Source organism: Chlorocebus sabaeus, chromosome 1 (assembly GCF_047675955.1).
Source record: "Chlorocebus sabaeus isolate Y175 chromosome 1, mChlSab1.0.hap1, whole genome shotgun sequence".
In the NCBI taxonomy this organism is placed as follows: Eukaryota; Metazoa; Chordata; class Mammalia; order Primates; family Cercopithecidae; genus Chlorocebus; species Chlorocebus sabaeus.
This window is the reverse complement of record NC_132904.1, coordinates 29,435,186-29,723,543: the sequence shown is the minus strand read 5'-3', so window position 1 is coordinate 29,723,543 and position 288,358 is coordinate 29,435,186. Positions and strand designations below refer to the sequence as shown.

Sequence of the window (288,358 nt, the reverse complement as noted above, 5' to 3'; positions counted from 1 at the left end):
TGCTATGAAGGGGAGGGGCTGCGTGTAAGGTATATTCTAGCACGGCTCAACTCCAAGCATTCTCTTTCTTTGTCTATATATGTACAGATAATTGCACGGCCAATTCGCTTATCGCTGGCCAAAATTAATTTTTCTCTTAAGAAGTGCCAGCTTGGTCATTAAGACAGCTCAACCTGCATACAGTAAATTCCACTCAGCAAATATTGATTAACCCAGTTCCACGGGGGTACTGAGAAAGTGAAACGCAGTCCTACCTGGTTACTTTAGATTGAGTACCCAGTATAACTTATCTTGAATTACTTTCTGCTTTCTGTATCTTCCTACTTTCTGCAGTAGGAAGAAAGTGACCCTAGGTAGAGGCTAGGCAGGATGAGTTCTCTGTGCACATGCATCTCCCTTTCTGTGTGAGTAAGAGGTCATTACTAGGTAGGGATTTGGGGATCTAGGATTTATACGACTGAAGCTGAAATAGTAATAATAATGACAGCAATAACACAGCCGGTCATGGTGGCTCATGCCTCTAATTCCGGGACTTTGGGAGGCTGAGGCAGCAAATTTCCTGAGGTCAGGAGTTCGAGACCAGCCTTGGCCAACATGGTGAAACCCCGTCTTACAAAAAATACAAAAATTAGCAGGGTGTGGTGGTGCAAACCTGTAGTCCCAGCTCCTTGGGATGCTGAGGCAGGAGAATTGCTTGAACCCAGGAGGCTAAGGTTGCAGTGAGCCAAGATTATGCCATTGCACTCCAGCCTGGGTGACAGAGCGTGACTCTGTTAAAAATAAATAAATAAATAAATAAATAAATAAATAAATAAATAAAAAATAAAAATAAAAAAAAAAGCAATATAGCACTAACTACCATGCACTGTATATTTTCACTGTGCCAGGCATTATGTTAAATCCTTTCCATGTGTTATCTCATTCTCCCCTCACAATGGCCTAGTAAGAAGTTTCCTGTTATCAGGCCTGTTTGACAGGAGGAAAACTGATGCTTAGAGAGGTTAAGTGACTTGCTGGCATTCACATAGCCAGGAGCAGTGCTGGATGGAAACCCAGCTCCACTGAGCTCCAAAGCCTAGGCTTAGAATATGTTAGACTGTGTAAGATGGACAAACTTGGAAAGGATTCAAGGAGGAAAGGATTTTGGTGGACTCTAGGCCTTAGGGAAAGTTCCAAAAGGGACTGGAGCTCAAATAAGCCCTTGAAAAGTGGAAACACTCAGGATGGGAGAGAAGAGTCAAGTTGGAGATCAGGGAGAGCCCTGGGCCTGGCCTCAGAGAAGAGGGACCTAGTGGTTTCCCTATGGCCTCTAGGGAAGTTTATTTTATGTTACCTACCAGTGCCATCTTCTGCTTTGTCTTTGGGCATTCTGACTCCTGACTCCTTCCAACTTGTCTCCCTGATTCTTCTAAAGGGCCCCACCTCCAAATATTTGGCACGTCCTAACCCTTGAGGTTCTCCCAGAGACCGGCAGGCTCCCTCCTGCCCCGAGTTTCCACGGCCCCTTTGTGCAGCATCATTTAGAGGAAGCACAATGAAGTGCCAGTAGCAATAACTGCCCCGGCCCTCGCTTTCATGTGCTTGTAAAGTTGTTTGGCAGGAACTGAGACTTGGAAAGGAGACATGACTTTGTCACAGGGCTTGGGGCTGGGCATGGGGTGGGTGGCGGGAGGGAGAAGGAGGAAGGGGGAAGGAAAGGAGCTCTTGTTGTCCCATTCTGGGGAGTGGTGGACTCTGGACAACCAAGAGGAAACTTTGGAAAGGAGCAAGGCTTTCGGGAAGAGAAGGGGATCCAGTCTTTGTATGGGAAAGCAAAAAGTGGAGAAATGGCCAAATGTAGTTAAGTGACATTGGACCCAGAAACTCTGAGTTGGGGAACAGGTATCTTGAATTAGGGGTCCTGTGTAGGAGGAAGAAAGTGACCCTTGGTGGAGGCCAGCAGGGATGAGTCCTTCATGCACACACATCTCCTTTTCTCTGTGGGCGAGGGGCTCTTTGCTTGGGAATTGCATGCCTGGTGTTGAGAAAGAGGTGAACGTCTGAGAGTCCTGGGGCTTGGGGCTGGCACATACCTTTCTGCTCCTTTCTCTCTAATTGAGCATTAGAGACTCCGCCCCTTGCGGGGAGTTAGAACTTTGGCTGTGTTTTCCCATGTGAAGAAGGAAAGAGGCAAAGCTTCACCTCTGTTGGGGCTAGCATTGATTAATTGAGGTATTCCCCATTCACACATTGGAAATCCACTTCCTGCAAAGGCATGGTGACATGTGTGTGTGTGGGAGGCTGGCAGCCAGAAGGAAAATGTTCCGTTTGTTTTTTCCCAAATTTCCCCACAAAGGAGGGGATGCTGGACAGCATGGAATTCTTAGTTTATGACAGATTCCCTTCCATTCATTCAGGAACTATTTCCTGACTCATTGTCATAGACTCAGAGATGGGAACTCTAAGGATCATTTAGAAAACCTGAAAGAGAGGGACTAGTGACTTCCCCTCTCTGAGACTCGTTAAGATATTAGGGCAGGGCATTTTTCACTGGTCTCTCATATATCTCTATCATGAGGACTGTGGGAGCCTCAACCCCAACCCCTGCACTGGGCGGGGAGGGTGTGATCTACTGGGGTAACAACATTTGTTTCACGCCTTAAATACTACCTTACACAGTCATTACAATTTTATATATTACTCTACAATATACCCAATTTGAATTTAATGCAATAATCATGACATATATTTTTGACCATATAGCAGCGTTGGTGTTTGAGAAAGATTCTCTGTATTGTCCTGCGGCTTCTAGCACCTCCTGGAACATCACTAGATGGTTAGGAGCACCGAAGTTTCAAAAGCCTGACACTCTGCTATGGTACCATATGGTCCTATGTAAAGCAGGGCCCTAAGTCCTGAGTCCCTAGGAAATACCACTCAGGGAGCACTGACTCTATGCTAGACATGAAGCCAGGGGGTAGCACAGGATATCTTATCTAAGCCTCCCAACAGCCCTATACACCTAGCACTCTCTTAACTACATTTTCTAGATAAAGAGATCGAGACTTGTGGAGATGGCATGACTTGCCCCAGGGTCCAGTGGTGGAGTTGGGATTTCCTGCCATCTAACATCCTCCTATGTTAGACTCCAGTGCTTATGCTCCTTCAATTCATTACGTGTCTGGAGGACTTTGAAAACTGTGCGTGCCTCTCCCACACTCCCTGTCTCCTGTGGCTAGCATAAGTAAAGCGTTGCATGGGTGGCTTCTCTCTCCACCCCTGTGGCAGGCTGTGGACTCTTGGCTGTCCTGCCCTGGCCTGTCTCCCCAGGTTTGGCCACAGATATCAGAGATGCCAACCAAGTTATTTGTAACTAAAATAAGTCACTTCCCTTATCAGAGTCCAGCTGCCCTCCCAGGCATGCTCTCATTTGCAGGTTTGGAATAAAGGGAGAGGTGGTTGCTTGTCTACGAGACAAGTTAGGGCAATGCCCTCTGCCTGAATATTAGGAAAGCAGCACTACAGGAGCTCTCACTCTGACCTGGCAAGCATTTCACATGCACTGACCCAGAGACCCACTCCTCACATCTCATTAGTAGGTTGTGTGACCCCTGGCAGGAAGCTGACATGGGTCTTGAACTGAAACCCAGTGTGTGGCTCTAGGTGACACATGGCCACCCAAGTGAGGTTTTGGATCCACCTGCAGTGTCAGATGCTTCAAGGCTGGGGTCCACTGATGGAGAGGAGGTGGTTGGAGATCACCTGGGCCTCCCCAGCACTGCCTCCTGGCTGGGGCTGGGGCTGGGGCTGGGGCTGGGGATAAGAGAGTAACTGCACTTGTGTTTCCCCAGCACCTTCGCTTTAGCTCACTCCAGCCAAGAGCCTGAAAGGGAAGTGGTTCTTGTGAAAGAATGAGCTGAAGCACGTGGCAGATGCTACCAGGCACCGTGTAGTTTTCAAAGGGGATCTTTTTCTGCCTCAGAGAGAAATTCTGGGGTTTGAACAGCAAGAAGCTGATGACTCAATTTCCTTTGTGTCCCTGCTTTAATGGGAAGGTTGCAGGCATTCTTTAGAATGGCAGGGGAGGTTGATACCTTCTACCTTAAATTTGAATCCCACTTTTCACTCACTTAGCAGGTTGAATTTTTTTAAGTGTAGCCCCCACAACTGCCCAACTGGGTTTGGAAGGCAAGCCCAATTTGCCAGAGTAAACCAGAAGGGGTACTTTCTAAAGTTTGTGGTTCTGGAGTCTGGTCTGGCATGGATACAGTCATTGTGTGTTCCAGATTTTCCAGGAGAGTCAGGATCTCAAATATGCAAACACTCTACCAATTGACGTATAGTGTATATTTTGACTAAATGTTTATATATTTTTCCACAAATAAATACATGACTTCATGTAATTGAAAGTCAAACACTTTTTTTAAAAAAAATGCTTTTTGCATAAAGAAATTCACATCTTTACAACTCCTTAACTAAGATGGTGTCAATTAAATTAATGTTTGATCCAGGACATGTGTACTTTGGAGATAAGTCTTTCATATTCCTCCTCTCTCCATTGCTCAGTCACCCCACTGTGTGACATACCAAGATAAGCCACATGTTTGATTCTTGTTTGCTGGATGTGGACATATATACATCGCAGGTGTGCCTGTAAGTACGTGCCTGATGGATCTATGTGTGTGGTGGGAATTGGTGATGCCAAAGAATGCTAAAGACTTTCATGCCCCTTAAAGGGGAAAATAACCACAAGAAAACAAATTCCAATGTATCTTCTCCTGTCCATCTTCTGCAGCACTGGGGGAGTCCCCAGATAACAGGGATCACGTCACATTCATTTTTGTGGGCCCAGATCCCAGTAGTATTGACACATAACTGTTGAACTTCAATGAATGTCTAGAATATAAGTCATGCTATCTATATATATGGAAGCATGCTGTCAGTATGGCTAAGGTGCAAATACATTTATGTGTAAGTGAGAACCGTAGTGACGGCTGTGTTGCTCGGGACAGGGCCGAGGAGGGCGCTTGGCTGACTGACTGCCCACCACAGGCCTCATGTTTGGTCTACCCCGAAGAGTGAGCTCACCCATCTGTTTGTTTGTGGCTTTGGTGGCTGCCTGCTGTGACCGCTGGGGACATCTGGCTAAAGACAGGGTTACTAGATAGTTGGTCTGAGAAGGGAGTGGGAGCCAATGAGATGAAGACACCAACCCCAAATTTAAGCCTCAAAACAAGAACACATCCCAGCAGCAGCCAGATTGGAGTTCTAGTTATTTTGGAGATACTGATATGAGGTTAAGATCCTTGGGTGAGAGGCCCACACTCCTCCAGCCCCAACACCTGCTTCTGGAAGGTGGTGGCAGAAGACAGAAGTAGAAGTACTACCCAGGAGATTCTTGCCTTCTCTGTTGGTCTCTTTGGGCAATTATCAAGCTGTCGTCTGGCCGGATACTACTGTAGCTTCTTCAGGGGCAAATCCATAGGGAATCCTGACATCCAACAGGGAGCCACTTTGGCAATGGCAAACCATGTCTCCTCTCTACAGAGCTTGTGATGTCAGAAATTACCCATAACTGGGGCAGGTTTTGTTTTCCTGAAGATTGTCTGCCCAGCTAGACTTGAGTGACAGGGAGACAAACACAGAATGAGGGGGTGGATCTTGTGGGGGTGGGGAACGATGGAAACTCACAGAGCCAGATCTCCCCGAGTTTGAGGTGCACTGGCTGCCTGGGTGTGTCCTCCTGAGGCAAGTGTCCCTGCTAAGTGCAAGTGTGGGCAGACAGATCTCAGGTGGGTGGGGAGGGACTGAGTCACCAAGGAGGTGATTTGCAAAACTCAGGTCCCAGAAACTTTCAGGTCTTCAGCTTTTAAAAGTAAAGGTTAATTGCAAAACTCTGGAGTTTAGGGAAGAGATTATTCACATACACCAGTCATTTTGAGCATCTGCTGTTGTGGCGTTGCAAGTCTCCTTTGGCAGTGCCTGAAAATTCTTTTGTTTTTGAGAGCTCTTATGCTTTTCCTGCTTGCATCTTTGCATAAGTTCTATGTTTCTGAGAACTCTCACCACTATTAGTAATAATAGCAAACACTTACAGAGTGTTGATCATGTACCAGCGCCATTCTATTTGTTTCCTATATACTGCCTTGTTTAATCCAAACACTGATCTCATGAAGGTGGTGCTGATATTATCTGTCTTTTACATATGAGGAAACTGAGGCACAGATAATTGAAGTAACTTGCCCAAGGCCATGCAGCTGATAAGTGATGGCACTGGGATTCAAACTCATGTCTGGCTACAGAGTTCATGCTCTTTGTCACTACATTAGAGTGCTTCTCTTCACATATTAAGATGTCGAGGCACCCCGGAAATCCAGACAATTGTACCTGGAAGTACTGTAGTTGTTTTCAAAAACTTCATTTGGGAATCTAGTTGTGGGTGAGGTCATAACATCCACAGAGCTTTTAAATGTGATGTCAGAGAAAGGGGCTAGAACTGCAAAAATGAAGGAGGAGGAAGTTGTAACAGAAACTTCTTCCAATGCATATTCTGAGTTGACTCATTCATTCCGATCTCTGAACAGAAGCTCTACTCTCTTCTATGTGATGGAAAGTTGAGGATAGGGTAGGACTGACAGGGATGTGAATTCAGTTGTTTGTTCATTAGGATAGGGTAGGGCTGAGAGGGATGTGAATTGAGTTGTTTGTTCATTATCACTTCATTATTTGTCACCTGGATGAAAAGTGAAGGTGGCTGATTAGCGGTTCTCCATCATCTAGAACTTTGACTGGGAAATGAGCAAATCAAATAGCAGCAAAATATTTGCCCTCAGCCTACAGGCCCTTGGTTCCAGGGTCCTCTCTCTACCGGCTAGAATGGATGAGGGAAGGAGGGAAACTCTGAGAAAAGAGATTGTCAAGAGTAGGGTTGTACATATCCAGGGCACAAGGAATTTGGCAAAAGCTGGAAGTGTGCTATAGCCCTTCTCTCCAGCCCTAGCCTAAACCAGACAACCAGGCTTCTATTTGGCCCAGCATGTGACCATCCCATCAGGGAGCAAGAGAGTTTCCTCTGGGTACCCCTCACTGAGAAAAAAGCCACCCAGGAAGGGAGGAGGCAAGGCCCCCTGGGAACATCTGGTTCAGCCCACTGGAAGGGACGCAGGCCTTTTCCTGGGAATGGGAACTCATCCCAGATTCCAGCCCCCTTCCCCCAACTTTTAAAAATTATTTTTTCAATTTTAATGTATCTCTTTACACTTAAACAGGCCTGCAGTGACTTCTCGGAGGACCCACACACCAATCATGGGACTAGGCAGCATCTTTTTCCACTTCCTTTCCAAGATAGTAGCACGGTAACAGTAAAGCCACTTTGTAAGTGTTCACCATTATGTACATTAAGATGCCAGGGAGAGGGCCGGGCATGGTGGCTCATGCCTGTAACCCCAGCACTTTGGGAGGCTGAGGCGGGCTGATCACCTGAGGTCGGGAGTTCGAGACCAGCCTGACCATCAAGGAGAAACCCCATCTCTACTAAAAATACAAAAAAATTAACTGGGCATGGTGGCACATGCCTGTAATCTCAGCTACTCGGGAGGCTGAGGCAGGAGAATCACTTGAACCCGGGAGGCGGAGGTTGCGGTGAGCCAAGATCACGCCATTGCACTCCAGCCTGGGCAACAAGAGCAAAATTCAGTCTAAAAAGAAAAGAAAAAAAAAAGATGCCAGGGAAATAAACAATTCCATGCATCCAACACCTGGTCTCCTGCCTGTGGCTTAGAAGGACATTTCTGCCCAAGCCTCTAGCCCCAGTCTTTGCATGCTCTAAATGAGTACCTACTATATGCCAATCAGAGATGTTGCCTCTGCTGAATGTGTGCAGTCCAAAAACCAGAATCCAACAGAGCTAACTAAGCACCATCTTGCAGGAAACCAGCTGATGTCAGCTCCGCAGCCACCAGTGAGTTGCTGGGCCCACATTACCCTGCAAGAGGGGAAGGGCAATTCAGGTAACCCACAAGAGTGCTGCTCACACAGAGGGGATAAAAGTTTGGGGAATAAATCTCCTGTTAAGGAGTTTGTTTTTGCAGTGGATCCTCTGTGGTGAGACTAGTTGTCTTTACAATATCATTAGAGGTCAGGTACATTCCTGTAGACTCCCTTAAGTGACTTACTTTCTCCTATTGTTCCCCCTGAAAATTCATAAAAACCTCACAAACACATCTCCATTTAAAAAGAGAAAGTTTAAGGGATGGCGTATAATGACAATCTCTTCTCTTTTGTCAGTGAGCATAAAAGCTCCTTAGGGAAAAGCCCAAACCCTCTACACATTTTCATATTCATAATAGCCCTGAGCAGTCAGCACAGTTCCCCAATTATAGTGGGTACTCAGTAAACACTTGGATGGCTTACTGAATTAATAACGTTTCTAGATTTGGCTAGCAAAGCCATCTCTGTTACTTATTTTTCGTGATTTTTTATAGGTTCTGTCTAATTCTTTTTCTTCATTTTTTTTCTTTCTGGTCTATACAAATCTTCTTTCATTTTTCTCCATTGCTGCTTGTAGCAATCCTCAACCCCCTTCCCCCCTTGAAATTTCTGTTCTCTGCACTCTTTTCAGTCTAAAGAATTCTTTCTTGAAGTTTGAAATGTAACACAAGGCAGGGAAAGTTTACAGCTCATTGTATTTTGTCCAGTAGAATGGGGATCTGGATTTCCTATAGGTCTGACTGCCTCTTTGTCTACACCTTTACTTCCAAATCTGGCCTCGTGTATAAAAAGACCCCAAACCTTAAAGTCATGTTCTCAACAATTCTCAGAGAAAAATTGTTGGCTTTTTGGTCACCATGCCAGAGGAATAAAAGGGCAGTTGTTTCTTTCAGTCAATGGTTTGTAAACCTCCCAGACTAAAAATCACCTCCATACAATCAGATGCTTGGTGTGGTATAATGAAAATGAGGAGGTCTGGCTTTGAGGAGAGTCATTTAGAAGGTATAAAGACAATGGAACAAGACAGGGGGACCCACTCACCAGTTGATTCCATTCTTGCCACTTAACAGCAGCATGAGCTTAGGCAGTTGCACTTGTTAAGTGTCTGGAACAATACTTAGCACATAATGTCTAAACCTAAATGTTTATTTCATAGAAGGTACCCCAAGAATAGAAATGATTATTATATCTTAGCTTCTTTTTATTACTGATTCACTATGTGCTGCTAAGCAAAGTATTTCACCCCTATTTACCTCTATTTTTCCACGTGTAAAATGAGAGAGTTGGATTCTAGTTGATCTGTGAAGTCCTTTCCAGACTCATGTTCTATAAATTCGTCACTCTGTGGGCTTACTAACACCTAAGCCTCATAAAATCTAATGGAAAGAATAACATAAAACCACCATAATGCAGTGTCAAAAAAAATTGATGCCTGATTTGTATTAAATGTCAAAAGTGAATTATTAATCCATGCCAGAAATAAACATATGGACCCAATTACACTTTAACTCCAATCGGCAAGAGTGACTCGTAGGGAGAAAGTGCTTTGCCCATAGTACTCCATAGAATCCTCTAGACCATGTGGAAGGTGAGCAGATGAAGAAGCTCTGGCCAGAGAAGTTAGCAACATGTCCCAGTCACACAACTGAAACTGCAGGAAGTCAGTCCTGGGGTTACCTGCAGGGTCTGAACACTGTACTCTTTATATTGTACTTTAAAAAACATTGCTTCACATGGCCAGAAAAACCAACCTCCAAAGGAGAGAAAAATTGTTCCCTTCACTCTCAGAGCTTCATGAGCACCTTGGACTTGCCAGCTTTCCGCAAGCAATCCCTGCAACTTGTTGGTACAAAATTAATCACAATATTCAGACAAAGCAGTACTTACAGGGTGAGCACTAGTATCCTATGCAACTAGGGTAGCCTGAGAATCTAAGGGAAAAAAAGCAAGACAAAACAAAAGATTATATATAATCTTCTCCCAAATCAAGGCACTGAGCAAGGCAGGCCTGTGAGATGGTGAATTTCTGCTTCTTCTGAGAGTCCTCCAGACCCCCAGTAAAAATTTGTTTTCATCATAAAACCAGATAAATTCTTGGTCAGGAAAAAGAAGGAAAAAATGGAAATCATAGAGATTGCACGACTTAGGAGTTTGTCAAAGTGTGTCAGAGGCTATCATATAAGGCTAGTTTCTGGCATTCTATCCGTCACTGAATGTCCTTGGTCAGATCATAGCTCCTTCTTGTTGTGCTCACTTTATACCCATCTGGAATCTACTGACCATTAGTTGAAATAAAATCCCAGATGTTCTCAGATCTCACATCCTGTGCAATGCCCTCGGTTATTGCAGATACGGTTCAGTCATCTGTCTCTCCAGCTAATCATACAGACACAGTATTCTAGAAGTGAGAACCCACTCGTAGCCAGGAGAGGTTCTCCCTCTTAGTCACAGGGTGACTGTGGGCAAGGTCCTTCCCTTGTTGGTTGCCTCTGTCTCTCCCGTTATAAGATGGTGACAAACTGACCAATTTAAAATTTCCTTAAAATGTATTAGCACTGTGGACAGAAATGAGGAAAGCAGAAGACCTAGTTTCTGTCCTCAGGGAGCTTACCGTTTGGTGGAAGTAAAGTTAAACAGGTGAAAGAATTATGCAAGAGAGCATAACCAAGTGTCAGAAGATCAGGAAAAACAGACATCTCGATTGTATGTGAAGGCTTCGAGGAATTTGAGGATGAGTTGAACGTGGAAAAGAAGATGGACAGAGAGAGGGGAGAAGAGAGAAACCCAGGAAAGGGCAAAACATGAGCCAGGAGTTTTAAGTGGGGAGTAAGAATGGCTTGACTGGGGCCGGGGGAGGGGTCAGCCTGCTTGGATAAGAGAATTCATGTTAAGAACAGTGAGAGATGAGGTTGGACAGATTCCAGGCAATCAAGTAACAGTGGCACTGTCCACTGGCAGAAGACCCAATTTTTCTGCCCCAGAAACTCAGAAGTTCTCATGAATCACCCTCTCAGACAGTGCTAGACAGAGTTCAGAAGCAGGCCAACTCCAACTTTGGCAACTTCGCCTGGGTTAGAGAGTGGCAATTTAAGTGAATCCCAAACAAGACCTACTGTGGCAATAACAAATAGATTTTAGCTCAAGGAACGTTTCTCATTGACTGCCTAGAGGCCTCCTAAAATGCTGTGCTAAGAAGTCAAACCTTGGCTCAGGTATAGAGAGTGCTGTGATCCATTAGTGATGTCTGCTATGGGCACAGTATGAAGGATTTGACCCCCATGCATCACATGGACATCACCGTAGAAGAACAGCAGGCTTTCTTTGTTAATGTTTCTGAGAGTTGTGTGTATAGTCCTCTGGGAGTTTAGCCATTCTAGAATCTGGCCAGCTAGCCATACTATAGACTCTATCTCCTTCTAGAACAGTAGAAAAGCAGTCTATTGCCCAGAGGGCAGAGTTTAGTCATTTGAGCCTTTTGTTAGCATTCATTCCCATTCTGTCTTCCCATTTACCCACTTGAAGTTAGAGGCTGGGATCCAGATATCTCCTGTGTTTGAACAAGGGCCAGACTTCCTGGCAAAGAGTCCCTTCTCCCCATCAGTTTCTTCAGCTGCAGACTGAGAAGACAAAAGTGATGCCTCACTCGTGGTGGCGACAGGAGGAATAACTAGCTAATGCGAGGAAAGCCTTTGAAGATGAAAGGGTGGTATGTGAACGTTAATTACAACGTTTATCAGCCCTGGAGCCTCTGCATTCTCAGCTGCCACTGGAAGCTCTTCTGTGCCTCCCAAATGCAAACAGCAGCCGCATTCCACGAACGGACCTCACTGAGTCCTGCTTAGAGCATCCAAATCAAGAAGGCTGGATTTTGAGCTCAGGCTGGCCAGCTAGCTCACTCTGGGCCACTCAAGTTTCCCACTACTCATCCCCAAGGGAAAAAGTAGGCTAGCTACCTGGGCAGGTAAGATAAGATAGAACCAAGGTATAAACAAAAGGCTCCATCAAAAGTCTACCAGAAATAGCCCCCGGGTAAGATTAGGACACTCTGCTCTAATTCCCACCCTGTGAAAGCCTAATTGTTTGACCTTGGGCTATTGGCTTTATCTGTCTAATGGTTCAATATACTGTGTGAACCATTTGGGGATAATAATCCCTCTGCCTCCCCTAGACCTCTCCACCTTTGCCTGCTGGTGTGAAAGTGTTTTGTGCTAGTAGGCAGAAGCACGTGATACAAAACTACAAGGTCCTATTATTACCTAGGATAACTTTCGCCTGTATCTATGTCTCCTGTTGCTGGTTGACCCCAATCATTGAAACTGTATTCTTTGGAATGCTCAGCAGTCTCCTCCAAGCTGCCATCCCCTCCTTATCTAGGTGGGCCCAGTATTGGCTCAGGGTTCTTGGTTGTGCCATTTCCTAAGGCTTGCAAATTCATTCAGCCTGCTAGCGTGACTCTCAGTGCCCTTGCTGGGATAATTCAATAAAGGGCTAGAGGTGGGAATGGGATAATCATCAGATGCTTTGCTAAGGCTGATGGGACAGCTTAGAAGATACAAGCTGAGCTGAGCCCATGCAGCAGCACCAAAATATGGGTTCCAAGAGGAAGGAGAGGAGAAAGAGAGAAAGGACCCTATATGGGAAGTTATCATGGGCTGATGACAAAAAAGCCAAAGATGAGGGCATGTCAGAATGGGAAAGGGTGTCAGGAATTTTGTAGCCCACTTGTTTGATTGGAAAGATAAGGAAGCCTCAAGGGCTGCAAGTGACTTTCCCAAGGTCACAAAACTAGTTAGTGGCAAAACCGTGGTCTTCTGACTTGTCCAGTTTCCTTTTCATTTTATCCTTTGAGATGCTAAAAGAGAGGACACTAACTAAACAAGCAGACAATGATCTGATCAGGACAACAAGACTTGGAATGCAAAACAAGAAGAAGATAAAAGGGTAATGGATTTTTTAGTGGCACAATGGGAAATGGAGTAGGTGTTTACACTGCACTGGGGCCCTCACTACGCTTGAAACTGGTTCCTCGTGCACTGTCTTGCACATCCATATTTGGTATATTTTTGATCCTTTTTGACTTAATGAGCATTTGGAAACCATAAGGCCCAGAGCAACCTGACCTTTGCCTTGCCCAGACTCTCTGAGCAATTTTGTGAGTTGAGTCAACAATCAATGGTTTTCAGATTATTCAATTGTTCACTCAATACACACTAGTTGAACACCAATATCTGTGCTCTGCTAGGCACTGGGGATACCACTGTAGACAACAGAGGCAGTGTCTCTTCTCTCCTGGAGCTTACAGTCTATCTGGAAGACAGACAGTAAACAAGTAATGATACTTTTGTTTAATTACACTTGTGGTAAGTGCTATGAAGGAGAAACACTGGATCTTGTGAGAGCATAATAGAGAGATATCATCTGATTTAAAGCACCAGGGAAAGCCTCCCAAGACCTGTTGGATGTATAGCAGTAACTATGTCTCCAGGATCCCCACAATTCCTTGAGGAACCCCCTTGCCGAACTTCGCAGAGCTGCACCAACCCTCTCACTGTCTCACCATTGGGTCTTCTGAGTAAGAGAGCAAGAAAAAAAAATTTTACACCTCAAAATTCTGAAAGCAAGTGGTTTATCATGTCTGCCCTGTAATAGACAGTGGTGAGAAAATCATGGGAACCTCTAATCTGACTCAGGATTTTAAAAGCACACATTTGAGGAGAAGGGAAACAAAAATTCTGAAGACGCAAAAAGTGCCATATGGTATAGATGTTATTTTAAGCTACTGGGAAAAATTCATAATTTACTTAGGGATCTTGAGTGACAAGCATTGGTTTAGAGTCAAATCTTATCAATTTCATTGGAAGTTCCTTGATCTTGTGGCTGAAGCTTGGGCCTAGGGTTTTATTAGTGTGTATGTAGGGGATGATTTACAGGGTGTCTTCCAAGGTCATTCAGGTGCCTCTTTTGGGGTCATGCGGGAGGAACAGAACAAATTCTGGGATATGGATGTACAACCATTTGGCTCCTAGGGCCTCACTCCTTTAGCTCCATGCTGGTGACTTCTTGGAGATGACAAGAGTAGACTCTTTCAGAGCAGTGAGATAGTTGTGCTGACAAAACAAAAACAAAAACATCATTTAAGATGCCTTCAGATGCAAGCACAGGTAATAACAGAAATATTTAAAAATTAGTAGAGTATAGGTACTAGCTAATTCAAATGTTTGGTTGTGAACAACTATGTCTTGTAACTGAGAATAGATCAGTTTCTTCTCCCAATGACGATGATAATATCTTTCTCACTCACTTTTACTCAAATTGGTTTTATTGGGCAGGAGAGACAGGGATGGAGTTATAGCTATCATGACTGAACTTAAGCTACAACCCATCTATGCATCAAACCATCACGTGTCTCATGTGTGATTGTTATCTGTTGTGTATAACATATACAACATACATACCAGCTGAATATTTCTGTAAATAACAGGACAATCAACCCTCATAAAATATTACCTCCCAGGGCAAGAAGTCTGGGATGATTCCAGAAAGTCAATGATATTATCAAGACTTAGGGGTTTTTTTTGCAACTTTCAATTCTGCCACTCCCAGTGTCTTCCTGCAATTTAGCACCCCTCATATTCCTAAACTAAATCCTACAGTTCCAGGCATCCTATGAAAAAAAAAAAATCAATATTTAGCAGCAGAAGAAAGAGTGCATATTAACAAACATCTCTTCTTAAATTGGAGGAACGGCTTTTCGGGAAGTCTGTAATTGACTTCTCCTTATTTCTCATTGGATGAATGGGGTCACATGCCCACACCTAACCAATCACTGGCAAGGAGAGCTTGGACCACAGTGTTTGACTTAGACCAATCATGATCCACCCACTGGAGCTGGGATTTGAGGTCTCACCTCTCCTGTAGCACAAGTTCAGGGTTTCTGAATAAAATTGCACTTCAGGTAGAATAATTCTTTTTCATTGGTAACAATGTGGGCTACAATGAGTGAGGGAGTCCATCTACCTTCTAGAGGTGTGGTTTGAGACTCTATTTGGGCTAAGGAAAGAAGGCAAAGCTAAGTTTTTGTGTTTCTATGCCACATCCTCAACCTTTTTCTGAGAAGACATGCCTCATGGGTAGAGCTCACATGGGGAACACACTGCAGTTTGAGGCTTAGATGGTCTGTGGCTTATACTCAATGATAATAGCTATAACTTTATCCTTTCCTCTCTTCTACAAAAGAGAATTATATTAGGGAATAATCTTAAATCTGTTATAATTTACAAGAAATAGCCAGTCTTTTGCACACTTGAGTACTTTATCATTAGAAACTCATTACTTGCAACCCATCTCAGCACTGCTGGAGCTACACCATGTGTGAGGACCACTGCTCTAGAGTGATCCATTAAAAAAGAATTACTACGACCTTGAGTGAGCATCTCTTTCTCTAAATATGAGATGATGACCCTCAAAGGAAATGCCCGTCTTCCCTTTTCTACTGCACTCTTAGCGTGTATTAATGTGTGTGAAGTGTTTTCAGTTCCATTATCTAAAGCAGCCCTCATATTAACGTCGTGGTTGGCATTATTGTCCTCCTGTATGGGATGAAAGTTTAATGACTTCTGCAAGGTTATGAAAGGTCAAGGTCACAGCTAATTGGTGCAAATTCAGGATCTGAATCCTAGTTTCTACCCCAGAGCTGATGTCCATGTCACCATGGACATAATTTGCTCCCATTATACTTGATTTACTTTCAAGGGGTCTGGAATCGACTATTGGGTTTTATATTAAAAATTGCTCTTTCATAGGCAGGAAAAGTCCTTCCTAATAGTTTGAGTCCAAAGCTTAAGGGTCTAGCATCTCAACCTTTTAATAAACCCAAAAATGAACAGGAGGGCTTTCTGAGCCAGTCCCCTTCCTCCACAGAGTTAGCTCATGAATCCAACATCATGGGAGAAGTCTTCAGGATTTTGTTTACCTTTCCTTTTGTATCACCTAATATAGTTAAAGGATTTGTGATGACTGCATCCAGAGATGTTTAAAGATGGACCTGAAGGATGTGACTGTGTCTTAGGCAGAAAGCGGGCTGGTTCTTTTCAGTATCTAATGATGAATGATCTAAAGGAAATGGATTCTAAACCATTTGATTCTAAACCAAAATGGTGTATGCTTTCTTTTGAGGGTGAATTTCCTGATCTTGAGCCTTGTTAAGCATTAGACTGGCCAGTTGGTTCCTAATCCATCCTTCAGTTCTCAGCTGCAATGACATTTCCTCAGAGAGACAGATCTCCTTTGGGGACAGCACAGTCCTTCTTAGAGAAAAGGCTTCCCTTTCCACTGAGCTTGGCTCCTACTACACCTCATGTGTGTGTTATGTTTATTGTGCTGTGTTGTCAACTTGTTTAATGTCTGTCAGTGGCTCATGCCTGTAATCCAGCACCTTGGGAGCCTGAGGCAAAAGACTTACTTTGACAGCAGAGGTTTGCAGCCAGCCTGGGCAACATAGTGAGACCCTGTCTCTACAAAAATATATTTTTAATTGGCTGTGCATGGTGGCACACACTTGTAGTCACAGCTGCTCAGGAGGCTGAGGAGGGAGTAGTGCTTGGGCCCAAGAGTTTGAGGTTACAGTGAGCTAGGATTGTGCTACTGCACTCCAGCCTGGGTGACAGAGCCAGACCCTCTCTCTATTAAAATTAAAAAAAATAATAAATAACCTGTCTACTCTATTGGTCCATAACCTCTATCGAGACAGTGACTTTGTCTGCTTTATTCAATGCCTGGATCTTTCCTGGCTCCTAGCACAGTGCCCAGCACATGGAGACACTGAATTGGGATTCTCGTTTTTGAAGGCCCCATATACACTTCAGTATTGGGGTGATTTTGGTGGGATTGTGGCTTACCATGGTGGATGCAGCCTGTGAGTTCCAAATTCAACTTCTTAAAAAACTTTGTTTATCTATCGGCTATCCATCTATCTATCTATCTGTCTGTCTATCTATCTATCTATCTATCTATCTATCTATGCTCCATCTATCATCTGTCATATATCTATCTCTATTAATTATCTCTATCTTTATGTCTATCATCTATCTGCCATATATCTATCTCTATCTCTTAATTATCTCTATCTTTACCTATTTGTATCTATCATCTATCTATATCTATCATCTTTTAACCTACCTGTTTCTATTGGAATGAGAGACAAGTGCTTGAAAAGCAGAGGAGAGTCAATACACAGGCCACATCTTCTCTCACTCCCTCCTTCCTCCTCATGGCTGTGAGTCCCCCCAGTCCCTGTACCCACTTATTTGGCTGGCATCATCTAAGAGATCATCTCTTCCACAGTTTCCTGCAAGGTTATCACCCCAAGGGAAGCTGAACATATGCAACATTTGCCCACTCAGGATGAGTGTGAGGGATAAGGAGGAAACATTTTTCCTCTAGAGATAGGGCAGTTCGGGCAAGGGATGGGGAAGCAAGACATGGATACTCCAGGCTAGTTCTTGCTGGGGCTGAGGGGTCTGCTCAGTGTGGCTCCCATCTGGGACATGTTTGGGGCGGCTCTCTCGCCTCGGAAACAAGCCTCATCAGATCATCCCCAGGCTTCCTTCCGCATAGTTTCTGATGATATAGGAAAGGAGCCTGATTATCTATTTGAACTTCCTGTTCTTTGTATTGTTTGGAAGGCTAAAGTCAACAGCCACTTCTATATTCTGCATTGTTTGCATTGTTAAAAACTCTGGAAAACTCATCTGGTTTCTTCTCCAAAAGTAGCTTCCCAGAGCCCTGGGAGACATTCAGAAATAAGATCCTTTTCAAATAGTCCAGCAGGGACCAGGGTCTCTCAGAACCAGCTCTCCTATCTTCTTCCAAAGGCCAGAATTGAGAAGGCTTACTCCAGCCCACATAATTGAGTCCCTGGGCTGTCAAGGATGCATTAGGGGGATTTGCCTCTGGTGTGCTGGGTGCTCAGAAAACTGTGTGGGTTGCAGAGATAGAGCTGGGTTCCAGTTCTGCCAGTCACCAATTATGTGGCCTTAAGCAGTTTACTTAACTTTTCTGAGCCTCAATTTTCTCTTCTCTAAAATAGAGTTGTAATATAACCATGGCTTAGAGTTGTGTAAGGACTGATGCGATCACAGACTTGAAACCCTTGATAGAACGACTGGCATGGAGTAAGCATTCAACAGTTATAATTAAGATCATTGTGATGATTACACTTGGGGCCTCTCCATCCACCATTCTGCCCCAACTGTGTTCCTGCTGCACTTGAAAATGATTCCAGCTGCCTCTGGAAGATTTTCATCCCGTTTCTGGGCAAAACATTAGCCAACAAACTCTCATTGAATTTGGCAGGGCGGGCACACCAGCGAGCTGACACTATGTGCATAGGGGCTTCCTGGAACAACTGTTGCTGAGCCAATGAAGCAGCATGGAACGTTCCGGGAAGCAGGGGTATTGCTGTAGCTGGTAAAAGTGAACTGGGAAATGCACTCCAGGTCCTGTCTTTACTTGCACAATTACAGTCAATCTCCCAGGCTGCTTGTCTCAGCAGGATCAGCCTCTTCCTGTCTTCTGTCCCGGCAGTGGCAGTGGGTGGTGGGGCTGGAGGAAGAAATGGTACTTTCCTCCCCCTCGAATGCAATTGTTTCTTTATAGTGTTGTTCTCTGGCCTCAGAGAACAGAAGGGCCCTTTCTAGAGGCAGTTTACCAGAGTAGCTTCCTTTTCACTCCGAGAAGTTTGGAGTTTCCCAGAGCCCACTTCCTCCCCAGAAGCGCAAGCTTGGAATTTCTTGGTTGCTGATGAGGGGCGAGCTTCTGAGTGCATAAAGTGTGTCCACCGTTTTCAATCAATTCTCTCATCTCCAAAAATATCTTTAATTGCCTTTAGCTGCTTAGTTCTGCTCTCCTCTAAAGAATGGAAGATCTGGCCACTCCCAGCCACACCTTAGAAGTGAGTAAGGCTTTTGCACCTTTTAATGGGAGTATTTGCATGTGTGTCGGTTTCTCATCCGCTTTTAATTTTGTGAGAGTGTGATTTTGGACTGTTGTTTGAGATGAAAGAGCAGATTATCAAAGTGCAAATGATTTTTTCATGGTGCAAACACATCATAAATTAGAACCTATGAGACCCCTTTGCAGCGCGGAACACTGGGGCCAGTCATCCAGGGTTTCCTCTTCCTGTAGGAGCAGGGAAAAAAACGGACATTTATTAAGTATCTGGTATGATCCAGACTCTCTACTGGTGCTTTTTGTATATTTATTCTCTAACTCCCATCAGCTTCTCTTTGAGACAGGCAGCAAATGACAACTGAATAAATGAATGGCTGAATTTCATCAGAGCCAGTTTACAGGCAGAGAAACTGAGGCTCATAAAGCGGATGTAACCCGCCAGAGATGTCTCAGCTCTTATGCGGTGGGGCTGGAATTCAATTCAGAGCTCCTTCTCCCTTTTAACACTACACTGTAAGTTTCCGTTCAGCTTCATGGGATTAATCCTGTTCTTCTGTCCCTAGAATGGAGCCTTGAAAGTTCAAGACATCTCCTTTTCCTAAGAAATTGGATTTTTCTGGCTCCTTGAGAATTAAGGAGCTCAAAACAATTCAGAACTCTTGGGAGGCATCGTCAGGAAAGGAGGTGGTGGAAACTTCCCTCTCCCCACTCTCCCCAGGAGCAGTGGGGCCACCAAGACCACCAAAGATCAGGGATGCCTCTCGGCTCCCCATTCATTGTTCAACTGGGGGCCACTCAGCAGCTCCTAAGGCAGGGATTGTCTCAGAACTGAAGAATGGTTCAAATTGGCCCAAGATGCTGAAATTTATTGCAGGGAATATTGGGGCAGTGTGTAGCAATTTAGGAGCCTTCTCTCTGAGGGAATCGGTAACTGCTGCATTTCTGTTAATTGAAACCTTTCCCTCCAGCTTCGATGGGGCAGGTTCTCATATCTGTGTGCTGAAAGGCGTTTGTTTGGTGTAATCTGAGAGCAGGATGCTGGCAACACTTTCTTTTGTGTTTTGCCAATTGTTTCTTTTTACTGGCCAGTCTACCCTGTCTGACGCATTCATTATACCATAACCACCTTGACACCAGAGTGAAATGCCATTTCTCTGCAGGCAGGAGGGAGTCACGCGGATTCCTTGAGTGTTTGTAGAGTAAGTGAGAAAGATATGTAGCCTTCTCCTAGAGGCAGAGGGCTGGGTTGACTAGGACCCAGAGATTTTCAAATCCAACTCCATCCTTGTCTGATAAAGTAAACGAGGGCTCAGAAGGTAAAGTGACTTCTTTAAGTACTCACAGCTTATCAGTAAGAAGCCTGATATTAAAACTCCAGGTCACTAGACCTTCAACCTAATGTTCTTTCTACTAAACCAAGTTAACGTTTATTGTGCCCCATACTAAATGGCAGACACTGGGGACACAAAGATGAATAAGCCATGGTCCCAGTGGAATCCACTTTGGTTATATGGGTTAGGACATTTAGGATCCTCCTTAGAATGGTGTTTTATAAAGTATCTCTCTCTCTCTTTCTCTCTCTCTCTCATCTATCTCCAATCTATCCTGTCTATCAAGAGAAAACCATATAATGTAGAGTAAGAGCCCATGTACTGGATAATTAGGCTTCTGGCTCCTAATTATCAGGAAGCATGGAGGTCTTGAGTGGTTGTAACCAAGGATACTGAAAGTGGTTGACCAGTCAATGAAGAATTAAATTAGAGTAAGAGGCACTTTACTTTTAAGCTGCCTTTTATACACTTTAATCTTTGAGATGATTGGCTAATACCTGTTAAGTACCAGGCTCTTTGCAGAGAGTCAGATTCTTTGCTAAATGATTTAGGTATATTTCTTCATTTAATACTCAAAAAGCACCCCATAAGGAAGGTATTACTTTTACTTTACTGATGAAGAAACTGAGGCTTAAAGGTTAAGAAAACACAGCATGCATAACATCCCACAAGAGCTCAAGCCAGGACTTGGACCCAAGTCTTTCTTGGATCTTTCTGATCCAAGCCATATTTGGAGTATGGTTACTACAATCTTACAATACAATGAGGGTAAATCCCTGCAATCACCAGTCACCAGCAACTGTGAAATAATGGATGGCATAGATGTCAGGGGGCCAGGAGAGCCTTGTAAGCATTCAGAGGGCTTGGGAGTGGACACATCACAGTTGCACTCTGCTGGGCCGCTCTGTAAATCTCTGGTTGGATCTTGCCTTGAATTTTTTCTGGTCAAGACTCAGAAAGGATAGATGTAGCTTCACTAACACCAATTCTACCCAGCTTGTGACCCAAATGGAACTCTTATCCCTTAAGCCAGGTCATTCAGTTGTTGTAGCCTTTGCCTTCCAAGTTTCCCTTGTCTACCCTACTGAGTTTGAATTCTAAGGACATCTCCTTATGGACTGTGGAAGGCAAAGATGAATTCCAAATCTTATTTAACCTGTGTGTTGGGGGGAGGAGGAGTGTATTTCCTTTTGCCAGGTATCTGAGCCTACAAAAAGGCCTGTAATAAATAAATAAAATATGTCCATGAGTTCATAAAAGAGTGAGCCTTAGACATACAGACCACCTGTCAAAAGAGGCCTGTCATTCTCTATTATGATATCCTCTTTTATTTTCCGTGTAACACTATCAGTATCTGAAATTACCATATTCATGTATTAATCATTTACCTGTATACTATCTCCTCACTCTAGAGGTAAGCTCTTTGAGGGCACAGATTGTGTCTGACTCTCCAGCACCCAAGATTATATCTGGCTCGTATCATCCATATCATAGGGAAGGTGCTGTGAATTGACACCTTGCACCATGCCTTATGGGAACTAATGGTGCTTTGAGAGGCACAGATTTCAAAGAAAGAGGCCCACTTGTTCCCATCCTGATGGTTCTAGAGTTGCTCTCCAATGTCTATGGTGAAAGAATGTGTTTTTGCGAGGTATGGTCTCATGTCATGTTTGAGGGTCATTTATTTAAGGGAAAACCAAGACCTTATTTTCTTTGACAACTGCACACAAGGGTCATTTGTAAAGTCCTTCATTTCCAAGCCTCTGGATCTTTACATGGATCATGCTCCTTAAAAGAAGGAAGTTACGTTTGGCCTGCTTCAACTGAGCATGGAATGGTAAAGATTTTGGTCCAAACCCTGTGGCTTGAGTTGGATTTAAAAGCTTGTCAGAAATGAGTTCTCTGGAGCTTGGCATTTGAGACTGGCAACTGTTTTTCCAGATGAGATTTCACAGATTGAAACCTCAGGAAGAGGTGTGAATTACAAGCAATTAGTTCACAGGGCAGTTGGAACTGTAGTAATCCTGGAAATCTTTTGGCCAGGATTTTTAAAAATATCCCCACAATCCAGCTTCTCCCTTTGTAGGGCTTCTGCTTGGAGAGGTTTATGTAACTCCCCAAAACATCTAAAGAGTGACTAGCAGTAGGGTTCTTGGACTGCGACGGAGACCCTGCTTCTTGTGTGCATGCTCTTGTGTGCACAGACAGAAACAGACACACACGTGCACACACACACACAGACACATACACCCATGTTCGCTTTAGCATCTGATAGAAAAAGAGGAGCATGAGGAAAGACAGAGATTGAGTCATTAACATGTGACCTGGTGATTTCTGAGTCCTCTGACTTTGAAATCAGTGGAAACCTAGAGCTCTACTTTGTCACTTGTAATGCTTTGTTTTTGCAAATAAATATTTTTGCAACTGCATCACTTCATTGCTAATATATTTGAAGAAGGCAAGATAACCTAAAGGCATGAATCTTGTTCTGTCTTAATCCACCTATAGGTCAGTGTTGGTTGCAAGGTAAATTGTAAGTAAGGGCTATTGGCCACCAAGTGCCAGGGTTATGAATGATTTACCTTTTTATTTTTTTCTAAACTGAAACAAACTCATGGTTGTTCCTAGAAAAGCATGCACCCTCGCTTGCATTTGGATAAGCTTCTTTGAGTAACAGGGAAGAGGCCACTGGGATTACAAGGCACTTAGTGCCCATTGGAGTGTGACTGGCATTGTGCACCCTGTGAATTATAGTGGTGGTATGGAGAAAGGAGTTAAAAAGCATCAATCTATGGAGTATGTGAACCAGATGGCATCTGTCCTGGGAAGAACAGACGTCCCTCATAGGAGAGTTAGAGGACTATACCAGTCAGGCAGAAATCCAGTCCATTCATCAAGCTTTTCCTCTTGCTGTGGTCCCTACAGGGTCAGCCCTGTTTAGGCTCGGGCCTCCTAAATCCCAGTGCAAGACCAATTTCTCTATGAAATTCTCCCTATCTCCTTTGGTCTCATAGCTACTTCCTGGGAGGAGAAAGTAGTAATCAGCTCCCACCCCCCAGCTAAATTTGCATGGTATTAGCAAATTCTAACCCAAGATGCTAAAACTATCTGAGAAAAGGCATGACTCTGCTTCTTGTCTGTACTCTCCTAAAGATGCAGCAAGGAGAGAAACATTTGCATGTGGCCCCTGAGAAAGAAGAGATTTGTCTGTCTCACCCCCTGCTGGTGCAAACTTGCACCTCTCTCAGCCTCAGTTTTATTATGTGTATAAAGTTTCAATGATCGGAATAGTACTTATCTCATGTGACTATTATGGAATGGAAACGAGATAGTTCACGTGAGGAACCGAGCACAGAGCCTGGCACACAATAGGTGCTCTATTAGTATTAATATCACTGGAAAGCCCAGCTGGGGCTCAGCAGTAGAAGCTACCAGAGCCTTAGTGTTACAGCCACATCCTTTACCCCACCATTCACATGCATTTCATGCCCCAGCGTGAGAATTCATATATTCCAAGCAGAGAGCCACAGCTTTGATAAACTGAGTCTTAGCTCACTCGTGTCAGAGACCAGGTGTTATCCTGGGGTTTGACTCCTGGCTCTTGCCACATTCATAGCAGGATGCTTAGTGGATTGTACTCTGAGCTTCACTTGTTACATCTGTGAAATGGGGGTGATTATTTGACTTCTCAAGGTGTAGCATCTGTTAAGGCACATAGACTGCAATCTGACACAAAGTAGCAGCTCCATACATTGCAGAATCTTTTCTTTTTCACTTAAGGAGATGTTAAAAGAGGCAAGAGGAAAGAAAATCAAATTTGGAGATGCCCTGGGCCATGTGTTGAAGCTGGGCTCTGGTGGAATTAGTGGTGGCCTTTTTCTTCTCTCCACTTGGATGGCTGCATCTTCAAGGACAAGTCTTACTGCAGTTTTTGATAGTATAAATCTGGCCAAGTCCACTACTTACCCAGCCCCAGTCTCCTTAGAGTAGGATTGGAAACTTGGACTTTGCTATCTCTTCTGCAGAGTGAACTAGAGACAATCTTTATGAAAAATTTTAAGTTGCAAGATACTTGTATTCTTGTTACTGAGGGGAAAAATACAAAAATGATAATACTAAGCCTGGCTGATGGATAGCATTTTTGCGCAATGTATTTCATTTGGGCTGCACCTTTGAGCTGTGCTAATTGCTCTGAGCATCTGTTTTTATGTCTGTTGCATGGGGTGATTTACCCTCCTAGATTTTCAAATGCTTTGGAGCCCCTGGTTCATTGCAGGACTTACTAAGTGGTGGCCATCAGCATTTTGATTGGCCCCTACCACAGTATTTTCCAGACTTTTCCACTGAGGCTCCTAGGGCTTTGTGGCAGGTGCCAGGACAATTGATGGGGTAGGGTGGGTGCTGGATGAGAATGAGCAGCTGGTAGGTTGAGTCTCTGGGTCTGCCCTTCCACCCTCACTCCAGTCCCCATTAGCTCAGCTCGATTTTTAACCACTTGAAATATTGTGGTTGTGCCCAAGACATCATGGCAGGGAGAGGAAGAAACGTCTGAAAACCATCAATCTTTTCTCTGTGTGCTGCCACTGGTCCCAAGGGCCTGTTGACAACCCAAGTTGAAAAAGCAGCACCACTGGGAAATGGGGAAAATTAACAGAACTGGAAAATCTGAGTTGAGATCTGGGTTTACCAAACTCTCCGTAAGACTTTGAGTCTGTGAAACTTATGTCCATTAGTTTCCTCATCTTTTAAATGGGTCTGTAGTACCTACCCTCTGGGCCTCACAAGGCTGCTTTTGGATGTGAAAATGCTTTATAATTGGTGAAGGAAACTCCTACATGGCAAGAATAGCAAAGCCTGATGTACTTTAATCCATTCTGTTCTGCTGAGGGTGGAACCCCAATGTGTCTTAATTCATATGAGGTTTTTGAGAAGCTTTCTGAGATTTTAATACTGTCCCAGGTATGCACATCAACCCTCTCACTTTTATCCCCCAAGCTCCAAAAGTTTCATAACTTTTTATTTCATCTTGGGTGGTAGGAAGGCAAGGTGTGCCTGGGGGAGCTACAGTGAGTTATTCAAGGTCACATAATTAGCTTATAATTAACAGAGTTTAAGCTAGAACCAGTGCATCCTACTCCCAGATGGGGGCCCCTGGCTCATCTCAACATGTCAGCAACCATTAATCACCCCTGAAATACAGATATTACCTGTTAGTAACAGTTTTTCAGCCTACCTCAACTGTTGTGAGAGTCTTCCCTCAAACTAAAGCTAAGCAGTTCCACAAAATGCCAGCTGTAGACATTAGCAGAAACTGTCTACTGATTAGGTGATGTATCAGTCATTGTAACTACGCATAAAAATAAAATCCAATGAGAAAACCAAGTGGACTAACCTTATTTTCTACTTGCAAGAGGAAAAACCCTATCTGGGCCCCAAGATGCATTTTTAATTTCATTTACCACATCCTGGGTTTGTGCTAGTCAATCTGCTAAATCAATAAGATCTGAAAAAGCAGAAAACAAAGATCGTGAGGCCAGAGGATTTCCTGATCACCATGGCAACACACAGGGGTAGGCACTGTGGTTTCTCTCCCTGAAGACGCACTCGTCAAAGACTACTTGGTGTTACAGAATTCTAGTGCAGTGAAGCAACAGTTCTGGGACACATACTTTCTTTTGCCAGAAAGACTCTGTCGGATCCAGGATCAGGAGTCGGGGGTTAAACAGTTCTCCATACTCTCACCTCCAAGTCCCCATCGTCCCATCAGGAGGCAGGGACAGGACTGCTCTCCAAACTCTCAAAACAACCCCAGAGCTTTCTAGACTGTGCATTGGGTTGGTCATTTGGTGGCTTTGGCTGAAGGGCCAGGGTAACAGCTAAGAGAAGCCTGGAGATTCTTCTCCAATGTGACAGGACCCTGTGGGTTCTGCATTGGCTGCCATGACAGGCTCCATGCTCCACAGAAAAAAGGCAGAGAAATCAGGGGGTCCAGCCAGGCACCAAGACGCTGGGGTGCTGTGCCTTTCTATGTGCCAAGTGATGAATAGCTCAGTTGAAAGCAACCCAGGGCACATTCTGGAGGAAATTCTCTGGGTATGATTGTGCATGACTGTTTTCTCTGCTCATTAAACCCTCATCTGCCTCCAGGGTAATTCCGGGAGAGACTGAGTCACTCAAGACTCATGGTCTGCACTGGGCAGCCAAAGGCAATTCGGCCCCTAAGTGTGATTCTGGCCTCTTTCAGAAGTGGATGCTAAACAATACACCCTTTCACAAGGAGCCCATCACATGGGCGTCAGGAGATGGGGGCGAGTGATGTGGGGGCAGAGGGAAGGCTGTCGGCCCTCTAGACTGGCAGGCCTGCGGGGCAGCAGAGGGCATAATAGCTAGAAAGACTCCCAGATGAAAACTTCTGGGCTTTGAAACCTTTGAACAAATGAAGAAGAAAATGACTTCTTCGTGTCCTATTAAGACAGTGAGTTGTGGCTTTTTTGAGAACAGCTTGCTCGGACCTCTTATGAAAGATAGATCAGTAGCAAGAGCACTAGTGTAGGAGTCAGGAATCTGCAATTATGAACCCCTGAGTTTTTTGTTTTTGTTTTTGTTTTTGTTTTTTTGACGTGCTGGAAGACCATGCTCGGCTATTCTTGATTTTACTTTCTCCTGTGTCACAAGAGAAATTAGAAGCTTCCCATTGTGCCTCCTGGCTTTAAAAGTAGATAATCCAATTAGCAATAATGCTTTAAAACAACAAAACATCGTCCTTTTCCCTTCCTACTTCTGATCAGAACCAGCTCAGTAAGATTTATTAGTTGTGCAATCTGTTTTGGACATGAGCTCAGCAAATCAGAGGACAGAAATAGAATCCTGGCTTTTTAATGATAAACACTGTAAAAATAAAAAATTTGGAGAGCTTACCAGTGCTTCTGACTGTGCAAGTGGTTTGTGTGTGGCTGACTCCCAGGAGCTCAATCACTTTGGGTGCAGTCCACCCAAAGAGTCATGTTCCAGCTACATCAACCTGGAGCCTTAGCTTGGTCAGTCTAGATTTTTAGGTTTGAGTGCAGACATCTCCAAATGTCACAAGGACAGCCTGTGTCCTTGGTGACCCAACCCTGGGCCAACCCTGAGTCCTGGAGTCCTCTCCTAAGAGCCCTGCCTAATTGTAGAGAGAACATTCAGGCTGTAAAGGGCAGGAGACCTGGGGGTTATGACTAGGTTTGGGCTTTCTAAATTCCCAAGGGTGTGAAGACCAACAGGTAGAATCAGAGAAAGCAGTCAACCCACTGTTGGGGAAAGCCAGTCAAGGTCAAGACTTCAGAATCTCCTGTCTGGGGAGAGAGTGAAAATTCCATTAGTGAAGTTTATTCCACTGAAGCCTAACCAGGCCCCTATCTTGTGGTCCAGAATCAAGGGACTTCTGATCTTAAAATAATATTCAATAAGCTCAAATTCTTCTCTCTAGGGCTCTTTTCATGATAACCTCTCCACACTTTATTTAAAAAAATCACATGAAGGGTAAGTGGGCCTTCTGACATTTCAGTGTCTGACCTGTGCATAAGTTGGAATTTAACACTGGAAAATGATCAGCCAGATTGCCCAGTCTGAAACCCAGGTTCCCCAGTGACTCGCACAAGTTACTTACATCTTCTCAATGAATCAGTTACCTTTTGTGTAAAATGGGGATAATAAAAATGCTTACCACATAGGATTATTAGGAAAATTAAGTGAAATATTAGGTGTAAAGTTCTGAATATCTTGAACCCAGACTAGGCACTCAGTGTGCGCTCACTGTGGTTATCATGGACCACGAGCTGCAGGAATTAGAACACCCTTGAGTAGTAGGAAGCGGTTTTATTCTCATCTTCATGATGAAGCAACTTCTCCTTACATATGGCTTAATCTGGAACCAAAAATCTAATTCTGTCTCATCCCTCCTGAGGAGATGACAAATAGGGATCAGGCACAACTGGGTGGCTCAAGGTAGAAAACAAATTAACTCATTTTGCAGAATCTGGAGACGTCTGGTCTGGAGAACTAACAGTGCCCTCTCTTTGGGCATAGTACAATTGTAGGTTGTCTTCGGGTGGTCTTCATATGGAATGTACTGTGTTTGCCATGTTCCCTAGGAGATTTGGCCTCAGAAATGGCCCTGTGATGGTATGTGAACATACTGTTCTGTTACTGAGATGATGGCTTGCACATTCAGACAGATAAAGCCAGTTACAAAACTAAAAGTTGGTCTCTGAAACATTTGCTTTCAGGGAAAATAGCAAATGTTCACAGAAGCAGAGTTCTGGGTTAAAGACATTTTAAGTGTCCAATAAGGAATTCTCAGCAAACACCAGCTGGTGATTCTTCAGATATGATGTGGGAAAGTAGCCTGATAGGTGATCTTTTTGCACTCTATAAGACTGAAGCCTGTCGGTGGTTGGGGGCAGAAAGAGAGCATTTATTAATTCATTATTTCATTCAAAATTTGCCTACCATGGGTGGCTGTACTGGGTACTGGGGATATAATTGTGAAGAAGGGAGACACCATTTCTGTTGTCACGAAGCCCACGGGGAAGTTCCAAAATTTCAGAATACTGGAATTTCTGGTTACTGAAGAGACCTTGGAGATAATAATTTCTTGCAATTCTTTACCTGATTGTGTCACAGACTTTAAGAACCAATGAAAACCAGAGATGTTGCCCCATCTAAACACACACAGACACACACACACACACATCCATACACACAATCTTGCATATAATCTCACAGGTCCATGGACGTGTTGAAGACCAGCTCCTGGATCCCATATTGAAAATCCCTTGCAGCCCAGTTCCAACACTAGCTACTGCAGCCCACTCACCTCTCCAACCAGCCCACTCACCTCTCAGGAAAGTATGGGAAGACGTAGATAATGGCAACTTGGGTGAAAATTACACAGTGCTCTCTTCCCAGCACATGTGATTTTCTACAACTTCAGAAATAACTGGGCTGGACCAAGAAGCTATTATTCCTCGCAGGCCCTACAATCTAGGCAAAGCTTTGAAACGTGCTGGGACAATTTTATTAGAGATCTATTTTCCTTGATCTGAGGCTTAGGGGACAGTATAGATGAGATTAATGGCATTTGGGGTCAGCGATGGTTCATCCAGGAGAGAATGCATAGTACCCGTAACCAGGAGCCTGGATAGTAGGCAAGATAGCACAGAGGTTAGAACTCTGACTCTCCTGCTTGGATGACATTGGGCAAAGGACTTCACCACTTTGTTCCTCAGTTTCCTGATCTCTAAAATGGGTTTAGCAATAGTGCCTACCTCATAGCATTTTTATGAGAGTTAAATTAGCTGAAGGACATAAGGCACCTAATAAGTGTGCAATGCTCATTGGCTCTGATTATTAAGTGTCAAACACCATATCAAGTGTTTGACATACCTTATTTCATTTAATAGTCATAAACCCTGACAGATTAGCATTGTCATCCCATCAAGGAGGAGGTGGAGAGTCAGAGAGGTTAAGTAACTAACAACCTGTGTCACCTGAAGTGAGTGGCAGGGTCAGGAATTAAAGCAGGTTTGAGGAGGTCCTAACTAGGTTGAACTACCAACCTTCACAAAAGTTTGGCACTAGAGACTAGCTTTATAGGACAAAGAAACCTTCTTTCAGAGCTCCTTTTTCTCGCTTTCCTGACAGCCCCCTAACAGACCTCTTCCCATGTGGGTGGGGAGATAAGGTTCCTAGACACTGAGACACTGGTCTCCATGACCCCTCTGTGCTGCCCACAGCCCCATAGTAATGAGCATTCTAAAGGCCTGGTGGCATTTCTCCCATGGGAAGTCTCCTCTCTGAATCCAAAAGTGGCCTCAAACAGTCAGTGTTTTCTGTTGAGCCCATTTATCGCTCAGAGGGAGCCACTTGGGACACTTTATTCATTACATGATACAGGAGATTTATTGGAGACCAGAGGGCTCAACGGAAAACATTCTTGATTTATTTCCAGCCGGAAAGGCTTGTTTGAGAGATGCAATCAGTCATTTAGTATTAGCCTCTTGAGTCAAAGTGGATCCTGAATCACAGAGGTCTCTGTTTCTCAGGAGAGACACAGACATCTAAGGAGTCTTTCCTCTCTATAGTGGTTTGCAGCATGGCTAGCACCATTGCCAGAGACACTGGCGCTCTGTCAAGCAATGTTCTGTGGTCCATGGCTATTCACGTCTTAACTTTACCTTAACTCTACTTTATTGTGAATTTGGGCATGTTTCTTTACTTCTTCCCCTCTCTGTGTATTAGTTTCTCCATCTGGAAAATGAGGATACTAATATTACCCACCTCATAGGGATGTTTCAAGGATAAAATAAGTAAATAATTCCAAAGTGCCTAAAAGAGAGCCTGTTATATACATAATGAATGCACAATAAATATTAGCCACTGCTCTTACTGTTGGCATTATTAATATCCTGCAGGGTAATAATTTGGATTTGCATTAGTATCAAGGAAACCTGTTGAAATGTCTTCATAAATTATCAGGGTATGAATGACACACAGCCTTGAAAATGTTGGCTCCTTTTAAGTCAAGAGGGACCTAGAGGAGAAGGATTGTGAACACTCACAGGATAGTTGATGAGAAGTGAAGTATTTGACACCATTCTTGCAACTTCTAAGTGGCTAAATAGCATCAGGGTTAGGAGTTGGACTTTCTCATGAGATCAAGATAAATGTAAGCTGTGGAATTTTTACTTTGCATAGCATTTCTTCATCCAATCAGTAGCCCTTTGCAAATACCTACAATGTTTCAGGACCTGCTTAAGCCTTCACATCTAGGAAGGCTAAAGGTTGAGTTTATCTGTTTCACCCTGTCTTGGCTCATCACATGCACATACAACCACACACTCACTTGCATACACACATATGAGTATGAGGAGAATTCAAAATGTTCATGGAAAAATGAGATTAAAAGAGAAAAGTTTAAAGATGTAAGCTTTTCTTATCACCATAAGTGCCATCACATTCAAGATACTGTTATAAGCTATGATAGCAGCCATTTAGTCCATCCCTTAAGAACTGAGGGTCCTGGGAATTTAATCATGTCAATGCAGTCTTTCTTACATTGTTAACTAAAGAAAAATGGGTGCCCTTTAAAGATTTTTAAAGATTAAGTAACAAAAAAAAGTCAGAAGGAGTCAAATTTGGACTGTAAGGTGGATGTCTAATGGCTTCTCCTTAGGAATTCTCAAAAAATTGCCTTTGTTTGATGAGAGTAATGAGCAGAAGCATTGTCATGGTGGAGGAAGACTCTCTAGTAAAGCTTTTTCATACATTTTTTTTTCTTCAAAAGCTTTGGCTACCTTTGTGAAAACACTCTCATAATTAGCAGATGTTATCAGTCTTTGACCTTCGAGAAAGTTAACAAACAAACTGCCTTGAGCATCTCAGACAACCGCTGTCATGACCTTGGCTCTGGACTGGTCCACCTGCTTTGACTGGTACACTTTTGCTTTGACTGGACCACTTCCACCTCTTGGTAGCTATTCCTTTGATTGTGCTTTGTCTGCAGGATCACACTCGTAAGGCCATGTTTCATCTCCTGTTACAGTTCTCAAAGAAATGCTACAGGATCTTGATCCCACTTGTTTAAAATTTCCATTGAAAGCTCAGCTCTTGGCTGCAGCTGCTGATCTGGGCGCAATGGTTTTGGCAACCACTGAGTGGAAAGTTTGCTCAACTTTAAATTTTCAGTCAGATTTGTATAAGCTGAACCAGTTGAGATGCCTATGATGTTGGCCATTTTTCTGCTGTTAATCATTGGTCCTCTTCATTTAGGTCACAACTAAGATTAATTTTGTTCTCCCAAGTTGATGTGGATGGCATATCACTGCAGGCTTCATCTTCAGCAACATCTTGTCCCTTCTTCAAACAAGTTATCTGTTTGTAAGCTGCTGATTTCTTTGGGGCATTGTCCTGATGAACTTTTCATAAAGCATCAATGATTTTGCCATTCTTCCACCTAAGCTTCACCAAAAATTTTGGTGTGTGTTCTTGCTTCAATTTTAACAGAATTCATGTTGCTCTGAGAGAGCATCTTTTCAAATATATCTTATCCTTGTTAGTGCCTCAAACCAGTTCCTGTTCAGACATATCAAGTTAGTGAGAGTTGATTTTGGTATAAAAAAATTGAAATCCATGTATAATTTTTTTCATAACACATATTTTTCATGAACTTTTGGAAGACCCGTCATATAGACACACTCACACAATGCATGCATATATTGTCAATGAAGTTATGTTGGCTTCTGAAACTCAAGGGATTTTACTGAAACTCATGAAACTCAAAGGATTTTACTGAAAAGTCTCAGCCTTAATTGGATCCTCTTACATTTGCATATTCTGTCTGCCAGGTGGCAAGGTAGAATTGACTGTAATAAGAAAGAAACTACCATTTAGCTCCAATTATTGTCCATGCCTCAGAGTTGATTTTTAACCTGAGAGTGACAGCAGCCACCTGGGCCAGGGGCAGACAGGTAGTTTGCCTTTCCTGGAATCAGAGGCTCCACTATTAGCCTTATCTTCAAGAAGCTGATAGGAATGCTTTGTTTTCCTTTTGTGTGCTGGAGAAGGAGAGGTCCCGGAAGGTCTGTCATGCAGATTGACAGTTTCCCTTTGTAAGACTGGCCAACTGAGGCCAAAGTTGAAAATGTCAGTAAAAACAAATAGTATTGCAAAAGGGCCTTATGCATTTCCTTCTCTATCCTTTCATTGCCCCATCAGCCAAGTGTTGCATGAGTGGCTTAAGAGAACACCACTAGGCTTGAAAAAGAGTGAACTGCAAAAACACATTTTCTCCATTTCACCTAGTTGGTATTTTCCCCCCATGTGCCAATGACGCAAACAAAAGAAAATAAAAATAATAGACATTGGCTTATGTCTTTTCAAATTCCATTTCTTGTTTCTTCTTTTACTATTTTCAGAATCAAGGAAGATAATACAGAATTTTAACAGTTTTCTTATCTCATTTTCATGTGTTAGACATTGTTTCCTAGTGGTTGAGACCTGCTTCCTGCTCAGGAAAGAGAAAGCAGTGGTTGCCCATACAATTCAATAATAATGACTCTATCTTTGTCATTATTTAATGAGTTTTTGGGTGTGCCCATAAATAATACATACATACACAAAACTCACCTTTCAGGGTTCTGGTGAAGATGATGCAACACAGAATCTCAAAGGTACTGGGTACCCAGGGACACTGCAGTAATAGGTCCCTTCTCCCATTGCTGTCAGCTCAGAAATACAGAACAGAGCAACTGGGATTCAGGAAGGAGACTACAGGCTCTAGATAGAAGTACTCACTCACTTCCTTGGGCAACTCACTTCCCTGAGCCTCAACTTTCTTGTTGGTAAATAAGTGGAATCTTCCTACCCACCTCTAGACCTGTGTAAGAAAGGGATGGAGCTGGTTAATGCCAGTTCTGTCTGATTCCAGACTGGGTTCTTAACTAACAACAAGGAGTGGTGCCTGGCCAGGCACCTGGGTCATTGTCCCAAGATGATGTCAACATGTCTCCTTAGAGAAGGACTGTCATTGAGGCCTAAGGAAGTATTCAGGAGGAATCAAGCTTCACCAGGAGAGTTTCAATGTCTTAACCCTTTGCATGCAATTTCCTCAAGTATAAACTGGGGATCGTATAGTCCCAGGAGTTTTCAATTACAGCCTTTGAAGTCTTTTGAGATTGATTGTTACACAGGATCAAGAAGAATAGGATGATTTCTAGCTCTCTATTGGAATTTCAGATTAATGTCTACAAAATTCACTAAAGTCCTTGTATTGAATAATTCTTTACCCAATTGATAGCAGTTAGGCTTCATTTTCAATGCCATTAACTCTGAGAGCAAACGACAGGCTTTGAGTCTGCCAAAATATTAAAAGTGTATTTCTGAGGAAATTTCAATGAGTCATTCGTTTATATAACAAATACTTGTTGAGCGTCTATTTTCTATTGGGTACTGTTGTAGGGGTTAGAGATAACAGCTGCAAGCAAGTAAAAGGCCCTTGCTTTCTCAGAGCTTTCATTCCAGGAAGGAGAGAAAAAGAGTAACCACACACAACAATAGATGACCATGCTGTTGTGAAGACACAAAAGCCAAATGAGTTGAGGGAGAGACTGGGGGTTAGATAAGGGTGTTTAGGGAAGCACTCTAAAGCGAGGTGATGTGGAGTTAAAATTCTGAATGACAAAATAATGAACCACCTATGTGACCATTAATGAACCACCTGTGTGACCATTTGAGGATGGAACATTCCAGACAGAGAAGAAGGCAGATATAAATGTTCTAGGATGCGAAGGAACTCAGAGTGTCTGAGAGAATTGAAGAGAAGATTTGTGTTTAGAGCAGAGCAAGCTACTTTGAGGCTAGAGAGGGAGCCAGGAGCCAGATTATGTTGGTTTTAGCCATAATAAGAACATATATACTGGGTGTGAACATAAACTGTCGGAGGTTGTAAGCGAGGGAGAGATCACTTGATTGTGGAAAAATGCTCATAAGATTAAGTGGAAAATTGACTCTCAAATCTAGAACTGTATATACAGTACCATTTCAATTATGCAAGCATATGTGTGAGTATGTATATGTGTATATGTGTGTATGTGTATATAGATACATACTTTACGTATATATGCATAAAGTACGTGTGTGCGTGTGTGCACGTGTGAATGTGTGTATTCAGTAAACAAACTGGAAGAAGATATAGAAAAGTGTTTGCTGTAGTTTTTGTAGTGGTGGATTTATTTTCCTTCATTGCTTTCCCTGTGTTTTGTAAGTTTTCCGTAAGTTTATATGACATCAGTAATCAAAATTAAATCATTTGCTTTTTAAAAACTTTGTTGCAGAGCAATCAATGGAGAGAATGTAAGAGTGACACTATTTTACCATGTCTTACCTCGGATTTGAGCTTAATATCATGGTGCTTTGGAATGCTGGAGTGAATTTTGAAGGCTCTGGCTAGCAGAGAAGTTTATTTGGCTTTGGCTTTTGGTTTGTTCTTTTTTTTTTTTTTTTTTTTGAGATGGAGTCTCACTCTATCACCTGGGCTGGAGTGTAGTGGCATGATCTCAGCTCACCGTAACCTCTGCCTCTTGGGTTCAAGTGATTCTCCTGCCTCAGCCTCCTGAATAACTGGGATTACAGGTGTGTGCCACCACACCCGGCTAAATTTTGTATTTTTCGGAGAGACGGGGTTTCGCCATGTTGACTAAGCTGGTCTCGAACTCCTGTCCTCAGATGATCCACTTCCCTCGGCCTCTCAAAGTGTTGGGATTACAGGCGTGAGCCACTGCACCCGGCCTTATTTGGCTTTTTAAGGAGTCTGTCCTAAACTGAACTTCTTACTGTCTCCAAATTATGCAAAAGAATCTAACATTTCTATTTCTTCCCATAGATTTGAATATAACCTGCCGCTTTGCGGGTGTATTCCACGTGGAGAAAAATGGTCGCTACAGCATCTCTCGGACGGAGGCCGCTGACCTCTGCAAGGCTTTCAATAGCACCTTGCCCACAATGGCCCAGATGGAGAAAGCTCTGAGCATCGGATTTGAGACCTGCAGGTAACATACCAGCACCCGACCACTGGCGAAAGCTGGCGGCCTGGGACCAGGGAGCTGGGCTTAGAACTGGAAGGCTCCTCTCCCACAGCTGAATGGACTATTGCCTAAAGAGTCAACCCCACCTATTAATTTGGCCAAGTCAATTTGGAACCTGTATGACAACTGGAGTTTAAAGTCAGCTAAAGACACCTTTGTGAATCATAGAGCGGGAACCCAGAGGAAGCCATTAGAGCTCTCCTGGCTTTGAAGAAGCTGCAACAATATCATTGTCAGAACCACAAGGAAACATAAACCAAATAACAGTGTTTAAAATAAATATGTGGCTGGTAGAGTCTTAGCCCTGCAGACTTGGCTCAAAGCAGACCTTTCAAATTACTCTACCTTGCTCTCTCTTCAAAAAAAAATTTTGTTGGTTTCTCTTCTATGTTTCTCTGGTTTGAAAAAGTAAATAAAAAGGCATGAAAGCTATTAAGCTATATTATATCAAGTTATATTACTATTGGGAGCCCTGAGAGGGCTCCTACCAGGTATTCTAGAGCTCCATAGAGCCTTCCTCAAACTATGGCTCCAAGCAAGATAATCACAACAAGCAAGGACTTTATTTTTTGAATTTCCAATGGTCTTGTGTTAAGCAGTGCACAAGAAGAGCAAGCCATGATGGCAATCATAGTGAATTGTTTTGGTTCAGTTTGTTTTCATTAGAAGAGGACTGAGTAACCTCTACAACTGCTCTAAGCTTCTACCCCAGCCTGCAGGTGTGCTTTTGCAGTGTCTTTAGGTGATATGATTTCCCTTTCTCTGCAACACACACTCACATGTACACAGACTGCTTTTGAAAAGTCAAGCTGCAGAACTCTTTATGGAAACCATGAAGTTTAAGTTAAGTGCTTCTATCCTCCCACACTGATTATAGTCATGCACCCACATTATGAGTGATGGCTGAGACTCTTGCTGAAAGGGAAAAGGAAAATCTTTTGCCTCAAATTACCCTGTCTGATATGGTAGCCACTAGCCACATGTGGTGTCTTACACTTAAATTAATTAAAATACTAAAATTAAAACTTTAGTTCTTCACTATCACTAATGACATTTTAAGGGCTTGGTTAGCCACCAATGGCCAGTGGCTACTGTAATGGATGACCCAGGTTAGAGAACATTTCCATCATTGTAGAAAGTTCTATTGAGCAGCACCGCTCTAAAATAAAGAGCAGATGTACATAGACATCTGTATATGTTCAGAACTAGGTCTGGGAGAATATGAAAGGAGCAGAGAGAGGGAGAAAGCTCTGGTGGCTACTGAACTTATACTGTAGGATGCAATAAAGAAAGGCCAGTTAGCAAATCCATTATTGTATTCCCAAGGCTAATTGTTTAATTATGGCCCTGACTAGGCCACTGGCCTAAGAAAGTGAATTTAGTAAGCTGAACTTCGATTGTGAAATACAAACAAGGCATACTTGCAAAATACAGAAATGCTCCCATATGCTGAGGACCAGGGGAGTTCTTACAACTGCCACTGGCCAATCATCAAGCACTTAGATGCTGGGAGCCCTACTGCCCACCTGGCCAAACCCTCACTTAATTCTCAAACTCCACTGTTGATCAATGTTATCACCTCATTTTATGGATGAAGCAACTGAGGCTTAGAGAAGTTACACACACAGTCTGCCCAAAGAGGAGTTGGGATTCTGGTTCTGCTTAGCCTGAGCCCAGGACAAGATTTTAATGACCAAGCCCTCCTCAGGGGCTTAAAAGTGGGAGGAAAGTATGCTGTCTGGATTTGCTAAATATTCTTTCCTCCTTGTGAACAGTCACTTACTCATGCCACATACACACATATAAACTTTAATATCCCCAATTTACAGTTAGCATGACACATAAAACCGGCAGGCAACATGAGGTGGCAAAAACTCAGTAATAGCTTACAAAGAGAATGCAATAGGTTCTAGAATGTCGGTGTTATCCATACTTGATGATATGACGTGATGGGGTTGAGTTGGCAGGTAGGTTCACCAAGAAGTATTGTTTAGAAAAAGAAAAACTGTGCCAAAGAAATCTATCATTTCACCCATAACTGGTATTAAGGATTGCAAAACTTATTTCCATAATTTCACTCCAGTAGCTATGAATCATCTTTCTGCCATAGGACAGATGGCAGAGTCTCATGGGTTAGGATAAAACCTTAGCAGCTACTCTCTTTTGTCTACCCCACCCTGATTGGTAGCAACTCTTAGATATATGAAAACTTATTACCATTTAATTGTGCCTGTATCTCCTGCCAAGCTAAAGAGGCTTTGGGGAAACCAGTTTGTCTGTTTAGATGAGAAATTAGTCATGCGAGCTACAATTGCCACATAGATAGGAGTTCTGTGTGCTTGGGAACTGCAGACTCAAAGACATTTCCATGGGTCTTGCAGGGTGATGCACTCCCTGCTGTTGCCCCTGGCAGGAAAGATGAAAAGCAACAATGTGCATTTTAGCCAGAATTGAATTTTGAAAAACCTGCTGGATTTAGCTTCCTCCTCTCTGCCCTCCTGCTGCACCACAACTTCTCTTGCACATGGCATTTTCTCAGCCCACATCTTATTTTTTTGAGGCATTTTATATTCAGAAAAATTTGTGTTTTTAGCACAATTAAAAAGTAAGCAACTTTTTAGCCATCAGGATGCTGCTAGAAGAGGCTGGGCTGTGTATGTTGTATCTGAAAGGGCCTCCAGCTGTAACACACTCTCAGAGATACCTTGGCGGAGAGAGAGGGGCTATGCGTTTCTCTGGCTGTGCTGCTTCTGGAAAGTTCCTGAGCTACATGAGCCATTGCTATCTGCTTACTTAATTGCTATGACTCCTATTGTAATGATGGTTATTTTATTCCCACTGGCAATAGAATTATGCCTGCAATGCTCAGGAGGCCGTGTGCTGTGCTGTGTACTTGGCATATGAACAAGGCTTTGTGTTTAGGGTAATGGAGTATGGAGTAAGGGGACTCGCAGGAAAAGTTGTGGCTGAGAAAGAAGCAGGGGAATGGGACATGAGACAGGTCTGAAATATGTGCACTGAAATGAAGAAGCACCCCTTCCTATCTATGGAAGCTGGCCATTTTGTGTATTTTCTGGAAAACATGAAAGTAATCCAGAGCCAGGATGAATCTCACATCAAAACTTCTCTCTTCTGTGACTCACGCTTCCTTCTGTTTGTTCAGATAGACTCAACACTGCTGAACACAAATTTTATTTGAAACTAATTATTCCTTTCATTTTTTTTTTTTAAAGCTCTTTATAAGTCTCTAAATAAAATCACTTTGTTTCTATTAGTCTTGTTGATCTCTTTCCCTCTCTATGCTGTTATTTTTGGATTTCACATAACTCAGTTGTTGAAACCTCCGATATCCCTAGAGGTGAATTGAGTGAAGAGTTGCACGGCATTAAATGTCATTCAGTGGGTTATTATGAAATTCCCATCTTAACCTTTTAGGTCAATATCCTCTTGTTTTTCTCATACAGGTACGGGTTCATAGAAGGGCACGTGGTGATTCCCCGGATTCAGCCCAACTCCATCTGCGCAGCAAACAACACAGGGGTGTACATCCTTACGTCCAACACCTCCCAGTATGACACATACTGCTTCAATGCTTCAGGTTGGTTCTCAGGGAGGGTGTCTGTTGGCATGAGAGGCTTTGGGAGCCTGGTCTTTGGAGCTCAGCTCAAGTGGGGATTCTCACAGCCTCCATTTACATAACAAATGCTCACTCAATATCTGAACAGCAGAGTCAATACTCCTGTCTCCATGGAGCTTACATGCTAAACTGGGGAGGCAAACAATAAACAAATAAATATTAAATACCCTTCAGGGGTGTCCAGTCTTTTGACTTCCCTGGGCCACACTGGGAGAAGAATTGTCTTGGGCCCCACATAAATTACACTAAAACTAACAGTAGCTGATAAGCTAAAAAACAAACAAAAATCACACACAAAAAGATCTCATAATGTTTTAAGAAAGTTTACGGATTTGTGTTGGACCACATTCAAAGTCATCCTGGAACACCCGTGGCCTGTGAGCCGCTGGTTGGACAAGCTTGCCATGTATGAAGTCAGAAAGTGATACAAGTGTTGTAAAAAAGAGAGCAGAGTACAAGGCTAACTAGTGTCAGGGATGCTTTTATTTTCTGAGAAGGTGGTCAGGAAAAGTGCCCCCTGGCCTGTTGTGAGAATATCAGTGCTCAGAGGGGAGAATGCCAAGGAACAACGTCAGAGAGCTAAGCAAGGGCCCGCTAACAGGGGGTGATTCATTCTCAGTGTGATGGGAAGTCATTACAGGTTTTGAATAAGGGAGTGACATGAATCTAATGATAGCTTTGGGGTGTAAGTCAAATGTCTTAGCTGAGAGCTATTTATTATATGAGAGGGCTGGAAAAAATTCTTGGAGAGTATATGGTATGCCTTTGACCTTCTTAAATATCCCTTACCCAACAGTTGAGAGAACCAGAGGAGAAGAAACCTAAGTTAAGATGTAGATGCTAGGACACAGGCCAGCCTTTCTCTATGTCTTTGTGACTTTCTCCCAACCATTAACCTAGAAACTCAGGCTTATGAGCCTTATTCAAGTCCTAGCAGAATTAAATAGTTCTATGCATCATGAATTTTCAGAATTTTTTGAGAAGAATCAAAACTATAAATGTCAAATATCTGGATGCCACCTGTCAAAAGTCTTACCTCTTAAACTGGGTCTTCTGTTCCCATGGAAAGTTTGAAGTTGTGTGAAGGGAAAGATGAAGCCTTGAGGTAAACTTGGTACATCTTGTTGGAGTGTCAGTTTTCCTCAAAGATGGGAAGGAGATGTTAAATTAGCTGGAAAGGGACTTAAGACATTAACAGCCTGAGACAAACACATATAAATATATATATAAAATCAAGATATCACAGATATATATATACTATATATATCACATATACCATATATATACCACATATATTTATCGTAGTAAAATATAAAAATCTGCATGGATTTTTAAGCTATAAAAAGAACATCAACTTAATTATGAGATCTTCTACCTACTAATAAAAAAACCCCAAAATTAAAATTAATTGTGAGATTACATCAGTGGCTTTAGTCTACACCACCCACCCTTTGTTGTGTGAACAGTAGGTATCAGAGTGGAAATTCAGAGAAGAAATCTAGAGTTTAGGACAAAGTATCAGGGCTGGCTAGTTGAAATGGAGTGTGTGAAGCCAGTAGATTTTGACAAAAATTTACAGGTCATTAAACCTATGGAGAGACACACAAAACAGGAACAGAAAACTGTATAATGTTTACTCCTCCCTGTTACATGAGTGAAGAACACAAATGGAGTTTGATAAAGGGAAGGGAGTTCAATTAACGCTAAATAGTACACGACTCATACATACTAAGTTCCCATACCCATGTCTAGTATGTCACTCTAATGATATTATAATGAGAAAACCACATATAAAAAAGCAAGAAATAGACATAGAGCAACATGTGGTCTAGCTAGCTCCATCCGGTGCAACAGGTCAGAGGGAGACGTTGGGAAAAGTTTGTGCTTTAGACAAAGAGGTTGGCTCAGTGGGAAAGGGCTGGCCTGAAGTTGTACACTCCTGAGTCTCTGGGCACTGCTTATTGCATCTCCCATTAAGTCTTACTGAATGAATGTATGCAATAAATTATGTAGTTGCATATCCACATTGTCTTACCTGTTTTGCAAGTTGGTTTCACTTGCCAAAAGGAACCTCAACTCAAATAGGTAGAAGCTCACACTGTTTTATTGCCTGGCATTGAAGCCATCTAGGCAGGCTGCTACTGAGACTTGTTTCTATCCTTAATTTTGTTCATGAGGTTGGGTCCATCCCTGGAGTTGGGAGCAAGAGCATTGATTAATTTTCTTCTCCTTGGAGGGTTAGTTCAGTTGAAAAGTTTGAGAAGTACAGGGGGTATGTTCCTTACTAAAATGGATGAATTAAATAATAAAGCTAGAAGTACTATTTTTCTTTTTGTCTATTTTCCAAATTGACTCAATATTGATAGCTACTTTTGTAAGTTTTTATTTAAGTTTAAAGGGAATATTTATTGATCACCTCTATGTGCTCAGTACTGCACTAGGCACAGACGGGGTAAGAAGGAACTGGAGGCTACATTTCTTGTCTTAAAGGAGTTAACAATCTCGTTGAAGCAATGAGACAAAAAAAAAAAAAAAAAAGAAACTGGAGAAGAGGATAAATGTGTTTAAGGATACATAAATTCTAAATGTCTTGAATTAGAGTCAGATGATAGGGGTATTAAGTGAGCTAAATATTTTGATAAACTGCCATATGCAAAGGATTTCATTTCAAGGATCCCTGAATCTAATTTAGCCTGAAAGCTGCTAGCAGGTGGTCCTGTCCCAGTGCTGTGATCCACCCATAAAACAGCTATAGGGACAAAAGTCAGCTTGATCTTAGTAGATAGCTTCCATGCGCTTAAAGTTTTAGCAATATTTTTAGAAAACATGGCCTGTGGCTAACAAATGAAAATAAAGCAGAACTTGAAAAGACCTTTGTGATTTTTTTTCCCCCTCATTCTCAGTGGTTGAGGACCAGTGTGAGCCTGGTGACTTCTGTGTGAACACAGAACTGACTTGAATTGATTCATTTAAGCTTGTTTTCAGTCAAGTGCCTCATTTTATTTTGAAGGTAGAATTAAAGGGAAGATTCTACATGTATTTGTTTATTCATTTCCTCCTTTATTCAACAACTATTTGAGAATATTTCTGAGATAACTAAAATGTATCCAGCATTGAAGAGGGTGCTTTTCTATCTGGAGATTAGTGGCTAGACTGAATAATTAATGTTTCTCTTGGTTATTTTGGTGTGTTGAAGCCAAGGTTTATGAGAATACCCACCTCGGAGAATTTCTAACAAGTCCTCAGATTCAGGAATACCTCACCAGGTCTAGCTTTCCAAGCAGTACAGAGCTCATTAAATGGAAAGAAAGGCTATCTAATGAGGCCCTGGAATCCGACATGAGAGCATGAGTGTGTTAATTGCACATTTGGGTCACCATCCACTAAGCGTATTTGCCAGATTTGATGTTCTTTATAAAAGTTAAGGTGAATTGGAGCATGAAGGGGGTCCATGTGAACGAATGCTCTAATAATTTACAAAACTGTCTTAGGGTTTTTGACATCATGCTCCATTCTATTACAACTTGCTGCCTGGAAATTCCCAGTGTACTGTTACTTGCAGTTATATTTGAAGTTGGGGGAGATTGTTGCATCCCTGGCATTAAGAAGCCATAATCCGAATCCTGGTTCCAGGTATGCACAACATACAAATATCAGAAACATCTCATAGGTTGGTCAGTTTCTGCTGATATTTCCATGAGAAACAAGATAGATACTCCACCAAATCTCCCAGGTTGGTTATATGCCCTTATTTTCAAGTGCAATAATTTTGGAAAATATTTTTGAAAACTGTAAAAAGCTAAATTAATATTAATTATTACTGTCCCCCATGACCTTGTGAATTTCTCACAAGCAGGGATAGAAGCATGCTCATCTTCTTTTCTCCTTTTATATGGTCTGGCATATAAGTGTTGAGTAGATGCTTAAAAATAATAAATGAAGAGTTATAGATGTAACTTCTTTTAATTATTTCTTATGGCATTATCATTTAGGGATAATCTAAATGCTTGACCTGTACATATTTGGAGACCCATTTGGGGGCGGTTTAACATCTTAGGTGTGTTTACTGGAAGAATGGACCCTTGGGAAATTATATTGATACTTTTTTCTTTTTTCATCCATTTAACACATTTTTATTGCATGTTTATCTGTCCCCATCACACATAAACGTTCTGGCCAAGACAGGTAAAGTTATTACTCATCCGTGGAACTTATATATTTCTAGGGAGGGAGGCAGGGAGCAGGAAGCAGTGATTGAGAGATGTGCCATGAACAGCCATCAAGTAAGATGAACAAGATAAGTTTACATAGTGGTAAACATGAAGAAGAAATGAGAGCAAAATGCTATGTGATGGTCACAGGTGTGGGGAAGTGATGAAGCAGTTTAGATTGGATGGTAAGGAATGGCCTCGCCAAGGAGGTGATATTTCTTTTTAAAGAAATCTGAGAAATCTTTTAGAACAGGCTTTGCAAGAATGGCTTTTCCTAAAACTTTCTGTTTTTTCCAATCGAATGTATACAACTGACAGTTAGTTTCACTATGAGGCCAAAGAAATGGGCAGGTTAAGGTTATCCTCTTTTATCTGTGGGAAAAGATGCTCGCATGTACTAGGAAGCAAACAGAACCTGTTTTGTTCAACTTGTGTTTCTATTCACTTTTATGCGCACGCAAAAATTATAGCAGGACACTTAAAATACTTGTGATAGCAGTCTGTCTGCCTGCCTCTCTTCCTCCCTCCCTCTCTCTATCCATCTATCCGTCTCCACCCATCCATCTCCTTCTTCCTCTTTGCCAGGAGCAATTCTGGGAGAAACTAACCTAACAAATAAATTTCCATTTTACATTTACGTATGCACACATACGGTACAAAAACTGTAATGCACAAATGGACTTAACCTTTCTACAGCAGCAAAACCAGTTTAAAGCCCTCTGAGGCTTTAGAGCTCAATTCAAGGTCTAGTCACAGAATAAAGCACTTTGGCATGAATGGAAGGTTGCTTCAGCTACTCTGCAGTCTGCTTTTAAGACACAAGGAATGAAATGCAGGGTGGAAGTTTCAGGGCCTGTTGTCAGGGGGCTTGAGACAGTGCTGCTCAGAGGGCTACCAGTAACATCTGTGGATGATCAGTCAGGTCCAAGATTCAGGCAGAAATCTTTATTCCTAAAGAAAGGGATGAAAGAGCAGAGGATAAATGGAGAACAAGAGGAAAAAACCCAGAAATACCAATAATGAGATATGCCAAAACAGTAACCTTGAAAAATATTGTGGGCACCTAGGCCAAAGGTGGTCAACCTCAGAAGCAACATGCTGAGAAGCTGTCTATACAGAGTAAGCACTTCAAAAGATCAGCTAAATTAATAAATACATTACTACATTAATGAAAGACTAGAGATTCATTTGGTTTTTAATATTTCAACTGAGTAAATTCTTTGTTATGATTATGTTATTTTAACCTTCAGATTGTCAGGCTGTTCATGTTGATAAACATTTGATTGTGTGTCTGTCATGTTTTCTCATCATTTCTGTGGATTGCCCAGATTATAAATGATTTTCTCATGATAGTTCATACTTTACTTTTAAATTTTTTACAATGTTCCTGCATTACCTTTATAATCACAAATTTAAAAAATCCTCCCTAATGTGTTTGCATTAGAGAAGGAGCCATGTCTATCTCAGGCTTCCACAGTGCCTGACATAGAATGTACATTTATTAATGAATGAATTCATGGGGGTGGGGAAATTTCTGGAAATTTCATAAGTTCCAGAAATTTATGAAATCAAGTAAAAATGGAAAACGCATCACAGAAGACAGAGAAATTCCTAGCCAACTTACAGAGTTTTGGAAAAAGAAAATTATTTGGGACAAGTTATAATAAAACTCCATCCTAACTGACTAATAAAAATGAGAATAGATTTTCCTCATATTTTTAAAGTGTTCTCATCCTTTTTTTTTTCCTACCCCATAGCTCCACCTAAAGAAGATTGTACATCAGTCACAGACCTGCCCAATGCCTTTGATGGACCAATTACCATAAGTATGTCTCTCTTCTAATCTTAATTGAATTTTCCTATTTTGGGGAAGGGGCTCAGGTGGGTTCTCTATGGTATATTTGAATAGAACATTAGGCCAGGTGTGGTGGCTTACTTCTGTAATCCCAGCACTTTGGGAGGCTGAGGTGGTTGGATCACTTGAGGTCAGAAGTTTGAGACCAGCCTGACCAATATGGCGAAACCTTATCTCTACTAAAAATACAGAAAATTAGCTGGGTGTAATGACAGGCACCTGTAATCCCAGCTACTCGGGAGGCTGAGGCAGAAGAATGGCTTGAACCCAGGAGGCAGAGGTTGTAATGAGCTGAGATTGCACCACTGCATTCCAGCCTGGGCAACAGAGTGAAATTCCATTTCCAAAAAAAAAAAAAAAAAAAGGAATATTAGTCATTTCCCTAAGACTAAGGACAGTTGGCTTTAATTCAGTGTCCCTTCCCTTTTTTCTTCAATGACTTGAAACTGCTCTCTGGTTTACACTCATGCATCGTTCCTCAAACTTCAGTCATTTGAAACCCACTTTCACATGATTTTGGTATCTCTATATATACAATGCTATCATTTACTTGATTTTTTTATTTAATTGACCCATTGTTTTCTACTTAAAATGCATTTATTTTTAAAAAGAAATTGCACATGGAAAACCAACACCACATCATCAATAGAAGGCAACCTTAATAACATATTAAAATGTAAGAAAAATTAAATAATGTTCTTAATTTGTAGCTGCTGAAAACTCTGGATCTGAGTCATGTTCTCTCTTATAAAGGGGGATTAATAAGTGTCGGGCATAGGGGCATTTTGGCCCCAATTAGCAATTTCATGTTTGATATAACGCAAGTATCGAAAGATAATCATGAAGGATATAAACTTCCTGATATGAGTTTTGACATTATTTATACCACATCCATCTTAAATCACCCTGATATTTGATTATCCACAGATGTATATATTCATGCACTTTTTAAAAATAGACACGGGGGTCTCACTATATTGTCCAGGCTGGTCTTGAACTCCTGGGCTCAAGCAATCCTCCCTCCTCAACCTCCCAAGTGCCAGGGTTACGGGCATGAACCACCATGCCTGGCCTATTCCAGCATTTTAGAAATCAGAACATCTGAACCAGAACTTTCAAATAGGCTAGTCTGCTAACCCTGATCTTACTGCCTCCGAGCCTCATTTAATGGGAAACAGTACAGTGTTGAGGTGGTCTGATTTCTGCTTCCTCACAGCTGGACACTGACAGTGCACATGGGCATGATGTTGCAGTGGCAGACGGACGAGAATCTTTGTAGACCATACAAACCCAGCCCCACATTGTTGTGTAAGGAATTGTCCCTGACCTGTGCCTTGCAATAGGAAGGGGAGGCTTCACACCATGATGGCTATGACATGAGATGTGCTGTCTTGGTCAGGCCTGGTTTGAAATCCCAGTTCCTCACTATGTGTGAGATTTTAGAGGAGTGACATAGTTTTTCTGATCCTCAGTTTTCTCATACGTATAATGGAACAACCTATGAGAATTTTCAGGAAATTTGTAAAAGACAGTATGTCTAATGTATGCCCAGCCCATAGTAGATGTTCAATAAATGCCCTGTTTCTTTGATGCCCACAGTTCTCTTTTGAAGTTCAGACCTGTAAGAGTTTGGTCAACAATATTTCCTTGTCAAATCCTCACCTGCAGAGATTACCACGGTGATTGACACCTTGATTTTTTTTCATTTATGTATTATTAATAGTTCCACTTGAGGCTTGGCACAGTGGCTCACTCCTGTAATCCCAGGCCGAGGCAGGCAGATTACCTGAGGTCAAGAGTTCAAGACCAGCCTGGCCAACATGGTGAACCCCATGTCAACTAAAAATACAAAAATTAGCTGGGTGTGGTGGTGTGCACTTGTACAGCTACTTGGGAGGCTGAGGCAGGAGAGCTGCTTGAACCCAGGAGGCAGAGGTTGCAGCACGCCGAGATTGTACCACTGTACCCCAGCCTGGGCAACAGACCATCTCAAAAAAAAAAAGTTCCATCTGAGCAAGCTAAATAGGTGACCAAAAAGAACCTTTAGTCCCATCAATGCAATATAGCAGAAAATAATTTCATCTCACTTGCATAGTGAGTGGCCCAGACTTGAGAGCAGCAAATACTTTTAGGAAGGAATAATGAATGAATCCATTCAGGCTTTTTCTTCTCCAGTTCATTCTAGTCATTTGCTTGTTGAAACTACAGATGTTGATCTTCGTGTATATCTGTGCTTGTTAATTTCCAGGTTGAATTTCACAGAGAACTGCAAAGGCTCTGTCTGTATTTAGACCTGCTGATTTCCTAGCCAGAAGTGGGTGTTTGCACAAGCAGACAAAATTTGCCCCTTAAAAAAGAAAATCTAAATCTTCATCAATTTTCAGATGTATCTTCCCTGCTGAGGCTATTAGTCTGCTACTTCAAATCCTTTTTGGAGGAATATATGGAATTAATAGCAACACATTTTATATGTACTTCAGAAGGGAGAGTAGGGAACCAAGTGGGAGGATGATTATTTATTGAGCACCCGCTGTATTTTGAATACTGTGCTGAGCACTTTACTTACAATGTATCACTTAATCCCCATTTTACAAATGAGGAAACTGAAGCTCAAAGTTGCCTTGTCCAGAGCTCTATGAAGCTGGGATTCAAACATGGGGATGGGACTCCCCAGTACTTCCTTGTTTCCTGCCTCATCCCCAGGATGTGTGGGGGGATGGGAGGCTGCACTTTCTAAGTGCATCTGCCACTCTGTCCCATCACTGGATAGATAGGTGTTTTTCATTGCAGAGGAAAATAGCTTTGAAGTCACTATGTTAAATGCTAATCCACAAACTCAAAATATGAGCTGTGAAGTTCTGTAAGAACCTTTTCTCTCTCCCAGCTATTGTTAACCCCGATGGCACTCGCTATATCAAGAAAGGAGAATACAGAACGAATCCTGAAGACATCTACCCCAGCAACCCTACTGACGATGACGTGAGCAGCGGATCCTCCAGTGAAAGGAGCAGCACTTCGGGAGGTTACATCTTTCACACCTTTTCTACTGCACACCCCATCCCAGACGAAGACGGTCCCTGGATCACCGACAGCACAGACAGAATCCCTGCTACCAGTAAGGAAAATAAATCACTGTGCTTCCCAGTAGCAATTCCTTGGCAAAATGTCTCTGACCTTCCTGAGCATTGCACACTCACATGCTGATTTTCTCATCTCTAGACAGCTGGAAGCTGGTGATGCCATTTGGGGAGGTGGGCTCTTGTGGTTGTCAGTGAACTGTATGCACTGACTACTACTGCCTACCTTTTTTTCCTCATCTGTAACTGTTTTTCTTACCTTGGCATAAGAAGTGCCATATAGGAAGTTTTATTTTGGGGGGAGCCCTCCTTATTCTCTTATCCCCAGAGATACAGTGACAATTCAAGCCTGGTATGAAAACCATTTTCATTTTTTCATGTTTCCTTCTTGTTCTTATCCACCTATGGATAAGATTGTTTTCATAAAGTCGGGATCATAGAGTTTGCGTACCACTCCACTATCACCTTTTTAAAATCCCGTTTATGCCTGAGGTTGCAATTTTTTGAATTTTTGCAATCAGAACTTGGTGATGATCTTGAGCAGTAGGATATAAATAACTCCCACATGCTTAGCGTTCCAATAATGGAACTGTAGGCATACATGGGTCAACGGTGGCTTTTTATGTTTTAACTTGATTTACACTTAAACTATTGATAGTGTAATATTCAGTGATTTTCATCAACCATGATTTACTCAACAATTCCTTCATTTTTGGTCCAAGGAAGCATATCTGGATGAGTTTTCTGGTGAAATCAAATCAGCTTAAGAGCTCTATATTCCAGCCTGTTGGGGAATGTTCTCAACACTTACTTGGTATGTGGGGGTAATTCGTTACTCAGAGCTGCAAGAGTGGAAGTATGTAAACATTGCGTTCGATTTCTTTGGAGTGTGCCCCTCGCGCTTCAGCTCCACTGGAAAGTGTTTACATATCTCGTCTCCTCTGTTTCCCTCTTTGCTTTTCTTCTACCGTTTGTTTTGAAATGGGCTCCCAAATGGGCCGTGTTCCTCCAGTGGAGGATTAATCAAACTCAAATAGGGCATCTGCGTCTGGAGCAGTTTTCCTAGTATGGTGTGGATTTTCTCTTTTCCTGGCTATAGCTCCTGAGGGGTGAAACTTGGGCCCCAAAGAGTGTGGCAGAAATGCGCTAGCTTGTGAATACTCAAGACAGGGCCCTTCTCTATTCCTCGCCACCCAGAAACCAGGGAAACCCCCACAGCACTGTGATTTCATTTATAAGGTCACTTGTGCAATAGTGTTTTAAATTTCTGTCAGTCTCTGGCTGAGGGCCTGATACAAATAGGCTTGGGGTTCCCATCACTCCCTGCACATTCTTTGAAGCCTTTTAAAAAGCAGCTTTTTCAAGCTGTCCATGCTTTCTTGGGTGATTGGCCCTCTTGAGTTTGCATCAGCTTATTGTTGGTAGTCCCGCGGGCAGCCCTTCTTGAGAGAGGCTTCTGCAAACCAAGCAGGCAGTGCTGCTAGCCACTCACTGCTTCTTGGTTCCTGTCTTTTTAAAGTAACCATGTCAAAGGTGCTTATCATTATGGCATGCAATTTTGTCAGATGCTGGCAAACACAATAATTTGTGGTCTCAGCAGGAAGCAGAATAGGTCTACCCTAAAGTACCACTTCCCACCAAAGAAGAAAATCCTGATAAAACATAACTTTTGGGGACCATAGCTAACATTCAAGCCACTAATAGCCTATACGAAACAGTATTTCATGTGTGTTTTTAAAAAGGCAATTAGCACATTTTATTAACCCCCATAGAATATCTGTTAAGAACTGTGTCTTCCCTTCCTAAGTTAGTCAGCAAATGTATTTTGAGAACCAACTATGTACCAGGCCTATTAGAATGCTTGCGATCCAAGGATAAACATGCGTAGGAAGTAACATTGAAGAGAAGCAAAGATTACTGAGATATTTATTCATTGAATCAATATTTGAGGTCTTCTGTATGTCAGACATGGCTCTAGGATGCTAGGAATTCAGAGTTGGACTTACCTTCATGGAGACTATATACTATTAGTTTAGAAATCAGGGAAAAGGAGTGTTTATGAGACTTAACTAAAACATAGTTCAGGATTTGGACTGAGAAATGAATTGTGCCTTTCTCCTCCCAGATAAATTAGTTAAGTTTCCTTCAGCAGCTAAAAAAGAAAGAGACTAATGAGTCTACCAGATGAGTCCAAGGCTAACCTGAGAGTCACTGAAGTACTGTAGTACCCAATGGGACCAGTAGCAGCTCCAAGTGGATCACTTCATGCAAAGAAAGGTACCAAAGCAAACAACCTGGTGGAAACTTGAATGTAGCATAATGGCATCACAGGAAAACTCAACACCGATAGGCTTCTGAATAGAATTGTATCTCTAAAGTCCGGTGAGGAGATTTGCAAAACCTTATCACTATTGGACTGAGAGCTGGGACAGAGTGAGAGGGAGTGATTGCAAAACCTCCCTCATGCATTGCAGGAGGGCAGGGGTCAAGAGGAGTGCTGGCTAAGAGCATAGAAGAAGGCTGTCTTTGGCTCGGCTGGCTCATTCCTTCCTGAAGGGCCTGTAGTGGGTGGCAATAGGGACAGCTAGTAAGAATAACCATCTGGGTAGCTTTAGGCTTCCAGCAGGCTGTTTACTTTGAGTGTCATCAACCTCTTCCTATTGGTGACCTGGAGCTCTCTGGGATCAAGAAACCTAAACTAATTCAGGAAACTGACTCTTGCCTTGGAACACTGTATTTCCTTGTCTTCTGGGTATCAAAGGAATACTTTCTTTTTTTTTTTTTTCAGATCTGGTATGGCCTATTTAGGTGGGGAAAATTAGAAATTCTGCTGGCTATACAGTAGCTTTTTCTATTTTTCCCCCTCATACCACTCCTTTCAGGAAAAAAAAAAATAACACCTATTTCTATCTTGTTCTTGTAGGTTTGTTTCCTCTGGTACTATTTTTTCCTGGTGTACTATTGGGTGAGGGTGGTAGGAACTATGCATCTTTAATAAAGTTTCTGAGGTGAGAATGTGGTGTCTGTGGATTTTCCAGGGGATGCTCAGGTTTGTCTGGAGGCTTCATGGGTAAAATTGGTTCCTATTTCTCTACTCTCTGTTCTGAACTAATGTGTCCTTTACAGCAGGGGTGTCCAGTCTTTTGGCTTCCCTGGGCCATATTGAAAGAAGAAGAATTGTCCTGGGCCAAACATAAAATGCACTAACACTAACCATAGCTGATGGGATAACACACACAAAAAAATCTCATAATGTTTTAAGAAAGTTTATGAATTTTTGTTGGGCCACATTCAGAGCCATCCTGGATCGCATGTGGCCCGCAGGGGTTGGGTTGGACAAGCCTGATTTAAAGGACAGAACATACTGTGCCTGTTGGCATTTGATATAGGTAGAGTCAAAGTTTTTAACCTAGGGTTCATGGACCTTCAGTAGGTTCAATGATAGACCATAAGGCATTCTAGAACCATCTGAAATAATATGCAAAATTTTGAGTGTGTGTATATGTAGCATCTCTTTTTTGAGGAAGGAGGTCATAACATAGATTTTCAAAGGGATATATAATTTAAAGTGGTCTTTTAAAATCTCAACTGGCTTAAATTAGATATTTATCCTGATGGTTTTTGCCATTCCACTTCAACAAGGAAACATGCTGAACTCAAGTCAAACTTGAGAGTCAAATGAGAGATTTTAAATTGCAAAATGTTACTGATGATATTTTCTCTAATCTGAGAAAAAAGTGGAATTTCTCTAACTTTGGCTACTCTGGTTTTTGGTAGAAACACATATTGAATTAGAATAAAAAGTAACAGAAATGGTAGATGGATACCTGAGGAAGCTTTATCTGATTTCTATACTTTGAACACATTTTCTTTGCAAAGTTCCTGCTCCAGTAGGAAGTTTGACCTGAGGCTGATGCATGTGGGTGGAGCTTTGAAATGCCAGTTGTCATCACAAGCTACTTGGGTACAATGTTAAACAGATGTGAAAAATACATGCTAGCAACTCAAAGATAATCCAAAGATAAATGAATGAAAGCAATCGTTCGAAATTCTGCTTCAAAAACCTCCAGTTCATGGCTCAGTCGCCCAATCAAGAAAATAGAAAATTTCTTTCCTTCACAGGTTATTAAGTTGCTGCTTGATTTTGCTTTGATCATGAATTCAGGAGGTTCAGTTTGAAGAATGAGTAGCATGAAATTTATACCCACGTGGAATTTGCATTTCTGATGTTGTCCTAAGATAGTGGGAGATGTTAGGAGTCTGGAAAGATAAAACAAGGCCTAGATTTTTCTTTTCTAATTATCATTCAATAATAGATACAGACATCATATATAGACAGAACTGAAAGTAAAGATTTATAGAGGGAATATCACTAAGTGATATTTTCATAATTGATCCAGTTACTTCAACTGTGCACTCAAACAGCCACGCAACAGCACAGAAGCAAAATAACTGGATTTGGTCCTGGTTTGGTAATTCACAGCCTAAGACTCAGGATCTCACAACAACAGCAATGACAGGTAAACTGCTTCGTCTTTTGCTTATCGACTCTCCTGAATGTCAGATCTTTTAGTGTTAGGGGAGAGGACATCCATCATCACGTCAAATCTCCTTCACCATTCTTAGTGAGAATAGGGTATTGTACCACTTGGTATATCAGAAAGGCCTGTGGATCTGGGGATATGACTGATATTCTTAAATGTCCTGTATGTTTTCCTTTTGGCAATGTGTATGTAGAATCAGAATGAATTTTCCATAAGAGGAAGGAAAAACTATGAATGAATACTTCTGAATGAATGAATGAAATTATGAAAAACTACAAATGAATGAATTGACTGTGTGATTCAATGAGAAAATGTCCTTTAGAAAGAAGTCTGCTGGAAAGTGCAGGCTTCTCCTTTCTGCTGTTCTGATTCTCACAGCCAATAATAAGAGAAGGAAATGCAGATTTCTCTCATCAAAGTGTAGGCCCTGAACCCTTCTTTGAACACTTAAAATCTCGGCTGTAAAATGTAGGAAATGACCTATTGCTCCATATCAGAATCTAGGCCTCTAACTAGCTCCCTGGGTGTGTGGCTCTTAGCTCTATATACCTGCAAAGTGTATTGATAAAGGAGCTTTGGGGAAGAACGATTCAAAGCCTGTAAAAATGGGAGATTGCAAGGACACCTTCATTTATTAACTTTCATTGATGGAGGTAATGGCCATACTCCAAAATAACTAGGCATTCTTTCTGCAGAGGAGAGTAATAAACATGGAAAAATGATTCTTTGCATTTGTTTGCCTTATATGACATTGGATAAATTATATTCTTTACTTCTATAAATAATCATGAGGAAAATAGTGCTCATGTTATGTTATTGTTGCCATATCACAATGTCTAAGATCAGGCAGGGGTGGGGAGGAGGGATAGAGAAATTGCAGAATAAAGAAAATGCTATTTTTAAATGTTGACAATGTTTATCTTCATAGGACAAAGAATGTGAAGGAAAATGTCTTTTTGGCAGTATTTCATCTTAGGTCATTTTTGGGCTTTCTTGATAGCTGAAAAAAAAAATCTAACTCACCTTACTTTTGTGTTTGGGGATGATGGTTTCAGCCTCTCTGCTTGAACTTGTTCTCAGTTTTTTGTCTACTGTTAGCTCATATTCTTCTGATACACATTTTTGTGCATTATTGGTTGCAGAAATGGCGGTCTTTGGAGATTTTTAAATCAAGACTCTTGTTTCTGATCTTATTAGCAAGATCATTGGGGTCACTTCATCTCTGTCTGTCTTTCCTGATTGATTATCCTATTTTCAAAGAATGAGACTCAAAATGTCCTATTCTGCTTTGCAAAATATAGTTTGACATAAGAAATTACCTTGGGCAAGGTTGTGAGAGGATTTGGAATCTAAATGGAGAAAAGTGGAGAGGTATATTTTTCAATCTTCTACTTCTATGTCATTTTCCCTGTGTGTTGGATTGTTAAGATTATGTATCTATTGCTGGCAGAAATATCATATTCTAAATTCTTGGAGAATGATATTGGTTGCCCAAGATTGTATAGAAGATTAAGGAGCTAAGACTCTGAAGAGCTGGGTTTTAGAATCATAAACTCTCAAATTTGGAAAGGATGTTAAAGTGTCTGGTTCAATCAACACTTCTAATAATTTAATCTCTTACACAACTTTCCTGCCAAGTGATCTTCCTGACTATGGGAAACATAATACTTTATAAAGAAGTTCATTGTTGGATAGTTCAGATTATTGCTTTTTTCAATCCAACATTTGGAAGAATATTCATCTCCCTGAAATTTTCACCACAGATCCTAATTTGGCCTCCTGGATCCAGAGACAAAAATTTAATCCCTCTTTCACATTATATAGACTTTCAAAATTTGAAGATGGCTCTCATGTGTTCCTGGAGCCCTCACTCTTGCTAATTAGGCTTCTGACTTCACATAGGTCAGAAGCTCTGTCCAGAACAATTTTTAAATCTTTAAGATAAGGAGCATGAACCAGATGACATTTAAGATCCTTCCCTCTCTTGACATTCTATAAACTTCAGTTTGAGCCTCTGAAAAAAATGGAACTTGTTTGCTTTTTCCCATTCTTTTCACCATCTATATCAAATGTAGATGATTCTCTTGAATGGTAAAAGAGTACAAGCATATTCAATGCTATTTCTTAGGAACTGTTAATTAATCTTTCAACAATCAATTCAATCATGATTACAACAGCTTTGATGAGCACTACTAGTGCTACAGCAACTGAGACAGCAACCAAGAGGCAAGAAACCCAGGATTGGTTTTCATGGTTGTTTCTACCATCAGAGTCCAAGAATCATCTTCACACAACAACACAAATGGCTGGTAATGAGTTATTATTGTCTCATAGCATATATTTTCTTGACAGCCTTGAATAATTTTGATTGACCTCTGGGATGTTATTAAAGCTTAAAGTTCTTTCTATTCTCACAAATATTCATTATGACTTTAGAAGGATCATGAACTCTGGTATCTATTTGTTTGCTTGTATGGCACCAATAAGCAGATTTCATCTTTCTAATATATGGATTAGTATAGCCCAGGAGAAGGTTAATATAGAGACTATAAAATGGGAATAAGCTTTTTTTAATGATGTAGCAAAATTGTGACTCTGAAAGATTATTCATGTATATTCTAAAATTACCACAGTCATAAAAAGTCTTGGACTTTCATGAGGAAATAGCATAGCTAGATCTGAAAAAATATAGAAAATCTTCATCAATGGAACTATTCTTGGGGTAGACACTAATCATATGAAAAGACAAATGCACATTCCTTAAGATAGCCTGAATCTCATTTAAAATGTAGAAAACCCCATTTTAGTAAAAAGACATTGTCTACAGTAACCACTGAGAAGATGAAGTTTTTCATCTCCTTTTTTTATTCAAAAAGAAAAAGAATTTCTCAATATCTCAACCACAGTTCACTTTAGTTAACCCCTTTGATTGCCTAATAATGTCAAAAATGATTTCTCTGTTAATTGGCTCCACGTTTTTGCTCCATGCTGAAGTAGTGTTGGGAACTGCAGTGTAGCTTCCATCTCTGTTTGAAGACAAAAAATGAATTGGCAAATTGTGAACACAATGAAATGGCTGACATAGGTGTAGATTCCAACATTTTTCTGAAGGTGTCTTGACAAAAAAAAAAAAAAAAAAGGCACATATGAAACCTTTCCATTCTGTTCTTGACGGCTTGGCTTTAATGGCATATGCTTAATGAGTTAATAATAAAGACATCTGAAAGCGTGGAGGGGTTTTCATTGGCCTTAAAGACCTATTTTAGCTTTCTTAAAGAGAATATTCAGTTTTAAAGATCATAGCCACTTGTTTTGAGATTTATGTATTAGCTTCGGAGACCAGAACATAAGAATTTGGGGTATGCAAGTCAACTCCCTCACTTTCTTTTAAAAATTCGGGAAATCCATTATACCTTCTGTGCCTGATTTTCTTCCTTTGCAAGTGGGTTGCCTGGCATCCAGCTCAGCCACTAATGCAAGTCACCACAACAGGTACATCTTCAAATACCATCTCAGCAGGCTGGGAGCCAAATGAAGAAAATGAAGATGAAAGAGACAGACACCTCAGTTTTTCTGGATCAGGCATTGATGATGATGAAGATTTTATCTCCAGCACCAGTAAGAATAATCAATTACAGTACAGCCATTTATGCAAGGCTTATTGATTAATCTGAGTGATACCTAATTGTATCTCTCTTGAGAAGTAGTTAATGTGAAAAATAGGTGAACCTGTGATCATACCTTAGTTATATCTTGATGAGATTATGGAAGAAGAAATAGAATGTTTTGAGAAGTGGGGAAAATATCTCATAAAATTTCTAATGTCTCAGGTTCTTCCTGTTTTATTTATCAATGAAGTCTACTGCTACAGATTGTCTTTGAATGATCAGGCTTTGTCAGAGGATGACATTAAAACAGTCCAAAAAATATTCATTGTGTACTTACTGTGCTAGGTGCTGGAAACACAAAGATGAAAAAAGCCAGAGCCTTTGCCTTTCAGAATCTCATGGTCTGTTGGAGCAATAGACTTGAAGAATGTGATTAGGAGGGTATTAATTAAAATTTGTAGGCCGGGCGCGGTGGCTCACGCCTGTAATACCAAAACTCTGGGAGGCCGAGGCAGGCAGATCATGAGGTCAGGAAATCGAGACCATCCTGGCTAACACAGTGAAACCCCGTCTCTACTAAGAAATACAAAAAATTAGCCCAGCGTGGTGGCAGGCGCCTGTAGCCCCAGCTACTTGGGAGGCTGAGGCAGGAGAATGGCGTGAATCAGGGAGGAGATAGTGCCACTGCATTCCAGCACTCTAGCCTGGGCAACAGAGCAAGACTCCATCTCAAAAAAAAAAAAAAAAAAAAGTTGTAGAAGATCCTAAATTGAAGGCCCTTAAGGCTTAAATGATGGGAGCTGGAACTCAAGAATTATCTTAATCAAAACCCGACTAAGGTCAAATGAACAAATCCAGAGTTTTAACAAATGAGCTGGACACCAAAGACCGTGAAGGGAAAGGCAAATGTCAGGTTAGCTTTAACAAGACATTACCACTTATTAAAAGCAAATAATGAAACCACTATTGGTACATAATAGTATCCAAATTTTTGACAATTATAAAACTTTTTGAGAACAAAGAGATGGAAATTGAGCTTTAAAGATGTCCTTAAAAAGTTAAAAACATGCAAAGGTTGGTCTAATAGTCTGCCAGATTACTGAGTTTTCCACACATACCTGTAATGACTTAAGATTTTGCTGAATAGAGCTGAATCCTGAACCTGACTCCATCACAATTCTGCTTTTCCTTAGAAAAAAGGCTTTTGGGGTGCTGAGCTCCCCCAATTCACTGAAGTTCTATCCATTCCATTAAAACCTGACAATTTAATCCTCAAACGGACAGCACACAGAGAAGAAAGGGTCCAGAAAAAAAAAAATAGCTTAGGCCTTGAAGGCATCTGAATATATAACATTGATATAACAAATACTCAAAAGGAACTAGAATTTTCTATCTAAACTTTTAAGTGATTTTTTTAGACCTAGCACCCCTCCAGAGCTTAATCTATGGAATAAGAAAATTCTTTTTGGTAACTTCAGAACAAAAACCAAATAATCAAAAACACTGGAGTTTTACATTACACTGTCTCCTGTGTTCAGGATGTGGCCCAGCTTTGCAGGTAGGCCCGTTAGTAAAGACATGGTCTTAATACTGAAGAAATTAAATTCCCTTGGGGAGTAACCCAAAGATATCTACCTGCAAACGAATTGTATGATCAGGCTTCAGGGAAAAACTTCCCATGGTGTTTTTTGTTGTTGTTGTTGTTGTTGTTATTGTTTTTAATTTTTAAAATCTCTATGGCATATTTTCCAATTTCAGTTTACTTTTCTGCTTAGCACCTATGGACATAATTCAACATGATGCCCTCTTTCTTCTGGAGGGGTGCGATAACTGCTTGATAATAAGCACCTTTTCATGCTTGTTGAGAATGTGGTTAATGATTCTAAACTCGATTTTCATAACTTGTAAAATAGAGCTGACAGTATTGTAGTTCTGAAAACAGTTTTGTGTTATCTGGGTATCAAAATAAAATTTGAAACAATTAGGATGGATTTGCAAATAACCTTTCCACAAAACACATTGATTCAGATTTTGTCATGATCCTTCTGTTAGGTGCATCTCCTATTCCAGCCCTAACAGATTGGGTGACAATATCAGGGTGCTGGTGGATGTATGCCTCTTTCTTTCCAGTGTGCTTCTGTGATGGTGGCTGGTTACCTGTGGTGTCTTATTTTCTTTCATTGGCTATGAATGGCTTGCTCATGACATATTTTGTATTTGATGAGAATACCGTAGTGTTTGATAAATATTCAGAAATGTACAGCTAAAACGTATGGCTATTCTAGGTAGGTAATATTTTTCAGAATCATCTATAGGAAAGCTCTGGCTGCTCAGACATTTCTTTCCCCACTGAAATTACTAACAACATAAAGTGATTATCATGGTATAATTTCAGTTATCTGCCTCTTCACCCTGAGGATCTACAAATAGCACACAGTGACTAAGTCCCTGGGCTTTCAAGTGCAGAGGGATACTACAGACTGCATGGATGGGCAAAATGGCGCCTTTGGTTATCCTCGGTGAAGGGCTGGTGTTTTCAAAGCTGTCCTTCCTACTGCTGCAGCTTCTTTGACTCTTTTATCTGGAAGATCTCATGTTCTGAACCCCAAGGTATTCTATGACAGAATGCAAAGGACACTGAGATGCTTACCAATATGGCTGAATTAAGCTGAAGGCATCCTCCGCTTTCCCTCCATTTCCATGCCGCCATCTATACAACCTGGTATAGATGATTCATTGCATAGTCTACAGAAACAAGACTATATGCGAGACAAGTGGCAAAGGCTCAAGAAATAACATTTTTCTAATTGCTTCAATCATCGTTATCACAGTTTCAACCACACCACGGGTTTTTGACCACACAAAACAGAACAAGGATTGGACCCAGTGGAACCCAAGCCATTCAAATCCGGAAGTGCTACTTCAGACAACTGCAAGGATGACTGGTAATGGGTTATGCATATTTAATGAAAAGTGTTTTCCCCTCAAAGCCTATGATGCTGCAAAGGTCAATCATCGGGACACAGTGGGAAATTTAGCTAGTATCTCATCAAGAAATTCTTAGTGGACTTTCATGAGGATACTTAATTCCATTTGGGAGTCATTTATCAATTATACCATGTGGGTATATTTTTATTTGCTTCATTATAAAAATGAATATGTTCGAAGGGTTTATGGTGCTGTCTTTGACAAACTGATCATAGTGGAATAATAATGGAACATGAAGAAATTCCAAGTCCATTGATTTTCTCTTGAGACCAATTAGGTAAAGTCACTCAAAATTTTTGAGAGTGGATGCTCAGAGATAATACTTTGGCGTAGAATTGTTAAATAGCATGCACTTTAATGGAAGAACAGAATCATTAAAGCTTGATTGATAACAAGTCACAGTGTATTTAACCATCATCACAGCAGATGTAGACAGAAATGGCACCACTGCTCATGAAGGAAACTGGAACCAGGAAGCACATCCTCCCATCATTCACCATGAGCATCATGAGGAAGAAGAGACCCCACATTCTACAAGCACAAGTAAGCAAGATGGCGGTCGGCAGTTCTGGGTTAGATGAGTTAGTGAAGACATTCCAGCAATAGGGAAGATTTTGTTTAGAAATTGGCCACATCTTCTATTTCCACTTAGTAATTTATTTTATTCTCAGAGCCTGAAAATCTGCCAAACTTGCACACAAATTTTAAAAATTGGAAGGAAAATGATAACACTTCAGGTTGCCCAAAGACCAAAATGTTTTAAGAAGTAGATCTAGATACAATTTTTGTGTTAAAAGTTCCTAGAGGTTACATTTGGGTAACTTGTGTGTGTTTATGGAAATGTGTGGCAAAGTGTGTTCTTTTGGTGCTTAGTAGTGAAATCTGGAAAGAAAGCTTGTCAAGTGAATTGATCTTTGGAATCCTTATTTTCTATGAAGATCTTTGATGAATATAGTTTCTTTTTTGCTTTCTGTCCTTGACTGTTCTATAGTCCCTTGTACTCTTTAGAACAAAGTTGGTAGCTCGTATGGTCTGCATTTGAATTCTACCACTGCTTCTTTTTCTGTTTTTAAGCCCAAGGTAACTTGGGGAAGGCTTTGATGCTCTTACTGTTATTTCTACTATTATGAAAACTTGTCAATTTTTCTAAAACAATCTCAAGTTGCAGCACTGGACTGTGAGAATAGGGGACCCCCTCACTCCCCAAACATAAGAAGTAAGTGCTTTTCTTCTTTTATCTGTTCCACTGAGATATGTCTATCTTATTTGGAATAAGAGTATTTATTTTGGAAAACAGCTTTTTAGCATTTTTAAAATGATGATTTGACTGTCATTCTCACAGCCCTAAATACACCTAATGGGGAAATGTGAGCTATAGCCACTTAAAAACCAAAGGGCTTTGGAATCTATAGCTTGAGGTGTGTCTTCAGACAACAATAGAAAAGTTTCAGGTAGCAGCTAGGATAGAGGTTAGATGTTGTACTTAATATATCCAGCAGACCTTACATTCCACTACAAACACCAGTAGATCTGATGTATGCATAAGGCTTACGGACTAAGTTAACAAAGAATCTAGGAAAAGAAAATACAGAGGAAGCATAAATCTCTTTGGAATAGGATTTTGTTCCAGTCCCTTACAGCCCTAACAGTATATCTTAGAAATTGTTTTAGACAGTTTGTACTTAAAGACCAGAAAGCTACTTTAGAGACTTGGAAATAATGAGCCTATTGTCAAAAGGTGGTGCTTGGGGGGCATTAGGACTAGAGGGTAGGTGAAAATTCAGATAGAATGTAACTTGACAAAGAGAAGACAGCAACAACTGTAACAATTCTTTTATGAATATTTGCGAAACTCGAAGGGATCTGATTGGTGACCTCTGGTCTTTATCAAATTAACATCACAACTTCTAGAAGAAAGCCAACCTTCATCTTTTACAGTAGAAATCATATGTTTTGTGAACCCATTCCTATTTAGGCTGAAAACAATAAAGAGTTATGGGTACTTTAAAAACTCGTTAAAGTAGTGATAGAAGGAGTATAGAGTCCTTCTGTGCAGTCACACACATACACTTCCTTATTTCTTTTATTTAAACTTTGAGTAATGTGGCATGGCAGTCTATGTTTGGGTCAATGTTCCCTTTTATATAATTACATTCAGTGGTTTTTCTGACTTCATTATTGGTTGGGAATTAGTGATTTAGTCAGTGGTAGGTAAAACTTAAGATTTTGGCTTTTTCCCCCTCCCCCTGGATAACCAGTTAACCCAATAATGGCTTGGCCAATGTAAGGGTAAAATGAGGACTGTTTTATTTTTTAAATGTCATTGCTGTCACCAAATCACACATATCATTTTCTAAGATAATGAAATACAACCATTTCACAAGTTGCAAAAAAATACTCTGGCTTGGCAAGTTAATAGACTCTCATTTTCTTGATAAAACAAAATTGCTTTAAGTTGCTATGGTTAAAAATGTTGGTGGCTTTCTGACTTCCTGAAGGCACTTTGATGGAATTTTATTCTGTTGATTTTGTCCTTTTTAAAATAATGGTTGAAATTTTAAGCCTGTCACACACTATTATTTATATAATGCCTCAAACTGGCTTGGATAGTTTTCGTCAATTGAATTAATTTTGTTAAAAAGTGATTTTAGCAATTTTCGGCGCCATGTGAACATTGCCACATAATATGTTAGTGAAATAGCATTCAAGCCATCCCAACACCTTTCCTGCTGGGCAAATCCACTGCTGGTGCATTTCCAGTGTGTGCAATTATGGGTTACATGACCACCATGTGAGATGGTCTTCTAATGCGCTGATCTTGTCAGTTGTTATACAGTATTTTCCTTTCATCAGAATGACTGGAGCGAAGAGGTTATTCTTTGAATGGTTTTCTAAGACAGGGTATGTGACGCCATACACTACAGTAAAATAAAAATAATGATAATTCATAGAACTCTGAGAATTCATCAGCTATGGTCTGTTTAGTCCTGTGGTTTTGAACAAATCAAAACCTCTTTGGACCACAATGTTCCCATCTGAAAAATTAAATGTTTGGATCATTTTATTTCTAATATCCCTTTCAGAATATCAGTGGCCTGTTTCCTTGCTGCTTTTCTTTTCTACCTTTTGTTCCCATGTGTATCTGCCCTTAAAGTAGAAAGATACATTGACAGCTATTGGCAAGGAAAACAGACAATTATGTCTCCCAACTGATATTCTTCTCACAGTCCAGGCAATTCCTAGTAGTACAACTGAAGAAACAGCTACCCAGAAGGAACAGTGGTTTGGCAACAGATGGCATGAGGGATATCTCCAAACACCCAGAGAAGACTCCCATTCGACAACAGGGACAGCTGGTAATGGGTGGTTTAACAAGTAAATTTGGATGGCAACTCCCTTTTGGGTTAAATGGTAGACATTGAGGACACTGAACAAAAGGACATTGGAGGAATTGTCACAAGATGTTAGGTTACTTAATAAATTATGCTGCAGTTAACACAGAGCCAAACCTTAAAGGCTCATAACAAGTCACCTGAACAGGAATGGATACAAGCCAGTTACGAATAAGAACAGGAAACACAGAGAACATGCCCTTGAACATGTCTCTTTCACACCGAGTTCTGGGCATTATCTAGTGAGATTGTAGCAGAGGCCCTGATAAAATATCCCCTTTTGTTGTATAAAGGAATCTACTCTAGAATATGGGTCCAGACTTTACAATGTGGTTCTGCAAAGTCTGATTTGTGAGAAAGCATTTTGCCAGAACTCCAGTGTTTAAAGAAATAGAGCCAGACATTATGTGAAAAATGACACCTGTCTGATGTCATTTGGCCTTTTGGCCATGCCTGTTTGGTAATTTGTCCTTGAGTATAAACAAGCCATCTTCTCTATTCTTGAACTGTGAGATTGTGGAAATTGGAATCAAGTCTTATCATCATCTCTAAGTGATACCAGGTGACTTGGCTCTGCAAGCTCCCATGTGGGATTTTTTGTCTGTGTGACATAAGTATTGAAATGTGTCCTGCCTTATCAAGAATGTGAATTCCATATTCTCACTTGGTATCAGTGAGAAATATTCCCATATTTCTATTTGCAATATAGAAGATAATACGTCATGTACTTCTGGGGCATGGCAAGTTCTGAATGAATTCCTGGCAGAGCAATGGATTCTGTAACTGTCTATGTGGTGTGGTTGTTGCTAAGAGGATGCTGTTGCAATCTTTTCTACCTATACTTCCTCACTGGCTCAGAATGAAGCAAGGCATGTGCTGCTTTCTTATATGTCATTTATGCATATTCTCACCTCGTATCAGTGAGAAATATTCCCATATTTCTATTTGCAATATAGAAGATAATGCGTCATGTACTTCTGGGGCATGGCAAGTTCTGAATGAATTCCTGGCAGAGCAATGGATTCTGTGACTGTCTATGTGGTGTGGTTGTTGCTAAGAGGATGCTGTTGCAATCTTTTCTACCTATACTTCCTCATTGGCTCAGAATGAAGCAAGGCATGTGCTGCTTTCTTATGTCATTTATGCCATAAATCCCGTTGTCAGGTAATGCTTCTAACGGATTCCATTCATGCTTTTTTGATAAATGGCATTGACTTTCATATTGATCACATGGAAATCTGTTACCTGATTCCTTTCCTGAGATCACTTCCAGCCTAATGTGCATTCGGCTGGAATATGGTTGTCTCAGAATAACATAATGCACTCGGGCTTTTATACTTCTGCCGTTAGGGTACTGTGGCAGCATGGCACAGGTCAAGAACTACTCCTTCATCTTCCTATGATGTCTGTAACTCATCCTCTCTGCACTGCAGGAGTCGTTGATGCTTTTGTGTCCTCCAGTTCACATGCTGATTGCTAAGAAGAAAATGAGCATGAGTGAACCCAAACCTGCTGAAACATTTTGCGTTTATGCAACTTCCTTGCCCTCTATACAAGGAAGATGGTTTCATTGTCTTGTCTAGAGAATAAAGTCTTTTTAAACAATAAAATCAGTGTATTCCTGACCAAGCGTCCATTAACACTTTGACAATTGCTCCAACTGCATGGTCTCAGCAGCCTCAGCTCTTACCAGCCATCCAATGCAAGGAAGGACAACACCAAGCCCAGAGGACAGTTCCTGGACTGATTTCTTTGACCCAATCTCACATCCCATGGGACGAGGTCATCAAGCAGGAAGAAGGATGGGTAATAGCCTCTGAGATTTTTATATATTCTGTTTTTTGAAATCCATTGACTGCTGACTATTTTTCTAGAAATATGCCCTAGGTTTAGACCAAACTACTTTCCTGAAGGACTTGAGATTCTTCAAAAATTAGTTTTCTTGGTAGGAGTGATACACATATTCACCTGAATATGAAATTCCGAGCTGAAAGTAAAGAATTTAGCAGGAGAGTTGGCAAAAGTTGGCAAAAGAAAACATTTATTGTCAAAATATATCTGTGTGAGGCAGTAAGTAATAGATGTGAAATGAATGTTGCCAACAATAAACGCTAAAGAAATTCTGAGAACCCCTCCCCACCCACCGCAGCATCACAGAAAGGTGAATTGGATCTGGTTTATGAAAAATTTAAAAACCCTGGATAGTCAGAGAAAGGAAGTGGGTGGTGGGGGTGGGGGGCAGTTTTCCTAAGAAGGAGACTCATTTAAGGAGAAATGTGAAGGAAGAAAAGCCAAGGAATGAATATGTCAAGTGAGTAGATCCATTTTTCACAAAGGAAGATGTGTTTGAATGGCTGGGGAGGGGCCATTATGTTGAGTGACTGAAGTACCACAGGCAGACCCAGCACACATGAGTTTGCACATGGCAGCTGGAGCTCTGAGGAGCTGGAGCTCTGAGATATGGGGGAAAACCAAGCCAGGCAAAGATCTTCAGAATCAATATTAAGTCTATGTACTGATGAAGAGAAAGAGATTCCATTAAATTAATGAACATGTCAAGGACAATACAATTGGCTTCAACTACACAATGGTATGATAACTCTTGAAGGACTCTACTTCTAAGAGGGAAGATGAACAAGAGTCTAGATCCCATCATCAAGTGGGACTTTTTCTGGGAGAATGTCCATTTGTGGTTTTGATTCAGGTTAGCACTTGCTCTTGTTTGAAATCTGGGATAGTAGAGTCACCACATTTTTGTCCTACAAAGATCTTGAATATTTTAGTGTTGAATATTTAGTGTTGAATCTTGAATATTTAGTGTTGAAAGCTGCAGTGCACACGTAGGTACCCAGTATTCTGGTGCTTCGCTGGAACTGATTAAATCTCCCCAGAGGCAGTGGTGTGGATAGACTTTGACTGAATTGGAGAGCCAGCAATATAGATGGGGTTTATAAATCGTTTGGCCTCTGTTTCACTCAAGACTTCTTATTTCAGCAGAATAGATCTGTGATAACTATTAAAAACAACATTTACAAGTATCTCAGTGAAATTTCTGCACTACTCAACATTGTACAAGTTAAATTTTAAAGACCGCTTATACTTGGGTTTTGGGGAAGAATAATTCAATGATATCTACTGCTTCTTATTTCTTGCCCCTGTATACTTTCTGTAACTCCACCTAGGTGTTATTGAATGCTGATTTTGTGTTTGTTTGCATTTTCACTCTGTGAAGAGAAAAAGACTAAAGGGGGGAAGAGGGCTATTTTTACAAGTCCCTTTGGTTGGTAAGGGGGAGGGGATAAAATGATGCCTGAGCCAGCACACTTTATCTTTTCTCCATGTGTCAGATTGCATGTTTCTATAAAAAAGGCAATGTTTCTGTCTCTCTGCAAGCTTTGGGTGTTCCATCATGCGCCCATGTAGAGTCCTTCCAGACTCAGCAAAAACAAACACGAATCATAGCTTTCATATAACTCAGCCCTTCAAGGAAAGTCAGTTACTTATTGTGGTGCTCTTGATGAAACAATAATCTATCTCAGTTCTGGAGATATAGTCAGTATGTGCTTTCTTTCCTCTTGGCCAGATGTGAATATTTTAAAAAATCAGTTGTAGACCATAAGCCACCTTCGGGTAGTGGGTTTGGGAAATCAAGCATTAACACTAACATTGATTCCTTCAGACATGGACTCCAGTCATAGTACAACGCTTCAGCCTACTGCAGATCCAAACACAGGTTTGGTGGAAGACTTGGACAGGACAGGACCTCTTTCAATGACAACGAGTAAGAATAACGATGCTCAGCCTCTTTATTGACTTGTATTCCTGCTTCATCTCTTACACCCTATTGGCCAAGATGCAGAACTTTGGTGGTGGAATGGTGCTATGAGGCTCACCTCAGCCCAGAGTGTGAAACTGTCTTCATTGTCTACATTTCTTGTGGAGGTCTCTCAAGCTGATTTTCCCTTCATTTCTTGGTGCCTTCCAGATTCAATGACTTTGTGTTTTTAAAAAAGTAGAACTCTATTCAACTCCATTTTCATTTTCTAAGTAGTTATGTCAGTGAAACACAAGCCCACTTCCAGGATATCTCTATGTTTTAACTGACCATTTCCTTTCAATATCCATCTTTCCTCCAGCCAGTGCAGAAGAGGGGTAGGATTGCTTGCATGGTTCTAAAAAGACATTTTTGGGGCCAGATAATCCTAGAGATCACCTCAGTTCTTAGAGGAGAGGCAAGGCATGTTATTGACAATCAACAAAGGTGACGGGATCCCTGGAACAACAACAACAACAACAAAAATTGCTAGTATCTCTTTCTGTCACTAAGAAATGTTCAACTTCTAGTAGCCTTAATTTCTACTGTATGTGCAGGGATGTCCTAGAGATCAGCCTAAAGTCATTCATAATTTCTTTGAAGAATACAAAAGAAATCTAGAATTAAGAAGGTCCCATTTTATTGCTTGCCACACACAATGGGCAGAGTCCTTCATATGAGCCCTTTAGGCAAAGGAAAAAAATCAGCAAGCATGTATTGATTGTCAGCAATGTAAATAGCACAGCGTTAAGCATCAAAGGAGATGCAAATAAGCCTATGAATGGCCCTTGCCAAAGAAGGACTTTTATTTCCATTTTATGTCACTGTTGGCTTTTGTTCTGACATTGGGCTTGGGATTTGGTGACTGTCTCTCTCCTGTGTTGTAATATTTCTTTGGTGGTGGGCATGGCTTATGGGTGTGCTTTATGAAGTTTTTGTACCTGCAACTCAGAGGTCAGTACCTTTCTTGAAAGAACACAAAAATAAACTTGAAACAGTCCAAGTGATTTTAGATATGGGCAATGGTTCAACCTCAAATTGGTATATGTCACTGAGGGCCCTGTGTTTGCCCAGGCAAGCATTTCCTTGGTGCAGAGATGAGAATCCCTACACACAGGTGAAATTAAAAAAAAATAATAATAATAATGGAGTAAAATGGTAACTTTAATTTGATGACCTTTACAAGGTAGCTAAGTATTTCCTTGTATAAATTTGATGTGTGTTACTCGAGTAGGCTATTCTAGATAGGCTTCTTTTTCTTTTGTGGTTACAAGTAGACTGCAGGCTATCATAGTGTTCATTTTCCCTACAGTCACATGTCTTAACACACAGTTAGGTGCTCTTGATTACTGATAGGAGCATTGGGATTCAAATATTCTTTTTTCCATGTCTCTGTGTTCTCTGGTTTTCCTGAGTGACTGGGAGCAATGCTACAATTGCGCCAGGACAATCCAGGGTAGGCAAAGTTTTGGCTCATTCTTCACCTTGCCACATTACCTTTGATGATTATACTGAGAAATAAAGGATTTTTGGAACCAACTAGGGGCAAAATAGAATTCTGTATATTTCTATCAATCAGAGGAGAATGGTGTGCACAAACCTTGGTCTTCTTGTGCACCTATCCATCTGACTCTACTCTAGCCAGATCTTCCCTGCTAGCAGATAACAGGATTTGTACCATAGCTTCAAATTAACACTGGATTCATCCCTCATTGAAACAGAGCAGAGTAATTCTCAGAGCTTCTCTACATCACATGAAGGCTTGGAAGAAGATAAAGACCATCCAACAACTTCTACTCTGACATCAAGCAGTAAGGATTATAAAATCTAGTTGGCTTCAGCTATTGATAAGAATCAATCAATTATGGGTACTTTTGCAGTGTCTTTGGTGGAGGTGCATCGATTAGCTGCTGTTACACTGTTACTTTTAATCAAAAGGTGTGTCTGGTGGTGGTTTTCTGATTTTCCTGTTTTATATACTCTTTGAACATTAAGTGGAAACTACATTTCTTAGTCTTAAAGGTTGGATTTCTTTCACTCTAGGGTTAGTGCTTTGTTTTAACCATAATGGATTGCTTATATATGATTTATTTTATTTATTTATTTTTGTTAACTTGAGATCTTTCTAACTTTTTTATGTGGGCATTTAAATTTAGTGCTATAAATTTCCCTCTTACTACTGCCTTAGCTGTGTCCCAGAGATTTTGGTACGTTGTATCTTTGTTCTTATTAGTTTCAAAGAACTTCTTGATTTCTGCATTAATTTTATCATTTACCCAAAAGTCATTCAGGAGCAGGTTATTCAATTTCCATGTAATTATATGGTTTTGAGTGAGTTTCTTAGTCTTGATTTCAAATTTGATTGTGCTGTGGTCCAAGAAACTGTTTATTATTTCAGTTCTTTTGCATTATAATTTATAATTGGTGTAAATGTCTGATTGTATCACTTTATATTCCTCACAATAATATTATTTTGCCTTTTGTCCTCTGGACCTACATGGTGCTGATGACTAAAAAGCAGTCCCTTCTGGAAAAGAAAAGAATAATTAATTTAGTAGCCTCTGGCCCTTGAAACCATACATTTGCTGTTCTAATTGCAAGCAGCAAAATTTTATCTTTCAATCCAATGGTATGTTCCCTCCACTTCATCAAAGATGAATCCAATTGAGAAAGAACTCAAGATTATCTATGACCTCAGCTGACTTCAAGGTCACAGTTTTAGTGGCATAGCCTTACCTAATAACCCAAGCGGATGTCGCAACAAATGCCAATTCTGGGTATTAAGATCACCAAAATCTCTTCTGTTGAGTGATGTCCAAGTGGTGTCTATTGCAAAATATTTATTCTTTTCAATAGTGTGACAGACTTCACTCTATTGCTCCCTATTTATGGATAACAAGTGGAAAGCTTTTGCAGCAGTTGTGTGTTCTGGAGACAAGCACATGGTGGGTGGTAATCTTACAAATATGGGATCATCACTGATTCCACCTCCACACAGATAGGAATGATGTCACAGGTGGAAGAAGAGACCCAAATCATTCTGAAGGCTCAACCACTTTACTGGAAGGTTATACCTCTCATTACCCAGACACGAAGGAAAGCAGGACCTTCATCCCAGTGACCTCAGCTAAGACTGGGTCCTTTGGAGTTACTGAAGTTACTGTTGGAGATTCCAACTCTATAGTCAATCACTCCTTATCAGGTAATTTGGCATTTATTATCTAGTTTGCTTTCTCTATACAGAGAAACAATATACAGTTTCATATTACAGAGGACATTTTCTGTGTAGTCTGGAATTGGACTAGCTTGTGATATAGAAATGTCTTTCATTATTGGTTATCAATTCTAGTGCAAATAAACTTGGGTATATTTTAGATAAAAGAATGCTTCCTTTTGCCAGTGTTTTTTCCATTTGTGTGTGTTTGTGTGTGTGTGTGTGTGTTTGTGTGTACAACTTGGCTGTTATGATGGAATTGCTTTCTTTGTCTTATCTTGTGATATATGAAACTGAAATTTTTGCAGGTCAAAATAGTCAAATTTTAACAATTCCATTTAATTTGACTAATATATGCTACTTATTTGGTAAGGTTTTATCCTACAGGTGAATAATTTCTATATACTAGTATCTTTACTCTGAAATTATTATCTGGTTTTGGTGATAGATTGATCAGTTTTACTTTTGGTGTTGGATAAACCTCTTCTAGTTCTGATGCATACTTAAAATGTTCATGATTTAATCTAGTATTAATGAATAGGGACCACTTCTCTGATTGTAATAGTGAAGAGAGGATTGAAGATCATTTATTCAATTAAGTTTGACATGAACCTAGAGTAAGTCTTTTTTTTCCTCAAATAAGTAGTCATCTCTGCTTCTGCTTTTCTTTGCTTCTCCATTTGTATTAAGAAATTAACACTGAAGAAAGGGGAACAGGAAAACACCCACTTTAGTGAAGAAACAAAAAACAGATTCTGTCTTCCTAGTACTAGTTTTTCAATTGCTTTGTAACACAGTCACTAAGGCATATTCAAGATTAGAGACTTTAGATATATAATTTTGGAGCAGAGATCTTCTCTCCTCCCCCTAAAAAGAAAAATAAGAATTTATATATATATACACATACATATATGTGTGTGTGTGTGTGTGCGTGTATATATATATATATATATTTTTTTTTTTTTTTTTTGAGATGGAGTTTTGTTCTTGTTGCCCAGGCTGGAGTCCAGTGGTGCGATCTCAGCTCACTGCAACCTTCACCTCCTGAGTTCAAGCAATTCTCCTGCCTCAGCCTTCATGAGAATCCAATATGTAAAACAGATGAGAGTTGCGAGGCAGGGACAGAAAATTCAGAATGCCACACGCTAGGCCTCATTTCTCTTGGTGGCCTACCCCAGAGCTTCAAGAAAAACAGTTTAAGAAAATGCTAACTTCAGCAATATTGGCAAGACAAAGCCCCTTACACTCCTTAGTTCTTTATTCAGCATTATTCTGCTCTCACTTATTAAAATTTCCAAGTACCATTGTCAGTATTCTTCAGAAAATCTTACAGTGCCGTCTCATTGCTCTTGGCAAAAGAAAGCCTGTTGTGCAACCTAATGAATTTAATTTTTTTTTTTTTTTTGGAGACAGAGTCTTGCCCTGTCACCCAGGCTGTAGTACAGTGGCGCGATCTCGGCTTACTGCAACCTCTGCCTCCCAAGTTCAAGCAATTCTCTTGCCTCAGCCTCCTGAGTAGCGGGGATTACAGATGTGTGCCACCATGCCTGGCTAATTTTTTTTATTTTTAGTAGAAATGAGGTTTCACCATGTTAGCCAGGCTGGTCCCGAACTCCTGACCTCAAGTGATCCACCTGCCTCAGCCTCCCAAAGTGCTGGGATTACAGACGTGAGTCACCGCGCCCAGCCATGAATTTAAATTTTAAATGGCAATTTTAATAGTCACAGTACCCTAGAAGGCTTATAGCCTAATGCTAGTATATCAAATGCTTTTTAAAGACCGATATTCACAGACACTGATTCCTTCTAATTTCCACAGTGGTAAGGAGAGATTTTCCATGATTCTCCATGGATTAGACAATCAAGTCACCCAATTCTCATCCTTGGTTTTCTTCAAAAACACCCACCCATATAAATCTCATTTATGTCCATACATTTTTCTCAGTCTTTAGGCTTAATGTTAAGAACTAAAGCATTTGTTGAAGCAAGCGGATCACTTGAGGTCAGGAGTCTGAGACTAGCCAGGCCAACATGGTGAAACCCCGTCTCTACTAAAAATACAAAAAATTAGCCAGGCATGGTGGCAGATGCCTGTAGTCTCAGCTACTCGGGAGACTAAGGCATGAGAATCACTTGAACCCAGGAATTGGAGGTTGCAGTTAGCCAAAATCATGCCACTGCACTCCAGCCTGGGCGACAGAACGAGGCTCTGTCCCCCAAAAAAGAACTAAAGCATTTAGAATCATAGTGGCGGTGGTGGTGGTGATGGTGATGGTGGTGGTGATAATGATGGTGATGGGATGGCGACGGTAATGGTGATTTTGGTAGTGGGAGTATTGGTGTGGCATTTCAGCAAATGTTGTTTTCATTTGTTTTAACCATCAGCCAAGGAACAAAGCAATCTGTCTCTTCAACATAATTACACGGGTGACTAAGTGTTACCCACTTCCACCTTCTCTAATCAAGGAAATGGTGATGATCAGGTTACTATAGACTCCTTATAAGGTGCCTTCATAATGGATAACTGCAGCCATTTTATGTAAGCATTGTCCTGTGGTCAAAAAAAAAAAAAAAAAAAAAGATTCCAGTATACTTTTGAAAAATGGGGGTGGGGGAGGGAGTTTTAATATGCTGCATTCAAGATTTGACCTGTAGATTTAGATTTTAGCAATTAATGAGGCTGACTTAATCTAAAGCTTTCTGGTGATAGATGTTTGAGAAGTTAGGATTATATTAATTCGTCGTCATGTTGAAACCACAGATTTAACTTTAAAAAATATTATTTTAAACTTATTATAATACCCATATTCCAATACACATTATTCATGTTAGCTATCATCTCACCATTTCCTTTTTTACTTATTTTTAATTTTTTTTGAAAATAAGTAGTTGACTTTTCTCTTTGAATCTTTACATCTTTCAATCCCAAGATTCCTTATTGCATACTAATTTCTTGCCGCCAAGAAATCTGTTTCATGCCCTAAGCCAGCGTATGCCCATTTGCAGTGATTACATTTCTCATAATCCAATTCATATTGTCCTTATTTAAAATATACAATGTCTAGTCTCAACCTCAGACCTGCAAAGGTATCACAATATTTTTGTTAGCATGTTCCTTACCACAGTTCTTGGATTTCTAACAAAACCAAGTTTCTACAAAACTTCCTGTGGTCATCCTTCTTAGCCTTTGCTGCCCTAGTTTCCTTAATTCTGATTAAAGCTCTAGCTCATTTATCAGTGGATTAAGCGATGAACAGTAATTAATATTGTGCACCCATTCAAGGCTGTTTTGCCATCATTTTTTGGAATACCTTAAAAAGACTAAACTTTGCAATAGGCTGTATAAGAATGCAAATGTAAGGAAATGCAGACGGGAGTGTAAGTGAAAACATGCAGTACTGACCTTCCTGATTGCTCATTACAGGAGACCAAGATGCATTCTACCCCAGTGGGGGGTCCCATACCACTCATGGATCTGAATCAGCTGGTGAGTTCAAAACCGCTTCAGTCATGTACTGTTTAATCGTTGAGCCTGACGATGATGACTAATGAAGTATGAGTCAGTGTCTCCAGAGAAGTGGTTCTCAAACCTTCTTAGCATACATCACAATTACAGGGAGGGCTTATTAAATCACAGCGCTGGACCCCACCCTTAAGGTTCTTGATTCAGTAGGTCAGGGGTGGAGCCCAAGCATTTGCATTTCTAATCAGTTCCCTGGTAATGCTGACACTGCTGGGACCGGGATTGCACTTTGAGAACTACTGCTCTGGAGAAAAGCCTTGCACTGGAAACCTCAGGAAGAATTCAGGCAGTGTCCCAATTTAACATTGCACTACACCAGAGTGAGTAAGAGCATGAATTTTGTAGCAAAAATGGCCTGAGATCGATTCCAGCCCTCCACATATTAACTGAGTAAGATGCTTTAAAGGGTCTGAGACAAAATTTCTCAACTAATAAACTTGGAATAATAATAATTGTCACAGGACATTGTTTCAAAGACTAAATGATAGAATACATGCAAAGCATTTAGCATCATCCTGGCACATGATATCATCACTGGTATTTGTTGGGAATTTGCTGTGTGCCAACAGTATCTTTCTAAACACTTTACATGTATTAGGTTGGCCCAAATGGAACTGCCATTATTGTAGGTCAAGAACAGGTCAGTATCAGCCAGGCGCAGTGGCTCACACCTGTAATCCCAGCACTTTGGGAGGCCGAGGCGGGTGGATCACGAAGTCAGGAGTTCGAGACCAGCCTGACCAACATGGTGAAACCCTGTCTCTACTAAAAATACAAAAATTAGTCGGGTGTGGTGGCACGCACCTATAATCCCAGCTACTCGGGAGGCTGAGGCGGGAGAATTGCTTGGACCTGGAAAGCAGAGGTTGCAGCGAGTCAAGATCACACTGCTGCACTCCAGTCTGGGTGACAGAGCAACACTCTGCCTCAAAAAAAAAAGAAAAAGAAAAAGAAAAGAAAAGTTGATATCAGCAAATGTATAGAGTTTATTTAGTATGAACTCATTCAGTCATCCTACAAACTCTATGACATAGGTAAGTACTGTTATTATCCCCATGTTACAGATGAGGAAACTAAGGCTCAGAGGGGGTAAGTAACTTGTCAGAGTTGACAGGGCCAGGGAGTGACAGAGCCACCTTTCAAGCCTGGAGGGTCTCATATTACTTCTCATAGCACAGTCTGGAGAAAGCATTCCATAATGACCATAATTACTGCCAGGTGTGAATTCTTAAATAGACTCCTGTTTGTTGTGATTCAGATCACATTCCTGCAAACCTTACCCCAGACTGCAAAAGTCTGGCATGAGGTAGGTTTACTAATGACTTCTACTGCTGGGCTACTGGGAGGTTCTGCCAGTGCTGCTTTACTGTGGTCTCCCTGAACATCATAAATCCAGGTGACCCCATGTAAATGGTTTAAACCATATCAATTATTGCCTTCCCTTTTTATGCCCAAGTTTGAGTGAGGCTCACCAACAGGTTTAAATGTTTACACATTGAAAACAAATATGAAGATGGATATTTACATGGTGGCTTCCACAATAACTCTCTATGGAGGAGCACTAGGAGGTAGGTATTCATTAGAGATGCCTCTGAATTAGAGACAGAAGTCACAGGTTCACTGGGGACCTTAGGCAGGGCACTTAACCTTTCCCAGACTCAGTTTCCTTGTTAGGAAAAAGGAGATCAGATCATCTGCCTCAGTTGCTTCCTAGAGTTCTTGTGAGGAAGACAGGGTACCAGAAGTGTGAAAGTACTCTGAAACAGTGGGGAGTTATTAAGGGGCATGATCTCTAAAACCAAGAGACCCCAGCCACTCTGTAAGTGTGATTCTTTAACCATCAGTGCAGATAATCACCTAGGAACTTGTTGGAAATGCAGAATCCCTGGCCAACCCAGACCTACTGAATCAGGATCTGCATTTTAACTATACTCTCCCACCCAGGTGGTTTATATGCACATTAAAGTTTGGCGACTTAGACTGTGCTAGACTGCTTTTCTCACCATTAAAGCCAATTGAACGATCTCTGTGCACATGTCTCAGATTACATGTCATCTCCCAACAGGAATATCAAGTGCTCCTCTTTGTGGAACTTGCTATTGTGGCCAGTCCTACCCTGGCTGGATTTGTAGACATCTAGGGCACAAGGCAAGCCCTGCTGTCTCACATCCATCCTGTGTGGCTTTTGCTTGAAGTGAGAATCAGGCGGACAGGAGCCAGTCTCTTTTGTTTGGCTTCTGAGCAGGTGTCTATTGTTCAAACAGGAGGTTTCATCTTGTTGCACACACACCCAGATCTTTTCTTGCTGGGAGCACTTCTTTTTTTTTTTTTTTTTTTGAAAATGAAAATAAAGAGATTATGATCCATTAATGGCCTCTTTTTTAAATATCAAAGGCTTATGTGAGTCAGAAAAAATAAAATAAAATAACAGTGAGAGTGACTATACTTCCTGGGGAGTTTTCATGGCCAAAGATCTTTAGTTTAAGTGGCCAATGTCCCATGACTTGGGCAGGTGAAAACCTGCCAACCACCAAGGACACTGGAAAGCATGTAGGGAAAAGGCCTTGGATTGTTTTGGAGGTTTGTAAAGTCAGAGGCCGCTGTCAACATAGGATGGGGGATGTTGAAACACCTAGATGTCTGGTAGGAACTTGTTTTGCTCCCTTTTAAGTTTTAACAAAAGCATCAAATTGCATAAACAAGAGCCATCATGTCCCCATATAACCATCATAATCAGGATTTCATTGTGCACAGCCTGAAGTTTGGCTCCATGAGGAAAGCTCTCATTTAAGACCCCACCATCTTCATCCATTGATCAGCCTTCAGGATTCTACAATGGGCTTCCCTTTGGTAGGAAAAAAAAGTTCATTTTGGTGGGACACTTTCGCATTTTGTTTTGAAGCAATGGAGGAAGAATTTTTTAAAATCTATGAACCTTTCATTTTGATGAGTCTCTTCATAAGATGTCTTAGAAGTTTCTTTTTGAAAAAAATTATTTATTTATTTATTTATTTATTTATTTATTTATTTATTTATTTATTATTTTTATTTTTAATAGGGACAGGATCTCCCTATGTTTCCCAGGCTGGTCTCAAACTCCTGGGCTCAAGTGATCCTCCTGTCTCCGCCTCCCAAAGTGCTGGGATTACAGGTGTGAGCCACCGTGCCCAGCTTCTTAGAAGTTTCTTTTAGAACCATTGTGTCTCCCTCATTTGGATAGGCCTCCATTTCTGACTTGAGGATTGTCTGTCTTGCGATGCTTCCTCCCAGTTTAAGGCATTTTGTTCATTTCCTTATTTTGCTTTTTAGCAGTAGAAAATGTTGATTCTTCTAACAAGGTGTGTTTCAGTAATATATTAGCAGGGACTCTAATAGGGTGATTTTTCATAGTCAGAAAGGGCCACTGCTGCCAAACTCCTTATTTATTTATTTAGAGATGGAGTCTTGCTCTGTCATCAGGCTGGAGTGCAGTGGCACAATCTCAGCTCACTGCAATCTCTGCCTCCCGAGTTCAGGCAATTCCCCTGCCTCAGCCTCCCAAGTAACTGGGACTACAGGTGCCCGCCACCACGCCTGGCTACTTTTTGTATTTTTAGTAGAGACGGGGTTTAACTGTGTTGGCCAGGCTGGTCTCGATCTCTTGACCTCGTGATCGACCCGCTTCGGTCTCCCAAAGTTCTGGGATTACAGGTGTGAGCAAACTCCTTATTTTATAGTGTTTATGTTGGCTCCTATGATGCTATTGGATGGGATTTTCAGGTTCCCTTTGGGCTTTCTGGAGTGTGTGAGTCCCCTGGGGGTCTTGTGAAAATGAAGATTCTGATTTGGTAGCTTTGAGATGAGGCGTAAGATTCTGTGTGTCTAGCGATCTCCTCAGGTATGCCTGTCCTGATGGTCCGAGAGCCATACTTTGAGTAGCAAGGTCCTAAATTAAAAATAGAAATAACAACCACACACAACTACCAATAACTTGTACTTCTTTAAATGTCTGTAAAATTATGATGAACAGGATTCTATTATCCTGATCTTACGAGTGCAAAAAGAGAGACTTGGAGAAGGTAAATTGACCCATTACACATGGCTAGTTAGCAAGAGACAGCGGTGAGACTCAAATCCAGGGTTATCCAGCTCTAGACCCCAAAGTCCTGAACACTGTACAACACTGCTGCGGAGAATTCTCATGTTCCTTGATACAAAATAACATTACCAAGCCTTAGCCTTAATCAAACCAGGGTGGCGAGGGGGGATATCTTTTATGTAATGCTTTATAAACATCTGCAGCTTGAATTCATAAATGGCTTCTCAGTGATTAAGAATGTGGAGAGCTGCCCTTTCTGCAGCTCCACAAGGAAGTCATGGTTACTCATTGCAAACTTTGGTTGAGAGATGTTGTTTTTCCCCTTAGGACACTCACATGGGAGTCAAGAAGGTGGGGCGAACACAACCTCTGGTCCTGTAAGGACACCCCAAATTCCAGGTGAGTTTCCAACTGTGAGGCAGAAAAACACGCTGAAAGTAGCTTTCTCAGAATGTCCTAGCAAGGAAGAAGAGACCCGTTTGAAAGCACATTCTCTGCAATGCCCAACATATGAATCTGATTGCTCCTCTTTACAAGTTAAAGGATGAGTGAGAGTACTGCCAGCCTCTTGGTAGGAAAAGATGGAATAGTCTTCTCTTCCTGGGTTCTGCAAACTAGCTGAGCTCATACTCAGATCTGTCCCTGGCCTGTCCCAGAGAAGTGTCATGTTAGTTACTAAAGCTTCCTTCCTAAGTGAATGATCACCAAGAGGACCCCATGTCATTCCTAGGTCCTTTCTATCCCAATCCAATTTTCCCTTATTTCTGGGGTCCAAGGCGAAGCATGTAATTTTCCTCTTACAATTACAGACAGGGAGGAGCTACAAGAGCATTTATGTTAGATGGAGTGAAAACTTTCTTTTGGTTCCCCAACTAATTTTTTTTTGGTCGAGGGACCGCCTGCTGATGTGGGCAGAATAAACTTTTCAGAAAGTATGACGTGCAGTGAGGAGGCTGGGACACCTGGTTCTCCTGAGCATCAAGACAAGGCATTTGTTGCAAATTCTTTATTTGACTGGGAATCAAAATTGATTTGTCAAGGAGAATTACTAAAGGGAATGGTCTCCTAAGGTTGTAAATTACCCTTTTAATTCTCCACCCTTCAAAGGTCTCCAAACTGAGTCTCCCTTGGGGTAAGAGAAGAATGTGTCTTGCACCTTTCTCCTTTGTCCCAGCTTGCCTAAGCACACCTGAAGACAGACCAGACAGAGAGAGGGGTGGGCTGCCCTGGGGGAGAGCGGAGGGGAAGCCTTAGCTGTCATCAGGCATCAAGATTCTTCCCAGCTCCAGGAACAGTGCAGGTGGGACATCTCAGGGCTGGAGACCAGGGCCACTGTGGGCAAGAGTAGAGAGGAAGAACAGAAATGGGGTCCTCCTGTCAGTCTCCTCCACTTCTGACTCTACCTCCCTCTCCAAACTCATCTAAACCAGGAAAAGGTGAGGCAAAGGTAGTGCTGAGCAGGAAATCAGAGGTAAACCAAGATTTCCAAGAAGAAAACAGATGATGAGACTTTCCATGTCTCTTCTTTCTCAAGCCCCGATTCATGGCACACATATACAACCCACTTTGCAACTGAATTTAGGAGAGTTGTCAAGTCATATTTTAGTCCTACAAGAGCCTGATTTCAAAATGTGTAGAATATTAATCCACAAGTGATATGTAATTATTGAAGACATTTGAAAAAATACAACTAGATAAAATAATGGAAATATAAATCACTTATTTTCAATCTCACCATCCAGAAATACCATGGTTACCATTTTAATATACGTCTTATTTTATTTTATTTTATGTTATTTTATTTTATTTTATTTTATTTTATTTTATTTTATTTTATTTTATTTTATTTTTGAGATGGAGTGTTGCTCTGTCACCCAGGCTGGAATGCAGTGGCACAACCTCGGCTCACTGCAACCTCCGCTTCCTGAGTTCAAGCGATTCTCCTGCCTTAGCCTCCTGAGTAGCTGAGAATACAGCATGCCACCACGCCCAGCTAATTTTTGTAATTTTAGAGATGGGGTTTCACCATGTTGGTCAGGCTGGTCTCGGACTCCTGACCTCGTGATTCACCCACCTCAGCCTCCCAAAGTGCTGGAATCACAGGCGTGAGCCAGCGCGCCTGGCCTTTCCTGTCATTTTAAAATGTAAAATATATACCAAAATGTGATTATGCCTTACGTGGTGTTTAGCAAACATTGCCTACTGGTTAACCATGGCTTCCATGTCATTGAATATTTCCTCCTTATATTGTAGTGCGTAATGCAATAGATGTACCCGAATTTATTTAACCAATCCTTTATTGTCTCCATTTTTGTTTTTTAATACAATGTAAGGTGGATAGGTTGGTGCTCTTATACAGGAAAAAATGTTTCTTTCAAAAGAAGCCTACATTTCCTTTTATCTGTTTAATAATATTATACCAAAGGCATCTACAAGATTCAACAAGTCATCCTGTCCTTTTTTAGAAACATAGTTCTCCTGAAGGGACTTAAAAATCCTGACTGATGATAAAAGATTAAAGTAAGACGGCTGTTGGACAAATACTTATAGCAAATTGCTTTTCCAGAATTACCTGCCTATTGGCTGGACCTGTTGACCAGACCTCCCCCTGCAGCGCTGACTGTGGTGCTTGTTTGAACTAGGTCAATTATAAAGTGCATTTTTGTTTTTACAAAGTGTGTCTCTGAAGCTCATACATGTCATTTAATTTACTCACACCAGAATGGCTGATCATCTTGGCATCCCTCTTGGCCTTGGCTTTGATTCTTGCAGTTTGCATTGCAGTCAACAGTCGAAGAAGGTAAGGGGCTGTCCTGGGGGCTTTCACCTTGGAAAGGGCATCATTTAAACTTAGGCTTTATATCCTTGCTGCTCAGAGTGTAGTCCCTGGAACCAGCAGCCTGGGCACCCTGGGAGTTTGTTGGAAATACACAATCTCAAACCCAACCCCAGACCTCCTATGGCAGAGTCTGCATCCTAACAAGATTCCAGCGATTCATGTGCATGGTGCAGCTTAAGACATCTTTCTCTGCCCCGGTTTTTAAAGACAGGAGACACCTGTGATTGTTTGGCTCATCACTTTTAAGTAGTGGTTGAATGCTTTGTGATTTTACATGTTTTTTAGGGTTAAACCTCATGCAGACTCTATCTGATAAAAGTTATGAAGTATCTCACCAGGAAGGCATACAAAAGTATATACTCATTCATTGATTTGTGAAATATTGATTAAATACATTCACGATGCACAAATATTGTATAAGGATTCAGTGATTCATCATCCCCTGTAGCCTCTCCGAGGCCCAGGGAATGTTTAAGAACTTTTACCAGAAGGAGGTATTGGCCTTGTGCTTTTGTTTGTTGTTTGCTGTTTGTAATGATATCATTTTCTATTTTCTGGGAACTGTAGTTGAAGAGATTCAGGTTATAGCATAAGAAGAGCACTGTTTCATAGGTCTCCTTGCTGGTAGGAGGTCTATGAAGCAGAGAAGAACTTTCCTTAGGAAAGTCTGAATGAAGACTGTCACCTCCCTAGAACTGACACATGGGCTGTTTTTATATTCTTGAAGGCCACTATCTCCCTACCTAAACCAAGACCTATAGGTTTAGATGTTATTTACATTTTATATATACTATATATATATAAAGTATATATATTTACATATATATACTACATATATATAAAATATATATATTTATATATATATACACATACACACACAAAAGTAATTCTAGCAACAGAGGAAATGAACTTTAACGGGGGCATAAATCTAAATTTATAAAAGTATAAATCTAAATTTCTTACCCGAGACACTTTAAAGATACATTATTTTTCTCCAGAACATAATTCATAGGAATAGTAAACCTTTTGTAAATGTCCCTTTAGTTGGTTTCTCATAAGATAAAAGAACCTTATTTCCAAGCAGGGCCACATTTACTGTGTCCCCAGATCACCTCACAGGACAGAAAAATGCCCCTCAGTCTGGGAGAAGACCTAGAAAGAATTATGGACTCCTTACTGGCTTTTGGAAAGCAACCAACAGCTAATTTCAACACCAGGGGCAGCCCATACAGTCTCTAATTATCTGAGAAAATCAAATGATGCTGTTATATAATTACGCTGGTACAAGTTAATAAAAGTGCCATATTACAGTTAAATAGCTATGTTGCTATCTATACCATTGAGGGCATAATTTTAAAAAGTAGTTATGATAGCTGATTGTATAAGGAACAAAACTGAGAGAAAAAATCTAAAAGGCTGCCTATGAGTGAAAGGAAAGATTTTTTTTTAGTTGAATTTAAATAATGTGACTTGGGGGAGTCTTTACAAAGAGTCTTTATACTTCCCTTCAGCTTCCTTGTTTTCCCTTGGATTACTTTTGCTCAATTAAATATGAATTTCCTATTGTGTGCAATCAGCCCTTTATTGCCAAGCCCTAGCATGCACCACTTTTGCTCACATACACAGTCCATAAGCTTTGCACATGTCACCATAGAAACGCTGGCACGGATGCTGTTGACATTCAGGGAGACCTCAGAGAAGCATCTCAGCTGTCCCCAAGAGCAGCTGGAGTCCATGCATTGGAGCTGGGTATCTGCCCCCATCGTCTGTGTCTTGTCAGCAGCAGATAGCAGAGAAGGGGCCTCACTCCTGCCCTCTCCCTCCTCCCAAGACCACAGTCACCCTGGTAACCGGCAAACAGGGACACACAGGGTCCGGCACAACGAGTATCTCACCAGGAAAGTAGCTGCTTGGATGCCATAGATCACTATGTCCTGATTTGATAATTGAAAACAGATTTGCCACGCAGCTAAAGGGTGGTTAACAGCTGCACAGGCCCCTTAATGGGCTCTGTGATTCTAAAGCTGTCAACCCATTTCTAATCCCCTTCAAAGACCGGGACTTTTCTGCTTTGAGTGTCACATTTAAGAGAAAGAGATACAGAATCTTATTTTCATCAGAGAAAGGTTAGTTGAAAATGGGGCCTCCAATGGGTGTTCATTTATTCAGCAAACATCTTTTGAATGGCTCCTGTGACTACCAGCCCTGGCAAGGAGAAAGAGAAGGTAAAAAACAAAAAGATTACCATCCCTTTTTTAAAAGAATCTTGAGGTTTAGTGGCAGTATTGGCCTCTTGAATTTGAATTGGCTAATATTTATTGAGAACATTCCCTGTGCCAGACACTGTTATATAAATTATGGTTAAAGACAAAAGTGGAAAATCATTAGTCTCTGAAGTTGACATACAAGGATGGATCATGGGCTTGCATGATGAAGTGATCTGTGAGTCACATTGTCTTAAAGATGCTGGCTTGGGGGTTCTATTACTTCTTTAGCTTTTTCCACTGCTGCCATCATCCACAACAGCTTTCCTTGCTGTTCCTCATGTCACCTGACTCCTTGAATTACAGCTCTCCAAGGGAAATCATGTTTTATTCCCTCTCCGTGAGCGCACATAATTATTTTAGGAGTCAATTGGGTTGATAGATACTGGGTGAGGCTCCAGAGAAGATTTTCCTTTAAAGAATGTATCTGGGCCAGGTGCAGTGGCTCACGCAATGGCTCACACCAGGTGCAGTGGCTCACTTCGGGAAGCCGAGGCAGTGGATTACTTGGGCCTAGGAGTTCAAGACCAGCTGGGACAACATGGTGAAACACCGTCTCTACAAAAAAGACAAAAATTAGCTGGGCGTAGTGGCGCATGCCTGTGGTCTCAGCTACTTGGGAGGTTGAGGTGGAAGAATCGCTTGAGCCCCAGGAGGTAGAGGCAGCAGTGAGCTACGATAGTGCCACTACAGCCTGGGCAACAGAGTGAGACCCTGTCTCAAACAAACAAACAAACAAACAAACAAAAACCCATCTGAATTGTCTGAAGAGGAGAAAAAAACACGAGGACTTTACTATGCGCTGCTTGTACATAAAAACTGTTCACCAGCCTTCACTTTAATGGGAATAATCGTCTTTTCTACAAACCCCAGCAGGCAGTCACCCACACTCCAATCAGTAGGTCTTCTCTATGCATCGCCATAATTTAGAAATATTTTCATTCTCTTATGCTCCACAGGAGCTCCTGTAATCTGAGCTTACCCAACTTCCTCCTGCTGTCTGGAACAGTGCTATGCAATAGAACTTTCTGTGATGATGGAAATGTTGTATATCTCCACTGTCCAATATATAACTACTAGCCAATTGTGGCTACTGAGCACTTGAACTGTGGCTAGTTTGACTGAAGAAGTCAATTTTTAATTTCATTTCATTGTAATTAGTTTAAATTCAAATAGCCACATGTGGCTGGTGGCTACTATATTAGATGGCACAGCTCTAAACCAGTGCAAAATAAATCCCTAAATGTCTTTAAGGATTGTCAGGCAGAAGAGTCATGAGATCAGTTGCCAAGTTACCCACCTAAATCTTTTGAGATAAATTCTGCCATGCCATAAAAGTATGTCACCTGGCGTCTAAACCCCAGCCAGCCTGCCCTCCCTTTCCTGGTGAGGTCCCAGTCTGCCTCCTTCACACACTGTGTGACTGCTGTGTGCTCAGCTAATGCCTGAGATTTAAGGGAAGAGGAGATAAAGGTAAAACACAGATCCACGAGGATCTCTGATCTTCAGAGTCAGAAAATCCAAGCTGTGGCTGGGCACAGTGGCTCACATCTGTAATCCCAGCACTTTGGGAGGCCGAGGCAGGCAGATCACTTGAAGTCAGGAGTTTGAGACCAGCGTGGCCAACATGGAGAAATCCTATCTCTACTAAAATTACAAAAATTAGCCAGGTGTGGTGGCAGGTGCCTGTAATCCCAGCTACTCGGGTGGCTGAGGCAGGAGAATTGCTTGAACCCAGGAGGTGGAGGTTGCAGTGAGCCGAGATGGTGCCATTGCACCCCAGCCTGGTTGATGAAGTGAGACTTTGTAAAACAAACAAACAAACAAACAGAAAATCCAAGCTGTGATTCTTGCAGTGCCATAACTAGCTGTGAATTTGGACAATACCCTTGACTTCTTGGACTTGGTGTCCAGTTCACATAATGAAGAAGCTGGGCTAGCTCATCTCTGAAGCTCCTTCAGGTCTAGTGCTCCTTCTTAAATTCTTATAACTAAGAAGAACTTAAAAATTAGAATTTGTCTTTTAAAAGTACTTATTAGATGCCTAGAGCACTGAATATTGGAATGAGTTATTTATGAGAATCTTCCTACCCTCCTGAAAGTACTCAGACAGATAGAAACACATAAATCCAAGGGGAAATGCTGGCCAGCCAAAACCTAAGCACAATATTCCGGTGTTCTATAGGTCAAATGTTATCCACTGTCAAGATCAGCTTCATTTAGATTAACAAAATTAATCCCCACCCACTCCCATGCACAGACACATTTTTTATGCTCATAAATCACTTTCCCACAATATTTCATTCCATCCCTCAACCACCCATTGGTTAGGCAAATGGAATTACTTTAACTAGACAACTTTCCTCCAAAGAACACAGGGACCAGAGAATTGGAAGTAACACAAGCAGCATTCTACCTTGAGCCTTTTAAATCCTCTTCATAGTAAATAATAACGAGGTAGGTGGAGGAAGCCAGGAGAAACAAACAAAATTCATTTCATATGGCTTTTGTTATATTAACAATTATAGACAGCACTTGAAAGCTTATTGTGCTCCAGATACTGTTTTAAGTGTTATCCCAAACCTTAGTTTCCTTACCCCGCATAAGAGCAAGAATAACAATTATTTCCTTATCCTTCATAAGAGCAAGAATAATAACAATAGACTCATTTATTTAGTGACAGTCTCTGTTTCAAGGGTTTTTCACAATCCTATGATATTGCTACTCTTAATAACCTGGTATTATTGATGCAAAACTGAGGCTCAGAGAGGTTAAGTGAGTTGCCCCAGGTCACACAGCAGTAAGTTCTCAAAACCAGGCCTTCCAAGCCCCTTTTCTTTTCTTTCTTTCTTTCTTTTTTTTTTTTTTTTTTTTTTTGAGATGGAGTCTTACTGTGTCACCCACCTGCACCTGGCCTCCAAGGCCCTTTTTTTGACCATGCATCCTGCTGGACTCCATCTGTATTCCTGGTTCCCATGAATCTGTTTCACGGTTCAAGCATCCTTCCCCCAACTCCTCATCAAGCCTCATGCCAGAGAAGACAGGATCTACCTCCTGTTGAGGAGGTAAAATTTCTATTTCCCCAAACAAGAACTTAAAGTTTATGGCCTTGGCAGTCCTACAGGGAATGGTCCATGATCATGAATAATAGAGGCTTTGTCTCTATTACCCCAAATATCCAGAGGCAAAGTGAACAATTCTGACTTCATACTGTTTCCAAATCTCCAGAGGGCTGGCAGCATTGACAGAACCAGGCAGAGCCCAGGCTTTGGTCATAAAGGCCTGGATTTTAATATTGGCTCTGTCATTCTTACTCTCTATGTGACCTCGAGCAAGTTATTAAACCTCTTTTGGCCTCAGTTTCCACTGCTGTATTATGGGAACAATAGCTGCTTTGAAAGAGTCTTGTAAGAATTATAGAAAATTACATGAAAAGTGTCTGGCATTCAGGAGGTAATCTGCTTCCCTGCATCCCCATCTTGCTCGTAGTTGTGAAACTGTGCAACTTTGCTTCCTCTAAGCATAGTCTGACTTGTATATGTGTAGCAGTGATGTGTTACAGGAAAGAGGAAGCATTGTGTCAGGCTGGGTGGGGTGAAGCAATGGACAGTAACCAGGGAAAAGATCAAGGTCGTGCTCTTCCATGGCAATTTTCTTTTGCGTTTGAGTCTTAAGTAATGTTAAAGTAATGAGAATAATTCGTCTTATGTTATTAAACTTCCTATATCAGGGTCATATGGGAGTTAGGAAAACATCATGATGGCCTTACACCTCTAGAAAAATGTTTTATTCTTCTCAGTACATTCAGTAATAACGCTGACAAGGCCGACAAAGTGTTGACTGGGAGAGGAAGTTATTGGACTTTCTTGAATATACAAATCAGAATGATTTACAATCATCATGTTGATGGTTTATCTAAATCTGCAGAAACTGCCAACATGCTTAAAAGAGGCAAACATTTCCATTATAAAGTATGATAGAAGGGGAACCAGAACTTGAGAGTAAGACAGACCAGGGTTTGAATCCTCTTTTCTTACTTGCTGAGTTACTTGTGGGAAGTTACTGAATTTTCTGATCCCCAAGGTTTCTTCTCTTGGATTGGGGGATAATAATAATAACACCAGCTTCCTGGAGTTGTAGTTGCTGATTTGCAAACTTGACTGTGCAGAGAAGCCCCCTGAGGAGTTGTGAACCACAGATACTGGGCTCCAACCCTAGAGTTTTCTGATTCAGTAGGTTTGGGGTGGGGCTAAGAATTTGTATTTGTAACAGGTTCCAAGATGATGCTCTTGCTGCTGGTCCAGGGACCTCGCTTTGAGGAGTGCTGGTTGTTAAGAGTCTGGTCATTAAGTGCTGGTTGTTAGTTGTTAAAGTAGAGAAGACACCTAGTACAGTGCTTGGCACACACTAACGCCATCATAAACCATGGTGATCATCATGATGGTGCTCAATAATTATGACGATCTGATGCCTGAGTCACTGCACTCTTTCTCATATGGTACATTTTTTAAATTATTAGGTGTGGGCAGAAGAAAAAGCTAGTGATCAACAGTGGCAATGGAGCTGTGGATGACAGAAAGCCAAGTGGACTCAATGGAGAGGCCAGCAAGTCTCAGGAAATGGTACATTTGGTGAACAAGGAGCCATCAGAAACTCCAGACCAGTTTATGACAGCTGATGAGACAAGGAACCTGCAGAACGTGGACATGAAGATTGGGGTGTAACACCTACACCGTTATCTTGGAAAGAAACAACCGTTGGAAACATAACCATTACAGGGAGCTGGGACACTTAACAGATGCAATGTGCTACTGATTGTTTCATTGGGAATCTTTTTTAGCAGAAAATTTTCTACTTTTTGTTTTTTGTGTTTTGTTCTTTAAAGTCAGGTCCAATTTGTAAAAACAGCATTGCTTTCTGAAATTAAGGCCCAATTAATAATCAGCAAGAATTTGATTGTTCCAGTTCCCACGTGGAGGACTTTCATCCCTCAGGTGTGCTGTGGATGACTTCTAACAAAAACTACACATACATATTCCTGATTGCCAACCTTTTCCCCACCAGCTAAGGACATTCCCCAGGGCTAATAGGACCTCGTCCCTGGGAGGAAATTTGAATGGGTCCATGTTGCCCTTCCAGTATCCTAATCCCTCGGCATTGATTTCCAGTGAGGTTGGGGGTTGTGGTGTACTAGTTGGGGGTTGTGGTGTACTAGTTACACATCTCCTTCAACAGACCCCCCTAGAAATTTTTCAGATGCTTCGGGGAGACACACAAAGGGTGAAGCTATTTATCTGTAGTAAACTATTTATCTGTGTTTTCAAAATATTAAACCCTGGAGGTCCTTTGATCAGTATAATTTTTTAAAGTTACTTTGTCAGAAGCACAAAAGGGTTTAAACTGATTCATAATAAACATCTGTACTTCTTCTATCTTCGCTTTTTGTGCTGTGATTTTTCAGTTTCTAAACCAGCACTGTCTGGGTCCCTACAATGTATCAGGAAGAGCTGAGGATAGTAAGAAGACTCTTCTAAGTCTTCATCTCAGAGACCCTGAGTTCCCACTCAGACCCTCTCAGCCATATCTCATGGAAGATCAAGGAAGGCAGCACTGTTTTGTTTTTGACACTGTCCAAAGGTTTTCTGTCCTGTCCTGGAATCAGAGTTGGATGCTGAGGAGTTTCGGACTCTGTTATGGTTTAATGGCCAGCTGTTCTCTCCTGTGAAAGGTTTTGCAAAGTCACATTAAGTTTGCATGACTTGTTATCCCTGGGGCCCTATTTCATAGAGGCTGGCCCTATTCGTGATTTACAAAAACAATATGGAAGTGCCTTTTGATGTCTTACAATAGGAGAAGAAGCCAATGGAAATGAAAGAGATTGGCAAGGGGGAAGGATGATGCAGTGTAGATCCTGTTTGACATTTTTATGGCTGTATTTGTAAACTTTAACTTTAACACACCAGTGTCTGCTCTTGATGCAGTTGCTATTTAGGTTGAGTTAAGTGCCTGGAGAGTCCCTCAAAAGGTTACAGGGATTCCCATCATTGGAATCTTATCACCAGACAGGCAAGTTTATGACCAAACAAGAGAGTACTGACTTTATCCTCTAATCCCATATTATCTCCCACTTGGCAAGTCCTTTGTGGCATTTGTTCATCAATCAGGGTGTCCGATTGGTCCTAGAACTTCCAAAGGCTGCTTGTAATAGAAGCCATTGCATCTATAAAGCAACAGCTCCTATTAAATGGTATCTCCTTTCTGAGGCTCCCACTAAAAGTCATTTGTTATCTAAACTTATATGCTTAACGGGCAATGCTTCTCAGACCACAAAGCAGAAAGAAGAAGAAAAGCTCCCAACTAAATCAGGGCTGGGCTTAGACAGAGTTGATCTGAAGAATATCTTTAAAGGAGAGAGATGCCAACTTTCTGCACTATTCCCAGCCTCTGCTCCTCCCTGTCTACTCGCTCCCCTCCCTCCTTCCCTCCACTTTGCCCCATAATCTTCAAAAACTTCCCTTCTCTTCTGTGAACATCATTGGCCAGTTCCATATTCAGTGGTCTGGGTTTCTTTTTATTTTCAATTTGAAAGAAACTGGACATTAGGTCACTATGTGTTGTTCCTGCCACTAGTGTGCAAGTGCCCCTTGTTTTCCCAGAGATTTACTGGGTCTGCCAGAGGCCCAGACAGGCTCACTCAAGCTCTTTAACTGAAATGCAACAAGTCACTCTGGGACAAGGTTCAAAATGGTTACACCAGCCTCTACCTGTCCCCCCAGGGAGAGAGGGGTAGTGATACAAGTCTCGTAGCCAGAGATGGTTTTCCACCCCTTCTAGATATTCCCAACAAAAAGGCTGAGACAGGAGATTATTTTCAATTTTATTTTGGAATTAAATACTTTTTTCCTTTATTACTGTTGTAGTCCCTCACTTGGATATACCTCTGTTTTCACGATAGAAATAAGAGAGGTCTAGAGCTTCTATTCCTTGGCCATTGTCAATGGAGAGCTGCCCAAGTCTTTACAAACCCTTGTAACATAAACATAGCCTGAAGTTTATGGAATAAGATGTATTCTCACTCTCTTGATCTCAAGGGCATAACTCTGGGAGCACAGCTTGACTACATGTCATTTTTACCAGTGATTTTCCAGATGACCTGGGCTAAGTCATTAAACTGGGTCTTGTTTATAAAAGTAAAAGGCCAACATTTAGTTATTTTGCAAAGCAACCTAAGAGCTTAAGATGTAATTTTTCCTGCAGTTGTAAATCTTTTATGTCTCCTGAGGACTTCCCTTAAAATTAGCTCTGAGTGAAAAATCAAATGAGACAAAAGACATCTTCAAATCCATATTTCAAGCCTGGTAGAATTGGCTTTTCTAGCAGAACCTTTCAAAAAGTTTTATATTGAGATTCATAACAACACCAAGAATTGATTTTGTAACCAACATTCATTCAATACTGTTATATCAGGAGTAGGAGAGAGGAAACATTTGACTTATCTGGAAAAGCAAAATGTACTTAAGAACAAGAATAACATGCTCCATTTACCTTTATGTTATAGGTATGTCTTTGTGTAAATCATTTGTTTTGAGTTTTCAAAGGATAGCTCATTGTTCATTCTTGTACTGTACAATGACCACTGTTATTGTTACTTTGACTTTTCAGAGCACACCCTTCCTCTGGTTTTTGTATATTTATTGATGGATCAATAATAATGAGGAAAGCATGATATGTATATTGCTGAGTTGAAAGCACTTATTGGAAAATATTAAAAGGCTAACATTAAAAGACTAAAGGAAACAGACTCAGAAGTCTCTAATTTAAAAGAATGGGAGGCTGAGAGGGACAGAACTGTGCTTATCTGGCACTGTCTGGGTAATTTAGAGGAACAAAGTCAAAGGTATCTGAGGTGGCTGAAGCCTCACACTCATTTTATTTTTTAAAAAAGCAAAAACAAAATGGGTTTCTATCAACTTGAAAGTCTTCTTTTGGAGAAAATTTGGTTTTCTATGATTGATCTGTGGTTCACATGTTTCAAACTAAATGAGATATAGTAACGTGTTCATTCTTTTAAAGCCAAGAACTACTCCTGGACTTCCAGTTAAAGAGAGGAGAGTGTACATACCTTCATTCCCTCATGTAAGCCTCTAAAAAGAAAATAAAGAGATATTTCCAGATGGATTCAACCAATGGAGTTCAAAAGATTGGAAGAAGAGACAAGAGCAACAAAAAATTGAAGTTGAAAAGTGATAGCTGATTGGTAACTGAATGAACAGATCTGGAAAAGCTGACTCCTAAGCCTGCAGTGTGGAAAATTGAGAAACAACCAGATTTATGTGACAGAACCATCAAAAGGCTCAGTAGCTACTCTGAAAATGAATGGGAAGATGAGGCTAAGATTAGGAGGACAAGCTTAAAGTCTATGTAAGAAGCAGTTAGAATTCCAGGTCCCCTTCCTTACTCTGTGTAACTGAATACCATCCTTTCCCAATCTCAGCAAAAGATCAGAAGTTTATTTTCTGGAGACAGGGAAAAAGAGAGTCTCTGGTTGAAGTCCAACAGCACGTACACAGTTGACATTAGAAATACCACACGGTGATACATGCCTGTAATCCCAGCACTTTGGGGGGTTGAGGAGGGCAGATTGCCTGATGTCAGGAGTTAGAGAACAGCCTGGGCAACATGGCAAACCCTGTCTCTGTAAAAAATATAAAAATTAGCTGGGCATGGTGGTGTGTACCTGTGGTCCCAGCTACTCGGGAGGCTGAGTTGGGAGGATCATGTTTGAGCCTGGGAGGTCAAGGCTGCAGTGAGTTGAGATTGTTCCACTGCACAGCAGCCTGGGTGAAGAGTGACACCCTGAATAAGAAAAGAAAGATAAGAAAAGAAAAGAAATAAAAAAGAAAAGAAAGGCCATGCTGAAAAAGTGAAACCATGCTTAAAGAGTGTTGAGATTCCCTATCCTTCTCTCCCAGCTTGGCTCTCAGAATACTGGCAGCTAGGCATATGTTCTCCAGGCAAAGCTCAGTGTTTCTGGGGAATCTTATAAGCCTGAGATAAAATTCTAAAAATATTAACATGGTAGTTCCCCAAAGAAATGGCCCAACAAAGCAATCTGCAATGAAGGTGGCATCTCAAGCCACACCAGGCACCCAGAAAGCTCAGTCAGCTTTCTGTAGCTTACTCTCACACATGAGCTGTTACCAAGGAGCACCAGACTTTTGGAGAAAGCATCTAATATTAAAGTCAGGGACTATAAAAAACAGGAAAAAGTACCTTGACAGAAAAGAAACTGCTTAGAGAAGGAAACTTTCTCTAATAAGGGTCACCAATACCCTCAGTAAGGTAAGAGGAGATGGTATATCTATAAAGCAAGAACACAATGCCAGGATAAAAAGGAACATATAGAGAACACCTGAAAAAGAAGCTTTTAAAAATGTAAATGTGAGAGCACAAATTTAAAAATAAACCTCACAGAAAGTTTGCAAAATAAAGTTAAAGAAATACCCTCAGAAATAGAGCAAAAGCAAAGAAATGGAAACAGAGGGGGAATACATTGGGAAGATTGGCACCTGGTCCAGCAAATTTAACATGCAAATGCTGTAATAAAAGTCACAGGGAGAGAAAACAAATAGGAAGAAATCATCCAAGGAAAAAAATCAAGAAAATTTCTCAGAACTTTAAAACATGAATATCTTGACTAAAGACAAGGTGAGTACTTAGTAAAATGAATAAAAACAGACCCACACTAATGCATATTATCTTAAAAATTCATGACACCTGGGGCAAAGAAATGATCCTATGAACATCTAGAAAGGAAAAATACATATATGGCGGATCAACAATCAGAATAGAATCAGATTTCTCAACAGCCACATTGGAAGATAGAAGACTATGATACAGTGCCTCGAAATTCTGAAAGAATTATTTCCAAACTAGAATTCTAACTTGTTAAACTGCAAATTAAGTATAATGATGGAATAAAGACATTTTAGGTAATCATAGTCTCCAAACCTGCTCACCCATTCACAGACAACTCCCAAAGGACGTACTCTATCAAAACAAGGGAGTTACCAAGAGAGGAGAGGACATGAGTTTCAGAAAACAAAGTAGAAGGAGTTCTTAAGGTGATGACATAGGGAGATCCCAAGATGACAACTGTACAGCAGGTTTAGAGAACAATTAAAGTTGGAGTACTGACTAATAATTAAAACAATCAATGTTTTGCTTTTATTGACTACTAATTAACAAGAAAATTATTTTTTGTTATATTCATTAACTACTGATGCATTAAAAACTGTTCCAAAATTAGTCGCTTAAAATAAAAAGCATGTATTTATTTCTTATCCATCCACCAGTTAACTGAGTGCTTCTGCTGATCTTGGCAAGACTCACTTGAGCATGATGGGACTCATGCATTTGTGTGTGTGATTAACAAACAGGTCAGCTGGAAGCTGTCTGATCTCAGATGGCTTCATCTGGGATGACTGGGGCCTTTTTCCATCTGACTCTCACCTGCCTCCAGCTGGCTGGTCCAGGCCTGGCAGGGTTCCAAGTAAGAGCACATGCTCACAGGTCCTCTTGAGGCCTAGGCTCAGAACTGGTGCTCTGTCATTCCACCATATTCTATTGACCAATCAAATTACAAGAGCAGCCCAGATTTTAAAAGAAGGGAAAAAGATTCTATCTCCTAATGGGAGAAGCTGCAAAGTCACATTGAAAAGAGTGTGGTTACCAAAAAGCCAACTATCAGGGCCATTAGTGCAATCAAGATCTATGATAGACATGTTGAAAGATTCTTGTGCTCAAGGGCACCTCTCATGTTTATGCTTAAAATACACTCACCATGTGAGCCATATTGGCAATAGCATTAACTTAGAAAACCATAAACAACTTTATAAACCCCATGCTTTTAGAAAAGGAAGGAGCACAGTCATGTGTAAATGTGTTTGGGAGATTGCTTGGTATGATAGAAATAACATGAGCTTTGAGATCAGACAAATTTTGGGTTTTAATACTGATTCTACCACTTACTTAACTATGCAACCCTGTTCACACATCTTAAATATTTTGAGTCAGTAAAGAGACAGTAAAACCTTCATAGGGTGGCTATGAGGATTAAATTTAATAAGTACCTCGCAGTGCTTATGGTATATTAGGTCCTCAAAAATATTAATTTCTACCTGCCATTGCTCACATATGCACAGTAGGTACTTAACTTCTTCCTTCACCATTTCCTCCAATGTTCTGAACTCTAACCAGCTTTTAAGTGTGAGTTGCTATTAACTTACAGTGGCTGGAGACAGATTATTTCAGCATCTGAAGCTCCCCATGAAGAAAACCCTTCAATTTTAGTCAAAAGGTTTTTGCTTTCAAAGCAAGACTAACAAGCAGGGAGTCCTGGAAGCAAATAGCTGACATTCGTTGATTGAATCTTGGCCATCCAAGTTGTGGCTGCAGGTTAACCAAAGTTGGGCATCCACCCATGGCTTTGATTGTCACCTCCAAGAAGCTGTCTTGCCCCACCCCTACCCAGGATGAGCTCATTTCCCCCTTTGTGGGTATACATCTTACCTTGTCCATATGTCATTGTAGTTCTTACTCTGCAATTTCATTAATCTGCCCATGAACCTGTCTCTTCTACTATATGATGAGCCTCTTAATAGCAGGATCTGCTTTGTGTATCCTATGTGCAACAGAAAACTCATCTCAATAATAGCCTCAAAAGTTACTGAGCACTTAATGAATGTCCGGGTTTACACATCTTTGAATTTCCCTTACAACCAATGAGGAAGAAATTCTTACCTGTTTTTAACAGGAGGGTCATCTGAGGGTACAGAGAAATTCATTATGGTCCCCCAAACCAAGTAAGCAGAAAGTGGTGGAACGAGGAATAGACCTCAGCTGTCTCCAAAGTCTCCGGCTTAATATGCCTGAATTGTCTATTGTCAGAAGTTTGGTAAACTGAATTTGCTGAAGTTAAGACATCATCTCCAAATGTTGCAAACCAGGTCTGTATTCCGGAGCTCTCTGTGCCTGGTGGAGCCAAAGGAGGCTTTCAGAAACCACTGAAAAGATTTGGGGATGAGTACACTCATGATTTAGACCATATTAGCAATGGAATTAATTTAGGAAACCATAAACAACTTCATAGATGCTGTGTTTATTGGAAAGGGAAGAATCAGTCATGTATAAATGTGATTTTTGCTGTGATGCCCTGGGCAAAGAAGGCTCAGTGGAGAAGAAAGTCTGGCTGGGCATCCTGGCCTCAAGCCCCATTTCGTGCCTGTGTTGACACCTGGTCTTGAACACCAGTAGTTTGCCTGTAAGGGCCGCCCAAAACCTGCCTCCTCAATCCTGCCCCATTAGGCTTCTAGACTGCTGATCTCATTACGTGGTGACTACTATTTTCCAGAAGTCTTGTTTAAACCACTTCCTCCTTCCTCTCCCTAAACAGGAATAATAACCACCTCAGAAAAGGAGGCTAAGGTTTAGCTTTTAAAAGGTGATTTTTAAAATAAGACTCTCAGTTCAAATTCAACCTCTGCCATTTACTTATGTATAACCTTACACAAATTATTGAACAGTTCTGTGCCTCAGTTTCCTCATCTGTAAAGTGGGAATAATAATCTCTACCAGAAAGAATGCTGGGAGGTTAAATGAGATAATATCTGTAAAGTGATGGAATATAGTAGACGTACACAGGTTTCCCTCCCTCATTTCTGCTATCTTCAACACTTTCCTTGTGTGAATACACAGTAGGGACATAGATAGAATATGAACCATGATTTGGGAGAAATCAGAGGTGTTCCGAAAATTTCTGAACCTCTCCCAAACGCTTTTAAGCATTGGGGTCTGAAAAGCCTACCCTCTCCCACCCTAAGATTTCCAAATAGCATCAGAAAGAAAAAGAGATCCCCCCTCCTGTTTTCTGGGGAAGGGTGGGATATGCAGGTTTATTATTGCCAACATCTATAACACAAAGGCTCTGCCAGAGCCAGCCTTCAAGGTGGCCCCTTGATAGGGAGAGAGAAGAAATGAGATTGAAATTCCAAGGGCCTAGCTCTGGAGATTCTGAAGATCCTATACCTTGGGAACTCACCCACGCAGAAGTGGAGAGACAGGTTTTCAATAATAAAGGCTTAAGGGCTTCAAATTTCAGCTTGGGTTACTAGAGTTCAGTAAGAGCTTTACTTTTTATTTTCTCCTCCTCCAGGATTCTTTAAATCTCATTAAGAAATGAAGAGAGAAAGATGAAGAAAAGCTGTCAGAGGGGTAAACATTGTCAGAGGGATGCAAAGAAGAGTAAGATTTCAAACAATTGTTCTGAAAGAAAGTTAGTAGCTATTTAATAAGGACTGTCTATGCATATAGCAGATATTTAAATCACAATAGGTATAAAGTAACCTTAAAAGCGTCTCAATAAGGACAGCATCTCTCTTCCAAACCTCAGTGGGTTTTGTTGGCTGCATTTCCAGGGCAAGTTGTCTTGGCCAAACTTGACTTCTCTTCCACTCTCTGAACCCCTTTTACTGGGCTTGGAGGCACAGCAGCTCAGAAGCACAAAGTCTGGCCCGGGCAGCAGAGTCATTGGCCGCGGTGTACTCTTCCTCAGGTCAGGTAGAGCCGGGATCTTTCTCAACAGGCGAGGGACCTCCGACTCCCTGTTTTAGATCACTTCCCCCTTAGACAAAATTTAGACCTTTGTGCAAAAGCTGACTGAGAAAAGTGCAATGTGTTCATCTGTCAAGCTAAGGATGAGAGTAATGGAAATTTTCCCATCAACGTTCACGTCCCTTGCAGAACCTTCGTTTTCACCCATCTTGTTGGCCTTCTCCGGCCTGTTGATAATGCGCCCCCTAGTGGATGCTTTACAACATCCCCTTTGTCTCCGTAGAAATTGAGTCCTTCCGCCTGACTTCAGTCCTAGAATCCTCAAGGTAAAACCAGAAAGAAGAGGGTAAAGGTGGGTATCCTTGCACTCAAGGCTTACTGGGGAGTGGGAATGGGAGTGGAACTGGGTTGCCTGAGTTGGAAAAAAGGGTTGGGGAACAACTGAGGGTCCACGTTTTCTTTTTAATCAACATTTTGTGTTTTGAAAAGGATTTATAGATCATGAAGAGAAGGAAACGTTCATTAGTTGCAATTTAAACATCATTTACTGATTATCTACTATATGCCAGGCATTGCACCATTGCTGCGCTACAGATACTTGTCTGAAGGACACTGATAATTGTAGCCAAGAACCTGCTATGACAGAGGGATAGGTAGAGTGTTGATCTATAATGGCTGAAACTGAGCATTTGCTATCTACTTAGGTGCTGTCTTAAGCATGTTGCATGTGTTAACTAAATTATTTAACCTCTCTGTGGTTTAACAGGTAATCGTAGAACACAGCTTACAGAGTTATCAGAACTAAACAAGATAATATCTGAAAGATCTTAAACAGTGCCTGGTACAGACATGCTAAAATAAGAAAACGGAAATGAAACTCTGCACAACCTTGTGAGATAAAGTACCATATTATCTTGCATCTACAGATGGGGAAACTAAGGCAGAGGAAGCATAGTCACTCTGCTAGTAACTGGCAGAGCAGTCTGCCAATGTGAACAGCCCAGAGCTAGAACATGCTCTCTTAACTCCTATGCCATACTGCTTCTGCCTGAACATACTGACTCTTTAAACAGGAATAGTTTTCATTTCAGTTCTTAAAGAAGGCTGGCATGAACATTGGTGAGCTATTAAACAAGTGTCAAAATTATTGGGGACTCTAAATCACTTTATGTCTATTAGTTGATTCCAAGTGTGGCACAGATTACTTGTTCATTTGGTGTTTGAGGAAAAGTTCAATAATATGCCAAACTTTGGTTCTCAGTTTTCACTGATGATGAAGCTCTTGGCTAACTAAATTTCCTGAAAGAATCTAGGACTACTCAAAGAAAAGACTGGCTTATTTTCTGCCTTTTACTGCTCCTTAAAAAGAATTCAACATTAAAAATACAAAAGTAATGGTCTACTTCATTTCTATAGAAAGGTAGACAACAAGACATCTGCTTTCTAGAAAATTCTTTGTTCCCAGAAATTTTATACTGGAAATGTTTTCTGTTCCAAAAAATATCATCTAATCTTGTTAACAAACCACACAAAGGGATTACATTTTAAGTCTTATCGTTGTGACTGAATGAACTGAGACTTCCCCTCTGCCTCCAGGGTTTAGGGAGGTGCAACTTGGACATTCTTCATTGTCAAATAACAATGAGGTGTCTGATAAATTATCTCAAAGGCAAGGTGGAAGTGAATGCTCTTTTAGCATAATAAGTCCAGGGTATTTAATTCTGCTAGTAAGAGTGTCAAAATGAGTAGGAGAAAATGGTATATGTCATACAGGTTAGAACAGAGAGTTTCTGAAAGAAATTAATCCTGGAGGCGGTGAGATGTGCTTGATTTTAGGTAACCCAGGGGAAAGTCAGTACAACCCAGGTTGGTAGTATCTTTTTGATGCAGCACCCCGCCCCCCTGCCCCCAGTTCCCAGAGACAAACTCTCACCCTTGTGGACTCAAGTTATCCCTTCTCCCTATAGAGTGACTATCACTTGAAGGAGGAGAAAAGCAGTTGGCATCCAACGTGGAAGGCTGGGAAAGCTGAGGGGACCGAAAATGCTGAGACAGGCATGAGCTGGTTACAGGGCTTACTGTAACCTGGACTTACAATGGGACCATGTTCCTATAACACATCATAAGAAGTCAAGAATGCATTTAATACTGGCATAAACCCATCATAAAGTCAAAAAAAATTAAGTAAAACCATCATTAAGTTGGGGACTATCTGTATTTCTGTGGGAAGGGGTCGTGGGTATAAGGAGAAAGGGACGGTTGTGGGGATACCAGACATAGAAGAGGTTAAAGGAAGAAAGATGAGGGGCAAGAATTAAAAGGAGAAGGATCGGACACGGTGACTCACACCTGTAATCCCAACACTTTGGGAGGCCGAGGCAGGTGGATCACTTGAGGCCAGGAGTTCGAGATGAGCCTGGCAAACGTGGTGAAATACCATCTCCACTAAAAATATAAAAATTAGCTAGGTATGGTGGTGCACATCTGTAATTCCAGCTACATGGGAGGCTGAGGCATGAGAATTACTTGAAGCTGGGATATGGAGCTTGCAGTGAGCCGAGATTGCGCCACTTAACTTCAGCCTGGGCAACAGAGCAGGAGCAAGGCTGTCTCAACAAAAAAAAGGAGAGGAATACCTCTTGGAAAGGTATGCACACACACACACACCAGCTTGTGTGACTCAGGGGTAAGAAAACCTCGTCCCTTCCCCCTATTTCACCATTACTGTCATTATGCAAGGCTTTACAAAATCAGTAACTGAGTCTGTAATTTTCACCTTCCCTGTAATGTCCTCTGCATCTGGAAGAGCACCTGGCACATGGATGCTCAGTCATGTATGTTGAACAAATGCACAAATAATAATAGTAAGAGACCTCGTAAGTGATCAAAAAAAAGGAATTAACTCACTGGCTGTATTCCAGGGGCTCTTCCAGGGTATTTGAATGGAGATAAAATGTCTGCTTACTTCCTATCTAAGTCATAGCCTAGAACTAGAGCTGAGAATATATTCCTCAAGCCAGCTGCTAAATAGCTAGTAGAATGGTACCAAGGTGCCAACATGGACCTAGCCAGGATGTATATGAGTTTCTTCTAATGAGAGGGGGGTACTGGAGGCAGTTAAACATTGGCCTGGAGCTGCTTGCTGGGAACAGCGTGAAGTGTTGCTTCCAGTTGAGAATGAATATTCCATCACAGAATTCCAGTTAAAGTCAACAGATTGAATATACTCATTATATATTTTCCTTCCTAACACTCAAACGATCACAAATGCATCAAAAGAATGTAGACTCACAAAGAGATTGGAAGAAGGGACCTTAGCAGAAAAAGATACCAAGAGATTTTGGAAAACAGTAAATGGCAGAGGAATTCATGATCTAGCAGGTGTAGGAAGATGTCGCCTAAGTATGAGCAGAGTGACAGCCTCTGAGTAGAGAGCCAGTTGCTCCAGCAGAACCTTGGAGATGCTTATGCCTTGGAGGCACCAAGCAGGCAGAGACGGGGATGAGGAACACAAAGGATTCTCCTGTCCAGGACTTTGAATCTTGAGCAAATCACACACAGACAAGAGAGAGATGAAGAGAGATTCACAGCGGTAGTGACACAATGACTGTGTCCAGTGGCATAGCTGCTGAATGGCAGCTGTGGTGGCTGCATCCTGGCAAAACTAATCTGCCTCCTAACCTCTACATATCTAAGAAAAATAGAGGCAGGCCAGCCTTACTTACTTACTGGACATTATGCCTGAGGGCATTGTACTTGATATATTTAGACCTCAGTTTCTTCACTTGTAGAAATATGTATAAAGATATGTAAATATATATAAAAATACACATAGACCAGTGCCTGGCACTAATACATGTTCAATAACTGTTGAACAAGAGCATCCTCAACTAGGCTTTTTCCCGTTGCAAGAACCCAGCTGGACAATGGAGATTTCCATCTCTTCAGGGGGTAGCTAGAGATCCATCCCATGGGGGTGGAAATAAACACGTAACATTAGTTTTTGGTCATTTCTAATCAACCAGTCCATTGTTTAACTTCCAATAACATAGCTATTTAAAAATCTCACTTTTAATTTGAAATTGGTGCCAAAAAAAAAAAAAAAGTTTTGTGATTCTGAAACTCTCTAGCCTCACTCTTAAGGAAACTAACATAACATTCTATCTTCAGAGATTGACTTTACGTATTCTGTCATTTCCTTCATCCTGGCTTTGGAAGTCTTCTTTAATGATCAAAGTCTTCACTCTTCAGGACAGTTAAACATCATTTTCATAGGTATGATTTGTTACTAGCATATAAGAAGGGTTTTATTTTGTTCCCAACTGAGGTTACACCAGAGAAGAAATATCTAAGCTGAAACACCAGAGCAGGACATAAATTTGCTTAATGTTTTCAGGCAGTTGTTTGCAGTACAAACAATTGCAAATTCTCAGTGGCCTAAAATAATAAAAGTTTATTGCTCATTCAGGCTTTATGCTCCTCACAGGCCACAGACAGGTTCTATCATCATAGTCACTCGGAGACCCTGACTAATGGCACAACTGTGATCTAAAAATGTCTCTATTACCTGCCAGAGGGAAAGAGCGACTTAAGAAATATAAATAGTTGTAGAGCTGGAAGAGACAATTGCTTCTTAATCCCCAACAATACAAGATGAAATAGAGAGATGCTTTGTGCAATAAAAGCCAACTCAACCTCAGAGGCAAAATCAACTCAAGTGCTTGGTCATTACATACATTGTTAAAGCCTCTGCATGAACTAATGTGGCATCCAGGATATTCTTTCATTTTAAAAAATGGCCAAGGGAAAAATAAATCTAGGAATACGTCTCTCTGCCTTAAGCCTGATTGACTCAAGGTACCCACAATTAAGAAAAAGGAATATGTTTTTAAAAGGGCTGTGGTTATGATTGTTGGCATATATGGCTAATTAGAGTCAAAAACATAAAGGCCAGCAGAGATGTTAAGAGTTGTGATGGCAAAAAAACTATGGAGTTTAATTAGAAAACTCTGAAACTGTTCAAGTCTGAAAATGAACCTTAACTTTCTGTGAGCATAAAGCAGAGGATGTTGCTGAAGAAGAGATTATTTCCTAGTCTTCTCTTTGGATGCATCAACAAAGTATAATGGAAAAAGAAGGACTTCCTAGAAGGTAATATTAAGGGCCATGGGGGAAGACAGGGAGATGGACTGCGGAAGCCCTCCCAGGAGGCCAGATCAGAATCTAATAAAAGCATTTTCCTTATTGGCTGGGTGCAGTGGCTCACACTTGTAATCCCAGAACTTTGGGAGGCTGAAGCAGTTGAAAGGATCACTTGAGGCCAGGAGTTCGAGACCAACCAGGCCAACATGATGAAACCCTGTCACTACTAAAAATACAAAAAATTAGCTGGGTGTGGTGGTGTACACCTGTAGTCTCAACTACTCGGGAGGCTGAGGCTTGAGAATCACTTGAATCCAGGAGGTGGAAGTTGTAGTGGTCTGAGATTGTGCCACTGCACTCCAGCCTGGGTGACAGTGAGACTCGGTCTCAAACAAGCAAAAGAATTCCTTATGTGTAGTGTAAGGGTTCTGTAAGGTCTGCCCATCAGGATTTCTGAAATGCTGTGGCTCAGTGACTCATAAGTCTTCCAGCGGTCCCCTTTCCAGACAGGAGTATTTATGGTAACTGAACTCTTCCTGTTCCACCATTGGAGTGTGTGTACCAGGGAAAAGGAGGGAACGGGACTGCAGAAAACATGTTATTTTCTGTTCATAAATTTTTGAGTCAATGGAAGCCACATCTGAACCGTATGTGAAACCTTCTATTCATCTTGCCAAGTTCTTGGACTTTGACCTTGATGTCATGACTGGATGAAACTTTTATGTGGTGTCTTTGAAGAATTTTGCATGTGGGAAACAGTTACCGAGTACTAGGTGATCAGAGAAGTAGACTGTGGTATCATATTTGTGCTGTTCACCTAATGTTTCTGGATCTCTCTCTCTCTCTACTCTCCAGTCCCTCAACATTCCCAATTCCCATTCTGAGAATGTGGTAGAATTGCATTTCATTATCCTTGAAGCTGGGTGGGATTATGTGGCTAGATTTGACGAGGCTAGTGGGTTGTAAGCTGAGGCGACATTTAACTGCTCAGGTAAGGACTTTCCTAGAGCTCTTTTTCTCCACTGGCACATCAACAAAAGCCTGTTTAAAAATAGTAGTTGGTTGTCATCTAGGGTCCCTGAGTAATTACAGAGAGCAGAACCTTCTATTGACCTACAGTGGGACTGAGATGAGAGTCAATAATAAACTTATCTTGTTGAGACCATTGAGATTTTGATATTGTTTGTCACTGCAGCACAACTGAGCCCATCCTGACTGATATCTGCAAGGATGGCAGATGTAAGACAAATATTAGTCACTCCCTCTTCCTTCTTCCTTTGCGGTCATTTATGATCATTTTGAATTCTTTCCTAATCTGCCCAAATAGTGTCTAAGAAACTTCCTCACTCCCAGTTGATTAGAGTTGACACTCAAGATGACACTCCTTGGCCTATTGACTTAGCAAATTCTTTAGGGAAAAGAATTTGTCCTAACTGGCTGGGGCCAACCAGTATGGGAACATCTATGGGTTCCAGTTATTTTTTGAGATCTCCTCTTTACCATACATGGATTTCATGATTCTGGGAGTCAGGCAAGTAGATAATGCAGGACCCTATGGGATAACAAGCATGACCAATCTTCTTTGAATGCCCTAAAGCCCCATGCATAAGTAGGACTCCAAAATTAGATATCAAGGGAAGTTGCACCCAGCGCAGAGGTTCAACCAACATAAGAAACTGATAATGTGACAATATATACTCTCTGGGTCATTTGAGAAAACAGAGGGAGTATAGTAGGAAGCATTGAAACTGGAAAGACTTTCAGGTCAGCTTCTTCTTAGGTGTGCATGTTTCCTTCTCTGAATCTCAATTTCCTTATCTTCAAAATGGGGAGAGTAATAGCAACTACTTCACAGAGTTGTTTTGAAGACTAAAGAACCTACATAAGAGCCTGCCACATAGCAGGCATGTGGGGAATGGGATATTTAGGAGATGCTGTTGGTGCTCTGCCCAGACACCCTTCCTGTATTGGTGCACTCATGGCCTAACTGCTGTGTTGACAGCTAACAACTTGCAGCTGGCCCCTCTCCAGCAAACGGCTTTCTGCAGACGGGAGCTGCCTCACCCTGGAGGTTATGCCTCCTTCCCATAAGTAGCCCACAGCCAATGACTGACTGATAATGAGTGCTCAAAGATAAGCCTCGTTTCCTCAAGGGGACAACTCAAAGTTAGATTTTTCCTGAGACTGTCTTCCTGTTCAGCTCTTTCCCTTCCCTGTCCTGCTCTCCTTGTGCCCTTACAGGCCCTCCTGAGAAATACTCCCTCAAGAAAATCTTGTGAATTTGAATTTTGTCACAGGGATCCCCACCTAAGACAATTAATAATTGCATTATTATTAATATTATTATTAATTAATGATTTACTATTAATAGTAAATAGCAGAGTCTTAAGGTTGTGGTGATGCCTTGAGCTGCTGAAAACTACAGAAGGCACCATTTTGAGATGATTCTAGCATAGCCACAGAGAAGCTCCCTCAACCTAAAAGCTCCCAGAAGTTCCTCCTGAGATCTGCTCTTGGAAGAGCAAGAACATTTGTGAAGGAACACAGGGCAAAGAATAAAGGGATGATGGGAAGGAGAGCTGCTGGGAATTGATCAGCTAAGGGCATTCTGGAGGGTCCTGCTGGATGGGTACATTCCACAGAAATGGCCTTTCTCACGACATTTGTCTCAACGAGTCCATCCAAGGCTGTGAGCTGGGGACTCCCCAAGGGACTCCACCAGTGAGTAAAAGAATTGCTTCATTTCTGGATGTCCTGTTTCCCATTGGAAGGGTCAGCTCAGGCTCCCATCTCAGTGAGAGGCCACTTGGGCCAGGCTGAAACTCACTTCATTTCCCTGAAGAAATGCAGTGCCTTCTCTCACTGCTAAGCCTCAAAAACTTGGCAAGTAACTGAAGACATTTGGAACATCAGATAATGCAAACTTGTAATGACCATGAAGCTTCTCTAGATGAAAGGTGGGGTTATCTCAGGCTAGGTCAGGAAAGCTCATGGTCTACTAACAAAGCTCAGATTTGGGGAAGGGCAGCTGAACTATGGGTTACATGCTGGTGTCCATGTGATATGGTTGAGAAAAAGGCCAAATTGGGAGAGAGGAGGCATGACTTCTTCCAGCTTGGTCACAAAGAGGTGGTGATTGGTAATGTTAAGGATGAAAACAGTGATGATGAGGATGATGATGACGATGATGGTGGTAACTATCACTGACTGAGCCCTTATTATGGGCCAAGTACTGCACTAACTACTTTATGAATGTTCACATATGAAAATCTCTATCTCATAGGCATGATTAGCCCTATTCCACAGATGAAGCAATTGAGGCTAAGTTAACAATCCAATCACCCACAGCTAGGAAAGGGATGGAACCAGGACTTAACCTTGGTTTGTAACTGAGTTACCTCTAGTTCATTTAAACTAAGATATTTGCTTCCTCATCTGCAAAAAAAAAAAGCACAGGCTAACAATCTGGCTTTACAATCTGGAATGATCTCTGCTCTCATCACCATGATGAAAAGAAAGTTTGGGATCAGGTGGAGAAGGAAGATGGTGTTCTGATGGAACTGTTCATTCAGAGGAAGGCAGTTGGGAAATTCTGCAGCTCCTCCCTTTGTGAGCAGTGTGTTATTCAGGCCTGGAAAATATCTGAGAAGTGACAGAAGCTGTTGGAGAATTCCAGGGGAGTCAGGTCACTCAACAAAAGGAGTAAGGAACAGATGACTGCAATTCTAAATTTGTCTTTTTTTCCTTAACTGGAAGCCACTAGATTTTTCCAGATGATATTTGGAAGGCTAAAATCTGATTACCCCAAATAACAGACATAAAAAGATGTTGAGATTTTACATATTCATTCAGTTGGTAAAAAGGAAAGGGAGAACCGTGAAATAATGTTTTATTTATCTGCTTCATGGAATTCTTCAGAGTTTAATGTCGCTGCTTTTAAATGTTTGAGAGTGAAAACAGGATTTGCATTAGATGGCTTTATTCTTTTTATATTCTTTTTGGATAAGCTGTGTGGACCCAGACTACCCTCTGGAATTTGAGCCTGACTCTGTGGCTCAGTTTTTCTTAGGACAACATGGGAATTAAATATGGTCTCTCACTGCCTCGGTGGAAGAATGAATTAATTGAACTTTGAAAACTACCAGGGCGAAGAATTATTGAGCTAAAAACATTTGTGTTGTTGCCAGGGACTCCACAGTCTTCTCTCCTTGCTCAACCCATGTCAAACGTGTGGGCATCTCCACCCACACCTTCCTGTCTGGGCTGAAAGGTGACAAGTGGGGAAAGCTTCTGATGAAAGCTTTCCTGGAGGTGCCGGAACCCTCTGTCACCTGTGGTTCTTTGCTATACAGAACACTGGCATCCTGTTTACGTCATTGTGCCTGGAAGGAGATGCCCACACTGGGGCCAGTGCCTTAGCTGGCAGGCCTCATAGTTCACCCTCTTTACAGGTATTGCCCTTTGTGGTTCTATAGTCCTCCATCACAGGGCAGGGGGTTGCATTGGACTGAATGTTTGTTTTTACCCCCAAATTTTTAAGTTGAAATCCAGACCCTCAAGGTGATAGTATTAAGAGGTGGGGCCTTTCAGAAGTGATTATGTCATGAGGATAGATTCCTCATGAATGGGATTAGAGCCCTTATAAAAATGACCTCAAATAGCTCCCCTGCCCTCTTTCTGCCATGTGAGAATATAAGGAGAAACTCAGAAGAGGGCCCTCCCCAGAAAACACCATGCTGCCACACTGAGCTCACACTGCAAGCCTCCTCAACTGCAAGGCATCAATTTCTGTACCTGATAAAGTACTCAGCCTATAGGGTTCTCACAGCCAGAACTAAGTTGGGGATGTGGCTGAAGGGGCTCCTGGTGGTTGTTGCAATAGGTGGAGAGACTTTTTTGTGACTTCCTGTAACTTCCTCTGTTAACTGACAATTCACATCAAAGCAAATAGCCCGCTGATGTCAGGTAGAGGCTGCTGGGCCTCACACATTATCGGTCAAAGAAGAGATCAAAGATGAAGTGGGCCCTGTTTTGCTCCCATTAGATTTGTGCTCAAAGGCCTCACCATTTGAGCCTGAGGAAAGAAGGCTTCAGCCTTGCAACTTACACTCCCCTCCTAAAAATGGTCTGGTTTTGCTTGTCTCAGTATCCATGTTGGGAAGATGGACCCATAATACAGCCAGTAAGGTATGGATCACTAGGAGATTACTAGCAATGCATGGATCACTAGGGGACTACTAGCAGTGCATGGATCACCAAGGGATTACTAGCAGTGCATGGATTATTAGGGGATTATTAGCAGTGCATGGATCAACAGGGGATTACTAGCAGTGCATGGATTACTAGCGGATTACTAGCAGTGCATGGATTACTAGCGGATTACTAGCAGTGCATGGATTACTAGCGGATTACTAGCAGTGCATGGATTACTAGCGGATTACTAGCAGTGCATGGATTACTAGCGGATTACTAGCAGTGCATGGATTACTAGCGGATTACTAGCAGTGCATGGATTACTAGTGGATTACTAGCAGTGCATGGATTACTAGCGGATTACTAGCAGTGCATGGATCAACAGGGGATTACTAGCAGTGTGTGGTTCACTTGGGGAATACTAGCAGTACACGAATTATTAGGAGTGTCAAATGGTTCACAAGTGGACTCACTGATGGGGCTAAGCACAAATGGGCAGAAGATTTGAACAGGAACTTTTCAGTCACATACACATACTTTTTAAAAATTAGGACCACATGCGCTAAAGCCTCCTGGGTCATACACACAGGAGACACAGATGACAATGTTCATAGCAGCCCTGCTCGACCTAGAAAAACACCTGGAAAAGAGCACACACCCACTGTCCAAAAAAAATGAATAAACAAAACATGACATATTCCACATGCTATCATATTACTACACAACCGTGTAATGAACAAACCACAGTTACTTGAAACAACATGGATGGACTGAGAAACAATGTTAAATAGAAAAAGAGCAGTTCAAAAAGACTACATGTGGTATTGCACTCTTTTCTTAAAAAAGCTCAAAAATAAGCAAAGCTGGTTTGGGTACACCTATGTGGGGGGTTGAACTATTTTTTTAAAAAAAATCAACAGGGAAATGATAAACACAAAACTGCAAGTAGCAGCTTCCTCCAGGGAGTAAAGCACAAGAACAAGGTAAGGGAGGAGCATGGGGTGAAGGAAGGCTCTATAGCTCTTGCACTGGGTAGTGGGCTTTTGGGCTAGTATGTCATGTGGCATAAGACCCAGACACAGGTTACAGAGATTCTTTTGTAGGTATGAGATGTTATATTAAGACAGTAAGATTAGAAAATAAAAGTAAATCTGTAGCCATGATGACTTACCTAGGTAAGATCATTCAAATTTCACAGTCCAAAAGCTTAGAAGTAATCTACATGAAACCCCTAATTTTATGTATGCCAAGATGACTTCCAAACTGCAAAGACACTTGGCCACATTCGTATGATCCTTCAGTGACTGAGTGGAGACCAGAATTCCTGGGTCATAACTCTCAGTCCACAATTACACATTCCCTACTTACCCCTGTAAATTCTTTTTTATTTTTCCTTTTCACGCGGTGGTAATTAAAAGCAACACTTAGCGGTCCCTCACAAAAGGATGGATTAAACACCTCTGATCCAGAAGAGCAGGGAAATCACATTCCCTGAGCAAGCAAAGTCAAGTCTCTCTCTGGCTGTGTTGCCTTTGGCAGGAGTGGCTGATTTGGACCTAAGAGTATATACATACTAAAGCATTAAGAAGTTTACCTTAACTCTGATTTGTGGCTATTTGCTATCTTAAAATAAAATGGCAGCTCAGATATTTACTAATGAGCATATTTTCTGTAATTAAGATCTTAAAAACATTTTGAATGTGGATGGGATGTAGACCTGGCTCCAAGGGAAGAATAAAACATGTCTTTTCAAATGAAGTGTCCATTTCCAATATTTTAAGAAATTACCAACAGTAGTGAAAAAAATTGTGGTGTATCACATCTATGTACTTTACTTACTTAAAATCAAATATTTGTCTTCTTTTCCACCAAAATAGAATAAGAGAAAACAATTCAACTAATCCAAGCTGTCTACCAGTGGGTGTCCTAGAGTGTGACACAAGAGTCTGCCACTCTTTCTGTGGGTCTCTGTTCCTGGACATATACCTTTCAGTGCATCAGAATCTCACCATGCTGAGTGTGACCCTACTGTTGAAAAGCATGCACTTTATTTCTATAGCATCACCACTTAAGGCTTGCCCCTTACTTCCATGGTCATTATTTTTCCAATGCTGGAGGAAAAACTTGCTATGTTGAACTTGTTGAGAAATGATATGTTTGTATACTATCCTTTATGAATGATTTAAGGGATTTCCATGGCCTGATAGTCATTAGAGCTATTCACCAACTAGTTCCAGTTTTCTTCCTGTGAATCTGGTGAGGTTACACTTCCTTCCTTTCTTGAAGTTAGATGGAGCTGTGTGAATTGCTTTGGCCCTTGAAATATGAGCAGAAGTGAGGTACATACATTCAGGGGAAGCTGTAAGAGCCCACGTAAGATTTGTTATGTTCCTCTTCCTGCACTGGCAGCTGCAAAAGCATGGAGATGGAGCCTCCCACATACATCCTGAGTGAGGACAGCACAGAGCAGAGTCTCCCAGCCAACTGGTAACAGACATGTCACATGAATAAGAAATACACTTTGGTTGTTTTAAGGCCCTGATATTTGACCCCATATTGACTGATTCATTGACTATATACCATTTTGTTCAACTTACTAACTTTAGATTGCAAGATGTAACTCCAATATATATTTAGGCTTCCTAGAAAATATTCATTTTAACATTGTAGCCATCAATTCATAAGTTTCTGCAAAAGGAACACTACTATGTAACCAACAATTAGTCTAAAATGGGAATTAAAGAAGAGGCAACAACCAAAATAAATTGAAATCCACATTTATTGATGAGAGATATATACACGCAAGTTAAAACACTTAGTGAAATATTGGATTCACAGGTTATTACCAGTATATAAAGAATATCCAGTTATTTTACACATGAAATGTTACAGTAATCAGTCCACATTGTAAGAAAGCTTAGAAAGCTAAAGGCGAAAACAAAAGACCTCAACTACCCAAAATGTGCTTCATCAACAAGGCATTTTTCTAGTACCATATATGAGAAACAATTCAAAAATTAGCTGAAGAATTTATCTTTTTGCATTCATTAGTCTTTAAACACTATGTGCTATAGATGCTCTGTGCTACATGACTTCAGACCAATGGGGATTGTGAATGTGAGGAATACAATTATTTTTATCTTTCATTCTGGACATACAAGAATTTTCAAAGAGAATCCTGCATAAAGCCCAGTTTTATTTCAGGAAGTATTCCATCCTAAATTTGAAAGGAGTTGAAAAAGTCACATTTTCAAGGAAAAATTAGCCTGTCCACCATATCTCCTCATATGAAGAAGCCACTGCAAATTAATGTGCTTCATGCCCCCTGATGATATTGTAGGCTTTACCCTTCTTGGGAAAAGAGTAGGGCACTCAGGGTTCCCTATAGCAATGACTAGTTCTTCTCTGTCCTTGGGGAGGAGAAAGGAGTTACAGAAATTATAGACCTCACAGCATTGTATTTAGTGACAATTATACAGAATGTATGTTTTAGGAGGCAAGTGTATATTTGCAACAGTTAATACCATCTTCAATCATTCAAAACATGCACACAGAACGTATTAGGTAGAGGAGGTCATACTCCCTCATATATGTGGGACCTGTGCTTCATCAGTTGCTCCTCTACAACTCCCTAAGCTACACACTGACTATTCCTGTACTTCTAGTGCTCTACGTTTTTTTTTTTTTTACAGAGAACTGTGAAGTTTATAGCCAGAACTGTGCTTTTGTGGGGTTTCACCTGCATGTTCGTTTGCAGTTAGTTAGTCAGCAATGTTTTTCCTGTACCCTGACTCAAAAATTCAAGGGAGACAAGGCTCTTCAGAACCTTTAAGTCATGAGCATCATGAGGAGTATTTGGCAACCAGAGAGACTGACCTTTCTCTAAAGACATGATGCTAATATGCACAGGGGCAGACTAACTTTTTGTCTCTCTGAGCCCAATCCACCAAGCAAAGGACTGTAGATGGACGTTCTCATTCTAAACCTACCTAAGTCTAGGTAACCAAAAGTTCCACAGTTGCATTCACCATGTATTATACAGACATGAGATGACCTTTCACTAAGAACCAGGACACACACCCAGCCCATCCCTGCTCTGAATTGTGTATTTACAAAGGTGCTGGACACACACAGACTTTCAAACAATTATCAGTACAAAGGATTCACAGATAAATTCTTCACTCATATATATTCCCAAACCACATTGAGAAAGAGGAGAAATGATTCACGACTAGTTATCTAAGAAGGAAAAGAAGGATTTGCAAAACACCAGTCAACATGTCTACTGCATTTAGATGAATAGCCAAAAATAACATATACATTAAATTACAATACATCTATACACCATTTCACTGAAATTACACCTAGATCCCTACATTATAGCTACACAAAGTGCATAGGCACTGTTCTTCATGCGTGAACCAAGTGTCAGTGTGTATACACAAGAGCTTCATGCTTTGACAGCTAGCTGTACTTGAAAATAGATACAATTATTGCCAGTTGAGGGTACATCTAATCTGTTTGTTTAATGAAGAGCAGGTTCAAATACATACCAATACACTTTCTATGTAACTGACTACTTTTTAAACCATGGTAAAAATACTAGCCCTACCACCATCTCAGAAAGTGTATTTGGTAGAAGTAAGACACCTCGTCTTTGCAGTGGCTATTTTTTTACCTTTCAGGAAAGTTACATAGTCCATTATTCACCTGAGGACAGAAACTACCTGGGCTTCTTCTTCAGTATGATTCTAAGCCCCTACTTCCAGCCCCCAGTGATACAGTATAGCCTCATAGCTGGTTCTAAAATTTTTGTCAAACTTTCTTTAAAAATATGTACTCAATTCACATAACAATGTGACATTTACCACCAATTTGCTTGGCAAGAATTAACTGCAACAAATCTGTCCTGATTTCATCTCTAGCACTCATCCTCAGTCTCTGCTACTCCAAGTTTTCCTAAGCCAATTTTCACATAAACCTTCAGGAAGGTATGAAATATTCTGATCTAGAAATAATCCTACTATTAATACCTTGCCTTTGATAGTCTTAGAGAAAAGCAAAATTAGAATGCTCAGCTGGAAAAACAAGGCCTGGTGTCAAAAATTTTAAAAACCAGCACCATTCCTTGAGTTAAAAAGATGAATTATTTAGATGCATATCCTCACCAGCTAAGGGATTTGAGCAATTCCTTGTTCTTAATTGTTCATTTTGTTTATTGCATCACTAAGGACTGGGTTCTTAAATTTGTCAAATGTGACTATATAGTCAAGAAACAATTGATCGCTCTAAATTGCTGAAGAAACTTCTTGTGCTCTAATTAGTTATAATTCTACATGTGTGGTTACATAGAAAATACTGTAAGAAAATATGTCTGCAAAATTACAGATACTAAATAGATTAATTCAGTCTACACTGAGTTCTTTATAATTTCTGAAGAATAGTTACAAACCTATAACATTATTAAAGGCTAAATTAATATTAAACATATAATATCCAGGTCTATAAATACATTTTCTAATGCTCTTTATAAATAATAGCAAACAAGCTAGGGGATTTGTTTAAAAAAATGTAAGACTGGGCTGGAGGAATTTGTGGATTTAGGGTGCAATACTGATCAGAGGGCAATATATTGTCCCTGGTAACAGACTCTTACCAGGAAGCCAAAATATATCTGCTGGCAACAAGATCAAGTTAGATTCACAGTTTGCCAGCTCTTTCCTCAAGCTGTAGAAAACAAATAGAAAAACAATATACAAAATCCTCAAAAAAGTAGTTTTTTTATATACAAATCTCTATAGTGACCAGATAATCTGATCTGTGTTGTGCAACATGGAGATGCAATGTTGAGGTTTTTCCAGGAGAAGGAGAAAGGGAGGGAGTTAAGGTGATTTGTAGAAAAATCTAGATGCCAAAGGATGAGTTTCTATAACGGAAGTAACTTATGGAGTATCAAACCACCAGACAGCCAACTTTCTGATGATATATCTCAGGGAATTCGCTCCATGGGTCCATGCGGGAGAAACCTCAGAGATGTGTTGGACCAACTTCCTTGGCTAGTGTGTGTATTTGCCCCCCACCAAAGGCAACAGGCTGTTTCCAGGCAAGGAAAATGGTTGCCGTGAGAAGAAACAGTGCCCCAGAAGGAGTGAGTTTCCGAATACAACATCTCCATCTCCAGGGGAGATGATGACAAGGTTAACAGTCAGTTGTCAGGTTCCAACACTCACCCAAGGATTGGGGGTGTCTCCAGAGAAACTGAGGACCTGTTGCTACCCATTCTTTAGGTCAACTGCTGACTCTACAAAGCAGTGAGATCTGTTTCAATAGCAGGTTTTATTCTCAGCACAAAAGGGCCTTGTGTAAAAACCAGAAGGACTTTGTAAAATATCAGAATGAATATTTGGCCTGGAGGTTGGGAAGTGAAGCAAGGCTGGACATAGGGAAAAACTGATCAGTAGTTACTCAGGATATTATTTAGGATAAATGAAATAGGAACTTAGGGGCATCTCTCACTTTTCTACAGGTTCTTATATCGGTCAGTGAAGAAATTGTGTATATCTTGCTGCCCTTGCATCAGGTTTTTTGCACTAATGGAATAAAGCCGGCCAACAAACAAAACCCTATCCTTTCAGTCCTAGCTTTACATTTTGCCCCTGCAAACCTAAAGACCTGAAGTCTTCTCTGGCAATAAAGGAGTTCACAACACAGTAAATACCAACACTATTCTATTTAGCAGAAGTTTGGACAAAGAGCAGAGGTGCCAGCCATGGGCCACTGCAGCAGTGCTGGAAAGTACAAGAGGGTGTTTAAAGATCATGGCTGGTGACATGCACCTTGTAGACCATGCATTGTATCCCATCCACCCTAGAAACTCATCAGGCCTTGAAGAGGGCAAAGGTAGTCAGAAAATTCCATTCTTGTAAGTTAGAGCATCTCTTCCTGCAATGTGATGCCCATGATAAAAACAAACCAAGAGGAAAATGTGAAAATGAATTTGCCGGCTTACTTGTGAATGGATGTGCATGTCTACATGCTGGCAGAGAAGAGAAGATATTTACAAACAGTTGCCGTGATTGTGTAAGTGTTGCACCAAATTTCATAAGAGTGTTCAAGGTTATTTGCCAAAGGCTCTCAAATTCCCACACTGGGTTGGCAATTAGAATTGTTGGAGAAAATTGTGTTTTTTGGGTATTCAGAGTGGGCTCTGTTGCTACAGCAGGAATGATGCAAGAGATTGAGTGAGGCTGTAGGTTCATCCAGTCCTCTCATGGTGACTCTGGAAACATTTTTTCCTGAGCCAAATCACTACTTCTATTAGGAAGGTGAGTTTAGGTAGAGAGAACTTTTATTAAAAAACGTGTATTGGTGTCTCAAAACATCCAACTGTGAATGAACATGGCCACCTTCCAAGCTTGTTGTAAAACATAAAATGAATAGAGGCTTGAATTTAATTTCTCCCAAAGGGGATGAGAAAAATCTAAATTGATAATTCATCATTGTGGGCTCCTTCAACTTAAAATGTAAATAGGTCACGTTTTATAGTAGGAAGCCTCTTAAGAAGGAAACAAAGCAGAGATCATAATACTTTGTTGGGCTCACAGGGCTGGAAGGGGATTTTAATCATTTAATCCAACCCCTTCACTTTTCATACGGGAGAAAATGGGGCTTGGACACAAAATGACTTACGTAAGTCATACAGCTAAAGATGGGCAGAGTTGAAATCAAATGTTCCCTCTACCAAACCATGTTGTTTCTTATCATCTCTATGTCATTGCCTGAATTAGCTGTGTTATGCTACAAAGTTGGATATTATTTAATCAAGATTCTCTGTTATCTATTTTAAAACCAAGCCTCACACTAATTTGTGTGATGGCTTACTAAGCTGTCTGTTTGCAAAGCAGCAACAATAAGTGGAATGATAGAAAAGAAGGAGGAGGAGTAGAAAATTTGGTTTTCTTTTAGGGAAAATCATAAGCACATGTTTCATGAGCAACTGGAAACTCACTCTACACTAGGAGAACAATCTGCCTCTAGTGCCACCTGCCTGGGCTGGCACTCAGTGATCCTTCTAGGCTTAACCAGAAATTACTACAGATACTGAGACCATTTATCTTCTTTGACAACTAGACTTACAAAACTCTCACTCCAGAATTCCTTCAGGCTGTTTGGTTTAACTTAGTCTTCTTACACCTCCAGACTCTAGCATTCTTTTTCAAGGAACAAGTATGATAATAACTGAAAATTTCATTTGGTCCTTTTTCTTGGCTTGGAATGAGTTCAGCTGGAGAATAAGTAAAACAAACCAGCAGCTCAGACAACTAGATAGCCATAAGAGTTAGAGAGCAGCGAGGTCAGAAAAATCACTTCCACTAGGGTGCTGTGCACTTTCAGTCATCAAACCAGGTGAGAGCTGATGAGACTTGTTTTTCAGAACTATGGAGAATTCTCTCTGAGCACGGATATACCTACTTGGATTTATTGCTGCATTCCATGGGAAAATATTGCACAGGTGGCCGAAGCCTTGATTCTGACAAAAGTAAAACACTATAAGATAACTTTTGCTATTGAGAGCAAAGGGACGTGTAGTATTTGCAAAAACATGGCAGAATTGGGTTTCCGTTGGGGGACCCAGTAAATGAGTTTCCCAACCACTTTATTCCAAAAGGGCTTCTTGACTAGATACATTTGCAAATGACATATTTCTCCATGCACAAGAGACTCTCTAATCAACAGGTCATTGGGATTCCTGGCATCACCTAGCAGGAATCTCCCCATGACTTGAATTTTTCCTAAGCCTTTCTCACATTCCATGAGTCTAAATCCAGAAGCTAGGCATTTTGGCACCCCTTCTTTCCGCTTTCATGAATATCCAGGCTGACTAGTGGTTCAAGAGGAGAAAGAAATATTTGTCTTTTACAGGGTATGGTAACTTCCGCAGGCAGCAAAACCATAGGCTGTGTTTCTACACACTCAATAGGTAGTAAAAACTGAATCTGATAGCTCTGTGGTTCAGATGTCATAAGCTAGAGTCCTATGTTGAAGATCTGTGAGATCTAGATGATTGCCCTGATTTTCTGATGCTCTTTGTATGGGAAGCATGCCCTCAAAGATCTAAGGTAAAGCATTACATTGAAAGATAAGCCATTCTTCTCACCCATTGGATTTGATTGATTGAACTTGAGTAAGTAATTAACTGATGATTCCACTTGGGTTTCTCAAAGGACAAGAATGAGAAAGAGAAGAATTAAAGTCTACTTAGTTGGTTTTCTCCTGAAATGATTCTGATTCCTAAAAAAAGTGAATGAGTCTATAACAAAATGGCATTGCAAAAGTCCTGATTTACAGACCTTACAGGATGCAGGTGTGTGTATGTTTCTGGCCTGCTGTAACTGTATATAAATATAACATTTATGCATTATCAAACAGTAACAGACTATTACAAGCATTCATATACATGTTGAACCAATTAGGATAAATCTACACATATAATTGACAGGTTAAATGTATTCTATTCAGATAAAGGTTATTAGAGGTATACCTTGGATCCATTTGTTCTGTTTATGGCACATATGCTGGGCAAAGAAAATCCCAAATGGGCATGGCATGGGAGAAATAAATGAGGCTTAAAAAAAAAACAGAGAACATAGACATATGTCTACATACATTTTGGATTTTCAGGCTAGTCCTGAGTTCAAGAAATTGTTTATTTTTAATATGACTTATTGAATTTCCAGATAAGTATGATTTTCTAAGTATATTCTCATGAGACTTCCTGCAAACAGTAAGTCTCGAACCAGAAAAACTTGCTTTGTGAAGTTGTACACCTTGTTTCTTCCAAACACATTGTCTACTGATATATTTACAGGCTAATAGGATAGCTAGGAAAAAGTTGAAGACAAAACACACCAGAAAGGTTTCAGGCAGAGTTTTGAGAAGACAATCCTGTGACCACTCCTTTGAGAAACATGCCCATATATACAAATCCCAAAGTTGGCCTTCCATAGCAAAAAACAACAAGCTCCTAAACACTTTGCCTAGAGCCTCCAACTTACCATAGAAAAGCTCTTGGGAACACCACTTAAAGAAAATCCTAAACAGTTTCACAGCTAAACCCAAGTACTGTCTCTTTAACCTACAACATTTGCTGTAAAGAATGCATTTTCTGACCAGGCGCGGTGGCTCATGCCTGGAATCCCAGCACTTTGGGAGGCCGTGGCGGGTGGATCACGAGGTCAGGAGATTGAGACCATCCTGGCTAACATGATGAAACCCATCTCTACTAAAAACACAAAAAATTAGCCAGGCGTGGTGGCATGCACCTGTAGTCCCAGCTACTTGGGAAGCTGACACAGGAGAATCGCTTGAACTAGAGAGGCAGAGGGTGCAGTGCAGTGAGTTGAGATCGTGCCACTGCACTCCAGCCTGGGCAACAGAGCGAGACTCCATCTAAAAAAAAAAAACAAAAATAAAAAGTTGCCTAATACTGTTCAGTAGTGATCCGTATCCAAAAATAACTAGGGTTTAGGAGACAAAAACAACTGGAATCTCATGTCTCTTGTATGTTTCAAAGGTATCTGATTTAGAAGAGAGAAGTCACAAGGAGTAGATAAGAAAGGCTATTTGAGGTCCATAAGCACCCTCATCTCAGAGAATTTGGGTTCTATAAACCATGACTATCTCAGCATCCCTCTGCTGGTTTCATATAATACAGCCTACTCTCACCTATAAACAAGGTTCTACATACTTATTAGAGTAAAATGTGCTTTATTTCTCAATGATTAAAGTCCCAAGCTTACTCCCAAACCCAGCAACATTAGGAAAATACTGTGCATTATTCAATAAAAAAAGGATAGTAGAGACATTAAAAATTTTAGCTTGCATAACCAATCATTAAGAACTTGTTGGCTGCCTACTGCATGCAAGGCACTGTGCTACACCAATTATATTATTTATTCCTTAACACTTCACAGTCTTAAACAAGATTCCATCCATGAAGTTGTACAGAGCCATCCTTGGTTGCCACGTCATGGTTCAAGGCTGCCTGGACTCTGCCATAGGAATGTCACTTTTATAGGGTTTTGCACAGATGTTTGTTTTCTGTTCCTCTCTACTGAGAAGATTGAGGAGAAAGACTGGCTCTGCTTCCAATTGTGTCCTATAACTGGTTTTATGTGCTTTGATAGAAGATAACAAAATGCTTTCTACATGTTAGATAAATACCAGTATTTTTGTTTCATCAAGAGATGACATTAAAAGAGGCACAGCCAACACAAGTGTCTTCCATGTGTGAGGACAGTAAAATGTCGAAGCTTTCTAGGATGAAGACATGATGACTGAAATAATTGACAGATTAAAAATGTCTTTGTCTTTAGGAACTCAAAAAATAATATTTTGGGTTAAACAAAGCAAAACATATACCAAATAATCTCACTTGATTTTACTACAACAGGTGAAGGCAAACCAAACATAAATAAATTTGAATATTTAACTCTGGTTAAATTTTATGTTGACTGTGCTCTCTTACTTTTGTCAATATGTACAGTGGTTATATATAAAATACTTTCTAATCAATTATCAAATTTAGAAAGAATTATGAAGCATAGTTTGAAATTTCAACCATTGTTCTCATAGATTACACAGGGTAAGGCAGAGACGTAATAGGTTCTTTAATCAACTGCCTTTAAGAGCATGGCTCCCTCTAAAACTCTCTTTGAAACATTTTACTTAAAGAGCATATGGAAAATAAATTGTCAGAATTCCCTAAGACAGGTATTTGCTTTTAATCAGCCCGTGTGCAAACTCTACTAGACATTTTAAGGGGAGTTACTTCTAGAGGCTTTTAATAGAATCTCTTGTGCATAACAAGGCGAGACATGGAGAACACTTTAAGGAATAACACACTGTGTGTTTGCTCATTATCCCAAGTCCCTGGAGTATACCACACTGCTTTACTCATGTCCCCTGGGAAAAGAGCATCCAGGGAGAAAAGTGAAGCTGGCAAGAACATGTCTTCAATTCAAACTGATTCCTCCAGCAGCATCCATTCAAATAATAATACAAGTGAGAAAATTAGACGGTTATAAAGCATTATTTGGCAAAGACACAGCACCGTGCCTGTCATCACTGACTCACAAGAGCTCCTCTAAGCCTCGGCTAACAGATTAAGTAAACATAGACATATATGCATTTTTTTCATTTTTTTCCTTTTTAAAGAAAGCTTGTTTAAATCATCATTTACCATAGGATACGCTGGGGAGTTTATTCAAGAATTTGCTGAGACTCATATCCTTATTTCTCACGTTTCCAAGGTTCTTCCTCAACACTGCAGTCGGCTGACTTTCCATTGGCTGCCAGAGTTACCTGAAAATAATTATCATCAACATCCAGCTTACAGGCCATGAACCAGAAAAAAGCCCTGTGGGTTATGTGGAGAAGCACCAAATCCAAGATTATACGACATGACTGAAATATTAGTTTTAAATGGAGTTCCTTCCAAATTGAATTTGAGCCTGTCTTGGGTTTCAACAGTGATCTGCGAATTTTAAAAATCCATATCTGCCTTGGGAGTATCAGTGTATTAAAGCTGCTTTGCAATTTGGGGAATAACTTCTACTATGTTTTTAGTGTTGCAGGGTGTCTAACTACCCAAAGATCCATCACACAATAACACAGTCCTTAAAATATAGTGCCCACGTGCTACTCCATACAACCACAGAGGAAGAAATCCAGAACTAGGTATCTAGTTCTACTCATGCATGTGAAAGATTCAGTTGCAATGACACCAGGTAGATGGCATACATGTCTAATTTTTATATCAGAAATCATGATGTTTCAGCTGTGTCAAATAAGCTATCCCAGCTTTAAAGATTAAAAAGAAAAGTAGGGAGAATTAAAAGTCTGAGATTGGTGACAATGTTTATCTAAATTACTTAAATGCAGACATTTAATAATCAGATATAATTACCATCTATATTATGCTATATTATTACCAGACCATCTATATTATGCTTCCCTGGCTCAAAGTGAACTGAACCTTTTTGCAGAATAGGAGGTTTTCCCCTCCACTTCTAAGTAGTTTTCCTAGCTTACCTTCTGTCTGTCCTCAACGTCATGTGCAAACTTAAACCCACGACTGATATTCCACATAATGGAGAGACTGGATTTATGAAAGCATTAGAATATGAAGACATGACAAACACAGCAATGTTTGAAAGAAATCTGACTTTCTTCTTACCCAAGTGGAAGTGAAATGCATGCATCATGACCACATACAACATGCTAGGAACAGAAAACCAAGTGCCCGTCAACGAATCAAGCAAAGGAAAACAAAAACCATTCATCCAATCCCCATTAGCCCCTCAATTTTTTTTTTTCAGAAAAACAGACCATGCAATTAGCAATGACAGCTCCACATGCAGTTATTCTGATTAAACTTGAAAACTATTATGTAACTTCAAACTACTATTACCAGGCAAGAGTTTGAATACACAGACCAACGAGACATAACAATGCTTGAAATGGTTAAAGTTTTGACCAGAGCTGCAGCAAATTTGTTTCCCTTTCAGTGAACTGTCAAGAAAGACTGCCAGGGACAGACTGTCTGCCTGGAGAAAGTTGCCTGTTCACTATGGTCTTGAATGTGCCTATTTGGCTCTCGGTGATGAACCACATCAATAGTGGTACAAAATTATCAATCACAGTGTGGTGCCTTTGGAAGACCAGACAGCACTTGGGGGGAAGTGTTTTTTTGGGTTTTTTTGTTTGTAAATACTGGGGCCTATGTTTCAAAGTATCTGGGACAGCAGCTTTTTTTGGCATTTCCTTTCTTGGCTGGGCTAAAGAAAGCTAGGACTCCATTCCCCAATCCTCTCTGCTCCAACCACTTGGGTAATAGAAAAGAAAAAGAGGATGGCATTGGCAGCAAGTGCTGACATCTCCCATCTCAGTTTTTAAAAAGTGGGAAATAGCGAGACAGAATTAACCATAAGGAAGCTCAAAGGAATAAATAAATGTGACCCAGATATCCTCAGAAAGGTGTAAATGTATCTCCATGGCTCTGGCTGCCTCCTTCCCACATCAGCGTCAACACAGTTAACTGATTTAGAGTGAGAAAAATCAACTTGCTTTACCTAGCAAAGGCTGAGGATAAAATAGCCTTCACTGAGCTGAACCCAACCATTTAATTAAAAATGTAAACAGCTGAAACAGTTGATAAACCAATAGAGGTATTTTCATCATCTTCAAGACCTGCTCAGCTTGACCACTGGTCCCCTAAAGGCTAATTAACCAATGAGTTTGCAGATGGTTGGCTGACTGACCATTTATATCGAGACTGATCCACTATCTCTATGGAATGTCCAGCAAAAACATTATCTGAAATACAGCAAGGACTAAAGATGCTAAAAGGATACATTCAATAAATATTTATTGACACCCCTACAACATGCCAGACACTATTTTAGGTGCTGGGTCACAGTAGTATAACTGGGGACAAAGCCTTACTGCTAATTAGCTTACTTCCTACTGACATGGATAATTCACATTTCCTTATAGGGCTTGAAATAGTCTGCTTTTAAAAATGAAGCAAATTGGCCGGGCACAGTGGCTCATGCCTGTAATCTCAGCAGCTCGTGAGGCCGAGGCGGGTGGATCACCCGAGATAAGGAGTTATTGACCAGAGAAACCCTGTCTCTACTGAAAATACAAAAAAAAAAAAAAAAAAAAAAAAAAAAAAAAAAAAAAAAATCCCAGCTACTCAAGAGGCGGAGGCAGAAGAATGGCTTGAACCTGGGAGGCAGAGGTTGCAGTGAGCAGAGAGCATGCCGTTGCACTTCAGCCTGGGCAACAAGAGTGAAACTCCGTCTCAAAAACAAACAAACAAAAAGAAGCAAATTTATCCTCATGTGCTTGATGTCCTTCAAAAACAAATCCAGGAAGTCTGAAATCTAAAGATACCTCCACATGCACACACCTTCTTTTTCAAAAAGTGTCCTACAAAATATTAAGAAGCCTCTTGAGAAACCCCAAAAGGGCCATACGCAATTAACCACTAGGATTCTTCTCAAATATAATTATGAAATTTTTAAAAAATTGTGATGTTTTGTTTTACATAACTTTTCCTCATATGGCAATAATTTGAGTTCAAGTCTTATCAACATTGTACATTCTTCTTGCTGTCCTCCAGTGCCTAATTTATGGCTTTATAGATAATAGGCATTTAATAAATACTTGATGAATAATCAAAATATAGGATCTCACAGGAATGAGACAGGGACACTCAACTAAACCTTACAAGGCACACAACAAGTACTTAAATATAATAGAACATAAAGCCATTCACAAGATTATTGACCCTTGTTGATTCAAACTAACATTTTGATGGGGAATAATCCAGCACATTCACTCAGATGTGGGAAACACCAGCTTTCCATGAGAATGCATCATGTCCTTTAGGTACATCTGAATTTCTAATAATTTAAATCATTTTCACTGAGTCAATTAACAAACTTGTGCAATTGCCTCTTGATGGATGGTTTCCCTCCCTAATTTGTTTCAGAGTCCTTGTTCACCCATGTATGTATCTTACATAGAGAGGACAAGCAAAAGCCTGTGCTAGTCCACGAGAATTCTGGACCTATGTTACAATCCAGTAAAGAGAATTGTTTCTGTGACATCCTTAGTTGCCCAGCAAGAGCCATAGTATGTATTTGTAATGACCCAGAAGTAATAAAGGAAGAAATTAGTGATTAAATGTGACCTTGTCAACAGAAGTCAAAAAGGTACCAGAGATCTCTGGCTGGATTCAGCTTGTCCTCAGCTGCTGTGTGGAATCATTTTAGAAACCAACCCCCAGAGTTGATTCTGCTCACCTGCCAGGGTTTCTCCAAGTTTGCTTTACTCTGGTCATGACACTCTGACTTTGACAATGTCAAATTAGTTACAATGAAGGCTAGACAGAGCCCATCAAGCTTGAAGAATTAGCACCCAACAGCTTGGAGGAGAGCCCAGAACATCCATGCTGCAGAAAGATGGCGCAGCCAGGCAGTGTCTGAGATGTAGTGTTTTTAAAAAGACATTTCTGGATAATTGTCCTGAAGGATACCTGTTCTTTACTTGAAATTGTTTACCCACTTTTGGAGCAAGGTACCCTCAGGTCAAAATTCCCCTTTCCCACAAAAATAATTAAGAAAAAGATAGTTGTGTAAAGTTATGTGGGCACATTTTTGACCAATATGTGATATATAGCAAGGACAATACTTGTGCTAGGTACATCAGCTGGGGATTTCTCTTGATGTTTCAATTGAGGAATCAAATATTTGAAAGTCAGAAAAGCTCTAGTAACCACAAATTCTTGGGCAAAATATTCAAGATAACTGGTCAAATTAGTCAAGTGGGGTAGATGGGGGAATCCAATGGTTGTTTCATGTCACATGGACAAAATAAGCAACTGATTGACTCTTTCTCTGTCAGACTTGTTGATTTCCTGCCACGTTAGACACAGAATTAGATGATCTGGGACTCACAGAAGCTTGGGTTACATGATTCTTTAGGAAAATAAATGTGACAATAATACATGCAGGGCTTTATGGTTTTTTTTTTTTTTCTTAAGAAATCGAGCATGCACTACTATATACAGGTCTCGATATCCATGAATGGGAAATGTACCTTGCACTCATCTACTATGACAGAGTTGTGTGCAGCATAGACACATTGATTAGAGTTGCTTTCCCTATGGTTCTTCATGTCATCATAAATGGATTGAGTCTTGGTCATTTCAATATCTTCATGCACTCGATGCTGGGAGTCAATGGTATCCAGCTCAGACCTGGAGAGGTGATAGACTATCCCAGCTCCAAAAGAGTCACCCACAACATTGACTGAAGTTCTCATCCTGTCCCTGAGAACAAAGAACAGAAAAGGTTCAGTGAGGAAGCAGTATTATGTGGTGGTTGAGAGGTCAAGGTCTAGAGTCAGAGAGATGTAGGGTTGAGTTCTGGCTCTACCTTTTCCCTCTGCTTGATTTGGGGCAAGTTACTTAACCTTCATGAGCCTTGACTTCCTTGTTTGTCAGTTGGAGATGATGCTTATACTTCTCTCATAGACTGTGTGAAAATTCAGTGAGAGATTATATGCAAAGTGCTTGGTAAAATGTCTGGCAAATGGTAAACACCAATAACCAGTAGCAAAGGAAAAAGAGGAGGAGGAGGAGGAAAGAAAGGATTAAAGAAAAATAATGTGTCTAAATCAGAATTAGTACATAGGCTCCAGATACACCTAGCTGAGTCCAGCAACCCCTCCTGATTTAAACTGTTCTGTTTTTGAAGACTCTACACTATTTCTGCTTATGTTACTTATTAGTTTTACTGGAAAAACTAACCATCTGTGAACTTTCTCATAGTAGAAAAGTCATTGTTTTTGTAAGAATGGGAACTAAGCCTTCCTTTCTCCCTGCACCCACTTCCCTCACACACAGACACAGCTGTTAGATAAGAAATCCAGCCATAATTTTCTCATTGCCCAATATGTGTTATGACTGACTACTAGTCCTGAAAAAAACAAAATACTTTATCTTGCTCTATTAACCTAAAAAAAAATTAAATCTCCCAGAGTGTTTCTGGAATCAGGAAATATTAAGAAAATCCTTCTCCAAATCTTGTGTTGCAAGTTTTAACTTGAAAAAAGGATGGTTGATAACTCTCTCTCTCTCAGAAATTCAGTGCCAGGAAAGCTAATTAAATTCTTAAGAGTAAGTTTTCTCCTCTCATCCATAATTTCAAGTTAAATCAGTGTGAAGAATCCTTTTGGCCATGTTTACCAGATATTCAAAGTCTTAAAAGGATGCTGAAAAACTACAAAAAATGTTTTAAAAAATTAAAATGAAGGAGTTTACATAAAGATGCTGCTGAGACAGTCTTAGTCCAGGACATTGTAGCTTTCAGTTCAAATAATATTAGTTCCAGGCAAAGCGGAAACTTTAACTTGTTCTTGGAACAAACTCTAAATAAATTCCAGTTGCTATTATTAAATCTATTTCTTATTAGAGAATAATAAGGAAGCTGCACTAGGAAGAGTCAGGCCTGGCTCCCTTGCAAGGCCAGTTGTTTGCAAAGTATAAGCTGGTCGTCTTTCTGATTTCAACTAAGAAGAAAATGTGGGAAAAAATGTGATCAGAGCTGGAGTTTAACTCTTGTGGGCATCTCTCCACCTGAGAATGCTCTTGCGCCTCTTCTGCTTTGGAGAATCTGCCTCAGGGTGATTGGGTCTACATCTGAACGAAGACTGGGTCTTGAGGTCATCCACAAAATCGGGCACTTGGAATATGTGGCTAAGAAGTCCCAGTATGTGGGTTTTAGGAAGGAATACATGACAGTAGTTAAGAAAAAGCACGGACTTTAGAGGCAGCCTGATTTGGATTTGAATGCCAATTTGTCCCTTGCCTGTGTGACAACCCTGATCATACTTGACATTTGAGAGCCTTAGTTGCCTCATTCATAAAATGAATATAATAAAAATCTCCAATACATAAGGTTGTTGTGAAGATTAAATAAGATAACAAAGTGCTTACATGCTTCCGGACATTTAATAAGAACTCAAAAAAAATATTTAATCTATGATGTATAATTCTAATATTATTATAAATTGTATCAAGTCAGTTCAAACATATTTGTGGCAACTTCTAGGTAGCTCATCTAAATATGGCTAGTTAAGTTACTATCATCCCCTGAAAACATTAACCCTATTTATAGCACAATTTCTATGGCAACACTCCCAACTAACTAGCTGACCTATTTGTCCATTATATGGTTGTGGTCTACTTTGGAGCTACTCCACTATACTTTCAGTCCCTCCTGGAATGTATCCTGAGTCATATATCTGTGAAAGGAAAGTAAAAACTCCAGCCCCCAATTTACTATGTCAAATGGAAAAAAAAGAAAAAGAAAAAGCCAAAAGTTGAATCATGCAAGAAACTGCCTTTCCTTCTGTTCCTAAGCAGATAGCTAATAGTTAAATATCTCCACAGGTAGCTACTCTATGTTCACCTTATCTTATGTAAAGTGCCAATTTACTGAGCACAAGACAAATACCTAATTGTCTATTCCCCTACCAGCTTCTTTTCCCTGGCAACATGTAGATTCAGTAAAGTGACCAGACTCTCCCTCTTTTCCCTCCAGACTGCATTTCCCTTTTAAATATGGAAGCCCTCAAAATCATCTTTGGAGAAAAGTACCAGCTACAGACTGTTACTGTGATTCCATGTTTTTTTCTTCTGGGCATGTCTTTAACCTTGGAAAAATAAGCTTCTAAATTGATTGAGACCTGACTCAGATACTTTTTAGTTTACATATCCAATACCTTTGACCAATTGCAAAATTTCAAAGAATGCTAAAGTCTTCCAGAGCAAAACTCTGAGTACCCACTGATCTCATAGCCCAGAATAATTTGCATTATTGGCAAAGAAAGAGACCAAAGGTAATGATGGTGGTGGTGGTGATAATGATGAGGACAATTAAATTTATATCACACTTACTATGTGTAAGAATATTCTTTATAGGCTGGGCATGGTGGCTCACGCCTGTAATCGCAGCACTTTGGGAGGCCGAGGCGGGTGGATCACCTGAGATCAGGCATTTGAGATAAGCCTGGTTAACAATACGGTACTAAAAGTACAAAATTAGCCGGGCATGATGGTGTGTGCCTATAATCCCAGATACTCGGGAGGCTAAGACGGGAGAATTGCTTGAACCTGGGAGGCAGAGGTTGCAGTGAGCCGAGATGATGCCACTGCATTCCAGCCTGTGCAAGAGTGAGACTCTGCCTCAAGAAATAAAAAAAAAAAAAAAAAAAGAATATACTTTATAGATACTACCTTATTTAACCCTCACTATAACTCTGAAGAGGGATTATTATTCACATTTACTAGATGACAGAACTAAGGCCTGGAGAGATTAGTGGCTTCCCCAAGTCTCACATCCTAGTAAAGTCATAAAGCAAGTGTGAACACAGGCAGTACTACTCCAGAATCCAGCATCTGCCACACGTTGAGAAGCACCCTGGAACCACACAGCCCTGGTTTTGAATCTAGCTCCGCCACTTACTAACTGTGCAATCTGGATGACTTACCGCTGTGATCTGAATGTTTGCATCCCCCCAAAATTCATATGATGAAACCTAATCTCCAAGGTGATTGTATTTGGAGACGGGACCATTGGGAGGTGATGAGGTCACATGGGTGAAGCCTTCATGAATGGGATCGGTGGCCTCAGAAAAGGGGCCCAACAGAGACTCATTGGCCTTTCTACCATGTAAGGCTAGAGTGAAAAGATAGCTGTCTATGAGGAAGCAGACCCTCACCAGACAAAGAATCTGCCAGTGCCTTGATCTTGAACTTCCAAGCCTCCACAGAACTGTAAGAAATAAATTTTTGTTGTGTATAAGCCGCCTGGTATATAGTATTTTGTTACGCAATCTGAATGGACTAAGACACTTGCTCAACAATAATTTTTCTCATGTAGCCAAAATAACTATTAATACTTTATAGAATTTGAGGAAGACAAATTCAGTTCCTAGCCCATAGTTGACACTCATTATGTGCTGGGTCCTACCCTTTTGGGGGATAACTCCACTCACATACCATGTTTTGAACAAAAGCACAAAATACTATGCTAAAGGGTTAACGACTTTTCCAGTTTAACAAATCCATTTCCACTCAAGTGGTTGACATAAGTTTACAAACGACTGCTTCTTCAACCCTTGACACCAAATCCTTGCTCTCTAGAAGCAGCCACTGAAGTAGCCAAGTTTTTGGAATAGGATTTCTGAGTAAGTTTTCCCCATATTTTTTCTTTTTACCACCACATCTCTTCCATGCCATCAGGTCTCCCGGCATCTGAAAAAGAACTCTGGCCAATGAAATAGCCATTAGGACAGGAATGGATGCAAGACAGTTATACAGGATAAAAGTAGACTGGCTGAATGCAGTGGCTCATGCCTATAATCCCAGCACTTTGGGAGGCTGAGGTGGGTGGATTACTTGAGGTCACGAGTGCAAGACCAGCCCAGTCTCTACTAAACCCAGTCTGTACTAAAAATACAAAAATTAGCCAGGCGTGGTGGTACATTGCCTGTAATCCCAGCTACTTGGGAGGCTGAGGCAGGAGAATCATTTCGGCCTGGGAGGCGGAGGTTGCAGTGAGTCAAGATTGTGCCACTGTACTCCAGCCTGGGCAACAGAGCAAGACTCTGTCTCAAAAATGAATGAATGAATGAATGAATGAATGAATGAATGAATGAATTTTTAAAAAACAATAAAAGCAGATTTATGCTTTTATTCTTTTGATGGAAAATCAAGATGCAAAGGACCCTGGATCTTGGGTGAGAACACTAACCCAGGTCTTCTGATTCCCACTTGAGGAAATCACTTTTCACCTCAGCATGAAATAGGGAATGAGGCTAATACCAGCCTCACAGGAGGTTGTATTAACTGGAATAAGAAAAATACTAGACATGCTTTAACTTTAAGTACTTATTGTAGGTTACAGGCATACATGAGCATGAAAATGTTCCTTTTCTTACACCTGTTAATAGCCAAGTAGAAAGAAGAAGAAAACATCAACTCTAATACTTTGAGTTCTTTGTTAGTGAATTTATTTATTCAACAGATGTTTAATAAGCTTCTTAGAGTGTATAAGGGCACTATGCCAATTGCCCAGGCAGCAAAAATCCTTCCTAAACTCCCTTTTCCCCAAGAACCCATGTACTGTTTATTTGTCTATCTCCTCCGGTAGAGTGAGATAAATGTTCAAAAAGAAATGAGTACAGAGTGCTACCGGGTCATATAGGTAGAACGCTATCACACTTGCGTCATAATAAAAGCTTTAAGTAGAAATATCTTGAGTTGGCCCTAAGGATAAGTCCAAGAAAATGAGCTAGAGAGAGGAAAGAAAGAATATGCTGGAAATCTAAGAGGTAGGAATACTTAGATGAATTCAGGATGGCTAACAAGTATAGTGAGAGACACAGAAAATAAGAATTAACCAAATCATGTATGGCCTTATCAATCAAGTTCAGGGGTTAGTCTTTATCCCAAGTGTAATGAAGTACCATTGAAAGAAAAGATCATGTTTGTTCCATTGTGAAGAACAAACTAAAAAAAGATAAGCCTGAAAGAGTGAAATCCAGTTAGTGAGGATATGGTGGATTTGGAAAAAGATGGATTTGAGCAAGACTCAGGAGACAGAATTACAGGACTTGAAGACTGGTTATAGGGAATAAAAAAGAGTCAAAGATTCCTCTCAGGTTTCTGGTTTGGGCAACCAGTAGACAATGTAAGCACATGTAGGGAGTATGATGAGTTGGAGTGGAAAAGATTCTCGCTTTGGTTTGGACATGTTGAGGGTGAAGCCTATGACTCAGTTATGAGCAGATGCCCCACAGATGGCTGGTAATATGGACTGACGGTCAGGAGACACATTTGAGATGCAGGTGATAATAGGATTCATCACATAGAGACGGCTGAGGATGCCACAGAGGTGCTTAGTTAATCCTTGGAGAGAATGCAGAGTGAAAAAAGCAGACAGTCTAGGCTGGAACACTAAGGTCAATCAACATTTAATGAATAGGAAAGATAAGAGCCTGCAAAAGTGAAAGGAAACTAGAAGAGTTTGGCATTTCATAAGTAAATGGAAGTATGCTTCCAAAATAAGGGTGTGGCAAACAATGCTAATTATTATCTAGGGATCAGGTGAGATGAGGGTAAGAAGCTTCTTTGGGAGACTGAGGTGGGCGGATCATGAGGTCAGGTATTTGAGACCAGCCTGGCTAGCATGGCGAAACCCCGTCTCTACTAAAAATGCAAAAAATTAGCCAGGCATGGTGGCGTACACCTGTAATCCCAGGTGCTCTGGAGGCTAAGGTGGGAGAATCGCTTGCGCCCAGGAGATGAAGGTTGCAGTGAGCCGCGATAGCACTACTGCACTCTAGCCTGGGCAACAGAGCAAGACTCCGTCAAAATAAATAAATAAATAAAGATTAAAAAGTTATTTTGGTTTTAACAACAAAGAGGTCACTATTGGCCTGGCAAGGGCAGTTTCAATACAGAGGTAGTGATAGAAGCCAGCTTACTACAGGTGAAAAATTCAATGTGAGGTGAAGAAATGGAGACATTATGTATAATCAGCTTATTCAAGATGATTGATAAGAAAGGAAGGAGAGGAAATGGCAGATGGAAATGGAAAGGAGATCAAATTTTTATTTTAAGAGGTAGAATATTTGAACATGTTTAAATCAAAAAGAGAAGACGTTGGTGGAGAAGAAGTAACTGAAGATACAGAGAAGGGGGAATAATTGATGAAATTAGGTTCCTAGAGAGATCAGAGAGGACGGAAGTCCAGAGTGCAGATAAGGGCCATTTCCTTTGGTGGAGGGACTGTATTCCATCAATACAGAAGGGAAGGAGTAAAAGGCAAGGTTATGAAGATAGGTTTCTAAGTGAGAAGGCAGGATATTAAAGGGGTTCTGTTAAACAGAAAGCTGTTAATTTGGATTAAACTAGAATACAGAACCCTCTCACACCAGGTTTCTCTGCCACAAGGCATTCTGGGAAGATTCCCAGGATGCCCAGCCAGGAGGTAGGTCATGGCTGCTCTACCTGGGTCTTCCTTTCTGAAAATGCTGCAAGGCAGAACACCCTTGAAGCTGCCAGGGGAATGTCTGACCAACTCTGGGGAAGTTTAACTCGGGCCCAAAGCAGGACATGGGAGTTTGCGGTTCATGTATGGAAAGTTTCTCCACAGGCAAAGAGTTTCATTTTCTCTCACAATCATCCCTGACCACTCAGGAAACCCTGTCTTTCGTGTTGACCTCAGGAGCTTTAGGACCTGGTAAAAAACAACTTTTAGAGTGTGTGACGCCATCTTTGGGTCTAGAGGCTGTGTGTCAGGACTGAAAGAAGGGGATGAAGATGAAAGCTGATCTTGCATTTCATGGATTTTCTTTTCTTTTTTCTTTTTTTTTTGAGATGAAGTCTCACTCTGTATCGCAGGTTGGAGTGCAGTGGCGTGATGTTGGCTCATTGCCACCACACCTCCTGCATCCTGGTTCAACCAATTCTCCCGCCTTAGCCTCTCGAGTAGCTAGGATTACAGGCATGCGCCACCATGCCCAGCTAATTTTTGTATTTTTAGTGGAGACAAGGTTTCACCATGTTGGCCAGGCTGGTCTTGAACTCCTGACCACGTGATCCACCCACCTCAGCCTCTCAAAGTGCTGGGATTACAGACGTGAGCCACTGCGCCTGGCCCATTTCGTGGGTTTTCTACAGATGACACGGCTATGCTTTAGAGGTCACCAGGAACCAAAAATGAGAGAGGGGCTTGACTGAGTTATTTCACACTGAGTCACTGGGTCTGGTTCACTGGAAGAAACACAAGTACCAAGGTACTCTGTCTCATCTTCATCTCTTAGTTTAAATCCTCTAGCAGGGAAATGTGAAATTGTCTGGAACTCCTGGTTCACAGAGAAGAACACGGCCGAGGGAGCTGGGTCACCCACAATTCATCTGGTGTCTTGCATTGGATTGAACCATATGAAATTGCCATTTATTTCAATATAAAAAGGTCAAATATTGGCAATTTCATATGGTTCAACTTAATATTGATAGAAACAAAACATAGCGCCTGCCTCTCAGGATGCGTGATGCCAAGGGACTGTCTTTAGGGGCAGGGTGTAGCAGAGGGGTCACTTGAGGCCCCAAACCTGAGGAAGGCTGGCACAGCTCTGGGCATTGAAGGGCTAAAGTCACATGGAGTTAGGGAAGAAAAGGAGATCCATGTAAGCATTGGCTAAGAGTGTGAAGTCCGGATTCCAGCCTGGATAACAATCCCAGCTCCAACAGAAGAGATTTTTTAGCCTGTCCTGCTCAGCTTTCTCATTCATAATATGGAGAGTGATACTCACCTGCAAGCATGTTGAGAAGATAATAACTGCTAACATGTATTGAGTGCTTGTCAACCAAGAGGTCCTCCACCAAGGCTCTTTTATATAAAAGGCTTATATGACCCAGAAGCAGCTTCTCCTTATATTACCATTTTTAGTCCAAGTGAAAACAGGATCAGAGCATTCTCTCTTTTATTTCTCCACTACATCTTATCCATTTGTTTTTGCACCTAGCATGCTCCATTGGGATTTCTTGACCACATTACTAGACTATAAGCTCCTGAGGACTGAGACTATGTTTCACTTACTTATGGTACGGGCTGGGCAGGGGAGAATGGGGAGGCTGGTATGTGGAAGGGGCAGGACCAGGATGGATTGTGAGTTTAAGACTTGAAAGCAGATTAGCTCTAGAGACACAATTGGTTTTTGTTTAGTAAAACATCTGGTTGGATATTTTGGTGGTAAAATGTCAGAGTGCAGGCCATGATCTAGAAGGATGAGGAGAGAGGCACAGAGAGCTCAGATTACTTTACAGATGAAAAGGAGAGGGGTGTCCAGAGAGCCGGGGAAAGATTCAAAGATGGAGAACAAGGAGGCCCAGGGGGAAATTCCCAGGAGTGGGGATACTAAAAGATTTTTTTAAAAAGGAGATGCCTAACATTACATTTTTATTTTATTCCTGTCCTACCTGAAATTATTAACAGTGAAATAACACTTGAGATTCAACAGTAGGCGAAGGGGAGATGACTTCTTTTTCATTTCATTACTCTTTTAAACTTTGTCCTTCCCTTTTCTATGAACACACATTTATTTTGTGATATATTAAAAATGATTTTGCTGCACAGAACTATAGCCCTGCCCCATCCCACCTTGATCTGCAATTACGCTGCCTCAAGTCAGAGACACTTTGGCAAGAGAGGAAAGGACTTAGTGGAAAAGGGGCCACATTCCTTGGTGACGTTGATGTAGACTGGTGATAAGGTGTAAAAAAGAGAATTCAGTGGAAGTGGGAAATCAAAGCAAAAGACTAAGACAGACATAAGCCCCTAAAATCTTCAAAGAAAAGATTAATGTAGGAATTAGTTTTGTTTTCCACCAGCCATGAGTGGAGGGTAAGTCAGTCAGTTAAGTGTGTGTGTGTGTGTGTGTGTGTGTGTGTGGGCGCATACATGTGTGTGTCTTAAATTTTTAAAACAGCAGAACTCAGATGAGCACGTTGGAACACCCAAGGCTATCTAGATCATCTGGCTTTGAACCCCAATTCAGCCAGTTAATATCCACTAAATTGGGATAAGTTACTTCTCTCTGAACCTGTTTTCTCAACTGTAAGACAGTGATAATACTATTAGCTGCTTCATAATCTGCTGTGACTTTTAAACGAGCCCATGTAAAGTGCTTAGAACAATGTCTAACACTTAAGGGACACTCACTAAGTATTAGCTATTTGCATCCTGCATCCTTTCAATCTATTTTTCTGAATGGATGCATGAACTGTCAACCGTTATTCAAAAAAAAAGTAGAGGTGCTCATATACCCACAATCAGAAACTCCTGTTTTCCTTCCCTGTCTCTAGTTCATTACTTCTGGAAGGGAGAGTCCCTGGAGATTGCCTGGGAACTTGTTAGAAATGCCAGTTCTCCAGCCCCACCTCAGATAAATCTCTGGGAGATTTTGGTGCATACTCAAGTTTGAGAACGAATGCTCTATTCTCTCCAGAGAGGAATGCCAGTGGGAGGAGCTTCAGAGCACTCCTGGAGGGTGGAGGCTCTTTGAGGTCTTCCTTCTAAGTGCCATCTCGACTATATTCCCCCATTAGCACATGTGAGCCCAGAAAAGATCTCACCAGCAGAGTCTTACGTGAGAATTGGGCCACAGGTCCACTTGGATTTCACTTTATTTTGATTTTCCTTTTCCTACCTGTAGCCAGACCCAGTTATTTATTACCTCTTCCTAGTATTGGCTCCCATTTATCACTCCATCCTGTCTCTGTCAGAGACATTGGGGAGTCAGCAAGGTCTCTTATAAATATCTGCCAAGGGCTCCTGACACAAAGAGCTTCTTGGGCCCAGGGAAAGCTTCTAGTTTTAAACAGTCCCACCCATCTGGTGCTCTGGGACTCGGCATTTTTCAGGACTCCAGAATCTTGGTTTTCACCATGACATTTACAGAGCAGCTAAGCCTGCCTGTTGAAAACCATCCAGGGCTTAAAGGGCAGTAACGAGGCTGGCTGGTCTCCAGCAGTTGGCAAACACTGTGACACATTAAATGTCACTGTAGGCTTTGTTTGGTTTTAAATGGAAAAATTGCTAGAGTTATGAAAGCTTACAAACCTTGGCTAAAGAGAAAAAAAATTCCCCCTTTTCTTTTTGTCTGCTTTTCCTCCACAGGCTACTTATCTAGGGAATGGCCAGTTGCACCCCATCTCATCTTAGCCCCCACCACCACTTACACACTAATGAGCACCCAACAGTCACAGAGCCCATAACGAAGAGCTAGTTTCCGGAACTCCTCTTGCTGGTGAGAAAGAATGTGCCACCATTACTAATTCAAAGCAGATCCGACCTAGCTACAAACAGCTACACACATTTTCCCAGGATCCTCTACCCTTCCTTTTCCTTTTCCTCTTAAAAGGAATGCTCATGTTTATTTGTATACAAACATTCATCCCCAGCAGAATTCTACTCTAGGTCTTAAAACTGGAAGGGCACTCAAAGGCATTGAACCTAGACTCTTGCTTCCAGCCTGATAAGTTATTGCTCCATTTTACACATAATGTAGCTGAGTCTCAGAAAGTCACTTGCCCAAGGTCCTATGGATAGTAAGTGCAGAGCTCTCAGACCCAGGGCTCCTGCCTCTTAGACTCTCTTTCCCTTCATCACACTCCTCCCTCCATTTGAGATCAGAGCCCTAGAACTGGATAACAGCTCTTCATTTGCCCCTTTCTTCCCATCTCCAGCCAAGGATAGGGTTTTCTCTTACTTGATTTCATCAATATAGTTAATCCAAATGTATCATCCTTTTTTTTTTTTTTTTTTTTTTTTAATTCAGCCAACTCCTTCCTGCTGACACACTTCAGCCCTGGAGTTAGGACGCTCTGCTTTCCTTTGCAAGTGTAAGCATGTGAGCACCTGCGTGGGGTGATCTGGGAGGACCTGGCCCTCCTATTTCATTTGCTAACATTTAGGTCAGAAGTAGGCAGGGTTTTGAATGTTTCATGAAGTGACTCACATCCAACAGGCTTGAGAACAAATGACTGCCAAGAAGGAACAGGCCCCCCAATGGCAGAACCACTGGGGGTGGAGGACTTGAATTCTAAGAGTGGCTAAGACCTTGATTGTACCCCATTTGTCCTCATTGAGTCTATGTGTTATTTTCATGCTGTGAGAAGAAAAAAATAGGTCAAAAATATTTCTCTGGTTAGCATGCAGATTCAGGTGTGTCTTAGTCTGTACTGCTATAACAAAATACTTGAGATTGGGTAATTTATGAAGAACAGAAATTTATTTCCTCAGAGTTCTGGAGGTTGGTTCCCAACCTCCAAGATCAAGACACTGGCATCTGGCAAGGGCCTTCTTTCTGCATGATGACATAGCAGAAGGCAGAAAGGCAAAGAGAGGGCAAGAAGGGGCTGAACTTGCCCTTTTATAATGCACCAACCCTACTCATGGGTGAAGCCTTCATGACGTAATCACCTTTTAAAGGTCCTACCTCTTAGTATTACTACAATGGCAATTAAATGTCAACATGAGTTTTGGACTGGACAAATATTCAAACCATAGACCAATAGGAGGCCCTAATAAGTGTGTCTTCTCCAACTTTCCCAACTCTGGGCCTCTCTGCTCCTCCTCCCCACTGCTAGAACTGCTTAGTACAAATTAGGAGGCTGTGTGGAGTTGGGTGAAGTGCCCTGACCTGGCTATACAAGCTCTGCTGTGCATCAGGTAAAACACTCAACTCGTCTGATTCCCAGTTTTCTCATCTGGAAATACATCATAGGGCATCTTAATGATTAAATGGAGACAGATGTAAAGATATTGCAGTACCCACCAAATATCAGCCCCTTTTCCTCATTCCTGATCATATTAGTGCATTTTTTCCACTCAAAGGCATTTGTATTATAATAGGGGGCAGCCTCTACAATAATATTTTTTAAAAAGATGAATCTCTAATGGTGGTTTAAAGCCTTGGAAATAAGCCCAAGAAAAAAGTGAGGTGATATCATTGCAGCAGGCAAGGGACCCTCAATGACAACATGCATTGAAAAGACTTGACAGGCAAAGAGTCAAGGGTATAAGTCAGCAACAAGTCACAGGGAAAGCCAGCAGAACTTAAATGGCTTCCTTCATCTTTCTTCTCATGTGAGAGGACCCTAATTATCACACACCAACTATGTGGTTAAGAGTAGCACATATTTATTGAGCTCCTACTATGTGCTCTGTCTCTAGACCACTGCCAATGTCTTCATTTCCCCTTGGTCCCTCTTCCGTCCAACAGCCTACCCCATTCCTTTGTATCCTTCATCCTTTTCTCTCACAATCCTTCCCACCCATACACCACCATTGACTCTCAGCTGCCTTGTCTGAACAGATGTCATGAGAAAGGCTGTCCCTTGGGGCCAACATAGGACACAGAGAACAACCAAGCTGGCAGGTAAGGATGCCACTACCACCACCTGAGACACTGGCAGAGACAGAGATGAGGCTATTCTGTTTGCTCTTCACCTTCCGCTAAAGGTATTTCCTGAGTGTTTTCTGATGATGAAGGAGCCAGTCAAGAAGATCCATGGCCTTCCTTGCAGCCCTCCTAAGTTGAACTGATTCTGTTCATGGAGCCACTTCATTCTTCTGCTTTTGTTTTGTTTTGTTTTATTTTGTTTTGTTTCAGATGGAATTTCACTCTTGTTGCCCAGGCTGGAGTGCAATGGCACGATCTCAGCTCACCGCAACCTCCGCCTCCCAGGTTCAAGCAATTCTCCTGCCTTAGCCTCCCGAGCAGGTGGGATTACAGGCATACGCCACCACACCGGGCTAATTATTTTGCATTTTTGGTAGAGACGGGGTTTCTCCATGTTGCTCAGGCTGGCCTTGAACTCCCGAACTCAGGTGATCTGCCCGCCTAGGCTTCCCAAAGTGCTGGGCACTTCTTACTTCTAACCTAAGTTCCTGTTGTCTGCACCAACAGCAGGCACATCTTATGGAGAGGTCGGGCTTCTTTCTAGCCTTCCCAGATGTCCTTCCTCCCTTCAGCCACTTGCATTTTTCTCTCTTTGGAAGGGTGGGGGTAGGAAGGAGGAACAAACTCAAGTCCACAAAATGTGGTTTCTGAGGCTGGGCACAATGGCTCATGCCTGTAATCCCAGCACTGTGGGAGGCCAAGATGGGCCGATCACTTGAGGTCAGGAGTTTGAGTCCAGCCTGGCCAACGTAGTAAAACCCTGTCTCTACAAAATACAAAAATCAGCCGGGTGTGGTGGCACATGCCTGTGGTCCCAGCTACTTAGGAGGCTAAGGCAGGAGAATTGCTTGAACTCAGGAGGCAGAGGTTGCATTGAGTCGAGATCATACCACTGCACTCCATCCTGGGCAACAGAGCAAGACTCCATCTGAAAAAAAAAAACAAAACGTGGTTTCTGGCTCTTAAAATCAATGCCAATAAATGTCAGAAAATTTGCTACTGGCAAGTGAGGCAGTTTGAAAAATAAATGTGGGCACTTTGACCTTGGGCCTCTGGGCCAGCACTTGTCACTCTGTGCCTCTGACATTGAAGACTGGCATTGCCGGAGGCCCTATCATATAACTCCAATGCTGGACAGGAGGCATCAGTGTATATCTCATAGAACGTCAAAGCTCAAGTGGGCACTTAGAGGGGATCCATTGCAACCCCCTTATCAAGGACCATCTGTTTAGACTTTCCCACCTTTGTGAATGGGCAGTGAGTTTTGTAAATGAGGAAAATGTCCTTCACTGGGAAAGGTAACTGAACTACTGTACTTGGTCAAGTTCAAGTTTCTCTGCACGACCTTTGAGGATGTCCATCTTGCTCACCTTTCACCACCCGCTGCCTCCAAGAGAACCAGACCACTCGTACATCCTCACAGTGCTATAACCTCAGTGCCTTTGTGCAGGCTGGCCTTGACTGGAATGTCCTGTTGCCCCTCTCCCTACATTCACCTGAGAAACTTTTACCTATTGGTTATGATTCAGCTCAGCTACCACTGCCTTTAGAAGCTTGAATGTGACCATAAACAAGAATTTGTCAGGCTCCAGAGACAGGCTGACTGAGGGTCGAATATCTGTCCATTCCCAAGTCCCTTTACCTCTATAAACCTTAGTGTCCTCATCTATAAAGTGGGAATAATAACATGGAACTTTCAAGGCTGTTAAAGAGGAAGATAAAAGTGCTCAGTCTAGTAGCTGTTCACCTAGTGAACACTCAAATTCAGTAACAATTTTCATGTTTCTTGATATTCTCCACTCTGTCCTTCCATTCTTGACTGGGATGAAGGCTTCTCTCTATCACTGTGCTTTTATATGGGTGCTATGTTTTAATCACTTTATTGAAGTGTAATTTACATACAACAAAATGTACCCATTTTAAGTGCATGGTTTGAAGAGTTTTGACAAATGTAGACACCTGTGCATGCCTGTGCATACGGAACATTTCTGTCACTCCCAAAGGTTTCCTTGTGTTCCTTCCCAGTTGATCTCTATTCCCCTATACCTGGCCCTAAGAAACCACTGATCTCTTTGTTCTTTCTTTTTTTGTTTAGGCAGAGTCTCACTCTGTCCCCTAGGCTACAGGGCAGTGGCACAGTCTCAGCTCGCTGCAACCTCCGCCTCCCAGGTTCAAGCAATTCTCCTGACTCAGCCTCTCCAGGAGTTGGGATTATAGGCACATGCCACTATGCCCAGCTAATTTTTTTGTATTTTTAGTAGAGATGGGGTTTCACCATGTTGGCCAGGCTGGTCTTGAATTCCTGACATCAGATGATCCACCTCCCTCGACCTCCAAAATTGCTGGGATTACAGGCGTGAGCCACTGCACCCAGCCCCAACTGATCTCTTTCTATTGATATATGTTACATTGTCTTTTCTTAGAGCTTCATATAAATGGAATCATACAGTACATATTCCTTTGTGTCTGGCTCTGTTCATTCAATATAATGTTCTGAGAGTCTTTGAATGCATCAGTAGCTGGTTCCTTATTACTGTACTTTTAACATTGTGTCATAATCTATCTGATTCCTCCACTAGACTGTGAGGCCTTCAAATATTTAATCTTTTTCTTCTTTCGTTCTCAAATAGGTACTCAGTAAATGTGAGCGGGAAGGAGGAAGGAAGAGTGAGGGAGTTGCCCTGGGGATTAGCTAAGATCTTGGTTGCAGCCTTGCTACCTGTTCATTCCTGGGAGGCAGTACTCACAGTCCCAGCAGAACCCCATCCACAGGCACTTACAGCAGCCAGTCCACAGCCACCAGCAGACTGATGTCCTCTGTTGGCAAGCCCACAGCCGTCAGAATGAGGAGCATGGTGACCAGTCCGGCACTGGGGATACTGGCCGCGCCAACGCTTGCCAGGGTGGCTGTGAGGCTATAAGAACAGAGAAGTCCAGGTCATGGAAACGGAAAGAATCTTAGCAAAACCAACCCTGGCAATTTTAAGCTCTAATTTTCCTGCAGCCATAAAATCCCCACCCTCCCAACCCCCACCCCATACTCTCCACCAAGGAATAGAGAAATCTAAAGTACTAAGACCCAGGAATCAAGAATTAAGGCCTGTTTGGGTTCTGCTCAACTATGATGTAAGCTTATAAATTCATGGATTGGAGCCTTATTCCCATCATGCTATCCAATTAGTCTAATATATCACAGGGCTCAAATAAGGTAAGCGTGGCTCTAAAAGCAGGCAAGGAAATACTAAAGATAAAAACAAATCGCCCTTAATCCTCCCATGGGAACACAACTGCATTCATTTTTGCTTACGCTTTTATGTCTCTGTGAGCACCAGAGGCTTTTGGACTACGTGGCAAGGGTCTGAGAAGGCCATTGCCAAGGTTAACAGGAGAACTCAGAATAGCAAATATCCAGACGCAACTGAGTTGGACATCGGGGGAACAAATCAACAGATTCCAAATGACACTAAGCGTCAGGCGCCTGGATGCCTCACTGTGGGCTGGAAAATACATTATTCAGAAGGAGGATGCCAAGAAATGATAATGAAAGAAAGGGAGGCTTTCTTTCTGAAGCATCTCATCAGTTCTTTCCGAACAATGCCAGGGCCACACCCAGCACCATTTTGAAGTTTGTCTCTGGGAGAGGGTTAATCTGGAGTTCCAGTGCCCTGTCCTGACACCAGGGAGTCTCTGTGGTCTGGCAAAGGGCAGTGACTCTTTTTCCTCTTTTCTGGATGCCATTTGTACAAAGCTGTCACATCAAAATATCATATCAAAATATCTAAGAGTACTTTAGAAATATGGATTCCTAAGCTATTTTTGTGGGTACCAAAAGGTAAGGGAGACTGCTTTCTTTGTAGTCATAAAATCCTAGAAATTTTATGAGCTGAGAGGCAGCCTCTCAAATTGTTTCAACTAAATCTGGGCCATTAGTGTGACCAAGCACAGAATCGTGGGGTCTTATCATCGGGAGGGCCCTGAATATACCTAATCTTACGTCTGGGAGATTAAGTCCCCTGGAGAGCCTGTGGTTTGAGCTGTTTTTCCCATATTGCCATCCTTCCCAGGTTTAGGTCCATCCTTGCATAGACACTTCCCCTGGGTGTGATCTACAGACCCCCCAACCACACCCTTCCCCTCCCACTCCATGGTGTCAAGGCTCGGCGCACTCCAATTTCCTTGAATCTATCTGGGTCACAAAAGGTACAGTGTGGAGTGCTCAGCCGTGAAAGTTCAGCAGTTGAACAACCTGAGTTCAAATTCCAGCTCTGCCACTTAATAACCACGTGACTACAGGCAACTTAACCTCTCTGTGCCTTGATTTCCTCGCCTGTAAAAAGGAGACAGTAATGGTATCTCTTTCATGGGGTGGTCAGAAGCTTTCAGGAGCTAATAAATAAAAATGCACTTAGAAGGGCCAGGCACATTCTGACCCATCCCCACCCCGCCCCATCCTGCCCAGTAGATGTGAATTGTTTTTCTTGTCAAGAAATCTGGACAGGACCAGGCTGCTTTGCAATGAAAACTTCCCTAAAACCCCGAGAGCTGGAAGAAGGGAATTCTCAACCATTTCCCAGACAGAACACCAGGGAAGGGGATCTCCCCAAGTTCCAACGGTCTTGACCTTGACTGTTTTATTTACAGCATCAGTTGCTCTGAGTTACTCTTGCACATCCCTTTGAACTGTGGTTAACATTAACATTATCTGGTTATCTTTTGGTTGTGTGAGACAAAGTCTTATAAAGATAATTCTTCCTGGAAGTTGCTTTCCCCTCTTGTCCTCCACCCTAATAATATCCTCACCCTCCAGTGGGCACAGTGTCTGTCTGTGGAATTCTAGTCCTGCAAGAGCTCCTTGGGCAGTGATTTTCCCTGCATCCCTCATTGCTTTCTGCTTTGCCTGGTCTTCCACTCCCCTGGCTCACTTCTCTAGGGTTCCTGGAAGCTGTTAAGATACTAGACACACAATATCAGAGCAGAACCTCACAGTAACCCTGCAAGGGACTTATATGGTAACACCTGCTTTCACTGTGAGGAAAACATATATAGGATGGGTGGAGAAACTTAGGTCACACAGCTTGAACATGGTCTGCTGGGATTTGAACAATGGTCTACTTGATTTCAATGCCATGCTGGTCCTTGATGGCCTTGATCCCTCCCTACATTGAAAATTCTATGAATTAATAAAATGCTGAGAATTTCTAATCACTATTTTCCTACATGCAGTGAAAGGAGAGGAATGGAGAATTTACTTGGAAGTGCAGCATGAAGATAGATTTGGCTATTTTCCTCCAAATAAACTGCAGGCATGAATTATATCCACCCGTGGTGGGTGCCCCAGAGGTAGCCCTTGTGGGGTCTGCAATTCAGGAGGATTTGACTGAACTCACCCAGGGGCCAGAGATTTAAATGTGTATGGTCAAACTCATCTTTTGTCAACTGAAAATGCTCAGTAGTATCACTGTTAATATAAAACAAACCCTGTGTAGATAAATTCATAGAATTTAAGCATAAATTCAACCACTCACTGGTCCATTCTCCCATCTGTAAGTTCCCATCTAATAGTGGGAACTTAATGGAAAATATGGTTACCATCAAGACCAATTGTTGAGAGAGCAAAAATGACTTTTGCTTGGAAAAAGACTTTCTTAAGAAGCCCTTTTTGTCTTTGAGTTTTAAAGCAAGGGAAGTTAGCAGTCTTGTGATAATTGTTAGGACATAATTTTGAAAGACTTGATCTTCTGACCTGAAATATGTTTTCCATTGTCAGTAACATCATGGTACTCATGATGTCATGGCCACATTTTTCTTTAATATTCTAGGAGTGTTGTGTGTTTTATTAGACATCAATAATAATAATAGAAGCTAACATTTATTGACTGGTGCCTGGTTCACACTCATAAGAGACTATGAGCCAGGCACCATGTTCTCAGCCACCCTAGAATTTGTTATTGTTCCCATTATGCAGATGAGGAAACTGAGGCTCCCTTGTAGTATATAACTCATAGGGTGGTTGTGAAGATTTTATTTTATATATATATAAATTATTATTTTGCAACACAACAGTATAATATAGTGGAGGCAGTGTGTGTAATGGCTAAAAACACAAACCCCAGAGTAAGGTGGTCTGGGTTCAAATCCCATTTCTGCCTCTTATAAACAGTGTGATCCTGGCCCAGTTACCTCATCTTACTGTGCCTCATTTTCTCCATCTGTAAAACACGGAACCCAATATCTACTTTTTAGGGCTGTTTCTAGGATCACAAGTTAAATAAATGGAAGCATATGCCAGCATTTGGAAACTTAAATTGTAGTTGTTCCTCTAGATGGCTGTGTGTGATCTATTCTCTGAGCCTCTGTTTCCTTATCTAAGGTGAGATAATTTAGCAAGAGAGTCACTGGAAGACATTTCAGATGATACATTCTAGCTGATTAAATAAATGTGATTGCTATTTCATGTTTTCATATTGTGTGTGTGTATTAAACATGGTGAATTTTTCTTTTCTCTATTTGCTGAGTTGTTAAAGTGAACTCAGATGCATATGGGATATTCACTAAATCTTCTGGAATGGTTATAAGGATAAAGGAGAAAGCTGTGTTTTAACAAAAATGTCCTTGAGCTGGTTGAATACCTCAGAGCTAGACAGATCAAGCACAGGCTCTGAAGTGGCCATTCCATGGCAATATCAGCCCCTAGAACACATAGAGGACGTGATTAGAGGAATTTTCCAGCACTGCTACAGACACTGGGTGGTCCCTCAGTTTGGACTTTTTAAAAATCTGAGCATGTAGAGACATCAGACCCAAATGAACACTGCCTCTTAGGAGAGATCTCCTAAAATGGCCCTAGTCCACTAAAGGCCTACCAGAGAATGGACTGTTGAATAACATGAATCAACCAGACACCAGATTATTACCAAAGTTTCTAATATAGAGGTTGACAGTGCTGCCTGGGGGAGAAACGGAAGTGGGAGAAAGAGGCTAGCACCTTAGCCTGAACCCAAAAAATATTGCCCCTTCTAATGCCCAATGGAAAAAGTCAACAAAAACACTATTCTAATGTCTGTTTTTGAGTCATAGTCAGAAAGAAGAAATGACTTGTGGTTGGAAGAGGTAAACTGTGGAATAGAAATTTGACTTGTGCCTCTGCCAGCCATAACCATGAGACCTAGGTTTGTCACATAATTTCTTTGAGCCTCACATGCCTCCTCTGTAAAATGGTAATAATGACTATCCCTTCTCTTCAGGACTGCCGGGCATGTTCAAAGCAATATATGGAAAGAGTCTGCCACCTCAGAAGAACCAAAGAGTGGAGTGATTATCATCATGGAGGATGAAAGTGTATTCCAGTGTCTACCTCATTCATTTCCTAAAATGAATCACCCAGGCCTTGGCTATTCTAATATCTGGAATTCTCTTTCTACCACAAGTACATCTGTCACACAGAATGTGACCCACTTACTCCCTATGTTTTCTGATCACATAGAGTCTGAGAGGGGAAATAAAACTTAGACATTGTTGAGTCCAAAATTGACAAACTCCAGTGTCTTAAAGGACCAAGCTGCGGTGACAGGTGCAGCAGACCAGGTATAAGTAATAGGGTGGGCAGGGGAGACTGTAGGAAACTGAAATGCAGCTGTCTTACAAGAGGATGAATTTCTAACCTTTTACAATATATTTCAAGGCAAACAAAGCAACACTCTGGGCTGGGAGTCCATCCACGAACTACCAACTTTTAGCCCCAAAGTATGAATACCTTCCTTATTTATAGATGAGGAAATTGAGACTGAGAGTAGGGATATAACATAAGATAGGGCAGAAATTGGCTTCTGGCTTAATTGAAGCATTTAGATGGGTTGGGAGTGATAATATTAAAATGATGATTGCAAAAAGCTTTATTTCATGCTATAATGTCAATATAACATTGAATGGGTTGAAGACCGATATTTTCAATGACTTAACCTATAAGCAAGAAAGTGAAGTATTAGTTTGGCTGTGATCTTTAAGTTTATGGTGAGGCAACACATTTTTAATGATCTCTTAGGAAAATGTTCTTTCTGAATTTTTAAAATGATGAATGCATTTAAATAAAAACAGCTTTAGTAAAAGCAAAACTATGTGCTATTTATTTGTAATAAAATCTTATATGTCATATTTAGGAATCTATTCCAGTATTTTGTAATTTCTGCCGTTACCCTCTGGTGATAGAATATTGAACAGAACATATTTTAGTGAAACAAAAATTGGATCCAGAGTCAGCTGATGTTGGCCTCAGTTACAGTCCTGTCAAATCATTACTGATGTTGGCCTCACTCAGAGTCATGCTGTAGCCATGGACAAACTACCATGCCTCTTGGTGCCTGAGTTTCTTCGTCTATTAAATGGGCAAGGAAATTACCCTGCCTACATCACAGGATTGCTAAAAATCAAATAATATCCAATTTCTAAAGCAAGTTGACATGTGCAACACAAACAGGAGGTATTAATGAGAGTCTTCTTTCTTGTCGCAATCTTTTCCTTTCAAAGGCTGCCAATAATTCCTCTTCTTTTATTACCTTCATTGTCTTCCACCAGCAGAAATGAAATTCAAGTGGCCTCTGTTACATGGAGCTAGTGTGGAGGGGAAACAGGGTAGAACAACAGGTAGTTGTTTTTGTGTTTTACCCCACCCTCCTCACCTTACAGTCACAATCTGTCCTCCATCCAGGACAACACCATTCATTTGGGCTATAAAGATGGCGGCCACCGCTTCATAAAGGGCTGTACCATCCATGTTAATGGTTGCTCCAACAGGAAGGACGAATCTAGTCACACGTTTATCAATCCCCAGATTTTCTTCCAGGCAACGGAAGGTGACAGGCAAAGTTCCAGCACTGAGAACAAAGAGAAAGAGAGAGACAGGGTTATGTTCACTTTAGAGAGGCAGGACAACGCACAAACTGGAACACCACTGCATCCTTAGTTTTTCTTGTTTTGTGTCAATCAAGCAAGGTGACATGCAAAAAAGCAGTATCTGGAGCCAGATTAAAAACTGGTGAGTTGGAGGCTGAAATTCAATCTTACTGAGATGCTAATAGGCAGCAAAATATTTTCGTTGGTTCTGGTTCTGGAGATAACACTCAGAACTTGAAGATGTTTTCTTTTGACCACTGTTTCCATCTTGGATTCGATATTGAAGTACATCTGATTGCCCATATTAATTGGGTTGCAAAAAAAAAAAAAAAAATCTATGTCAGAAAAGAATCAGCTATCAACAGTGAAATGGGATGAGGAATTTTTGGATAACCCATAATTTCATGCTAGAAATCCTGTTTCCAATAAAATGACTGAATGGATCACATTTAGCCCCAGGAAATTGCCCTGAGCTGGGCTTGCTAATTTCCACAATAAACATGTCCAGCACCCTTCAGCATGAGCTGAAGCACTTCACTGGGGAACCTCACAGATAGTCCAACACTCTGATACATGCTCATCAGCCAATTCTACAGTCACTTCAATGACATGGAGCAGGAAATCATGTGTTTGATAGCAAATCAGAGACTAAATATGAAGTGACTTCACCCCCACTCCTCCCAGGCCTGGGATGTGGATTCATGACCACATGACCCAGCCTCAAAGGCCAGAATTCCTGACATGTTCATATGTCTTCAAAATTGGAGACCAATAAAAAATAAGGATTGCTAAAGGCCAGAATATTATCTCCATGTGGATAGAAGTGCATGGGAGGGTGAGTGGATTTGCTGCAAGGTTTAAGTAATGTAGAAAGCAATGCAAAACACTCAAACTGCCATGGAAGTGCTTCATGGTCCATCCTCTTGATTTTTTTCTATTCAAACTTTAGCAAAGTGAATTAGAAAACCTGCAATGCAGACAACATTTGGAGGTGTTTTCTCTCTTGCACTTACAGCTTTTGTCAAAGTTTCCTCCTTCTACTGGTCAGAATTAGTGACTAAGCTGGACATAGATCCCTGTAGAGGTCTTGGTTTCTCAGAGAGTGGGAGAAGACCATCTGCTCCAGGGAAGCTAAATGAAATGAAGATTCCAGGGCTTATCCAGAACCAACGAATCAGAAGCCCTAAAACTAGGGATGCCCAGATGTGCATCTTATCAAACCACTGGCCCACAAGCTCCTAAAACAACCTTAGGAGAGTCAAATTTCTCTTACCAGAACATTATTAGTGATTTCAAGTCAGGGGTCTGTCTCATGCCTCCTTCTTGGTCTTGGGTAGGAAGAAGAAATGTTTGTTGGGGAACATTTCATAACTAAAATCTTGCAAACCCAGGGCAGAGTTGGAGCCTGGCCTCATTTGCACGCAGGAGATGCCATTAGACCTGGCTTGCTGTCTTAATGCGAAGTCAGTGTCCCTTTCTTCCTCTTAGCCCACCCTTTCCTGGGCCCTTTCGAAGGGTTGCCAGGACACCAGGACTGGTCTGAGATGACTGCTCAGTTGTGGTTGGTGGCCAGGATTCTCGATTGGAAGGATTCTCAAATCTAAGGACACTTCTGGGATTGCTGGAATACATTTATATTTATTATTGCATTCATTTTTCCAAACTGTCATCAAATGGTCTTTGGACAATTAAGTAGATTGGGAAAAATGATTGGTAAGTATAAAAATATCCTCTATTTCTCTACTGGACAGGCTTTCTTTGTGTCTTTACAAACCCACCCACCCAATCAAACTAGGACTTGAGAATTTTAATTTCAAGCTTTCCTATGTGGACGGGCTGACATTCTGACATTGCTTTTGTGGCTCCTGCCTCAATGGCCATATGACAGCCTTCAAATGTTGCTAATAATAACAATTATTAATAAATAATAAATGTTACTTCTTTTGTTTTTTACATATTAGTTTTAACAGCCTGCACTGAAGTTGGAGGGCTGAAGACAAGCCAGTCTCAGGCCACCCCCCTCCCTCTGCCCTCCCTGACACCAGCCTCTGGAACCATTGAGAAAAGCCGTTCAACCACCCTCAACATTTTTATTCTGTACAAGGGCCGAGGAGGCAGGAAAGATATTTTGTGGGCTGTTCCTGGGTTTTGCTTTTTTTTTCTTCTCTGTGACCATGATGGCAAAGAAACCTTCAGTTAATTCTCGGTACATGACTCATGTCACACAGCCTTTTAAACAAAGAAATTCCACATCCAGGCAAAAACCACATTTTAACGAAAGATTAAAACCACATTTTTTTTTTTTCAAATGAAATATAGGGTTGGGGAAGAAATCGGTCTAATATTTGCAGCCTTGGTTGGATAATCTGAGCATTTGTCTCTGATTTAAATACAAATTTGGGCCATGCAAATCCCCTTAAGATTCACCTTGTCTTACAAAGTTACTGAAATAATGGCCTAGTCATCCAAAAGAAAATAGTACTAATATTTTTGAAATAGTTGGAAGATCTAAACCATAAAGGTATTGGAAGAAAATAAAAAGTCATATTGTATTAACTTGGAGAAGCTATTCCTAAGCAAAATCTAAAGTCTAAATTCTAAAGAAAAGTACTGATAGCTTTGACTAAGTACAAATTTAAAACTTCTAGAGGCAAAAAGCACAGTAACTTTTTAAGACAAAGGTCAAGTGAAGAGAAAAATTATTTGCAACTTGTGACACATGAGCTAATATTCTTATACAAAAAGAGAGCTTGAAAATCAATCAGGGAGGGACGAATACCTCAACAGGGAAATGACCAAGTTCATGAACAATTCACGAGGCAGGGGAAAAGGGGAGGGGAAGGAGAAGTAAAGATATGCATATCCCATGAGATTACTTTTCACCCAATAGGACTGGAAAGCATTAAAGTGACCGGTAATATCCAGAGCTGGTAAGTAAGCGGGGATGGGCACACCCTCAAACCCCAGTTAATGGGAACATAAAATAATAAATTTTTCTGAATAGCAATCTGGTAACGTGATTCAAAACTGTCAATGTGCATACCATTTAACTCTGAAATTCCACTTATCCTGAGGGGATCATCATACAACCTTGCAGAGATGTATTTGTAAGGATGTTTGTCACAGCCCTGTTTAATAGACATGCCTTAAATGTACATCACTGTGGCTAGGATGGGGTGGGGTTTGCATTGTAGTACATACAGTGCATTATTATGCAGTTTAAAAAATGGTAGTAAAGCCTATTGCAATAGATATAACTTTTATGATATGTTGACGAGTAAAAAAACAGCTATTTATAAAACAGCATATATATACATAGTAAGAACTTGAAAGATATATAACTAAAGACTAATTAAAAGGTTATCACCAATTATCACTGGGTGATAGAATAATTGGCAAAGCTCATTTTCTTCTTCAAAATTGTATTCACTGCCTGAACTTTTTCACAATGAGCCTGCAGAAATTTTATTTTATTTTTGTTTTCTGGTTATGAGCCAGGTATGAGATAAAGTATGAGATACCAGGCTTATAACCAGAAAACAAAAATAAAATTAAACCCGGTGGGTTTTTTTTTCTTTTTCCTCTTTTTCTTCAAGTGGAGAGCTGTATGGATAGAGATACTTAGTCATGGGAAATTTATAAAACCAAGAAGGAAATTTTGAAGTGTTTTCCTTCATCTTCAGAAACTGGGTGCAGAATCTAGATCCTCAAGATTGTGTATATTCCAGCTTGGTCTGAAACCCCATTTTCTACTAGCACTGAATCCTCATTGATTTGCACGGTGGAAATTTAATTTGGTTTCCGAGGCATTATTGGTCTGTTAGGTCGCTTAAGGGAAACCTGACTGCCTGCTCAGCAGCCGTGGAGCAACAGGCCCTGCTGTGTCATGGAGTGCCAGCTCACCAGCAGTGCATGGGCACAGGGTCTGCAACAAGGACCTGATGATGAGCTATGGGTTCAGAATTTGCTTCCCTCCCTGTTTTATGATTCAGTCTTAGTTTTGTGACCCAAGGACATATGTGCAGACATAAAACAATGATTGCAAGCTGAAAGTAAAACACTAGTCTTAAAAATTCTCAATTGTAAGGCATTTCTTTCTTTCTTTTTTTTTTTTTTTTTTTTTTTTTTCTTCCCACATGGAGCCTCACTTTGTCACCTAGGCTAGAGTGCAGTGATGCAATCTCAGCTCACTGCAACCTCCGCCTCCTAGGTTCAAGCAATTCTCCTGCCACAGACTCCCGAATAGCTGGGACTACAGGCACTGCCCACCACACCTGGCTAAATTTTATATTTTTAGTAGAGATGGGGTTTCACCATGTTAGCCAGGCTGGTCTCGAACTCCTGACTCCAAGTGATCCGCCTGCCAAGGCCTCCCAAAGTGCTGGGATTACAAGCATGAGCCACTGCGCCCAGCCCAATTGTAAGACATTTCTTATGTATTTCTTCTTGTTCATTTTTTGGGTTGTTTTTGTTACATTCAGTCCAAGATGATAGTCCAAAAAATGATTTTTCTCTGCATATCTCTGGGGTCCTCTTTGGCTTTCTAGGCACTGGAACTAGGTAATAAAGGGGGAACTGATTCTTCATCAATGCCAAGTTAACTCTGGGGAAGAATAATCCATTAGAGGTTCATGTCGAGGTCAAAGATTTGGCTGACCTTTGTTTGTTAGAAAAAGTCTCACCTAACATACCATTTACTTTGTAAAAGCTGCTTCTTCTACTTTTGAAAATTTATTTACCAAAATCTTCAAAGAGTAATATTTTGTGACAGCATTTTCCAAATCACAGGTGAAATGTTAATTGAAAAACATCCTGTTAAACTCCCTTTAGAAAACATCTAAAACTAAACTAATGATATAAGTGGCAAATTAGGCATGCAAACAAATAGCATGCATTTATCTGAAAAATTTAATGTGAGATCCTATTTCCAATATAATTGCAAACCAGCAAAAATGTTCACCAGAAGGCTCAGAAGTTCCTAGAAGGAGACAAAAATTCAAAGCATTCGCCTTTTCCAAAAGATCTTAGTAATGTGTGCCAAGTGTTCTTATTGAACTTTGTGATGGGAGGGTTTTGAGAAATGAGAAATGGCAAAGAGGGCAAAAGAGTGAGCAAAGAGAAAGGTGATTTCTTTTGTTCTCTACCTGGAAGCGGTGCCCAGGGCAGTGATCCAAGCTTGGAAAATGCCAGCAAAAAAGGAGAAGGGGTTTTTCCTGGTCACTACAAAGTAAATCAAGGGGAGAAAGATGCCCCCGTGGATGATGAGGCCTATGATCACTGTTACCATGTACATCCCCAGTTGCCTAGCAACCACTTCTAAGTCCTTGATTGCAATGATCTTCCCACAGATCAGGCAGGCGATACCCAGGGGAGAGTACCTGAAAAACACAAAAGGGAAAAACAGCATTGAAGAGATCATTACGGCATTCAGAACCTGGGCCTCCTCTGTACCGCACCCTGAGGAAAACACATGGCTCTTCTGTACAAAAAAAGACTTTTGCTGAGAAAAGGTCATGAGATTCCATTGATGTTATTTTTTATTTTGGACCAACTCCCTTAATCAAAATCTGTTTTGTGGATCTGGTGGCGCCCACTCTGATGAAAAGTCCAAAGGCAAATTTTGTCGCTAAGGTGAGTTCTAGGGATAAAGGAGAGACATGCATTACCATCTTTTAGCTTTACCATCAAGTTCAAAGTTGAGAGACTCAGGCATGTCTCTGGGAATCTTGTTTGATTTGTGTTCCTCAGTTCCTTCCTAGAAATTTGGGAATTTGAGCTTTTTAGAAAACTATAAACTGGAATTTGTAAATTTGCGTTGTTTCTACCTTGGAAGATAGGGAATATATTAAAATGAGAGAGAAAGAGAAAGAACAAGGAAACCATCTGGGCCAAAATGTACATTTAGAGAAAAGTGGTTTTACGACTTCCAAGTCTGAAAGTAGTTTTTCCATACTTACTCTAACAATAATGCTAACTACTTTCATTTTGTTTTAAGCACTATGGTGAGAGCTGCACACTCATTCCCTCACTTAATGCTTACCACAACCCGAAAATCTAGGTGTCATTATTGCTACGTGGCAAATAAAGAAACTGAGGTTAAGAAAAGCTAAATAATCAGCCCAAGACCAGGAAACCAGGAAATAAGAGAACAATCTCAGGTCTCTGAAACTCCCAACTGGGGGATTTTCCCAACCAAGGCAAGCCACTTCTCTTTAGTGAACAATCACAGCTCTTTGGAGATAAGCAATTCACCATATGCCAAAGTATCCTGTATAAACTGATGTTATAGTTCTATCTTATTATTATTTTATAGAGAGTTTGGAAACTACCTTGGTCCTCCCTCTTGGGAAAGCTAACTATTTTGTCTCTCAACCTGAATATATTCTTCCCATATTTGGTAAAATCCTTTAGTATCCAGAATGGTGTTGCTAGGGCATGAATTTGTTCAGCCTGTGACAGTTTCTGGCTGATATGAAAATACTTGTGGGACGGCTGCTACCTTAATAAAAATTATGAATATATTTGAGAGAAAGACTATGGGGAAAATGAAGTCCCTAGATAAGGCTTCCAGCAGGGGTCAGGGAGTCAGGAAAGCCTGCTGTAATTGTAAGATCTATACAGACTTATAATTGTGCCTGGAGCAAACACTTTGCTGAATTAAAGAAAAAATGTGAAGAGTAGATGAGACACATATATATGAATACTACATAAGATGTGGAGCTCATCTCGCCATTTATTAGCTATTAATATGTGACCATGGTTAGTGGCTTATTCCCATTTTACAGATGGATGTCGAGGCTCAGAGCAGCTAACTCCAACCTCATGGAGATGCTGTGGGGATTAAATTTTTGAGCATGCATGTGTGTGTGCTGCAAAAAAGACCTCTCGCATCTCTGTCAGTACCATTAATTCTCTGAGTCCTGACAAAGGAATTCCTCGTGGGTTCTGTTTTCACATACGTACCCCATGTCCTCTCATCACTCATGCTTATTAAGCCTGAGTTAGTGATGCTTTCTAGAACATCTCCTGGGATACCCAATTGCAAGATGATTTTATAGCAACATATTCTCTCAAGAGGAACCTAATCTTGAAGGAACTGATTTGTAACTGACACAATTAAACATTAGCATAGCTGTTCTCTTCCCATATGAGAATCTAGCCTGAAGCTCCTACTTCTCCTTTCTGTGGGGTCCAGGCTGGTCAAGTCTGAGGACTGCTTCCCTAGACATTAGGGAGTCTGAGACAAACCTGTGCTCATGTCATTAAACCCTGGGCTCTCCCACCATTTTATATTCTGCTGGTGTGTCCATAGTCACAACATCTCATAAATTATCAAGGTAGTCTCGGGCACCAGCACTTTGTTCACTGAGACTGTAAATAAGCAGAATGAACCTTCCTATAAAGCAAAAAAGCATTTATCTTCATAAACCAAGAGATCAGTTCTTTCCCAAGCACCCTTGAAAGATGTCCAGAAAAACACTACTATAAGCTGTTTTGGGTGCCATTCAATTTTCCTTCTCTCCTGGGACAAGCAATTTGTAGAATGGAGAGAAAATGCTTTCAAGGCTCTTTGCCAAAAAAAGACTAGCTATAGAGTCTCCTGGAGAATGTATTTGGGCCACTGACAGATGGACTAGAGAGAGGTAACGGTTTACCTCTGGGGCACTTAGCCAGCTGGGAAAAGCATGAGCTCCCATTGTAAATCGAGAGTGTTAAAGGCCAGAAAGTGAAGTGTTAGCAAGCAGAAGCCCTTGCTAATCCAAACACCTTGATCTCTGGGAATAGTATGAGCATTAAGTAGAAGAAGGTAAGAATCTTTGTTCTATGAAGTCTTTCAGGGCCATTACTTTCTTATGCCTATTTTTATTTTATTTATTTTTTATTTTTTATATTTTGAGACAGAGTATTGCTCTGTTAGCTAGGCTGGAGCTCAGTGGCACAATCATTGCTTGCTGTAACCTCGACCTCCTGGGCTGAAGCAATCCTCCCACCTCAGCCTCCTGAGTAGCTAGGACTACAGGTGTATGCCACCATTCTCAGCTAATTTTTTTTTACTTTTATTTTTGTAGGAGATCTCACCATTTTGCTCAGTTGGTCTCAAATTCCTAGCCTCAAGCAATCCTCCCGCCTCAGCCTCCTACAGCACTAGGATTACAGGTGTGGCCAACCAACTGCGCCCATTTTTAAAACAAACAACTCAGGCCTTCACTCCAAAACTGGGGCTTCTGGGTTCCTGGGTTTCCATATCAATGAATTACCTAATTGAAAATAACATGCCATGGAAAAGGATGGGCAAATGGCCAGCACCCAAGGCCACCACTCAAATCTTCTGAGATGAAGCCAGTAATCAAAACCACAAACCAAAGTGCATAAAGAGGCTGAGGGCTGCATGGAGAGTTCTGAAGCCAAATAATGCCCTGTGATTGTTGGTCCAGTTTCCAAATGAGAGGGACATGGCTAGAGAGCTGGGGAGGGGGAATGGCTCCCATGCTGCTCTTAGGCTGTTCTTGTTCTCTGTTTTCAGGGCCATAGATTCATCCAGGACTGGCCTGTGGAGTCTTTTTCTTACTGCTGTATCCATTCTAGCCTCCACGTACTTTGTCTCAAAGCCCTTGCCAGCCTAAGGGTCCCACCAAGATGCCCCTCGCAGGACTCCACAAACACATTCATCTACAGCAGGCAAGTTACCTAGAATTCAGTCAGTGTCCGGGTGTCAGAAACCACCGGCTTCCTGTTAACAATGTGATTCCCTGGGCTTACCACACACCTACAGAGTCAGAATGTCCTGAAGCTGGCCTTGGGGCATTTATGTTTTAAACAAGCTCCCCAGGTAATGCTGATCTGTTTGAAAACCAGTATTTTAAGAAACAAAAATCTTAACTGCAACTGATGAAATGCAGATATTACTTGGTGACCTTTTGGAAACCATTTGCCTTAGCTCCAATTTCTTCAGGATCTTTGAGGTCTTAACCCACTGGAATAATTCATTTGGGACTTACAGGCCTGGGACAGATGATGGGGCAGACACTGACGATGGGAAAGGAGGTAAGCTGAGGGACTTTCTCAGTCCTGCTGTGAAGCCCCTCTGGTGCTGTCCCACATATTTCCAATAGCTTGTCAATAGAGCTAAACACACATTCCAAGAGTAGCTGAAAGGTGCTGTCCATGCTCAGAAAGTATTACAAATCTTCATCTTTCCCAATCCATTTAGGGATAGGTGTTCCAGCTACCCAAAGAGTGATTCTTGTTCAAAGTTACCATTTGTGATTAGAACTTTTCATCAAGACAGAGTGAAAAACAGTTTGTACAGCCTCTAGGCTTATGATTAAGGGACTTTCTTTTGCAAGTAAATGAAATTCCAACTCATCAAGGTGACCTGCAGGACCCTGGAGGATCTGCCTACTGCCTACCTCTCCAACTGCACCTCCTTTTGTCCCCTTTCACCAACCACACTGCAGCTTCTCTAGACCTTTGTTCTGATCCTCAAAAGCCTTTCCCTGCCACTTCTTCCCCCTGGAATATTCTCCCCTCAGTTCTTTATAAGTTGCTTGGCTCACTCTGCAGCTCTTCATTAAAGGTCAACTTCCCAGACAGCACCATGTGGCCCATCACTATCTCTCGCTATTGCACGGCACTTATGACTATTGGAATTAGTAATAAGTGCTACAAAGACAATCTGCTCCCATTTGCTCCCTTTTGGCTTTCCCTCTCTCCCTTCCCTAGGATGTGAGCCCCACAAGGGCCGGAACATTTCTCTGTCTTATTCAACATTATATTACCAGTACCTAAAATCATTGCCTGCACAGAATAGAATATTTATTGAATGAAAAAAAAAATAGATGGATTGACAAAGATTCTTTGTTTGACCAAATTTTAGTTAGGCTTCTGAACCTTCTTCTGGCCTCTTCTGGGCTCTTTGCTAAACCTTATAAAATCCGGTTTAGCAAAACACTCGTCTAAGTCAGGTTAGCAAGAACCTCCGTCCTCAAAATCTGATCACCCTCAAATCTGATCAGGTTCTTCATCCTCCCCCGGATGATGTCTGGTCACCCTGTGGCCTTCAGCTAGAATCCTGTGGGGTTGGTTTAGCCAAAATACTCCTTACCCCAGACCATCCACTGCCCCCACCTTTCTCCGTGCCTATAAATTCCCACTTGCCCATGTTGTACTTGCAAGTGAGCCCAATCTCTCTCCCCCACTCCAAAATCCCATTACTGTGGTCCCTGTGCTCATTGCAACAATCCTGAATAAAATCTGCCTTACTCTGCTTTAACAAATGTCATTGAATAGTTTTTTCTTTAACAGTGTGGATGGATGGTGGTTTATTGGAAGAAGGAATTGGAAGAGTAGGCAGAGATTTTACTTCTCACTTATGTTTTTATAGGGGTAAGATTATGAAATATTTTACTTTCTGTTTAAGTTTTTCAAATTTTGAAAAAAATGTTTTAAATAACCTCATAAGAAAATGAGGATATGAAAATCATACAAAAATTAAGGGGTTTTCAGGTTTCTTAAAGAATTCATAAACACAGAGATACAAAGGATATGGATCGAATTGATGATAATATTGGTAACAGCAAACAGCCATGACTATAATACTAATACATGTAAAGTGCTTAGACAGTTCCCAGCACCAAAAAGGTACTTCACGACTGTTGGTCACAGTCTTAGTTCTCACAGCAACCTATGGCATGGATTCTAGAATCATCCCATTTGACAGATCAGAATGTCGGGGCTTAGAATGTGTCTAACTTGCCTAAAGTCACACAGCTTGCCATAGGAGGATCCTGGATTCAATCCAGTCTGAAGTAAAAAAGAAATTGATGTAGGTGTTACTTCTGTACAGCTCCATAATACTGGGCAAGTCGCCCTCTGTGCTTAGTTTTCTCATTTGGTAAATGGGTTAACAAAAGCACGTATTTTTGTGTTCAGTACTATTGTGAAGAATAAATGAGCTAATGCATGTAAAATAATTGGAGTAATATTAAATATTTAGCAGGAATTTGGTAAATTTAAGTGATTTAATAATAATTGTTTCCTCAGTAATAAATGGGTTAGTACATGTACTATAACTGAAATAGTACTGAGCATATAGCAAGAAGTTAGTAATTCTAATTTATAATTTAATAACAAAAACAATTATTATAATATTTTCAATGTTACATTTTGTTATTATTACTATTATAACTGCTACATAGAAAAGAATACAAAAGAATTCTGATTTTTTAAGCTTTGAGGGGTCAGTTAAAGAGTAGTTGACCGTTTATCCAGAACCTTTTTACACACATCATTAGCAAATACTGATGCTGACGAGGCAGTGAAAGAATTAAAGAAATGTGTAGAATTGGCATCTCATGTCACGTGACGTCGTCCTGACTATGAGCCTAGATGAAGTAACCAAACAGCTGTCAGAAATCATTCTAGGGTCTTACTCCTGCCTCACAACCACTTTTTACCTCCCAAGATGATAATAAGTATTTAGGAGTTCTGGTTTCAATGAATGGGAAACTTCTTAATTCATACCACCACCCTCCATCTCTGGGGAGGAGGGAGGCTACACTTCATCCCACTGACTCATCCGATGTCCTAGAAGATTCCCTTTCCTGCAGGGGTTTAGTGGAAATCACATTGGTATGGATGTAGGAAGGACACACACATTGTCCATGTTATTGGCATCATATTACAGAAATATGGGCTGCATATTTGGAGTAAAGATGCATAATCTGCTAGAAATTCTAGGAAACAATGGAAAATCCTAATGTTTAAGCAAGAGACTTATTCTGCTTTGTGTATTATGTACTAAACTCTCAACAGACTCAGATGAATCTGAAGGACTTAAAAAATACATTTTACCTCTGGGAGCGGTGGCTTACGCCTGTAATCCCAGCACTTTGGGAGGCCGAGGTGGGCGGATCATAGGGTCAGGAGTTTGAGACCAGCCTGGCCAACATGGCAAAACCCTGTCTCTATTAAAGATTAACAAAACTAGCTGGGCATGGTGGTGTGCACCTGTAATCCCAGCTACTTGGAAGGCTGAGGCTGCAGAATCACTTGAACCCGGGAGGCGGAGGTTGCAGTGAGCTGAGATGGCGCCATTGCACTCCAGCCTGGCGACAGGGCAAGATTTTGTCTCTCTCTCTGTCTCTCTCTCTCTCTCTCTCTCTCTCTATATATATATATATATATATATATATATACACACATATATATATATGTGTGTGTGTGTGTGTGTGTGTGTATGTTTTACAACACCACCATATTGCCAAATCTTCATACGAAAGAAATATCCAGAAATCCAGCATTGCCTGAGAAGCTGAAGGATCAGTACAATCATGAAAGAGAACATGTTATTTCACTAGCATCCTTTCTGTGTTTTAAAAGCACTGTAAAACAATGATCTGAACAAGCCAGGTCTGCTAAATATGGTTCATGAAATAGTGAGGAACATCTTCTTGATTTGAAATCTTGGCATTTTCAGCTATCCCACTCATTCCTAAAGTTTTAGTAACAATTGACTACAGGCACATCACCATGTTTGGTTCTGTGGAGATAAAAAATAAGAACAGATTTTTGTCCTTGTGAGGTGGGGTGGGAGAAAAGAAAAAGAAGAAGAGAAAAAGCAGCTGGAATTTCCATGAAAGGCACCTACAGAAAAGTGGAAAAGGATCAGAAGAGGTTTGGCAAAGAAAGTGGGTAAGCCTGGAACATGCAAAGATGGGGAATAGGTAACCCAGAATTCCTATGGAAAAGAGAACACAGGTATGACTTGGTCTAAGAGTGGTTTTATTTTTTTCTAGGCAGACATACAGGACCATCCTAGGGATCTGAAACAAATGCAAGTAAAAAGCTTTCTGTCTGATGGATATGGGACACCAAAAGTTTCCCTATGATTGAAGACGATAGAGCTTCCACGATGAGAGAGTAGATCCTCGTGCTCTCCTAGGCTCCCCTAGATTTCAGAGTCACTGACTATAAACACACGTGAAATCAAGGGGAAACAATATTGTTTAGACGATTCAAACCAAAAAACCTACCTGCTTAGGTATCAAGGATTTTGATACCAATATGAACTATAGCTCTTCCTCTACCTAGCTATAATAATCTTAGGCAAGTTAATTATTAAGTTGGTGCAAAAGTAATTGTGGTTTTTGCCATTGAAAGTCATGGCAAAAACTGCAATTCATATGTTGAATTCATATGTCCCCCAAATTCATATGTTGAAACTTAACTCCCAGGGCAGTGGTGTTAAGAGGTGAACCATCTGGGAAGTGATTAGGTGATGAGGGCTCTGCCCTCTTCAATGGAATTAGTGCTCTTAATAAAAGATACGTGAGGGAGCCTGTTTTCCCCTTCCTGTGAGGACACACACAAAGGTGCCAACTACGAGGAATACGCCCTCAACAGATACTAAATCTGCTAGTACCTTGATCTTGAACTTGCCAGCCTCCAGAAGGGTGAGCAATAAATTCCTATTGTTTATAAATTACCCAGTCTAAGGTATTTTGTTATAACACATGGAAAGACAATGACTGTGTAAAAGAGACCCCAGAGAGCTTTCTGAATCTCTTTTCATGCTGAGCGAGGTGGCTTATGCCTATAATCCCAGCCCTTTGGGAGGCGTAGGTGGGAAGATCACTTGAGCCCAGAAGTTTGAGATCAGCCTGGGTAATATAGTGAAATCCTCGTCTCTACAAAAAAATTTCAAAAACTAGCTGGGCATGGTAGTGTGCACCTGTAGTTCCAGCTACTTGAGGGGCTGAGGTGGGAGGATCACTTGAGCTGCAGTGAGGGAGGTTGAGGCTGTGGTAAGCCATGATCACACCACTGCACTCCAGTCTGGGTGACAGGGTGAGACCCTGTCTCAATAAAATTATAATGAAATAAAATTCAAATAAAAATAAATAACTATCTTTCTAACTGTGGGTACAATGAGAAGTTGGTCCGCAACTTGGAAAAGGCCCCTTATCAGACCCAACCATACTGGCACCCTGATCTTGAACTTCCAGCCACCAGAACCATAAGAAAGAAATTTCTGTTGTTTCTAAGCCACCCAGTCTTTGGTACTTTGTTATAGCAACCCAACTAAGACAGTTACATAAAAATATATAACCCATTCTCAACTCGCTGGCCATACAAAAGAGACAGTAGGTTAGATTTGGCCCAAGGGGCATAAGTTGTCTACCCTTGTTCTAGGGGAAGCTCCAAAAAAGATATTTTCATCCCTTTCTCAAGGTCTTTCTGGAAAGACCTTTGATCAGCCTATACCAACTTGTTCCTGCAGGGAGAGCTCCAGTATCCTCTGGGGACCCCAAGGCTTTCTCAACCCACGGCTAAGAAGAAGTAAGAACAAGGCCACTTACCACATGATCATGATCACTAACTTCATTACAATCTCATTCAAAATGTTGAAGAAATCCACCATCAGCTTGGCCTGATCTCCCATCTTCCCCATAGCGATGCCAAAAGCAATAAAAAACCCTATCAGACCTGTTGGGTGAATCACATTACACAGAAGGACAAATTACAAAGAATGTATTTTTTCTCCTCATTCTTTACCATTCCCAAATGTATGGAGCCATGTTCTCACTGCTGGTTACCCTATGAATTAGACACTAAAAGAAAAAAGCATTATATTTCATACTGAATGTAACTTTCCCCTGGATAATTATGGATTTCTTGAACATTTTCCACATGAGTAAGTTAAACTGTAAGCAGTGTTAGGTTCAGGAAAATGTATTCATTTTCATTCCGAACTAAAAGGTGCTCTCTTCTCCCTCCCCTCACTTATGAAGTCATGTGTAAGCAGATTCCATTATTACACAGATTAACGAGTAAAGGCTTGTTGGGACTTGGGGATTATCATGCAAACTTTGGAGCCAATATTGGAATAGCAGAGACCAATTAGCCAATAAATTCTTTGCTAGAGTTACATCTAGTTTGTTTTGGTATTATCCCAAATCAACGTATGACTGGTATGTTTCACTCTTACAAAATCCTAAATGTAAAATTTATTTTTTATTACTACTTACATAAAATGACAGGGAGAAAAAAATACTGAAAAATCAAAGGGAAAACAATAAGAAATCCGAAACTCCATTTTATCCAGTTTTTAAAAAATGTAATCTGTTATTTATGAATTTGTCACAATTCTTTTCATGACTGAAGTGGTTAGAATGCTTTCTTTTTTATTTTACTTGTTTTTTCAGGATCATAAAGACAGAATATAGATTCACTGTCACATTTTGCTAGTTCCTAGTCTCTCCACTCTCTTCTTCCTTCACTTGACATTCTTGACTTGTATCTAAGTCCAGCCTCACATCAGCCTCCGAGGTCAATCCTAACCCCAGGAAGGATTTAAGGAGCTTCATCTCTGCCCTCTTCATGTCAGCATCACATTGCGCTAGGTCTTGGACCAACTCCAATACCCAACCATGAGTCTTACTTCTGTGTTGGTTTCACCTCATCCCCTGTGCCTGAGGTCCTGGGAATCTGCCCTACACTTTAGTTCCTCCAAGGCTAGGCCTGGCTTTGCTCTTCCTACCACTCCTGTTGGTCCCTTCCATTCTCTCCCTTGGTATTTCATGCTCAGGCCTGGAGTCTCACTCCAATGCATCCAGGGACTGGGGTATACTGTGCGGCTTACAGGTGTTTCCAGTAGTGCCTGGGGGCTATCTGGATTTCTAATTGCCAATCCCCATGTGCTCCCTGACCTCTGACCCCTGATCTAGTATTGCCAATCTTAAGGTCTCAATTCTTACTACTTACATGTTCTATAAATCAATGTTGCTATGTCCTTGGCTACAGGACTTTGCTTGCCCACCTGACTTGTTCTCTGACTCTGAAGTATGAGCGATCTTCTCTTTCCTCTTCTCCACACCTAACCTGCTCAATTCGGCAGTCCTAATTTCCAGTCCCTCCCTATTATATCCAGTTTCCTATGGTGTCCAGTTATGCCTAAAGTCTTAACCCATACTCAGTAAATTTTAGCATCATAATTTGATTCTCTTAGAAGGAAATTCCTTCTTTCTGAACCTTTGACTTTACCCTTTCCCTAGCCATCTAACCCATTAACCTCTTTACACCAAACACATATCAACCCAGATTGTCTAACTACCCTTTGCTGGATCCTTTCTATCTTCAGCAAAAAGAATCCATCACTTGCACTTGGGGTTGCTAATACTTCACATTTAGTATCTCCTCTTTTTGCTCTCAGCTAGAAAGCTTGACAAATGACTTCATAAGTGAGTTATTGGCCTGGAAAGACAAAGGTTTAGGGAAGATTAGATCCAGGACAGAGGGAACTAGTCCTGCAGCAATGTACAAAGTCAATTTCAAGCCATTCCCAAGTCCTTCTCTCAAGCCCATGGAGAGGAGTCTGCTAGGTGGGCGGGGAGAGAGAGTCAATCTGAATATTCTGGTTGAGAATAGCTCATATTACTTGGTTAATTTCATTTGAAATTAAGAAAAAAATGCCTGAGGTATCAAGGTCCCAAAGAACTGGAATTAAAAAAGCTCCATTCAGTGTCAGCAGAAACTAGCCATACCTACGAGAGATAGGTTTTTAAAGGAAGAGTTGGAGTTGATTTAAGCAGTTGGGAGAGTGTGGAGCCCAGAATTGTTTCTGGAGGATTTTTAGGAGAGCAGTGGTTCCTTAAAGAAGTGGGAGGCAAGAGCTGGGGTTGTATCTTCACTTATTGCAAGTGCTTAATCCTCGGGACTTTCCAAAGACAAAAAACAGAAAGACAGCAAAAATAAAAAATAAAAAAAGCCACTATCTCCACCCTCAGAAGACCATGGAAAGAACCTTATTTCAGCCATGATTTGTAAATGGGAAGTTTCTCAACAGTTTAACTTCCCTTGGCTTTCCAGAGCCTTGATCTGCACTTGGATGGAAACCATATTCAGCTTGTAATTTTTCTCTGTAAACGTTGCCTAATTGAAATTGCTCACTGAAACGGGGGTGTTCCATCTGAACAAAACCCTCTTGGACTTGGCCGCTGGGGTTACAGAGTAGTGAGTTGTGTTGAAACTCCCCAGTAGAGCCAAAGGTCCTGTGACTTCCCAGAATCCACCAAGACTCTGGAAACAACCAGGAAAGTCTTTGAATGATTCACTCCAAAGCCCTGGCCCCATTGTTCATGGCCTCAAACTCCTCCAGAGTATGGAGAAGACTGAGGAACACTTTGACAAAAGGGGGTTGGGTGTTTTAAGTTATGACCCACCAGAAAGGACCACGGGGGAGTTAGGAAGGTCCTAAAAGGGACATAGATAGCTGGACAGTGAGGGAGAAGAGCTGCTCAGTGGTGGGTGCTGGGAATATTTGCAAAACCTCCCCAGAGGAACTCTCTCCTTCCTTCTCCTTGCTCCTTCCACCTGTCACCTCCCACTGGTTGTTAAACAATGTTTATTGATCTTCCATTGCCCAGAAACCTAGTCAGTTCATCTCTTCCCTTACTCTCACTCACCCAACCTGCTTCCTGCCAGGCCAAACAAAAAAGATCTGCTTCTGCTTCTTGGTGACTATGCAATTCTGCTCCCTCTCTCTCCTCTTTCTCTGTACCATTCTGGATGGCTAAGAAGTAGGCTTACCAAATTTGGAACAAACAAACAAACATGACACTCACTTACGTTTTGAATTTCAGGTAAGTAATGAATGCTTTTTTTTTTTAGTATTCTTATGTCCCATGCAATATTTGGACGCACACTAAAAAACTATTTGCCTTTTATCGAAAATTCAAATTTATCTGGGCATTCTGTATTTTATCTGACAACCCAACTAAGGAGATAAGGCCATGCGATCTTTTAGATGACAATGTGAAAGGACTACTGAGCCCATTCATCTCTAAGCAGCTGTCATCCAAACCTTCAGAAATTGTGCTTAGATAAATAAACATACTTCATCCATCCAGATTCACCATTTCTCTCAGGTTTTGGCCAAACACCCCTATTTCCTGTCTAGGAGACACCATTCTAATGGTGGATGGACGTTATGGAAGGGAGTGGACCCACTGAGTGGGAGGAGAGCAAACTGGGCAGACTAGAGTCGCTCACATGGTAAGAAACCTCTGTCCCTCATGGAGGTATTTTCTTACTGAACTCCTCAGCTCTCCACCCACTTGGAATAATGATCAGAGCTCATATGGAGAGAGCACATGGCATGTGCTACTGTGCCCTATATGCACAATCACATTTCATCCTCACAATAATCTACTAAACAGATGTCAATCCCATTTCCATTTTACAAATGCGGCTCAGAGAAATGGAGTAACTTGCCCAAGGTCAGATAACCAGTAAGTGGCCCATACTGGATCCAAACCCAGGTCTGCCCAACTGCAGAGCCCCAAAAACCTCTAGGATAGCATGCTAAGAAGGCACCAGGCTAGGAGAAAGAGCTCACTGGGATCCCAGAAAGTAAAACAAGATAATCGGTAAAGCTCCTTTGGTACCTACTCCAACACTTCACAGTCCTGGTAGCATCGCATTTGTTTGCAGACTATGAGAGCTGCGGTGGTCCAGCCTCCACACCTAGCACAGCACCAGTACATGGGGGCAGCTTTTAAAATATGCTTAAGAAATGAAAGCAATAGATGTGTCACTTAACAACATAGAGAGTCAGAGAAAGTGACTTTCTAATACCACACAGAGAGTCAGGGAATGTGCCCAATGACGGTAAGCTCCCTTCTTTTTTTCCCATACCCAGCTTCTGGCTGCCCTGTCCCCTCATGATCTCCTCTGCCCTTCTCCCTCTTCCTTAAATCGCTCAGCTCTCAGTCCCAGTGACCCTCAAATTGTTCCCCAGAGAGAGCCTCCTGCTCCACCTAGAGGACAGCCGAGTCATCAGTTTTCTGAAAAGGGAGTGCAGGAGAGCCCAGCCGTAGACAGGGAAGCAGAATCCCGGACCACCAGCTGGCCTACCTAAGACGTTCATCCCGTCCTTGAACTCCAAGCCCTTCTTGATAACCATCTTAGTCTCCTCCGGCACCTCGGTCACAGTCTCGTTCAACAGAGACACAACAGCGCTGGTTGCGTTGGCCTCCTCGTCTGGTGGTGGTGCAACCAGGACTTTCTTTGTCACTGTTTGAATCTAACAGAGTGAGGGGAAAAAAAGGCATAAAGTTGAGGTTTGGCCTATGAGGTGAAAAAAAAGCCTGGCTAGTCATATATTTTAAGGTTCCCAACAGGTTAACAATAATTAAGAAATGCCAAAACAAGATTATGAAAACTGGAGAATATTTCCTATGTCTGTATTTACAAAGCGGTGTTTTATTATACACAGTGAGATACAATTGTCCTAATCACAGATAATTACAGAATTTTTTATTTGTGCAAATTTATGGGGTACATGAGGAATTTTTTACATGTATACAATGTGTGATGATCAAATCAGGGCATTTAAGGTGTCTATCATCTGAGTACAATGCATTTTTTAAGTACAGTCATCCAACTCTGCTATCAAACATTGAATGAATTCCTTCTATATTTCTGTATGTTTGTACCCTTTAAGCTACTTCTCTTCATCCTTTCCCTTTCCCCCACACTCACCCTTCCTAGCCTCTGTTATCTATTTGTCCACTATTTTTCCATGTGTTCAAATATTTTAGCTCCCACATATAAATGAGAAATGCAATATTTGTCTTTTTGTGCCTGGCTTATTTCACCTAAGATAACGACCTCCAGTCTTATCCATGTTGCTGCAAATGACACGATTTCATAAGTATAGAATGTATAAAAATAATTTGCAAATGTACTATAAGTACTGTGGTCAATAATAGGACACAGTCTTAAACTTGGGGGATAAATGTTTTCTTTCACTCCTATGATTGTAGCTCAGAAACAGTATGAAATGTCTAACTTGGATGCTCTTCCCAATTGTGAGACCTAGTTAGATGGTCCTCCCAGTTGTGATGGTCCTTCCAGTTGTGATGGGCCCTGGGTCTGGTTAAGAATAGGAAGCCTTGGCAGGGGTCAGATCAGCAACTCATGATCCACCTGTTTTCCCCCAACCTGGTCCCCACTGGATAGGGGCATCACAGGCTGCCTCAGTTTGGGCTCCTTCTAGAGCCAGGCTCGGCTGGAAATCTCCATCTGGGCACCAAGAGTGCCAGCTGCCAGCAGCCACCATGGCAGGAGCATTTGCTCATATTTCAGATCCAAATTCAAGGTGGGAAGACAGCCACTCCTTCTGAGCAGTGATGCCAAGCCTTGCTCAATGTTCCCCAAGCGTCTCTGTCAGATGACTCACAAGGAACCTCTCCCGCTATTCCTCGACATCCATGGCAGTGGTCCTATTTTTAAAGGTGCCAGGCACCCTACATGCAGAGTGCTATAAAAATCCACATCTGAGGCTAAAAAACACCACCTCCAGGGGCATTAAAATAGAACTCAATGCAGTATCCTAGAATGTCAGTGCCGGCATGTAGTAGGTAACAGATGGCTGAACCCTGAATAGATATGGAAGAAGATGCATGGGAAAGTCAAGTGACTTGTTGGACGTCATGGAGTTATGGGCAGAACTGGGACTTCAACTCAGATGACCTCACCTCCATTGAGTTATTTCCACAGGCTGTGCTGTACGTTAAGCTATAGGGATCCAATCCTACTGTGCTGGGCTCCATAGGAAGCAAAGCTGAACTGCCAGTTATCCAAAATGGAAGGGAAGGGAGGTCAGTGTTCTCTGAGGAGTGGAGGGTGCTCTCTGTTCTAGCCTGGCCACATGTACTCGTGCAGGGAGAGAGGAAGCCTCGGGCCAGCTTTGTGAGGGAAGAACAGGCAGCCCACTTCTCCCCTCAATGTGGCCCCTTCATCTGGGCAACATTGGTATGAAGAGTGAATGCAGGAAGGATCACAAGAGAAGCTTCCGTGAACAGCAGAGTCATGCTCCCAGGAAAGGAAAGGGGACCAAAGTCAACTGTCAACCTATCCTAAGAATGCTAAAGAAGCCTAAATTTGGTTTAAAAGAGAAATACTCATGGATCTAAATGAATGGTGGTGGCCAGGATCAGGCAGGAGGCCAGCTGCTACCTGTTTTACATCCATTGTGTCTTAGGTCAACAGTAGCCCCTCGACTCAAGGGCAGCTTGCTAGTTAGTTGCTGAGGCAGGATTCAAGATGAGTTATGCTTGACTCCAGAAATCCAGATTCCAAATAGCACAGGCCAGTAGTGTAAGTTGAAGCTGAGGAGATAGGAACATTGAACACAGGCCTAGTTCTCTGCCTGAGTTCCTGATTCACAGAACCTGTTTGGTTGCACAACTTCATGTATTTGCTGTTTTAGTCTGTTTTGTGCTGCTACAACAGAATACCTAAGACTGGATAATTTATGATAAACAGAAATTTGTTTTTTCACCATTCTGGAGACTGGGAAGTACACAATGAAGGTATCATCATCGGGCAAGAGCCTTCTTGCTGCATCATTACATGGAAGAAGGTAGAAAGGCAAAGAGAGGCACAAAGGAGCCAAACTCATTATTTTATAGCATCATTAATCCCACCCATGAGAGCAGAGACCTCATGGCCTAATCACCTCCCAAAGGGTCCATTTATCAATATTGTTATAATGGCAACTAAATTTCACCATGAATTTTGGAAGGGACAGACATCCAAAGCATAGCAGGTGCCAACTCCAGTCTCCCCGACCCTAAGCCACCATCATGTCTCACCGTAAAACCTGCAAAACCATAAACTTACCTACTCAGCTTTCTTCTTGTCTACATACAGCCTATAGATAAGTGTGGCTATCTATAGCCCTGTCTATATCCTTAGCTTCCCCTGGCCCACCAAGTCATGCCTGAGCTGAGTTCACCTTCCTCCAGTCTCTGTACCCCTAACACTGGCCTCACACAGCCTCCTTTTTCTTCTCTGAACATTATAAGTACTTTTCAGCCTCTGCATATGTGTGCCTCTACGGAGAAGCATCTTTCCCCAGCTCTTTGTAGGCCTAACTCATTCTGATCCCCTATCCTCTCAGCTCAAACATCTCCCCTAGTTACCACCAGCCTATCATCCTGCCTCTAGCCCTCAAAGAACACCTGTCTCAATGTTTAAGTCTCTTCTGTGTTTCCCTGATGTTTATTTTGGTCTACCTCCCTCCCCTTTAATGTAAGTGAGCTCCTTGGGGCAGGGTCCTCATCTCTCTCCTCCCCCATGGCATCCTTGTGCAAAGCAGAGAGCCTGGCAGCCCGTCCTGCTCACAAGTATTGGCCGAGTGAACATACACAAATCACTGAATTTTCTGGAGGAAAAGAACCCATGTTCTTTTCCTTCAGAATTTAAACTTGAGATTTTTTAAGAACAGGTGATTCTGGGTTTAATATTGTAAGGCCATATCTTACAGCCAGTTACTCTCTTGGAAATCTCACTTTAGTTCAGAGTAAGCCCCAAATAGCAAGCAGGAGACCTCCCTGCTCACAAAGACACAGGGACCTGACTTGGGCAAACCAGGCCCTGTCACCTGGGAGGAGGCAGTCTCCTCTCTTGGGGGAGCTCATCTTCCTCTTTACATCTCTGTTTCTAACTCTGGTCAGGGAGCCTCCTCCACTCAAGACAGGTTATTTTAAATCACTTCTAGCTGTACTCATGGACACAGATGTCTCTCATGCACCCTTTCTCTCTGGAAATGCCATGTCCCTTTAAAAGAGTTTCCTGTCCTCAAGTCCTCTTCAGTGCCTTCCTCCCAGGCCTAAGGAATCTGTTCCCATTCTCTCCCTGAGGTGGATTCTACACCATTCTTCTTCAGGTTGTCCTAACCCAAAGGGACCTTGATCCTGAGCCTACTGGGGGACCAAGGCTCAGTACTCATATGAATTTGGCAAAGTTGGGGTCAGGGCCAGGATGGGGAAGGGAATGGCTCATGTCTTTATTCCAGAGTGGCAGACAGCACCTCTTGCCACAGGCAGCTGCATGCAAAGACTGCCCATCCACCATAACGCTCACCGAGTATGAGTGTGGCCAGCTCCACAAAAGTTCACTCCAAGACCAGAGCAATAGCTCCAGGAGCCTGCCTGCTTCTTCGTCCTGCCTTCCTTTTTTCACAGAGCATGGCATGACCAGGCACAGAACTGAGTCCAAATCTGTCCTTCCCAGTCCCTCCCATGCTCCACTCTCCCCTAGTCTACTACCAGCTCAGCCTCCTGCAGCTGCGATCCCAGAACACTCTCTCCAAAACGTTAAGAATGAACAGCACCCAATTGTGTGTCTCACTCTAAAGCAAGTCAATTCATCTTTCTGAGCAGGCTGGCTGAGGGGCAAACATGCTATACAGATGGAGCCCAGTAAGCACCTTCTCCTCCAGCTTATTTCTATTTATTTCTGCATCTAACTTCCCTGGTCTGAAGTGGTTTCCTTTAATATAGGTCCGTGCTACATTTACCACTAAAATGGTATCTGAAACTAGGGAACAGAGTAATCTGGGTTCAGCAATGGTTAAGGACTACATTTTAGAGACAGCTAGGAATACACACTTTTCTTCTAAGCTACCTGTTTCCTAAGCTCATTCTTCTGTGCTTGGAAATGGCTGAAGGAGACTGCTTGGTTTTAGCTTAGTTTCTGCCCAGGTTCATGGGAACTGGCGTGTGTGGAGTGTGTTCTAGCCTAAGCAGGCCTTGGGGCTAGAAAACAGGGTAGTGGATGGTGCCTACTCAGCTAACTCAGTGGTTCCACTCAGTAAAATCACCTATTTAAAAAAAATCCCAAGTTTAAAAAAATGTATAGGCGTGTATGCAGCAGGCAAGAGTGTACATTGCTAAGGAATCTGTACCCACTGCTACATACTTTTGTAGTGTCATTTTGCAACAGCCAGCAAACTCAAAATATAAAACTCCTGTCAGGGCATTTTTACTTCTAGGAATTTATCCTTTAAAAATATTATGCAATCATGAAAAAAAGAAGAGATGACTTTAAAACATTTTTCAATGAAAAAGTCAAATGTAACATTTTATGAACAATGGAGTACCGTTGGGTTAAATTCTTGTTTTGTTTGTTTGTTTGTTTCGAGACAGTATGCCACTCTGTCTCCCAGGCTGGAGTGCAGTGGCTCTGTTCACTGCAACCTCTGCCTCCCAGGCTTAAGGAATTCTCTTGCCTCAGCCTCCTGAGTAGCTGGGATAACAGGCATATGCCACCACACCCAGCTAATTTTTGCATTTTTGGTAGAGATAGGGTTTCACCACATTGGCCAGGCTGGTTTTGAACTCCTAACCTCAAATGATCCCCCTGCCTTGGCCTCCCAAAGTGCTGGGATTATAGGCATGAGCCACCACGCCTGGCCAGGGTTGAACTCTTTTAAAGATTATGCACACTTGCATATGTGGCAAAAGAAAAATATAGGGAGGAAACAACATTCTCAACAGAAGTAGCTCTAGAGAAGGGAAAGTAGAAGCTTCTAACTTTTACTTTATGTACTTCTATACTTTCTAAATCTTTCATAATCTGCATGTATTACTTCCACAATTTAAAAAAATACCCAAGCTCCAGATTCATCCCTTGGAGATTCTGATTGTGTACGGTATTTGTATTTTCTTAAAAGTGCCATTGGTGGTTTGGCTTTACTGCCAAGTTTAAGAACCCCTATGTACTCTAGAAGGCTGTGGGCAAGGCTAATAAAAATATGCCCATGGATGACTCAAAGACACATTTCCCAGCCTCATGCACAAAAAGGAAAGGAAGAGATAGATATAAGGAGAGAGAGAGAGAGAGAGAAAAGGAGGACAATCCCAGAGCAAAAAGATATTAAGTGAGCTGGAAAAAAAAAAGGAGGTTTAAAAAAGTTAAAACCAGGAGACTCTAATCCCAAGATCCTGCCCTAAACCACCTCATAGAATCCCTGGGCCTAGACAGAGATAATTACATACTAAGAAAATTTCTACCAGAGTTGATCTGTTAAAATAGATTCTTTTTTTTTTTTTTTTTTGAGACGGAGTCTCACTCTATCACCCAGGCTGGAGTGCAGTGGCCGGATCTCAGCTCACTTCCAGCTCTGCCTCCTGGGTTTACGCCATTCTCCTGCCTCAGCCTCCCGAGTAGCTGGGACTACAGGCACCCGCCACCATGCCCGGCTAGTTTTTTGTATTTTTTTAGTAGAGACGGGGTTTCACCATGTTAGCCAGGATGGTCTCAATCTCCTGACCTCATGATCTGCCCATCTCGGCCTCCCAAAGTGCTGGGATTACAGGCTTGAGCCACCGTGCCCGGCAAAATAGACTCTTAAGTTATCGCCTTGATAACTTAGAGGACTGGAGAAGAAAGAACATCTGAACTCTGGATTACCTGTTGAAAGCAGGCTTGGACGAGGTTTTCAGGGAAGAGATTTCGAATAAGGTCCAGGAAGGCATCCAGGCTGGACACTTCATCGTTCTTCTTCCCAGGCCCCAGCTGCTGCTTGAGCTTGGGATTCCCTGGATGGATAGCCAAGACCAGAATGACCCCCAGCACTGCGGCGATGATGGTTGTGGACATGTAATACACCATGGCTCTTGTGCCCAAGCGGCCACTAGCCTTAGCATCCAGGCCTGACAACCCTGGATTGAAAAGAAATGCAGAAGGATTAATTCTATTACATTTGTGCTAATGACCTGTGTCTACATTTCCATGACATTGGCTTCATATTACTCAAATGTGTTAATGGTTGATTAAATCCCCTAGTGTAATCTTCCCTCAGTATCGATGAGGGAATTGGTTCTGGGACTCCCAACAGATACCAAAATCTGCAGGTCCTCAAGTTCCTTCTGTAAAGTGGTATAATATTTGTATATAACCTATGCACATCCTCCTGTCTACTTTAAACCACCTCTAAATTATTTACAATACCTAATACAATGTAAATGCTATGTACATAATTGTTATACTAAATTTTTAAACTTGCATTATTTTGTATTTTTTATTAGTTTTTTTTCTCAAATATTTTCAATGCGCACATGAGGGACTCACAGATATGCAGGGCCGACTGGACTGAATATTTGGTCAATCCCATAGTTTATCATTCTATTTTCCGGGGAGATTTTCAAGATTTTACAGAACTGGGAGAGTTGGAGATTCTCCTGTTTAGAGTTTATGAATGGTCTGTGACAACATTTTTGTCAGTCTGCAATAATGAGTTAAAATAAAGTCGAAGACAACCCATTTTTAACTCTGAGATTATGTTCTTTCCACTTTTTTTTTTTGATCTTAACATATCCTTTCTTTTATGAAGCAATGCGATGGTGCTGGTACATGCTAGTTTTTAACTTGTTTATTTATTTACGTTTTAATGTCCTCACTTGGAAGACTAAAAAGTTAGTAGCTCTGTCCCACGCTCAAAATGTCTTTTGAATATATTACTGGTAACTGACATGGAGAGTCTGAGAATAAAGATTTCGCCCAGTCCTCTCATTTCTCCAAGGTGAAGCATGAAGATCCACGTTCCCAGCCTCAGGCAGGGATTAGGGAACACCCTGTGAAGCACCCTGCCAATGGTGGGCACTTCATCTATACCTAGGGAGGTTAGAGGAAATTCCAAGCAAATTAACAAAAACTCCAGCCCCACTGGGTTTTTTTCCAATTGTTTCTTCAATGTGTCCACTTCCTGGTTTCAGTTCCTGCTTTTACCAGAAAGAGAGATTGAACCCCTTTTTGGGGGTCAGTCCTTTTTGCTGTGGGGGAGGAAGTTAGTGATGTGAGCTGCTCTAAATTAAGCTGACCTACGTAAGAACGTACTTCTCTTTACAACCTAAAGTCTAATTCTAGCCAATGGAAGCTAGGTTTCCCCACCAAGTTGGCCAATGTATGATCTGTTAACAGGCCTAGAGAACATTTTATCTGGTTTAGAGAGGAGCATTCGTGATAAATGCACCATTTCACTCAATCTAGCATTGAATGATAAGATCCCACTAAGCCCCTAAGTGCCTGATTCTGAGTTCCAGCATTTCGGGTACTGAGGTCACTGGTCAACCAGCTGAGGCTGTCTGACAACCCAGCTCAGCCCCTGAATCTCCTGGAGTGACCAGAGCCTTGCCAGTCCAGGGGGATAACTTCTCCAGATCACTTAGCTGGCTGGTACCCAAATTTGGACCAAAGCTTGGCTTCCTGCCCTTAACTCAGAGCTTAGTCTCCAAAGGGCACCAATTTATACCCTGTTTCAGCACTATTATTTGGTAAGGAGGAAAATATCAGTATAAGCCCACAGAGGAGGACCAAATTCTTTCAAATACAGTAATTAATTATTTTAGTCAAAAATAAGTGAACATGATGCCACATATTAGGAGTGCCTTTGTTCTGAAAAACTCAGAGGACTTTCATACCTAGCATTTCATTTATTTTTAATGCCAACCTCCCTCTATTCCCGATTAAAATAGTAGAAAGTTTCCTTTTCCATTTATTACCTTTATCAGTATCTGGACAAAATATAATTTAGAATTGTGAGAAAAGTAGACATTAAAAATTAAGGCCAGGTATGGTGGCCCATGCCTATAATCCTAGCACTTTGGAAGCTGGTGAATCATGAGGTCAGGAGTTCGAGACTACCTTGGCCAATATGGTGAAACCCTGTCTCTACTAAAAATATAAAAATTAGTCAGGCATGGTAACACACGCCTGTAGCCCCAGCTACTCAGGAGGTTGAGGCAGGAGAATCGCTTGAACCCAGGAGGCAGAGGTTGCAGTGAGCCGAGATTGCACCACTGCACTCCAGCCTGGACAACAGAGGAAGATCCTCCATCTCAAAAAAAAAAAAAAAAAAATTAAAACCACTAGAGGTATCATCACTTGTAACATGTGGCTGTGTTTCCTTTTCTTTTCTTTTCTTTCTTTTTTTTTTTTTTTTTGCTGGAGAGAAAGACAAATAGACTTGACTAATTGATGGCAAGCTTTTATTTCTTTAGGGTTGATTATCCCCATTTCAGAGACAGGAAAACCAAAGCTCTGAAGTGAAATGACATAGACGATCACTTTCCCTCAACCAAATTGAGATTCTAGTCAATCCAAAAGCTGGAGCAGGAGTATGACCCATGTTAGCCAGGCACTAGTGAGGTCATCTTACCTGTGATTAAACTGGAGATGATTAGAGGGAGAATGAGCATTTTCAGCATCCTCATGAGAATATCCCCTGGGAAGGCTATTAACATAACCACATCAGGGTGGATGGGAGATGCCAAGCGAAGAAGCCCTCCACACACTGCTCCCAGGATGACACCTAAAAGGAAGGGGAAAACAATCTGAATTTATTTTTTGCCCTCGTCAAATGACTAACTCTAGACACTTATTTCAGCAACATTGACCTTTCTCATGCTTCTGCAGTATTAGATGATGAGCAATGTGTAACAAAAACAACATTAGATAAGTGAAGCTGATTTTGTTGACTAGCGAGAGGACTTTCTATCCCTCCAACTATTCTAAAAAAGTCAACACCCAAAGAGTCAAGGAGAACCTTCTCAAGGCTTTATGAAAGTGCACACTGGCAACTTGACTCCAACTTCTTTGAGGCTATTTGTCTACTTGGAGCCAGAAATTGTCCATAGAAATAAACCATAAGGGGCTGGGCCCAGTGGCTTATGCCTATAATCCCAGCACTTTGGGAGGCCAAGGTGAATGAATCACCTGAGGTCAGGAGTTTGAGACCGGTCTGGCCAAAACAGTGAAACCCCGTCTCTACTAAAAATACAAAAATGTAGCTGGTCGTGGTGGCAGAAACCTGTAATCTCAGCTACTCAGGAGACTGAGGCAGGAGAATTGCTTGAACCCGGGAGGCGGAGGTTGAAGTGAGCTGAGATGGCACCATTGCACTCCAGCCTGGGCAAAAAGAGTGAGACTCCATCTCAAAAAAAAAAAAAAAAAAAAGAAAGAAAGAAAGAAAAAAGAAAGAAAGAACTCACAAGGACAGATATTGCTTCCTCACCCAGCCCAAGCTTGACCACATGGCATGGCATTTAACGTGTGTCTTCTCATTGTAACTGGAGTCCAGATGAAAAGAACATTTAATTGACCAAGCTAGTGTGAATTCTATTTTTTTCTTCCTATCTATTTTCTTTGGCTTCCAATAATTTCCCCATGGCTCACTCTCAAGGCTTGTCCTTGACTTCTGTGTCCTTTTACATAGTTTTTAGATTGCTGATCTTATGGGAGCTCAAGAATGGAGTCTAAAATATTTAATTTTGGAGGAAACAATTTAGGCAGAGATGCTGGCAGGGATCTTTCACTTTACAGACTCAGATCTCAGAAGAAAAATTTTAGATCTCTGAAAATGGGTGGCCAACATGAATGACTCTTGCAGAAACCACAAGTTGAGTCAGTACCACTGGCCATAACAGAGGGAGGGAGTTCCAGGAGTGCAGGCTACGGTGTTAATTCCATGGATGTAGAGGGAATAATGTGGCTGCAAGCCTGACTCTTTTTCTTCTGCAGGTGAAAATCATACTCTCCAACTTCTTCAAGTCCTGTGCTGAATTAGATGTGGTTACATGGTGGATAACCTTTGGAAAACCTAACCATGCCTGTGGTTTCTTATTAAGTGAACTTAGCTGTGGCGAGCTCCCAGTCCTGATCCTGGGCCACTGGCAACCAAGGCATCTATCTCAAAGGAAAGGCCATGGAATAGAGGGGTTCAGGTGGGTGTGTGTGGGTGAGTGGGAAGTTGTTCATTGCTTCTCTGTGTAACCTAAGTGAGAGCTGAAGAACAAGGGAGGGATTGAAAAAGGAAATGGTGTGGTTGTCATTATAAGAAACTGTATCTTGCCCCATTTTCAATAAACCCTCATGGGAAACTTAAGACCAAGATTGTATCAGCAGCCCGAGAACAACCATCACCTGGGTGAGGCCTGAAGCAGAGTAGCAGGACTTGCTAGATGGAGCTGGATCAGATTAAGGCATTGGGGCAAACATCTTCCACACCGACCTCATTAGCCAATGTGCCCAAATTACCTAAATTAATGATGTGTCTGGAGAAGCTCAGACCTTGGGAGCCATTTTAGTGTGGTTTTGTGCAATACTTGGGCTTATCTTGATGCAGGTGGTTCTCTTAACATGGTCCATGGACCACTGCTTTGGAACTGCCTAGAAGGTTTGATAATATGTAGACTGCAGGGCCTCATTTCAGATGGCCCAAAGCAAAGTCTCCATGAGTATAGGAATCCACATGCCAACATTCTCACAAGATACTTACTTGCAAAAAATTTAAGAACTACTAGAATCCAAAGGAGAATGAATGGCTAGAGGAGGTAAGGAGGAAAATTATATCACTGAAGCCTGGGCAGACAGGGCCCTAGGCAAACCATGTGGCTTCCTTTCTGGTGGAACGGCTGGCTGCTGAGACCAGCTGCCCCATAGAGCCAGGAGAGTCCCAGAGAAGAAGGGACTGGGGGTGGGGTGGTGCAGGTACCTACCAAACACCGTCAGAGTGAGCAGGAGATTCTTCCCCAGCTTGTCACACAGGCGCAGGCCCAGGTGCCGGTGCTTGGGTTCCTCCGAGCTGAGGTGACTGTCGTGCATTCGCACTTCCACCTGCTTGGGCATATTGTTGGCACTGGAACAGAAGTGAAGGCAGAGATTAGAGAGACTGGCACCTCCCCTATACAGTTTCAGGGGCTAGATGAGGAGGAACCTCTCCAGGCACAGTTGGAATCTGGAACCATCTGCAGGAAAGTAAAAGTAAGTGCGACTCAGGGTCACCTATAAGCAGGACAGTAGGACACACTGAGAACTGATGTGGATCCTCGCAGTAAAGGAAAGGAACACTACATGCAATGGTAGGGTCTTCCAAAGAGTTGCCCCCCATGGTAACTTAGGGAAGGAAGTTACCATGTTACAGAGCCTTTACTTGAATCTTGACCAAGGTTGCAAAGGCTAAAATAAATAGAGATCCAAATCCAGATAGGTCTGGCTCCAAAACCTGAGCTATTTTGTTCTTGTAACAACAGCAAAAAGGTGAGTCATACTTGAGTTACATCAACTTTAAAATGTCTCCAAGCTCAAGCCTTCCCCATCCTGACATGTGAAAGTCACAAATGTTGATCATCCAAGCTTTACCTCTTTTTTGGAAAAGATAGTTTATATAGTAAAAAAAAAAAAAAAAAAAAAAAAAAATCAACCTATTGTGATTGTGGCTTTTAAAAGGTCACCTACATTATCAAGACTACTAAACTGGCCAAGAGCTAATACCACTTAGAATCTAGAAGTATGGTTTTAAGAAGTATTTTGATCACCTCCAGCTATGGTTGCAGTCAAGCCCTTTTCTGGGTAAACCCCAGGTAAGCCTAAGCCATCCTGGGAGTCTGCCCAAAGGAGCCCTTGCTGGGGTAATGGGCATACTTCTCCGTCCTCAGCTTTGTCATTTCCCTGGCCAATAATATTCCAGATGTAAGCTTGGGGATTGCCATAGGGAGGCCAGTTTTTCACTTTCATATCTTAGGACATTTTTTAGCTGCTGTTTACAATCACCATCATTTGATAAAAGAAAAAAAAAAATAAGCCTTTCACACCTAGAAAGAGAGGTGTCTCTGAACAGATGACAGTGCCTTCAAGACAGGGAGGTGTTGCCCTTATCCAGATAGTCTTGTCATAGACTGGAGAAAATTTCCTTTGGAACCAACACCAAGCTGCAGACCAGTGTTTTGAAATAACTGGTTATAATGGGAATAGTGCGGGTTTTGGAGCCAGAGGGCCTTGGCTTCAAATCCTGACTCCAACTCTTGCTAGTTATGTGGGGTGTAGAAAGAAAAGCCTGATGCCTACTTCATAAAAGTTAAACAAAAATATGCTAACAAAGCACCTTTCTCCAGTGTACACAAAGAAGAGACACTTAACACCCATCAACTTCATGACAAGGATGACATTTTGTTCAGGGGGCTTACCCACTTGCCCTGCCATTCCAGCAAGATACCAAGACCTAAGCTTCCAGTCTCAGAGTTAAGACCTGGAACCCAAATACAACTACTTGCTTTTTCATAACAGGCTGCCTAATATACTCGCTACCCAAATGTTTTAAAATTAGGAATAACGTTGCATGATCAGATGAGAATGTTAGTCAAAATATAAGCTTCTTAGTCTCCCCTTAATGGCTGAATTTTCTACTCATCTAGTTAATTTCTGAGGCAACTTCTGGTTTCCTGACATATGTGTGCACTAACAATCCCTCAGACCGTCTGAAAAAGAAAATAGGGTATGACTGCCCACAGCAGGTGGGTAAGGGCCTTTCTGATCAGCGAGCAATAAATACCACTTCCTCCTATCACCAAGTGAAACAGACAGAAAATTCACTTTACAACACAGCAGGGGGAAATGATCAAAATGATCTTTTTAACATGGATAGACCATATTTCTATGTTTACAGTGGGATCTTTTTCCATTTTTAAACATGTCTCCAGCCAGTAATATGAAGCTCTAAAGCAGGAAATGTCGAACAAAGAATGGAGGTAGTATGTGTTCTGAAATGGTGAATGTATTTCCTTAGCCAGCTCTTGGCCAAACTCTCCAGTCCCCTTGAGATCATTAATCTCCTTGCCTTCTGCTTCATTTGAATCCCTCCTGCCATTGAAATGAGAATCAGGCACATGGTTGGTATTCAAGTAAAACTAGGAAGTATTTAAAGCAACCATTCTGGCAAGATCCATATGATGTAATGGAAGTGTCAGGCATCAAAACAGCCATGTCAAAGTGAAAACACACAAACATTAGGTTAGCATACACACCCAACCCGACAACATGGTTGGATGCCTGTGCCACACATTTCTTTGTTGTACAATATTGCTGCCTCTTTAATGGTTTGTTTTTTAGGCCATAACAAAATGTCCCTGAAGTCCTGAATCAAAATAGCCACATCAAAGTGACTACATCAAAATACTGTAAACCCACAAATATTTATTGAGAGAATTTCCGTGAGTTGCCCTCTTGGAATTAAACAGATATGGAAGACTTGTAAGAGTCCCTGATGCTTGCACATAGAAAATAATTTTAAAGGTAATTCAGGGACTCATCTTGCAGCTGGAAACACAGAGAGTCCCCCAAGAACTCTCTGTAAAAATTCTGACTAATCTAAAATTTCCAACTATTCTAATTAGTCTAACTAATCACTACATCTCCCAGAACACAAAGAGAGACTGACATGGGAATTATCACGTAATATAGCATGATTATATAATGTATATAGAATATTATATAATATAGAGCTGCTTCTAAGCCTATACACCTTTAGAATAAGATGTAAGTTTTTAAAAGTGTGTTCACACAAACAGCTATATAAATGCTGATTGCAAACACACCTGGTAACAGTGACAATAACAGGGATAACTTATATTTATTGAGTGTTCTCTATGTGTCAGATACTATACTCAGTAATGGGTATGGTACAATCTTTACTCTTAAAGAGCCTTTATTCAGAGAGAAAACATAAAGCACGTTGTACTGTAATTGTCTGCTTTATGTACAGGCCCTGAGCAAGCTTGCAAAGGAGTCTATGGGAAATCATAAGAACAATGCCTAACCCAGGTTCAGGGAAGAGGAAGGGATGTTCAAGAAGGGGTTCCAGAAGGGGCCAAGACCTGAGTCAGCTCTTGAAGGAAGGATTTAATTTAAATGCCTACATTCTCCACCAGTCTATGAACCCCAGGAGGGCAAGATTGTGATCTTTAACACCTAGTACTGAGAGCTTAATCAATGTTTGCCAAGAGAAATTGAGAATTGAAAAGTAGCTCTAAAATGGCCCCTTGCTTGCCCCTGGGAATAAGGCCCTTCTGCAGACAGACTGGTAGCATGCCACTTCAGTCAGATTCTGGCCATTCTTGCATTTATTCCACAAATTTCTAGTGGGCCCATATTACAGGCCCCATACTGTTGTCAATGTTAAAGATATTGCAATAAACAAAAAGAGCCCTTGATATCATGGAGTGTGCACTTTAGTGAGAGAACAAATACATAGATATATACATTTTAAGTAGTGAGAAGTGCTGGGAGGGGGGTTGTATTAGTTCATTCTCACTCTGCTAATAGACATACCCGAGACTGTGAAATTTACAAAGGAAAGAGGTTTAATTGACTCACAGTTCAGCATGGCTTGGGAAGCCTCAGGAGACTTACAATCATGGTGGAAGGGGAAGAAAATGTGTCCTTCTTCGCATGGTGGCAGCAAGGAGAAGTGCCAAGAAAAAGGGGGAAAAGCCCCTTATAAAACCACCAGATATCGTGATAACTCACTCACTATCATGAAAACAGCATGAGGGTAACTGCCCCCATGTTTCAGGTATCTCCCACGGAGTCCTTTCCAAGACACATGGGGATTACGGGAGCTACAATTCAAGATGAGATTTGGGTGGGAACACAGCCAAACCATATCAAGGGTGAAGGAGAAGGATAGCAGTGTGTGGGGAGGCAGCGTGATTTTGTATCAAGTGTCAGGGGAAGGCGTCTATGATGAAGGGACATTTGAATAGAAACCTAGAAGAAATGAGGGGTCTCCTCAAGTATTTTATGCAATTTGTCTAGAGCTTAGCAAATAAATGGAACATACACAATTTGGAAATCTGTCTTACTACCTAGATCCCAAAGCTCCCACCCAGATGCACACCCTGGGGTCCACGTGTTGATTTTTACATGGATTCAAATGAATATGTAATAAGTAATACTGGGTCCTATCACCATCATGAATATTATGAGGGTGTAAATGACTATCCCAGCTCCCCCTAAGAGAAACAGTTACCAGGAAAAGGTGAGTTGGATATAGGTGGAAAGCCTAAGGTCACAGCAGCCAGCAGATTTGCTCCCATGGCAATAAGCAGAAAGTGCCAACTCTGGTCTGGGAAGTCCATTGGATACACAGTAAGCTGTCCAGTGTGCACACTTACCCCTTTACTAATAGTCCCTTCCTACATCCTGTGGCTGTGCACACAGAACAAAGCAATAAAACCCAGGTGGGATTTGGGTCCACCAAATCCATCAAGGCTAGTGCTCTCTGACACTGCCTGCCATCCGTGTTTCTACTTGAGTGCCTCCTGAATGGAGGAATATTAGCAATGCAATGCCTTAATGTTGGAAGTTCCAGTGCGCCAACTCAGACCGATCTCTCGAATGGCCTCCACTGCCCAACAAAGTAAGGCCATGTGGTGGGACAGCTGTTGGGGGATAATTAAAAACTTTTAACAATGAGCCTATAATTTCCTTCAGCCTTAGCCTCTCCATTGAATTATTTAAACAGCTGTTAATTTTGCAATCCTTGCCCAGTTCTTTCTCATGCAAATCCACGTGAGTCCTGTTTCAAGGCAAGCTCAGCTTATCGTGCAAATCATCCTCTGTGACTCAGAAGGGAACGTGTAATGGGGCTAACGCTAAGTTTTAAACTATTCTCAGAACCTGCTTTTCATTAGCATTCAATTTCTCTTGCTTTGCCAAGAGCCTCTAATAATAGGCTCATTAGATGTGGTGTTGGATTCAGATTTCCTGCAGCACACTTCAGTGTCGCCTTAGCTGGCACCAAACTCTTTTTTCCACCTTCACTGATTTGATGAGGTGGCAACAGAACACTCCCCAGGGAGCCTAAAAGCAACTGGTGTGTTTCTCCTGGAGGATGTGTGTGGGGTTTGCAATGGTCTTCACCCACCTGTCTTTCCACTGCTGACATCTAACCTCCCCTCTCTGGCCCCAGGCTTCAGGATCTGGGGAGGTACTGGGGAGACAATGATGTCCAGAAATTGCACTACTGGAAGACACTAGGTCACCCTAGTATCAAGAACAAAAACAGTGCTCATAGCAGGGCCTCTCGCCTAAGACAGTTGTTGTATTTGGATAAGAAAAATGGAAATACCAGTGATGTCAGCTCGAGCACCAAGAACAAGGAGGTAGAGATTTCAGCTTTGATTGTCCCACATCCAGGATATCCCTGGCTCCCTGAAGAATGCCACCCCTGCTGTAAAAGGGCCTGAAACTCTAAGACTTTCTGGCATTTCCAACAGCCTGCAAGCCCCTCCACCCTTCCTAGATCCTGTGAGACCTGCCTTAACTGTGTCAAAGATGCTTACCCACCAAGATGTCAGTCTCTCTCTGACAGATACTGTGTTGTCACAGATCCTGCAAATGAAACTTAAAGGGTCACAGCCTCTAAAGTCTCTTTCAGTCCCTTCTTCTATTCATTGTGTCTTCACAGTGTTCATTTGCAAAATCACAGAATTACCTTCTTGTCCTGCTGGTGAGGCACTCCAGACTTCACAAACCTCATTTCTACAGCTTCTTTCAGTCCATTCGAGGGGCTGGTTAAATAACAGTTTATAGCTATCCTGAATCATGATGGTATTGGGTCAGGATAGGACTGGAAGTCAGGAAGTCTGTGTTCTAATTCCAGGACTGCTGCTCAATGGGTGTGTCAGGGGAAAAGTATGAGGATAAAATGGATGTAACGTTACCTTCCGTGATCAACAGACAGTAGGGTAAACTGCTATGAGATGATAAAAACACACTCTTAATGTAAGATATCAATAAGGTTTAAGTATCAATTTTGGCCCATTTTTATTTTTTAGGTCCCATTCTCTTAATCTATAAAATAAGAGGGTCGAATTGGAAATTCTTTAACATTATAAAATTCTGTGATTCTCTAATTCTCCAGGGAGGGAAAAGGATGGTAATAGCATTCAGTTCCAGAGATGTGGATTCCATTCTAGCTACCCATGATGGAATAAGCCTAGAGCTGACCATGAAGACAAGTTATTTCATTTACCATGAGATAGCCCAGTAGCTACACCACAACCCTCACAGGGAAAGGCAGAGATGAGACACAAACCAACAGCAACCACAACAACAACCTTTGGTGTTCCTTTTAACCTTCCTTATGTCTGCTACGGAAGCATTGTTTTCTAGGGCCAATAAAGCTGGGTTGGGATGAAATTCAGCACACAATTCAGACGTGAGCATCTTCTAATTCCTCATCCATCCTCACCCATTCTCAGGTCTAGATTTCTAACATGGGCAAGTCAATGCCTTGGGAACAGTCAAACAGGTAAACTGGCATTGGGACCGGCCAACTGCTAAACTCACCACTAAGCCATTGAGAGACCACCTACATCAGGCACAGTCAACTTCTGTGGAACTGGTGAGGTGGCACTCAGAAAAGACAAGACGAGAAATCGAAGGAGAAGAGCCTCTTTTTCCATATCACTTCCTAAGTGCAATGGTCCAAGCCAGCTAATGCCATGAATGGCAGGTATACAGCCAGTTGAGACTTCAGGTGTCTACACACAAACTGCAAAGACAAAGTAGCAGGAGACAAAATTTTCAAGGGATGAATAAAAATTGTATTTGTTTGGCTCAGAAACAGATGTTAAAACACCAGCTCTGATTAGTAACTGTCAGAAGGCAAGTTGGTGGAATACAATCACATAATTACATGGCCATTGATTCTTGGTTAAAATGTCCCTTTTCTGGCAGTGGCTGAGACAAGACATTTAGTCTTTTGGACAAACGATGCAACTCATTGCATCATTATAGAGCTCCGATAAGATAATATCTATGAAAGCACTGAGAGAGTATCTGATATATAGTAGATACTCAATTTTAATATCCTCTCTTTGTCTGAAATCCCTCATATGATGCAAAATGACCAGTAAGAGAGTTTACTCACTGTTGAGTTTTAGTAAATCTCCCTGCCAATACATTGGTGCTTGTGCCTTTTACAAACAGAAAGTCTCAGAGGGTCCAGAGTGGGTGAGGGTCTGGGAAGATCCCACTGCCATCAGCCTCCCTACGATAGAATGACTGAATAACCTCTCAAAGAACATCAGGAGTACAACCTTAAGGATATGGCCTCTGGACTTCTATGAAATCCTTCCCCAGGCAGAGACTTAGGCAGCTTTGACCCAACAAATTTCCTTATTTCCAGATAGACTCACCACCCCAAACAGAAATAAGACACCAAGGAACAATCAACCTCCAGGGCCCAATGAGAGACTGGGGTGGGGTGTTTTATCATCTCAAATTGGGAACCTCTTCTAAAAATAAAGATTATGCCATGGCTCAGGAACACACTGGCCAGCCCAGTCCCCAAAGGCCTGTCAATTCTGAAGTAATGGCTACCCATCTCTGGTTCATGGAACAACACAAAAATACATGTGATAACTTCACACAACATCAACAAGATGAGGAAGATTCACGTGGCATGCACTCTGGCTTTTGAGCCAGGGGCAACTTGACCCCTTTCCAGATGAATAAGCCAGCTTGTCTTGAAGCAAACCATCTCTGCTAGCTAAACATCCTCCACCCACTCTCCAAACCAGCCTTCTTAGACCAACTTTCATTCCTTCCAAATAACTCTGGGCATGACTTCCCTCAGGAGCCTTTGATGACTTGACTCCCAAGTTTGCTTTGTAGATGTAGTTTACCATGTCACCCATGCTCTCAAGGCATTTTTCACAGTTTACTCGTATATTTTCCCCACTAGAACATAAACTCTTTGAGGACAAACCGTGTCTTATTTGACTCTGTCTCCACCATGCCTAGCATCCTCCAGGCACATAGTATATGCTAAATTAGTGTATGTTGCATGAAGGAATGGATGATTATGTTAAAAATATGTTCTTGTCACAGGTTCTTTGTGACACTCCATTATAAGAGGTAGTGGTCCAGAAGGCTAACAAATCTGAGAAGAGGAGAGAAATGAGAGAAGGAAGGTAAGAAATGGTTTCAAGTGGGGAAGTCCCATCCTGTAAAAAACAGGGGGGGCGGGTGCAGTGGTTCACTCCTGTAATCTCAAAACTTTGGGAGGCTGAGGCAGGTAGATCGCCTGAGGTCAGGAGTTTCAGACCAGCCTGGCCAACACAGCGAAACCCTGTCTCTACTAAAAATACAAAAAATTAGCTGGGCATGGTGGCAGAAGCCTGTAATCCCAGCTACTCAGGAGGCTGAGGCAGGAGAATCGCTTGAACCCAGGAGGTGGAGGTTGCAGTGAGCCGAGATCACACCATTGCACTCCAGTCTGGGCAACAAGTGTGAAACTCTATCTCAAAAAACAAAAAGAAAGAAAGAAGAAAACAAGCAGCGAACACCTGCATTGAGAAAAACAGTGTGTAGCAGAAATGGGCAGCATCTCAGCAGGGCTGGTTCTTTTCTGCTGGTGGTTGTGATCCAGCTGCCCTGACCAAGGTATGGTGGTCTCAGTGCTCCCAGCACTCTTGAGGTAAGATGGAACGAGGAACCACTCTAGGTTCCCCCAACAAGGCTTTTGGGGAAACTGATAAGGACCTGGGAAGATGCACTGGTCCCTGAAGAATCTCTTAGGACCCAACTACTAAGCATCAGCATCTCTAAATTGGACCCTCCAAAATGTGGTCCCACTGCCAGAAAGCATGAGTACTTATTCCCCTTCCAAGAGTCACTGGAACCCTGATCTTGAGGTTAAAAGAGCTCAAGATTTGGCCCTCAGGCCTGGGAGGTTCTTCTAGCCTCTGAAGCTTCTCAAACTGAGCCTTTCCAATCAGTCTGCCATAATGAGTGACTAGGATGTTGACTAAGAGGTGGTTCAATTAGCTGCAGTGCCTTCAGGCACTAGGCAGAAACTGGGTGAGGTGCTGTATACCTTAGCCTGGATTGGGTCTTTTGATCACACTTTACGATTGCTTTTCTTCAGTGCAGCCTGTCTCTTTTTTCTTCCTTCTAGATTGAGCAGCCAACCACGCAATGTAGCATCAATCCCAAGCAAGAAGGCAAGTCACTATCATGACCTCGCAAATTGCAAGATTTACCACGGCAGGCATTCAAAATGCCACACAATGCTTTTGTGAGATGATTTTAAGGGCTTCCTCAAAGGTTCCCTGAAGACCTTCAAAGTCACCCACTTCTGGCTCCCAGAGACCCAAATTTTCTCCTTGAGAGAACTATCCCTTTTGATTCCACCCAAAGACACAGATTTAAGCCAGAAACGTATGGAAAAAGCAACCCATTCACTGACACCTTAGTGTAAAGGAGATTCTCAATCCATCCCCCAAAATAGAATTGTCTGGAGGAACCCCTTAATATAGGTCCTGGACAGAACTGTATCTGGAAGTCAAACAAAAGGAGATGTCAAAACATAAATGACGTAAACTTTGCCAACTGCCTACCATTGCCAGGATCAGTCTCGAAGTCAACTGTTGAAATTCTGAGGCCTCCACAGCGTTTCTTGAATGCTAGCAATTTTATTCTCTTTTTTATCCTTTTTAATCCAGATGCTTATTTCACATGAGTGTTCAGTTTGTGGAAATTAATCACACCATTCATGTAAGATTTGTGTGCTTTTTTGTCTGAGTGCTATACTTGAGTTAAAATTTGAAAAACAGTCAAATTAAATTATGGTGTTAGAAGTAAATACATACAGTGTATCTATCTTTGGCCCTAAATGGCTGATTCATACTGGTGGGTTTCCCAGCAAAAGAACAGGTACTAATTTTGTCCAAAGAACACCTTATACTTTGGGAACATGTAACCATCTCCTTCAGATGAGGCAAAACAGCAGGGCCTTAAGGTAGTCCAGGTTATAACAGAGTGACCTGACTGGCCAAAGAAGAAGCTTGTGGCCTTCATCTTCTTTCTACTCTTCCATGCCCATAACAGCAAAGAACTCTCATACATTTCCTTTCTTGTCTTCCATAACAGGAACCCAGGCAGGTTCTTCCTGTGTTCATCTTTCAATTGTGAACAATAACCAACATTTCATCAGTTTAACTTTCTAACAAATAAACTAATAATAACATTTGTGTCGTTTAAAAGGCCTTTTTGCATTCATTAAGAGTTAATGACATTCCTGAGAGGGAAGGATTATTCTATCTTAGAAATGAAAAGACAGAAGCCCCAGAAGACTCTGAAACTTGCCCAAGCTCATGAAGCTTAGAAATAGCAGAGTTAAACCTGTGCTGTGGGTCTGCAGCAAAGTTAAACCTGTGTTGTCCTTTGCCTTTGAATCCAGTGTTTTATGGGCATACTCTTTCTAGAGGTATTTACAGAGCAATGGACACATTAGAACTACCACCTACACCAAGGCACTAGGTAGCTACTTACGAGACTTGCATTCTAGCACGTGGAGAGAGAAGATAGAGACAGGAGGTGCTGCTAAACAAGAGAAAGGGCAAGTGAGCTCTGGGAAGCTATGGCCTTGTTGTCTGTCTTGGACAATCCATGCTGCTGGTGCCATGGCCCCAGATGTACCATCATGAGAAAATGGCAGCCACTCAACCAACTCCTCCCTTCAGGCAACCAGGGCACACAGGAACCATCCTATTCCCGCTGACTTAGCCAGCACTTGCTGCTGTGAAATAACCTCAAGGGTTCAATCCAACTCTGGTCCTTCACCAGGAAGGACTCCCCCACCAGAAGGACCCTAATGTCTGGTAACTGGTAATAACAAGAATAATAATGATGACAATAATGATGACAGCAGCTAACATTTACTCAAAACTAACTTCATACCAGGTATTTTTCTAAGTCTTCTTATGTATGAACTTATTTAATTCTCACAATAACCTCAGGAGATAGGTACTAGTATCAGCAACTTTTACTGAAGGAATAACGAGGTCATCGAATGGTTAAGTTACTTGCTCGATGTCACAAAGGTAATAGATGGTAGAGCTAGGATTTGATCCCTGTCAGTCCTGGACTTGGAAGAATTGGTCAGCCCACTCTTCCTCCAGTCTGAGAAAACTTGCTCTTTCTATTAGGCAATTTCATGCTAGCAATACACATTGAAACTGAACATTTGGCCAAAAAAGTGATTTTGCTGTCGGGGGATGGGGAGGATTCCAGAGAGAAGAAAGGTAACATCTAGTCCAAACCAGAGCCTGCTCCAAGAGCTATATGGAACAGTCATGGAATCCTAGAATTTCTGGATTACAGAGGCTTCCTGTCCCCTCTAAGCCTCTGGACAAATGATTATCTGGTCTAGTGGCCCCAACTCTGTCTCTGGTTCACTTGTTAAAAATACAGATCTCTAAAACTTATGTCCACACAAAACACTGCACAGGGATATTTATAGTAGGTTTATTTATAATTCCCAAAACTTGGAATCAACTGAGACATTCTTCAGTAGGCAAATGGATACACCACGGTACATGCAGACAATGCAATATTATTCAGCACTGAAAAGAAGTGAACTATCCACAAAAAGACATGGAGGAAAAATAAATGCATATTACCAAGTGTGAAGAAGCCAATTTGAAAAGGCTACATACTGTACGATTCCAACTATATGACATTCTGGAAAAGGCAAAACTATGGAGGGGCATGGTGATGAATAGGTGAAGCACGGAGGATTTTCTAAGGCAATGAAAATACTTTGTATGTTACTATAATGGTAAATACATGTCATCATACATTTGTCCAAACCCACAAACGTACAACACCAAGAGCCAACCCTAATGTGAACTAAGCATTCTGCATGATAATGTGGTGTCAATGTAAGTTCATTGGTTGTGATTAATGTACCACTCTGGTGGGGGATGTTGACAGTGGGGGAGGCTGCACCTGAATGTGAGCACGGATATATGGGAACTCTCTGTACTTTCTACTCAATTTTGCTGTAAACCTAAAACTGCTCTTTAAAAAACAGTATATTAAACAAAAACAAACAAAATAAAACACAAAACAGATCTCCAAGCCCCATTCCTGAATATTCCAATTCAGCATGTCTAGATGGGGCCTAGACCTCCGGACTTTTGCAAAAGCACCCAGATGACACTGTTGCAGCCAATCCACATACCAATGTCTGGTCAATGCCTGAACAGTTGCAGTGCAGGGCAGCTTATCACTTCTACTCTAACCATCCTGCCGTTGGATAGCTTTGACTATTAAGAAGTCCTTCCTTTATGGTGAGCCCATATCTGTTTCCCTGCAGCTTCTATCCACAGGTTATTTTTCTACCCTGTGGAGCTACCTAATAATAACAGTTACCATCAGACAATGTACTGGATGCTTTACATATGTTATTTCATTGACTCCCCACAACACTCTTACAAGATAGCTACTATCATTAGTCCCTCTTTATAGATGAAAAACTGGAGATAAGAGAGAGGAGCGCATTTGCTCCAAGTCAGGCAGTTGGTGAGTAGATGAGCTGGATGGCAACCCAGCTCGGCCTGAACAAGGTGCACACACCTAATCATGACACTTACAGAAAATGAAGCTGAATTCCTTCTCAATCTACCAACCTTTGAGGCATATGAAGTTTCTGCTCAGGGTTTTCTCTTCTTCAAGTTTGTTACTATCAAGGTTAAAGCACCTCAAGCTAATTACTTGCATGTGTCTCCTAGACCTGCACACAACCTTCCAGGTAAGGGCTGGCTACTTCCCCACTCCCCTAAGCCCATCAAAGACTGCCTTTCTTGCCCTCACCCGCCAGCTCATCAGATTCTACCAGAGCTGAGGCTTTAGCACTGCCTTTGAAAAACTGAAGGGTATAGGTAACTTCACAGTAGAGAAAGAAAGTCTAGGGAGTACTGGTAATGAATAGAACCATTTATTGACTTTTTCTTCTGTACCAGTGATAGGCAGAGTAATGCCTCCACAAATGTCCATGTCCTAATCCCCAGAATCTGTGGATGTGTCAGATTACATGGCAAAGGGGCTCTAAGGCTACACGTACAAAGAAGGTTGTAAATCAGTTGACCTCAAGACAGGGAGATGTGCCTGGATTCTCGGGGTGGGACCAGTGGAATCACAGGGATTCTTATGCGTGAAAAGGGGAGGCAGGAAAGAAAGAACTGGAGGATGGCAGCATGACAAAGACACAGCCCAACGTTGCTGGCTTTAAAGATAAAGGAAAGGGCCACGAGCCAAAGCATGTGAGAAGCTTCTAGAAACCGGCAAAGGCAAGGAAACAGACTCCTCATCTGAGCCTCCAGAAAGGAATGCAGCCCTGCTGACACCTTGATTTTAGCCCAGTGAGACCCAACTCAGACTTCTGGCCTCCAGAACCATACGATAATAAGTTGTCTTGTTTTAAGCCTCTTGATTTGGGATCAGTTGTTACTGCAACAATGAGAAACTAATGTAGTACCAGACCTTATGGTAAGTGTTTTCTATACTATCTCATTTGTTTTTTACAAAAAGCCTCAGCAGAAGGTGATAGACACAGAGAGTCTCCTATCCATACCCACGCCTCTGATGCTTCTAGAAATCTGCTCAGAGAAGCAGCATGCTCAGCCAGACACCGCTTCTCAAACCTCCCTTCCTGAGACGTAGGCCGAAGTGTTCTGCTCCTCCCTTCCTCACTTCTTCCTGCCCTAGAGAAATGTAGACCAAAGTAACATCTTTCTCTCTTTAGCCGATCATGTGTTCAAAAGGTTCAGCAACACCGTGCCTCTAAATGGCTTCCATCGCCCATGGAAGCATTTCAAGGCCTCTCAGAGGACTTGTGCAGTTCCTTACTTTGGTTCCTTCTAATGAGCTGCTGGATCTGTGGTTATTGAAGTGAACTAAACATCCAGTCCCTGTTGATCCCAGCAGTCCAGTCAGCTTACTGACTGCCCAATCGCTTCTCAACTAGTTTGATCTGCTAAGTTTACAAGTGATAAACTGAGCTATCCAGTCACCCCTGAAAGGTAATGTTCTCACCAGGAGAATTTCTTCTAAAGAGAAGAATGTGTATTCTCACTCTGGTAGCTTGTGGAGACAGACTGGCTCACAGGGCTTTGGTCACAGGGCTTTGTGCTCCCTGGAGTGGTCTCATTCCCCATCCGCACACAGCTGATCAAGTATTCACTCCCCAAACAGGTCTCTTTCGCAGCTACTCCAAAAACGTAACCTTTGGCAGGGTGCAGTGAGGGGGCACAGTGGCTCACGCCTGGAATCCCAGCACTTTGGGAAGTCAAGGTGGATGGATCACCTGAGGTCAGGAGTTTGAGACCAGTCTAGCCAAAATGGTGAAACCCCATCTCTACTAAAAAAAATACAAAAAATTAGCCAGATGTGGTGGTGCATGCCTGTAATCCCAGCTACTGGGGAGGCTGAGGCAGGAGAATGACTTGAACCTGGGAGGCGGAGGCAGCAGTGAGCCGAGATGGCGCCACTGCACTCCAGCCTGAGTGACAGAATGAGACTCTGCCTCAGGAAAAAAAAAAAGCAAAAACCAAAAGCAAAAAGAAACATAACCTTTATCTATATTGTTACACTAAAAATAACAGATGTCACAGAGTTTATTCACCTTGAGGTAAGGATTCCTTTTCTTTATTGCTAAGCTAAATAAGCAGTAACTTTAACAATGTTAATGATGAAGAGTTGGAAATTTATTCTAAAACCCTTTAATTTATAGTATCATATTGTTAATCATTTAAGTTTTTCTTTCTCTCTCTCTTTTTTTTTTTTTTTCCATGAGACAGTGTCTTGCTCTGTTGCCCAAGCTGGAGTGCAGTGGCATGATCTCAGTTCACTACAACCTCTGCCTCCCAGGTTCAAGCAATTCTCATGCCTCAGCCTCCCAAGTAGCTGGGATGACAGGCGTGCACCACCATGCCAGCTAATTTTTTTTTTCTTTTTTTTTTTTTAGTAGAGACAGGGTTTTGCCATGTTGTCCAGGCTGATCTTGAACTCCTGACCTCAAGTAATCTACCTACCTTGGCCTCCCAAAGTGCTGGGATTACAGGTACGAGCCATTGCTCATTTAAGTTTTTCTTAAGTAAATTTCAATGCACTTTGTTTCAGTCTTATTATTGAAAGTTACTAAAGGGTTTTGTCCACTTATAATTATGAAACCTAGAACCCTGAGTGGCAACAATCAGATAGAACTGAGAAGTGATTGTCCTTTAGATAGGCATGGATTTTCCAGTCTGCCACAGTCCCCACCATCCCTTATTGCCTCCTTGCCACGAATGCCAAGTGTCAATTACTATTTATCATTAGGCTTCCACTGCTGTCTTTCTGAAAAGAGTGTTAAGAGGAAAGTAAACTGTTTCCTGATTTCCTGTGCATACCTGCCTGGCTCTCATTAAGTTAGCAGCCCCCGTCCCTTTTGGTTCCATCATTGTACAGATGGGAGCTTTCTTCATATGCTTAAGTAAAATCTTCAAAAAAGGAATGAAAATTTATTCACCAGGCTACAAGTAGGCAGGGAGTGATTTAACAGAGCGAATCACGTTGTTGTTACTAAAGATGTCACATAATTTAGGACTTTGAGCAAAGGTTCCCAGGGGACAGGTGTGAAAACAAAAGCAAGTGATGTGTCATATCACCTTCCTAAGAGCAGGCAGAGACGGTGCTTTAAGAATAATTGATGACTCACTAGCAGATTACAGGGGGTGGAGGAGGGCTTCACTGTCTTCTCCGCATGGCCCCTTATTAACAGTAGCCCCAAGATTAGAACTCTCTAGAGTAATGACTCAGTATGTGCTCAAATGCTGAGACATGACTTCAGCCTTTTCTTTACTAGTCTACTTTGCAGGGCAGGATGTGGAGATTTGGTGAGTTGGACTCACAGCTTGTAGAGTCTGGCTGGAGAGCAGTTTTGTTTTGTTTTGTTTTGTTTGTTTTGGTTTGTTTTGTTTTGCAACATCCCTTAACACAGACATTTCATACAATATGAGAAGTGACTATTAGTCATTTTACAGATGGGAGAACAAAGTTAAGTAACTTTCCCATTGTCAGGTAGCTAGGAGGCTAGGAGTAGACAGGTGGAAATCACACCTTGGTCTGTCTTCATCCGAAACCAACTCCTTTTCATTACAATATGGCAGCTGCAAGAACCTGATACTTTAAGATGAGAATAACATTCTTCAGTATTTCTGTATTTACAGCATCATAGACATAGCCTTCAATTGTCCAAAGTAGTTAAGAGTGTGTGCATTGATGGCAGGGAAGTGTGTGTATTGTTTTATATTGTTTTATTTTGCCACTCTCAAGTAAACTTCTCCTTCTCCAGTCTCATCAGCATACCCAACCTCAACCTCATAGCTGCTAAATCTTCACAAATACCCATAAAACGTATTTACTGAAAGCTATATTTCCCCCAAGATACTGGCCATATAGGCAGCTTCAGGCCAAGTTCTTTCCAACTTCAGCCATAGCAACCATAGTTGCACAACCAAGGCCAGCTGTGATGAAGTCACTGGGAACAAATTAGCTGAGGTCCCAGTACTCCTCTGACCTGTAATCACTCCTCATCACTGGCTCTCAGACTATGTTGATGATCCAGACCCTGGGCATGGCATTTAGCTGAACTCTATAGCTGAAGGAAGTGCTCAGGAAAGGATTTTTAATTTGAGATTTTCCTTTGAATAATGTGAGGCTTCATTTTTTGGAGAAAGGAAGACAGTCTATCATGAGTTACTACCAGGGTCCTCACAACAATGCAAAGCAAAATCTGATCCAGTCTCACCCGGGCGCAGTGGCTCATACCTATAATCCTAGCACTTTGGGAGGCCAAGGCAGGTGGATCACTTGAGGCCAGGAGTTCAAGACCAGTCTGAGCAACATGGTGAAACCCTGTCTCCACCAAAAACACAAAAATTAGGCAGTCTCATAACCCAGTCTTGAAAAAATTAAATAAATAAAATGTTTAAAAATTAAATTTAAAAATGTTTTTAAAAATCTGATCCAGTCTCTTCAGACTAAAAATCTGATCCAGTCTCTTCAGACATCCTCCCACAGAAGATGCTGAAAAAAGGTTTCTTACATGGTACAAACACACCATGGAATACTATGCAGCCATAAAAAGGAATAAGATCAGGTCCTTCAGAGGGGCATGAATTGAGCTGGAAGCCATTATCTTCATCAAACTAATGCAGGAACAGAAAACCAAACACCACACATTCTCACTTGTAAGCAGGAGCTGAACAAGGAGAGCACATGGACACAGGGAGGGGAACAACACACACTAGGCCTCTCGGGGGTGGAGTGGGTGGGGGTAGAGCATTAGGAAAAATAGCTAATGCATGCTGGGCTTATTAATACTTAGGTGATGGGTTGATAGGTGCAACAAACCGCTATGGCACAGGTTTACCTGTGTAACAAACCTGCACATCCTGCACATGTACCCCGCAACTAAAATAAAAAATAAAATTAAAAAAAGAAGGAAAAAAGGTTTCTTCATGATCTCTGTCTAGACCCCTTTGAAGGTGACCCAGTCAATTCATTAATTGTATACTCTTGAATAGGTGCTTTCACCCAATGGGCTTTGTTGTTGATAACAGTACTGATTATACTCTCAACATTTATGGAACATACTAGTTCCGAGATAAGTGATTTCCTTTGTTTGATCCTAACAACAACTCTATAAGCAAGTAGGAGGAAGGAACAAACAGATAGAGTGCTATTATTATCCTCATTTTATAGACTAGGAACTAAGGCCACCAATGTGCCTAGAATGACGTAGTAAGCATCAGAATCACATAGCTAAACCTGCATTGGCCCAACTCCAAGACTCTAGTTTGTAGGACTATGCTCAAGTAACTAGGCAGTCCATTCAAATACTCCATCCTCCGATTTTATATTTATAACTTACTAGCACTCACAGCAGAGGTCAGCAACTCATGGCTCTCCATATGGCCCATAAAGCCTAAAATATTTACTCTCTGGCCCTTTATATAAAAGTTTGCTGACCCTTGGCTTAGAAGAACAGTAAACCAAATCCCAAATTTTCCATTCAGTTTACTGAGGTCTCTGTAGTACTTGGGACCAGCAGATTCCACAACATTTTTTAACTCAAGAAAAATATTTATTTGCATTGATTTATGTAAATAACCCTGAGTGATGAAAGTTGGAAACAAATTTGAGGAAAAAAAGAGCTAAAGAGTTGTAGTTGTAAAATATCCACCTCCCAAATTACTGCAGAGCTGCTGGTTAGCCAAAATGCAGGGAGGGTTTGGCCAGAATCATGAAGAATTTTATGAATGGGTCTACACTGAGTAGAGAGAAAAGTGCCCACAGGCCTCTCTGTATCCATGTTGATGGGGGATTAGAGGGGACTCCTCCTACCAACATGCAGCCAAACTGAAGACTAGCTGTTTAAATGGCTGCCAGCATGCTAAGGGAATAGAAATAGTGACACAGAGGGTAGTCAGAAAGGCAGTGAGTAACTATTCATTGTTTTCAAACGTGGCGAGAGGTGTTTGGTAATCTTTGTGTAAAACAGACATCTGAGTCATCTCAGCAGCAGGGAGTTCTCATGAGTCATATAACACATGCTAGTCCCAAATCAGGTCTTTCCACCAGCTCAGGAATATTACCAACACTATCACCACACTACTCAGTATGGATCCAAAACTCAAGGAATATCTGTCTAACTACACCTGCATGTTCAAATGCACTAGATGTACCATGGTATAACATAGGTACCAGTAGATGTACTATAGACTCTACCTATACAGTACAGTCCTTCAAGGTTCTAGAAGAAACAGCTGCAAACTCCAAAACTGCCCCAGCTTGCTGTGTGAACGTGTGCATGTGCTGCCTCTTATCTGAGCCTAAGACTCATCTATAAAATGGGATGTTTGAGTTGGATGCCTCTGCCCGGCCTTCCAGCTCTATATGTAGGTGGACGGGAAGTTCCACTAATAGTGTAGAAACAGTCCTGGAATACACTTCTGACTTATGACTCATCATTCCTCATATTATCTAATTAGTATTGTGATTACCGTCAATATTATCATTGTTATTATCCTTAGTATAGCATAAATAATAACAATATAATAATAGCCAACATTTGTTAAGTGCTTTGCTGCGCCAGATCTTATTTGTTGAGGTCTCTAGAATATGTAGGATAAGAAGATTGTAGTATCTTCATACACCAGGAGTTGGCAAACTACAGCCGTGGGCCAAATCCAGTCTACAGCCTATTTTTATAAACAAGGTTTTATTAGAACACAGTGAAGCCTATTGTTTACCTATTGTCTATGGTTACTTTTGCACTCCAAGAGCAGAGTTGAGTAATTGCAACAGAAACCCTAAAATATTTATCTGACCCTTTACAGAAAACACTTGTTGACCCCCTTCTTTTAGACCCTACATAGCAAATCTGTTGTTTTTTGCCTCCCTAGTGTCTGCTTGCTACTCTTTTAGTTCTATCCTCTTGACTTCTCAGGGCAATACCCCTTCTTACTCCCATCCCTATGGTTTGGATGGAACTGACCCATGCCCATCTCAGGACTGGTGAATCAGAATACTCCATCCTCATAACCACATAGATTTGTGGGTGACCATGTGGACCAAGTTGGTCCAGTGAGATATAGTCCTAAGACTTTGGCTAGAAAAACTGGGAAGGAGGAGCTCTTATTTGTTGAGGTTTCTTAGCTGTTAGGATGTGTTCAGAGCTGCCAGGAGCTTATAAGGGAATGACCTGCCTTTGTTCGAGGACAAGGAGATAAGGAAAGAGAATGAGATCTAGTAAGAAGATTTTAGCTCCTAGGTCCAGATATGCCTAAAGTTATCTCTAGACTCCTTGGTTAATAAGCTGATATATTCTTTAGTTCACTTAAGTCAGACTAAGCTAGGCTTCCATCACTTGCAACTAAAACAAAACAATCCTTTGAAATAGACATAATTACTTTACCCACTAAGACACACCTGATCAAGACCACATAACTAGTAAGTGGCAGAGCCTAGGACCCAGGTCTCCACTGAGCTTTTCAAGATGAAGGGGTCAGCATCTAGAGCTCTCTAGAAGATCTGGCTGGAATCAGGAACACAACCAACAGGTGATTTTCCTGTCTTTGAACTGTTCTCTAAAGGGCGATTCTTTGGGGATCATCCACTTTTCTACTTATGACTGTCCCATGGTAAGACCCAGTAGAGTACTGGCTTCTCATGCAGTAATTTGGGGGAAGTTATGACCAAGAGTGATGTCATAGCCATTTGTCAGTTCTTCATTCTTGCCATTTAACTCGGAAAAATTTTTGCTGGGGAGAAACATGACCTCCCTCTGTTGGGATATTTAGTCATTCAGCAAGAAACATGTAATCAGGGAATCTCAATGTGGTGAGCAAGATTGTGGGTTGAGACCCTTCTGTGTCAAGGAGTAAGACAGGACAGATTTTGCTGAAGAAGAGATTTCATAAAATCAAACTTAACTGGAACTACCCATTCCATAGGGCATCTTCTTATATTCTGCTTTGAAGGGGACAGACTCCAGAAGGAAACATGCAGTGCGGGGTATGGAAACAAAATCTCTCAGGGAGATCTTTGGTTAGTGTGTGGCTCAATGTTATACCTTTACCAGCTGGAGGACCTTATCATAAGGACTCGGTCTCAGATAGGGATCCTGGCAACTCACAGGACCCTCTGTCAGGGGTCCACTGGTCTCAACACACCACATCAAATGAGAGAATGGATTCAAGCAATTTTGAATGATTTTCAACCATGAGAGTTGAGCATAAGTTGTTTGGGCAGATGGATGGATGGAGGGATGGATATTGGATAGACAAAAGATTGATAAGCACAAATATATACACGTATAATTGTATATACAGAGATTACAAGTAATATTTCTGGAAAGATCACAGAATACTGCTGAGAGTGGTAGCCTCTGGGGAGAACTGAGAAAATGAGTATCTCAAATAAATGAGAAGGTGACTCACAGATCACTGCATTCTCCTTAGCACTGTTTAAATGTTTTCCTATGTGCATTTATTGCTTTTTCAATGTTAGAATTAAAAATAAGAGGGAATTATCAAAAATACATGTAATGACAAAGCCCTCTGGTTTCATCCCTCAATGACTCTAAAATTTAAATGACCAAAACCCCAATTCCTCAGGCTTTCTTGTTAAGCTTTTTTCCTTAAGGCTTTGTAATACCAGCCATGCAGACACACCGACATGAGCTCTCTGCTCACGTGTCACTTCTCTGAGCAGAGAAAAGAAGTAATGGGACCCAGCTCATGTCAGGAAAAGATGTTACACGAGACCTGTTCCTTTGGTGTCTGCTCCAACTCAGTGCCAAGCCAGAGGTGAAGAGCATAGGGTGACAGGAAGAATTCCAAAATACGGGCCACAAAGGCCTCTAGTCCATCTGGGCACAGCTGGAGCCAGGACAGGGCATCCCTGGCACAGAGATAAAAGAGCTGTCTGCAGTTTGGCGTCCAAGGAACTTGAAGTCCATGGAATGACCTGAGCTCCCTATCTGCTTTAGTATAGTCAGTGGACAACGTTTATCACTTCAAAAGAATAGGACATGAAACAGAGCTATCCTGCACAATTCTGAATCACACACACATTCTGTAGGAAGAACCTGTGTCTTGCTTTAAAGCCTACTTCTACCCCTTTCTAGCTGTATGATCCTCAGCAACTCACTTTAGTCCCCGAGAGCTTCAGTTTCCTTATCCATACCAAGGAAGAAGATTGTAGCGTAAATTAGACAGAATCACTTCTGTTAAGTGCCAGCTACAAAGAAGCAATCAGTATTGTCCTGGTTCCCCCCTCCCCTTTGGCATCTCAGAAGTAAAGGGAAGGCTTTTTAAAAGAATTTATTGATTGAAAGAGACAACAGAAAACTGTCAAAATGAACTTTCTTAGAAAACGGTGCAGACACTGAAGTAAGACCCAGCTTCTCCGGACTCTTACGTAACAAGTTACATAAGGATCATCTTATTCCCCCAGTGTGCCCTCCGGGATTATGGTGTGGAGGCTAAGGTCAAAAGGAAATTATGTAAGCATAATCCTGGAAAATTGACAAACAAAGCAGTGACCAGTTCAAGAAGCAAACCAGCAGTATGTTACTGTGAATCTCCCAGACACCAGGAACTTACATAAAACACAGATTGAGTAACTTTGGTTGACAGCGGGGGAGGGAATTGTCAAAATAATTTTTAAAAGGTATATCAATATGCCAAACTTTCTGAATAGAGGCTGGAACTGCATTAGAGCAGCCTCTGGAAGGTTCAGGTTGTCCCCAAAGTGCTACATATTAACCTTTTAATTGTTGCCTCCTAGGGAGGTCCCAGGACAGAGAGGTAGAGGGGAGAAGTGGGGGTAATGAGACTTAAGACTGAGGAAAGTGAACTTGGGTTGGGACACCTTACCAACAAGTATTTAAGTATTTGCTACCTACCAATACAAATAAATGAAGGCATATTTTAACTAGCAGCTGCACAGCAACCCTGGGGAAGAAGCATTTCTGAAATAGTCCTATTCATGAAAATGTTTGAAACCCTGTTAAAAACCTAACAAGGTATAGAGTATCAGAAGCAGCATGCAAAAAACACTCTCAACTACCTTAGCAATCAGGGCAGAGCAAGTGAAAATACCAATTTTTGCACATCAAACTGACAAAACACCTTTAAAAAGTTGACAACATCTCTGATTGCCAAGGACAGATAAATTTAACATAGGAGTCCAAACCGGTATTGGATGTTGGGGGGAAGTTTGGCAGTTTCTATCAAAATTTAAGATATGCAATACCTTTTCACATCCCAAAATATTTTTCTTGACATCTATCTTGAGAAATGTGGATATATGTTCACAAAGATGTCGATTCTTTGCAGAAGTGTTTATAAAAGTAAAAAACTGAGTAATAACTTAAATGTCATCAATAGAGGAGTGCTTAATAAATTCTGATATATTTTGATGCAATGAAAGTATATGTACTTGCTAAAAAGAATGATGCATTGCTATATGAACTACCATGGAAAAATATCTAAGATGTATCTAAGATGTTGAAAATTACATGTGCATGTGTACATTTATAATGTTTGGAAAGAAATTCTGGAAAGAAAAGTTAAAAAAGGATAGGCAAGGATTACTTCTGGGAATGGATGAGGGTTTTTGAGACAGGTGTGTAAAGGGAGATTCTTATATATTTTTGTAGGGTTTTTGGTAGGCTTTTACTTTTAAAATAATGCATATACATGTATCATGCTGTACAATTAAAACTACTTTTGAGAAATGGTGAATCAGCCATCTAAGATGTTTGGAAGAAGATAGTATTTGTTTTAATGAGAAAAAATATTAACTTTTAAAAGATGAGTCTAAGAAGCTGTCATTTATAAAGGAAGTTACTGAGGATGTAATAAGCTCTGTGTGAAGATTTACCTCCAAGCTCACCCGATAGATACCGACAAACGGTAACTTTCTGCCCAAAATGATTCTGAGGTATACGCTTGAAAATCAAAGCAGTTTGTCTAGAAAAGACCAGAGTTTATTTCTCTCAGATGTAAGGTACCTCTCAAATGAGTGTTTTGTTGTTGTTGTTGTTTTGCCTTGGTTCAAAAGGAGCCATAGCATAATAATTTCTAGGTATTGGTACCTTTTGTTGCCTCGTGTAAGATTAGAGAAAAATGACTGGGTGTGGTGGCTCATGCCTGTAATCCCAGCACTTTGGAAAGCCGAGGTGGAAGGATAGCTTGAGCCCTGGAGGTTGAGGCTGCAGTAGGCAGTGATCACTCCCCTGCACTCCAGCCTGGCTGCGACAGAGTGAGACCTTGTCTCGAAAAAATAAAATTAAAAAATAAAATGAAATTTAAAAAGATTAGAGAAGAATGCACCACCTCTTTTCTAAACCTTAACCCTACTCATTCAGTAACAGAGGCAATTATATCCCATTCACACTCAAGTTCATGTATCAGAAAATACTAGCCCCAAGTTGGTCTTGACCACTATATTCAACTCCTACCCAGGACATCTTTTCCAGAATAGAACACTAATGGTTCTAGAGTGGAACTGGAGTTGGCAAGTGGGACTTCTATCACTATCCTGCTCTGATATATCGTGACGGTTCAGACAAGTCACAAAAACCACACAGGTGTGTCAGTAGTGAGACAGGAATAATACTGGGTGGTTGCAAGAGAATTGAAGCGGTTTCACAAAACTAGCAAAAAGGAAACGGTTGAAATAGCAGCACAGGCTAGGGGCTGATAAAAGACCCTGAAAAGCAGGATGTGGCCCAAGCTGGCTAAGACCAACTGGACCCAGCATGGCACTGGATTCGACCTAAGTTTCACCTAGGACCTCATTATACGCTCATTAACATACCAAATCACACACCCACCAGCACCATGACAGTTTCAGAAACAACCATATTTGGTGTAAAAATGAGTGGCACCACAGTTCTGAGAAATCTTCACCTTTTTCCAGGAATCTTCATGAATATTCCACTCCTTGGTTAAAGAAACTCATAAAGTTAGAAGCCCCAAACCCTAGTGGGCATGACTTTCTTGAGTACATACACACTCCCCTTTCTTGAGTGTATACTTTTCACTTGCAATAACTCTCCATACTTTCACTATTTGCCAGACTAGTCCTTGAATTCCTTCTCGCTCAGGTGTCAAGAGTCTGGACACCAATCAGGATAGAGGTCCCCTGGGAATTTGGTAGCAGTAGTATTAGCACCCCCATTTTCAAATGGAGATAATCTATTATATATGCACCAGAATAATAATAATAGTATCTGTGCACCAGGATGTGCACAGACACACACACACAGCCACACACACACTCACAAACCTGGTGTATTCAAAAACAGAAATTAATAATGATCATTGTGAAATCCCTTTAAGACTTCTGCCTAAACATCTGTTACAATGTCAGGTGATCATTTCACAGCAGATGAAATGTCTGGAACCCAAAACACGTGGCTGAGAAGTGGCCCCACTGAGAACTCAGATCCTATTTTTCCCATCATTAAAACTTTTTTTTTTTTTACATCCAAGACCTAAATATAACCAAAGTTGTTAATTTGTTCATGCATTTACTCATTCAACAGATATTTACTGAGCGTCTTCTATGGGCTTGGCATTATTCTATATGCTACAGATACAGCAGTGAATACCATAGAGGCTTACATACTGAAAGAGGGAAGTAATAACAAACAATGTCATATGGAATAAGCACTGTAAAGAACAATGAAGCAATGTAGTGGTGAGTGGAATATGTAATATAAGGTGGTCAGGAGGTGACATTTAAACAGTGGCTTGAAGAAAGTTACAGTGACCATGTGGATCTTGGGGAAAAGTATTCTGAGAAGGAACAGCAAGTGCAGAGGCCTGACACAGGAGCAAGCTTGTTATATGCTACGAATAGTAGCAAGCTCTCACTACACAGTGCATAGGTCAAATTCTGTGAGCGCATGCTTGCTGGGATTATGGAACTCTCCCCCTGAAAATGCACATACAGACAGACTTTCCTTACAATTTCAGACTCCTGAAGACCTTTTCCCACAGCCCCTAGTTAAGATCCTTTGTTCTACTCCAACCAGTTGTTGCTTCTGACATGGCTCTGTGGTTCCAAAAGGCTGGGTCCTGGCTGTCATCCCTCACAGAGTGAAAGACAAAAAGAAGGCCAACCTCCTTCTTCAGATAATGTGCTCATTCTGAATTTCGAAAAGAATGGGAGACCCTTCCTGCTTGCTTTCTCAGCTTCAAGGACTAGGAAATTATCCTGGAGCAATGAAAAGCACAATCTTCGGCCTGCTCACTCACCATCTCTGTAACCGGAAGGGCTTCAGGAGCCCTGAGCACCTGGATTGGATCAAATTCCATCCACTCTGATTTGGAAGCGAGCTAGAGAAGCTTTTAATCTCCAGAAGGTAGTAAGAGAACTGGACCAACCAATTAGGCTTAGCAGCTCTGATTCAAACAGTGAGCACATAACTGAGAAATATTTTTGGTTTGTCTCTAAGTGGAGTTTTGAATGCCCCAAGAGTAAAAAAATATAGTCCTTTTAAAAACAATAAATAAGCTGATTTAAGCAGCATGCTGAACCCAAGCAACCCAGTTCATGACGCTTGGCCTGTTTCATGCCAGTATCACATATGCCGCCAAAGGACTCGCAGTGCTAAGACCATCACACCTCATAACTCTTGCTAAATACCAGGGTTCCAATTACAGCTCCACCGTAAAACACTTCATAAAAAGTGCAGACTTTGCTCCTGCTTTTGCAAACCCAGCCTTGGGTTGCCTTCCCTCCTTTCTCTCCTGGGTTCTGCAAATGGCCTTCCAGCTCTCGGAACTTTCTGCTGAGTTCTGGGGAAACAGGTCACTTGCCTGTGATTGCACTAAGGATCACATGCTCTTTGCAGAGGAACTGCTGGGTGATTTCATTCCCTGTTCTCTGTGCAAGGCTCACTGGGTGTCAATCATTGCACTATTCAGAAAGGTAGACACCTCCACTGTAAGCATCTGACTGTTGGGACTGGAGGGGGACCAGTGATGGGGACAGGCACAAGAGGGGGAGCTGAAGGTTACCTCCCCACACCAACCACACCATGAAATACCCACACAGTACATGGGGCAGAGGTTACCAGAGTTAACTATAACCCCTTTACCAACCGGACTCTTTCCCTGTCTCTCAAAGAATAATAAAAAAGACATTTTTAAAAAAGTAAAGAAATACTTTTTCAGTGTATTTTCCAGATGAGCTAAATAATACATGTTTTGTCTACAGAAAGCTACAATGATGAATATGAAAATCACCAGTAAATCCCACTGCCAGGAAAATCTAAGTAATAGCCAATGCTTGTACCAAGGATTATTTCAAATGCTTTATATTCATTTTAACTCATTTTCTTAGTTAAACCCCACAACCTCTCCATAAAGTTAACACTGTTTTAAGACCCATTTTGCAGGTGAGAACACCAAGTCACAGAGAAATTAAGTAACTTGCTCAAGGTCTCACAATCATTAAGCATAAGAGCTGCAACCATTTTTTTTTATACTTTAAGTTCTGGGATCCATGTGCAGAATATGCAGGTTTGTTACATAGGTATACACGTGCCATGGTGGTTTGCTGCACCCATCAACCCATCATCTACATTAGGTACTTCTCCTAATGCTGTCCCTCCCCTAGACCCATGTTGTCAATGCATCTTAGCCAGGGCTGCTTTCCATTTGAGGCATCCATTTCCATCCCAGCTCCTGCTGTTCTGGGGTCAAGCATAGAGCAGGGACTTCTCCCTCCCTTAGTCTCCATAGGTTGCTCCTTCCCCTGCCAGCTGGGCAACCCTTTGTGAGCCTCCCCCAAGAATCACATACTCAAAAGAGTCACCAGCAAACCAGACAGGGAAAGAAGCTGCCTTTCACTCAACTTGGGGTGTGTGGAGCATCTGGCATACCCACAGGACTGAGGGGATACAGTGACTGGGACTCAGCTCTTGACCACAAGGCATGCGCTCTAGTGGCAGAGACATGACCTATAAACAAGAGTAACTAATGACAGAAACGTAAACAGACCCCAGGCTCTTTGAGGGCAGGTTCACGTCATACACGTTGGGACTTAGAGGAGGCAGTCAATAACTGTTTGTTGAGTGACTCAAAGTGTAAGATAGTAAGATCCTCCGCTCATGGCACTTGTTATCTTCTGAAATCATAAAGAAGTCAGAAAGGGCTTTCTCAGTGAAATGGCAGTGAAGCGGAGACTCATAGAGTGGCTATGACAGACAAAACAGAGAAGAGGGGCAGGGCATGTGTCAAGGCATGGGGGCAGGACTCCCCATGGGTACCCCACATCTCGGACACAGGATGGAAGAAGACCTCGTGCTCACAGCAGAAGTTCTGTAGGCAAGGAGCTGGGACTGGAGAGGGGACTGGAAAGATAAATAGGGTCAGATGGTGGAAGTGCTTCAGTGCCAAAGGGAGGAGTTTAGACTTTGGAAAAAGACTTCTCTGAAGATACAGATTTGAGAATTAACTACTTTAAAAAGCTAGTAAAAGCTGAGGGAAGAAATGAGCTCTCCAACTGAGAAAACAGACAAGAAAAAAGAATTTGGGACGGATAAGAGTTTAACCTTGCAAAACAGCCACTTCTGAGGGGTATGAGGAGGAAGACGAGGCCACAACGGTCAGACAGAAAGGAGCCATGAAAGCGAGAAGAAGCGTGAAGCAATGGTACAGGGCTTCCGTAATAGCGGTGTTACTTTTGGACACTCCCATGAGTGGAGTCTCCTAGTCTGCTCTGAACAGGCACAGTAACTCAATATACTCGCTGTTTTGAGCCCCTGCTCCCCAATTCCAGTGGCATTTGGACCACTTTAAACACACACCCACACAAAAAAAAGGATCACAAGCAGATTTCATCTCATGGGCAAAGTCCAAATCAGTGATAGTGGCTGCTGGAGCAATTCTTTGAGAAGGATCCCAAGGCTGGATCTTCACTTTAATCCAGATTCAAAATGAATGAGTTCTATGATTAATTAGCAATATCTGCCATGGACACAAAATTAAGAAGTGGACATATGCATGCCCATATTTGCCTTCCCTGCTTTCGATAGTTTACATTCATTTCATTTCTTAGAGATAAGCTTATTTAGAGCAGCAATCATATTTACCTCGGTGCCAGGCCCTGAGCCAGGCAGGCACCGGGATAACAGAGATCACTGTGCTCAGCAATTTTTTAAAATAGAGATGAAGTCTTGCCATGTTGTCCAGGCTGGTCTCGAACTCCTGACCTCAAGTGATCCTCCTGCCTTGGCCTCCCAAAGAGCTGAGTTTACAGTTATGAGCCACCACACTCAGCCACACATGTTTGTTAAATGAATGCATTTGTTCCTAAGAAAAATGAGGACAAAGAAGCGGGTTGTTGTGAGCTTCAGGAATGCAGAAGTGGCAGAAGGGACCTCTTCCTCTCAAGTTAGCTTCCCATTTTGCCCTTGCCTGAGGCCAAGCTCCAAGTGACAAGTCTGGGCGGCACCAGGGTTGAATTCAGGCCTTTCTTGTTCATTGAAAGTGCCCAGTCAACAGACACTATCCCCTTATTGCTCTGCAGGAGGAATTGTTACTAACGCAGCTAGATTCTAGAATTCATGAGGAGAGCCTCCCCAGGAACAGGCCTGTCAACTGGTGCAATGGCCGAAGCAGTCCTGGGCCATCTGTTTTTAATAAGAGACATGTGGAATGCAAGAGCCAGAGGCATGCTTCGCTTGCCCTCCCCTGGAGTTAGTGAAAAAACTGTCTAGAATTGGAGCAGGCCAATGGACACACATTTCTAAGGGTCTCACCTCAATTATTTATTGATGAGCAAACCTAATAATTCCTCTTTGTTTCTCAACCCTCAATAGTGTGCTTGCATGTAGCAGATACTCAATAAATGAAGCAGAAACATTAAATTTAAAGAACTCCTGACATAGACGGGGAGGAAAGCAAACAGGTGAGAAGTCATGTCCAAGAGGTAGATAATGCCCTAAGCAGAGGGGAGGAAGCACATGACCAACTGATGTAGGCACACATCAGTGCTACTAGAATTGAGAAGACAGAGGCCAGGCATGGTGGCTCATGCCTATAATCCCAGCACTTTGGGAGGCTGAGGCAGATAGATCATCTGATGTCAGGAGTTGGAGACCAGCCTGGCCAATATGGTGAAACCCTGTCTCTACTAAAAATGCAAAAACTGGCCTGTCATGGTGGCTCACCCCTGTAATCCCCGCTACTTGGAGGCTGAGGTGGGAGAATTGCTTGAACACGGGAGGTGGAGGCTGCAGTGAGCCGAGATCGCACCACTGCACTCCAGCCTCGGCGACAGACTGAGACCTGGTCTCAAAAAAACCAAAAAAAAAAAAGAAGAAGAAGAAGACAGAGAAATTGATGGAATCATTGGGAACAGGTTCCCAAAGGAGAAGGATGTGTGCTGAGTTTGGAAGACTATAGGTAGACTTTCTTTTGGTTGGAAGTGGAAAGGGGAGAGGATACATCAGGCAGAGGAAATAGAGAGCAAAAGCTCAGAGCAGGATGGGAATGACAAGGTTCAAAAACAGGTAGACGTAGAGGGAGGTGAATCTGGCAGCAGTAATGAACAAAACTGGAGGCAGAGATGTAGATGGGGCCACCGCAGGAGCCCAGGCAGGGAGGGAGGAGGCCTGCATTGAGGTGTGGTCAATATAGATGAGATGAAGGTAAAAACCAGGGCCAAATCGAAAGGGAGAATCACAAAAGAATCAAAAGTACAAAGGGAATCAAAGATCAACAGATCACAGAGAATAATAAATAAAAGATAACGACAGAGGAAGTGGTGATTTTCTATGAATCCTTGGAGGCATAGATTCTTTCTGTGCCCTGCAGACCACCAAACCTTGTCCAGCCAATGCCCAGGGCCTGCAAGCCAGGAATTCTGATGTGTACATCTTATGAACCCTGTGGTACTGTCTTCCTCATCTCAGCCCCACTTCCTCTGCCTTTTACTCCTTTCCCTTTGTGAGAAAATAAAGAGAGGGAAGAGCTCTTCCCCTCCAGATTTTCAGTGCCTTTCACTGCCGCCAGCCAGCCAGGTATCTGAGAAAGTCCTACTTTCCCGTATCAAAGATAAGTATCTAGTGAACCTAGGCATATAAGAAATCAGGTGCTTACTTTTCATAGGACATCTGCATTTTAAAGGAATCCTAACCCAGATTCTTAGATTCCCAGTAGGTGTCTCCAGGGTTTCCTATTAGCTGCTATTAGCTGCATGCCTGGGAGGGGATTGAGAGGGGAACACACAGTCTTTGGGCTCAGGGGGCTTACAATTTAGTAGTTGAAAAGGCCATTTCTGTCTGTTTTGTACTTATCTTTTCCAGCAAGGAGTAGAAGTCCTATATGGTTAGAGACCTATGTTTGCAGTAGTTACGAACATGGGCTCAGAGACAGAGGGACCTAGGTACCAATCCCAGCTCCACCACTTAACAGCTAAGAAACTTTGGGTGAGTTTCTTCATGTCTCTGAGCCTCAGTTTTTCTCCTCCATGAAATGAAAGCACTGTATGAGATCACCCATACAAAGGGGTGCAGTACAGTGGCACATGGTATATATTCAATACCTATCTGCTAAGATATGCCAGGAAATGCCAGAGGCCCACTACTGGTTTTTAGAAAGTACAGACTAAAACTCAAACAACAAGAAGACATCTCCCGGACCCTAGAGGCTGAGTGAGCTTCTGCCTTTAATTTTCTTGTTCCAATTACTTATTTACAGATGAAGAAACCTAAGCATTTTCTTATTCTGTCTTGTTTTATCTTGTAGGATATTGGGGATGGAAGATGGTGTCAACATTTATTGAGAATCTATATTAAGTCCAGCATGGAGTTAGGCATTGTCATAGAGTTTGCCTCTTTTAATCCTTGCAACAACCTCAAAAGGTACAAATGTTTACCCCCGATTAGGGTGAGAAGGTAAAGAAAGGCTAAGGTTGTGAATCTTGCCCAAGGTCATATAACTAACAACGTGCAGAGCTGGGATTCAAACCCAGGTCTCTCCAATCACCGTATGCTGCTCCCTAGGTCCTGGCTTGAGCCAGACCTTAACCCCAGGTACCTGGGGATCCTTCCATAAAGACACACCTAGATAAGATTTTATCTCAGCTTTTAAATTTTGGACTCTAAAAAGCTTGGCTGATGCAACAAACCCTTTGATGATTTATTCAAATACTTAAAGCTGCAGCTACCCCATCAAGCCTGATTAGGAAGATGCCTGGGCTGAGACTGGACCTGCTCGTTGGTCTGAACCCAGATCTCCTATCAGGCACTGAAGCGTCCTCAATTCACGGCCTGGAAAATGAAATGGAAAGAGCCTTAAGATTTCATTCTTTTGACTTCCCTAAACCTTAAATATACCTTCTCTCTGAGAGAACATGCTAATACTAAAACTCACCAACATTTTTACTTCCTTTTAAAGATTATCTTAAAGAGTGAACCCATCTACCCACTATCCTCATCCAATAGAATCAGCTGACCCAGTCTTTGTTGAGGAGATTAATAAAAATGATATACTAATGATAGCTAACATTCATTGAGTACTTACTCTGAGTCAGGTACTATCCTCCAATAACCCAGTGAAATACATAATACCATTAGTCCCACTTTAAAAATGAGAAAACTGAGGTTTAGAGGATTAGGTAGGCTAACGATGATCAGGCCAGATCTGATTAGTGCCAGAGACAGAATCCAAGCCAGGAACATTTTACTTACGAGCCCATGCGCTTTTCTCTGCGTGATGCTCTCCCCAGTGAACTTCCCACTCCTTCTCTGCCTCCCAAAATGACCAGAACATCTCTGCTTTCCCAGACAGCATGTCAGTTTCTCCTGGGACCATGGAGTCTGTCTGAAGAACACTCCAGACCAGAGCACTTTCCTACTGACATGGACATGTGTTCTCCCAGACATCTCACCCCACGCAGCCCTGGTCCTCAGGAGGTTTATAAGCTAAAACAGTCTGGTTTTTAAGTAATATTTAATGACCCCATCAGATACAATATCACTGAGAGTACATTGTATGTACATTTAAAAGGTAAGACAGAAAACTGTATATATTCTCTGATCATTATTTTATTTTTATTTATTTATTTATTTATTGAGACAGAGTCTTGCTCTGTTGCCCAGGCCGGAGTGCAGTGGCACAGTCTTGGCTCACTGCAACCTCCGTCTCCCAGGTTCAAGCGATTCTCCTGACTCAATCTCCTGAGTAGCTGGGACTACAGGTGCGTGCCACCATGCCCTGGTAATTTTTGTATTTTTAGTAGAAACGGAGTTTCACCATATTGGGCAGGCTGGTCTCAAAATCCTGACCTCATGATCTGCCCACCTCGTTCTCCCAAATTGGTGGGATTACAGGCACGAGTCACCGCATCCGGCCCTGATCATAATTTTATAAAAGTTGTACACTCCATCGAGAAAACAGTGGGCACAAAATGTTCCCAACGGCCGTCTGTGAATGATAAGATGATGGATGTGTTTTTACTTCCTTATTGCTTCTTTCTTTTATGTTTCCAACTTTCTACAGCAAAAATGAAGCCATTTTTATAATCAGAAACAAAAAGTTGCTAAACTAAGCCGATTGACCAAAAAGGAAAAAAAGTCCATATGACTCAGAGTGAAAACAAAGAACTACTTAATCTAGAAGAAACTTTGTTGGCACATGTTCCTTTTTCTTACTACTTACATACCATGCCCTGGTTATGAATGTCAACCTTCATCTAGTTCCACTTGGTTTTCCAGCCTGCTTCTGATGCTGAGCAAAGAATGTCAGTGTTGGGAGTGAATTACCTTAACATATCCATGGTACCTTTCCAGTCTAAGCCACAGCTTTCTGCAGAGGGAAGGTTTAATTACCAAAAGCTCTGTGACACAGTTAGCACTATTTTTGGCTGGCAGGCGGGGCAGGTTAGCTCTTTATCCATCCCTGCCTTGGCTGAGCCCCAGAGGTCACAGAGAGAGAGTAATTTTCACCGTCCCAGGGCCAAGCCCATCTTTCTAGAAGCCATTCCAGTGCTGCCTCCTGAGAAAGCAGCAAGGCCCCAGCTCCCTTCTGCAAAGGAGTGGCACAGTTTCTCCTCCTGATATTCTCACCCCTGTCTAGAATTCCAAGCTGTCTCAGGGCATGCTCACTGCACCGAGAGAGATCGCTGCCCTTGTTTTGTAATATACCTTACTGGATACATTTCAGACAGTTAGGTTGAGATGGTTGGCAGTGAGCTCATGTATGGCTAAACTGTACCATGCAAGAAATCAATGTGAACTCAAGGGATTGGGAATCAAGGAGCTGGGAGGAAAGAGGGGAGGTTTGAGCAGGAAGCAAGAAATTCTATCAACATGGTGGGGAAGCACGTGCCTGGGCAGCAGAGATGGCCAGTGAAAACTCTCCCAGCTGTTAGCAGTGACCATAAGAGACCTCAGTACAAAAACGATGACAATAATAGCAATAATCATTTCAAGACTGACTTTGAATTTTGATATCTTATGTCCTTGCTTTTAAGATAGGCTTTTAAAAAAAAAAAAATTAACGTTTCTGAAATTGGGGTGCATATTATAGTCAATATCAACATTTATCTACTATGGTACGTCTCTTTTTACTTGAAAACTATTATTCCATTGTGATTGCAATTTACGACTAAGGGTGACTTAGAATGGAGTGAACATGGCTGTTTAGAAACCTTCTGATAGAGACAGATGGGGTTGGGCTGACATTCTCCTTTTCTTGTCTCTTGGATCTTAAGGTTTCCATTCCCCTAACCGTCCATACAAATGCATAGAAACAATGCCTCAGCTTCTCTCCTTCACCTAGCAGACTCCTGCTCATCCTTCCAATCTTGAATCAAATTTTGCTTCTTCCAGGAAGCCTCCCTGACCTAACTGAACAAGTCTAACTCCCCTATTGATCTGTGTGATTGATGGATGTGCATCATCCCCCACTAGACTGTACCCTTATCGAGAACAGAACTGGACTTTTTTTTCTCACTGCTAAGTCATCCACTAAGAGCACAATAGGGCTTTCAATAAATTTTTGCTGCATTAAAATATGTGAGTCTGTAATAGAGAGCTCAACGACAAATGATTAATTCCCACCTCAGATGGTAAAAAGTTTCTTTCAATGATCCTTGGCAAATATCCCTAATAGCAAGGGTGGACATGAGCTAGACCTTCAGAAAAGCAGAAAGTCTTGTCACTTTTCTACCATCAACAGACCGTGTTGATATTTAATTAATTGCATGTTAAATAGTATTTAGTCATTTATTATTATTTGTGCCTTTGCCCCACTGGCTCCTGGTGACTCCTTATGCCTATTTCAGTTACAAGCCTAAGCCTCCCTTGAAAGGATGTTAAGTGAATAAAGAGTATGACCATAGCACTTAGTGCAATATTAATATACATTTAAACTTTAAGGAGGGAGGATTTCAACAGACAGCACTGTTAGAATGGTACTACTGGTTAAAAATCCTATAATCCTGGCAACTACTGAGAATAGTTTTAAGCCTAGAAGAGTCCCTAGAAACCCTTGGGTCTGATCATTTTACAGATAGAGGGCAAAAACACAAATCTATTACCAAATAACAAAGGTATCCTATTAGTGGCACAATGGGACAAGAGACCTTCTGATATAAAAAGAAAATCTTAGCTGGGTGCAGTGGCTCCTGTCTGAAATTCGAGGGCTTTTGCAGGCTGAGGAGAGAGGATTGGTTGGGACCAGGAGTTTGAGACCAGCCTGGTCAATATAACAAGACCCTGTCTCTCCAAAAAATTAAAAAAAAAAAAAAAAAATTAGCCAGGCATGGTGGTGCACACCTGGAGTACCCACTACCAGGAAGTCTGAAGAGGAGGGATTCCTTGAGTCCAGGAATTCCAGGCTGCAGTGAGCTATGATTACACTACTGTACGCCAGCCTATGTGACAAAGCAAGACTGTGTTTCTTTAAAAAAATAAAATAAAAAATCCTGAAATCAAAGGATCTGTGTTGGCCCACCTGTTCCAACATTTCTTTTTTGCCCTAACCCAGGGGCAATTTTGTAATGTCTGGACACATTTTTGGTTGCCACTACTAGAGGAAGAGGTGCTATTAGTAAGTAGAGGCCAGGGATGCTGCAAATCATCCCCTACAACAAAGAATTATTTTGCCCCAAATGGCAATAGGGCCAAGGTCACACCAGGAGATTATACCCCACGCGTGTCCTGGAGGGTCCCACACCCACAGAGCCTCGTTCACTGCTAGCACAGCAGTCTGAGATCCAACTGCAAGGTGGCAGTGAGGTTGGGGGAGGGACGCCTGCCATTGCTGAAGCTTGAGTGTAAACAAAGCAGCCTGGAAGCTGGAACTGGGTGGAGCCCACCTCAGCTCAAGGAGGCCTCCTGCCTCTGCAGACTCCACCTCTGGGGGCAGGGCATAGCCAAACAAAGGCAGCAGAAACCTCTACAGACTTAAATGTCCCTGTCTGACAGCTTTGAAGAGAGTAGTGGTTCTCCCAGCACAGAGTTTGAGATCTGAGAACGGACAGACTGCCTCCTCAAGTGGGTCCCTGACCCCCAAGTAGCCTTACTGGGAGGCATCCCCCAGTAGGGGCAGATCGACACCTCACACGGCCGGGTACCCCTCTGAGACAAAGCTTCCAGAGGAACGATCAGGCAGCATCATTTACTGTTCAGCAATATTCGCTGTTCTGCAGCCTCCGTTGCTGATACCCAGGCAAACAGGGTCTGGAGTGGACCTCCAGCAAATTCCAACAGACGTGCAGCTAAGGGTCCTGACTTTTAGAAGGAAAACTAACAATCAGAAAGGACATCCACACCAAAACCCCATCTGTACATCATCATAGTCAAAGTCTAAAGGTAAATAAAACCACAAAGATGGGGACAAAACAGAGCAGAAAAGTTGAAAATTCTAAAAATCAGAGCACCTCTCCTACTCTAAAGGAATGCAGCTCCTCACCAGCAATGGAACAAAGCTGGACGGAGAATGACTTTGACCAGTTGAGAGAAGAAGGCTTCAGATGATCAAACTTCTCTGAGCTAAAGGAGGAAGTTTGAACCCATTGCAAAGAAGCTGAAAACCTTGAAAAAATATGAGATAAATGGCTAACTAGAATAACCAGTGTAGAGAAGTCCTTAAATAACCTGAAGGAGCTGAAAACCATGGCACAAGAACTACGTGACGAATGCACAAGCTTCAGTAGCTGATTTAATCAACTGGAAGAAAGGATATCAGTGATTGAAGATCAAGTGAATGAAATGAAGCAAGAAGAGAAGTGTAGAGAAAAAAGAGTAAAAAGAAATGAACAAAGCCTCCAAGAAATATGGGACTATGTGAAAAGACCAAATCTACGTCTGATTGGGGTGCCTGAAAGTGATGGGGAGAATGGAACCTAGTTGGAAAACCCTCTTCAAGATATTATCCAGGAGAACTTCCCCAACCTAGCAAGGCAGGCCAACATTCAAATTCAAGAAATACAGAGAATGCCACAAAGAAAATCCTTGAGAAGAGCAACTCCAAGACACATAATTGTCAGATTCACCAAAGTTGAAATGAAGGAAAAAATGTTAAGGGCAGCTAGAGAGAAAGGTCCAGTTACACACAAAGGAAAGCCCGTCAGACTAACAGCAGATCTCTCAGCAGAAACTCTACAAGCCAGAAGAGAGTCAGGGCCAATATTTAATACTCTTAAAGAAAAGAATTTTCAACCCAGAATTTCATATCCAGTCAAACTAAGCTTCATAAGTGAAGGAGACATAAAATCCTTTACAGACAAGCAAATGCTGAGAGATTTTGTCACCACCAGGCCTGCCCTACAGGAGCTCCTGAGGGAAGCACTAAACATGGAAAGGAACAAGCAGTACCAGCCACTGCAAAACCATGCCAAAATGTAAAGAGTATCGATGCTAGGAAGAAACTGCATCAACTAACGAGCAAAATAACCAGCTAACATTATAATGATAGGATCAGATTCACATATAACAATATTAACCTTAAATGTAAATGGGCTAAATGCTCCAATTAAAAGACACAGATGGGCAAATTGGATAAAGAGTCAAGACCCATCAATGTGCTGTATTCAGGAGACCCATCTCATGCACAGAGACACACATAGGCTCACAATAAAGGGATGGAGGAAGATCTGCCAAGCAAATAGAAAACAAAAAAAGGCACGGGTTGAAATCCTAGTCTCTGATAAAACAGACTTTAAACCAACAAAGATCAAAAGAGACAAAGAAGGCCATTATATAATGGTAAAGGGATCAATTCAACAAGAAGAGCTAACTCTCCTAAATGTATATGCACCCAATACAGGAGCACCCAGATTCATAAAGCAAGTCCTTAGAGACCTACAAAGAGACTTAGACTCCCACACAACAATAATGGGAGACTTAACACCCCACTGTCAACATTAGACAGATCAACGCGACAGAAAGTTAAGAAGGATATCCAGGAATTGAACTCAGTTCTGCACCAAGTGGACTTAATAGACATCTACAGAACTCTCCACCCCAAATCAACAGAATATACATTCTTCTCAGCACCACATCACACTTATTCCACAATTGACCACATTATTGGAAGTAAAGCACTACTCAGCAAATGTACAAGAACAGAAATTATAACAAACTGTCTCTCAGACCACAGTGTAATTGAACTAGAACTCAGGATTAAGAAACTCACTCAAAACTCAACTACATGGAAACTGAACAATCTGCTCCTGAATGACTACTGGGTACATAATGAAATGAAGGCAGAAATAAAGATGTTCTTTGAAACCAACGAGAATAAAGATACAACATACCAGAATCTCTGGGACACATTTAAAGAGTGTGTAGAGGGAAATTTATAGCACTAAATGCCCACAAGAGAAAGCAGTAAAGATCTAAAAATGACACCCTAACATCACAATTAAAAGAACTAGAGAAGCAAGAGCAAACACATTCAAAAACTAGCAGAAGGCAACAAATAACTAAGATCAGAACAGAAGTGAAGGAGATAGAGACACAAAAAACACTTCAAAAAAATCAATGTATCCAAGAGCTGGTTTTTTTTGAAAAGAACAACAAAGCTGATAGACTGCTAGCAAGACTAATAAAGAAGAGAGAAGAATCAAATAGACACAATAAAAAATGATAAAGGAGATATCCCCACCGATCCCACAGAAAGACAAACTACCATTGGAGAACACTATAAACACCTCTACACAAATAAACTAGAAATTCTATAAGAAATGGATAAATTCCTGGACACATATACCCTCCCAAGACTAAACCAGGAAGAAGTCTAATCCCTGAATAGACAAATAACAGGTTCTGAAATTGAGGCAATAATTAATAGCCTACCAACCAAAAAAAGTCCAGGACCAGACAGATTCACAGCCAAATTCTACCAGAGGTACAAGGAGGAGCTGGTACCATTCCTTCTGAAACTATTCCAATCAATAGAAAAAGAGGGAATCCTCCCTACTCATTTTATGAGGCCACCATCATCCAGATACCAAAGCCTGGTAGAGACACAACAAAAGAAGAGAATTTTAGACCAATATCCCTGATGAACTTCAATGCAAAAATCCTTAATAAAATACTGGCAAACCGAATCTGGCAGCACATCAAAAAGCTTATCCACCATGATCAAGTGGGCTTCATCCCTGGGATGCAAGGCTGGTTCAACATACACAAATCAATAAACGTAATCCAACATATAAACAGAACCAAAGACAAAAACCACATGATTATCTCAATAGATGCAGAAAAGGCCTTTGACAAAATTCAGCATTCCTTCATGCTAAAAACTCTCAATAAATTAGTTTTTGATGGGACATATCTCAAAATAATAAGAGCTATTTATGACAAACCCACAACCAATATCATACTGAATGGGCAAAAACTGGAAGCATTCCCTTTGAAAACTGGCACAAGACAGGGATGCCCTCCCTCACCACTCCTATTCAACATAGTGTTGGAAGTTCTGACCAGGGCAATCAGGCAAGAGAAAGAAATAAAGGATATTCAGTTCAGAAAAGAGGAAGTCAAATTGTCCCTGTTTGCAGATGACATGACTGTATATTTAGAAAACCCCATCGTCTCAGCCCAAAATATCTTTAAGCTGATAAGTAATTTCAGCAAAGTCTCAGGATACAAAATCAATGTGCAAAAATCACAAGCATTCTTATACACCAATAAAGACAGAGAGCCAAATCATGAATGAACTCCCATTCACAATTGCTTCAAAGAGAATAAAATACCTAAGAATCCAACTTACAAGGGATGTGAAGGACCTCTTCAAGGAGAACTACAAACCACTGCTCAACAAAATAAAAGAGGACACAAACAAGTGGAAGAACATTCCATGCTCATGGATAGGAAGAATCAATGTCGTGAAAATGGCCATACTGCCCAAGGTAATTTATAGATTCAGTGTCATCACCATCAAGCTACCAATGACTTTCTTCACAGAATTGGGAAAAAACTACTTTAAAGTTCATATGGCACCAAAAAAGAGCCCTCATTGCCAAGACAATCCTAAGCAAAAAGAACAAAGCTGGAGGCATCACGCTACCTGACTTCAAACTATACTACAAGGCTACAGTAACCAAAACAACATGGTATTGGTACCAAAACAGATATATAGACCAATGGAACAGAACAGAGCCCTTAGAAATAATACCACACATCTATAACCATCTGATCTTTGAAAAACTTGACAAAAACAAGAAATGGGGAAAGGATTCCCTATTTAATAAATGGTGCTGGGAAAATTGGCTAGCCATACATAGAAAGCTGAAACTGGATCCCTTCCTTACACCTTATATAAAAATTAATTAAAGATGGACTAAAGACTTAAATGTTAGACCTGAAACCATAAAAACCCTAGAAGAAAACCTAGGCAATACCATTCAGGACATAGACATGGGCAAGGACTTCATGTCTAAAACACGAAAAGCAATTGCAACAAAAGCCAAAATTGACACATGGAATCTAATTAAACTAAAGAGCTTCTGCACGGCAAAATAAACTACCATCAGAGTGAACAGGCAACCTACAGAAAGGGAGAAAATTTTTGCAATCTACTCATCTGGCAAAGGGCTAATATCCAGAATCCACAAAGAACTCAAACACATTTACAAGAAAAAAACAAACAACCCCATCAAAAAGTGGCCAAAGAATATGAACAGACACTTCTCAAAAGAAGATATTTATGCAGCCAACAGACACATGAAAAAATGCTCATCATCACTGGCCTTCAGAGAAATGCAAATCAAAACCACAATGAGATACCATCTCACACCAGTTAGAATGGTAATCATTAAAAAGTCAGGAAACAACAGGTGCTGGAGAGGATGTGGAGAAATAGGAACACTTTTACACTGTTGGTGGGACTGTAAACTAGTTCAACCATTGTAGAAGACTGTGTGGTGATTCCTCAAGGATTTAGAACTAGAAATACCATTTGACCCAGCCATCCCATTATTGGATATATACCCAAAGGATTATAAATCATGCTGATAAAAAGACACATGTACATGTATGTTTATTGCAGCACTGTTCGCAATAGCAAAGATTTGGAACCAACCCAAATGTCCATCAGTGATAGACTGGATTAAGAAAATGTGGCACATATACACCATGGAATACTATGCATCCATAAAAAAGATGAGTTCATGTCCTTTGTAGGGACATGGATGAAGCTGGAAACCGTCATTCTGAGCAAACTATCACAAAGACAATAAACCAAACACTGCATGTTCTCACTCATAGGTGGGAATTGAACAATGACAACACTTGGACACAGGAAGGGGAACATCACACACCGGGGCCTGTCATGGGGTGGCAGGAGAGGGGAGGGATAGCATTAGGAGATATGCCTAATGTAAATGAGGAGTTGATGGGTGCAGCACACCAACATGGCACATGTATACATACGTAACAAACCTGCACGTTGTGCACATGTACCCTAGAACTTAAAGTATAATTAAAAAAAAAATAGGGCCAAGGTCGAGAAACCCTATCCCAACAGATGTCAGCGAGGCAGAAGGAGCCAGCCATGGGCAATTCCTCACACTTTTCACCCCCAGCCGCCCCTACACCCATCACCCAAGAACACATCTGAGACTTTGCACCACATACTGAAATATATGCCTACTCTCACGTGGACACAAATAGATACCAGAAGCCTGGCCCAGCCCCAACAGAAACATGACACATCTTCCACGAGCAGCAAAATCTTCCTGAATTTCCTCAACTCTGATTATACATTTTCCCATATTTTAAGTTTTCTGAAAATAGAATGTGTCTCATAATGAATGTAGTTTCCCTTATCCCAATGCTGTTATAAAATCAATGGAAACTCCTATAAATGATTACATTTATAATCAAAGAAACATGGTAGTTTAAACCATAATGTTTACACAGAAATAGAAACAATAGAGCATGATGTAAAAATTTGCTTGGTTTCCAAGGATAAAACACAAGGTTTCAAATAATTTTTCCCTTGTGGCAGGCCCCTTTGGCCGATGTGAATTCAAACTCTTCCACCTTGTTGGTAGAGAGACTTAAAGCATTATAGAGTTTACTCTCAGGATGAAAAAAGGCTAAAGGCAAGAGGGTCTGTGAATGAGACCAACCATGGTAAGCTCACTTTCAGAATCTCAGCATCAGAGAGACCTGATCTCCCTCCTCCCAACCTTCACACCCTCCTCCTGCATCTTCACTCCAATAATCCTCTATGGCTTTTTTTCTGTGTTTTTCCATAATTCACACCATTTCAGATGATTAGCACTTGTGAGTGTACTGGAGCTAACTGGGAAAGAAAGCATCCATAGGTCATGCCTGCTGACTGCCTTGTTTCGCTGCATGTCTGAGCAAAACAGCAGGAAGTGGTCAATGCACCAGCTGTAGAGGGAGTGAGGCCAATTATAGATCCAGTCTTAGCATCTTAGCTGGCTGGGCATGGTGGCTCACAAGTGTAATACCAGCACTTTGGGAGGCCGAGGTAGGCGGATCACTTGAGGTCAGGAGTTCGAGACCAGCTTGGTCAACATAGTGAAACCCCACCTCTACTAAAAATACAAAAATTACCTGGGCATGGTGGTGTGTGTCTGCAATCCCAGCTACTCGGGAGGCCAAAGCAGAATCGCTGGATTCTCCAGGAGGCAGAGGTTGTAGTGAGCCAAGATCATGCCACTGCACTCCAGCCTGGGCAATAGAGCAAGACTCCATCTCACGTCAAAAAAAAGTCTTAGGTGACGGTCTCCTTGAACAAGTTAGGTAACTCTGTAAGCCTTGGTTTTCTCATATGTAACGCACAGCAGATGGGTAACAAAACTGTCCACTACAGAGCTGGTTTTTCTCTTTAGTTACAAACAAAATAATTATGTGAAATACATGGTACATAGCCAACTGCCCATGAAAGCTCGTATGGCTTTCTGAGCAGGTTGTAGGATGTCTAGCAGTAATGATTCTAAAGATTCTATAGCTTTGTACTTAGCTACACTTTGAGAGTTTCTGCATGAATTGAATACCATCAAATACACCTAGACTGGGGGGCCCCATGATGTTTTTTTCCAGATTCATCTTCACAAACTTATCATCAACCCATACAATATCCCTAATTGATTTTGAACAGTGATGTTATGGGGAGGTGTGTGTTTGTTCTATAAAATTTCTGGGAATAAAATCCTTCACCTCATTGGTGTCCCCAGATGGTAGAAAGACTTAGCTGAAAATCTGCTAATGTTCCTGGGCACCTCTGACCATGCGTTATGGCACTGCACTTGCTCAGGTGGCTAAGACTCAAGGCAACTCCCAGCACTCCCCTAGAACGCTGGGCAGAAGGCCCTTGGTTGCAATGTGGGCAAAAATGGGGTGCATTCCAAGACACCTTCTTTTTGTCAAGAATATAACGTATCTTTTCTCTGGGGCAGCAAACTTCAAGGATCCTTCTCAGACATTTGAAATTATTTCTGAGGGTCTAGAATATTCCTTTGCTCTTGTCGTTTAGGCTTGTCTTGAAACAGACTCAGTAGGTGAATGGCATTGACAAATGTAAAATCTCTGACAATTTAGAGAGAATATTAAGAAAAATGAGGGAAAATGAGAATAAAAGCAATCCTTATTCTTTCAAATATAAAGTCTTGATGTGAATTTTATTACATAAAAATGTAAAACTAATTTTCTGATAACACATCATTTAAGTATTGTTATTTCTGGCAATAATTAACTTTTTACTCATTGAATTTGCTCATTTTTATGGCAAGCATTGTATCTCTTATTATAAAAAAGTAAGAGCTTTTAGGCCGGGTGCAGTGGCTCACCCCTGTAATCCCAGTATGTTGGGAGGTCGAGGCGGGCGGACCACCAGGTCAGGAGATTCAGACCATCCTGACTAACATGGTGAAACTCCATCCCTACTAAAACTACAAAAAAAAAAAAAAAAAATTTAGCTGGGCGTGGTGGCACATGCCTGTAATCCCAGCTACTCAGGAGGCTGAGGCAGGAGAATTGCTTGAATCCAGCAGGCAGAGGTTGTAGTGAGCCGAGATCATGCCACTGCACTCCAGCCTGGGCAACTGAACAAGATTCCATCTCAAAAAAAAAAAAAAAAAAAAAAAAAAAAAGGTAAGAGTTTTTAAAAGTAAATTCAAATCCATTAATTTTAGATCTCTATTAAAGGCAGAAAATCTAAACCAATGACTTAAATTAGACAGGAGTGGGGCTTTGTACAAAGTACATTCGGAAAACATGGGTAGCAGTATGAATCAGGCTTAATCTTTCTCAAAATGGGTAAAAAGCATTATAAATCTGTTTATGTTCATGAACTCAGTAACTTCATTTTGGGAATATGGTGCCTGGAACAATCTCTAAGTAAAATAAAGGCAATACAAAGAGGGTCATTTGCAGCACTATTTATAAAATAAGAAAACTGGAAACAACCAAGTCCAATTCCTGCAAAATACTTATGCAAATGACACCACAGCAATAGTGAACTCTAACAGAGCCATTAAAATATAGAATTCCTTACCCATATTCTCATATGGCAACCTACTGCATGTACATAAAGCTGGGCATAGTCAGGTCCTATATATTGTCCACAGAACATAAGAGTGACCATTAGGACAAAAACCAAGGCTAGAAAAGAATTTACAATATTAATTTTATAGGATATTAAAACGGTTTAAGTTCTTTTTCTTAAAAAAGGCGGGGGAAAAGCAGGGTGCCATGGCTCATGCCTGTAATCCCAGTGCTTTGGGGGACCGAGGTGGGCAGATCACCAGGTAAAGAGATTGAGACCATCCTGGCCAACATGGCAAAACCCCGTCTCTACTAAAAATACAAAAATTAGCTGGGTGTGGTGGCAGGTGCCTGTAGTCCCACCTACTTGGCAGGCTAAGGCAGGAGAATCACTTGAACCGGAGAGGCAAAGGTTGCAGTGACCCGAGATTGCGCCACTGCACTCCAGCCTGGCAACAGAGCAAGATTCTGTCTCAAAAAAAAGAGGGGAGAGTGGCAGCCTAGAAAACAGACGTAAAGTACGTAACATAATCTCAAATACGTATTGATGTATGTTATGACTAGAAGGGAAATACAACATTTCAACAGTGATTATCTCTAGTTGAAGAAATTGCAGGTGATTTTTCCCTTCTGCGTACATTTACGTTTTAATACTTCTCTGCAATGAGCATGTAGAACTTCTATGATCATAATATTAATCACCTTTTTAAAACTGAAACTATAAACAAATGAACTTGAAGGAATTCATTTTAAACAGTAAGGACAAATAGGCCAAAATGTGAACAGAATAAGTAATTTATATTATTGTAGCAAGGAAAATTATCAGGTTCTTCACAACTTTGTATCATCCACATTGCCAAGCAAATACAGAAAGCCCTTGCTCAAATCCAATTTTTCCAGACTTTCTTGATGTTTTCTGGTTTCCTGAGTAACTTCTCTTTGCAATTTCTGTTTCATTTGACTTCTTTATCTTTTTTTTTAATCATCATCTTGAACTTCTGAAAAGAGAAACTAACATGTGAAAGAATAGAGTACTGAATATTGTCCCACTTCTGGTAAACCCTAAAGCTGCACCCAGAACCTAGTGAACACTGAAAAATGTGTTGAGAGAATAAAGAAGTACTAACCACTTTTTTCCAATAATGGAAGAAAAGAGTAATTTCAAGGAATAAATAAATAGCAAGTAGGAGGCGGTGGTCATTGTCACACCCACACTCTATGTTGCAAGAGGAAAGAGAAATACTTAACAGGGACCCAGAGTGTAACATGGGACCAAATATCTTATGCATTTAGCACTATTAAAAAATACCTTTTTCACCACAAAAGCCAGACCTGCTAATTTTCCCACCAAATACAGGCAGCAGTGCAACATCGCTGACACTTTTCCTTTAGACTTTTGGACCCAAGAGCTTTGACAGCAGGGTAAACTGCTTGACAATAAAATATTAATTAAAGTCACTTGCAGTTGCAAGTGGAAATACAGCTATCACACAACAGGAAATGGCAGAGCTGGAATTCTAGAATTTTCATTTGTGTCAATTTCTTCACAGTGATGGTTGAAAACACTAACATTAGAACCTGTAGAAAGAACATGAGGCTCAATGTAGAGCACATATCCATTAAGGACAGCATCACACATTTTTGGGTGCTTCAATTCTTTAAGATGCAATCATGGATGATTATTTTGATTTTTTTTAAAAATACAGCTTTTCCAAGTCACCACTCACCTGCTACACTGCAGAGAAAAAGCTGTCAGCTGCTTTAAAGTTTTCCTAGCCAGTGTTTCGACCTCAAAGATATCAAAAACTGTCCTATCGACTGCTGTCATTTGACTTGGGAGGCCAAGGTAACTTTGTTTGTTTGGATGTTGTGTAATCATGAGAGTAAAGTCGTCATCAGTATCATGTAATTAATACATTATTTAAGCAGTCTTTTAAAGGGGAGTAACTGGATGTGGAAAGATAGAAATAACTCTGATTCTTCCATTAATTCATTAATTCATTAATTCATTCAACCTACCAAGTACTTGACTCACTACCAGGCACTGGCATGCAGAGACCTGTGCATTTTATTCAGCATCCTAAGACATTTCAGAAACCAATTGTTTTTCCTGAAAATCAGATTATATTTCCCAACTCTTCTTCCTTTCTCTGAGCCTCAGTGTTTCTAAGGAAGATCTCATTCACAGGAGGGAACTCACATTATTTCAGCCCCTGGGAAAACCAAGTGTCTTTGCCAAATACCAAAATAGACTCTCAGCAGTGTCTCATAATAACCTATTTTTCTGCCTTCTCGTTTCTCCTCCTTCTGCAGGAATGCAAACTGATTCCTCCCTTCTCATCACCCCTCACAACCCACCCTTATCCCATCCAAGATTTCTGACCTGACCATTCTCTCGGCTCCAGGAACGTGCTGGTCACGTAGTGCTGGAGTGAGCTCTACCTTCCATCATCGTCCTGCTACACCACAGAGGAAAAGCTGTCAGGCACTTTAAAGTTTACCTACCCAGTGTTTTGATGTCAAAGACGTCACAAACTGTCCTATTGACTTTTGTCATTTTGTTCGAGAGCCCAAGGTCACTGTTTGTTTGGACGTTGTGTAATTATGGGAGTTAAAGACATCATCAGTGTCATTTTTGGCCTTTGATGTCCCTTTTCTCTCCTTAGGCAACAACCATGGCTGTTTCCTTCCCATGTTTTGTGAATTTCTACTTGGTTATCCAGCAGTTCACGGGTAAGCCCCTGAGCCTGTTGGTAGCTCTGACACCAGATGGTCCTCCCTGGGTACCTACCTTCACTTCTCTAACACCATTCTTCCAACCCCAGTGACCATTAACCATTTCATGCCTGGAAGACTTGCTCTTTGACATTTAACCCTGACCCAGTAAAGTCATTAGTCTTTAATTTCTAAATCCCAATGTGGAAGAAACTAGCTCATTTTAAGGCCCAGAGATGTCCCAGCTTCCGATCTTTTCTTGATGCTTAAATTCTAAATGTTCCATAGCTTAATTTACTCCTGGATTTTGTGGAAAGACTTCTCTTTGTTTTCTAATTAAATGTAAAATGAAAGGTCAACCTGTTGTTTTGAGGTAGGTTTGGACTGTAGGCTCCATGTCACCTTCCATGGCTTCCATAAATCATAGCACCATTTCTCAAATGTGCCTCTCAGAACACTAATCACGTAAAATGTTCCCGCATTTATTTATTTATTTATTTATTTATTTATTTGAGAGTCTCACTCTGTTGCCCATGCTAGAGTACAGTGGTGTGATCTTGGCCCACTGCAACCTCCATCTCCCGGTCTCCAGTGATTCTCCTGTCTCAGCCTCCTGAGTAGCTGGGACTACAGGTGCCCACCAGCACGCCCAACTAATTTTTGTACTTTTAGTAGAGATGGGATTTCACCGTGTTGGCCAGGGTGGTCTCAAACTCCTGATGTCAAGTGATTCACCTGCCTCAGCCTCGCAAAATGCTGGGATTATAGGCATGAGCCACCATGCCTGGCCTGCTCCTGCATTTTAAGGTGAAGGGAGTCAAATCAGATTGGACAGAGCTGTCCTTTTTTGTAGGCTAAGAATGTACATTAGTTTACTAAAGGCTCTGAGAAATTCTGCAGTGAAGAAACATTCAACTTTGCTTAACCGAGCCATAGCCAAAGTTACCCAAAACATGTTGACTTTTTGTTTGTTTTATTTTTCTTACATAAGAACTATATAGATGTATGGATTTATTGATCCAAGGAACATACTCTGAAGCAATAGTCTTCTATATAAAGATCAAGCTCCCTAACGTAGCATACAAGGCCTTCTATGTCCAATCTGACCTACCTCAACTTCTGGAGAAGTCCTTTGTTACTCGTTCCTCCTTTCTGCTTCCCCCTCCCCTTGTCAGGCATCAAAATCTCCCATATCATGGCAATCCTTTAGGTTAAGAAGAGGGGACAAATGGGTGAGAACACAGAGGACCCTGAGTCTAGGCTACAGACTTGGATTTAGTCTTATGGTAGAAAGGAATAAAGGCTTTTGTCGGCTTCGTATGGTGGCTCACGCCTGTAATCTCAGCACTTTGGAAGGCCAAGGCAACAGAACTCCTTGAGTCTAGGATTTCAAGACCACACTGGACAACATGGCAAAACCAAGTCTTCTACAAAAATACAAAAATTAACTGGGCATGGTGATGCATGCTGCAGTTTCAGCTACTCCATGAAGTGGAGGATCACGTGAGCCTGGGAGGTCGAGGCTGCAGTGAGCCATGGTCACACCACCGCACTCTAGCATGGGTGACAGACATGGTAAGACCTGTCTCAAAAAATAAATAAATAATTAAAGACTTTTGTCATCATATTGGAAGGATTCAGGCTGCTATATAGAATTATTAATCTGACTAGAGGTTAGCACAGAGAATGGAGCTTCAGTTCTCAACTGGGATAGGCAATAGTGGGGATCAGGCCAGGGGACTATCCAAACTACCATCTACCCCAGACAGTAGATGCCCAAGATGTTTTGCAGGTGACCTGATGCAGAGCTCTACTCTGCACAATCCCCACAGATGTCTGGATCACCTAGACACACTCCTCACCATATCTGTGCCTCTTTCATAGCTGTCTCTGGCCCCTCTCTGGGCCATTTCAATCCCAGTCTGAAATTTTCACAGGAGATAACACATCTGAGGGAGGACTGTTCTTCCGTCAGTTCCTAATAGCAGCCATAGATAAATATGTCAAAATAAAGAGTCGCGTGGCCTGCAGTGGACATCTTTTGGAGCTCCACCTGAGATTCCAATCCTACTTTCAACACTCATGAGCTGTGTGGCCTAGGACAGATTATCTAACACCTGTGAACCTCAAATACTTCATTCATACAACAGATGATAATAATAATAACCATTCACAGGACTGTAGTGAAAATTAATTCCATCAATACATATGAAAATGCCTGGAATGTGGCATGCAACACATGGTAACTATTATGATTATCCTTACTGTGTTGTATTTGTTCATTCCACAAAAATTTCTTAGGCAAAACAACCATTGACTTTATGAGCCTTTAATGGCCTTTGAGCAACTTTGCTTTTGAGAGTTGCCATGGGAATGCATGGCAAATCCACAGCAAACTAGATTTTCAGGTCTCATGTCTTAGCAACCTGACTATATCCAACTTCTAGTTGCAGGATCTACTCCCCCTTTTGTGGCATTTATCACTTTAGGACAACCTTCACTGAAGACTTACTAGCTAACCTTCACTGAAGACTTACTATGTGCCAGCCACACATTCTAAGTGCTTCACATTTGGCTTGTTTGAATCATTCAAAAACCTGATGAGGTAGTACTACTATTATTCCTATTGGGGACAAGAAGAAGGCACAGAGAGGCTGAGCAACTTGCTGAAGTTCACAAAGGTGGTCAGCGGCGGACCCTCAAAGTCGGACTCCTGAGCCTACGCGTGTCACTATCGCACACCCTGCCTCTCACTGGAGAGGCTTACAGTCTCTCTAGAGAAGGGGAGGTGTGCAGCATGAATGTCATAAAGGATGGAAAGTGGGGGAAGCCAGGGGTGGCTGCAGGTGAGGCTCAGAAAGCAAAACCATCTTTTGGGTATTATGTAGAGAAAATAACCAGTTAATCAATTAGCCCCAGCCTGAGCAGCATTAACATTCTGCCCCAGACGACAATTTTGAGGTAGCTCCAGACCGTGGATGTCTGAGTAGGAGGCAGACAGCAGGCTGTTGCCTGGCAGTGAGGAAGGAAGAGGGGATGGCCTGGAGCTTGGGACCCAGCTAAAGTTGCTACAGATGCCTCTTCCTCTCAGTTGCCAAAGGTTTTGTAACTTACAAAACAGGGAGCTCATCAGAGGGTTTCAAATCTCATTTGGGATCCAGGACCAGAGAATGCCTTCAGATCCCTCCAGGCTGTGGAATTCTAGGATGCAAGTTCCCCCAGGGACATCTCTAACACATCTGTCTTGGTCTCAAAATGACAGAGGAACCAGCACTTAGAGCACTTTCTGTCAGCCAGCTGCTTTATACTGAGTTCTTCCAGCAAGTCTCTGCACAGAATTATTATTATCTCCATCTTGTTGATGAGGCAAAGAGAGAGAAAATAACTTGCTCCAGGACACATGGCTGACAAGGTCTGGAACTAGGACCTGAGCCAAAGAAAGAAGGAAGAAAATGATACTGGGTGTAGTACTTGGTACTCAATAGGTGTTTTGAACAGGAAGGGCATCATACCTTTTCCTCACGATTGGCTCCCATTCAAGCATCTACAAAGGACCAGGACACAGAGGTACACAAGGCAGACTAGGTCTATGCCTACACTGAGTGGTACTTCCTGTTCCACCAAAGACAAGAGCTTAGTAGGTGGCAGGGGCACGGGCTGAAGGAGGATGACCCTCAGACCCGGGGACCCTGCACTGTTTTCCATTGCTGCCATCTCATGCACAGAGGCTGGACTGAAAAGCAGCTCTTGGAACAGAGTCTGCTCCCTCTGACACTAAGAACACCATATGTGTCCCTGCCACAAAGGGAGAGCAGACACTCCCTGCTGCTCTGGAGGTGGCATCCAGGAGGCTGGCAAGCAGCCTCTTGGCATTTTATTTCCATAGCTGAGGGTGGGGGTTGTGGGGAGAGTTAAGCAATGGAAAGTTTTCCTTTGTGCTGCCCTCACAGGCATTTCTGGAAAGGGTCAGTTTGGGGTGATTCATCATCTACCCACGTAGACTCACACTGAGAAGCGGGCTCAGACACTATGATTAAAAATACATCGCTGCTCACCTACCTTCTTATTAATACTCTGTAAGGGGGCCTCAGCCAATAGTAAGAAAAGTTCATTTACCCAATAGTAGCTACACGGGCTCTAATCATTTGGTGAATGTAACTATCTACCTAAAGACTTGATTTTCTTTTCAAAGAGCTATGGCAAAACGCCAAGCAGTAAACAATCCAGCAAAGAAATTACTTGCTTAACAGTCTGCTGAAGTTTGACTACCACTCACTAACTGCACACATTAGGTAAGTGATCAGATTTCCCTGAGCCTTAGTTTCTTCATGTGGAAAATGGAGACAATCAGAATACCTACTGTAGTCATAGGTTAATACGTACACACCCCCATGATGGTGCCTGGAATATCACCTGCACTCAATACAAGTGAGCTATCATTATGCACACTCAACCTATTTCTTAATATTTATGGTAACAACTGTCATTTATTCTCTTACTGTGTATGCCCAGGTGCAGGGCTGAGGACTCATAGACATCACACAATTCAGTCCTCAAGACAACCCTGTGAGGTGGGTATTAAGCCCATTTTACAGATGAGAAGATGGAGAAAAAGAAGTCCACACCTGGTGGATGGCAGAGCAGGGCAGGTTCATCTGAATGCACAGCCATTGCTGTATAACTTCATTGTCGGTTTAGAGTAAGACTGTGAAACTGGCAAGAGAGAAAACTTTATGATCTCTGTTTAAGAGGTCAAGAAACTGAGGCAGAGAGATGTTAAGTGACAAAACCACATCCAGTTTGTCTGTACAACATATGGGACAAACATCAAAGTGGATGGGTCAGGAAATGATACTGAGGAGGCCAAGGAATAAGCTGGCTTTCTCCCTTGACTAAAATAATAGAGCAAAGGTGCTTCTGCCTCTGGGGCTGGGTTGCATCCATGCCATTTGGGCAACTCCTCTAAGTGCCTCCAAAGCCCTTGACATTGCTCCTTACATATGATCAATGCCATGGTAAAGCCGGTATAACTACCGTCCTGCCATCAGCCTGGCTCTGAGGTCAGCATTTCCAACATCAGTCTCAGTGTAGCATTCCCAAATCTCCACAATTACCAAAGATCATAAATGGTGTGAGTTTGAATCCTTGTCCTAAAATCTGTTCCTAGGAACCCAAACCAACACAGAACCAAAGTAACACATGCCATTTCCAAGCAGAAACATTAACTTCTACATGTGGGATCACTCATCTGAAAAATTCCTCTTCATCCTTTAAAACCCTGCTCTGCTGTCTCTGTCTCTGCAAAGCCTTCCCTGACCATCCCCAGCCTGCAACAAAAGTGATGTTTACCACTCCTAACTATTTCTGTTTTCTTTACATATTTCAAATTGTTGTTACCCAGGGTGGACTGGCCATTACAGTTTATAGGTCTGTCTGTTTGTCTGTCTCTCCCATTAGGCTGAGCGCAGCTCCATCCAGGTATCCACAATTTATTTCAGTTCCTTGGGAATTAGCAATGCATATATGGTCTATATCAGTGGCTCTCTACAGGGGTGATTTCATCCCCCAGGAACACCTGGTAACATTTGGAGACATGTTTGGTTGCCGCAATTATGAGGTGAGGGGAGAGAGGCTATGGGCACCAAGTGGGCAGAGGCCAGGAATGCTAATAAACATGCTATAATGCATAGAACAGTCCTCCACAGCAAAAAAATAGCCAGACCCAAATGTCAATAGTGCTGAGGTCAAAAACCCTCATCTGCATGGTAGCTCTCAGTCAACCATCTATTACATTTACTGTGTCAACTAGAGTTTACTACACTTATGAATCACGGCTCGGTGCCTGTTGCAAATTATGTTTTGGTTCTCAAGTATTTGCTGCACCTCTGTGGGAGGATTACACTTCTCTATCCCTGAAGACGTCCTTTGCCACGTGAATTCCTTCGGACAAAGAAATGTGAGCATGTCTCAGATGCTCTCAGTGCCCCACCCATGTCCCTCCTCCCTGTCCCTCTAATGCACTCCAGTCAGCTTGCAACTGCCAGCATCTATCTCTTTGTCTGAGTGCTTTCTCAGAAGCTAGAAGGCTACTCTGTGTGTGTACACACAGGCTGGAAGTGCTGGGAAATTAAAACTCCTCAGGAGTAGCCTTCAACCCATGTATGGAAGGTTTCGTTGTGTAAATATACCAGCTCCCTTATTCCTCAAGAGGGTAATTGTAAGGCACACGATTTGCCCTGTTTTCCAGAACTTCTCCATGGGACTGAACTGGAGTTGCCCACAGTGGTAGCTAGCTTAATAACGCATGTTCTCCTGACTGCCTTTCTTATCTCATTTCTCCATTCCCCAACTGGTGTTTCCTGTATCTCCCTAATAATCCATATGAGTTCGAAGCCGTGTCCTAAAATCTGCTCCTAGGAACCCAAACCACACAGAACAGAAGTAACACATGCCAATTCCAAGTAGAAGCATTAGGAACTTCCCCATGGTTCTGCTGTTGCTCTTTTCCCCTCTGCTCTAAGAAAGGCGTGGCCCTGGCTGCTTCTTCAGCCTGGGTCCTAGATGAAGAAGGTGTGATAAATGCATGCAGTTGGCCTGCAACCAATGTGTAACAGACACAAAAAACAAAGTTTTATCATTGGAAGTCACTGAAACATGGGAGTGGTTGTTACTGAAGCAGAACCTGGTCAAAGCTGACTAAACAGGGCTTCTCACTCCTGGGAGGACCTTCCTAACTGACTCTATTATAGCAGACTTGCTACTTACCTTCCAGATGATACTCATCTAAGGCTAAAAATCATATAGCATAACCCTATCAGCTCCTTGAGTTTGAAGACAGTTATTTACTTCCTTCTCTTTGTGGAAGCATTTCTTTGTAATGCATGGTGCTTTGTGCAGTGCCAGGGCATTGGTGAGCACCTACGACTGGCAGATTTGACCCTGAGCTATCTGGGTTTTACATGGGCCAGTTCATGCCTGGTGGCTGTTGTGGGAAACAGAGACTCAAGATAAGGCACTTGACCCAGAAATGGATGAAATCATTATTCACACTGCAGTTGCTCTCAGCCAGAGTGACCTTGGGGAAATGCCTTCTGCATCTGGATCCTCATGTATCTAACACAGGATCTGACCCTGAGCCTAAGTTCCACCCCCAGCACTCAGCTTCTATGGTTCAATGAAGACCAAAGCAAACTCCATTTTCCCGAACCCCTGCTTTACCCATCAGCCTTCAGAACAGGCTAAATTCATACCCAAAATGTCAGAGGAAAGACTGTTTCATCTAGTTCATAAACAGCTCATTTGTTTTCTCCTATTAAGAGATCAGAAGAGAGAGTTACATGTTTCCTTCACTCTGTCCTTGACGTTTATTATGATCCACATGCTACCATCAGCTGAAAACTGCTCACAGGCTATCACAGCATTTCTCATGCTTGACTCATTCATGTTCAGCCTCTGCTATTTTTGCCCTATCTGAACACTACCTCTAGTATTATTTCTGCAATAGTGTTGAAAACTGACTGATTCTCTATACTCCAATAAGTGTATTCTAAGACAAAATTTTACATCACTACTATCAATAAAAATCCAGTGTCACCTGCCATCAAAAGAAAGTGGAAGTGAAAATGAATATGACCTAAAACCATTTTATTGAATTCTAGTTAGATATTATTGTCTGCTAAGCCTCTGCTACCTGCTCTCTCTTTGTTAAAAATGGAGGTTAAGGCCGGGCGCGGTGGCTCACGCCTGTAATCCCAGCACTTTGGGAGGCCGAGGCGGGCGGATCACAAGGTCAGGAGATCGAGACCATGGTGAAACCCTGTCTCTACAAAAAATAGAAAAAATTAGCCGGTCGAGGTGGCGGGCGCCTGTAGTCCCAGCTACTCAGGAGGCTGAGGCAGGAGAATGGCGTGAACCCGGGAGGCGGAGCTTGCAGTGAGCCGAGATCGCGCCACTGCACTCCAGCCTGGGCAACAAAGCGAGACTCCGTCTCAAAAAAAAAAAAAAAAAAAAAAGAAAAAAAAATGGAGGTTAAAAAGTATTAGACAGTGTTGAAGGTACAATATCACTTAATCAAAGTTTAATCCTTGTCATACTCAGAAAGATTGAAAGAGAATTAAAAAAGGAATAATTTTCTCACCCCATGATAGGACATGATTTAATCCCTCATCAATGCACCCCCCAATCATCTAATGTGCCCCCTACAATCATCTTTCAATTCATCAGAACATTCATTTCACACTTGGAGTAAAGCTGTATGATTTCCCTGAATCTTTACTCAGGTATGGTTGAGCTACTGACAACACAGAATTTACAGCTTGTCAGCTGCAGGTTTGAGTCCTGCTCTACCACTTCCTCGCTGTGTGATTTTTGGAAAAGTCACTAAACCTCTCTGAGCTTCTCTTTCCTGGTCTGCAAAATGGGGATGATCATAGTCCCTACCTCCTGAAGACTTTCAAAAAATGCTTGGCCTGAAGTCATGCTCAATCAATTATGGCTGTTATTATTATTGATTATCATCAAATCTATATGGTAGGTATTTTGATATCCATTCTACACATAAAGAAAGTAAAATCCAGTTCAGTAATCTCTCAAGCTCACGTAGTCTTGCTTTTCCCACTCTACTAAACAACTGCTGCAAGGAGCAGCAAGAGTTGTCATCTCTATTTTAAGTCAGAGATATTTATTCTTGTCCTGTTTTATTTTTCCTAGCTCTGCAGGCTTGCTTAGTTGCCTCACACTGAAACAATGAGATACAGAGAACAATGGTGCATACACATAAGTTATCAGCTGGGGCAGATTCAGGCCCAGTCGTGATGTCCCTGACATGTCTTTGGCCCCCAGAGCATGTCAGCTTGCCCTGGGATATGCCATTTTGTGTAGGAAAGCAGATGAGGACAGAGGTCTTGTCTAGCACCACTTGGAGATGCAACATGAAGTGCAGAGCCCTGCCACTGACATTATGACAGGGGTGGGGATGGACAGTGCCATTCCTGTACCTTTCTATTTTTAATGTTCCATTTCTACACCTCTTGCCTCATTTTAATTAAGCTCCACTTCAAATCACTGCCTAGAGAGAAGACATTAAAATTATAGAAAAGCACAAGTCTGGGAGAGTGCATACTATATATGCTGCTTGCTTTCCCTTCCCAAGGCTTCTCCCGGGTCTTAAAACATCAAGTCCTGCTCTAGAGTGGATAGTGTGTGGGCAGCAAAAATAATGCATCACAGAATGGAGTTTTTTCCCCCACCACCTTCCCAGAGACTGGGGGCTCTAGAGATCAAAGTAATAAAGAGGCCCTTTTGTCATGTAACTCAAGGTGAGGGAAGGTGAGAGATTGAACACTCTTTCAGTATAAAAATTACAAGTTATATTTCGGCATCACTCATGAGGTCTGATAGTGTTGTACCTTTCCATCCTCATGCTAGAATCAGCTTACCAAGCTCCAGGTTCCCCACCAGACACCTTGAGGCTCTCTCCTACTCCCAAACAGACGCAAAACAAAATGTGTAAAGAATGAATGGAGGCCGGGCGCAGTGGCTCACGCCTGTAATCCCAGCACTTTGGGAGGCCGAGGCGGGCGGATCACGAGGTCAAGAGATTGAGACCATCTTGGCTAACACGTTGAAACCCCATCTCTACTAAAAATACAAAAAATTAGCCAGGCGTGGTGGCAGGCACCTGTAGTCCCAGTTATTCGGGAGGCTGAGGCAGGAGAATGGCGTGAACCCGGGAGGTGGAGCTTGCAGTGAGCTGAGATCGCGCCACTGCATTCCAGCCTGGACGACAGAGTGAGACTCCATCTCAAAAAAAAAAAAAAAGAATGAATGGAAACTCATGCTGGAGGTCAGAAATAAAAAGCCATGGGGCCTTAGGGATAAAGAAGCTAAATGGTCTAACATTTTGTTGATGCTTACCAGAGCATTGTCCCAAACATGAGATCTTCAAACCTATCAGAGAATGACACAGTCACATATACATCCCTAAAAGGAACTTGGAATTTCTACTTCAAGATTCGGTACATGTATTCTGAATTTTTATTGACTCCCTCCTATGCTCTGCCTTGCGAGTGACACAAAGCTGACCTTGCCCTCTAAGAACCGATCATCATCGTCGATGAAAAGGGGTATGTATTCAGGCAGGAGCTGGGGCAGGATAGCATGGCAGTAACTCAAAAACATAACTGATGCTAACAAAAATCATAATATAAGGATCCCTAGCCAGTCGAGTAAGAAACAGTCCATGTAGGAATAAAGTATCTGGTGGTCAGAAATCAAGAATTTGGGATAAGGTAAAGTAAAACTTACCAGACTTGCAAAATTGGGTGGAAGAAGTGAAGAGAGAGGATGTTTCAGGCAGAACAATGTGGGCTAAGGCATGAAGGGAAAAGTATATGCGACCCTACAATAGCGTGTAGCACAGGTGTCAGCATAATAATTGTTAATACTTATGACGCACTTAACCATCAGCCAGGCAAGGGCTTTATACAGAGCATCCAATTTAACCTGAACAACACCTTGATGTGGAAATACAGTGTAACTTGCCCAATTTTTCAGTTGAGGAAACAGGCTTGGCCTTGCTGAAGGTCAAGCATGTGATCCTCTAAGAACTGGGATTTATTTATGTGATTCCAGAGCTCACTCTCTTTAGGGAAAGTGATGAGGCAGGAGTGACCACAGAATATTCCTCTACCTCTTCCGAGGTACCTTTAGTGGTGGCACATTGTCAGTGCCTGGTAAGCCTCCTCAAGGAAGGAGTCAAATTCTTTCTTCTGAAATAACTACCTACGTTACTTCAGCTCTCAAGTGAACAAGGACAGTGGTGACTGGGTAATTGTGCCTCACCAAGAGAAAAGAAGACTGGGGTCTTAGCAAATACTCAGCAGCCTGACAGAGGGTACATATGGGTTGGAGGAGAAGCCCAAAGAACAGAGTGAGTGTTATAAGTTGTACTCTGGTTTCACAGGAGGTAGAGAGCAGCTCCTGCCCAGAGCTAACGGTGAAGGGGAATGCTCAGCAGGGGGAATGAGAGCAGGTGCAGGAAGAGGTGAGAATTCTTTCCATTTTATGTGAGAGGCTGTCTCACTGGAGGCAGTGTCTGGAAGAAGAACTGGATGGGCAGGAAGTGAAATTCCTATTGCTGAGTATCCCTCCCCAGCATCACAGCAGCCAGATAGAATTTCCATGACCTCCCAGGCCAAGAAAAGCATGAGCTGCACATGCTGAGTGGCCCAGGGAGAGAAAAGATGGCTAAGATATATGCAAGAATACATGAAATATATGAACACTTGCCTTGCTTATTTGGATAAATCATAACATTTCTGCCAGGGTACAGAGTCCCAAAGGGTGGCATCTTCCACTGTCATTCATGGGGTGAGTTTTGAGCTGTTTTCTTGCAGAGACGGTGGGTGGAGTTGACTCATCTGTGTTCACTTTGGTCCACCACCTGTAGGCCAGGTGGCTACCCTCAGTGAGAATCCTTTGCCTCATTCATCCTAAAGCAACCCACCTTGTCTCACCCACCGCTGAAACTCCCAACTCCCAAGCCCCATTTCCTTGCTTCCCATTGTTTCATTTGCCTCTTGTTTATGAGCTCCCCTCATGACTTTGATATGGCACCAACTTGGCTCCAATCCACATTCCCTCCCTTCCTAGTGACATAGGCAAGTATCCACCAGGGTCCAGCTGGGCCCTCAGAACCTCCTCTGTCAGGTTTTACTGATTATTCACACTCTTCATCCCCCTGCCACCATCTGTCAACTACAATGACTTTGGTGACCAGTGGCTACTGGGCAGTCTACAACAGTGGAGCAAAGTGAAGTTGATGGATCCCCTGAGAATTGAAACCTGCACCTGTGACTTCGTTTCCCTTAGTACCACCAGCAGTGGGAACACACCCATGATGCCTTGAGATCTTTGCAAAGGGAGACTCTTTGACCTCATTAGGTGATTCTTAAACACATGAGAGTTTCAGTAAGAAGCACTATTCTGCCTGATCTTGAAACTCAACCAGGCTACAGGTCTGAAATTGTTTCCATTGGAAAAGCAAATGCAAAACAAAGTGATAGTAGCCGAGAGTTCTGAAGCCACTAATACTCCTGGACAGTGCATGAAGAAGCCTTGGGGTCTGGCCCAGCAGCTGGCTTGCCCATCAGTCATGGTGCCTTCACCACTGTCTGCAACTATGAATAGGGGGTGCAGTGTAAGATAGAAGGGAGTCAACAAAGAAGTGACTTGGAGAGAAAGCAGAGAAGCGATGAGGGCAAGGGAAGGAAGTTTGCCTGGTAAAGAGAACTACAAGGCTGCCCCTTGGCCTCTATTGTCTTTTAGGATCAGATGCATCTTTCACTCATTTTTCAGCTGGACCCAGACCTCCTCACTTACAGAGCCTTCATCAACAACTCATGCCATCCAGCTGATGGCTTCATTCTGCTCTGCTCTCTTATGGCGTCATCATGTGTATTGGTCCCCTCTCTCCTGCTTTGGTGGCTCTGGGGACTGGGCATTTAGTCACATAACAACTCCCAAAGTTAGATTATTAACTGTTCTGCTTCTTTTAGTATCTCCCAAGTACACACTCCATATAATTTATTTGAGATATTTATCCTCAACTTCATAGATGATTATTGCAAACTTATTCTCAATAACCAGGAAGGGCCTAGCATAGGACCAGCCACAAATATGAGTATGATGCTTTGGGTGGCCTCAGTAAAATCTCAGTCATAGTAAGAATTATAATCAATAACTTATTATCATAGCAATAATTATCATCAAGGCAATTACAGTAGTTTATAATTATAATCAATAGCACTTATAAACAATAATAAATTACAATCAATTACTCAAAGCAAGAATCCACAACCAATAATTATAATCAATAATTCTTGTAATTATAATCAATAACTCTTAGAATTATAATCAATAACTATTTTTCACCAGGAACCATTCTAAACCCTTCATTTGAATTCATTCATTTAATCCTTTAAAAAAGTTTGTGTGGTTGGTATTTTTAGGGATCTTCATTTTACAGATGGGGAAACTGAGGCACAGAGGATTTAGGTAACTTGCTCGAACTTGTTTAGCACATGGTAGAAGCACTGAGACCCACCAGAGCAGGACCTGAGCCATGTATGGGGCACTGGGGCACCCTCTCTAGCAGATTTCCAAGACCCATGACCAAGTGCTGCTGTTTCCATAACCGGGTTGGGCCCCCTTATGAGTGGGACAAACCCAGTAGAGATGCCAGTCACGATCATCCGCCCCTAGACTGTGCCAAACAACAGGTCCCAGGAACCAAACAAAGCTGGTTGAGGGAGGGGGTGAGGCCAGGCTGTGGGTGAGAGCAGAAGGTAGAAGAAACAAGGGTGACAGAAGCAGAAGCAAAGGTTGAGGTACAAGGTGAAACTAAATGGGAACACAGGAAAGACCCCAGAAAATGAGTAGATGTGAAACAGGGAGAGGGCTGCAGGCTGTGCTGCAACAAGGTGAGGGGCTGTGGGTGCCCCATCTGCTGGGCAGGAGTGGTAGGGCTAACGCAGCATGGGCAACGGGCATACTTGTCTGAGAACTGGGCAAGGAGCCATTGCCACGATACAGAGCACTGGGTCAATGATTAACACAGCATCTCAGAGTCATAGATACCAGGAAGCAGAGGAAACAGAAATCAGATCATGGGATTAATATAGCTTAAGTTCAAAGTATTAACTCTGAGCCAGGCACTTTGCTAAGTACTCCACGCAGATTACCTTATTTAACCTTCACATGTAGTACCTAAGAATGTCGGCTCCAAAGCCAGGTTGAGTTTGAATCCTGACTCCTCCATGTCTTAGCTGTGTGATCTTGAGCAAGTTATTTAAACTCTGTGTTTCTCAGCTTCCTCATCTGTGAAGTGGCATCACGTTAGTAGTTATGTCATACAGTTGTGATGAAGATTAAATAAAATAATAGAGGTGACATTTAAAGTAGTGTCCTGCAGGTTAGGGCTTCACTGCCCTGTGTCCTCTGCTCGGTGAGGCCTAGGTGATTCTGCCACAGCCCCCATCGCTCTGTGACCTGCTGGCATTGAAAGATTTATAACTAAGACTTGAGGACACCCCTGAAGCCGAGAAATGGAACTCTTAACATTCAGGGATGTGGCCATAGAATTCTCTCCAGAAGAGTGGAAATGCCTGGACCCTGCCCAGCAGAATTTAAATAGTGATGTGATGTTGGAGAACTACAGAAACCTGGTCTCCCTGGATCCGGTCACCTGTCTGGAGCGAAGAAAAGAGCCCTACAATTTGAAGATAGACGAGACAGTAGCCAAACCCCCAATTTAAAGAACCAGTGTCCAAACTTTTGGCTTCCCTGGGCCACAATGGAAGAAGAAACATTGTCTTGGGCCACATATAAAATACACTAAAACTAATGATAGCTGATGAGCTAAAAAGAAAAAGGGTTTGTGTATAGTTTTCATGATATCCATCACCACAGAGAAGCAAAAAAGTCCTCTCATTCAAAGGGTTGGTTGGACACCGCTGGTTAAAAGTATCTACTCACCTTCTAGATTTTTTAAATGCCCTTTGTCATTAATGAGCTTAGAACACTGCTAAGCAAATATTAAGCCATCTATTATCTTATTTTTTAATAACTATTACCTTATAATTTTGTCTTATACTTAGTAGGGAGCCTGCTGGGACTGTGTCATTGAGATATATCTATATATATATAAATGTGTAAAGTGATACACATACACATAGCTATATAAATCACGTATGTGTATAGTCAGTTCTTAATGTCGACAGGTTCTTAGAAGCTGTAACTGTGAGTGAAGCAACATATTGCTTAAGAAAATGAATTTTACCATAGTTTAATTGATACAAACAAAAGGTATTTGAATGGCATATAGCAACATTGTTTCATTTTTAAAAAGCCGCAGTTTTCAAGAACCTATTTTGAACATTAAGTGAGGACTGACTGTTTGACTGTGTTTGTGTGACACGGATTTTTCAGATAAATAAAAATTGTATAACAAAAAATAAAAAAAATAAAAAAATAAAGCAGTACCCTGCAGAGAATAAAACCGCATTACATTTAATGATATTTACTGTTACTATGATCAGCCTCTTTTAGCTACCAAGACGCTGAAGCACAGATTGAAGCTGAATTACGGCTGAGAAGCAAACCCAGTCAGTCCTTCCAGAGAAGCAGAATGCGTCATCATCGTCGTTCCCTGCTTCACGTCAATTCAGAGGAACAAGGGAAAGAGAGGAGACCCAGGTGAGAGGACAAAAACCCCCAGAACAAAGTGGTCAGGAAAGCAGAGTAGAAGAAGGGGGCCTGGGGCGATTTCTGAGTGGATCTCATGGCTGCAGGTGCAGGTTGCAGGATGTGGGTGGCTGGAGAGCTGAGCACAGCAGGAAGCCCTGGAGACGGAACCCCCGTGTGGTACCAGCATCCAAGCTTTGGGCCCTCCAGTCGAGGTGGCTATTTCAGTTGGGCCATGAGAACCATTTCTAAAAGCCCCAGGGCCTTGCTGCAAAGTCATCACTCTGGTCAGAGCCACACAAGTACTTGCAGACCTGGGCAGTGGCATCAGCAGGTCACTGAACCTGGACTGGGATGGCGAGGGCCACAGAGGAGGGTGAGCAATGGTAACAGCTAAGACATACTGAGTGATCACCACCTGTGAAAAACTGTTCTACACACTTCATACTTCCACTTGATCTTCACTGTGACCCTAAGACATTGATTCCATTATTATCCCCAATTGGTAGAGTAGGACATGAAGGCACAGAGAAGTCAAGTAACATTTGCAAAGTCACACAGCAGGTAAGTCACAGAGCCAGGAGCGCAATCCAGGCTGTCTGGCTCCAAAGTCCATACTCCTAACCTCCAGTATCAGTAATAACTAGGCGGGTTAATCTCAGAAATATCTAGACAATTTATTAGGCCTAAAACCTCCTATTTGTCACTGAATCCTTGACCTGAACAGTAAAGTATGTTTAGTGCAGTCAATTAAAAGCTAGAAATGGGGAAAATATTAGACAATCCCAAACTGAGAGGTATTCTATTTTTAAAAAACAAAAAAACAAAAAAAAAAACCTGATCAGTCCTCTTTGAAAGTATCAAGGTCATGAAAAGACACGGAAAGTCTGAGGAACTATCTCGGATGGGAGGAAGCTACAGAGACATGACAACTAAATGTAATGCAGGACCCTGGATTGGATCCTAGAACACAGAGAGAACATTATCAGAAAAACATGAAATCCAAGTAAATTCTAGCAATTGTTGCAAAGTTAATTTCTTAGTTTCGATCAATGCTCTATGGTTATGTAATACGATACCATTAAAGGAAGCTGAGTGAGGAGAATTTGGGAACTGTATGTATTATTTTTCCAATTCTTCTATAAGTCTAAAATTGTCTGAAATTTTTAAAAATTTTTAAAAGACAAAAAATACAAATGACAAAAGGATTAAAGCCACTGCCATTCCCAGGTTATAAACCAACATGTTTATCTTTATAATTGTAACCAAATTATCCTGTTTCCACTTGTATATGTGAATAATTAGTCATCTTGATTTAACATTAAATCTGCTTTCAATTGTGAGTAATAATTTTTTTTAAAGCTGGCAATGGTTACATTTAGACACCTGGATCTGCTTCAGAAAAAAAGAAGCAAAAACAGAAACAAGATTACTTCCACGTGCTTCAAGATATGACTCTATCATCTCTCCCTCTGTTTGACTCATATCCTCAATGTCACATTCGACAAATTTCCTCAACCCCTGCACACTGATGGCGGCTGCTAGGAAAAGCCTGGATCACTTGGAGGTTGAACGTCACTTTGTAGCCAGGAGTGAGCTTCCAGAAATGCAGCTGGTACTAAAACCACTGAGGAATGGGCAGGTCAAGTGTCTGCATGAAGAACCAACAGGCAGAATGATAAAGCAGAAATAGGTGTATGTCCCCCCGCTTCCAATGTGCAGGGCACTGATGTAACACTCTATCCCCATTAACTCATTTAACACTCACTACAACCTTAGGAGGAAGGAACCGGTAATATTATTCCCATCTCACAGATCAGGAAATTGAAGGTCAGAGGGCTTAAGCAACTTCCCAAGGTTGCACAGCAAGTCAGCAGTAAAGTTGGGATATAGAATGGAAACCATGTGTCTCAGGATACTGTAGCCATCTTTTTGCTTTTCAACTTTCTTATTTCGACCAATATTGGACTGGCTATCTCTGTCAAATCATCCCTGGTTTGTTCTCAACGTGGAGAGTGGGCTGCAGGTCAGCCAGAGGAATGCCACAGAGCACACACTGTGTAACAGACGCTCTACACCCACAATTCCATCTGTTCGTTACCAAAGGAGGATGATGATCAACTCTATTTTCGTGAGATAACTGAGGCTCAGAAAGGCTAAGGAACTTGTCCAGCACCAGAGAGCTAAGTGGCTGTGTCAGAACTTAAGCCCACACATGCCTGATGGCCAAGGTCTGTGCTCTCTTCGTTCATTCTCTTTCCAGGAAAGACTCGCAAGATGAAAAAAAAATCGAGTAGGTACCAAGAAAGGAAACCCCCAACAACCCCTAAAAAGTAAGCTGCAAAGATAGGCCTGAATAGGCATATTCATGCTGATTATTCAGTTGATTTTGCCTGTCATATTTGTCAAATCCAGATAATTCAGACCCTAAACAAAAAGAATCGTTTTTGTTCTGTTTTCTCATTTTACATACTGACATGTTCTAACTTATCTAGAAAATTGCAAGCTTTCTTTTTCTTTATCCCAGTGTGGGCTTTTCTTTAAGAAACACAGATTCACAATCTATTTCACTAACTGGCCATTGTTAAATAAAAATACTTGCACATGGCAAATGGAAGCTGCATTGTGCAGGAACTTGGAGGTTCCTTTAGTAGCTTTAGCCAGAAGAATAAAGCCATACAGAGCCACACAACCTCCCAGAAATCCAAGCCTAGTTGATTGATTCTACACTTGGAAACATAATCAGCACCACCTCTGCCTACCATCCCAAAAGCCCTTCCACAGTTACTAACTCCAAATTCTGAAAGGGAAAAGCAATATGCAAATTTAGAAACAGGCAGAACCCCCAGATCCTAAAGCCCAGGCTCAAATCGCAGTGGCATGATACTTTGCAAAACGTTACTTTAGGGACTGATTATTCTGAAACGTTGTTTGGGTGATGATACACAAGACACCAGGGCCCTCCCTCCTGGGAAGACAGCAATATTAGCTTGTGGCTGCAGAGAGTAGACATCGTTCACCAAAAACAGAAGAAATGCCAGATAGATAGATAGATAGATAGATAGATAGATAGATAGATAGATAGATAGATAGATAGATAGATGCTAGCTGGTCTGAAGCAGCTTAAAACTGTCACGAACCTGCGCTGATTTGTTAAAATCTTTATCTCTGAAAGCGCTCACCCTTATTCACATCCGCAATTTGTGTCTTTAGGAATAACTAAAAATCCACTGCCCTTTTTCATGAAAACTAAGCACCACCTAGTATAAGATTAAGAAACTTTCCAATGCATTGGAGACAAGAAGGACAGGGTGAAAAAATAAGTCTGCCTGGAACTGAAGCTCTCAATTGGATTGATAAGTCTTATGCCTTGAACTTACTGCTCACAAAAGCAACAAGAGTGTGACAAGCAAGAGTGTCTCCAGACTAATGTTTAACCTGTGGTTCTCTTCAGTTAAGCCTATGAAAAGTTGTCTATAAGGAGGCAGTTAAAGTTGGCAATACCTGGCCAGCTTGGAAAGGATGCATAGCCAATGTGGCTAAATGTAGCTCATGGAAGGGGAAGGAAAAGATGGAGGGGTAAGTCTGAAGTTCCACTGTCTGTGAATTAAATCCACTAAAATTTATGACACATAGCCAGGCGTGGTGGCTCATGCCTATAATCCCAGCACTTTGAGAGGCCAAGGCAGATGGATCACCTGAGGTCAGGAGTTCGAAACCAGCGTGGCCAACATGGAGAAACCCCATCTCTACTAAAAATACAAAATTAGCCGGGCATGGTGGCACATGACTGTAATCCCAGTTACTCAGGAGGCTGAGGCAGGAGAATCACTTGAAGCTGGGAGGTGGAGGTTGCAGTGAGACGAGATCATGCCATTGCACTCCAGCCTGGGCAACAAGAGCAAAACTCCATCTCAAAAAAAAAAAAAAAAAAAAAAAAAACAAAACAAAACAAAATATTGCGACACAGAGGGAGTGCCTGGCACATAGGAAGTCTATGTAAATGATAGCCTTTGTTGTTGCTGCTGCTGCTGTTATTACTAATAAAATTTTTAGACTGCCCCGATTCACAAAACTATTCCAAATCCTTTGCCACGTTTAGGCAATGCAATTTCAATAGGCAATACAGATTTTTTTTTTTCAGCCAGACATGAAATCCTGGGTAAGGAAACTCCCACCCACAAAGAGCATGGCACCCCTGCCTTGGACATACTCCTTGGGAGAGACCACCTAGCAATTTAGGAGCTTAGAAGCCTTTGCTTCAGGCTTGAGAACATGCCAAGGACTCTCCATGAGAATCAGTCTAGGGAGAGAGGAAGACAGACATTTGATCACCTTTCCCAATGAAAAGCATATGTCCGGGGCACACAGGCTTCCTCCACTCACGTATGGATGGAAACAATGTTAAGCACATTCTGTCCCAAGAACTTACTTATGCTTATCCTTAAGGCTTAACTTTTTAAATTTAAATCCCAGGATCCTGCCATAAACCAGCCAACTGAAAGGTTGCTCTGAAAACAACTTCTGGGCAATCCATTACTCACATGGCAAATCCCAAAACAAATGTTGTCCAGACATCCCCAGAGTTGGTTAGAAGCTATGGCCTTTTTGAATTCTCCTTTCCATGATTATCACTAACAATATCTAATAAATTCCATTTAACCACCAACTGCAAAGACTTTACTTGCACGCTGATACTGGGTCAGGTTCATTATGTTAAGCAGACACCTGATTGTTCCAGGCAATCTATAAAAGGTCGTACCTATTATGATTCCCATATTTTCACAATCCATCTGATTTTATCATTTAATCCCTCAGCCTGCTTTTGAAAAACCCAAGAGCTCACTGGTTTGATAAGACAACCAACATTAGGCAAGTTCTCAAACCGTAAATGCAAAGCATGCAATGCCAATACCCTCGGCTCTGCAGTCTTATGAAACGAAACACCTCCTTGACATAAGAACCCTGATGCTCTGGGTGGTTCGACTCCACCTAAGGATTCCATGGAAAAGGCCGTGGCTTTTGCTTTGCTTTTGGAAAATAAGCCAGGTTGTAGCCCTGGTCATTGGGAGCACTAACCTTCTCCGAATGTGGTCCTTGGGCCTCTTCATGGATGCATATGTGAGAGTTATTCTAGGTGATCTCTTGTTAAAGAGTTTTATTTTAAATCCCAGCTAATCTGTGCTGCTCCCTGGATTGGTCTGATCTCTTGATACATCTTAGTTCAGGTCTACAGCGAGATGCAAAAAGACAGTGCAAACACTTTTGCTGTTTGTCTCCCTCTTTTCCCTTTCTTCCAATCAATTCTGTCCCATCAGGAACCCTTCATCTCTTCTGCATAAAGAGGTATAGAAATAAAAACAAAAGAAATAAATAAATAAAAGGGCTGCCTGAGTTGCTGGCTCTCCCTATAGTGACAGTGCTGAGGCAATTTAAAGAGGCGAGCATGCGGGTGTCTGCACGGGCAGTGCCTCAGTGCTTGGCTGTTTGTTTTGAGTGCCTCTGGGTATTTTTAGAATCTGTAGGGAGAAGCTGAGCTGCACTGGATGGCTTTTTGCTCCTAATGACATCCTGGACTTAAAGAAACAGGATTTACAGCGACTGCTAAAGTTTTAGACGATAGAACACAACATCTGACAAAATTACACGTATGTGGGGATGGAGGTAGAAGAAAAGAGAAGGAAAAGAAAACACCTTGACAAACTAAGTTGGAATGAAGTATTACAGAGTTCAGATATAAGTTACTCAATTATGAGATTTTTTAAAGAATTTGCAGTAGCCACATATATTTCCTCTTTTCATTCCTTTGTTTCTTTTCTCTTATTTCCATCATTTGGGCATGTCTTTGGGCAGCCACCTTTTCCATGTCATCCCAGCGTGTGATCATCATCACACGGTGATCCAGACTGGCCAATCAGAGCAATCCTTTCCTACAGTGGTCAGCCTAAGAATGGGTGTGGCTGAAGCCCAGCCAATGAGACTCTTCTCTGGGCCTCTTCCTGTAAGTATCAGAAAAGAGGCACTTTCCATTGCTGAAATCATTTGCTCTGAGGATGCTGTAAGCCTTGGGCTGCCAAAACCCATCATTGCCTGAAAGAACGACAACCCAGAAGAAAACCCAACTGAAAGATGGAGAGAGGAGCAAAGTCTAGATAGTCTTTCAGTCCTCGGTCCACTGTATCCAAAGCCTGATGAATGCCTCGACATCCCATTTACCTTACCCATAAAGATCCCCCTTCTTTCTCTTTGAGTTTGAGTCCTACCAAGAACAGCCAAAAAAATCTTCATGTAGAATGATCAGTAGCTGTCAATTTTTAAAAACATCAGAGGGACATTAAAGTACAAGTCACAGCCTGTCCACTCATGCCTACCCTGCTGGTTCAGAGGACACCAGTCCCCTCAGCAGGCCCCCAAACTGCTCTTGTCTGCCTCAGAAGACAGGTGGGAAAGTCCAACCTGATCCTACTTTGTACTTCAGGAAAACAAAGGCGGGTATGTATTTTTCGTAAATGTCGTATTGCACCTTTTAATTTATTGTCTTTCCCAGAAACACAAAACTATGATGATTTTCATGTTCTGCAACAGTGAGTACTGATCTCTTATCACAGTCCCCTTCCACTGAATGAAGTGATAATGAAGAAAATGATGATGAAATTGTAAAAATACAGTACGCTGCACAATGCCAACAAACAGTAACTATTTCTGTACTTACATGACTGGTTAGATTCCCACAACAACCTTATGAAGCAGGTGTGACAACATGCCCATTTCTCAGATGAAGATACTGAGGCTCAGAAAAATGGAACAACTTGTGCAAGATGACACAGCAACTAAGAAATGGAATCAAACTCAGCTCCATGTTCCTACAAGGCCTGTGGTAAACCACTATGCATTGCTATCTTTTCACTGAATCACCCACCACTTGTTGGACCTTTACTTGCCATTTATTTCATACTGTGCTTTCCCTGTGGTCCTCGTCAACCTCTCAATATTTTCACGATTACAGAGTTTCTGTTAAACCTATTTTGTTTCTTCCTGCTCCTCTTGTGTTTCATTGTCCATCATTCCACAGAGTACTTCTTCAAGGTGGGTCACAGGGGCAACGAGACGAGTGAAATCTTTGTTTAGCTAACTTCTAATGGAACATCATGAATCCATTTCATAGGAAGAAGATACATGATATTTCCAAAAGGACAAATCATAAGTTTTAACATTCCTCCTAAGGCCAGGTGTGGCGGCTCATGCCTGTAATCCCAGCATTTTGGGAGGTCAAGGTGGGTGGATCACTTGAGCTCAGGAGTTCAAGCCCAGCCTGGCCCATATGGTGAAACCCGGTGTCTACTAAAAATACAAAAATTAACTGGGCATGGTGGCAGGTGCCTGTAGTCCCAGCTACTCGGGAGGCTGAGGCAGGAGAATCACTTGAACCCAGGAGGCAGAGGTTGCAGTGAACTGAGATTGCACCACTGCACTCCAGCTTGGGCAACAGAGTGAGACTCAGTCTCAAAAAAAGAAAAAAAAAATTCCTCCTAAAGGGTAGGTGAATGATCTAGATCATGATTTAGACCTTTAAGGTATTATTGTTTCTAGCTCTCTAGGGGTAAAAAAAGTTTAAATGCTTCTTTTGAACCTGAATCTGATAACTGATCCTGCTTTTCCCACCTGCACACCACAAAAGTCAAAAGCCTACCACAATCTAAGAAAATTATCAGACATAAAGAAAAAATATATATGCAAAGATGTTCACAACAGTGTTATGACAGAGGAATGTTAGACATGTCCAGGAGTGAGGGATCAGTTAAGTCAATTATACAGTGTAGCTGTGATTGAAAAACACTCAAACTGATAGGGTATTAAAAGTTATGTCAAAAAAGAATATAGTGGAAAAACTCTGGCATAATCCTAAAAGAAAAAAGCATGTCTGAAAACACCATGTTAGTTTGACACAGATAAGGACATAAACTAAAATGACAACAGTAATGGGACCTGGGTGAATTAATTTTGTTATGTGTGTTGCCTTTTTTCTGCCTTTTTTTGGTCGAAAGTATTTTTTGTTGTCGTTATTTTATAATGGTTATTATGAAAGAAATAAGCCTAAGAAAATTCTATATGGCTTAAGGAGATAAAGATGTTATGGGATTATCAGAGAAAAGGAAAGTACAAGCAGAATGTGCCGGTGGGAAGCCCAACTCGAACTGACTGCTTCTGCTGGTTCTGCTCCTCTGCTTGGGTTTGGATCCTGGCTCTGCTCCTCACTAGCTATGTAACTAGGGCAAGTTACCCAGCTTCTCTGTTTGAGTTTCCCTGTCTATAAAACAGGGATGGTAAGAATAGTACCCAACTCATGGGGTTGTTCTGAAGATCACACAAGCTAACATACATGAAGCATTTAAAACAATGCCTGGCATAGAACAGGTTCCATATAAGTTGTTGCTATCATTATGGAATAAACCACCCAAGAGCAAATACCCTGTCTTTCTCATCTCTATAGTCCCAGCACCTATCCAAGTGTCTGGCTTACAGTAGATGCTTGATCAATGTCATCTGGGTGGATTCTGGAGGGCAGTGCTGATATTTTGAGGAACAGCCACCATGACACTATCTCACTCAGTACATCTATGGTGTGACATCTCCCTCTAGATCCCTTCCATGGGGTTTCTTCATGCTGAAGGGATGGCAATTGTTCTACTCGCTTGTTTGGAGTACTGACAGTTAACAAGATAAAAAGGACAGAAACTGTCCTGCCACAACACAGCAAAGTTTAGCAACGGCCTGCCATTGCCTGCCATTGCCTCCTCTGTTCCGGTCAGGACTTTTTTGGTTGCTTGAAAGAGAAATACATTTGCCCTAGTGCAAATAAAAGAGGAGAGTATCATGTTGCTAAGCATAGATATCTCATGGAATCCAAAAACAAGAAACAAAATAGTAATAGAAGCTGTCTTGCCACATGTAACTTAAACCGGTGAGTGGGTGATTCCTCAACGAAGTCAGTGAGATCTGGGAATGACTTTTTTAATGACACCATAATTTTATAAATATTTTAACTGAAAATACAGATCCCATGTGGAATATGGACGATGACTATTCTCATCCACGCAGGTTGCTCCTGGATTGTCTGAGTTCTGATTTCATCATTTAATCCCATGAATCTTTAAAAAAGTAATGTATAAAAAATCAATGTGACCCTCCTTCTTCTTGAATAAGGAAGACCCACTCAGAGGCCATCTGCAAAGCATATGGCCATAATTCAAAATGACAAGTACATGTTAGATTTAAGAATCCTAAATGAATGTCAGACAGTTTCAGCTTTAGGCTCAGTGGATTAGAAGATATTGATTCATCACTGAAGATTATTTGCTCGTTGAAGTTACCCACGCAATTACCCTGTGGCATATCCACCAGTATCCCAATTTCTGAATGTTCAGAAGATTCACTGGCTTTAGGGGAAAGGAGTATCATCACAGAAGTTTGGCCACTTATACGCTTGCTCTATTGGACACTTACACAAAGACTTCGAACCATAGAATTTGGAGAATTTAGAAGGATTTTAGAAACCAAATAATCAACCACTCTAAAGCCTAGAGAAGTGACAGTAAGTAAGATGCCATGGGAAGCCCATGGTCTCAGAGTCTCAGTGCAGGATGGGTTCCCTCCACAATTGTGTACCCAAAAAGTAACCATCTGCCTAAATATGGTACCACTTATAGAAAGGTAGTTGAATTTCCCAGATATATGTGGTTTATACAAAGATAAACTAAAGAAGTGATAAAAAATGTATTCACATGCTGACAACATCATACTATACCTGGAGAATAAAATTTCTAGAGGCCTCAGAGTGACCCAGTGAGACAGTGAAATAGAAATATTCAAAAATAAAAGCTTTCCCCTCACTGCATTCTAAATTGTCATTGAGAAAGGCCAGGAAATGTCCAAACTCAAACCATCCCTGCCCTCCCCTCCTTTTTATGAATTAGGGTAATAGATGGCTTTTTCAGTACATTGAAGAGAGGTAACAGCTGTTGATAATCTATGACAAGCACATGTCAGATGGTTTTTCCATTTCATCCTTATCACAACCTGAAAGGGAAATATTACCTCCCTTTTATCAGGTGAGCAAACTGAGGCTCAGAGAGGTTAGGCAATTTCCCCAAGGTCACACAACTAGTCTGTCTATTTCTAAAACCTACAAGTTTTGTAGTGTTTTGCCTCCCATTCTCCCTAGGGGCAGAAGAACCTGCAGAGGAGCCTGGGTAGCAGTCAAATGTTCTTTTTCAGAACACCTTAAAGCGACAGGGTTTGGAACCTGTAAGTTATCTCAGAATACCAATTCCACAATGAGCCAGGCTGGCCATCTGCTCTTCTGACTTGATCTTTCCCCAAGATGTGCTACATCCAAGATCTAGAGCTTGGTTTTATTTTTCTCTGATTGCTTGGATTCTCCTTAGCATCTTCTAACCAATCTTATATCATCATATATTATTATAATAGTATTTTTCTCTTGAGCCTGCAGGTTCTCTGGGTGAAACTTTGTGTGGAATTTGTCTCATCAAAGTTGGAAGAATTTAGACAAAGGACACAGGAGCAAGGAGCACAGCAAAACTTTAAAAATAATGACAGTTGGCCAGGCGCGGTGACTCAAGCCTATAATCCCAGCACTTTGGGAGGCCGAGGCAGGCGGATCACAAGGTCAGGAGATCAAGACCATCCTGGCTAACACAGTGAAAGCCCGTCTCTACTAAAATACAAAAAATTAGCCGGGTGTGGTGGCGGGCGCCTGTAGTCCCAGCTACTCGGGAGGCTGAGGCAGGAGAATGGCGCGAACCTGGGAGGCAGAGCTTGCAGTGAGCTGAGATGGCGCCACTGCACTCCAGCCCTGGCGACGGAGGGAGATTCTGTCTCAAAAAAAAAATTTTTTTTTAAATAAAATAAAAATAATGACAGTTTTCTTTTCTCTGAACCTTAACCATGTTCCCTGCTATATTTCTTTCACACTCTCAGGTTTTTTTCCATGGAACATCTAAATTCTTAGGCCTATCTTGTCTTCTCTCATTCCTCACTCTTTTATTGTGCCAGAAAAAAAAAAGATGTCTTTTAAAATAAATATGGTTTCCAGATACCTGTAGATGTTGACACCCTCAGTCACTGTTATAATGAAATTCAGGGATGTCAGTGTAAATCAACAATCAACTGAAGAAAGGCGCTGATGAAAAGGCATCAAATATCAATCACTCAGATGGCGATTTCAAGCATTTTCTTTTGAAAGAAATCAAAAGAATATCAATTTATATTTTTGAAAAATCAAAAAACCCATCAGTTTAAAAGGTTGTATTTTGAAATCATAACAGATTTCAGGTGATTCAACCTTCAAGAAACATCAATATATGGTTTAGGGATAAATCATTTTATAAGCAATAGCTAACATACTAAGGGGCTTAATGTGTGCCAGGAACTTCTTCATATAGTTCCTATGCATTTATCCTCACAACCACCCCTAAATAATGTGGTCCTACTATTAAACCCATTTTACAAACGTGGAAACTGGGACTTAGAAAGCTTAAGTAAAATTCCTTAAAATTACCTTGTCTGAGAAACTTGGTGACTAACCTGCAGTGCTTTTCATTTTTAAAAAAGAACAAGGGGCAAAATTTTACATCTTTTTTCCCCTTTTTTATTTGTTGTAGAGATGGAGTCTTGCTCTATTGCCCAGGCTGGTCTTGAACTTCCAGACTCAAGCAATCCTCTTGCCTCAGCCTCCCAAAGTACTGGGATTACAGGCATCCACCACACCCAGTAACCTGCAAAAACAGACCTTCTGCCTTTCCCATCTTCTGGTACCTCCCCTCACCCCCTGTGGAACTGGTATATGTACTTGATCCTGGTCAATCACTGAAGATGGCTGCCTTAATGTGTGGGAGAGAATTACCTAAGAAGAAATGGGTCAAATCTTTCTGGGGTGGGTGGGGGAAGAAATGCCTCAAGAAGCTGCTTCTAGAAAAGTGACTCAGAGAGGGGACCAGCTTTTTATGCAATCCCAAAATGCCAGGAACATGGGGTCTCTGTCCACTGAAGAGGCTCCCATGTGAATGGCTGGCTCATCTGGGTCTTCCCCACACTGAATGAGGAGGCAAGAACATCCCCTACTTTTCCACACCGTGACCTTGCTTGCTACAAAAGCCATATTACCTTCCCCTGGAGAGTAACGGGTGTGTTTTCTGACTATGCCCCAGACAAAGCTCATTAATAATTCACTTCTGAATAAATGACAGGAGAGTGTTTGGTTGCCATAGTAAGAACTGCAAGGCCTATTTGTTTTTTGTTCTTTGTAAAAATAATATCTGTGCCATTTTTTTGTGAATGTTGAATTCCTGACAGAAACCATACATGTATAAGACAGAGACATGAATGGGTAGAGAAACAATATCTTAAAAATGCAGTTGGTAAGCCATTAAGCATCAGGACCTTAAAATAAGGGAACCAAAGTGCCTTTCTCAGCTTCCCACTGCACCCTTCTGGAAGGAGGAGGAAGTGACAAAAAAAAAAAAAAAAAAAAAAAAAAGACAAAACAAACAAAATCATTTCTAGACTCAATTAACTATGTGATGAAAACTTATTCATACCAAAAATTCATATGTAAAAGCATTTTTCACACTTGAACTTTTTTCTTAATTAACATATATTCTTGCAACTAATCGTTACTACAACCTTATGAAGTCAGCATTATCATACTCATTTTATGGATGGCGAAGCTGAGTCTTAGAGAACATGGCCTAAGCCTCATAGTCTTGAAGTGGTAGAGGCAGAATTTATACCCAAGTCTGCCTGAATCCCAAGACTGTGTTCATTCCACGTATCAGCCCTCTGGGAAAGGAAGAAATGGGATCCCATTAGGGGAGTGGGGTTTACCCAGAATTTATTTCCAGAAAATGGGCCTTAAATGATTTTTACTGAAAAGAGTCATAGATTTATTTAAAATGTCTTTCATCACATTGCTAAAGAGCAGGGGGGAAAAGTGAGTTTCATCAGTTTCACATTTTCATCTTTTACGGAACTACATACCAGACGAAACAAACTCTTTTTCAAAGCATTCTAAATAATTTCAGACATGTTTGTTTTCATTTGTTTGTTTCTGTTTTGTTTTGTTTTGATACAGGGTCTTACTCTGTTGCCCAGGCTGAAGTACAGTGGTGTGATCACAGCTCACTGCAGCCTTGACCTCCCAGGCTCAAGCCATCCTCCTGCCTCAGTCTCCAAGTAGCTGGAACTACAGGTGTGTGCCTCCATGCCTGTCTAATTTTTTGTACTTTTTATAGAGACAAAGTCTCTCTATGTTGCCTGGGCTGGTCTTAAACTCTTGGACTCAAGTGATCCTCCCGCCTCAGCCTCCCAAAGTACAGGGATTATAGGCATGAGCCACCATGCCCCACTCAGACATGTTTTTATGGAAAGATAACACCCCAGATTGCGAGCATGTAGAGCCTGTGCCTCCTTCACCTTTATTTCTCAGCACAATACACCTTCAGATGCTCAGAAAGCACGAGCAGGTGGAATTACCCTCAATGAACTAATTCAGAAACAGAAAACCAAATATCACACGTTGTCACTTATAAGTGGGAGCTAAACACTGGGTACACGTGGACATAGAGATGAAATAATAAACACTGGGGACTCCAAAAGGGAGTGGGAGCAAGGGTTGAAAAATTACCTATTTGATGTGATGTTCACTATTTGGGTAACAGGTACACTAGAAGCCCAGTCCCCATCAGTATGCAATATACCCACGTAACAAACGTGCACATGTACCCCGAGTACAAAATCTAATTTAATTTTTTAAAAACCTAAATATGTAGATGACCAAAAACTGAGGGAAAAAATATTTGTGGAAGAATCAATAAAAGAATCAATAAGAGAATGAAGTGCTTTAAATCAAAACCTCTTTAACTTTTATTTCATATATTCAAATGTTCCAAGCAAAAAAATGACTCAATACTTAAACCACTGGGTGAATTGGCCCAGTTTCCCATTCACGTGCACAGGTAGAGAGCCCAGCAGGTAAGGAAGGAGCTCAAGGCTGAGTTCACGGAGTTCCTCATTCTCATTCCAAAACTACTTCCCAGGTTTTTGGTCTTTTTTTGTTTTTGTTTTTAACTATTAATTGTTTTTTTGTGTGTGTGAGACAGAGTTTCACTCTTGTCACCCTGGTTGGAGTGCAATGGCATGATCGTGGCTCAGTGCAACCTCTGCCTCCTGGGTTCAAGCAATTCTCCTGCCTCAGCCTCCAGAGTAGCTGGGATTACAGGCATGAGCCACCATGTCTGGCTAATTTTGGTATTTTTAGAGACAGCGTTTCACCGTGTTGTCCAGGCTGGTCCTGAACTCCTGAACTCAGGTGATCCACCCACCTCAGCCTCTCAAAGTGCCAGGATTTCAGGCGTGAGCCACCACGCCCAACCTCTTTTTTATTCTTAAATTTTTTTTGTAGACACCTGGTCTTGCTATATTGCCCAGGCTGGTCTCAAACTCCTGGGTTCAAGTGACCCTCCCACCTCAGTCTCCCAGAGTGTTGGATTACACGCATGAGACACTGGGCCCAGCCAAGGTTTTGGGGTCTTGACTTAAGTATTTCACCTTTCCGGATTTCTGTTTGCTATCTGTAAAAGGAGCATGCTTTAAAACTAAGAATAGAGATAATAAAGGTTAAAGTTGGAAACTTTGGTTTGTATTTTTAAATGGTCACTATGACATTTAGCAACTGGTTTAGCTGGTTTTAGATGTTTATTCAGTCAACAGCACAGCCCGCGTGAAGCAGCCGCTAAACACCCCAGTCAGCCTCTGCTCTAAAAGACAAAAACACAGACAAAAAACCCACTTGACCTTAGCACGTACAGTAACGAGTTTCAAACATGTTTACCTGCAATCCGCAGTAAGAAATAGGTGTCTTCTTTTTCTCATCTTGTCTCAGCGCACACTCACACACAGGCACGTGCACACACAGGCATTCACACACCGAAGTACAAGAAACAGCCCATGTCCTTCCTACATGCAGTGTACTCTGATAGTTTCTATTCTCCTCCATTTCATTTTTAAAATTTGATTATTTTTTTTAGTAAGTTGCTATTTCGACCCACTAAATTGGTTTTGGAGAATTGTTTCTGCAGTTTGAGAAGCAATATTGAGGCTGCGTTTTACTGACCACTTGAAATGCGACCAGTACAAAATGAGATGGGTCCTAAGTTTAAAATACACAACAGATTTTGAAAATGTTACCAAAAAATAAAATGTACCATCTCATTAAGGAATTTTTCATATGAGTTACAAGTTGAAGCAATCATAGTTTGGATATATTGATGTAAGTAAAATCTATTCTTTTTTTTTTCGAGATGGAGTTTCACTCTTATCGCCCAGGCTGGAGAGCAATGGCACGATCCTGGCTCACTGCAACTTCCACCTCCCTGGTTCAAGCGATTCTCCTGCCTCAGCCTCCCAAGTAGCTGGGATTACAGGCATGAGCCACCACACTCGGCTAATTGTTGTATTTTTAGTAGAGACAGGGTTTCGCCATGTTGACCAGGCGATCCACAAGTGATCCACCCGCCTCAGCCTCCCATAGTGCTGAGATTACAGGTGTGAGCTACCACGCCCGGGCATACAATCTATTCTTAAAACTAATTTCACCTGTTTCTTTTTTAGTGTGGCTACAAGAAAATCTAATATTCTATCTGTGGCCACTGCTATATATCTATTGGACAGGGATGATCATGAGCAGCGTCAGTCAACTACGGTCCACAGGTCAAACCCGGCTTGCCATCTATTTTTGTAAATAAACTTTTATTAGAACACAGCCTTGCTCGTGAATTTACATATTGTCCGTAGCTGCTTTTGTGATGCAATGGCAGAGTTGACTCATTATGATACAGACTGTATGGGTCACAAAGCCTAAAACATGCGCTATCTGGCTCTTTGCAGAAAAACTTTGGGGAACTCCTAAAATAGCATTGGGTACTTATCATCTGCCAGTCACAATTCTGTGAGAGTTTTATGACGCTGTTTTACAAATGAGGTTTTGGGCGATTAAGTAATTTGCCTGAGGCCACCCAGCTGGGCAAAAAGTCACAGAGCTGGGATTTGAACCCTTGCCAGTCTGACCACAAAGTCTGTGCTATCATCTCTACCCCGCATGTACCTTCCCAAACACCCTCCAAAACCCTTCCTACCTCGATACAGCACTGAATTCTACCTCTGTAGTAGGTAGAACCAATCAGCCCACCTGACCGTCAACCAGTCTGGAAGGAAATGGGAACAGGTTTGGTGGGGGAAGAAGGAATCTCCTCAGGGAATTGAAAGGTTGTTAACTGCTGTTTTAGTTTTAGGACAAATTACCAGCCTTCTCACTGCCATGCAAACAAATACAGCTCAGGTGTGAGCAAAATTTAAGCATCTTATATCTCCCCCAGCTTCAGTTAGGAATCTTCATTAAAACAGCTTGCTTTTCTCTTTCAACCCTCATACTTAAGGACTTCAAACCCTAGATTTGATAACTCTGGATACCCAAAGTCACTGTGGGGAAAAAAAAAAAAAAAAAGTGTAGGAAACATTGCAAATGTTTACCAGGGCCATTTTTAAGTGAAAAAGCTAATAACAAAATAGTTTGCAGAATACCTTATCTTGATAAATAAATAAAAATCACTCTTACCGTTCCATTCCGTGTGTGTGCACGTGTGTGTGTGTGTTTTGAATATTATTCTCACAAAGTACTTGGAATTCTTTTTGCTTGCACCTACTTTTAAGTGTTTGTACAATTTAAAAAAGTATTGCTTGAGTAAGTTTTTGTTTCCTAGTTGAAGGTGCACATTTCTGGTTTTATTTTCTAAATACGTTGCTGAGCTTTCGCTGATTTCTACATAGGAAGACACACAAAATGTGAACTTACCCAGATACAGAGGAAAATCAGGATCTTTCAGGGCTCAGATGGGTAGGGCATCCAGCAAAAGTGGGGCTGCAGCGCCCCCATGTGTCTAGGGCAGTGGAAGTCACCAGGAATAGGAGGAGGAAGCCGGTTTCGGCTTCTGACGCTTTGGAGGAAGGAGACCTGCCTTCTCTATTGCGAATACTATTGGGAATTCCCAGAGCCAATCAGCAGTTAAACGCTTACAGAGTTTCTTATTCATACTCCATCTTGCCAGACCAGAAATCGGAGAGAGCTGGCGCTCCCAAGGCCCACCCTTTGGCTGCCTAAATTAAGGCTCGTGGGGTTCCCACACTCTTTTTCCCAGTGGCTATGGAGGGTCTTGGGAAAACTGTCTGGAGGCGATACCCCAAGTCCCTCCCAGTATCTTGGGAGGGCTTGGCACCCTTAGGACCTCCCCTTTTGGAAGATTCAGCAGTGCACGTGTGTGCTTGGAGGGGGAGGGTGGATAAATGTGGAATGAACCCATTTGGAAGCTTTTATACATCTTGAAGTCTCAACTTTAGGTGTTTCAGGGGGTTATTGAGCACACGGGTGCTTAAATCATAACATATTTCAAAATAGCCACCTTTTTCCAAGCACCTATATACCTATACGTTCCAGCATTGGTCACTTATATACCTATATGTTTCAGCACTGGTCAAATGACAGATGACCATCATTACAACCCTCCAAGACAGGTGCTATCATACCTACTTTATAGTGGGAGTCTATGAGGAACCTGAAGCTCTGAGAGGCCAAGTCATTCATCCAGTAAGTACCTGGTCCTAAATTCAAACATCTCTATCCTCCTTCTTGGTGCCAGGTGTCCCGTGTGAAGGTTTGGGTCAGAGTGTGGTGCTAGCAGGTGGCAGAAGCCCAAGGTGCCTCATCACCCAGAGTCTCGGGCTGCCGGGCTCCATGCAGCTGCCAGATGCGGCTGTGTCTGTCTCCCAGAGGGCTGTCCTTAACGCTGAGCAGAGAAGCAGCCTGTCTGTAAGGAACTGTTTAATGCATGAATGGCACCGCATTTTATTGCAGCTTGAGCTGGTCCCAGGAGACTCTCCTGATTTCTAAAGCTGCCACTTTGAAGACACAGGCCAGCCCAGCTCCTGACCTCTCCCCACAGGGAATGCAGGAGGCCCTTCCCCAGTCATTTCAAAGCTAGATGGCTGCAGGTGACCCACAGCACCCACACCCCCTTTTGTGGGGCATCTGACAGCCCCCTCTTCACTTCTTTCCACTGCCTATTGTCCTGAGCAGAGACGGCAAAACAATTCTAAACTGGTGTTCACTGCTAAACCTTTAATCGAATTAGGATTTGGCAACCAGCAAGAGGCATTCAGACAAAATGTGAAAAGATGTTTTACAAATACGGGAAAAAAGTCACCAACCACTTTTCCTCCCAGCTTTGAACATTTCCTTCAGGGATTTCTGTCTCCCCCAATCCCCAAAATAGCCAAATAAAAATTTATAAAAATCAATAAAGCAAGTGTGTTAATGGTGGTTTGCTCAAAATGCTGTGGTTTTAAAGAATGGGAGAGAACAGAGACTCCCTTTTATCACTCTGGGCTTCTTTGCCCCCTTTCCTCTTCTTCCCTGTGGCTTTTGGCTGGCGGGAATCGCTAAAGAAGGTCCCACGGCCCTTGGGGTTCTTCTGTAACCGTGATGGAGCATTCTCCAGTCCCCTCCTAAAGGAAAAAGACTGCTCTGTTCAACTGAGCCCTTCCTTCCTCCCTTGGTAATTTTCAAGCTCCCTCCTTTCTATCACCTCCTTTTGTCCCAGTCCTTGAACAAACCCCAGCCCCAACTCTAGGGTCTGACTTTTTATTTTAAGTAAATTCCTCCTACCCACCCGCCAGCTACAGGCAGCAGGGGAGACCTGGTTTTCTCATGATGTTGCAGCAAAAGCCTGAGGTCCACACTCTGTCTCCTATGTGCCTTTAGCCATGTGTGGAGGGATCAAAGACACATCAAAACAGGTTTCCAAAGCCTCAACCTGCTGCTCAGTCACCATAGGGATCTGCCCCATTGCTCTGGGTGACTGTGATGTTGGTGTCCATAGATGCGGGGGACACACCGATTTGGCAGCCTGAACCTGCTGGAGTGAAAGACCACTTTTCAAAAATATGGAAATGCAAATAGCTCATTTAACTCTCCTGATAAAAAAAAAAAAAATCCCTAACTTTGGTCAAAAGAGCATGAACTTTGGCCTTTAGAAAACGACTGAATGACCCAGCCAAAACAGGTAGGCTGACCCCTTCTGTTTCCTAGAGAGTTCACTCCATTGCCCCACCTTCAGTTTCTCCTAGTCGGCTGCAAGGCCACCATCCCACCAGCCAAGGATGGGATGGAACCACAGGTAAGCAAACCTGTAGGTGTGACCTAGTGAGTGGGAGTGGCCAGAGCCAAATGGCCTGGAGGCTTGGAGAGGCACAGTACTGGGTGCTGAGTCCCATTTCTGTTGTACTGTTATGCCGTTGGGCATGACATGGAAGCTGAAAGATGAGAAAAGGTCAAGGCACAATAAAGACAACTGTTCTTTTGTGGCAGACAGAGGATACAGCTGCAGGTATGTTGCCTTCTAGAAAAGCATTTCTCTCCTTGGTAGGTCTGGAAGGCAAGTGTCCTCAGGGGTCTGTATGCCCTGTGTGCTAAGCGTGGGTCAATGCTCAAAGGATCCCAGAGACCCCCGAGGAGAGCGTCCCTCCCACTGGTGCTCCTGGCAGCGCTATCCATAGTGATTAACTCAGACTTCAGGAACACCCCCCAATGAACAACAATGGGCTGTCCCTGAGTAGGGAGGGCAGTGGGGATCCACTGTGGACAGGAGTGGGAGTTTACCCCGTGGAGGACTGAAAGAGGAGCACTTACTCTGAGGAGGACGGACCTCAAGCCAGGCACCAACACAGAGCTAATCTCTCAGGTGACTTCCTGTCAAAAGTTTAGGAGTTTTTGTGTTTTTTTTTCTCTTAACTTCTGAGAATAGCTATTTTTAAGGTTCTCTCTCGCTCTCTTTTTAATCTTTGATAAAGTCCTTGTATGTGTGAAGCTCTGGGGAATTAAGGGACAGGAGAGCAAAGGGAAGTGTAGCTCTTCCCACCTCACCCCTCTACTAAAGACTGTCCAAGGGAGAAGCACAAAGTCAGGAGAAGGTAAGAGACCCCAAGACCCCAGCAGAGCCAGCACCCAGAAGGAGAGGCCCAAGAGGAGGAGACAAACACAGGTAAAGCAGGCAGCAGGCAAGTCTCCTAAAGCTTCCATACTGGGTGAAAAGAAGCAAAGCTCCGAATACACCCAAGCCACATCTTAGATGCTAGGTGGGATGCTACGGACTGAATGTTTGTGTCCCTCCAAACTTCTTATGTTGAAATCCTCACTCCCATGGTGATGATATTTGGAGGTGAGTTTTTGGGAGGTGATTAGGTCAGGCAGGTAGAGCCCTCATGAATGGGATGAGAGCCCTTATAAAAGAGCCCCAAGAGAGACCCCTCACCCCTTCCACCAGGTCAGGACACAGTGAAAGGCACCATCTGTGAAGAAGTGGGCCCTCACTAGACGCCGAATCTGCCAGCACCTCGATCGTAGACTTCCCAGGCTCCACAACTATGAGAAATAAACTTCTGTTATTTTTAAGCCACCCAATTTATGGAATTGTGTGACACTAACCCAAACAAAGATATGAGGGAACTCCATTTTCTTCTTTCTCACAGTCTTTAAAACTCACAAAGCATATTGTGAGATATGACAGAAGGATTGCTGGTCCGGCAGCCAGCAGCACAGGCAGGGCTAAAACCTAGGTCTCTCAACATGCTTTGACTATGGTCCTCAGGATAACAAGGGGGTTGGAACATCCTGAGTCCATCTATAGTGATGACAAGTAGAGAACCATATTATCCCTCAGGAGACATATAAGCCTACTTGGCTTTCATTTCTAAACTTCACATGCACTGGCCCCTTTCACTTTTGAAGGGGATAGGAAAAAAGTATGATCTGACATGGAATTGACCTAGATGCCCATCAATGGTGAAGTGGATAAAGAAAATGTGGTACATATACACCACAGAATACTATGCAGCCATAAAGAGGAATGAAAGGATGCATCTGGAGGCCATTATCCTAAGCAACTTTAGGCAGGAACTGAAAACCAAACACCGCATGTTCTCCCTTATAAGAGGGAGCTAAACATTGAGGACATATGGACATGAAGAAGAGAACAACAGACACTGGGGTCTACTCTAGGGTGGAAGGTGGGAGGAGGGTGAATATCATAAAACTACATATAGGTACTATGCTTATTAACTGCATGATGAAATAACCTGTATACCAAACCCCTGTGACATGCAATTTTTCCATGTAACAAACCTGGACATGTACCCCTGAACCTAAAATAAAAGTTGGAAAGAAAAAAAATACATATGGTCTGAGTTTGATCAAGGAAACACAGCCCAAACTTAAAGCACTACTAGGAAATGGTCCATTCATAGGATACTAAGCCTACAGCAACACCATACCGTGTTAAGTAAAGGCTGCTCAAATACATATTTGGGGTCCACAGTTTATCCAGGAATAGAAAGTCGTACCGCTGCCCGACTGTGTCAGAGAGGCAATGTGAAGAGGCTTAGCCTCCACTCCATTTGCTCAGCTCTGGTGCTGTGAAACACATGAGAATAACCAGAGGGTGTTTCAGCAGCTTCCTAAATGGAAAGGAAGGATAATACACTAGACCCTGCATAGGCTGCCTATGGCTGGGTCATTAGGGATTCTAGGAGACACTTCATTTGAGGGAGTTTATTTGCATCAGCCTGCAAGTTACTCACAAAATAAAAATGTTTGGCTTGCAATCTATTCCTATCAGCCTGGAAAAAGCAAGCCTACCCACAGATGCCTTTTAACATGGTCTTCCTACTCTTCCTTCCTCTTCCTCTTGCCCCTACCTTGCTGTCCTCCCAATTCAGTCCCGCTTTATCCCTAAGGAAGTCAAGAGTTGGTCTTCACCAACACTTAGCCTCCTGCAAATGCCTCCTAAGGCTCATGGGAAACTAAAGCAAGCATAGTTAAGTACTCTAATTATAAACATCTTGAGCTTGACTTACCCAGATAATGAAGCCATTTTGTATGATTTTCCCTGATTGATTTATCTAAAAGATTTCCTGCTCTCCATCGAACTTTGTTATGTAAATGAAGACCCACCATGGAATGTAAATACAAAATCTAGATAGCCACAGCAGGAGGTAGAGCTAGGAGGAGGAGGAGGTAAGGGTGGGTCTTGAGACAAGATAGTTACCAACACGAGAATCAAACCTGGTAATGGTGATTCCTGGGGATAGAGGATGCCTTTTCCATTTGTATGTGGAGTATTCGATCATCCATTCCCACTCAAAATAGAGGGGATATTCAGCTCTTTCCATCTGCAGGGCCCAAAAGAAGGAACCAGCCCTGAATAAAGTCGGGAGTCACCATTTTAGAGAAAGTACTCAGTAGAAGAAAGCAAAGTTCTTAGAAATACATGTGAACTCTGCACAATTACAGATAATGAAATCAGAGAATGTGCTTCAATTTACATTTTTGAAATGACAATTTCAACATAGGGTGATGTGGGATGTCAGAGAAGGTTAGGGAGATACAAAGAGCCAACCTAGGAACAAAAAGTTCACCAAATACAGAAGAAAGATTTTGTTTAGCCTAAACCTGGCTCAAGATTTTGCCATGTGATGAGGAATTCAAAGTCAACCCCAGAGCCATTCGATATCACAGCTGCAAGTAAGAGACACAGCAGTGAGGGGGACTCAAAAAGACAACTGCATTGGAGAATCTCCTGCCCCTTCAGACACTGGCTAATTGGCAGCATGTGTCAAAATAATGAGTATGGGTGCCATTTGACCTGGCGATTTCCCTTCCAGCAACCTACCCTAAGAAATAGTGAGACAGGTCAGCAGAGGTGTACATGCAAGATGTTTATAATAGTGAAAAATTAGAAACAAGCTAAATATCCAACAATAGGAGATAGTTTGTAAAAGTCATGGTACCTCCAAAAAATGAAAACTATATACAGCCATTAAAAAAGTTTATAGCTTCACTTATTAACATATGTTCACAACACATTGCTAAGTAAAATTTGTAGGTTGCAAAAATCTGTAGGCTATGCTCCCACTATAAAAAATGTATTGACATATGTATATGCATCTGAAATAAAATATGCCAATGTTAAAGACATTTATTTCTGGTTAGTGAGATGAGTATTGTGGGATGTTTGAAGATCATGCTTGTGTGTAATTAGTATGGATTTCATCTATGATGAATAAATTTGTTATGGATAAACTCTCCACCCTTAAAGAATGGTGCCTTAATATGGTTTACTTCAGCCATGTATAGGTATATCCGTGAAAAATCAATCCCATGAAAATTTACAGAGAGATAATATTTTTTAAGTCTAACTACTTGATTCTCCTGAAAAATAATCAGATAGAAGTCTTTTAGTGCTTGCTGGTGAAAAGTATCAAACTGTGTAAAATATTTGAGAAGATCTGTTCTGAGCCAAATATGAGTGACTATGGTCCGTGACACAACCCCAGGAGATCCTGAGAACATGTGCCCAAGGGGGTCCGGCTATGACTTGGTTTGTTTACATATTTTATACATTTTGGGGAGACATAAAACATCAATCAATACATGTAAGATGCACATTGTTTCGGTTCCAAAAGGCAGAACAACTGGAAGCAAGGAGGTGGGTAGGTGGGGCTTCGGTGTGAGCGGTAGGTTCAAGGATTTTCTGATTGGTAATTGGTTGAAAAATGTATTTAAAGACCTGGAATCAATGGAAGGGAGTGTCTGGGTTAAGATAAGGGGTTGTGGGGACCAAGGTCCTTATTAGGCAGATTAAGTCTACAGGTAGCAGGTGTCAGAGAGAATGAACTATAGTGTTTCTTATCAGACTTAAAAATGTGCCAGACTCTTAGTTAATTCTCTCCTGGATCAGAAAAAAAGACCTGAAAAAGGAACAGGATTCTCTACAGAAGGTAGATTTTCCCCATAAGAGACAGCTTTTGCAGGGCATTTCAAAATATGTTAAATATATATTTGGGGGTGAAATACTTTGATTTCTTTCAGGGCCTGTTATCTGTCATGTTGATATCTTATTGCTACAAAGAGTCTGTTTTGTCTGTCTTAAGGTTCCTGTTTAAATGTTAATGCTGGTCAGCTGTACCTGAATTCCAAATGAAGGAGGGTATAACAAGGCATGTTCAACCACCCATCCTCATGATGGCATAAACTAGTGTTTCAGGTTTGCTTTAGAATGCCCTTGGCTGAGAGAAGGGGTCCATTCAGTTGCTTGGGGAGCTTAGAATTTTATTTTTGGTTAACACGCCCTAGCTGCATACTATTTTTTTAATGTTTTATTTTGGAGATGAGCATTTTTTTTTCTATACCACATGGATTCCCTTTACCCACGTACCTACTCACCTGCTAATTGTACCATTCTGTCACATATTTCTCAGTCAAACTCATCTTGGCCTTTGAGATGCTTTAAGGTGTTGGAAACCTTAAAGCACCATATTGCTGGGGGTAGACCCTCAGTGTTAAAGGAAACAACAGTCATCCAGTCCATCCCCTCCTTCCAAGGCTCGGGGCCCTCTATGATGCCCCTGCCTAGTGCCTGCCTGTCCTAGGCTTGAAACATCTTTTACTTCCTTTCCTCCCACCCAACATCACCCGAAACAATCAGTTATATTTTTAGAAAGTTTGTGAATGAACGAATGAATGAATGAATGAGTGAATGAGTGAAAAGTCAGGCACTCCTTGCTTGGGGAGACTTTGATATTATAGAGCTGTGATACAGTAAAAAATAAATATTTGGTCTTTGTCCCAAGATCCTGGCACATAGCTAAAACCTTTGAGTGACTTTTGTATGCAAATGAGATGACCAGTGGCTGGGGGCCCCTAGATAGCTTCAGGATGGGGACTGCTCACCAGAAAGACTAAGGATTAGAACTTTCAGTGCCACCCACCAACCTCCAGGGAGGGAAGAGGGGCTGGAGGATGTGTTAATCACCAATGGTCAATGATGAATCATACCTACATAATGAGTGCTCCATAAAAACCCCTGAACAGTGGGGTCTGAGAAACTTCAGGTTGATGAACACATCCAGGTGCTGGGAGGGTGGCCCACCCAGAGAGGCATGGAAGCTCCAAGCCCTTCCCCGATACCTTGCCCTATGCATCCCTTTCACTTGGCTGTTTTGAGTTGTATCCTTTGTAATAAACTGGTAAATATCAGTAAAATGTTTCCTTGTGTTCTGTAAGCTGTTCTAGGGAATTATTGAACTTGAGGAGGGTGTTGTGCAAATCCCCTGAAATTACAGCCTGTCAGTCAGAAGTACCAGTGACAACCTGGGACTTGTGATTGACACCTGAAGCGAAGGCAGACTCATAGGACTGAGCCCTCAATCTATGGGATAACTATAGTCCAGGTGGATAGCATCAGAATTGAATTGACTTGTAGGACACTTGCCTGGTGTCGGGAAAGATGCCATGCATTTGGAGTCAGAAGTGTTGTGAGTAAAAACAGTTATGGATTAAAAGCACATAAGAGAAAAAGCTTCAAACAACCCTTCGCTAGTGCAAACACAGCACTCAAATGATCAAAGAAGCCCAGGGTCTACTTTCTAATCTTATCACCTGTGGCTCTGTGGAAAAGAATTAGCAAACATACCTGTGGGTATGCACCAAATGTTAGCAGCCTAATGTGCAAAGTCAAGAGACTGAGGGATAACCCCATTTAAGTTCAACAGACTAAAAGTAACACAGTAACGTTATTCCAAGAAGAACAATGACAATCACCATTATGGGTATCTTCCAGGTCCCAGGCACTAATGCCGAGTGCTTCACACACATCCTGCCTTCATCCATTGCAAAACTCTATCAGGTGGGTGATAATGTCCTTATTTAACAGACAAAGAAACTGAGTCTCAAAGAGGCTAATTAACTTCTCCAAAGTCACACAACTAGTGAGTGGTGGAACAGGAATTGTTGCCTAGGTCTTTCTGGGTATAAAACACATCTTTTTTTAACTGCTGTGCAACACTGGCTCAGAAGCTGTTTTATGAAAGTATCTCCTTATGAGAATATTTCAGTGCACTGCCAGAAGGCAGATTGTCTCAAGGTCATCTGTCATCTTTACCATGTTCACTGTCACTGGTAAGAGGATTTCATACGGGCCTGCACACATGTGGCTTCCCTGTAGGACTGGCTACATAATGTGTGGGTCTGCACATAATTTGTGCAAAATGAAGTCTTGAGACCCCTTGTTCAAATTAAACATTTCAAGATAAGAGCAGAGCATTAAACCATGGACTGCCCAAGTCACATATCCATAAAGCAGGTCCTGCTTCCCAGAGTTCCTATGTTTATGCCCAAATAATCTAAGATCGTCTTGAGTGAGAAACCAGAAATTCTTGAGGTAAAGAACTCATCCAGTGAGCTCTTCAGCTGCATGCATTTCTTTATTCAACAAATATCCTGTGATCTTATGACATGAGAAACTCAAGGGTTAATTTAAAATGCCCCCTAACTAGACACTAGAGCCACAGCTGGACAGAACCCTGATTTTCCTTCTCCCTAAAAACAAGGGAACATCTTCGTCTTGCTGGCTTGGCTCAGCAGCTTAGCTTAAAGGCAAAGGGGGAAAGTCCTCTTTTTTTTTTTTTTTTTTTTTTTTTGAGACAGAGTCTCAATCTGTGGCCCAGGCTGGAGTGCAGTGATGCAACTTCAGCTCACTGCAACCTCTGCCTCCCAGGTTCAAGCAATTCTCCTGCCTTGGCCTCCCAAGTAGCTAGGACGACAGGTGCTCGCCACCATGCCCGGCTAAATTTTGTATTTTTTAGTAGAGACGGGGTTTCAACTGTTTGCCAGGCTGGTCTGGAACTCCTGACCTCATGATTCACCCACCTCGACGTCCCAAAGTACTGGGATTACAGGCGTGAGCCACCACGCCGGGGAAAGTCCCCTTTAAGCAAACATATGGACGCATGGATCAGTCCCTGCTCCATCACGGCCGCCTCTGCTACACAGAATCCTGATATTCCTGCTCCCGGGGAGAAAGGGAACGAACATCTTCCTCTTGCTGGCTTGCCTCGGCAGCTTAGCTCAAAGGCAAAGAGGGAAAGTCCTCTCTAAGCAAACATATGGACACGTGGATCAGTCTCCGCTCCTCCACCGGTGCCTCCTAAGGCAGTGTGCCCTTTCCCAAAACACAACGTTTTCATGCCTATTTTAATTGTGTTGCTTGCTTCCCATTGGGTTGAAAGCTAGACCTTAGGGGTGGCCGGTAAGTCATTCTGAAAAGATGAATACCTGTTTTCACACCTCCATTCTTGTGTTGTTGATTTTGGGGCCTTTCCAACCCTTTCCAAATGTTTTCTCAATCCCTCGAGTGTCTAGGCTTCCTGCTTTAAAGGCCTCCTTTCTAACGCAGGGTTGCCCCATTCCCCTTAAAACGTTTTTCAATAACCCAGAAAAAACCAGGCTGAACATACCCAAGCTCCGGAACCAGCAAATCTTGCTCGAACCCCGCTGATGACTCCCAGGGGAAGCCAAGAGGACAAAGACAAGGATGAGGACGAGGACCCAGGACCCGCTGGTGAATGGCAACTGCTGTCAACTCACTTTCAACCTCGGCCAGTTGTCCCAGGTGTAGCCTTGGCCTCCAGAGAGCTGGTCCCCGGTTGTTACTCCAGGTCACTTGGAATGTAAACAAAGTGGCTGGGCTTTCCTTCTTGGAAACCAAGACAACAGCTGGTGCGGGGCATGGGAAAGAGGTAATTTGCCCTCTCGCTCTTGCTTCAAAGCAGCAGGAAAATCACCATGACTCAGAGGTGTGGCTCCACAGTGCTCCCTGCTGGACAAATTGTTCCGGTCTGTCTGACCACTGGACAATCACGTGTGAATTTTGTGTTGAGATCTGGAGTTTACTTGCCTTGAACCCCATTGAGTGTCTTCAGAGGGAGAAAGAAAGCAAATAAGTAAAAATGAAATCTGTATATGCTTGGTTCTCCCAACTAACAATGGCTTCCCTATCAGAGCAGACGAGAGAAAACTCAGCATCGCGGTTTTGACTCTACTTTCACTTCAAAAACAGCAGTTTGAGTGCCCTAGCTCTGAATCTAGGAGGATTCTAGGATTTTCCGTAAGGATGATGAGGATAGCTTCAGCTGAAGACTTTCCCATAGGGCTCAGGAACGGGATTTTATAAACTGATCTTTCATCCACTCACAGGACTGGCACTGTGAGGACTCACAGAGTCAAGAAAGATGCCAGCCATAGTTTTTCTCTCTTATCCCACCAGGATGCAATAAATATCCCCCAACATGTCCAGTCACCAGAAAACTCCAGAAAAGAACTCCATTTCAGGAAACGTAAGAATAGCTAACATTTTTATTTAGGTTACTGGAAAACACATATACCAACTACAAGGTATTATTTCTAGACCCGTAGAAAACCAGAGTAAGGGAACTCTATTGAGACTGACTAAATATACTAATGTCTCTTTAATAGTTAAAAGATCAATTTAACAACAATGTTGTCTGCTTGTGGTAACTTTTCTTTTTCTAAATCATTTTTCAAGTGCTGTATTTTTTTTTTTAAATAATGCAATTGAAAAATCAGCATTTACTTAAGAAATCCCTTCTTTGTATCTGAATATCAAATTCATTCTAGGTTCTCCTTGTTTTCTTTTACAAAGAACAAGGGAAGGGAATAGACAGACATGATTCTGAGAGGAGGCAGGCATCTCGGGAAAGATAGAGGATGGGCTCAAAGACTCTTTTCTGATGAAATTTCATTGCATTTTAAAAGAACTGCAGATACAGGATTTTGTAATTTTCCCAGACAGTAGCATGGGGACATGATTGACTGTGACAAATACATTTTTGGCTTCACAAGATGAACTGCTGCCCAACTGATTATTCTTGTAACCTCCTTGAACCCTATTAACCCTTAGCAAAGGGTAATTATTGACTAGTAGGCAGGAATAGGGATGTTCAATTGACCACCAGAACCTTACCAAGATGACCATGCCCCAACAAGCAAAAGGAAATGTTTTCTCAACCTTGGATCTGTTTCCTCCCACACCTGTTCCCTTCTGTCGTCTCTATGCCCTTGCATGTCTCTTTTGCAAGGCAGACAATTCAATTACACTAACATTCATAGTGATAATGGTAATAAGATGAGGCACAAAGAAATTAATGTAACCCTGATCCTCAGAGAGATACCAGGATAGTGAACAGGCAGACAAGAAAACACTTAGCACACTCTGTTATGATGAATTGCTATGAGAGAGCTCTGAACAAAGTGTAATAAGGACAGACACCCTGAAAGAGGCACAACTCAAACATCACCTCTTCTGAGAAGCCTTCCCTCCTTCTCCAGGCTGACAAGGATGAGAATTCAGCCAACAAATGCTTACTGAGTGCACTGCATTAGGATCTAGGAGGACGTGATGATGAAGTAGTACTCAAAGTGCTTACTTTGTAGATACAAACAGACAGATGAATAAAATACGTAAAAGTTGTAACTGATGCAGTGAAGGAAGCAAACAGGGGGAATGAGGTAGGACTAGGAAAGAGAGACCTATTTTAGGTGGAATGGGAAGAGGAGGCCTCTCTGGGAAATATCATTAAAACTGAGGACCAAAGCATGCTCCAGGATCAGAGGGTGCCAGTCATCTGGGAAATGGCGGTAGGTGGAGGGTAGAAAGTGGTTCTGGAAAACAGAATGCAAATGTGGGCAAGACCATGGGATATCTGAGGAACTGAGGTAGAAATGAGTAAGCGTGTAGGTTGAGGCTGAAGGAAGAAAAAAAAGTCAGGGATATTACCAACCTTTCTGGCTTTGAGTTTCTAAACAGAATTTACTGAGATGGGGAAGCTTGGAAGTGGGTACAGATGAGTTTGTACGGGAAAAAATAAATCAAGAGTTCCATTGTACTATGATAATTTCCAGACATCTATGCATTGCACAAATGGAGACATCAGTTAGGTTGTAGGATGTATGAATCCAGAACCTGGGAAAAGGCCTGAAATAGAAACATACATTTGGGAGTTATCAGGATACATGTGCTATATAAATACCCAGGAAGTGATTCAAAGGGAATGCAGAGCCCAAGAGAAGATTGGGATTAAAACTGGGTCCAAGAAAATTTTCACAAACTATGCAAGAGCATAGATGATAAAGGGTTAAGGGAGGAAAGAGAAGAATTCCAACTAGGGAGACTTAGAAAGGATTAAAAAGGTAAATTAAAAAAAAAAAAAAAACAGCAAGCACTACTAAAATATATCCAACTCTAGCTGGCTGACTAATGAGGCTATAGAAGTAAGGACAAGCTGGCTGCCCCATCTGTCACTCTACGGATGACCAGGGTTGACCATGTGGACTTGACCATCTAGGCAGGCAGCCATTTCCTCACTGTCCCTTCTGGGTTGTGCTCCCCTATACTGTGGGATCAGTCTCACAGAGGCACCCTGCTCTTCCTGCAGGAACCCCCAAAGCGAGCAATGAATTAGCCTCAGGTTCTAACTCTTTCCTTCATCAGTATCTTCCACAGATAATTCAAGACCTCATCTTCATTAATCAAGCCTTTCCCTTAGCAGATGAACAGGCTTATAGCACACCCAGCCTAAAACTAAAACAACCCAACATATAATCCTGCTCCCGCCTTATCTGCTTTCCTAGTACCATCTACCTCTTACTACCATTTATGGAAAAAAATAATTTGCATTCATTTTCTCTCCACCCGTTCTCAACCCATGCCAACATAGCAGCAACTGCCATCACTTTGCTGACCCAGCTCTGGCAAAGGCCAATGATAGCCTTGAAATTGACTAATCCAATGACCACTTTTCAGTCCCAGGATTTGACCTCTCCATAGCATGCCGCACTATCGGCCACTTCAAGTCACCTGCTCACTCCTGACTCCCCTCCTTACTTCTCAGCACCCTGCACCCTGTGAATCACCTCCCTCTGCCCATCCTCGGATACTAGAGCTTACCAGGATTCTTCTGTCAGCCCAATTCTTTTCTCTAACTTCATGCTCTGTGCAGGTGAGCTCCCTTACATCTGTAATACAAATAGCACTCCATAAAGTTCCTGGCTTCTCGTGACTCTAACTGCCCAGTGAGCATCTCTACTGATATCCCATTCGCCACAAATGCTAAGCCAGTATGCTGAACCAAATTCACTGTCTTCTTCAAATTTAATTTCTCTCCTGAATTCCTTTTCTGCACTTACTTCACCCCCATTTGCTTAATCTAGAAAGCTGAGAGATGGCTTTAAGCCCTTCCAGCTGCACTTGGTCACCAAGTCCTTCTAAATATCCTTGGAATCTGGTAACCTATGTTCATTTCTATGCCTTAATTTAGGTCATAATCTCCCACCTAAATTATTGTTGCCATCTTCTAACTGGTCTCAGTGCCTCATTCCCCTTGATATGGTTTGGCTCTGTCCCTATCCAAATCTCAACTTGAATTGTATCTCCCAGAATTCCCATGTGTTGTGGGAGGGACCCAGAGGGAGGCAATTGAATCATGGGGGCTCGTCTTTCCTGTGCTGTTCTCGTGATAGTGAATAAGTCTCATGAGATCTGATGGGTTTATCAGGGGTTCCCACTTTTGCTTCTTCCTCATTTTTTTCTTGGTGCCGCCATGTAAGAAATGCCTTTCACCTCTCGCCATGAATCGGAGGCCTCCTCAGCCATGTGGAACTGTAAGTTTAATTAAACCTCTTTTTGTTCCCAGTTTCATGTATGTCGGGTATATTTAAGGGTTTTGTTTTTATTGTTAATAAAGTCATGTTTTTGTGTTATGGGAAAGGAGCCACTGGTCCAGAGGACAAAAGGTTAAAAGTTTTTGTTAAAAATAATTTCTTTGACAGTGAATAGTGGATCATTCATACCCTTTTATTTGGCTGTTACATTCTATGTGCAAAAATGTATTTCCTAAATGTAGATTGAATGTAATCAGTGACATCTTTACCCATAAACTGGAAATATGCACAATATCGATCTGCCATGGTAAATAACAGACTTGTAACTATTAAAAACAGGTACGGAAAGAAAAGAAAGGCAATTGCCAGTGAGATTTGGTTGGCTTGCTCTACCTTCTCTTGCTCTACAATTGAGTCACTGGAATTAATTTGTTGTGCTGGTAAAAACACAAACACAATGATAATCAATGTCTTGGTCTCAGAAAGCAGAGTCAACTGATGCAAGAAAATAAGGGAAAACACTCACAAAGATACAATTTGCAAGGCCTTGGGTTGTGTGAACGAAAGTGTTCTTTCACCTCTGAACATATCTTAATATTTGCCAGTGGAATAGAACAGAGATATGTCAACATATACATACCTTTGGCTTGAAGTTGACAGAATACCTGACTTCTTGAATCAACAGAACAATGCAGTGGATATTCCAGAAAGGATTTATCTAATTCATTGTTCACTTTTCTCCAGGTAAGGACTCCATGGGAAATAACTCTTGCAGGAGTGTGAAAATGGCTGCTGTCAACACTGAAAATATCAATAATAGCTACACTCTTGTTCCCAATATATTTACTTATTATTCCTTCTGACCCCTTCCATTATACTCACCACTCTAGAGAGAAATTAGTTATATTAATCTAATTTCTAGAGAGAAATTAGATTAATATAACTAATTTCTCTCTCTAGAGCAGGACTTTCAGATAACCATCTTTCCATTGGACATAGCACCCTTGGAAGGACTGGAATGAAGAGAAGGGCTTCTGTCATACGTACTTGGTGACTATGTGAGACACAGCTAAAACTGAGGAAGATGGCTAGGCATGGTGGTTCACGCCTATAATCTCAGCACTTTGGGAGGCCTAGGTGGGAGGATCACCTGAGGTCAGGAGTTCAAGACCAGCCTGGCCAACGTGGTGGAATCCCATCTCTACTAAAAATACAAAAATTAGCCAGGCATCGTGGCATGTACCTGTAAACCCAGCTACTCAAGAGGCTGAGGCAGGAGAATCACTGGAACCCAGAAAGTGGAAGCTGCAGTGAGCAGAGATCATGCCACTGCACGCCAGCCTGGGTAACAGAGCAAGACTCGGTCTCAAAAAAAAAAAACAAACCTGAGGAAGATGATGACCTTGAATTCTCCCCAGCCTGCCCATCAGAATCCACTTTCCCTGTCTTAAAGAGCAGACAAAAAAAATGACTATTTCTGGAGAACAGGATTGGGGCGGGAGATAGTCTTTTACTTTTTTACTTTATGCCATTTTGTAATATTTAAAGTTTTTATTTTTTAAGATACAGCTTTATTTATTTACTTATTTATTTCTAACAAATAAAAGTTGTATGTATTTATGGTATACAACATGATGCTTTGATATACACGTACACTGTGGAATAAAATAAATCAAGCTAATTAATGTATCTATTACTTTACATACTTATCATTTTTTGGTGGTGAGAACACTGAAAATCTACTGTTCTCCCAATTTTCAAGTACACAATCCATTGCTGTCAACTCTAGTCACCATGCTGAACAATAGGCCACTTGACGTTATTCCTCCTGACTACCTGAAATTTTGTATCATTTGACCCACAAGGTATAGCATTTTATTACAGATGATAGCTTTGTGGATGCCTGAATATTCATCACGAGCAACCAGACTCATTATTTTATTATCTTTCAAACATTTGAATTTAGAAACAGTGGTGGATGCTGTGACATGCTACCCAGATCCCTATCCCCCCACGTTCAGGACTGAATGATTCATTTGCCGAGCTGCTGGGCATGTTGATAAGTGACAGCTCTTAACTATATTCCCCCCAACCCCAACACTGTCCCCTGTTCCAGCACAGCCCCATTCAATGGCTGGTCAATGCAGGGGTAGAAAGGCCCGACTGTTTTCCTCAAGTCAGGATCATTCTGAAGGGTCATCCCTGTTCCAGAGCTCCTTGTGGGTGGGCAGGCTTTGGTGCGACTGTTTCAACCTCTCCCTCTGCCCACCCTTGTTTCCCTCATTCCTTCATGAGGATTTATGCTGAAAGCTCCTCCCAATAAACTCCATGCACACAAGTCTCCATCTCACAGTCTGCTTCCTGGGACCAATCAATGTCACCTCAACCCCAGTGTATCAATATCTGTGGAAAGAATCTAAAGTTCAGTGCTCTCAGACTAATAGATAATGAGTTCTCCATTTGAAATGTTAGCAATTAATTATGATCTAAAAATCAATGATCCTTCAAATGCTAAGATTCTATGATGATTTTATAAATATCTGCTGATTGACGGGATTGAGTTCCATAAAAATACTGGGAAAATAGATTCAGTCTATAATTCCATTACTCTCTATTCTTAGAAATTAGTCCAATATTTATTCTTTACACTTTTTCTAGACCGTATGTTGCATATAAATAGAAAAAATGATAGCTAAACCAATCCCCCAGGTACCATCAGCCACTTCAGAATATCTGAGATGTGTGTTGTTGGTTAATAACCATCCATTTCACTCTTGAACAAGTTTGTCTATTTGGGTTTTGTTCATGTTGACGTCCATCCACTTTCCTAAGAAATCTATCCAATTCCAACTGTTCTTTCTTAATTAATTTTTTTAGAGACGGTCTTGCTATGTTGTCCAGGTTGGAGTGCAGTGGTTATTCACAGGCATTGTGATAGTTAGCTCACTGCAGCCCCCAACTCCCAGGCTCAAGAGATCCTCTCGCCTCAGCCTCCTAAATAGCTAGGACTACAGGTGCACACCACTGTGCCCAGCCCAACTGTCCTTTTAAGTAAAGATTGAGATTAAACACAATCTTCAGCAGTTAGCTTTCCATGATATCTAAGAGAGAAGAATGATTTTCTTCCTTTCTCTGTTTTCTTCTACCTATCTCCCTTCGTGTACTACTCCTTCCTCCATTTCAAATTCTCTTGTTTGACATCTACAAATAGGTCTGACAATCATTTTCAATTACCTAAACTTATTCTCACTTTTTTATGGTGACCTTTTCTTTTGAATGTTACATCTCCACTCAAAGAATGACTTCTTTCTGTAATAATTGTTGTCCTTCTTAAGGCAGTGCCTCTTAAATTCTTTAAGATTCTTTAAGAATTTAAGATTCTTACATTATTTTTTCTTCAGAGGCACCTGGATATCTTGCTTTTTTTGAATGAAATTATTGAAGACACCCACTGAAACAAAAAATAAAAATAAAAGAAAAGCAAAAAAGGATCCATGAAATTTTAAGGAAATGTGGATTTATTGAAAAATATGGATAATACAAAACACAGTACAATTAGATGACAAAAAAAAAAAAACAAAAAAAAACTCAGTAACATCATAAAATTAAAACTTCTTTAAGGTTCAGTTTTTTTCATCTCTAAAATGAGATAATATTCCCTAGGGGGTTTTCAAGGATGAAATGAAGTCATGTATATATAGCCACATAAGCTTCCCTGATCCTATTTATATTTGTTTATGGTGATATTGAACACTGTAGATATATGTCATTGCCTCACTCTTACCAAATTCTATACTTGGCGGAGAAAGCTTTTATAATCAAAAGAGAATGAAATGCCATGGAAATTGGGATTCCCTAAGGATTGAAGGGCTTCCAAAGGGAGTCAGACCACCACCAGTGTGGACCAAGTGCTGACATTTACTGCCATCTGTTGGGTGATGAGCAAACTGTTCCACTCTTTAAAACACACAGAAATTCGCTTCTGGAAGATTTCTTCCTCAATTCAAAAGGCATCCTTAGGTCATCACTGTTTGCATCTGCTGTGAAATAAACTTCAGCCCCACTCATATAGAGACAAGACCAGTAGCTGTTTCAGGAAAAAGCGTAAGTTAAGTCACAACCCTAAACAGCCACACCTGAAGGCTGCAAAAGAAAAAAATAAATTCCAGGGGCTGCTATATGCTCGGCTACATTTGCCACTACAAAGCACATACCCAAGGCTCAATTCAATATCCCAAAGGTTGGGATATGCCCTGGGCTCTTTCAAAGCACTGCCTCTAGACTAGACAATGCTATTGGCTTCCTGACAACCAAACCAACAATCACAAAATAATTACCTCTCCATTAAGTACAACCTGGAGCAAAGTTAAAGAAAATAACAAGCAGTGCTTGGGTGGGGGTTGGGGGAAGGCAAGGTAGCTTGAATGATCTTTCCTTACATAGAAATGAGATTTTGAATAATTCTTCAAATCCAAAACCACTAGGCAATGGTATACACCAAGAGGATGGAACGCATGCTTTCAGTCTCTCGATAGCTTCCTTGGAGAGGTAAGGGGTCAAGCAGGTAACATGAGAAAAGCAGTCCCAGAACAGACTGTGTGCAACCTGAAAGGTATATGCCCTATCTCAAGAGACAGCCATTCCTCAACCCCAGTTAACCCCTGCCCTGCTGGACTAAGAGGTGTGGCCTAGTAACTACAGGCATGGATGCCAGAGCCAGGATGCTTGGGTTGAAGGCCTAGCTTTGTCACTCACTGGCTGTAAAATCTTGGGCAATTCACCTACTCTTTCTGTGCCTCAGTTGCTATACCTGTAAAATGAGGCTAAGAGTCACTCCTGCTGCATCATATTGTTGTGGGGATTAAATACATTGATACACATTAAAGTGTTTAAAGCCATACTGGGATATAATCACTCAATAAATGGTACCAAGATAAAAGGAAAGGTTGTTTTTCATCAGATCTCCCAATTTTTAAGAGAAGCCTGAATTGGGATTTTTTTTTTTAAGGTAAAACATTTTTAAGTATAGGTGAACAATTAAAACATGTTCAAAATCCTCTGTGAGCCTAAAAGAATATACCCATGGGCCACATACAGTCCACAGGCACCCAGTACCTCACGTCCAGTGCTGGGAAAAAGGCAAAGCGGGAGGCAGACAGGTCTCAGCCTCACTTCCAACTTCATCACCAGCTCTGTGATCCTGACAGCACAGTGGCTGGGAACTTGGGATGGCAGAACCACATGACAGAAAGTCCTGTGCCAGATTACAAACAGCAAGTGACAGATGGCCCTCCTGACCAAACGTAAGAGAAAAAAGTACTCTCAGTGATATAAGTGATGCCTCTAATATAGACGGGGCATGGGGACAGCATCTCCCTCCTTGACCCCAAATACGTCATTCAAGGTCTTTAACATTGCCGTCATCTATCCTAGAGACCAGGATTGACACAGATCAAGTCCAGCCACCAAATCGAGTTCATTCTTTTCATTCCATTTTCAAAGGACAGTTCTTGCTCAGTGAGACCATACTCTAAAGCAACTGTCGAGATTGCCAAAAACACCAAACAGCAGTTCCACAAACAGTGGTCATATCTGCTTCTCCAAGTGAGACATTAAATACATGAATGAAAAATAAATAAATATCAACATCATTGAGAAACAACACTTTTTAAAAGAAAAACCAAAGCATTAAGAAAATGAGGTCTTCTTTTTAAAATTTTAAAGATCTTCCTTTCATTCTCCTTTAATACTGCGGGCCCATTGTCTTTTCTGACATCATTTAAAGCCAACCAGACAGATTTATCACGAGATGCTAGTCCTTTTCTATTCTACCGACAAATATGTGGCCCATCTGCCTCCAGTCAATGATGGAGCACGTGGAGATGGAGCAATGAGATATTTTTAAACATTCCTTTAATTAATTCATTCCAAGGAGTTGGCACTTGGAGAGTTGCGGGGTGAGGGGCGGGCAGAGGGAGGAGAGAGCGAGCTCACGATCACGGTAAATAAAGAGATTTGCCATAATCTGGATTCTAAAACCCTTTCTATGAAGCATCCTGCCTGGCCCCCAACAAGCTGTTAAGGGCATGAAATCAAAAGCTGCAAGCAAGGCAGTGTCTGGTGTTTGTTAGATGTTTCTTCAGACTGCGAAGACAAGTTCTTTAAATGCAAGCAAAACTAAAATTTTATCTTCAGAATAATGCTTCTGCTTACTATTGCTAAAGATTTAATACTATCAGTGTGTTAGTAGATTAAAATAATTGTAGTAGATGATTGAAATGAAGAATAGTTTCAGCTCATGCCAAGAGGCAAGCCAGTCCAATGGGGGAAAAATTCAATATGAGAAACAATTCGGTTTGCCTTTAAAAGGGGGGAAACCAGATATCAGGGCATTGTGTGACACAGCCATGGAGGAGGGCAGGGAGGGGAGGATTTACATTGAAATCACTCTGTGTTGAGCTTCAAATTATGAAAAAGCTTTGCAATTCTGGAACTGTAGGATTTATGGCACACTGACCCAGAAATCTCACACTTAGCTGTTAAATATATTGCTCGTTTTTTGCAGCTGAAACATCATTGCTTAAGGACTTTTCCTTGTCTGACACATCCTTTAAAGCCAAAGCCAAAGGAGACACAAAACACCTAACTGTGTTGCATGGAAGAGGAAAAGAAGTGGCCATTGATACTGATGAACAGATTTGTCTTTTGGTTTTTAATAACATGGAGTTTCCGCCTCACAAGTTTCATCTGGATTTAGAAATTATTTCCTGAGAATTAAGCTTTCAATTACTCACAAGCGACTGTCTTAGTAAACATGAAATGGTTTTCTCATAGCTCTCCTAATATCTATTTTCCCCAAGGAGGCTGATTTCTATATTATTGAAAATGAGAAAAGAAAATTCCAGCCAAGCCTGAGGCATGCAACCTGCAAACCCCTCTAGACCACATAAGCCCCATATCTTTCACTCATTTTCCAATAAGTCCACTCTGTGGGCTCTTCCTCCTCTGACCTCAGATTCATTCCCAAGGGGAAAAGCGAGAGGACAATGGTTATGGTTTGCTTTTATTTGCTTGAAATAATAAATTCAAGGGGTCTCCCTTGCCAGGGTTTTTCCACTGTCAGCAGATTTCTGTTTCCCTTGCTCTTTAAGTCAAACTGAAGCACAGGCCCTCATGGCTGGCTTTTGCCCTGACCCCTTGGCTCACGGGAGCTGATCAGAAGACAGATTGCCTTGGGTCTCTGACACACAGAGTGACCTAGCCACCCCCCACCTCCAAGAAGATATTTCTAAAATGCCTGCCTCTTCAGCATCTGGGCACTCCACTGTGACCCAGTCTGTCATGGACACTAGCCTGGCTGCCACCAACTACTTATAATCTCTTTCCAATTTGGGTCAAGGACCTAAAAGCCATCTCCGTAATTCTAGCCATGACAGGGGACTCAGAAAAAAAGAATGCTCAACTATTAAATTCGACCTTGCTTTGCAGGAAAATATCTCTCAGAACCTGGGAACTACCAAAGTGTCCACTATTGATTTTTATAGAAACCGGATGCTAATAATCTCAATTCCAAATAATCAAAGCCCTCAGAAAACCAGACTGTGGTGGCATACGCTCTGCACAGGCAAAGACCAATGCACAGGTTACAAAGAGAATATCCTAAAAGGCAATTTGCAGGACAGGTATGCCAAAAGTTTGAGAGAAAGCCAGTAATCTGCACCAGCCATGCCCAGCACACATCATTTTCAGACGATAACCCCAAAGCTTTTCCAAGTATTGGAATCTTTCTGGAAAGATGGTATTATATTCTCTCTATATAATTTTATCCTTAAAGTCTATTTTTGTTGGACTGCCTACTTCACAGAGTTACTGGAAGAACCAAATGTGATGAGGTACACGAATGAGCTTTGAAAGTGAAGTGTTGGCCGGGCGCGGTGGCTCAAGCCTGTAATCCCAGCACTTTGGGAGGCCGAGACGGGCGGATCACGAGGTCAGGAGATCGAGACCATCCTGGCTAACACAGTGAAACCCCGTCTCTACTAAAAACACAAAAAACTAGCCGGGCGAGGTGGCGGGCGCCTGTAGTCCCCGCTACTCGGGAGGCTGAGGCAGGAGAATGGCGTAAACCCGGGAGGCGGAGCTTGCAGTGAGCTGAGATCCGGCCACTGCACTCCAGCCTGGGTGACAGAGCAAGACTCCGTCTCAAAAAAAAAAAAAAAAAAAAAAAAAAACAAAAGAAAGTGAAGTGTTAAACAAACATAAGATGTCATTATTGCTTCTAATAATTCTTTAGAAATTGGTAATTAACACGTTCTGCTGCTGTTAATGACATCACCGATAAATGTGAACCAGAATGGTCAGTTTCCCATATTACCCTATTCCCCAAACATTCTGGATCAAACAGAGTTGAACTGAAAACATATAAATTGAAAGCATATAACAATATTGCTATTTTTGCTTCCTTCTCAGTAATGTATGTTTCAAGGAAACAATTTCAATATTGTTAAATGGCAAAAGCCAACAAAGGAGATAGCCTGAGGAGTCTTAGTAAATTTTTCTTTACAAGGCACATTAATCAAAGATGTTAGAAGGGGCAAGAGATCTCATGAATCCACGTGAACAATTTACTAATAAAAATCCTTGACTGGATGGAACTAGACTTCTAAAAGGCAGATCCCAGACTGTTTCTGTATCCCCCCAATTCAGAGTTCCTCACATGTGAGTTCCACCCAACAAGTGCTCAGTAAATGCTCCTGGAATAAAAGAAGAGAAGAAGAAAGGAAAGACCAGGGCTTCTGAGAATGTCACCTGCTCATCAGTTACTGCTGTTAAATAATAACGGATCATAGATCCTATATTTGTTTCCCAGCCATTCAAGTTTTTTCAATTCTTTCATCTCTTAAATATAAATTCCTCTGATGAATCTTTTCTTAACCATACACGGTGCAGAAGGATGGGATTAATTGGATGGGAATCTTTCTAAAATGCTGAAAATCACTTTGGCTCTATATTGAATGTCACATCATTTGACAGCTTTCATTTAGGACAAAGGTGAAATAAACATACTCAGTTTGGGGTTGTCATAACTTCTCCTCTATCTGGCCATCAAAATAGGGAGTAAGCTGGATGCAGGATTTGGAAGACTTAATATCATCCATCTTTTTCACAGATGTCTTCCACCCTAGCCTTTACAAGCAAGGATAAGTCTAGAAGGTCCCTGAAGGCAACCAGAAATGCTTTCATATCTTTTCTCATATAAAAGGCTTTTTAATTAAACATGGGAAGGCACCGATCTTGATCAATATGGGTTCCTACTATCTATTTCTAGAGATCTTTTTTAGCACAAGGTACCACCCTCTTTGTACACAGGTGTCTTCCTGAAACATCTTTTTGGAGAAATAATAATCAAAAAAGTCCAAACTGCAGAATGGTTAGGGCAAAGGGAGAGACAAAATTTCATGCAATGACAAGATGCCAGATGCATTTGGAAGGACTCTGGGGGACAGAAAAGGAAGGAATTCCTTCTCCTGGACACAGAGAGACAGTTTTAGAAATATTTTCCTTCTATTGGAGATTGCAGTCTAGAGATCTGGCTTTGGATACCAGCTCTTCACGCCTGCTTAGAGATCCATTCCCCTAAAACAAGCCTGCGGAGTTGGTAAAATGTCTTAGAAGAAACTGGAAAATGCCAACACCACCACTTGAGCCCAGAGAAGTCCCTGATATTTGCTTTTCACATAACATGGATCCTGTGATCGCTTGCAAGTGAGTAAGTGCAATTTTGGGAATTAACCAAAGGACTGAGCTGCCCAGTCTTTTCATTGCCACTCAGGTTCTATCAAGCCCAAAAAGTTTTCTGAGAGATACTGGTCCAAAGATTCTGTTTGTGGACCTTTTCTTTGATGTGTGAGTATTCAAAGAATCCTTTTGCCCCCTGCAGCCCCTTCTGTCTCTTGCTAAAGACAGATGTCTTTAATTATCACTGTGAGGGAGCTTTCCCCATGCCAACTGCAGTCTCGGGAGGCAGGACACGACTCCAGACCCTCGGGCTGAATAGGGAAGCCAATGCTATCCCTGTCCGCTGGAGTCTGGCGACTCCTGCCCTTGTCCCAGACCACACGTTTTCCCGCCTCCTCCCGGGAAGCACCCAAATCTCTTCCATCCTTCCTTAGAGCTAGCCAGGGAGATTCCGCCTTCCAGGGACAAGGAGCGATCCGAGTGGGCCCAGCATCTCCACGGCGACTCTGCAAACCTAGCGTTCAAGGCCGGGCGCGCTGGTCCTTGCCCCGCCCCAAGGCCCGGTCTTGGCTCATTCATTCCGAGCCGGTCCCACCTGCAAGCCCGCGTCGGGCCTGCGGCGCCGCGCTCCAGGCGCTGCTACCCCGGTGTCTGCTCACACTGTGCCCAATCCCCTATTGTTTTGAAATCTCAAAAGTAACCTCAAGAGGATTTCTTCCTCACACTCTCACGCCCCCAGCGCACCTTACCGTTTTAATCAAAATACAACAACCCTCCGCCTCTCGCATTTTCAAAGGATTAAGCAGCAATCTCCAAGAAAGAAAATCAATCCCCTCCCCACCATCGCATCCCCAGCCAAGCCACTGCTCCGCCACCATCTCCCAGGCCCGCCGCCGACGCCTCTCTGTCCCCATCCCGGATAGGGGCACCACCACCCCGCGCGCGACCCCGCTTTCCCGCGGGTACAGCTAAAAATCCCCTCACCCTTCCGTGGATGCCATGGTCTGGGGAACGCCCCCTCCTCTTCAGCACTATCCGGCAGCTGTGGGCGAGGGAGAGAGCGGGCGCCGGGGTGAGCGCGAAGTGCTGCCGGGAGCGGTATTTAAGAGGAGCCTCTGCCTGCCCTTCCACCCGCCTCCGGGGTAAGCCCTTTAGCGCCTCAACGGGCGCAGGAGGCTCCTGTGGGCGCTAATCCGCGTCCCGGCTCTCCACGGCGCGCGACCCGTGCTCCCCTCCGCCCGCGGGGATGGCGCTTGGCGTGAGCTCCGGGGGCTCCGAGGGTGGCTTCCCTGAAAGAGCGATGCGCCCGGGGCTGCAGGAGGGCGCACGCCGGAGATGCGCCCCTGCAGCCGCTGCCACCTGTGCTTTGCTGCGGGGCTCGCGGGTGCGGCGAGTGGCGGGAGCAGAGAGTGGTGGCAGAGGACAGTGAGCGTGCGTGCGCGTGTGCGGGTGTGTGCGCGCCGGGGGAGGCGGTGGAGGCCGCTGCGCCCTGGCTCGGCGCCGGCCGGGGAGGGATTGCAAGGTTTAGCCCCGCCGGAGCTGGGGATTTGCAGGCGATCCCTCTCTATTTTCGTCGAGAGCTGACATCACCCGCGCCGCCGCCTGGGGCAACTCCTTTAACCGCCGCCCCCCGCCCCCAACTCCAGACGCGGTCCCTCCTCTGCCATCCCTCCCCCCAGCCTCTCGCCATAAATTAGCCAAATAAGAAAAGAGGCCCCGCCGCTCGTCCGGGAAGGCTTGGGCAGCCGGTGGCAGGAGCCCAGGATCTAACGAGTCGCTATTGTTTCCCCTGAAGCCCGCGTGGCCCCGGGTCACCCCGTGAGGGGTGAAGCACAGGCGACGGCGCGGAGACCCGGGATGCCCCTCCGTCTCCGCCTCCCTGGAGCAGCCCCTGGCGCTCCCTCCTCACTCCCCGGGGCACCCGCTTCAGCTCACACTCACCCCCAAACTCACAGGCGGGCACACCCACCCCATCCTCCCACGTCTGGGGGTCCCAGGCCCCGCGGAGTCGAGCGGCTGAAACACGCGGGTGGTGCAGCCCAAACGCGGCCCAGCTGCGCGCCCTCCCCCGCCGAAGCTCGAATAAATCTCCGGCCTTCAATTATTCAGCGAGATTAATATTAATGCAGCTCCCTGGGGGCGGCGGGCGGGGTGCAGGGGAGGCCGGGATTTTTTTTTTTTTTTTAGGCGGAGAGAGGTCGGCCTGGTGGGTGCGGGCTGAGAAGGCGCGGAGAGTTGGCCGAAGTGAGTGGCGGCGGACGCTTCTCCACCCACTCGGCGCTGCTCGCCGCCTGCTTCCGAGACCCGGGGGCGGCGCACAGAGACAGATGGGCTTGTGTAAGGAAGAGTTCGAGCCTTCCGGATGGCTTTGCATAAAAATGACGAGACCTGTGCAGCTTTGATTATCTCTGGAACACAGCAGGAACCTAGGGTCCCGCTACCTGCCGACCCTGTGACCGCAGAGCAGGCAAAGCCTCACTTTCCTCGTCTAGACAATGGAACCCAAAAGAACTCACTTGGAGAGCCACAGGAAAATTAAACAGACTCTCTTTTCCCCCAGGGTAGACGCTCTTCCGATTTGCCCTGTGCTGGACCTTGTTAGACGATGTAACGCTACTGGCCACGTGCAAACTCTCAGAGCAGGTCCTGGGGATGGTGCCAGAGGAGCCGGGGTCCCAGCAGGACGATTGGTAGTTAAATGCCGGGCGCTGATATCCGAAGGCTTGAGTTCTTCACCACATTCTAGCTGAGTAACATAGGGCAAATTCCTCCATCTCCTTTTCCATCCCACCTGTAAAATGGGACTATCTTCTCCCACTTCTCTGTGCTAAGATAACTAAATGAAATGGAGAAGATATGTAAAGTTCCTAAACTGGCGTCCGGCACCCAGTAAACCCTCCAAAAATGTTCAGTGCATTCTCAGAGTCCTTAGAAGCCAGTTTATTGGACAAAATATCCAAGTATGAATAGACAGATGAGAAAAATAACAAGAAAAAGAGGGAAAACACATTAATAGAATTTAAAAAATAAATCTCAGCTCACCTCCTTCCTTTACTGTCCTTTACAAAATCTGAATCCAAACGTCTTCCTCCATCCATGCCTTTCTCCATCTCTCTCCTCCCCTCTTCTCTCTCAATCCTGTCTGCACCATTAGAATCATCATCAGTATCTTACTCATCCTAGGGTCCTTCAGAACCACTCTAACTTTGCATTTTCTTTATTAAAAAACAAACAAAAATACCATAAGCATCCTTCGGGGGCATTTGACTTTGGGTACTCTCCTCTTCCAAAAAATTATTGTTTACCCCGGTAAATGTGTTTAAAAATAATTTGTAGATGAAAAGCTACCTTCTTTCACTTTGGTATTATGTTTGACACTCTCTCCTCTTAAGCCCCGTCAATGTAAGTGTGTGGCTTTGTATCTGAAGTTGTCACATATACAAACTTTACAGTCTAATTGTCTAACTTTACAATTTAGGCATTTTTCTGCTGAGGTGGCAACTGGAAAAGAAGCCATCTCCATCTCTCCCAGGCCTAGATATTAATAATCCCAGGGGCACTACTCTGCTATTAGCACCCCCCTTAACATGAACATGAATGAACTACTCCATCACAATCCCTCAGTCTCTACACACAGGCTTTGGGGGCTGAGCTGTGCCATTCATTCATACTGCCAAGAGCAAGGCACCTGGTGGTACATAAATACAAGGTAAAAAGGAAACAGAAAAAGGAATAGAGTTGTTTTCACCTTTTTAAACATTCAATTTAAAAACTCTTTATTATGTTTTGAATGCTCAGGACATGAGAGAATCCAGGTGAATCATCCAGCATGGCCGAATTAGATGGAGTCATCATTCCAGTTTGCCACTTTCTCTGTAAGCCCTGATGTCCCGTTCTACACTTGAGAAACATTTGCATTCAGCTCCTCTGGAAGACCAGGTCTATTAAGTCACATGGAGCATGCCACAGATAATTCTGGCTAACAAACATTAGCTAGAAGAAACTGGTTCTCTTTCTTTGTGCCAGAGGGCTTTTGCCAATATTCACACCAATTATTTTTTAACAAACTGGAGCAGTTATTTTCAACACTGGCTGCCCATTAAAACGTTCTGAGAGAGCCTTTTAGAAAATAATAATACTCAGGCCACCTTTCAGAGATTTCTGGTTCATCCATCTTGGGGGTTAGGCGGGGGCTGACTTGGGTATTTTTAAAGGACTTCCCCAGGTGATTGAGCCCACTGCGCAGCCAGAGTTGGGAAGTGCTAGACTAGAAGTGGTTCAACAACATAGAGAAGGGTCTAGAAATAGGGCTCCAAGTAGTTGGAACATGGTACATTTAGCCTTTGGAAAGAAATTGCTAGGGAAGATATGATATAGGGCTGATCCTCTTGCCTTTAAAGACAGGGAATAAAAAACTTTCCAGGCAAACACACACTTGTATGTTATTCTAGAAAACCAATGTGAGCAGCTACAAAAACATAGAGCTTTCTTCTAATGTTGTGCACACACAAAGCATTAGGGGTTAGCTACTGTACAGCATGCGACCATGCTGAATAAAAACTCAGCTCTAGGTCAGACAGTTCTGCCTTAAATACTATCCCTGCTAAGTATTAGACTCTGTGTTACCTTATTCTGGGCACAGGATCTTAGCTTCCTCATCGCCAAACTGGAGAAGATAATAATGGCCACCATCGGGGTTGTGAGGATTAAATGGGATGTGTGGGAAATGCTTACATCTTTTTCATGCTCAATAGAGAACCATCCTAGACACATGGGAAGAGCAGCATTCACCCAGTGTAATTTACAGCGAGTTGTCTTGAGAACCTAGCCTCCCCACCTACCGTGTGACTTCAGGGTCTCCTTTTAATCTTCACAGCAAACTACAAGTCTCTTAACCAGCAATAAGTTAATAGAACATTGGAAGGAGAACAGAACAAGGCCAACCCCACAAGCTGCAGGAATATTTATGAATTTGCTGGCATCTCTCAGTCTCCTCTAGGGATCCCACAGTCATGGCGAAAGCAGAAGACTGACATTTATGTATAGATTTACCTTTCTTAAGTCTAGCTAATGGGTTCTCGAACTTCAGTGTCAACAAGAACTACTCTGCAGGACTGCATACAAGAAAATCAACTGTACCATACTCTGATAGGTGATGTAAGGGATTCTTAAAAATGAATTTTGATCATAAGCGTTTTTTTATTTGTTGCCTTATTGATTCTTGACTGAAACTTAACCCAAGTTCCCAGAAGCAAGTTACTATAGCTGAGTTAAGGTAGTGTGTGAGCTAGAACTTCGTGGTAGTCGTATGAGCTTAGCATTCCCCTAGTAATTCCTATATGCATAATGTACTGTACCTTATGTATTGTATCTTGTTTGGTTCCTAAGATGACCTCCTGCAGAAAATATTATTAAACCACCTTTTTACAGAGGAGAAAACTGAGGCCAAGAGGAATTAAGGAATTTGCCCAAGGTTGTATTTGTCGGAGTCCCAGCTTAAAAAAAAAAAAAAAAGAAGAATAGCATATTTAAATTAAGTAAATTGTGATAAGTTTAATAAAGGAGTCATTTAGAAGGGTGTGGGAGGGGGTAGGGAAACCCTAAGGGATAGGGCAGACTCCCTGGGCTACTAACAGTAGGAAACAATTGCCCATCCTAAGCCAAAGGGAGGGTGCCAGGACCCACAGGAGAGTTATGCAGAAGGCCACTTGACAGGAGCTGAGACTGTGGCCATAGCAGCCTGCTGGAAGGGGGTCTGGGAATAAATACCCCAATGCCCACTTTCCTCCAGTCCTTCTTTTCCTTCCGGGACTCTGTACTGGCCAAAGCCAGATGGAAGCTTCAGGGCAGGAGAGTCCACTGAAACAATTCACATGCAGTCCTTGCAGTTCAACCTCCCTGAGAAACAGAGGATGGAGAAGGGTGAAGAATGGCTCTACAGGGCTAATGGATGAAGTCAGGGTTTGCGTTTAGGCAGTCTTCCTGCAGGGATCTTGCTTTTTAACCTCTCTGCTATGCAACTTGGAGTGACGATGTTATCATTATTGGAACAGGTAGCCCCCATAACATGTGGGACCTCTCTACTATGGGGTTTTCCAGCAGATAAATAGACTTAGTCAGACTATTTACTAGAAATCAGAAGAAGGTATATATATACTATGGAAGAAATCACAACATGGCCTCAAATTTTTCAGTCCTAAATGCTACAATTCTCAACATTCTTCAGCAATTATTGTAGGAGCTTAGTTGGACCAAAGAAGGGACAAAGACTCCCTTATATTGGGCTCTTCTAAGGGATTCATCCCCTGTCTTGGCTCTCCTGCAGAATGTTTCAGATTGGTCATTGCAGCTCCACATAAGGGAGGTGGGGTGGGAGTGAACTCCTAATATAGAAAAAAAGAAAAAAAAAAAGTCCTACATTGCTTTCCCATGAAAGGCTGCTGAATAAAACCATTCCCCCTCATGATGACAACAAAGGAGAAATGTTTCAACGTTCAAAGTTTATCAGAAGAAAGTGACCTAGAGAGAGAAATAACAGCCAAGTGACCCAAGGGTTATCCACTCGAAAGTCACTGTCATTTAGTAATGTCTGAGAAATATGAAGTTGACTTTCCCCCCATGTGTAATTACTGTTTCATCTGCTTTGCTTTTTAAGATTATTGATGCCCTCCAAAACTTAGTAATGAGAAAACTATCCACCATCAGCTCGTTAGGTGGGGTATTCATATTTGTGGTTCTTTGCAAAGTCAGAACCACTCTGGGAACAGATTTGTCCTTACACTTTCTACACAGCTGTTCTTGGTAAAGTAAATCTAGGCAGGCCCGTATTCAAATCCCACTTTCTCCACAAATGACACTGAGTGGGTCACCTAATCTCTTTGAGCCTAAACTCCCTCCTCTGTAAAATGGAAATAATCCTTGTAGCTTCAAAAATTATATATGTAAAGCAGATATCACAAGTCCTGGCATGTAGTGTGAATACACTGTTGGTATACAATGTCCTCTGCCTGCCTAAATAACCAAGGAATTATAAGCTTTGTGTCTGGATCTATCTGTAACACCTTGACCCATTCATTAACTATAAGACTAGACACCTTAATGGTTTTTTTTAAAATTAAATAAAACAGAGGACATAGTAAGGGCTCCTTAATATGACAACTAATACGAGTTTGCTAGTTTTCAAAAATATGAGCTATTTTAGGATGAATGAAAAACATGAATGGAAAATTATTATATAGTGTTCCAATTTCAGAGGAAAGATAGTATTCTCTGACAGTGTTGGTTCTGAAGCCAAGAGCATGCAAGAGAGAAACTGGAGAATCCTGAAACCAAATTGAAAAGATTTCGGAAAGATAAATGGGTTTAGAGCAATAAGTAGCAGGAGGAGAATATTCACAGTGGCACTACCAGGACATTGAATTAAGAATGCTAATGTGGCCACAGAAGTTATAACAGTCTTCCAAATTAGACCAACCTGGGAACCATCCATCTTGACCATGTTTGGAGCAGTGAGATTCAAATTGAGTTCATCATTCTTTCTTTCCATTTTGAGTGACCTTGAGTAAGTTATTTAACCCTCTGAGCATCAGTGGGTATAGTAGTGACCCCATCCACTGGGCTTATATGAGAACTGAATGAGGCTATGTCACATAAAGCACTTAGCACAGTTCCTGGCACACTGAGCTGTTGAATCATCTTTATGATGTCAGCTTCCTAGCTGCTGGCACTCTCATCACCCAAAAGATCGGTGGTGATGCTTTGGTTTCAACAACACAGTACAGCTACAGATGAGCCAGCCTGTAGCCCTGTCAGTCTGGTGGTGGTCACTGAGTAGACTCAAGGGAATCATCTGTCTTAAGGGTGTTTGGAGCTGTAAGATACAAGCTGAGTTCATTCACTCTTCTTGTTAATACACATTAGCAAAAGAGAAGTCTGGGAGTTCTATTTTTACCTCATTCTCTTAGCTGATGAGAAAAAAGATATTACTTCATAGAAATCTCAATTCAGACTGAGAAGTTGGTCTAAATATAATCCATTCTGCAGGCCGAAATTGTCTCATTAAGTAGAGGGCTCGGGAAGGCTCAAACAGTGGATAGCTATGCTTACTGCCTGATGAATTCTAACGGAAAGACTGTGAATTCATCCCATTTGTTTAGTATAGATGAAGAAAGGAGACAACGGAAAAAGATGAATTGTGAGTTCTCAGTATATCATTCCCTCTGTCAGCATTTCTGCTACAAGATGACTTGAGGCTAAATGTCAGGGGTAGTGCAAATTCTTTATGCCCACCATAAAAACCATAACATTTTGAATTAGAGCAACTGTCTATTTTTTTAGCTGCTTGATCCTGTATGAAGCGGAAATATTCTTTGGGAGTGATTACTGGTATTTTAATTTCTACCCCCAGTTTCTCCTAACCTTGGCAATGATTGCCAGTAATGCCTCCATCTTCCCTCTTCCCTTTGTTCTGCTGGGACATTATAATATTCAGTAGTGACAGCCTCATGAGGAACAAAAGAATGGAGAGATTTTTTTTTTTTTTATCTTTGGGGGGATTTCTTTGCTGAACAGCAGCTCACT

The 288,358-nt window shown here is 41.8% G+C and overlaps 2 protein-coding genes across 7 annotated transcripts in view; one reads left to right on the top strand and one right to left on the bottom strand.

Annotated features, from left to right (window-relative positions):
* The window catches only part of CD44 (CD44 molecule (IN blood group)), a 91,849-nt gene extending 1,135 nt beyond the window's left edge, over positions 1-90,714 (top strand). The window contains exons 2-18 of one of the 5 annotated variants that reach the window (XM_008002097.3): positions 35,668-35,833; positions 39,334-39,467; positions 45,475-45,543; positions 48,457-48,687; positions 55,371-55,502; positions 56,686-56,811; positions 59,633-59,746; positions 60,216-60,332; positions 63,017-63,145; positions 64,856-64,987; positions 66,861-66,962; positions 68,717-68,806; positions 69,994-70,197; positions 73,634-73,696; positions 78,138-78,209; positions 80,532-80,610; positions 87,433-90,714. In XM_008002097.3, coding sequence (XP_008000288.1) covers positions 35,668-35,833; positions 39,334-39,467; positions 45,475-45,543; positions 48,457-48,687; positions 55,371-55,502; positions 56,686-56,811; positions 59,633-59,746; positions 60,216-60,332; positions 63,017-63,145; positions 64,856-64,987; positions 66,861-66,962; positions 68,717-68,806; positions 69,994-70,197; positions 73,634-73,696; positions 78,138-78,209; positions 80,532-80,610; positions 87,433-87,637 — 2,165 coding nt within the window. In that variant the 3' untranslated portion in view covers positions 87,638-90,714. Of the gene's footprint in view, positions 1-35,667; positions 35,834-39,333; positions 39,468-45,474; positions 45,544-48,456; positions 48,688-55,370; positions 55,503-56,685; positions 56,812-59,632; positions 59,747-60,212; positions 60,333-63,016; positions 63,146-64,855; positions 64,988-66,860; positions 66,963-68,716; positions 68,807-69,993; positions 70,198-73,633; positions 73,697-78,137; positions 78,210-80,531; positions 80,611-87,432 lie in introns of all 5 variants that reach the window. The other 4 variants (XM_037999518.2, XM_037999519.2, XM_008002153.3 and 1 more) reach the window with 4 other exon arrangements.
* Positions 90,715-113,033: 22,319 nt separating this feature from the next.
* SLC1A2 (solute carrier family 1 member 2) lies at positions 113,034-281,829 on the bottom strand. Of its 2 annotated transcripts, none has more exons than XM_037999521.2 (11): positions 281,720-281,829; positions 175,706-175,845; positions 173,368-173,520; positions 170,622-170,872; positions 164,274-164,442; positions 159,719-159,845; positions 150,503-150,736; positions 145,145-145,339; positions 139,250-139,384; positions 123,528-123,759; positions 113,034-119,222 (listed from the first exon to the last, which is right to left on the bottom strand). In XM_037999521.2, the coding sequence occupies exons 2-11, from the start codon at positions 175,833-175,835 to the stop codon at positions 119,151-119,153; spliced, it is 1,698 nt and encodes a 565-aa protein (XP_037855449.1). In that variant the 5' UTR covers positions 175,836-175,845; positions 281,720-281,829; the 3' UTR covers positions 113,034-119,150. The 2 variants fall into 2 exon arrangements, with proteins under 2 accessions (XP_037855449.1, XP_008000246.1); XM_008002055.3 differs by lacking the exon at positions 281,720-281,829 and adding an exon at positions 280,763-281,381.
* Positions 281,830-288,358: the final 6,529 nt, after the last annotated feature.

Excerpts from the sequence above, each read along its gene's own strand:
- SLC1A2 (XM_008002055.3), bottom strand. Across the intron at positions 173,521-175,705 it reads GCTCACTCTGACGGTGTTTG|GTGTCATCCTGGGAGCAGTG; the intron begins GTAGGTACCTGC and ends CCTTCCTTTTAG. Across the intron at positions 139,385-145,144 it reads GGACAGATTGTGACTGTAAG|CCTCACAGCCACCCTGGCAA; the intron begins GTGAGGAGGGTG and ends CTGTTCTTATAG.